The sequence below is a fragment of the Prionailurus viverrinus genome, chromosome C1, assembly GCF_022837055.1.
Source record: "Prionailurus viverrinus isolate Anna chromosome C1, UM_Priviv_1.0, whole genome shotgun sequence".
In the NCBI taxonomy this organism is placed as follows: Eukaryota; Metazoa; Chordata; class Mammalia; order Carnivora; family Felidae; genus Prionailurus; species Prionailurus viverrinus.
The window spans coordinates 13,190,885-13,406,129 of NC_062568.1; the positions used below are offsets into that span (position 1 = coordinate 13,190,885).

The following is a 215,245-nucleotide window of genomic DNA, read 5'->3' on the forward strand; positions in this document are numbered from 1 at the left end:
CAGCCCCTGACGACAATACCTCTCTGTTATCAATTTCTACTGGGCTTCTGAAGTTATTTGAATTTATGGACCTTTTTTTTTTTTTTTAGTTTAAAGTCATGTCTTGTACATTCTGGGTGCACACAGGTGGTCCTGTTTCCCAGAACCCCAAAGGCAAATGTCGCATGTACAGGCATGTGCATGGGGATGTACACTCAGAGCATACACGTGTGCGTCCATATCGGTTCCAGTCAGAGCACCCTGGACACCCACAGGCGCTTTCCCTGCCCACCCCCAAACACACCCACTCACAGATGGGGAAGCTGAGTGAGGAGAGGGGGTAACTTGAGCCCCTGTTCCCCAGGAGAATCCGAGGGGCTGGCACATTCCATAGCAAAAATAACCAATGGACAGCGGGCGTGAGTGACGGGACAGCTGGGCCGAGGACAGGCCTGTGGGATTCTGTGTTCCTGTTCTGGGTCTGCACTGCTCACCCCCACAGGGCTGGCCTGCGATAGGCTTGCAGGGTGGGCCACCCCCAGCTGGCCCTAGATTGCCCCATTTTCCCCTCCATGGCTGGACAGGTGTGCCCCTTTGTCATTTCCCCAAACCCAGACTTCCAATTCCCACACTGCTAGCATTTCCCCTTCCAAAGAAAGCCCAGCTCATCATGCCATGCCCGATCTCTCACACGGACCCTCCTCAGAGCCAGATGCACCCACTCCCCTCCTCCTTGCCTCTTCTCTTTCCTTCCTGGAAGGTCCAATTTCTTCCTTCCCTCCTTTTGCTTACCCTGCTCTGCATTTCTGACATACTATAATATTTTTGCTTATTTATTGTGTTGATTGCATATCGTCTGTCTCCCCTCACTAGGATGTAATCTCTAGGACAGAAACTTGGGGGTTTCCCCTCCTCTCATGTAGCCCAAGCACCTGAAACAGTGCCTGGCCCACAGTAGACACTCGATAAAATGAGAGGGGAGGGCAGAGCTGGGGATGGTGGGGATAGGGATGGTAAAGCTTCCTGGAACAGCTCATTCATCGAGCCCTCCTCCCTCCTCTGTCCAGACCCAGACCCTTTCCTAAGAAATAGCTGGAGCAATGGCCATTTCAAGTTCCACTCAGGATCTTCCCAGGAGAGCCTTCCCTGGCTTCAGGAAAGTTTTCCTGCATGGGCTTTGGCTACTTTGGGGCTTCTCTGCTCCTGTCTCTCTTTTATCCCAGGGCTCCTCACTGCTGCCACTCTGGCTCCTCCTCCCCTACCTGATGAGGCCTGGACATGAATGGATGGCGACACTCTCCCCACCCATTCCCAACTCCATACTAGTCTCCTCCTGGCTTTTCATCCAGACATTCCAAATTCCTGGTGAAAAAGAGTACTGCAGAATATTCCTCAACACAGGTTCTGGTGTATTCCCACCTTTTCCTTGCTGAACAAGCCCTCTCTCCCTGTCTCTACCTCTCCTCTCCATGCTCTCAAGTCCCAGCATGGTCCACTCCTATCTGTTGACCTTTGGCCCTTCTGATTGAAACCAGAGTCTTCCAGACTCCAGCTACACAACATGCAACTAACAGGGTAAGCACTGTCAGCTTGCCCCCTCTCTCGGCTGTGCCTTGTCCTCCTTACCCCTTGCCCTTTAAGCCTCCACCTCCAACCACACATGTCCCAAGCTTCGAGGGTGGTGCTTGTTCTGGTCACTTGATTTGCACATAGCTCCACAACCCAGTCATGAAAGAGAATGCCCACCTATCTTGGACCAGCTACGGGCCAGAAGATGGCTTTGGGGATATGGTTGGGAGAAGGATGGTTAGTGATGATAGATCCTTGCCTTTAGTCTTCCCACGCTTCTCTTCCTGAGGACAGGCAACGTGGACCTGAACCCAAAGACCTGGCTTTCAGATCTGGCTCTGACACCTCTCTTAGGCATGTGACCTTGAGTCAATTCCCTCTTGGAACGCCAGTTTTCTTGTATGTGTAACCATCACAACAGTAATCTAGGCTTAGAAGATTAAATAATGGAATGATAGAGGGTTCTGTACACATGCTAAGGATTCTACAGGTAGCCTGCATGTCTGCCATCTTCACTATTCCTGGTCTTTCCTCATTTCTACACCCCAAATCCCACTCTCTTGTGTCCCATCCTCCAAACTCTCCAGCCTGTGGCCCACTTGTCTTCTTAAGGCCTCAGTCTCCCCAAGCCATGCCAATATGCCTCCATGCTTGAGCTAACATCTCAGGAGGAGTGCCAGGAGCCTTAGCATCACCCTGTCTTCCGGAGCCAGACAGCAATCCCAGCCAGGAAACTGCCTCCTTCTTCTGCAGCCAGGTCCTGGCTTGGCTTCCTCGAGAACCCTGAAGTCCTCCTGCTGTCGATCCCCACCAAGAAAAGTTTTCCATGAGTAAGTCTGAGCAATGCTGAGCTGCTGGCCCAGCTGCCTCTGACCAAGACCTGTAACTGCAGGGACTGGCAGTGGGGGTGGGGGGCAGGGGGCAGGGGTGGGGTGGAGGGGACTGGGCAATAGGAGGAGGAGGAAGCCAGACTCATGCAGTCAGTCCCCCACCACCACCAAGCAAAGCCCTGCCCTCCCCCAAATCATGTGAAAGGGGCATAGTAGTTAGTTAAGCACCTAGTTCTTCGCAGCGAATCAGATCCCCCCCCAAAATCCAGCTGAGCCACCTTCTATCTGTATAAGACATGACATTTAATCCTCTCCACCAGCTCCCCCAGGATTGCTATGGGACTTCAATTATATATCAACAGATATGATAATGTGTCACCTGCCATGCAGTACTGTGGAGCTCTTCATAACATTACAGATTACCACCAAGAATAATTACCAACTGATAATAATTATAAGACTGGTCTTGGGGTAGGGGCGCCTGGGTGGCTCAGTAGGTTGAGGGTCTGACTCTTGATTTCGGCTCAGGTCATGATCTCAGCGTTGTGAGGTCGAGCCCTGCATGGAGCTCTGTGCTGAGCAGGGAGCCGGCTTAAGATTCTCTCTCTCTCCCTCTGCCTCTCTCTCATAAATAAATAAATAAATAAATAAATAAATAAATAAATAATAAGACTGGTCTTGGGGTAAAGATTTTGCCCGTAGGAAAAAGCTCTCAAATGTGACTTATGACTTGCTGCAGCCCACTCCTTTTTGTTTTAACATAACTGTCAAAAGGCCCCAAGTCCAGTCCCCGGGGCACCTAGGGTCCTTTCCTACCCCACGCCTCTCAAACGTGCTGTTCCACCAGCGCAGCCTGGAGACCATCCTCCTGGCCTCTATCTAGATACGCCCCGCCAGCATTCAGCCCTGCCAACCATGCTACCCAGTTTACAGAGGGACTGAGGAAACACATCTTGCAGGAGGGCTCTAGCACCCTGTCATTCTCCCCACTCTGGGGAACCAGAGCAGGCTAGAAGGCTCTCCTCTGAAAGAGAAGGTCTGGGCTACTCCCCATACAATGGACAGCTGCCCTCCCTTTCTCTTTCTCTCTCCTACCTCCAGAACTCCTTGGGTGGTAAAAAGCCCCCAAGGTGGAAACCAGGAGGAATGGGCTCTTAGCTCTGGGGTGGCTATAACTAGCAATATTTTTCTGGCAGATCTTTCTCCACTCTGGACTACAGTGTCCTCGCCTACAAAAGGAAGTATTTGGAGCTACTGTTCTCTGTGGTCATTTCAACTTGAAACAAATATGGCACTCCTCAGTGCTTCCTTTCCCCTCCCTAAAATCTCTCTCCCCCAGACTGTATTCTCACCAACCTATCTATCATGCACTTCGGTTTATGTTCTGTTTTCGGTCCCCTTTGCCCCAAGGGGACCAGATCCCCAAGGACTCCGATCCTCCCCCAGTTCAGAGCACTACCAGGATCGTCTTCTTCCCTGACTTCTGCGCCTGGCCAAGTACAAGGCTAATCAAGAGAAGCCAGCCTTGACCCTCTCTGTCCCAGGCTTGGCCACAGGAAGTCGGAGGAACCAGTTGTTGAAGACGGTGGGGGTGAGCAGGGTGGCACGCAGGAGAGAGGGGGGATGCTGACAGAGGGAGGTTGAGCCCCTGCTCCATCTTCCGACACGCTGTAACTCAGAGTCAGCTACCGAGGTCCCCCATCCTTGTGCCTCCTCCTTGTGTCTACCCAAGGGTGCACCCCTACACAACACCACCCAGCTGGAATGAGAATTCCCTGTTGAAGATGCCTGGGACACACTCAGTGATCAGTGATCCCCACGCTCTTTGCCATCTCCCCAACTCCAGCCTACTTCCCCAGGATTCTGGTTCTGTCTGCAGAGAAGAACTGGCTGGCTTAGGGGCTGAGAAAGTTAAGGAAACCCAGACACTGACCCCGGGAGAGTCCGCCCTGGCCTGCCCCCCACACCAGCCCCAGCAGGACCCTGAGGACCAGGCCCAATCTCGGTCCCCTCCCTTCTGCCTCAGATTGACATCTGTCCCTTCACACACGAGCCTGGCACTCTACCCCCACATGGGCAGGGGCCCAAGCACAGGCCTGAGCATCCTCTTTCCACACCCTCTGAACCTCAGGTAGACATACATGGCCGATTGGCTTTCCATCCCAATTCCACAAACCCCCATCCCTCAACTGCTTGTGCCACCAGACCCCTCCACGGCCCGCATAGGTACACACGCACATGCACGTGCACACCCTTGCATGTGGATTCTCAAGCACCCTCCTCCCTGCACACCTGGAGCCCCCAGACCTAGCTTCACTCTCTGATGCTCTGTACTCTGTTCATAATTGTCTACCCACTGGCTTCTTCTAACTAGCCTGGTGCCCGTTACACCAACCCTCCCCAGCAACGGACTGTGAGGAGCTCTGACCCATCCCTTCACATCGCAGTGGGACCTGGGGAGCCCGCCCCTCTTTCAGACATGTGCACACCTGTCAGGGGTCCCAGGTCTAAGTTATCTGAGCTGATGAAGACGATTTTTCCCCAGGAGGACTCTCTTTACTGGAAACTAGGAGGGCTTTCACTATGGAAGTCCCAGAGAGGCCTGAGTGGGGCTCAGGTTTTGCTTAGCAAATGCTGACCCTTGACCTCTGACCTTCCTGTGGGGGAAACCTCTCTACTCTGACACCCCTTTCCCCCCAGCACACACTTTCCTCTTGATGGGCACTTCTGGGTCAGCACAGCTAAGAAGCCCGAGCACCTGGGAAGAGACCTGGGTGCACCGGGACCTCCCCACGTTGCCTGGCAGTCCTTGTCCGGCTCCGAGCACCCCTCCCCACCGGGCACCCCCGCCTCCCCATTACCTCCGACCTCCAGCACCGTGAGGACAGCCTCACAGGAGGCCTGGCCCCGCTCGTTCTGGGCCCTGCAGCTGTACACGCCGGCGTCCTGCGCCCTGCAGCTCCGCAGCCACAGGCAGCTGGGCTCAGGGGCCTGTGGGGGCAGGGGCTGCCCGTCCCGGAACCAGCTGAGGCTGGGCTGGGGCGTCCCGCTCACCGCCACCCGCAGCCGCACGTCGCTGCCTGCCAACACCGCCGCGTCCTTCAGGGGCCGCAGGAAGACCGGCGCCCCGGCCGCCGCCCCTCCGCCGGCCCCCACCTTGGCTCGCTTCGGGGGCACCCCGGGGCTGGGGGGTGCCCTCATGCCCGCGTCCCCGCCTCGCGTGCCCCGGGCTTTCTGCATGGCCTCTGCGAGCTGGGCTGGGGAGAACGCTGGAACCGGACGGCCACGGGGGGCACCCGGGGGATGGTGCCCTGGGAGACGAGTCCTGGGGGGCCGGCGCCCTGCCTTCCTGCCGCCCGCCCGCCTTCGGCCTGTGTTACCCAGAAGGTCACCAGGGCGGCCGGCCGGTTGCGCCTCGGGGGCTATTTTTAGGCCCCCCGGCTCGGGTTGCGAGGGAGCAGTGGAGGGAGGGGGCAGCAGAGGAGGGGACTTGGACTCCAGACTGCCCCTTCCCTCTCTCCAGGAGCCCCTATCTCCAACACCAGCTTAAATGGGGGCCCTGATGACTGGTTCCAGGCCCCATCCCCCATGGTGCACCGCCCCCCGGCCCACTCAGGAGTCTGGAGTCCGATTACCTCTGGGCTCATCACATTGCCCTTCCTTCCACCCTCCCCTGGTGCTGCTGATTCCCAGCTGGGGGAGAGGGAGAGGAGGTCCTGGATGACATGTCTAAGAGGCAGATGGGGAAGCAGGCCGCAGCGGAGGTGAGTAGACAGCCAGGAAGAAGGACCAGTGGCCACCCCCAGCCTCCATGCCAGCCTGGTGAACAGTAAGCCCAGGAACAGGGAGTCAGTGGATTCAGGCTCCCAGCTGGTCCTGCCCTAACTTGCGGGCTGGTACTGAAGCTCTCTCAACCCCCAAGTCCTCATCTGTTAAAAATGGGTAGTTGAATAGGGGTTGCAACAGGCAGAGAAGGGTGGAAGGATGTTCCAGGCAGAGGGAACAGCATGACCTAAATCAGAGCAAGCTGAAAGTAGATGACATGTTCTAAGAGTCAGAGGAGTTTGGAGACATTGAACTGCAGTGGGGTGGGGTGAGTGGAGGTTTTGCTTGCAAGGTCTGTATCCTGATGGCAGTGGGGCGCTGCTACAGGGTGTTACACAGCAGGATAACATGGTCAGAGCTGTGTTTTAGAAGGATCCCTCTTGGCAGCCATGGTGCTCAGGGTGAGTCGGAGTTGATGGGAGAGCTGGAGGTCAGTTACAGCGTGGTTCTCAAAGTATGGCACCTGTTGAAAGTACAGACTCTCAGTCCCCACCCCCAGAGACCAAGGTGCATCGGGGGTGCTGGGAGGGTCCAGGAATCTGCACATTTAACAAGTGGCCCAGGTGACTCAGATGCATCTAAGGGTTGCACTTTGACAAACATCAAGATGGGACATTACGGTCTTAAAAGTTCAAGTGAGACTTTTGCAACGGAACAGTTCATATGCTGACTGGTGGTAGCCACATGAATCTACATATGTGATAAAATTGCATGCACACACACACACACTAATGAGTGCATGGAACACTGGTAAAATGTCAAGAAAGTGGGTGGCAATTTCCTGGTTGTGACATTGTACTGTAGTGATGCAACACGGAGCCATTGGGGATCGCCAAGTGAAGTATCTTTCTGTATTGTTTCTTAGAATCTCATGTGAATCTACAGTTATCTTGAAATAAAAAGTTAAACAAAAGTTCAGGTGACAGACCCAGGCCTGAACTTGAGCCTCGAGGAGTGAAGCCTGGGAGGGCAGAGAGGAGCCCGAGGAGGAGCCCTGAGTCATTCTGAGATGCAGAAAGTTACTCTCAATGTCACCTCACCCCCCACCCTCACTCGGGAAGACCAAAGTCAAAGTGTGCTTGTGCATGTGAATGCAGAGGGTACAGAAGAGACAATTTAAGCACTGAATTATGTCCACAGGGATTAAGAGCCTTGAGGAATGAAATTTCTTTGTTGTTTGCATGCATTAGAGCTTACTCTTTGTGCTGTTCAGTTCTTTGGGTTTTGACGAATGCACAGAATTGTGCATCCTCTACCTCAGGACCATACAGAACATCACCCTAAATATTTGCCTGAATATCCCTTTTGTGCTCAACCACATCCCCTCCGCCGATCCCTGGAAGCCATTGATAATGAAGTATTAAACATGAATGTAATTCTAAAAAGATAAAAGTGGGGGGGGCGGGGCGGGAGGCTTCACAAGCAGATGGAACATCAAGAACAAAGAACTAGAGGGACGCCTGGGTGGCTCAGTCGGTTAAGCGTCCCACTTCAGCTCAGGTCATGATCTCACGGTTCATAGTTCGAGCCCTGCGTCAGGCTCTGTGCTGCCAGCTCAGAGCCTGGAGCCTCCCTCTCTCTCTCTGCCGCTCCCCATCTTGAGTGCTCTCTCCCTCTCTCTCTCTCAAAAATAAACATTAAAAAAACAAAAGAGGGGCGCCTGGGTGGCGCAGTCGGTTAAGTGTCCGACTTCAGCCAGGTCACGATCTCACGGTCCATGAGTTCGAGCCCCGCGTCAGGCTCTGGGCTGATGGCTCAGAGCCTGGAGCCTGTTTCCGATTCTGTGTCTCCCTCTCTCTCTGCCCCTCCCCCGTTCATGCTCTGTCTCTCTCTGTCCCAAAAATAAATAAACGTTGAAAAAAAAAAAAACCCAGTAAATCCAAAGCCACCTAGCACTAGACCTCAACAACTCGCTCAGAATGCATGCAGTTAGGTGGTCTGTAAATGTTGACTGGGTGGTTGGTTGGTTGGTCAGTTGGTTGAATAAATGAACTGTGTGGTCTTGAGTAAGTCACTTAATGTCATAGAGGTTTAGTTTCTTCATCTATAAAATGGGGTAGCCCAACTCAGGATTTATTCGTTCATTCAACAAACATTCTTGAGTTCCTATTCTGTGCTTGGCACTGTCCTAGGCAGTAGGGATATAGCAGTGGACAAAAAAGACAAGGATTCCTGCCCTGCGGGGGAAATGGAGCAGGGCAAGGGAGATGGGAGCGTGGTGGGGCTTGAACTTTCGAATAGGGTGGTTGGAGGCTCACTGGGAATAATTGAGCCAATCTTAAAGGAGTGAGGAAACAAAAGGTGTGGATATCTGGATAGGACTGCTTCTGGCAGAGGGGGGAGCGTGCCTGGTAGGCTCCAAGCAGAGCCAGGGGCCAGTGGGGCTGGAGGGAGTGGTAGGGAGGGTAGAGGGACATGAGGTCAGTTGGGTAGCAGGGGCCAGACAGCAAGCACCTCGTAGGCCATGGCACTTTTATTCTTAGCGAAAACGGGAAGTCATCTCGGAGGATTTTGAGCTGAGGAATTACATGATCTGACTTAGGTTGTTGTGATGGCTTTAAATTATTATATTAAATATTAAAATGAATATTAACTATTTAACAGGGCCTGGCGCAGGGCCTGGAACATGGCTTGTGTATCTCCTGGCAGAAGGTCCATAAGGGGGGGCATTCATTGATGTGTGCTCAGGGGTGTGTGGGCCCCGTAGGGAGGGCACAGGCCCGTGTGAGTCACTGGTGCCCTCTCCTGGAGGAGCCCGTACTAGCCGTGCCGGTCAGAGGCCAGCAGGTTCTGGCCAGGCCCACCACCCGGAGCAGCTGGCTACAAGGCGCTCATCTGTCCCTCAGAATGGGCCCCATAGTGCTCTGCGGCCTGGCGCCGGGCTGGGTGTGTGCTGCCAGTCTGCCTTGCCTTGCGATCACAAGCCTATGGTGTCATGGAAAGAGATCTGGACTCCGGAGGCCAAGGAGCCTGGAGCCTGGTCCTCCTGTGCCGTGGAGATGCTGTGTGACCTTGCCAGTTCACCCCACCTCTCTGGGCCGTGGGGAGTTTCCTCTGGAACGTAAGGATGCACCATGTGCCTGGCACACAGCAAAAGGTCAATAAATGTTGGTTGGATCAGTGAATGAAGTGGGGGCCATCAGCCTTCCCAGTAAATATTTAATTTAGAGAAATGTAAATAAAAGTGCTCGGTGGGTATTCATTCAACAAGTACTTAAATATTTAATGAACACCTTCTATGGAGCAAGCAAGCACTCTCCCAGGCACCAGGGGAACAGTGGTGAGGAAAATGATGAACCGCCCCCCCACCTTGGTTAGCTGACATTCAGGTGCTGGACCGGAGGCCATTGATGTATTTGCATAAGTGTCCTGGGCCACCAGGTGAGAGGAGGGAGATGGAGGCGTAATTGGGTAGAAGGTGCTGTCTCAGGGGCAGGGGGAGGAGGAGGGTAGTCAGAATGGACAGAGAGGGCAGGACAGTGTCCGCTGAGCCCTCAGTTCCTGGCCCAGGAACATATTTGTCTTTATAGTCCTTCCTACCTCACCCCTCAGGTGGCGTCTGAGTTGGTCTAGAACAGGTCCCCTGGGTCTAATGTGAAGCTAGTCAGCCCTCCATGGGCTCTCTTATTTCATGATGTTCAGAGTCTTACAGGAGAAGATACCAGAGTGCCCCAAGGAAAAGGGAGATTTTTTGCCATAGAGGTGATGGGGTGCATATATATGACCACATGGAACCCAGATCTTTTTTTGGAGGGCTTGTTTTGTCCATTCTTTGGGAGCACCACATCCATGTCCCCTGCCCTAGAGTCCCTGTATCACTGTCCAACTCCCAAAGAGATAGGCAAAGCAGAGGACTTAGAACCAGAGGATTTCTATTTAGGTTTTTTGCTGTTTTTAAAGATTTTATTTTCAAGTAATCTCTGCACCCAACGTGAGACTCGAACTCACAACCCCAAGATCAAGAGTCAGACGATCTACCGACTGAGCCAGGCAGGCGCCCTGAACCAGAGGACTTCTAGGCCCAGGAAGGCTCTGCTCAGAGAATGCTTCCCCGCTGGGGACACAGGGTGGGTCTGGACTTCTCTCTTCTCTGAGGACAAGTGGGTAGTAGTTACCGGAGACAGAAGTGTGCCAAGGAGGAGGACTTTCTGACTTGCAGAGCTATCCCAGCTAGAAGGGGTCACCATGCAGGTAGTATGTTCTCTGACACCAGAGATATTCAAGCAGAGCTTGACGACCGCTCATCAAGGTGCTGGGGCGAGGCTGGGGAGGGGACTCCTGTATTGTGGGGGTCACTGCCTCAGGGACTTGGGGTCTGACTATAAGAGTCAAAGATGCCTAGACTCTCTCCACTTTAGTGACTAGTCTACACCTACCCTTTTTTTGGAGGGTAGGGATGCCTCTAAGACCTCCCCTGACCTATGTGTCCCTTTAGCCTTTGTGGGGTAGATGAGTGAACATACTCACTTAGGGGAAAGAAGAAATTGCTGAGAGGCTCCTGAAATCACTCACAGATACACACACTACCTCTTATCCACCTGAGCCTAGCCTCACCCAAGCATGTCTCTCACAGAGAAACTAATTCAGACTCCAGGGCCCCCACCAGGCTCAGGGATGAGAAGCCCCTCACCCATCCCTCCTCCTGTATCCCAGGATGGGGACACTGTAAACGCTACTCCTGACTTCATTTGGAATTTCACTACGGGTTGATTGGGGTAGTTCTGGGGTCCGCAGGGTTCATCCCACTAGATCACTGGGGGGAAAGAAATGACCATGAGTCACCAGTGACAGAGGGTGGGGACCTGGGTGTGCCCACGGTGCTCCCAGGGCAAAGACAGAGAATGGAGCCTTCTTATAGGGAGGGGCTACACAACCCAGAGGGAAGGGGCAACTCATGAGGGAGGGTGGCATCCAAGGAGAAGAAGAATGATAGAGACACCAGAAAGGCTCTGGAAGTTTCTGGAAAAAGCCAGTTAGGAGAGTCAGCCTAGAGACCTTAAGACTAAAACCCTATTAGGTTTTTTTTTTTTTTTTTCCCTTACAGACTGTGCCTGAGTTTACCACATTTGTGATCTCTATCCTCTTCTCCTCTCTTATAAAGAGTAATCTCTTAAATCTGTGAGGACTAACTTGAAGGTTGAGGCCTATACGGATCCATCAGGCTTCCTAAATCTTAGGTCCATCTGGAATTTTTTGGAAGGAATAAAAAGAGACAGGCTTCACTCCTGCCCCAATGGCTGCCCAATGACCCCTAAGCCTATATATTCTCCCACAGAAACCTTTAACACATCTGTGTTAATATTTTATTCTAGGACTTCCTAATGCTTTTTCATATGTCCTACACTCCCCTCTCCTATGCTTACCAAATTGTCCCCAAATTTCCCTTTGGTATTTTCACTGAGATTGCATTGCATTGAAATTATAAATTAATGTAGGGTGAATTGACATCTTTAGAATGTTGAGACTTCTTCTCCAAGTACAAGATAAAGCTTTCCATTTTTCTTAACATTGTTTTTGTTCCTGAATCAGCCCTTGTTCATCGAAGGTGCTCAGGCAGGTTTAATGGGAGGAGGCTGTGAACTTCTTTGGGGAAGGGAATAGGGGAGTTCTACTTCAGGGCTGGTCTGTGTCCTTCAGGAAGAGCAGCAGGTGGTGTCCCTGGGGCCCTGATCATCTGGAAGTGGGGTAGGGGGCCCAAAGGCAGCAGCTCAGGAATTGGGGCCTAACAGGAGGTATTCAAGGGTCCCTTTAAAAAGTCTCCTGCCCAACCCCCCTCCACCACTCACTACATGCACACAGCAAGGCTGGGAAGTTCTGGGAACAGTAGGGGTGACAGGCCCTGGGGGACAGTCTGACTGGGCAGGAGGGCAGCGCACAATCCATCTCAAGGGGCGTGCGACAGGGCCCTGGGGGCCCCCAGAGGCAACCAGGCAGTCAACACAGCCAGGACATGCTAGGCTTGTGCTTCCTTTTTATTGTTTCTGTCCAGAGCCCCTGCTGCAGGGGAGGGGCAGGTATGGAGGGGGGCACCCCTCCCCCTGCCTGAGACCGCTCTCTGCCTCTCTCCTCTCCTCTCCTCTCCAGCATCTCGCCCACCCTCTCTCTTTCTGAATCTCCTGCTCCCACATCTGGCACCTTCGGGGGTTCCCTCTTGCAGCCCCTGCTTTCTAAGCCCACTGTGGGAAAGGAAGGGGCCATGGGGTCAGTTTCAAGCCCCCATTCCCACAGGGGCTAGTCTCCCAGTCACCTGCCCGGCTTGTTGGGGAGGCTGCCCTTTCTCTCTGACCCAGGCTAGGGAGTAGGGAGTAGGCATGTCCATAGGTTCCATCCTGATCACATGGGGTCTCAACACCCTGCTCTGGAGCCCTCTCCAAAGCCAGAGGCTAGAGCCTGAGGTCACAGAGGTAGGAGGGGCAGGGGCACTGCTCTGCCTTGGCTCCATCCTGGCCCTGCCCAGCACACCCTGAGGGCAGCCAGGAGCCAGGCTCACTCATCTCCAACATCCAGGACTCACACAGCTGGGGCTGCCTGTGCCTGGGCAGGGGTGAGCCATGTCCCCTGTAGGGGCCATGAGCAGTGGTCGGTGAGCAGTGGTCAGAGGCTGTGAGGGGAGCACTGTGGCTGGGTGTGGTGACCTGGGATGGAAGGAGGCTGGCTTCAGGAGGCAGTGAGGACAGGGGCGAGGATGGTCTCTGATGGCAGAGGGGTCTCTGGCTTTAGAGCACCTCATGTTGCTGCTGTGTGGCCTCACTGACGACCTGGGGAAGAAGAGAAGCCCAGTGCAAACCAGTGCTGGCAGGAGAATGGAGCCCCAGTCCTGGGTTGCCCCCCAACTCCAGTGCAGCAGGACCCCCTCTCCTTCCAGGTAGAGGCTTGAACCAGCACAGTTGGTGGAAGGCACCTGGCTGACAACCTCCCAGACATACCCCATAGCCCCCCCTCCATGGGTAAGGGGACCAGGCAGATGGCTCACCTCCCCATCCCGGGTCTCGATGGTCTTGATCATCACTGTCTTCTTGGTATGGACCTCAGAACCCCTTTGCTCAGGGCTTGTTTCTGTAATAGATCCAACCACATAATCAGCCTGACCAAGTCCAGGCCTGGGCCACTCCAGGGACTAGAAGTTCATCCCTGGTTCCATGGGATGGAGCCCAGAAGTCTCCTCCCCCTTCAAGATGGGCCTGTTACTTCTTCAGCAAGACTTCATAACCTGTCCTTGAGCCCAGCATCCAGCAGCGGGCTCTGCAGACACTGGGGCCAATCCCATGGCCGGGAAGGGCTCAGAAGCCAACAGATGTGCTCCAGCCATGGGCTGACTTAGAAGGGTGGGGGGCCCCTGAGGCCCCAGACCACCCAACATTCCCATTCTTCACACACCTCTTTGCTCCCTCTCTACCACTGGGTTCCAACACAGCCCTGCATGAATTTGTACCCGGAAAGAACCCCAACCCCAGCGTCAAGACACTCTTTTGGAGGACCTCATTGCACCCAGCCCCCTTTCAGACTCCAGATGAGTAAACTGTGTCTTAATGAAAGAGACAGACAGAGAAGTCAGCTACTGATTCATCGTGCTGGTGGCCAGTCACTTGCCCCTCTACGCCCCAGTGTCTTCACTGTGAAACAGTAACAATGATACTTGCACTGTCATGGCCACAGAACCATTGGTTTGAAAAAGCATTAAGTAGTTTCAGTTGCAAGGCTTACGCTCGGGTGTCTGCATAAACTACCAACTGAAAAAAGAGGTTCTGAGTTTTACAGGGCAGGTCAAATTTAGGTCCTGAGTATTCTGAGTTTGGTGTTCATGAATCTCCTTAGCGAGCAACCAGCCTGTGATGAACGTTGTAACTCGGTGGGGCACGGCATGTATTTTTCCCGATGGAAATGAACATCGAAGATATAAAAGGTTTGATCTAGGAAAGGCGATCCTGCCAAGGACTCCGACTTGCTTTCCTAATGTATCATTGAAGCGCGTTTTTCTGCTCTCTGGGGCTGGAAAGCCACTCGATCTGCATATTACTAATGTCAGAATGGCAGAATGCCCTAGGAGCTCGTTCTTTTAATTGTTTGGCTTTGCTAAGGTTTGGCTCCATTTTTTGCAAACATGCATCCAACATCTTGCTCCAGCAAACTGGAGGTGTTCAACAAGGAGCCGGGGGTGGGAGTGGGAGTGGTAGGGGATGCTTGGCAATTTGCCAAACAGACACTGGCTGGGGGGTGCCTTGTAGCCCAGGGTGTATGGTTCTAGATGCTTCTGCTGCCAGACCCCCAAGGACACCCCTGGTACCTTCAGAGTTTGGGTATATTGGGAACATCTTGCTGTCAGACGGTGCCTCTCCGTAACTTCCCTCACCCACCTGCAGCAGCCCCCTTTCTCTTTCCCAGACCCCAGCCCTGTCCCCACGGCTCCATCTTCCCTTCCTGGCTGGCCTCGGGCAGTGCCCATGCCGGACGCCTGCCCCTGCCACCCAGCATCCACTGACCAACAGGCACTCACCTCGGAAGTTGAGAGCAGAGAAGGTCTGGATGGGGATGTTGATCCTGAAAGGGGAGAGACCAAGCCCCCAAAGGGTTAGGGCCCTCCATCTCTCCCTGTGACACCCCCCCCCCCACCAAAGCTTGCCCAGGCCCCCTCTAAAGACCATTGTCAGCTGTCCCTGTCTCATTGACCTTAACACTCCCACCTTCATGCTACTAAGGGCATGGGGTCAAAGGTCAACTGCAGCTATCCCAGGAACTGTTCCTTCTGGAAGGATCACTCATTCCATCCCTGACTTGCTGGCCTCACATCAGTACTCCCAACCCCACTGCCCTTTCCAGTTCACCAGGATTTCCTTCTTCAGGCACTGCAGGGTTATCGATAGCAGCGGTGGGCAACATCCATCATGTATGCCCACCCTCCAGCCAGGCTGGGAACCTCCAGCCCACCCACGGGAGGGCAAGTGCCAGCATAAATGCCATCCCCATTTATGCCTAGTGCTGGGAGAATGCAACATTTGAGAATGCAACTTGAGCCACCTTAAAAGGTCATTATAGGTACATGTAATTCTATGAAATCTGAAATCTCTCTATGTGCAGTCTATCTAATCATGTCTGCTGATTTTTTAAAACCTTAGATATCATATCATTCTCATGGGTATCAATAGGCATCATTTTTTTTTTTTTTTTTGAGCAATTGACCTGTTTTAAATTGAGGTTAGGTTTACATGCAGGGAAATGCACAGTTGCTTAGTATACAAGTCAGCAAGTTTTGATCAATGTCTACATCCATGTAACTACCAGTCTAAATCAACATATACAGCATTTCTAGGGCGCCTGGGTGGCTCAGTCGGTTAAGCACCCAACTCGTCACTTCAGCTCAGGTCACGATCTCATGGTTCATGAGATCGAGCTCTGTGAGCCAACTTGGGATTCTCTCTCTCCTGCCCTCTCTGCCCCTCTCCCACGTATGCCCTCTCTCTCCCCCCTTTCTCTCAAAAGTGAATAAATAAACAAACATTAAAAAAAGATGTATGGCATTTCCATCACCCCAGAAATTTCCCTCACATTGCCTTCTAGTCGCATGTCATTTTCGGTATCTAGAGGTTAAGTTGCTCTGAGCATGTCATGCTGTCTTATCCTCCGAGCATGTGTATGTATGTGTGTACGTGTGTGTGTGTGTGTGTGTGTGTGCACTTGTACACCCTCAGTGCACGAGTCTTGCACTCTCCTTCTTAGCCTGTGTCCAAGGCTCTCTGCTTGTCTCTATTGGCCCCTCCTTTACCTTCCTCATCATCCCCTACTCTGCTTTCAACTCCCCCTTGACTGGCAGTAATATTTTATTACTCGTTGCTGAACATGGTTTTATGCTGCTGGTTCTTAATTCTGAAGGTGGATGAGGGAATACTTATGTTTCTCTTTTTATAAAAGCTATTAATTAAATCACCTTTACCCAGGTGGCCTTAGTTAATTCTCCACAATTAGTGGTGTGGTGGCCTCGTGTACAAAATTATTTCCAGATCTTGCTAAGGTGATCCTGAGCCCCCCTCCCAGGGCAGGAATGGGCGCCTCAGCACTCCCCAGAACCCCACCACCAACCCCGGCCTCGCCCCTCACCGGCTTTCCTCGCCCTCCAGCAGCTTCCGGTAGGTGGCGATCTCCACATCTAGGGCCATCTTGACATTGAGCAGGTCCTGGTACTCGCGCAGGTGGCGGGCCATCTCATCCTTGAGGTGTCTGATCTCTTCTTCCAGACGTGCAATGTTGTCCTGGTAGCCACTGGCCTCACTAGCAAAGCGGTCTTCCAGCTCCCGCATCTGCCTCATTAGGGAATCGTTCTGCAGGAGAGGGACACCCAGGTCAAGAACAGGCATGGAGGGGTGGGCACTAGTGACCCGGGATGGGGAGAGACACAGCCTCAGAGCTAGGAGGCAACCTCAGATGGTCAGGTCCAGGAGTTGGAAAACCCTTCTGAGCTAGGGGACCCTGAACTCAAGTGAAGTCTTATGTAGAAACCCAGAGAACAGAAGTGATAAAAGGAAGCATCAATGTTCACCCTCTCCACCCCCACCTAGGAGCCCCATAATTCCTGAGAGTCCAGCTGAGAATCCACCCAGCTGTTTTCATCCCTGTGGTAGATATAAAGAGACAGAGGCCCAGAGAGGGTATGTGATGGGAACCAAGGTCACAGAGGGAGAGTGTGAGCTGTAGGCCTGAAGGATCGGGCTGGGCAAGGTGGGCAGGGACTCACAGTGCCCTTGAGGGCATCAATTTCACAGGTGTAGGACTGGATCTGGTGTCGGTACTCCATCATCTCCTGCTTGGCCTGGCGCAGCGCATCGTTATTCTTGTTGGCTGCCTGGGTCAGGTCGGACACCTAAGGGTAGGGCGGGGCATGAGAAAAGGAGAATGCAGGTAGGGATGGCAAGGGACAAGGGAGCGTGGAGACCTGGCTCACCCTCCTCCCCAGGGACAGAGCAGAGGAAGCATCTCTAAACAGGGATGGAGGGGGACAGAGGAGCCAGGGCGCCTGGGCCAGGTTACCCACCTTTGACTTGTACCATTCCTCAGCTTCTGAGATGTTCTTAGCTGCAATGGTCTCATACTGAGCCCGGATGTCCCTGAGGGCAGCAGTGAGGTCTGGCTTGGACATGTCCATCTCTACTTGTACTTGTTGTTCCTGAAGTTGGGCCTGTAGCTCTCGGATCTCCTGCAGGGTGCAGCTGGGTTTCAGTGCTTTACCAAGACCCACCCACACAGCACCCTCACAGCCCCGTTCCCAGAGGCTTGCACTGCCCCCCATCCCTTCCAGCTGCCCTCACTGGGGTCTAAAGACCCTGAAGATGAAGGCTGAGGGCATACCTCCTCATGCACTTTCTTAAGGAACGCAATTTCCTCGTTGAGAGATTCAATCCTGCGCTCCAGGTCAATTCGAGCTAGAGTAGCGGCATCCACGTCCTGGGAGTGATCAAGCAAGAGGGACAGGGTCACTGATAACCCAGGCAGGGCAGAGGGAGACCAGGGGTCACATGGGGTGAGAAGGGTAAGGCTCTACTGGGGGACCAAAGAGGGCTCACCGCTCGGAAGGCAGCCAAATTGTTCTCTGCTTCTTCTTTCAACTGAATCTCCTCTTGCAGCCTGGCCAGAACAGACAGACAGAAAGTGACAGTTGGTGGGCATAAAACTGGCCGTGGAGATGCCTGGGTGGGGGCTGCCCAGGGAGTGGGGCTCCCACAGTGTCAGGAGGCCTGGCTAGAGGGTAGAGACAAGAGGCCCCGCCCACCCAGGGAGGGGACAGGAAGTGGTCCAACTTCTTCCCCAGAGCCACACCCCGGAAGTCTATGTCCCCACCAGACTGTGACCTCCCTGGGATTAGAAACTGTGTCTATTTTATCCACTGCTATGTTCCTGGTTCCCAGCCCCAGCCTGGCCCATGTAGGCACTCAATTATTGTCTGTGTCCCAGTGGCAGGACAGTGATTCTGCTCACTTAAACTGTCAGAAGCAGGACCTACTAACACTTGCTCTGTTCTTGTTCCCTTTTCAGATGGGAAGCCTGATGAAGCCCACCACCAAGTCCTCCAGGTTTTCTGGGGGCTGCAGCTAGCTCCTCCCCTTTTCCTCTAGCTTATCCATTCCCTCTGTGAAATGGCACAGCCTCAGCTAGGGACAAGGACCAAGATCTGCTGTCTACCCACTTCCCCTGGGCCCCCTTACAGATGAGCCGAGAGCTACCACTTGGATTCCCCAGCCCCTGCCTGTCCCAGCCGGCCCCATCCTCCTTGTCTCCTATCAACCTCTCCTCTCCCTCTGACTGAACCCCGACCTCCTCCCTCCACTCCTCTGCCTGTCCCCCGTCAACACCACCCCAGCATCTTAAGATGCTCTTAAGGAGGCTGTCCACAGGGCCCAGGTCTCCCATTTGCACCCCCAGGAGGTCCCCAAGAAAACTCCTCCTTTGCAGAGTGGGAGCACGAGGGAGAGACCTGCGGTCCATCTCTCCTCGGAGGACGCCAGGACGCCGTAGATGGCTCTCTCCCCAGAGTGGGGAGGAGAGGAGTCCCTGGCGCCCTGGGGGCAGGCAGGTGCTGACGGCTGCGCCCCAGCCCCCAGGCCTCGCCTCCCGCGCCCAGCCCATGGAGAAGGGGTTCGGGGAGCGCCGGGACCTCACTTGGCCTTGAGCCGCTGCAGGTCGTCCAGCAAATTGTCGCGCTCGACGTCGACGCGGGCGCGCTGGTTGGTGAGCACCTCCACCTGGCGCCGCAGCTCCCGCAGCTCCTCCTCGTAGATCTCGGCCACCCGGGTCGGCTCGCGGCCCTTGAGCCGGTTCACCTCGGCGGCGAGCGCCGCGTTCTGCTGCTCCAGGAAGCGCACCTTCTCGATGTAGTTGGCGAAGCGGTCGTTGAGTTCCTGCAGCTCCACCTTCTCGTTGGTGCGCGTGGTCAGGAACTCCTGGTTCACGGCGTCGGCCAGCGAGAAGTCCAGCAGCTCGCCCGCGCCGTAGGAGGAGGAGGAGGGCACGCGGGCCGTCCCCAGCCGGCTGGCCCGCAGCGACCCCAGGCCCCCGGCCCCGCCCGACGTGCGCGACACCTGGTACACGCGGGACGTCACCGAGCTCGAGGAGCCCTTGGTGCCGAAGCTCCCGCGCGGGAACACCGGCGAGCTCAGCGGGGAGCCGAGCGGGAAGCCCGAGGCCCCACCGAACCTGCGGTGGTAGGAGGACGTGAGCTGGCTGGACGAGTAGGCCTGGCTCATGGTGACGGCGCGGGCGAGGCTGGGCGGCACGGAGGAGGCGGCGGGCGGCGGCCGGCCGGAGAGTGGATGCGTCGAGGGGAGATAGGGCCCCTTAGCCGTCCGCACTATTTGTATCCCTCCTGACATCAGCCCCCGCCGCCCCTCCCCTGACAGCTGCAGGATCCCGCTGTCCTGCCAGGAAGGGCGGCCGCTGGCGTGGGGGCGGGGAGGCCGGCTCCCCCGCAGGAGGCCTGCGCCCCTCGGCTGGTGGGAAGGGGCCCGTAAGAGGTGTGGGACAGGCTGGAGGACCTAGGAGGGCAGAAGATGGGCAGGCCTGCCAACCCTTTCACCGGGGGCAGCAAGCATGTCCAGAACCCCTTGACAGGCCTCTTTCAGCCCTTGGGTGCCTGGGGAGGGGGACGGGAGTCAGGGGAGAGAGTAGGAGAGAGGGTTCCACTTGGTTTGAGGGTGTCCCTTTTGCTCTAAGGAGAGACTTTGAGTCATTTCCTGAAGGGACAAGACCTATTCCCAAGAAAGGCTCAAAATCACATCCCCCCTCCCCCCCCTAAGATTTTCTAGAAGGGACGGAGTTTCGGCAGGGCTCAGGCAACACAGCCCACCAGCCGGGCATAGAGGAAGAGGGTCTCTAGGCAGGCAGGGTGGGAGAGGATCCTGGGGGGCAGAGAACAGTCCTGGCCAGATCCCGCCTGCTCCTGAATCTACCCTGGTACCAGGGTTCTAGCCCTGAGCCTCAGTTTCCCTCTGGGCTAGTCTAGACCCTTCCCCCACCCCTCCTCGGGGTAGGGCGGAGCCTCAAGTTTATAAACAACAGGGTGATTTCCAGAAAGAGTCTAGTGCCCTCTCAGTTTCCAGTTGCTGTGTATTCTCACCCACACACACCAACTTCACCTGGCTTCTGCCCCCTTGTGCCCACCCCCACCCATACTCTGATTCATCCCCCTACTCACATCGCCCACACCCACATACACCAGGGGTTTGTATTTTGTCAGGAGCCACATGTCAACCCAGCCATCTCTCTGGCAGCAACAGCTGCCAGCCCTGACATACCAGAGCTGGTATTTATAGAGGAGAATGCATCAATCCGGGAAGCAAGTGCACGGGAGAGGCGCTCTGGGGGATGGGGGCCCGTACCTGAGGAGGCATGGGTGTCAGATGGCGGAGGAAGGTTTGGGGAGAGAAGCCCCAGTCACTTCCCACCCCCATAAGGCTCCAAGCCCCCAGCAAGAATGGAGTCCCACAGAGGACCTGTCCAGTCCTTCATAGCTCCCCGTCCGCAGTGTACAAGGTACTGGCTGACCTCTGAGGACTTCTCCAGGAGCACTGGCTGTCTCCCTACATCTCCACCTGGCACTTTCCAGGCCTCTCTTAGATCTGACCCTCTCAGAATGCAAACTTTGGAATTAGGGTGCTGGTCCTGGCTTAGCTCTGCCGTCACCAGGGGGCCAAATTACTAGCAGGCAAGTCCTTCTTCTTTGTGTCTCCACTATAAAGTGGAAATAGTCACACAAGTCAAATAAAGTGGAAATGGTCAGCCTTGCCATATCTACCCCACAGGGGTTTGAAGAGGCTTGGGTAACAGCATGCAAATAATACCTTACACATACTAAGCACCCGCTGTGCTGAGCACTCCCCACCCATGACCCCCAATCCTCCAACAATCCTATAAAGTAGGAACTAGTATCATTCCCAGGGATACTGCAGGGAGCTGAGGCAGTCTAACTCCAGAGCTGTGCTTTGCCCCCAGAATGGATGTGAATGTGCCAGGTGAACTGTAAAGGGCTTTGTTACTGCTGTCTTTTCAAAGTCTTTCCACACCAAGTATCTAATTTTTATCCAGGAGACAGGCCTATGAGGTGGGTGGGGAGTTCCAGATATTCTTATCCAGGCCTGGAGTCAGTGCAAGCTGTTGAGTTCTGGTTATTTTTGTGTCTTGTCTCCCAAACTAGATTGTAGGCTCCTGGAGAATTTTAGAGACCATGTGGATCCTTAGCATATCCTAGGCAACAACCGTCCTTGTTGTAATTCAAGCTAGCCTGCAAGCTTTCTTTCTCATTCTCTTATTTTGGTAACAAATGCTACACACTTACACACACACACACACACACACACACACACACACACTGCACATGATGGGTGGACAGGTGACTCAGTTCCCAGCCGGTATTATAAACTGTATCTCTCTGACTGCAATGATTGGCTCAACGGGTGACCTGGACCTGAGAAGGGCCAATCAGAGACCTTCCCTGGAATTTATAGCTGGAACATTGATTACTAAACTGGAGGCTGTGGCAACCATGTTTTTTGCCCATTGGGGTCTTTCTGCACTAGGAGGAAAGGGAGGTCAACATTCAAGGAGAAGCAGAGACACCTCGAGAGGAGAGTGCCAGGCAAAAAGTCCTAAATTCCAACCCCTGGGGCCCTGGTTCTGCAGCTCTTCCCTCAATGTTGTGAGCTCCCCCAGTGTCCTTCCTGACTTTGGGGCCAATAAACTTTTCCTTTTTTTTTTTCACTTAAGGCACTTGGTGCTGGCTCCTCTCACTTGTAGCCAAACATTCCTGACTAATCTATTGTAGGAGACTGTGCACCCATTTCCTAGGGAGGACAGAACATTTTTGGGAGTCCTCTCTGTGAACAGTCTCCAGACCACATAAGGAAATTGCCCTTCAGACCAGCCCGAGATCTCAGTTCCTTGGTGAAATGAAGTAGAAAACAAACAAATAAATTATGTCACCTATTCTCTACTCAAAATCAACATCTACCAGACTTGGCTCTGAACCACTTGGGGCTGTTTCCAAACTTCAGTTCCAACCCCAAGAATTTGCTACCATGGAGGGCAGCAAAACAACACTCCAAGTCTTGGACAGCAGGTGAAAGAGGAGTGCTCCAAAACACGTTCTGAACTGGGCAGCACCTCAGGAGTAAGAGTTTAGCCTCCCCAGGGAACTATTTAGACTGGGACACACTAAAAAGAATACTAATTTATCTGGATGGGTAATCTACTTGGCACAAAATTCAAGAGGTCCCATTCTGTGGGTTGGTTGCCTTTTCACTCGGTTGATCATACCCTTTGATGCACAAAAGGTTTTCATATTGATGAAATCCAATTTATCTATTTTTTCTTTTATTCCCTGTGCTTTTGGTGTCATAGTTAAGAAATCACTGCCAGATTCGATGTCATGAATTCTACCGCCCATGTTTTCTTCTAAGAGTTTTACAGTTTTATGTCCTTGATGCATTTTGAGCTCATGTTTGTGTGTGGTGTGAGGTAAGGGTCCAACTTTGTTCTTCTACATTTGAAAATCCAGTTTCCCAGCACCATTTGTTGAAGACTGTCTTTTCTCCAATGAATGGTCTTGGCACCCTTGCTAAAAACCATTTCAACCTATGTGTGAGGATTTATTTCTGGGCTCTCTGTTCTACTCCATTGGCCGATCTCTCTGTCCTTTGACAATACCACACTGCTTTGATTACCGTAGCTTTGTGATAGTTTTGAAATCAGGAGGAGCACCTGGGTGGCTCAGTCGGTTAAACTTCCGACTTCGCCTCAGATCTTGATCTCACAGTTTGTGAGTTTGAGCCCTGCTTCAGGCTCTGTGCAGACAGCTCAGAGCCTGGAGCCTGCTTCCGATTCTGTGTCTCCCTCTCTCTCTGCTTCTCCCCTGCTCATGTCCTCTCTCTCTCTCTCTCTCTCTCTCTCTCTCAAAAATAAATAAGCATTAAAAATTTTTGTAATTAAAAAAAAGAAATCAGAAAATGTGAAGCCTTCAACTTTGTTCTTTTTCAATATGTTCTGGCTATTCGGGGCCCCTTGAGATTCCATACGAATTTTAGGATGGATTTTCCCATTTCTTCAAAACATATTTGTGGGATTTTGATAGGAATTGCATTGAATCTGTTGGTCACTTGGGGCAGTATTGACAGCTTAACAATATTAAGTCTTACAATCCATGAATATAGGATGCCTTTCCATTTATCTGTGTCTTCTTTATGTCAGTAATGTTTTATAGTTTTCAATGAACAAGTCTTATGCCTCCACCATTATGTTTATTCCTAACTATCTTATTCTTTTGATGCTATTATAAATGAAATTGATCATGTGGGGTTTGCCCTTCATTCTGTAAATGTGGCATATTAAACTGATTGATTTTCATATGTTGAATATCCTTGCAACCCAGAAATAAATCCCACTTGGTCATGGTATATAATCCTTTTAATATGCTGCTGAATTAGTTTGCTAGTGTTTTGTTAAAATGTTTTTATGTTTATTTTTGAGAGAGCTAGAAAGACAGAGTGCGAGCAGGGGAGGGGCAGAGAGAGAGGCAGACACAGAATCTGAAGCAGGCTCCAGGCTCTGAGCTGTCAGCACAGAGCCCAAGGGGGCCTCAAACTCACCAACTGTGAGATCATTACCTAAGCAGAAGTTGGTCACTTAACAACTGAGCCACCCAGGACCCCTAGAGTTTATATCAATATTCATAAGGGATATAGGTCTGTAGTTTCATTTTCTTGGTGTCTTTGTCTGGCTTTGGTATCAGGGAAATGCTGGCCTCATACAATGAGTTAGGAAGTGTGCCCTCCTCTTCCAATTTTTGGAAGAGTTTGAGAAGTACTGGTGTTAATTCTGAAATGTTTGGTAGAACTCATCAGTGAAGCCATCTATCTGTGCCTGCTCTTTTCTTTATTGGGACATTTTGAGTCATTCTTCTTAATATCCTCATTTGTATTTCACTGTTTGAGCTTGCCATAATTTATTTAGCCAATTTTTTATTTATGGGCATTTATATTGTCTCCATTCTTTTGCTATGGTAAACAATGCTGCTGTGAACATCCTGGGGACACAATTTTGAATTTATAAATTTTGATAAGATATTTAAAAAAATAGATTATTTTATGGTCACAGTCTTACTTTGAGCTAATTGGTATTGGAAATGTGAAGGTCCCCTAAGACAGACCATTTCATTCAGTGTTTTTCAGGAATAAAAGGGGACGATTTATAAACTTGTGTATGTGGTACAATGTCTTGTACGCTGGTTGTTATCAATACATTTTGTCAACCCAATTAAAGAAAACAGTCTTGCTTTTGCTTGAAATCTTCCCAGATTACCCTGACCTTGGAGAGTCTTGGGAGCTTGAGGTTGGAGGTGACTTCAAAAGTCACGAGGTCAGCCAGTCCAATGTCCTTACTTCTCAATTAAGGTTGAAATCTCTCTGGTGTCTCTAGCAGGCATGGGTCCTGCTTGAATCCCTTCACTGCCTGGGAACTTGGTGTCTTTAGGCAGCCCATTCCATTCCACTAAGAGTCATTGGGTACCACACATCTCCGTCATGGACAACGGACAGCTGTGCTGTTAGAAAACATTTCCTTAAGGGCACCTGGGCTGACTCAGTCAGTACAACATGAGGTTCTTGATCTCAGGGTTGTGAGTTCAAGCCCTACATTGGACATGGAGCTTACTTAAAATATATATATATATATATATATATATATATATATATATATATATAAAATACTGAAATTATATTGAAAATATATATACTGAAAAACACTGAATGAAATGGTCTGTCTTAGGGGACCTTCCCATTTCCAATACCAATACATATATATATGTATATGTAATATGCACGCACACTCACACACACACATATACACACACATATATATGAAAACATTCCCTTATATTTGAACCTGCATGATGTGTCTCTGCTATGCTCTTACTCTGACCGGGAAGCCCAGCAGAGTGAAAAGAGCTCCACTTTCACAGATCAAATACTTGGGGGCAGTACACCTTCCTCTTGGAGACTCTGCCTGTTTCATCATTTTCAGTTTCTCTCCCTTCCCTGAGCTAACAAACCAGCAAAACCCAAAGTCATCATGGCCTCCAAGGCTCCATAGGACCGGCCCTGCTCACCTCGCCAGCCTCAGCTCATTCACTTTTCCTTTGGGCACACCTTACTTCAACCACACCATCCTCTTTTCTGTTGGGTGACACTGGTTGGATGACACCAGTTGAACGACCCTGCCAGGCTCTTTCCAGCCGCCAGACCTCTGCATTTGCTGTCCCCTGCCTTCCCCTAAGCTCGGTGTCTGGAGGGCTTGTGAACGCCGACCTAGTGTCTGGAGGGCCTGTAGATACTGAGGCAGATCTCTGAACCTCACAAAGGGTTCCCTGGAACTGCCCATAGAACCTCCCAGATCCCATAGATGGCACAGATGAGGGGTCAGGTGGCTGGCCTTGGTGGGTGGCTGGAGTGGGGGTGCTGACCTGCCCAGCCTGGGGCATTTGGATTGAGGAAAAACTGAAAGAGGGCAGAAAAGGACCAGGAGCCACTCTTCCACCTTGCCCTGTCTGGGAGCACCTCATACCCCGAGCCTGGCCCAGGATCCCAGGTGGGAGACAGTGTTGATGTCTCCCCACATTGCACCCCTCCTCCACCCACTGACACGCCCCCCCCTTCAAGGCTTTCCCTTTGCCCCTTTCTCCAGGGCCCATCCTCCCCCTCTTTCTGTTTTCCAGCTGAACACATGGGGCTTCTACCCAGAGCTGGATTGGGCCAGGAGGCAGCCATTGCACGAGAGCCTTGGGAACAGTGTGGCAGGTGTGAACTCTGGAACCCTGGCTCTTGCCTCAGCTTTCCGCTTGGTAGGGAGGTAGTAAGCTCAAGCATGGGGGTGTGGGTGTGGGGTGGTCAGCCAGAGGCTAAGATACGGGTCTTCATCCTGGGGGTTCACCAACTAATCATTTGGGTGACCTGGACAAGTCTCATTTCCTCTCTGGCTCTGTCAGTCAGAGGTGTGAAAGGGGATCAGGCCAGGTCACCTCTGAGGTCCCCTCAGCCTCTGATATCCTGAATCCCTGGGCCGAGGGAGTGGGAACAGGGAGTGGTGAGTGGTCCCCAGCAGAGGGCTGAGCCCTTGCTCTCTGGTGCCTCCCTGCCTCAACGCTCCCAGAGCTCTCCCTGGGCAACAGCCCCCTTCCCTGCGGCACCTCCCCCCCCCCCCCCCCCCCCCCCCCCCCCGCCCATTCCTCTCAGCTCTAGTGGCTGCTTAACCTTCTACAGGCTGCTGAGGAGCCTGGAGTGACTGTAAAAGGGAAGGAATGTCCAGAGGCAATTGTTTCTTCCTGATATCACCAGGGGGAGGTTGAGTTGGGGGGCCCAGCCCAGCAGGACGGTGGCGTCAGGATTCTCCCTGCAACTCCTCTCTCTCATGCTGCCCTTCCCCAGGCTGGGCCAGCCCCCCAGCCCTCATCTGCCTCCCTCTGCCTCTCACTGGCTTAAGACCTTCAGGCCAGTCTCCATGTGACCCCAGGCTGTTTTCTGAGCCCCTGGCTTCACGATGGGGGGTGGGGGGCACTGCCACCTCCATTCTCATAAATCCCTCCTCCACCTCCTCCTCCTCACCCCCACACCGCTGACCCAGCTCCTTCCCCGGGGAGGCCCCACAGCCCAGCTCCAACCCCCTGCCTGCCCCACTGGCTCCTTTTACAGACATGGAACGCTGAGGGTTTTCTGCCAAAGTAGGAGAAGTCTGAGGCCAATCTCACCTCCTCCCAGCCCCCAACTTCTACCAAATAGGACACTTTGCAGGCTGGGGGGAGAAGGGAGAATGGGGGGTGAGGCTGAGCTTCAAGGGGAGGGGCCACTGAGATGGCAGAGGTGAAACTGCCTTGTGGACCCGGAGCATCCTGTCCCCTCAGGTGTCACTACTCGCATGGGTAGGAGATGGAGAAGCAGAGGAAGGGGACCAAAGTCAAATCCCGGGAAGGAGAAGGGGCTTCAGTAGCATTAGAAGAAGGTCCCCCCAGAAGGCCTTCTGATGTGCAGAGAGCAGCCTATGGCTGGGAGTTGGGAGGCCAGATCCAGATAAGCTGTGCGACCAGACTGTTATGTCCTTTCTCTGGGTGTCAGTTTCTCCTTGCTTAAAGTGAAATATCCTGGACATCCCTCCCTACTCTGCCCCAAGGACAGGAGTGAGAGAGGCCTTTTTCTTCTGAATCAAAGCTTGGGTGCCTCCCTGGGGCAGCCCTGTTGGGAGCCTCTCAGACTCACCATCAATCGGAACCCAGCTCCCTGGCACAGCCACAGAATGGCCCCAATCCCATGATGAGACGTGGCTACACCAGCCAGCAGAAATGGGATCAACATCCTCCTTAGACATACGTTCTCCCTGCCCTCCTGTTCCTTGAAACCTGTAGGTGCTCCTGTCTTCCCTCTCCCCGGGGGTGTCCCGCCCAACAAAACAACACAGCCCTGTGTCCTGCCGACTCTCCCAGCTGTCCCCACACATCTCTCTCCTCAGCACGATTACCAGCAGTTTGGAGGGGATGCCTCTAAACTTCTCCAAATGGCGCCGGGTCCTGAGCCGTTTCCGAAGAGACAGAGAACCGAGGCAGAGGAGCTGTCTGTCCCCACATAGCCACGCACCCCTCCCGCCCCCGCGGAAACCCCCAAGCAGAAGAGGAGAAATGCTCTTTGACCACACTAGGGTGTATCTGGGTGGAAGAGGGTAAGGGGTCTGAGAACTGGGGTGAAGGGTGTCAGAGGGAAGTCAAGAGCCCCTGAGACGGGGTCCGATGGCACTCCGCCCTGCTCCGACCTCCGTGCAAGATTTCACAGGCTCCTTCACCTGCCCAAGGATTCACACACTGGATAGCCTCTCAAGGCCTGACTCTAATCCCTCTGCTGAAATGCAAGCCCCTTCTTTCTTAGAATTTGACCAGATAGAAAAGGCAGCTTCCTCTCTTCCCTGGATTTCTGGCAGGTTCTTAGTGCCATCACTCCGCCTCTCCTTCCCTGATTCGTCCCCATTCCTTTCATCTTTCCTCACAGGCTTTTTTGGTTTCAGCCCCTCCAGTTTGGTCATATCTCTGCTGTCCTGGGCCCTTTCCAGGTTTCCTACATCACTCTGAGGCTGTGGAGTGCTTTAAACAGGGCCTGAGCAGGCTGGCAATGACCTCACATGGCCACTATGCACGGTTGCTATCTATAGCCTTATAGGATCATCCTCCTCTTCCTCTAGCCAGCTGAGTCACAGTCATCTTGGGGTCCACTCAGACCCTAGGGCCTTCTCTGCCAGTCCAGACCACAGCCCACCACAGCACTCTGAGCTGTTCTAGCGGCTGAGTGGGATGCTTTATTCTTCAAAGCATCCAAGTACACAGTGGAAGTGAGTCGTGGGTTCCAGAAGATAGCCCTTCTCGAACCCTCAGTGTTTTTGTAGCCCGTGTCCTTCATCTTTCTATCTCCTTACACCTGTCCAGAGAGCCAGCCAGTGGCTTAAATTCCATCTGACCCTACAGAGGTATGGGTAAGGGGTGGGGCGGGGGGGGGGGGTGGGATTTGGGAAGCAACTGTTGGACCACTGCTTGGGGTCAAATTGGATCTATCGCTCTTGAGTGAGTTACTTCATCCTTCTCAGCCTCAGTTTACTCATCTGTAAAACAAGGATAATAGTTACCTCCCAGTGTTGTGAGGATTAGAGATAGATTTTTATATGGCAGGTGTCCAGAATACCATGCCCAACATAACTACCAGTTATGGAGCACCTACCGTATACTAGGCATAGTATTCTGGACATCTGCCATATAAAATCACCATATCTCTAATCCTTACAACATGGGGAAGTAACCATTATCCTCATTTTGCAGTTATGGGCACTAGACTCAGAGAGGTTAGGGAAGTTCTCTAAGGTTGCATAGCAAGTAAAAACAAAGTCTGGGTTGAACCTTAAGTTGATAGCTCCTAGAAACCCAGCTCATTTCTCTGCGTCTCTAAGGCCTTGCCACAGACTGACTTGGTAGCCTCAGCTCTAGGTCCTTCCTTTTTTTTAACTCAGCCCCATCCAGGGATCTCCACTGAAAAGTCCCCTGTCTAGTAGTGGGCAAGTCCTTCTCAACCTTCCACCCTGCTCCTCTCCCCAACCCCACTGCCCTCCAGGAAGGGGACTGGGCTTGGAGGGGGCAGGTTTTAAGGAGTCAGACCCCATCAGCATATGGGGTCTGGCCTCCATCCCATGGGACCTGGGAGCACTGAGGATATTCCATCCAGGGATTAAAGAGGCTGGTGGGGGTCACTCTGCCCAGTGCCACCCTCAGGCCAGCCAGGCACTGGGGCTCCCCTGCCAGCTGGAGAGGATCCCCTGAATGCACCCTGGCCCCAGACTGCCCCCCGCTGGCCTGGGAGCTGGCCTCAGGCAGAAGCATGCCCCATTCTGTCCTCGAGAGGCTGCCTGGGGGACTGGGACTGGGGGCTGGGCTGGATCCTGGGGTCCAAGGTCAGCTGCTGAGGACTCCCACTGCCACAGCTCTCAGGCCCCAGAGCCACCTAGAGATGTCTCAGATACACCCCCCTTCCCAACTTTAAAGATCCCAAGAGACAATTTGTTGGAAACAGAGCACTGGAGTTTTTTCTCCGCACCCAGAGCAGTCAGAACCCTATCCCCTAACTGTCCCAAGAAGCCCCCCTTATGCCCCTTCCCCATCGAGCCTTGGAGACATGGGCCAGGCTCTCCTTCTGCCCTTCCCCAAGCTCCCCAGCCACCCTGGCACCAGAATAGACCGCTGACCACCTGCCCTGGGAGCTGGGAGGGGCCACAGCTGGTGCTGCCAATCAGGCATGGGGTGGGGGGAGGTTAGGAGGAGAGGAGGGGGGCGCTGGGACTGTGGGAGGGTACTCCTCAGTTTTGTGCCAGGAGCTCTCCACCAACACCCTACAAGCAACAATGCCTCCCTCTTCCCAGCCACAAGGCTTGGAGTGCCGTATACCCTCTCAGGATGGGGCTCAGACTGTCTCCAAGCCCAGCTTCTTCCCCTTCTCTGGTCTCTGCCCCCTCTCCTTCCTCTCCAGGCCATTCCTCCTACCCCTCCTCAATCCTCAACCATCAGGTCTGTCTCCGCCCCTGCCATGGTCTCTCCACCCCACCCCTCTGGTCTCTGGGTCTCTGCCCCCACCCTCCCCCAGCTCCATCTGAGTAAGGATGCCCTTGCTTGGTGACCCCACATTCCGGTTACTGGGGTCAGAAGGACTTCCTGCCTGGTGTGGGATCCCTGCCCCCACCCTTAGCTCCCAGCAGCCTCTTGGGGCCAGCCAGCTGCTGGCCCTTTGCAGTCCCCTTCTCAGACACCTCCCCCAGCCCCAGGCCCAATTTAGCTCCTTTAATCTTCCCTGTAATCCAATCCAACCGTTTCCTGAGCACAGAGTGCACTTCCCCAACGCCGGTCCCTGGAGAGGGGTGGGGGCAGGGTGGCCTCAGCTCTACCCCGCACTGGAGCACCCCCACTCCATCCAGGCACCCCTGCAGTGCCTCTCTTCTTCCCACCTCTAGGAGGCCCAGGGAAGCTCTGACTGCGCAGGCCTCTGCCATCTGGCCTCCACACAGGGCCGCCGGCCTCAGACTAGCCTGACTCTTCACCTCACTTTCCCACCTCTAGGCCTTTGCTAATGCTCTCCCCTTTGCCTGCAATACCCTCACCTCCCTAGTGCATTCCTTCCCAAGGGACTCTTAGCCCTCCCCTCTTCAGGCCAGCTCCAGCCTAATTTCCCAAATGCCAGACTATAGATTCTGTACAGATTCCAGACTGCCAGGGTCCCTAATCCCAGCTCTGCCTCTTACTGCCCTTGGGCAGATTGCTTCCCTCTCTGAGACTCCTATTTCCTCGTCTGTAAATGGGGATCATAACAGTGCATACCTCAGAGGGTGGCTCTGAGGATTAATTGAGTTACTTTATGTAAATAAAGTGCTTAAAGCAGTTCTGGGTAGGTTGTAAAGTGCTATTTAAGTATGAAATGAAAATTATCTTTTTCTGCCTTATATTACAATGACCATTTCCTTCAAGATACCCATGAACTGTGAAACACTCCATTTATTTAATAACATCATTTCAGGGGGAAAAAAAACATTACCATATGAAATGTACAAATTGTAAGCCATCTTCCAATTCTGTATATGTATAAATTGTTCAGTAACAATATTTGTGTTGAGAGGAACATATTCTTCTCTACGCTCCTACTCAGCCAGCCCCCTTTGCTGCTTCATGTGCATTCATTTCTGTTTAAAGTAACCTCTACACCCACAGTGGGGCTTGAGCTCCCAACCCAGGGATCAAGAGTCTGGGGACTCATGCACTACCCACAGAGCCAGCTGGGCACCCCTGTACATTTGTTGATTATCGTTGGTAATAAGGGTTTGGATTCAAGTTCTTACTCCCAAATGATATTTATTTTTTTAATTTTTTTTTAATCTTTATTTATTTTTGAGGGACAGACAGCGTGTGAGCAGGGGAGGAGCAGAGAGGGAGGGAGACACAGAATCCGAAGCAGGTTCCAGGCTCCGAGCTGTCAGTACAGAGCCTGACGCGGGGCTCGAACCCACGAACGGTGAGATCATGACCTGAGCCGAAGTCGGACGCTCAACCGACTGAGCCACCCAGGAGCCCCCCAAATGATATTTAGCTGATCCAACTTAAGTAAATTCTTTTGCTTCGTTAAGCCTCGGTTTTTCCTACACAGCCAAGATGACTCACAATTATAGTGAGTATTAAGTGAGATAATATATATATTTTAAGGTGTTGGCACTGTGTTGGATATTCAACACAAGAGAACAACCGTTATTGGGATGATTTTAAAAAAGCGGTGAAGAGCTGGTATTTCAGGATCGAAGTGCCCTCCAGTGGCCATAAGGGAAAACTGCAGGCTCCCTGATGAGCTTGGGGCGCTCTTCCTTTGCTGTCCCAGGAATGAACTCAGCCCCCACCCCCACCCCCCAGTCAGGCTTATCCAACCCTTCTGGAATTCTTCACATTATCTTTCCTTTTACAGAGGCTTTAAGGGGCTTTAAAGAAGTACTTAATAGGATAAGACACCAGGGACAGAGCTTTAGCCCAGGAAGGGCTAGAGCCTGGACATACACTGTCTCAAAACTTGTGGGCCCAGAGCCCTATGGCAGGGAGGTAGGATGGTGGAATGCTTTGTGCTGGGCATCAGTTCTCTAACTGGGACACTGGTATCTTGCCCTTGAGAAAACCTTCCTGCTACCCACATCCAGAAATCTAGCCTAGACCGAGTATAGCCCAAGTATCTGCTTCTGTGCTTTCACAGATTTGTCATTTATTCACTCATGCACCCTTCCTTCTTCCCTCCCTCCCTTCCTTCCTTTATATTTCAGTATTTACTGAACACTGGCTGTGTACCAAGCTTCATTCCTAGGTGCTGGGGTTAAAAAGATCAATCTAACACAGACACAAACACAGCCCCCAAGAGTTGTTCACAATGTCCCAGACACCACATGCAGAGTTAATCCTTGCATTTGAGTGTTTACAGCTTCTCTATGTGGCTGAGTGGGAGGGAAGAGGCAGGAATATCCGATCCAGGCTGCCTGATTTCCCCTGATGAAATAGGTCCATAATGGAAGCTTTGCCTGGCCAGGTTTGGGGCTGACTTCCCCCTCCTGGGCCACACTGCTCCTCTGAGAAATCCTCCCCATCTCAAACATGGACCAAACCCCCAGCTCCACCTGCCTCCGTGTCCCTGGTCTTCCCTCCCTTCCCCCATCACTGCCCTCTGCCCAGGGCCCAGATTCCCTGTGCTGGGAATCAGGGAGGGGTAATGGGGGCCGCTCTTGTAATGGACGGCGTGAATAGGGATTTTACTTACCTGATACTCAGCATCCAAACCCAGATCACTGGCCACGTGTGGCCAACTGTGGATTGCCCAGGACTGAGAGAAAAGAGCCTTATTCTAGAGTTAACGCATGGGAGGGTGACTGGAGGCACCCAAGGTTCGTCTTTTGGGAAGATGACAGGAGGGGGAGGAAGAGCTCGGGTGATGTGTGCATTGTTCCTAGGACTCTGTTGCCTCCCTGAGCTGTCATCCTCCCTCCTTCCTTTGTGATCAAGCTTCTCAAATGTCTTCCCATCCCTTCCCACCCTCTTGCTTGCTCCTAATTGTTCTGTTTCCTCAGAATTCTTCCCAGCTGTCTTAGCACAGGCTACCCGTCCACCGCTGGGTGCCCTCCACTCCTAGACCAGCCTAATAGAAATGTAATGAGAGCCACACAGGTATCATTTTAAACGTTCTAGCAGTCACATTTTTATTTTTTTTATATTTGTGTATGTATTTTGAGCAAGCGAGCGAGAGAGAGTACAAGTAGGGGAAGGGGCAGACAGAGAGAGAGAGAGAGAGAGAGAGTCTCAAGCAAGCTCCATGCGGTCAGTGTGGAGCCGGATGTGGGGCTTGATCTCACGACTGTGAGATCATAACCTGAGCCAATACCAAGAGTTAGAAGCTCAACCAACTGAGCACTAACACCCTGTAGCAGCCACGTTTTTTTTTTTTTTAATTTTTTTTTCAACGTTTATTTATTTTTGGGGGACAGAGAGAGACAGAGCATGAACGGGGGAGGGGCAGAGAGAGAGGGAGACACAGAATCGGAAACAGGCTCCAGGCTCCGAGCCATCAGCCCAGAGCCCGACGCGGGGCTCGAACTCACGGACCGCGAGATCGTGACCTGGCTGAAGTCGGACGCTTAACCGACTGCGCCACCCAGGCGCCCCGCAGCCACGTTTTTAAAATGTAAGAGGAGCGCCTGGATGGCTCAGTCAGTTGAGCACCCACTCGCTATTGGTTCGGGTCATGATCTCACAGTCGTGAGATCAAGCCCCATGTCCGGCTCCACACTGACAGCACGGAGCTTGCTTGGGACCCTCTCTCTCCCTCTCTCTCTGCCCCTTCCCCTGCTTGCACTCTCTCCGTCACTTACAATAAATAAACATTAAAAACATGTTTCTAATTTCTTTTCATTGTATTTATATTAGAGAGAGAGAGAGAGAATCCCAAGCAGGCTCCGCACTTAGCGCGGAGCCCCACGCGGGGCTTGATCCCACGACCCTGGGATCACGGCCTGAGCCGAAATCAAGAGTCAGATGCTCAACTGACTGAGCCACCCAGGCACCCCTTTTAAAAAAATGTTTTTAAATAAATAAAAAGTAAAAGAAACAGGTGAGATTAATTTTAATAATATAGTATTTTAACCCAGCTCTTCCAAAATGTTACCGTTTCAACATGTAATCAATATTTTAAAATTGAGATTATATATTTTTTCATAAGCTGATGAGTATATTGCTTTCTATGTGTAGCATCTCTCAATTCAGACTAGCCCCACTTCAAGAGGTCAGCAGCCACACGTGGCTGGTGGCTACTCTACAGGGTCGTGCATACACACTTTCATTACGTGTGGCTAATCACCCCTCCCCACATGTCCTGTCTCCCCAGGGAGATTAGAAGCCCCCTGGGTCAGAGCTTTCACTTCATTCATCCCTGTATCTCCTGTGGCACGTTAAAGCTGTGCGCCCCCCCTCCTCAGGAGGGGCCCTCCAAGCATGTTTGTTGATGGGAGTGAGCGTTGGGGATTGATTTTTGTGGTTTAGTTATGGCTGTAAATGGTGTTTTATAGATCGCTTCTATAGATGCACCCTGCTGCAATATTAGCAGAAACAAGCAGCCGTGGTTGTCAGCAGAGGCAGAGGCAGAGGCAGACGCCTCAGGGCAGTTAGGGCCCCCTGACTCAGGCTGGGGAAATCCTGCCAGACCATATACCATTTCTCTGGCTTAAGTGCCTGTCATTGCCACAGCGTGATCCTGCCTGCAACCCCATCTCCGCAGACCTTGGTTATAGCCCTTGTCAGGGCGTGTTGCACAAAGGATGCGTCTCCAGCATCCCACCACCAGGCTGGGAGCTCCTTGGGGCAGAAAAGGAGTTATTTGGGTTGACAAGAGCCAGATCCGCGACAGATGTACAAAGCGTGCCTGTCGAGTGAATAAATGGACGGATGGCTGGAGCCAGCGAAGCCTCTCATTCATGCATTCGTGCACCCCCAAAGTGTTTGTTGAGTATTTGCTATGTATCAGGCACTACGCTGAGCACCAGGGATTCAGCAGTGAAAAGCAGCTGTGGGCCATGCCCTCCTGGAGCTGACTTTCTGGTCGGGAAATGGGATAAACAAGTAAACACGTGAAAATGAAATAATTAAGCACACTGACCTGGGAAGGGAAACAAAGGGGCCCAGAGAGAGAATGAGAGCGGAATCCCTCAAGCAGAGAAGAAAGTCTGTTTGTAGCTTCTTGGGACGCAGGACCCTCCCATGCCCAGGTCAGGAGTCATTGTTTAGACATCGGGCGCTCTTGGCTAGCCTGAGGCTTGGCGCTGTGAGGGCATTACTGTTTCAACCTGCATTGATGATGTCACAATGGGCCCTATGCGGACAGGGACTGAGGACCCAGTGAATTGCTGCAGAGGGGCAGAGGCGAGGGGAGGAGCTGGCAGAAGAGGCAGTAGGGACTCCCGCTGCCCCCCGCCCCTCCCCAGGTCTCTATCCAGCCTCTGACGACCAGACCCGGCTCAGGAGGAGGTGAGCAGATGACCATGGCGATCAGCCTCTCTGCCTCGTCCATTGCCAACAACTGGCTCCCAAGCTACCCTGAGGTAACCAGGCCTGCCTTCTAGGTCTGTCTTGGGTGGGAGAGTCCCAGCCAGAGCAGATCGCCAACCTGTAAGCCGAGCATTGTCCTAGGCATTGTGGGGGGTGATAAGATGTGGGAGATATGGCCCCTGCCCTCGAGTTGCTGACAAATTAGACCTTGAGCAAGAGGCTTATCAGAATAATACTCCTCGTCCTCTCCTGGCTAGCTTTGGAGGCGGCGGGTGCTAATTGTTGATGGGATCATTACAAACATCCCTGTCTGGTCCCCCAGTTTCTCTCTGTGTGGGCCCACAAGGCACTGAGCTTAAGGGCAGCTCCCCCGTCGGCCGCAGTATTTTTGAGAATCTGAACTGTGTTTCTCAGGGTGATCTAAGGATAGAATTTGCAGCACGAGATAAAAACACACATTCCTGAGCCTCAGCCCAAACCTTCCAAAGCAGAGTTCTCGAGGATAGGGCTCATGAATCTGCATTTTCAAAAACACCCTAGGTAATTTTTACCCTAAGCACTGCCCTGGTGTTTAAATACCTACTATAGTTCCCCAGTCCAGCTGACCAGCCTGGGTCAGTTTCTCCGTCCAAGATGGGTGTTGGTTTTGATATTTTTATTACTGATGAGAAGCCATGATTCATAGGCTGCTAGTGGCTGGCTGTCAGCTTGGAAGGAATCAGAGGCCACTGAGAAAAGAATTCTCTATCTTTTCGATCCATCTATAAAATGCTTACCTGAGCAGACACTGTTTAAAAGCTATTAAAATACCAGACACAGAATAACCCAGTCCCTGGAACTTTATAGACATATTTACTCAAACCCAAGTGCTTGCAAAAAGTAAATAAAAGGGAAGCAAAATGAGCAAGCCACCCCTAGAAATACAAACAGAAAGTAAACAGCCCTGTTCACTAAAATAAACAGGACAAATCCAGCGAGGATTAAATGACCTCTAGTCAGACAGGCTCAGAGCCAGAAATGCCCCATCTTGGCTCCGGGAGGAAGGAGAGGTGAGAGCCTGTCCCTGTCACCTGGGGGTATATGCCAGGATCGCTGCCTTGGTGGCCAGAGCCGGGCCTGCAAAAGCAGACATCATCCTGGTTGGGTGCTCCCCAACCCTCCCTGCAAGCCTGCCGCGGGGCCTGAACATCTCCATGTTTCAAGATCAAGAAGTGTGCCCCAAAAAGCCTCTGATAAAATGCACGTTTTCTGGAGGTATAGAAACTTGAGTCGCTATTATATGCCATTTACTCCTTAATTTAGCAAACATTTATTTAGCACTTGCTGTGTTTCAGGCCCTGAGCCCGTGGCTAAAGATATCAAGATAAGGAAGGCATAACCGTGCCCTCAAGTTGCTCACAGCTTAATATGAAAGAAACAAGAACAAATAGTAACATATAGTGTTCACTGCCGATTTGACACACTTAATGATAAGCACCCTACAGGCACTGTTTAGCCCTCATAACATGATGGGTCTCATTTAAGGATCTCATTTACTCTTCCTGACATCAGGCAGTCATTACGGATGTCTTTCCACATTTTACAGATGCGTAAACTGAGGCTCAAAGTCTATGGTATGATGGTAAATGGTTAATAAGCTCTTTGAAACAAACAAAACAAAACAAAAAAAAGCCCTGATTCATAGTGTTTGTCAATCTTGGTAGTGTAAATACTCCCGGGTTGGTTTCAAGCTACCAGCCCGATGTCACTGAATGTGGAGTTGGAAAGACATAGGGGTGTGAGCTGGTTCCAGTACTTCAGGGAAACAAGGCTCACAGCTAATCAATGGAGGGGCCAGAACTTAAACCCAGGTATGTGTAATCCCAAGCCCCCGTGCACAACCACTTTGTTATACCGTCAATAACTACATGAGATCATTGACATTTGAAAGGGGATACATCTTAAGACCTTTGTGAAGTGCCAGTTTTACAATGCTCCATAAAACTTCTTGGCTGGTTAATAGCCTGTGCTTCCTCTAGCTCTGTTTTTATTACCCACAAGAGCCGTTGGTTTTCTTTCGAGGGCCATTTAAAAAACTTTTTAATTTTGAAATAATTATCATTCACAGGAGGTTGCTAAAATAGTACAGAGAGGGCCTGTGTACCTTTAACCCACTTCCCTCAATGGTCACATCTCACATAACGACAGGATAATATCACAATCAGGCAAGTGACATTGGCAAAAGGTGTGTGTATATTTCTATGCCCTATTACCTAGGAGTGCCAGATTTGACAAATAAAGATAAAGAATACTCGGTTAATTTTTTTTTTAGTGTAAGTATATCCCATGCAACATTTGGGACATACTTATACTAAGAAATTATTCTTTATCTGAAATGCAAATTTAATTGGGTGTCCTGTATGTTAGCTGGCAACCCTCATTTTATCACATGTGTAGAGGCATGCAACCACTGCCCTAATCAAGATACGGGACCATTGTGCCACCACAAAGATGTTCCTTGTGCTACCCCTTTAGAATCACGCCTGTCCCGTAGCAACCACTAATTCCCTCTCCATGCCTATAATTTGGTCATTTTTTTCCCCCGCTTAGCATAACATCCATGAGATCCAATCAAGTTGTTGCAGTTTTCAATACTTTGTTCCTTTTAAATGCTGGGGAGTATTCTCTGGGGGCCAATTTTAACAATGAATAATTTTTTTAAAATCTCATTCATTGGGTATTTATTGTATCTCTACAAGGTGCCAGATGCAGACATGGAGCAGGTGATCTCGGTGCAGTCAGGGCTGGGTGTTTGCCAGGCAAGTAAGCAAATGCAGTGGCAGGGCACAGGCATGATTAAGACAACTGAGTGAATTATGCTGGAACCCGATGTGGGGCTCAAACTCAACATGATCACATGTGAGATCATGACCTGAGCCGAGATCAGGAGTCAGATGCTTAGGACACTTAAACCAACCGAGCCACCCAGTTGCCCCTATTTTTTGTTTAAATATCATCAACATCAAAAGAAACATTCTATCCATACCTCCTTCCAAATGTAGACACAATTTCTATATCAGAAGTAATACAGGGGCGCCTGGGTGGCTCAGTCGGTTGGGTGTCCGACCTCAGCTCAGGTCATGTTCTCACGGTTCGTGGTTCCAGCCCCGCGTCGGGCTCTGTGCTGACCTCAGAGCCTGGAACCTGCTTCAGATTCCGTGTCTCCCTCTCTCTGGCCCTTCCCCATTCACGCTGTCTCACTCTCTCTCGAAAATAAACATTAAAAATTTTTTAAAAATAAAAAGAAGTAATACAGTTTTACATGGGTATTTAAAATTTTTTTTAATGTTTATTTATATTTGAGAGAGAGAGAGACAGAGTGTGAGTGGGGGAGGTGAGGAGAGAGAAGGAGACAGAATCTGAAGCAGGCTCCATGCTCTGAGCTGTCAGCACAGAGCCCGACACGGGGCTTGAACTCACAGACTGTGAGATCATGACCTGAGCCAAAGTCAGATGCTTAACCGACTGAGCCACAGAGGCAATTACATGGGCATTTTTAAACTGAAGATTTTAGGGTTAAGTGTTAACTAACAAATTGCTCACTAACTCAATCAGGGTACAGAAGAAAACAATATGGTCACAAAAAGTACTTAAAGATCATCTTTCCATCTGTTTTTTAAATTTACTTATTTTGTCTTAAAAGTGGGTAATATGTGTATGTAGAAAAAAATTCAAAACATACAAAAGGACTTATAGGAAAAAAGAAACATTCCTCCTACCACAGACCCTTAGCCAAAATTTCTCTTTCCCAGAGTCACTATTTTCTTGTGACTGCTTTTAAACATATAAAAAGGCGTGTATGTGTGTGTGTGTTTATACACAAACAGAACATACCATAACTGCTATTCTGCACCTTGTTTTTTCCCTTAGTATATCTTGGAAATTGTTCCCTATCAGTACCTATAGAGGTGCTGCATTCTTTTAACCATACAAAATACTTTTTAAAGCCTCCCTCGTACTTGGTTGAAAATTTCAATCTTACCGAAGCGACTCACCTCAAGGCATCCTGGGATTTGTGGTTCTTAATCCATTGAGTCTTGCATGGAAAAAAGAACTTGAGCAGAAGACTTGTGCTGGAAATGAAAATGTCCTTCCAACAACACTGTGAGAGGACATATTGTACTGTGTCCTATGTATGCTCCTATCATTATGCCCAGAAGCAAATTATTCATACATTTTAACAACCAAGATATCAATGAGACACCCAGGTCTGTCTTAGAATCAGGAAATCAAGATCATTTTAGCAGACAGGGACAGTACAGACACACACACACACACACACACACACACACACACACCCCACGCCTTTTCTCCCTTACATTGCTTTGGTCTTCTGTATCTCAAACAATTATGTGACAATTACTACTTAGAAAGCTCTCTCACAAACAGAGGGGTCAGAAAGGATACATATAACCAATGGACACACGTTGAAGTGTGTGTGACTAATTGCTATGATAACTTCCAGGTATTTGCTCGTTAAAAGTTGTTCAGCCAATGGGGCATCTGGGTGGCTTAGTCGGTTAAGCATCTGACTTGGGCTCAAGTCATGACCTCTTCGTTCGTGGGACTCAGGTCATGACCACTTCATTGGTGGGTTCAAGCCCCGGGTCAGGCTCTGAGCTGTCAGCTGTCTGTCAGCTGTCAGAGCCTGCTTCAGATTTTGTGTCTCCCATTCTCTCTGCTCCTCCGCTGCTCATGCTCTCTCTCTCTCTCTCTCTCTCTCTCTCTCAAAAATAAATAAACATTTTAAAAAATAATAAAGTAAGATAAAAGTTGTTCAGCCAAACAGAAATGAATGATGGTAGCATTGTAAACATCAGCTAAGGACTAGTCAGGAAGATTTTCTCAGCAGGCTGAGGGCAAGAATGATTCTCAGAAACTTTTTTTGGATCGCTAAGGTCCCCCCCTTGACCCTCCCATTTCCTAACTAATGCCATTCCATTCTCCCTCCAAACCTGTTTCCACGCACTTACATGTATATGCATATAAAATCTAGACATTTAGCTCATTATGTGAATTTTACCTAAATGCTCTTGCCGTGTAAGTGTTGTTCTGGAAATCGCCTTTTTTTCATTCAGTATATTCAGAAATTTTTTCTATGATAATACATGACAAGCATGACCTCATTGCTTTTTTAAATTTTTTATTTTTTTACATTTATTTATTTTTGAGAGACAGAGACAGACAGCATGAGCTGGGGAGGGGCAGAGAGAGAGGGAGACACAGAATAAGAAACAGGCTCCAGGCTGTCAGCACAGAGCTGTCAGCACAGAGCCCGATGCGGGGCTCGAACCCACGAATCATGAGATCATGACCTGAGCCGAAGTCGGGCACGTAACCGACTGAGCCACCCAGGCACCCCTGACCTCATTGCTTTTTACTACCACACAGTGGTTTAAAACAACGTGTCTCAAACTTGAATTCGCATACAGATTAGCTAGGGATCTTGTTATCATGCAGATTATGATTTGATAGGTTTGGGGTGAGCCCTGTCATTCTGCATTTCTAGAAAGTTCCCTAGAATTGTAGATGCTGCTGGTCAAAAATCACACTGTGAGGAACAAAGACATAGAGTCTGAGAGAAGTTGTGTGCTAGAGCTGACTTGGATCAGCTCATGAGAAATGATTATCAAATGTCCAGGAATTTTGTGATCCTGCCGTTAAACATAGAAATCATTAAAAAAAATTCAATTATGCACTCTTAATAAATTATATTGCAAACATATAATAAATACACAAAAATCATCACCTTCTTTGCTATTTTATTATCAATCTGTGCTCCTTTTTTGAAGTTTATTTATTTATGTAAGCAATCTCTACACCCAACATGGGGCTTGAACTCACGACCCCAAGATCAAGAGACACATGCTCCTCTGACGGACCTAGCCAGGCACCCCTCAATGTATGCTCTTGAGTTTATTTATGTCCATTATATCTGTATGGTACAAATCTATACAATGCCCTGCTTTTGTGCATCTCTTCCTAACTCCACATTCAGTTCATGCTGGCAGCTTGGAACGAGCTGCTGGGAGAGTTTACACCACAGAAATTGGGTATAAAGGCATGCGTTACCCCAAGTCTTCTCCAACACTTGACTTTACCAGTTCTTTTCACTTTTGCTAATATGCCAAATCAAAAATGGCACCTCATTTTTAGCTTGCATTTCCCAGATTACAGTGAGACTGAGTATCTCATACTCATTCTTAGGAATTTAATAGTATTTCTTGTTCTTGTAAATAGGACCGTCTTACTAGTATATTTTCTAGTTGATTATTGCACAGGAAAGCTGATGATTTTCAAAATCAGGTCACTCCTGCTACCCGTTCAAATAGCTTATCAGCTTATTTTCTTGGAGGTTCTAGGTAATCAAGTAATCTATAAATAACGAGAAAATTTACTTTTCCATATTTATAGTTGTTTATTTTGCTTTGTGGCACTGGCTCTCACTGCAGATCCACGTTGACTGCCAGCAGTAATAGCTCACCAGTGTCTTACTTCTGACTTGAACAGGAGCACTTCTGTATTTCCCCACTAATTTCTACTGTAGATTTCTGGTAGATAGTCTTTATCCTTCCTTTCTGGTTTCTTTCTTTCTTTTTTTTAAGCTTATTTATTTTTGAGAGAGAGAGACAGAGCACAAGCAGTGGAGGGGCAGAGAGAGAAGGAGACACACAATACCAGGATCCAAACCAGGCTCCAGGCTCTGAGCTGTCAGCCTAGAGCCGGAGGCGGGGCTCGAACCCACGGACCCGCCCTCGAGATCATGACCTGAGGGGAACTCAGACGCCCAACGCCCCGCAGGCGCCCGCCTCTTTCTGGTTTCTTAAGAGGATTTCATTTGTTTTGTTTTGTTTTGTTTTTTATCAAGAATAGATGTTCAATTTATCAAAATGTTTACTTTCACTTTCTAAGTTACCCATTTTGGTGTTATTTGAATTTCTCACATTAGCATGTACTTTTTTTTTTTTTGTACTCAGAAGAGCATTAAAAATTTTTTGTTAAATTTCCTTCCCTTATACATTGCACCCGTTTCATTTCTTGTCACTGTCCGCGAATGTGTCCCCCACTAACCAGCCTCTGGCTCTCAGAGGAAAAGAATGTTCTTTCCATGACACTCTCAGCACAAAAACTATACATTTCAGTAAACAGGGAATGCCATGAATTTACCCCACCCCCTGTATATTCTTGAACACTCCCCCGCAATACCTACTTCTGTGAATTGAAGGCTGCGGGGCCTTTCTGACCACTCCCCTGGCCCATTCCTACCCCAGTATATAAAGGGCAGCTTGCTCACCTGTAATCCCTAGAGTGTTAACACCGCTGAGTGCTGGGCCCTGTTTTGTACCTAGGGGCCACCAACAGTCCTGATCAGAATCTATGACTAGGTGGGCACCTTGGTTTTTTAAATTGTGGTTTACCACTCTTGACATGTGAAAACTGGGATTGCCTCCAAGAACATATGGAGTTTATTCTGTCCTCTTAAGAAGTGGAAAGAGTGCAGGTATGAGTCATTCCAGACGCATCCAAACAGTTGTGTGATCTTAGGCCAAGTCATTAACTTCCCTGGGCCTCAGGGGACTTGCCATGTAACGTTACACTCACCAAAGTGCATAGAAAAAGGCCGAGAAACGATCGGAGAGTAGCTTGCTCCAGGCCCCTGGAATCAAATTAATTGGGCTCAAACCCCACCTCCGCCATTTACTGCCCTGGACAGGGTACTTGCCTCCGTATTTCGTTTCGTTCATGTGTAAAATGGGGACAGTAGAAGTACAAAGTTGACGAAGCAGTTGTGAAGATTAAACGAGGTAACACGTTAAGCCTTACTGGAAAGCTAAAGCTTATCGTGAACGCTCCATGAACACTAGCCCTGTTGCTTTTATTACCACAAGGGTGCCTGCGGTGAGAGAGAGCACTTTGTACCGTACTCGTCGGACCAGGTGAGCCGGCAGGGGCGAGTTTTTTCGCAGATTCTCTGACCTGGGACAGGCGACGAGGCGCGTGACTCGGAGGCTGCTCTAGCACCTCCCGGGCAGCAGAGGGCCCCCGCCCCCACCGCGGACGGCGGGGCGGGGCTGGCGGCGCGGCCTATCTCGGGGCGGAGCAAACGGCGCGGCAGAGCAAACGGCGCGGCAGGGGCGGGCCCGGAGGCGGGGGCTAGCGAGGGGCGGGGCGGGCAGAGAGCCGGAGCCAGGCTAGCGGACGCCGGCCCACGCGTCGGGTTATGCAGGTAGGTGGCTCCGGCCCGCCCAGCTGCAGCTCAGATCCCCTCCGATCCCGTTCGGGACTGAGGTCAGCAGCGCTCTGAGGTGAGGGCCGTGCCCGACCCAAAGCGAAACCGAAAGCCCGGCTTCCGTGACCTGGTCTTCCTGGGGTTGGAAAAGGGTGGCCTGCTATAGACTGTGGGGGTGGAGGGGACGGGGGGGTGGTATTCCCCGGAGAATAGGGCTTTGGCTCCTTGGTGCAGGCCCGCCCGGAGTTTAGGGGCCCGTTTGGGAGCTGAGAGCTTGGAACCGACCGGGATTTCCCCGGTGGGCGGGCACGTGGGGGTAGGATTTAGGGGGCCGGGCTAAAGCTCGTATTGGGGGCGGGCCGTCTGGGAGGAGCTGGGCGGGGAGCACCCTTGGGGTTGTGATACTTTGGCTGGAGGGCTGGAGCTTTCTGCTGAGAGAGGTTTGGCCCGGCATCTGCGTCTGTCCGTAGCGAAAGGGGCGGAAGCAGAGGTCTGAACCTCGCAGCGGTCACTTAGGGAGAATGGGGCTGGGGAAGGAGGTGGTTCCCGGGGCCTGGATGATATAACTGTAGGGTCCCAAACCCCGTTAGGAGTCTGAGCACCTCCCCTCCCCTAGGTGGTCATGACCGGCAGAGCCCGCAAAGAGGCGGTGCAGGCCGCGGCCCGGGAACTCCTCAAGTTCGTGAACCGGAGCCCTTCTCCTTTCCACGGTAAGTGACCAGGACAGGGGAGGAGGGTGGGGCCGGTATGCCCCCTTACCCGCTTCCATCGCTCTGAAAGCCTTCTTTCGCTATAGCTGTGGCTGAGTGCCGCAGCCGCCTCCTCCAGGCTGGCTTCCATGAACTCAAAGAGACGGAGAGCTGGGATATCAAGCCAGAGAGCAAGGTACTTGGGGTGGGGTGGGGGCAGAGAAGCATGTTCCTAGGCTGGGGCTCAAAGTCCTTTGTGCCAGCTGGCTAGCTAATCCAACTCAATCTCCGCACCCCTTCACCCCCCCCCCCCCCAGTACTTCCTGACCAGGAACTCCTCCACCATCATCGCTTTTGCTGTGGGAGGCCAGTATGTTCCTGGCAACGGTTTCAGCCTCATTGGGGCCCACACGGACAGCCCCTGCCTGCGGGTGAGGAACTGGGGCTGCGGGGGCGGGGGTGGGGGGGGACAGGTCAAAAGGAAGTGGAGAGGTACAGATTGGGGAGTCTATTCCTGAAACTTGTCGCCCCCTTCCTCCACACTTTGGGCCCTTCTCTGCAGCAGTATTTGCTCTGTGTTAACTAGCTCTCGATCAGTCTGTCTCCTCTCCACATCATGTCGTCCAGCCTTCTCTCACTTCCCCACCTTCACACGCAGGTGAAACGGCGGTCCCGCCGCAGCCAGGTGGGATTCCAGCAGGTTGGTGTGGAGACCTATGGTGGCGGGATCTGGAGCACCTGGTTTGACCGGGACCTGACCTTGGCCGGACGAGTCATTGTCAAGGTGGGAACTGGGGTGGGACCTGGGAGGTTCTCACCTTCAGCTGCCTGAAGATTGACTGTGACCTTCCCTTAGGGTACCTGTGGAGAGCCCCCCAGGGAAGGGGTGGCGGGGCAGTCTGGTCTGAGGACCATGTTGGTCAGTCTGGGGTTTTAACCAACGGTGATTGGGAGGTGCCCTGGGCTGACCTGGCCTGGTGGGCCACAGTGTCCTACCTCGGGCCGCCTGGAGCAGCGCCTGGTGCACGTGGACCGGCCCATTCTCCGCATCCCACACCTGGCCATCCATCTGCAGCGAAATGTCAACGAGAACTTCGGGCCCAACATGGAGATGCACTTGTGAGTCTGGTGCGAGGGCTGTGGCACCAGGTGAGGGAAGGGGCCCGGTGGGATCTAGGACACCACGACCTACCTAATGGTGGCCACAGCCAGGTTCTACTGTTGGGACCCAGCTGATGCTATCTGAGGTCCCTCGTTGCTCTGCCACTTGGAAAGCAAGCTGAGAATCAGGGCAAGGGCAGTTCCCACTGGGAGATGCTGGAGCTCAGGGATGCCATGCCTCCAGCCCTCCCCACACTTCCCTCTTGTGACTCCACACAGAGTCCCCATTCTTGCCACAGCCGTTCAGGAGGAGCTGGAGAAGGGGACTCCTGAGCCTGGACCTCTCAGTGCTGCGGTAAGAGAGTCCCCTGCTCATGGGGAGGAGTAGGGCAGGGACTGATTCTCTGAGAAGGGGGAGGAGGGGAAGAGCAGACCTTCTCCTAACATCCTTTTGCCCTGCAGGATGACCGGCACCACTCGGTCCTCATGTCCCTTCTCTGTGCCCATCTGGGACTGTGCCCCGAGGATATCTTGGAGATGGAGCTCTGCCTTGCTGACACCCAGCCTGCGGTGAGGAACGGTTGCCGGAACTCATGGGTGGGGATCGCCGGGATCCTAGCCTGCCTCTGTGCGCCCTGAAGCACTCACCGCGTCGGCCGGTCCCCCAGTTACTCCCATCTCATCCCTGTTCTTTCCAGTAGTCATCATGCCCCTCTGCCTCCAGGCCAGTGGTTCTCAAAAGGGCACTTTCCTGCTCCAGAACTGCCTACCTGGACGTCTGCGGTGGGGCCTGGAAATCAGTCCTTCCACACGCTCCTTAGGGGTTTCTGCTGCAGGTGGTCACTTGTACTTTGACCCATACCGGCCCAACACCTCTGAGGGCAGAAGGCCTGGCTGTGCCCCCCCACCCCTTTCTCTGGAGCCTGCCCTCGTGCCCCTCTGAGTTGCCCACAGTAGGAGATTGTGAAGTCTTTGGATGTTTGGGCCTGTTTGAATGTGCACTGTTTCCGGGCTGGTCTCTTGTTTATTTCCTTAGCTTGCCTTGTGACCATTCAGCGTCTCCCTTTTCTAGTCCCACAGGAACTGGTAGGGACCATAGACATCACCCTCCCATCCCTCAGCTCCTGCCCGGCCCTGTTCCCCTTCGTCCACTCAGCCCTACGCGGCAGATCACAGTGCCCTAAGCCAGGGGGCAGGGAGGGGCCGCGCACAGAGCCAGGGAGGCTCGCTCACACTCAGGCATTGGGGAGCAGGGAGAAGCAGGTGAGTTGGGGTGAGGGGTCGAAGGGCAGGCTGACTGTCCTGTATTTCTAGGTCCTGGGCGGTGCCTACGAGGAGTTCATCTTTGCCCCTCGGCTGGACAATCTGCACAGCTGCTTCTGTGCCCTGCAGGTGAGTGGCGGCGGCACCCCAGGCAGCACATCACCAGGAGGAGCAGCAGTGGGGGTGGGGAGGACTGCCTCAGGTCCTAGCAGGTCAGAAGAGGGCCACCGGCCACCTCCCCGGTCTACTGGTGCTGGCTGGGCCATGGGCAGGGGCTGAGGCGAGGGAAGGCTGAGAGGCCGGCCAGGGCACCATGGTGTCTCCTCCTCGCCCTGCTCCGTCTGCTTCTCCCCTGCGTCAGCCTCTGCTCCAAGGGAGAGGCCTTAGCATCTCATAAGGCAATGTCGTCCGCCTCCCTCTGTTCCCCCTGCCCTCCAGGCTGAGGCCCACCCAGCCTTCTGTCTGTGCCTTGGGATCTCAGTGGGGCAGTCTGTCTTCTTCCCAGTCACCTTGATGTCCCCACCTTTCTACCCTAGTTAGTTCTATTTCCTTTTTTTTTTGAGAGAGAGAGGGAAAGAGGGTACAAGTGAGCAAGGGGCAGAGAGAGAGAAAGAGAATCCCACAAGAGGCAGAGAGAGACAGGGGGAGAGAGAGAGAAGCAGGGCTCACCCGAAGCAGGACTTGTGCTCACCCGATGTGGGACTCAAACTCACAAACTGTGAGATCATGACCTGAGCCAAAGTCAGATGGTTAACGACTGAGCCACCCAGGTGCCTGTCAGTTCTATTTCTTTCTTTCCTCTTGCCCTGTCCATTGTCATACCTCTCCCTCCCTCCCCATCCTGTTCTTGGAGACAGGCTTTGGGCTGTAACTTGAGACCAGAGCCAGACCTGGGACCTGTATTAGCTTCTGCAGCCAGCCAGCTGCATCACCTCGATGGAGTCCGGGTCACCTGGTCACCTCTTTGGACCTTGATCTTTTCACTGAGGCCAATTAGTTTACACGCTCTGTGTGGTTCTTTTGACTTTCCAGGATTCTCAGCTCTTCCCCTCCAGCTTATTCATCCTCCTGCCTTTTGCATAGGAAGGTAGGGGAGGAGAACACCCAAAGGGTGGTTCTCCCAGCCCAGTTGAAAAGGTCTCCCGCATGCTGGGCAGCGCCCCAAGAGATGAAAGCCTGTGAAAGCCCCAGCCCACTTCCCTCCGGCCGTGATGACAGAAGGCAGGCGGGGAGTGTGAACCTCCGAGGTGTTGGTGGGGAGGGTTATGGAAGAAGGGGGGATGAGGAGGATGCTCTTGATACCCCCCCCCGCCCCCCAAACAGGCTTTGATCGACTCCTGCGCATCTCCTGCCTCTCTGGCCGCGGAGCCCCACGTGCGCATGATTGCTCTCTACGACAACGAAGAGGTACATAGAGGGTTCTGTGGAGGGTCCCCTCTGTGAAGCTTTCTGCAGCCAGCTCGTGCCAGGTACCCACCGTAAGCCAGGGCTATTCCGGAAGCCACAAAGGTGGGAAGATACTGCCTGTGCTCTCTTAGCGCCTGGTCCCCCTGGCTCAGCATATATCTGCCTTCAGTAGTGAGACCATACCTCCTCTGTCTCTGTGTGTGCCACATGGTGAGCGTCTCGAGGACAGGGACCCTGCCCTTTCATCTGTTAGTCCCAGGGCTCAGCACATGGCGGGTCCTTTACTCTGCGTGCCTGTGTCAGGTGCAGTCTTAGACAACGCAACAGAGCCTGAACAGATGGGTTGTTCTCTCGCACATAATTGCACGGGTCAGAGTGAGCAGTTCAGGACAGGTCTCTGCCATTCTGAGCACTCGGCTTCCATCTCAGGATCCAGGGTGGCTGTCCTAGCTCCTGCCATCGTGTCTGTACTGAGTTAGGAGGAGAGGAAAGGGCAGGGGGAGAGTGTACGCTCATTTAAGGCACCACCCAAAGGTGCCGTTCCTCACTGTCTGTGTTCATGGGACTTGGCACGGCCACGTTTAGCTGCAGGGGAAGCTGGGAATGTCCTCTCTACCTGAGTAGTTGTATGCTTAGCTGCAGTTTGGGTGTTCTGTTGTACAAGCTAGCACGGGTAGTTAGCCGCCTCTGTCACGTGCATAAAAGAAGATTGGCCAGTGTGAGAGGGCATCTGTGAGGAGGCCCAGACCTGAGGGTCAGGGGAAGGAAGAAGGGGGTGGGGGCAATGTAGGAAGCCCGCAGAAAGTGCTGTCGCTGCCCCAGAGACGACTCAGGGTTAGTTTGGCCCCAGCCCACCGTCAGGTTTTCGGTGGCACGGTGTTGGGGACGTTGCTGACAACATCCCACAGTCCTCAGCCACTGAATCAGTTGGGTCCCGGGCCAGTCTGGGTGTTGGGCCCCTCTCCTTGGCTTCTGCCTCAGGCCCCCGATCCCAAAGCCAGTCTCTGCTCTCACCAGGTGGGGTCCGAGAGCGCCCAGGGGGCACAGTCACTGCTGACAGAGCTGGTGCTGCGCCGGATCTCGGCCTCATCCCAGCACCTGACGGCCTTCGAGGAAGCCATCCCCAAGTCCTACATGATCAGCGCAGACATGGCCCACGCCGTGCACCCCAACTACCTGTGAGTCCGCCGGGCCAGGCTCGTAGTCCTCACAGCTGGCGGCTCGCGGGTAACCTAACGCTGGGCCCCAGCCCCTCCCCCTTCCCCTCCTTCCTCCTTCTGGCGGAAAGGTCAGTGGCGGCTTCCTCTTGACTGCTCCAAGGCCCAAACTGGCCAAAGTCATGTGATGCCCCTCCCAGGTACGTTGAAGAGACTCTGTGAACTTCTTTCCCTCTGTTGCCAGAGGCCGCCTGGAACACTGACATGCCTCCTAGGTCCTGCCGGGCTGGGTGGGGAAGAATGCTGGGATGCATTAGTGATGTTTCCACGGGGTAGGTGGTGGTGATGCCAGGCCCACTTCCTGTTTGCCATCCCTGGCCCTTAATCTGCCTCTTGCAGGGACAAGCATGAGGAGAACCACCGGCCCTTATTCCACAAGGTGAGGTAGTCCTGTTTCTCCTTAGGGACTTGGGAGGCCTGGCTGGTTCTGGGCCCGTCACTCGTGTGTGGCTCGCCCTCATTTCCTGGTGTCCCTCTCTCCAGGGCCCGGTGATCAAGGTCAACAGCAAGCAGCGCTACGCCTCGAATGCAGTTTCAGAGGCCCTGATCCGAGAGGTGGCCAGTAATGTTGGGGTGCCCCTGCAGGTGAGGCCGGGCCCTGCCTGGGAAGATGTGATGGGAGGGAGTGGGGTTGGGGGACATAAGCAGATGGGCCCCCCCAGTGGAGGGGGGCCTGGTAGCCGACCTGTAGTGGATGGGCTTCCAGTCGAGTGAGAAGAGTGGGTTTTGGATGCAGGTGGAGCTGGGATGAGTGCTGGCTCTGCTGTGGGGCTGGTCCTGCCGCTGAGGGCCAGTCTCCTCATTTCTCTGAGCCTGTGTCTCTCTGACATACCCTGGGGGCTTCCATAAGGCAAGTTCAGGGCTGGGGAGACTGGAACTCTAACGGCCTCGGCAGTCTTGCCTCAGCAGTGGCCCATCTCGACAGAAATAGGTAGAAGCAGAGAGTTAAGGAACTGGGGCCCAGGTGATCCAGTGACAAGCAGCGAGCAGGTCCTGGTGACTCAGAACTAGGACCCTGGCATCCTGTCTCCCGGCTCAGGGCTCTCTCTGCCGCACAGCCCCACCCTGTCCCCTGTAGACCTGAGTAGTTCCACTCTTAGGGAAGCCTCTTTGAGGAGGTGACACTTTGAGCTGGGACTTAACTACCAGAAAGAGGCGTGGGTGAGTCTGCAGGAAGAGCATCCCAGCCAAAGGGAATGAGTGCAAAGGCCCTGGGGGGAGGCGGGGACAGGAGCGAGCTTGGTCTGTCAGGAAGAGACAGAGCCCCAGTGATAGAGCTGGGGTGAGAGCCAGAGTGGCAGGGAGAGAGGCCTCCCAGGCCAGCTTTATAGGGCCTTCTAGGCCATGGAAGGGGGTTTGCATTTTCTTCTAAGGCAGTGAGACGACATTGGAGGAATTTTCTTTAATAACTTACAGCAGAAGCAGGACATGTGTCCTTCAGAAAATTAGGAAATACAAAAAGAAACAAAATGTTAATCCACAGAGATTTGTGTATATTCTTCCAGATTTTTTTCTGTGCGTATACTTAATACATATTTTTTTACAAAATGGAATCGTATTGGGTATATTTCTTGTTTTCTCTTCACTCCGTATTCTTTACCTTTTCATTTCAGTAAATTTTTGTTTCAATAAATTTGTGTCTAATGCACAGATCATTTTTTTAAAAGTAAGCTTTACACCCAGTGTGCTTAAATTCACGACCCCAAGGGGCCCCTGGGTGGCTCAATCGGTTAAGCGTCTGACCTCAGCTCAGGTCATGATCTCACGGTTCGTGAGTTCGAGCCCCACTTCAAGATCTGTGCTAAGAGTTCAGAGCCTGGAGCCTGCTTCAGACTCTGTGTCTTCCTCTCTCTCTGCCCCTCCCTTGCTCATGTTCTGTCTCTCAAAAATAAATAAAAAAACACTAAAAAATTTTTAATTAAAAAAATAATAAATTCATGACCCCAAGATAAAGAGTCACATGCTCTACCAACTGAACCAGCCAGTCACCTCCAGATCATTTTCAGTTTTCCCTAGTTATCCCCAAAATATTCTTTGTTTTGAGAGAGAGAGAGGGAGCTCAAGTGGGGGAGGGGCAGAGAGAGACTCCCAAGCAGGCTCCCCACTGTCAGTGCAGAGCCCGATGTAGGGCTCAGACTCACAAACTCATGAGATCATGACCTGAGCTGAAGTCGGAGACTTAACCAATTGAGCCACCCTGGCACCTTTCCCCCAAATATTCTTTACAGACATCTGTCCCACCTTAGTATCCAGTTCAGGACCGCATTATGTCTGGTTGATATGTTGCTTAAATGTCTCATAACGTAGTGCAGCCCTCACCACCCCCCTTTTAAAATAGCATTGACTTAAAAAAATAAAATATTGACTTGTTGAAGAAACAAGGCTCATCATCCCACAGGATTTCCCACTTGCTGAATTTGTCTGATTGCTTCCTCTTGGTGGTGTTTAGCTGGTGCCTGTAGGTCCTGCATTTCCTGTTGATTGGAATTCATACCTAAAGGCTTAGCAGATGACACATTTTTAGCCAGAAGTCACGACTGGTGGGTTCCTCATGTTGCATCATACTTGTGTTATCTGGGCGCCCCGCCCTTAGTGATGCAATGCGTTGGGGTGCCCTCCTTCCCCTCTGTCATATGGGGGTTTTCCTCCTTTGGCTGGACAGTACCCTGTGCAAGTGATGAGTTCCCTAACAACTAGACACATGATGTCAATAATCCTTGCTGAAGTCACTAAATTCATTCCCCCAATTCATCCCTTTTCTACGCATAGTCCCTTCTGCATAGATTAGCTGCTGTTCTGGGAAGCAGAACTTTTCTCCCCGTCAGCCAGGGCTATTTGGTTGTCATGCAATAGGGTTTCTGGTGGAAAGACAGGATAAATGCTAATTCTTTCCCTTTACTAATCAGTTTTCAAGACAAGCTGTGTTAATAGCCACCTTACGTGGTGACAGATAAGGGGCTTTTTTCCTTTTCCATTTCTGTCATTAAATCAAGGGTTTCATTGGTTCGTTGTGACCCGAAGCACTGTAGCCATTTACTTTCTTTTTTTTTTTTTCAAAATTTTTTTAACGTTTATTTTTGAGACAGAGAGAGACAGAGCGTGAACAGGGGAGGGGCAGAGAGAGAGGGAGACACAGAATCTAAAACAGGCTCCAGGCTCTGAGCAGTCAGCACAGAGCCCAACGCGGGGCTCGAACTCACGGACCGTGAGATCATGACCTGAGCCGAAGTCAGACGCTTAACCGACCGAGCCACCCAGGCGCCCCTGTAGCCATTTACTTTCACCCTCAGATTATCATAACTTTGACCAGTGGGAACCCTGTTGACATGTGTCCTTTGACAGGACTCTCGAAAGTTGTCTTACTTTTTGCATAACAAGAAATTGCAGGCTCATCTTGTTCATTTCTCTCCCCAGACATGGATGATGGTTTTAGAGACCATTGTCTGGCACCATGAGTGTCCATTGTTCTTGAGGAAGTGGGGGGGGGGGGGGGGCGGGGCGGTGCTTTGGGGTCATTTCTGTAGACATAGTTAGAAAAATATACATATTTTTTGCAAACCATGAATACTATACTTATGTAAGAAGTAATAGTTACTGCTTAATTTATCTGATTTTATAATCCTGTTTTCCCTTATACTAAAAATCTTAATTTTGAACATACTATGATTTTCTTATTTACTTATTTATTTTTTTTAAATGTTTGTTTATTTTTGAGAGAGAAAGTGTGAGCAGGGAAGGGGCAGAGAGAAGAGGGGGGAACAGAGGATCAGAAACAGGCTCTGCTCACAGCAGACAGCCTGATGCGGGGCTCGAACTCACAAACCATGAGATCATGCATGACCTGAGCCAAAGTCGGATGTTTAACCGACCGAACCGACCACGTGCCCCTTCTTATTTAATTTAATTTTATCAGAATGTAAAGAAATTCAGAATGCCAATAGCAATATTTCTAAAAACACTAAAACTACAGAGTGATTGTTCTTTGTGTGTGTATGGGTACAGGAAGTGAGTGTGTGCTAAGCAAGAGGTTGATATAAAGGGTACATTTTGTTTTTTTAATTCCCCTGCCTGCTATGTGGAGGAAGGAATCTTAATGGGAGGGAAGGTGGCTGGAATTAGGGTGGCAGTAGTTCAGATGGAGAGAGTAGGACCAATTCAGAATATACTGCCCTTTGGGCTTGCCATTTAATGTAGGCTATCTTTATTCTGGTCACATCTACTCTCTGAGGGGGCAGAAGTGGGCCCTCTGCCAGGCCCCCTTCAGTCCTGCAGTTCTAAGATGACTTCCTGTTTGGGCTTAATGAGCAGACACTACCTGTTGTTCATGAACCTGTCCTCCTCTCCGCAGGATCTCATGGTGCGGAATGACTCTCCCTGCGGAACCACCATTGGACCTATCTTGGCTTCTCGGCTGGGGCTACGAGTACTGGATTTAGGCAGCCCCCAGCTGGCCATGCACTCCATCCGGGAGACCGCCTGCACCTCAGGAGTGCTCCAGACCCTCACCCTCTTCAAGGTGACTCCCACCTCATCCATCATCATGGTGGCTGGGCTCCTCCTCTGGTGCCTGGATTGGTTGCTGGGGCTCCATGCTACCCTGTAGGAAAGGAAGGGTGCCCATTCTTCTTGAGACACAGGGGCCCCGATCAGCCCCCAGAAGATAATGAGAGGATAGAGTGGGGACGAGAGGTGGGAAGACTGGGGCAGTTGTCATGTGTGGGTCAAGGACCTGTGTCTCTCTGGCTGGGCCTGTGTTGGTGGGAGCAGGGCCCCCCCATCTGGTCTGCACTGATTCCAAATCCCTTGTTGCTCTCCGTTTTAGGGCTTCTTTGAGCTGTTCCCTTCTCTGAGCCGTAACCTCTTAGTGGATTGAGGCCTCTTGGAAAGACTTCTCTTGCACTTGAGAAGTTGTCAGCTGAGCTGAAGCTGGATTATTAAAGTGGATTTTTCACTCAGATGCATTCTGTTGTGCTCATTTGGAGGCTGGAGGGGTGGGAGTTGAATCTGGCTTGAACCACTAGAACCAGAACAGAGGGGGAGGTAGGGGGCAGGTGGGGGTGGGGGCGCAGCTCCTGGGAGCTGGAGGCCTGATCTCGAATCTCTTTTCCTTAAGCCCGTGCCTGAAGTGGGTGACAGGTAGGTGGGTCCACAATTGGAAGGTTTTTCTCCCATCCCTACTCCTCCCTTCTGGGAAGCAGCCTCAATGGTCTTCCATTACCGGAAGAGTCCAGGAGCCCATCTCCGTGCTGTGGGGGCTCCACGCTCAGCATGGGACCCCAGAGCTGCCCTGGGCAGCCCAGGCTGTCCCCCTCCCCGCCCCTCTCAGCCTCTTATGAATTTTTATAATCAATCTCTTATTATTCAATGTTTTTCCTCTAGTTAGTAATTTCCCTCCATCATTTATCTCTCCTCTCTTTTCCTGTTTCCTTTTTTCCTCTTTTTCTTCCTCTTCTTCCTCTTCCTCCTCTTCCTCGTCCTGCTCCTTTCCTTGTATTTGTTCATTCCCCTTCTTTGTCTTAAGTTTGCCTATCTTGTGGCTTTTTTCCTAAGCGCCAGCAGTCGTATTTGTTAGCGCTAAGTGTGCTGGTGACAGACCCTGGCATGTGGCACGGTCACCATTACAAGCCTCTCACTGGCTGAGCCCAGTCCTTTGGAGGCCGGGTTGACGGTAGAACACTGCTTTGGAACTGAGTTCCCTGGTGTTGATGTGATCATAGGATCTCAGAATCGCTGAGACCAGGTGGCAGCCCTTTATCACCGAAGTCTAGTATTTTCTCAGTATGCTGTAACTGTGAAATACAAGTAGTTTGGTTGTGTTGTTTTTTTTTAAGTTTTTTTCAGAGAGACAGTGTGAGCAGGGGAGGGTCAGAGGGAATCCTAAGCAGGTTCTGTGCTGTCAGTGCAGAGCCCCACATGGAGCTCATACTCAAGAAACTGAGATCATGACCTGAATCAAGAGTCGGACGCTTAACCGACTGGGCCACCCAGGCGCCCCCAGATACGAGTATTTTTATTTCCTTCTTTTGGATGAACTGGGTGTTTTTTGGAGAACGTGTTCTGGACTTAGGCAGCTGCTGCTCTCCTATGGGGACTGCCAGTGCTGTTTGTCATAGTAAAACACGGAAGGCGTTGGTAGAAGACACCGTTAGCATCCCCCCCTCTGTCCCTCACTTTGATCACTTCAGTAGACTTGTCCCAACTTCCAACTGCTCACAGCTACACTTCTTTGCCTGGAGGCTGGCTTTTGCTGCTCGACTACAGTTTTCCATTCATGACCTTTGGAAGTGCCAGGGAATGAATTCTCCCCACCCCAGAACAGCTCCAACCAGAAGGCCAAGGCTAGAAGAAAACTCCAGCTCCCTCACATCCTGGGAGATCACTTGGACATGGGTAGCGTGGGACTCTGCAGCAGAACCAAGCGCCAGAATTAAGTTTGATAACACACGCCTTTATCATCCACCCTCCCTTCCTTGTCTCACACCTCCACGCCCCTGCCAGTGTTTACCTCCACCTTCCAAATAAACTCCTTGCACTTGGATCCTGGTCTCAGGTCTGCTGCTGGGAGAGCCTAAACAGTATTCCTTGGAGAGGGAGAATAAGACAAGGGTGCTTGGTTTTCCATTTTTAGTTAACACTGTACTGTTAGTCCTTAGTTTGGGTGATATGGTGAAGACAAAGGATAAAGGAAACACTGAAAGGGGAGGAGTAAAGTTCCTTTTGATATGATTTGTTACATAGAAAATTCAAAAGCTATATTATTTATTTGAATTAATAAGAGAGTTTATCAAGGTAGCTGGCTGAAAAATCAATATACAGAAATTATTTCTTTAGGCCAGCAACGAATAGTTTGAAAATGAAAATTTTAGAACAACTTCTACAAAGCGTAATAATCAAGTACCTATGAATAAATATAAAAAGTGAGCATGGGGGTCCCTGGGTGGCTCAGTCGGTTAAGCATCCGACTTCGGCTCAGGTCATGGTCTCACGGTTCGTGGGTTCAAGCCCCACATCAGGCTCCATGCTGACAGCTCAGAGCCTGGAGCCCACTTTAGATTCTGTGTCTCCCTCTCTCTCTCTGTCCCTCCCATACTTGTGCTCTGTCTCTCTCTCAAAAATAAACATATTTTTGGGGCGCCCGGGTGGCGCAGTCGGTTAAGCGTCCGACTTCAGCCAGGTCACGATCTCGCAGTCCGTGAGTTCGAGCCCCGCGTCAGGCTCTGGGCTGATGGCTCGGAGCCTGGAGCCTGTTTCCGATTCTGTGTCTCCCTCTCTCTCTGCCCCTCCCCCGTTCATGCTCTGTCTCTCTCTGTCCCCCAAAAAATAAACGTTGAAAAAAAAATTATAAAAAAATAAAATAAACATATTTTTTTAAAAAGTATGCATGATTTCTACAGAAAAGAATTATATGAAAGGAGGTCCAAATAATTTGCAAGATAGGTGTTATTTGTGGATGTGAAAATATTTTTAAAATACTGGTTATCCCCCAAATTGATAGATTCAGTGCAATCCTGATAACAATGTTAACGGGTTTGCTCCTCCCTGCTTTTCTTATTTTGTGGAAGTTGACAAATTGATTCTATAATATATATGGAAATTGCTAACACACTTGAAGAAGACAATCACCTTATCAGTTAAAGCTGATTGCAAAACTGTAGTGATTAAGAGAGTATATTATTGTTTCAAGGGTCGACTGACCAATGGAACCAATAAAGACAAGTGAATAGCTGTTACTTGATTTATGAGGAAAGGGGCAATTGAGGTGATCTTTTCAATAAATTGTGCTATGGAAATTGGATATCCATATGGAAAAATTAAGTTGGAGCCCTATCTCCCACAACACGCAAAATCAATTACAAATAGATTTTGAATCTAAATGTAGATGGCAAGATCATAAAGCTTTTAGAAAATATTAGAGGAGAATATGACCTTGGTTAGGAGAAGATTTAAGTAGGATACAAAGAACACTAAACATAGAGGAAAGTATTGACATATTTGGCCTCTTGGAAATTAAGACCTCTCTAAAAGGATTAGAAAGGTTGTTTGTAACACATGTAATTGACATAGAGCTCATATTCAGAGTATATAAGACCTACAGTCAATAAGAAAAGTCAGACGTCTAAAAGAATGGGCAAATTACTTAAATAGGCACTTCATAAATGAGGGAATCTAAATGGCCGTTAACTATATGAAAACATGCCCTACTTCGTCAGTCATCAGAGGAACTTGGCTGAATCATGACATTGTTTGTGTTTGACCATTTTGACTGACAAAATGGTCATTTCATATGGTTTAATCTAATATAAATTAAAACCGTGATAAGACCTTGCCACACACCCATTATGATAGATAAAATTTTTAAATCTGACAATACCAAGTGTTGGTGAGGATGTGGACCTATGGGAACTGTTGTACAATGTTAGTGGGAATGTAAGTTGACAACAGTTCAGGACGTCAGTTTGGCATTCCTCACTGGCCCAGCTATTTCACTCCAGCAGACACCCTCAGTAAGAATGAGACTGGAAGCCAAAGGGCTCCATAAAAATCTTCTTTTCCTGCTATTATGAGTTTGAGCCCCGCACTGGGCTCTCTGCTGTCAGCACAGATCCAGCTTCGGATCCTCTGTCCCCCTGTCTCTTTGCCCCTCCCCCTACTCTCTCTCTCTCTCTCTCTCAAAAATAAACATTTTTTTAAAAAATGATATGGAAAAAAAATGATATGGGTCAGTCTTGAAAATATAATGTTGGGGTACCTGGCTGGCTCAATCAGTAGAGCATGCGACTCTTGATCTCAAGATCATGAGTTCGAGCCCCACATTGGGTATCAAGATTACTTTAAAAAATAAAATATAATGTTGAACAAAAGCAGTCAGCACAAAATAATATATATTGTAACTTAGTGACTTGAATGGCATATCCCCAAAATTGGTGCCTCCCTGGAACCTTAGAATGTGTCCTAATTTGGAAAGCGGGTCTTGCAGATGTAATTAGTTAAAGGTCTCAAAATGAAATCATGCACACCCACTTTATGCCTTGAAATGCAAAACGCATATGTCCTCCTTGGAAGGGAACAAAGAGTTGATGATTTCTTTAGAATAGATAACAGCTAAGGAAAGGCCAGATGAAAATGACCGGAGGAAGCTATCATATGTGTATTCCAGACCACCAATGATAGACATCTCAACACTAAGAACACCTGGGCCCTTTGTTCTACCTGGTTCCTGGAAGCCTGAGAGGACACATACTCCAGACCTCAATCCTCAATAAAAACCCCAGATCCTAAGCAAAGGGGAGACTCTCTCTACTTTCCTTACTGAGATCTCCCAGACACTTTGTCTATACCTACACTCTCTCTCTACAGTGAATTCTGCTTTCGCCTCCTGCGGGCTTGCATTTGATTTGTATCCTGCACACAGCTAGGGACCCTCTTGGCTGGTCCCTGGACCTAGCCTGCTGGCATCAAAAACATCTGCATGTGCACCAGGAAATGTACAAGAATATTCACAGCAACTGTTCACAGGATTCCCAAATCAGAAACAACCCAAGGTCCATACACAATACAGTAGACTCTGGTAGAGGTCACAGGTTTGTGGGGGCTGAAACATACAATTTGGGGACCCTCTTTGAGTAGAAGCATACAAAATTACAAATAAGAATTTAGTACGAAAGCAGATATCTCACAAGAACGAAGACATTTAAGGAAGAAGTAACACCAATTGTTCACAAACTCTTCCAAAAAATGAAAGAGAGAACATCAGTCATTACCCTGATATCAACACCAAAGACATCACATGAAAAGGAAAGAAATTCACTCTTTATGAATATAGATACAAAAATTCTCAACAGAATACCAAACTGAATCCAGCAACAAGTAAAAAGGACTATACACCATGACACGGTGGGACTTATCCCAGGAAGGCAGGCTTGGTTCAATGCCACATTAATAGAATAAAGGGCAAGAACCACATGATCATCTCAGATGCAGAAAAAGCATTTGACAAAATCCAACATTCTTTCATGATGAAAAAAAAAAAAAAAAAAAAACATTTAACGCCCAGAAATAGAAGGGAACTTCCTTACTCTGATAAAGGGCATCCACGGAAAAACCAACAGATAAACATCATAATGATGAAGGACTGAAAGCTATCCCCCTAAGGATCAGAAACAAGACAAGGATGTCTACGCTCACCAGTTTTAGTCAGCATTATACTAGAGCTTCTACCCAGGGCAATCAGGCAAGTAAAATGTGTAACTAGAATATGAATATATAGTACAACAAATTAATTTTTACAAACCATACACAAACATTCGATCATGTGAACACATTGCTAAGGCTCCTCCCAGAACCTTGGAAGTGGTCTGGGAAGACAAGTATCCCTGGAGCTAGAGGTTTCTTGGCTTTATAGTATGCCCTACTCTGAACTGTAATGTAACGTTATCACACAATGGAAGACTACAACCGCAATGAAAATGAATGCAATACTGTTTCATTCAATGATATGGGTAAGTTGGGGCACCTGGGTGGCGCAGTTAAGCCTGCAACTTTGCTCAGGTCATGATCTCACGGCTTGTGAGTTTGCGGGGCTCAAATCTGTGTTGTCAGCACAGACCCAGCTTCGGATCCTCTGTCCCCCTTTCTCTTTGCCTCTCCCTCTGCTCTCTCTCTCTCTCTCTCTCTCTCTCTCTCAAAAATAAACATTTATTAAAAAATGATATGGGTCAGTCTTGAAAATATAATGTTGGGGTACCTGGCTGGCTCAATCAGTAGAGCATGCGACTCTTGAGCTCGGGATCGTGAGTTCAAGCCCCACATTGGGCATCGAGATTACTTTAAAAAATAAAATATAATGTTGAACAAAAGCAGCCAACACAAAATAATATATATTGTAATTTAGTGACTTGAATAGCATATCTCCAAAATTGCTGCCTCCCTGTACTAATTTGGAAAGAGGGTCTTGCAGATGTAATTAGTTAAAGATCTCAAGATGAAATTGTGGATTTCAGGTGGGCTCTAAATCCAATGACTAGTGTCTTTATAAGAGAAAAGAGAGGGAGATGTGGACACAGACACAGGGATGGAGGCAGAGACGCTGTCACAAGCCAAAGAACTCGAGTCCCCAGAAGCTAGTCCAGCAAACAAGGATCCTCCCTAGAGCCTTTGGAGGAAGCACTGCCCTGCCAATACCTTGATTTTGGACTTCTGACCTCCAGAAGTGTGACACAATATATTTTCAATAACATTTTTTAAGTTTATTTATTTCGAGAGAGGGAGAGAGAGAGAGAGAGAGAGAGAGAGAGAGAGAGAGAATCCCAAGCAGGCTCTGTACCATCAACACAGATCCCAACACAGGGCTCAAACCCAGGAACTGTGAGATCATGACCTGAGCTGAAGTCAAAAGTTGGACACTTAACCAACTGAGCCACCGAGGCACCTGGAGAGAATACCTTTTTGTTTTAAGCCACCAAGCTTGTGATTGGTTGCAGGAGCCCTAGGAAGCTAGTACACTGTATAATTACATTTCTAAAAACTACTCTTTAGAAATGTGTACTCACTTACATTGCACAACAAAGATAAGGAAGGGAGTTATGCCCACAAAGTCAGGAGAGTGATTAACTGTGGGGAGAAGAAGGGCTGAAATCTGGAAAGGACAAGGAGGTATTTCTGGGGTACTGGCAGTGTTCTGTTGCCTGGAGAGTATGACATGATTGTTCACACTCTAATTGTTGAGCTTCACCTTTATATCTTAACCACTTGTGTTTATCTGTATCACTTTTCACAATCATCACTTAAATATACTCATCAAAAAGTGGGGGAAAAAATCATAAAGTCCTCCAAACACAAAAGGTGGCATTAGATGCATTCTAAATTGAAAGAAGAGTTTCCTCTAAGATGATTGGGTTATTAGATGTAAAGAAATGCTCCCTTCTTGCCTAATACACCTGAGAAGCTCAGGACTGGCCCTGGGCAGAGAATAGAGGAGGTCAGTCCCGCTTTCCAGGAAAATCCCCCTCCCCTGGCAGGCTCCCCCTGCATCCCCCAGGGGGCGCTGCTCTCCACGGAACTCAGCTTCCAGGGACTGGAGACCGCCCTTCCTTTGCTCCTTTAGTGCACAGCCTCATTTTCCAGGAGATTCCCACAAAGGATGATTATGTCCTTGAGGGAAGACACTGTTGCCTGACCAAGGGTTGTGGTCCAGGTCTTGCAGACTTCAACACAATGATAATATCTCCTTCCCTGGATACCCAAGAGGAGGCACAGTAAATGGAAGCCCATGCCTCACTCATTGCCTCCCCCCACCCTCACCCCAAAGTAACCCCTAGACAAAAGCTACTGGGGAGCCTCCAAGGCTGAGTCCAGCCTTAGCCCAGCTTTGGTGAGGCTGCCTTGGGGCTCCCTCTCTCCCAATCAGGATGAGCAGCTTCTGTGCTCTGGGACTAGCTGGGCTCTCTCACCCCATCTCCCCGATGAGCTGTGAAGCAGGACTCCTGGGTTCTGCTCCTGATACTCTACCAGACCTCCCCTTCTGGGTTTCAAAGTCCTCCGCCCAGCCATTGGGCTTGGGCTGTGATCTGAGAATCCCAGGGAGGCTGAAGCTGAGGTGGAGCAGAATTCAATGCCCAATGTGTTTGTATAGCATGATGCTGTTCTCATCCATCGTCACCATTTCAATCTCACGGTCTCCTTCATAGGATGCTCATCTAACAGATAAGAACACTGAGGCAAAGAGGTTTCATACCTGTCTCTGGACCCAGAGTCTCTTTCATTTGTTCAACAAATATGTATTGAGCATCCACTCTGAGATAGGTCTGGAGCTAGACACTGGGGGTGTGACAGTAAATGAAACAGACAGGTCCCTCCTCCCCCTCTCCCCAGCAACTTACAGTCCAGTGAAGAGGCAGAAATAAACAAGCAGGGGCACCTGGATGGCTCGGTCGGTTAAGCATCCAACTTTTAGTTTTGCCTCAGGTCATGATCTCACAGTTTCATGAGTTCAGACCCCAGATCAGGCTCTGTGCTGACAGCGCAGAGCCTGATTGGGATTCTTTCTCTCCTTCTCTCTCTGCCCCTCCCCCACTCACGTGGTCTCTGTCTCTCTCAAAAATAAATAAAAAATAAATTTAAACAATAAACAAGTAAATGAAGGAACAAGTCATTATAAATAGTGGTAAGTGTTGTGAGGAAAGTGAAGCAGTGAAACGCATCTCTGAAAGGGTGGTGTTTATACCGAAACAAAGAGATGACCATAAGGGCGGCAGAGGAGGAAACAGTCTGTGAGAAGAGCTCAGGGGTTCACAAACGGAGGGGAAGCTGGTGTGGCTGGAACAACAAGAGGAAGAGGAGAGAAGAAAATAGATTGGATAGGAAGATGGGACTAGGTCATGCACACCTTATAGGCGGTTCAGCAGTTAATCTAAAGCATAGGAGAGCCATGGAAGAGGGGTAAGCAATGGAGAAACATCCTTCAATTTCTATTTTAGAAAGCTCCTCTGGGTGCTTATAAAAGAGATTATTGGGAGGCAAGAGTGGAACAACACATATTCAAACATATATTTATTGAGCACCTGCAAGTGACTGTGCCAGACCCTCTTCTAGGCTTCTGGAACACACCATAATTTATCAGTTATCCCAAGCAACCAGATGAGATGCAATCTCAGTAGCAGGTAGGAGATGATGGTGGTTTGGACAATAGTGGTGGCATGGAGCAATGACAGAAAGGCAGAATGGGAGAACAGTCGTGGCTAATGTTAATTGAGTACTTACTATGTGCCAGTCCATTCATACTTCTAAATGCTTCGCGGGATATTAAACTAATTAATCCTTCTAGGAAGACTGTGAGCTAGATACTATTATCACCTTCCTCTTAGAGACGAACTAGAGCCCAGAGAAGTTAAAGGGCTACTGCCCATACTTGGATTTGACCCTAGGCGATCTTACTCCAGCACACCACCTTATGAAGTACCCACGTAGGGGACCCTACTTCTCAAGAACTATGCCCAGGTGCTGGTTACAGATTTGCAATTACACAGAATTTCCAGCACCCCCTGTCCCCTCCCCACATCTTTAACACTTGGAGACAAGGAGATGGAGGTTGTGCTTCTGGGGAGGGGGGGGAGGATGGGAGGATGGGAGGATGGGAGAATGGGAGGATGGGAGTGTCCAGAAGAGATTCTAGAGGAAGGGTCAAGTATATTCAGCTATTCAACTGTGTTTGTTTGTTTGTTTGTTTGTTTGTTTGTTTGTTTTTAGTGCTTTTTTAATTACTTTTTTTAAGTTCTTTATTTTTGAGAGAAACGTAGTGGGAGAGGGGCAGAGAGAGAGGGAAAGAGAGAGAGTCCCAAGCAGGCTCCACACTGTCAGTGCAGAGCCTGATATGGGGCTCAAATCCACAAGCCATGGGACCCTGACCTGAGCTGAACTCAGTGCCCAACCTACTGAGCCACCCAGGCACCCCAAGGGAAATCAGCTCTTCATTTTAGGAAGGATCCTTTGTAGGTGATGAATTAGTTTTCTCTTCCTGCTTTCTTTTTTTTTTTAATACGAAATTTATTGTCAAATTGGTTTCCATACAACACCCAGTGCTCATCCCAGCAGGTGCCCTCCGCAATGCCCATCACCCACTTTCCCCTCCCTCCCACCTCCCATCAACCCTCAGTTTATTCTCAGTTTTTAAGAGTCTCTTATGATTTGGCTCCCTTCCTCTCTAACTTTTTTTTTCCCTTCCCCTCCCTCATGGTCTTCTGTTAAGTTTCTCAGGATCCACATAAGAGTGAAAACATATGGTATCTGTCTTTCTCTGTATGACTTATTTCACTTAGCACAACACTCTCCAGTTCCATCCACATTGCTACAAAAGGCCAGATTTAATTCTTTCTCCTTGCCAAGTAGTATTCCATTGTGTATATAAACCACAATTTCTTTATCCATTCATCAGTGGATGGACATTTAGGCTCTTTCCATAATTTGGCTATTGTTGAAAGTGCTGCTATGAACATTGGGGTACAAGTGCCCCTCTGCATCAGTACTCTTGTATCCCTTGGGTCAATGCCTAGCAGTGCTATTGCTGGATCATAGGGTAGATTTGTTTTTAATTTTTTGAGGAACCTCCATACTGTTTTCCAGAGTGGCTGCACCAGTGTGCATTCCCACCAACAGTACAAGAGGGTTCCCATTTCTCCACATCCTCGCCAGCATCTATAGTCTCCTGATTTGTTCATTTTGGCCACTCTGACTGGCGTGAGGTGGTATCTGAGTGTGGTTTTGATTTGTATTTCCCTGATGAGGAGTGATGTTGAGCATCTTTTCATGTGCCTATTGGCCATCTGGATGTCTTCCTTAGAGAAGTGTCTATTCAGGCCTATCTCAAGAAACAAGAAAAATCCCAAATACAAAATCCAACAGCACACCTAAAGGAAACAGATGCAGAACAGCAAAGACACCCCAAACCCAGCAGAGGAAGAGAAATAATAAAGATCAGAGCAGAAATAAACAATATAGAATCTAAAAAAACTGTAGAGCAGATCAATGAAAGCAAGAGTTGGTTTTTTGAAAAAATAAACAAAATTGATAAACCTCTAGCCGGGCTTCTCAAAAAGAAAAGGGAGATGACCCAACTAGATAAAATCATGAATGAAAATAGAATTATTAAAACTAATTCCTCAAAAATACAAGCAATTATCAGGGAATACTATGAAAAATTATATGCCAACAAACTGGACAACCTGGAAGAAATGGACAAATTCCTAAGCACCCACACACTTCCCAAACTCAAACAGGAAGAAATAGAAAACTTGAACAAACCCATAACCAGCGAAGAAATTGAATCAGTTATCAAAGATCTCCCAACAAATAAGAGTCCAGGACCAGATGGCTTCCCTGGGGAATTCTACCAGACATTTAAAGCAGAGATAATACCTATCCTTCTCAAGCTGTTCCAAAAAATAGAAAGGGAAGGAAAACTTCCAGACTCATTCTATGAAGCCAGCATTACTTTGATTCCCAAACCAGACAGAGACCCAGCAAAAAAAGAGAACCAGAGGCCAATATCCCTGATGAATATGGATGCAAAAATTCTCAATAAGATACTAGCAAATCAAATTCAACAGCATATAAAAAGAATTATTCACCATGATCAAGTGGGATTCATTCCTGCGCTGCAAGGCTGGTTCAACATTCGCAAATCAATCAATGTGATACATCACATTAATAAAAGAAAAGAAAAGAAAAGAACCATATGATCCTGTCAATTGATGCAGAAAAGGCATTTGACAAAATTCAGCATTCTTTCTGAATAAAAACCCTCGAGAAAGTCGGGACAGAAGGAACATACTTAAACATCATAAAAGCCATTTATGAAAAGCCCACAGCTGATATCATTCTCAATGGGGAAAAACTGAGAGCTTTTCCCCGGAGATCAGGAACACGACAGGGATGTTCACTCCCACCGCTATTGTTTAACATAGTGTTGGAAGTTCTAGCATCAGCAATCAGACAACAAAAGGAAATCAAAGGCATCAAAATTTGCAAAGCTGATGTCAAGCTTTCACTTTTTGCAGATGACATGATATTATACATGGAAAACCCAACAGACTCCACCAAAAGTCTGCTAGAACTGATACATGAATTCAGCAAAGTCACGGGATACAAAATCAGTGTACAGAAATCAGTGGCATTCTTATACACTAATAACGAAGCAACAGAAACACAAATAAAGAAACTGATCCCATTCACAAATGCACCCAGAATCATAAAATACCTAGGAATAAACCTAACCAAAGACATAAAAGATCTGTATGCTGAAAACTATAGAACGCTTATGAAGGAAATTGAAGAAGATATAAAGAAATGGAAAAACATTCCATGCTCACGGAAGAATAAATATTGTTAAAATGTCAATACTACCCAAAGCTATCTACACATTTAATGCAATCCCAATCAAAATTGCACCAGCATTCTTCTCAAAACTAGAACAAGCAATCCTAAAATTCGTATGGAACCACAAAAGGCCCCGAATAGCCAAAGTAATTTTGAAGAAGACCAAAGCAGGAGGCATCACAATCCCAGACTTTAGCCTCCACTACAAAGCTGTAATCATCAAGGCAGCATGGTTTTGGCACAAAAACAGATACGTAGACCAATGGGATAGAATAGAAACCCCAGAATTAGACCGACAAAAGTATTGCCAACTAATCTTTGACAAAGCAGGAAAGAATATCCAATGGAAAAAAGACAGTCTCTTTAACAAATGGTGCTGGGAGAACTGGACAGCAACATGCAGAAGAATGAAATTAGACCACTTTCTTACACCATTCACAAAAATAAACTCAAAATGGATAAAGGACCTGAATGTGAGACAGGAAACTATCAAAACCCTAGAGAAGAAAGCAGGAAAAAAACCTCTCTGACCTCAGCCGCAGCAATTTCTTACTTGACACATCTCCAAAGGCAAGGGAATTAAAAGCAAAATTGAATTATTGGGACCTCATCAAGATAAAAAGCTTCTGCACTACAAAGGAAACAATCAACAAAACTAAAAGGCAACCAACGGTTAAAGATATTTGCAAATGACATATCCGACAAGGGCTAGTATCCAAAATCGATAAAGAACTCACCAAACTCCACACCCGAAAAACAAATAATCCAGTGAAGAAATGGGCATAAAACATGAATATTCAACTGGTAATAGCAGAACTCTGTCGGCGAGACGGGGAAGAGCCGGGGTTGGGGGCCTCGTCACCAGCCGCTGCCATTGGCCGAGCTGCCGGAGAGGGGCGCTCGCAGTTGTCGCTGGCGTCTGGCCTTGGCCGCCGCGGTTGGAGCGGTGGAGCCGGCGCGCCAGAGCAACCATGCAGCAGCGGGCGCGGCGGGCGCGGGGGGCCCGGGGACCTGCGGGGATGCGTCTGATGCTTTGCTTCCTGCTGTTGAGCAGCTGCCCTGGGGGCTGGGACGCCATTAGTCCCCACGGTCAGGAGGAAAGCTGGGGGAAGGTCTGGGAAGTGGGGGCTGCGGGAGCGGTTGGTGCACGAAGCAGGGCGAACCGTGTCGGGTGGGTAAAGTCAGCAAGCACGGGGCGGGGACAGGGGCAGGCATCCAGTCTTGACCTCGGGATGAGGCCTGACTGGAGCCAGGTGCCTGGGCTTACCCTCCTCCCTGGGGAGGTAGGTTGGCGGGGGGGGGGGGGGGGGGGGGGGGGAGGGGGGGGTCTGCGGGAGGACGCCTAGGCTTCCCCACAGCCGTGTGCCTCCCTCTCCACTTGTCCTCCGCGTCCTTGAACTTGGAGACCAATGCAGAGGTCTTCCTGAGGGCCTGGGGCTCTGCAGAGTGCTGGAAGGGTGCGGAGGGGAGTCAGGCCCTGTGCAGATGCCTGAACCCTTTCACCTCCTGGACTTCCCCCCACTCCCACCCCATCTACCTGGACTGAGGAGGGGTCTGTATGGTAGAAAAGTTATTCCTCACATTGTGTAGCTGGGTACTGTGGCTTTCAGGACAAGAACCTGGGATCCCAGGGCTTAACAGTCTGAACCCAGCCCCCAGGCTTTATACTTCCAAGGATTCTGGAAGTCTTTCCAGCTCTCCACCCAGGAAGCAAACTTCTTCCCCCATCCCTACGCTGTCCGCCTGTCTGTCCATTCAAGTTTTGTAGCCCTCTGAGGCTCTGCTCACCTGTCCATTCACAGGCTGTCTCTTTGCCCGAAGACTCTGCTCTTACCTGGAAGTCTGTGCCAAGGGTGAGTGAGACCCAGAGGGTAAAGAGGAAAAGGTGTGATGGAGGGAGAGCTGATAACTGGGAAGCGGGGGGGGGGGGGGGGGGGGGGGGGGAATCTGAGCTTGATGGTGGAGAGGGTACTGCTTTTCTGCAACCAGGCCCTCTTGAAGGCTTTTGGCCAAGCTCCCTGCTAATGCCATTCTGTACCCTTAGAGGGACAGCCCCAGGTGGGCATGCAGCCACCCAGGTCCTGGCAAGGAGTCGTCAAGCTGGTCTTCCGATACTGGCAAGATGTGCTTCAGTGGCTCATGCCTCAAGGTGAGACCAGAAGAGCTGGAAGAGAGAGGCTGGGCTGTGGGATCCCCACCTTGACATTAAAAGCTCCTTCCACAGATTTCTCTGCCTGAACTTTTCTCTTCATCCTCACCTCTGGAGCCTCACCTGCTCAGACCCTGAGCAAAATGGGTGGTGGTCTCCCAGCCTTCGTGGGGACGCTGTTGTCACTTGTCTTCTCTTTATTTTTAAAAAATATTTGTTATTTTTGAGAGAGAGCGCGTGCAAGTGGGGAGGTGGGGGTGGGGAGAGACAGAGGATCCGAAGTGGGCTCTGTGCTGACAGATGTCGGTGCATCGGGTCCTGCCCCACCAATGTTGGGCTCGAACTCACAAACCAAACCGTAAGATCATGACCTGAGCCAAAGTCAGACACTCCACTGAGCCACCCAGGCACCCCTTACTTACCTTCTTTAGAGGAGCACAGTAGAGGCAATTAGAAGTCCCTGGAAGAGTTCAACATCCATCTCCTTGGGACTAGCCCTATGCCCCTCTGCCCTGTGCTATCCGAGTGCTCAGGGCCAGGAATCATGGGGTCCCCAGTCAGAACCTCTCCCTCCTGTATACATATTCCAGACTCTGAATTGGGGGAGTAGACAGCTCAGAGTGTATGGCAAATAGAAGCATGACAGATGGGGGTGCAGAATGGGAGGGGATTCCTTGGGGAAACGTTTCTGATCCTCCTTGAAAGCCGGGTTTCATGATTGCAGGGTTCAGAAGGGAGATCTGCTTGGAGTTCGAATTACTGCTATTAATGATCATAGTGTATGATGTGCGAGCAATGCCTTAGAGTTTTAGAAACACTGCGTATGTCCTCCACTTCCATTTGGTCCTCATAACAGCACGATTGTTAAATTCACATTTGGCTACTTATCGCTCACCAAGCACCATGCTAAGAAACTTACATGGATTACCTCCTGTAATTCTCTCAACAATGGTTCATCATTTCATGGATGAGACAACTAAAGCTCGGCCAATTTAATTAAGTTCCCAGTTAAGTTAAGGGTCACAGAACCAGTAAGAGCAGGGATTCCAGTGCTGAGGTGGGCAGAAGGCAAAGCCCTGTACCCCAGACTGTCTCTGGATCCCTCCAGTGCCCCGTGGCCCTTATGTACTTTACGGAAAGCAGAAATGCCAATCGCTCTCTGGTTTCTGGGGTAGGCCAATCCAACTGTCCCAAGGTCAACTTACACTCCTCCCTTTCTTTCTGCAGGACTGTTCTGGAAGGATGATGTCACTCAAGATGTAAAGACCCAGAAGATGGAGCACATGCCCAGGCTCCACGCCTCAGAGACCTACATGAGGGATGGGTAGACAGCCTTTCCCACCAAAACCACCACGCTGAGGTGTGTGAGGCCTGTGGTCTGTCCACACTGCACGTGTCTGGTAGACAGAGCAACTGGGAAGGGAAGGAGTGTCAGGGATGCCAGTAGGAGCTGTCAGAAGTCCAGTGAGTAGGATGAAGAGAGCGCCTGTCTGGTTTCAGCCAGAAGCAATCCCATGATACCTTAGTGATGTCCACAAAGGGAGAGAATTGGGATGCATGGCTACTATGTGTTATCCCTGGCTTGGTCTTTGCCTTCTAGGGACAGGTGCAAAGGGAAGCTCTAATTGCTGTTCCCTAAGGTGAGAGTCCCTCGGGGATTTTGAAATTCTTCATTTGGATATCATCTCTTTTCCTCTGGGCCTTTTCGCCATTTTCTCTTCACCCTTGACTCCTGTTTTCCTTCCCCTCAGAGCCCAGTGACCAAGGTGAACAAGGAACAATGCTTGAACTCTAGAATGGTTTCGGAGGTCCTGAACCAAGCAAGAGATGACCAACCACAGCAAGGCCCCACTGTAGGTGAAGGCCTGCCCTTGTCCAGGAACGCTGAGCCCACCAAGGGCCTGTTTACAGAGGGAGACAGGGTGAAGGAGGGGATAGACATTGGTTGATAAGGAATGATTTCACTGAGACTGATGGAGAACCTTCTGGAAGAGAGGGCCTGGAGGATGGAAAAGAACAGAGCCAGCCCAATCTTCACCCTGCCACTGCCCAGCCGTGACCTTGGACACATTACCTAGGCTCTTCAAGTCCCTTCTTCCACATCTGTAAAATGGGAATGGTAATAAAGACGACCCTTCCGGTGTTGCTGTGTGGATCAAAGACAATATATGAACAATGCCAGCGGTTGCTGGATTGAGGGGAAATTCTCCCTTTGCCCACTGGAGGGCGCCCCCACTTTCTCTCTCACAGACAGCTTTTCACGGATTTCAGCAACTGGGGATTGCAAGGGGCTGGGGGCCTGCAGTGGACTCTTGCTTTGTAAGATCAAGCACAGTCACAGAACTTGAAGGGCCTGCAGAAATCTACTTGAGAGGTTTCACAACTTAAAATATATATATGGGCTCCCTGGTTTTCTAAGAAAATCTTGCGTATGACATGACTCCAAATCCTCACCTTGCCCATCCATCCATAGCCGTGTATCTGTATACATTTCTCCCTCTCTCTCTCTCTTTCGGTATACACACACACACACACACACACACACACATTTATACATACACATATAAACATAGATATGAAGATCCTTAAATGGGAGAGGAGTACCCAGAGCGCCTCACATTCAGCCTCCCCCTTGCTCTTCTCAGTGGTGTGGAGGAAGTCACCTGGCAAGGTTCTCGAGCATCCCCTTGGACCCTTGAGCTCTCTGGAGCCCAGGTAGAAAACTGCCCACCTCTTAGTTATCCATCCATCTTTACAGCTGAGAAACTGAGTGGGCAGGCATAGAGCAGGGCCAGACCAGGTCCCCCCACCAACCTTCCCCCACCGCAGCCCCACCCTTCCTCTCTGGGGCCCCCATAGAGGTTGGGCTGCTTGACACATCAGACTTCTCCACACTGAGGATAGCCTGAGGAGGTGACATTAGAAGTTTGACCTAAAAGACATCCTGGAAGCAGCCGGCAGAAGATCTGGAGGAAGAATCCCCAAGGCAGAGAGAATTACAAATACAACTGCCCTCAGGTGAGATTGCAGGGCTCCTTAGGAGAACAAACAGAAAGACTTATGGCAGCAGAATAGGCCCAGGACTACTCAGGTCTATAGACGGGTTTGGGTTTTGTTCAAAGTGTAGTGGGAAATCATCAGCAAGAGAAAGGCGATATGATTACCATTCTATAAAGACATAGTGACGCTGCTGGAAAATGGATTATAAAATGGACAAGAGTAGAACCAAGTAGAACTGTCTGGGGCTACTGAGTTGTCCAGGTGGGATCTGGTGGTACCTTAGACGAAGATCGGGGCAGCGTTGCTGGGAACCTCTTAGCTGGACTCCATCCAGAGGCAGCCTGCACCTCAGAAGTGCTCTAGCCTTTTACCCCTTTCAAAAAAACTGGTCCCCATCTCTGTCACCATGGCAGCCAGGCCTCCTTAGCTTGGATTGGTTGCTGGACCACATCGTTGGTCCTGTGACTGACCCTGTGATGGGGACTGGTTGCCATGGTTCTATCAAGTGTGCAAACAAGGAACTGCCATTCTCCTTCAGGCTCAGGGGACCAACCAGCCCTGTGTCTAATGGAAAATCCCTTGAAGGAGATAGAATTAGAGATAGGGACCAGGGAAAGGCCTGTAGTCTTACAGTGCCTGAGTCCCTTGTCTCAAGGCTTATTCACATTAAGACTGCTATGGAGACTTGCTCTGAATTTGGTGGGGAGGGATGGGGACGGAAGTCAGTGTATTCATTAAAAATTCCTTGTTTCTGGGGCGCCTGGGTGGCGCAGTCGGTTAAGCGTCCGACTTCAGCCAGGTCACGATCTCACGGTCCGTGAGTTCGAGCCCCGCGTCGGGCTCTGGGCTGATGGCTCGGAGCCTGGAGCCTGTTTCCGATTCTGTGTCTCCCTCTCTCTCTGCCCCTCCCCCGTTCATGCTCTGTCTCTCTCTGTCCCCCCCCAAAAAAAAAAAGTTGAAAAAAAAATTCCTTGTTTCTTCCCATTTTAGAATGTCTTTGAGCTATTCCCTAGTCTGAGTCACAAGTCACAACCTCGCAGCTGATTAAGACCTGAGGGGGAAACCTTCCATCCCCCACACCTTCCTGGTGCTCTCAAGAAGGGCAATTTCAGGGGGCACCTGGGCGGCTCAGTCGGTTAAGCCCCTGACTCTTGGTTTCAGCTCAGGCCATGATCTCATGGTTCATGGGTTTGAGCCCCATGTTGGGCTCTGTGCTGACAGTGTGGAGCCTGCTTGGGATTCTCTCTCTCCCTTTCTCTCTGCCCCTGCCCTGCTCATGCTGTCTCTCTCTCTCAAAATAAATAAACTTAAAAAAAAAAAAAAGAAGAAGGGGCACCTGGATGGTTCAGTTGGTTAAGCATCTGACTTTGGCTTAGGTCATAATCTCACGGTTTGTGAGTTCAAGCCCTGCATTGGGCTCTCTGCTGACAGCTCAGAGCCTGGAGCCTGCTTTGGATTCTGTGTCTCCCTTTCTCTCTGCCCCTCCCCTGCTCATGCTCAGTCTCTCTCTCTCTCTCTAAAAAATAAATAAAAACATTTAAAAATAAAATAAACTAAAAAAGAAGAAGAAGGGCATTTTCAGGCTGACCCAAATTTGGATCTGGATCATTAAAGCTGATTTTCAAGCAAACTCTTTCTACAGACTTGTCTGGAGGCAGGATGGGGAGGGTTTGGACCTGACGGGAGTCTCTGAGGTGAGAGACCTAGGATCGGAACACAGGAAAAGTTGGGGTGTGGGGTTCAGAGAACACAACCCTGGTTGCACCCAATGCATGGGTTCTGATCCCTTCCTCCCCCTACGGATTACTTCTAAGGCAGATGGACTGACAGCTGGAGGATCAGCCATCCCCACCCGCAGCCTTCAAATGTATCTTCTTGGTCTCCCTTCCTTCCACTCGTGGAAGGAAAGTCTTCCTTCCAGACCTTGGGTCTGCAAGGCCTGGGACCTTGGTCTGCCTTTGAGGTTCATGGCACCATCTGAGCATTGGGGTCCCCTACAGAGCAGTTACGCCAGCCCCAAACCCAAGAACCCACACAGAATTCTGTGACTAAATGCTTTGCACATTTAACGCTCTGATACCCTGTGGTCACTTTGCCCCGGGGGGAGGGGGACCAGCCACCGTCGCTCAATCCAACCGAACTCCAGACATCTCATGCCTCAAGCTTTGTATTTCTCACAGCGCCTAGCTCATTTGATCCTCACAGATGGGAACACAGGGGAAGGTGCCAATCCTACTGTCTTAGTGTGTTCAGGCTGCTGTAACAAAATACTGTAAACTGTGTGGTTTATCAACAACAGAAATTCATTTCTCACAGTTTTAATTTTTTAAATGTTTAAATTTAATTTTTTAATGTTTATAAATAATGTAATAAATGAATTTTCTTTCTTTCTTGCTTTCTTGCTTTCTTGCTTTCTTTCCTTAAGCCCTTGAGGGTTAAGGTTTCAAAAATACCTCTGGAATGTTAGGTATTTCTTAGCCTCCATATTGTGTGCATCCTTTCCGTCCTTATTTGGGGTTATTGAAACACTTTCCAGCATTCTATTTTAATGTAACAATTGTGTTTTTTATTATCTTTCTGTACTTTTTAAGTGATTGCTCTGGGGATCTGAGTATATACATTTAACTTGTCTCTCTCTCTCTCTCATCATAGCAGAGAGCCCGATGAAAGGCTCAAACTCATGAAGCGTGAGATCATGACCTGAGCCAAAGTTGGATGCTCAACCGACTGAGCCATCCAGGTGCCCCTCTCACAGTTCTAGAGGCTGGGAAGCCAATGAGGTGCTGGCAGAATCGGTGTCTGGTGAAGACCTGCTTCCTGGTTCACAGACAATGTCTTTCACTGTGTACTCACATGGTGGAAGAGGGACAGATCTGTCTGGGATTTCTTTTATAAGGGTACTAATCCCATTCATGAGAGGTCCATCCTTAAGACCTAATCACTTCACAAAGGCCCCACTTCCAAATACTTTCCTATCACCTTGAGGGTTAGGATTTCAACATATTAATTTTGGGGGCACACAAACATTCAGACCATAGGATCTGCTTACTTATAGAACCCAGGGAAACTAAGACACCCTCCTCTGGCAAATCAGGCTTACTCATGCTTCCAATGCATGTCCTATCCCCTGCATCTGTGCATCTAAGGACATAACTAAACATAATACTCAACATATTTACCTATGCCTAGTTTTTTTTAACTTTATTTATTTATTTTGAGAGTGAAAGAGAGAGAACATGATCAGGGGAGGGGCCGAGAGAGAGAAAGAGAGAGAATGCCAAGCAGGCTGCATGCTGTTAGCACGAAGCCTGATGCAGGGCTCGAACCCACAAACTCTGAGATCATGACCTGAGCTGAAGTCAGATGCTTAACCAACTGAGATAGCCAGGCACCCCTATACCTAGTTTTTATTAGCTAGCTTGACCCCTACCACCTACCCTACTTTTCCTCATCATACATTCACTGTGTCTGGCCACCACAATTCATGGTTCCTGCCTCAAGGCAACTGAAGCTTAGGGAAGTAAGACATACATATAACATATTCATGCAATAGATATTCATTGAACACCTGTGTAGCACACCATGCAGATGCCCTGCTTCATATCCCCTGCCCCATCTCTGAGTTCATCTGTGAACTGCAGGTAGACAGTGTCTATACAAGCTGACAGCTTCCCACCTCAAGCTGAGACTCTACTTCTTGTCCTGTGGGTATTCTAGAATGCTAGAGAAACTTGCCTATCTGTGCTCAAGACAACTCTGAGATTTCTTGGAATTAACACTTCCAGAGGCAGTTAAGGATTGAGTTTAGTAGATATATACTCCTGCAGATCCATCCCTGGTGGGGTAAATCTGAGACAAGTTCTACACAGATCCTCAGGGGTCCCCAACAGGGTTCATTCCCAGTTGCCCATTGTGATGGTTAATTTTATGTGTCACTTTGACTGGGCAAAGGGGTTCCTAGATAGATGGTAAAACATTATATCTGAGTGCGTCTATGAGGATGTCTCTGAAAGAGAACAGCATTTGAATTAGTAGATTGAGCAAAGAAGATGCCCTCATTAACGCGGGGGGGGGGGGGGCATCATCCAATCTATGGAGGACCCAAACAGAACAAAAAGGTGGAGGGAGGGTGACTCTGCTCTCTGCTTGAGCTGGGACATATGTCTTCTCCTGCCCCTGGACATCAGGACTCAGATTGGAACTCATATCATCAGCTCACCTGGTTCTCAAGTCTTGGGACTCAAACTAAATTACACCACCAGCTTTCCTGGTTCTCTGCTTGCAGACAGCAAACTGTGGGATTTCTCAACCTCCATAATTGTGTGCATTCTTTCCTTCCTTATTTGGGGTTATTGAAACACTTTTCAATATTCTATTTTAATTTAGCAATTGTATTTTTCATTATCTTTCTATACTTTTCAAGTGGTTGCTCTAAGGATCTGAGTATACACATTTAACTTTTCACAGTCTGCTTATGATCTTACCATTTTGAGCCAAATGCAGAGATCTTACTAGCATATGTTCCTTCCCTCTCTGGCTTTTATGTTGCAGCTGTCGATTAGAATCAGTTACATCTACATACATTTGAAACTCTATCAGACACTGCTAATAACTTTTGCTTTGAACCATCAAACATATTGCAAGTAATTCAAAAGGAGAAGAATATATTTACCCAGATAGTTCCCATTTTGATTACTGTCTCCATTCTTGATGTTCTGGATTTCCTTCTGAAATCATTTCCTTTTTATCTGAAGAATTTCCTTTAGCAATTCTTTAGAGCAGGTCTGCTGGCTACAAATTAGTTTTTCTCCATCTTTGTTTCACCTTCGTTCCTGAAGTATATTTTGCTTGGTATAGAATACTGGGTTGACAGCTCTTTTCTTTCACTACTTTTAAAATGTTATTCCATTTCCTTCTGTCCCCCATAGATGATAATGAAAAATCCACAATCATTTGGATTATTGTTCTATAAGTGATGAGTTGTTTTTCTCTGGCTGTTTTCCAGATTTTGTCTTTGTTTTCAGCTTTTAGAAGTTTGATTATGATGTGTCAAGGCATGGATTTTTCAAGCTTATCTTGTTCATGTAAACAAACTCCAGTTCATCTGCCTGATGCAGGTAAAGGCCAATCACTGAGACATCAAGTTTGTAGCAAGGAAAGGGTTTATTCAAGAGGCAGCCAAATTAAGAGTTGAAAGGGCATACTCAAATTTGCCTCCTCAGAGGGGAAGGACCAGGGATTTAAAAAAAAATTTTTTTTATGTTTTTAAATTTTATTTTTGACAGAGAGAGAGAGACAGAGTGTGAGTATGGGAGGGGCAGAGAGAGAGGAAGACACAGAATCCGAAGCAGACTCCAGGATCTGAGCTGTCAGCACATAGCCTGATGTGGGGCTCGAACTCACAGACTGCAAGACCATGACCTGAGCTGAAGTCAGACGTTTGACCAACTGAGCCACTCAGGTGCCCCAAGGGTCAGGGATTTTTAAAGGCAAGTGGAAAGGGGTCTGGGTAAAGGAGAGAGAAGCTTCATGACTCAAAAATAAAGGAAGTTAGAGAATATTGTACAAAGTGAAATAAGTCAGTCAGAGAAAGATAAATACCATATGATTTAACTCATATATGGAATTTAAGAAACAAAACAGTTGAACATTGGGGGAAAAAAAGACAGAGGCAAACCAGAAAACAGACTTTTAACTATAGTGAACAAACTGTGGGTCACTGGAGGGGAGGTGGCAGGGGGGATGGTTTAAATAGATGATGGGGATTAAAGAGGACACTTGCAATGAGCCCTGGGTGTTGTATGTAAGTGATGAGTCACTAAATCCTACACCTGAAACTAATATTCATTGTATGTTAACTAGCTGGAATTTAAATAAAAACTTGAAAAAGAAAAATAATAAAGGAAGTTACTAAGTACAAGACAATTAATTTCATTTTGCTCTCTCATTTCGAAGAGGTGGCTGCTAATCCTGACTGGCTCTGGCCAGCTTCTTGGTTAAACCTTGAGTCTTTGCAAAACTAAATCAACACTTGGTTATCATGGTGTCAGAATATCCTTGTATCATCTTATAGAACCATGGTGGCGGACAGCATTCTGAGAACAAGGAGATTTGGGCTAAAAAGTTGCAGCTGTGCTTATCTGCCCCATTAACCCTTTCGTTACTGGTTTCATTTGAAGTTCACTGAACTTATTGGATCTGTAGGTTTGTGGCTTTTGACAAATTTGGGAAGTTTTCAGCCATTATTTCTTCAAATTTTTTTTTCTTCAAATATTTTTAATGTACTACCCTTCTCCTTCTGGGACTCCAATGACATGAATGTTAGACTTTTAGTATTGTCCCACAGGTCGCTGAGGCTCTGTTTACTTTTTTCTCCAATGTTTTTGTCTCTGTTGTTCTGATTGGATCACTTCTATTGGTCCATCTTCAAGTTAACAGATACTTTCTTCTGTATTCCTATTCTGTTACTGAGCCCATCCAGCAAGTTTTTATTTTGGTTATTGGATTTTTTTGGTTCTAAAATAGCACATTAGAGGAACAAACAGAACAGCTAGTGGTAAGAAATGCAGTTGGAGAAGTAGACCCAAAACTGACCATTTGGGGCTTTTCAGCTAGTAGTAAAGAGTCTAGATCTTATACAAAGGGCAAAAGAGGGTATCCTGGGTGGCTCAGTTGGTTAAGCATTGAACTCTTGATTTCAGCTGAGGTCATAATCTCACAGTTTATGGGATTGAGTCTCAAGCTGGGTTCTGCGCTGAAGGCAGACTCGGCCTTCAGGGATTCTCTTTCTCCCTGTCCCTCTGCCTCCTCCCCTTCCTGCCGCCACAAATAAATAAATAAACTTAAAAAAAAACCAAAGGACAGAAGAAAATCACTAGGGATTTTAAGGAAATGAATAGAATGATGTGATGTACAATTTTAAAAGACCACCCTACTACTGCTGGATAACGTATTGATAGAGGACAAGAGTGGAAAAGACAGGCCTGTTAAGAAGTATTGTTTTTGTCCAGGGGGACACTGGTAGCTTGGACTAGGCATTGCATAGAGCTGAGTATCTCTAGCTGGCCATGTACTCTACCCAGAGACAGCCTGAACTTCAGGCAGAATCCAGACCCTTATGGTCTCCAAGGAAACAGCTCCGGCCTCCTGTCACCATGGTAACCATGCTTCATCTGCCTGGATTGGTCGCTGTGGTGACATCAGCAGCCCTAAATGACTAATCCCCACAATGAGAACTGGTTGCCATGGTGCTAAAGTATGCATAAAAGAATCTGCCGCTCTTCTCCAAGTCAGGGTCTTTGACTAACTCTAAAGCTATGGGGAAATGAGGGGAGGGAAGAGAAGATCAGATACTGGACCCAAGGGGAGGCCAGCTGTCAGGCAGTTGCTAAGTCACTATGCCTTAGGACTTGCCCAAATCAGGACTACTATTAGAGCTTATTATTTATTGGGAGGGGGGAGATGTTTTATGCTGTAGATGAGGGAGTCCTCCAGCATATATCCACACAAATTGCAAATCCCATGTTTCCTTCCACTTTAGAGCTTTTTAAACTTCTTCCTCCTCTGAGCAAAACTTTGTAGCTGATTAAGGTATCCCCATCCCTACACCCTGCATTGGCATCTAGAAGGGCAGGTCTAGGACAACCCGTTTTGGGATTTTTAAAGTGCGTTTTTATCAAAACTCTTTCTGTGGGCTCCAACGAGAGCCTCTGAAGGAAAATATGGAGGGCCAGAATAGAGAAGATATTCGTGGTGGGGGTGGCAGCCTGGCTTTTGGTTCCTTTCTCCTTCTAGTCATCATTCATAACATGAATGCAAGGTAGAGTAGAACCACAGCTGAACTGCAGTCATTCCTCACCCACCCACCACCCTTTCTGGTGGTTATTTTCCCCTTGGGAAAGGAAGTTCCTCCCTTGAACTCCAGGCCCAATAGGCCTGAGAACCTGCTTTGTCTTCTGAGGTTACTACTCTCAACATTAAGGCCCCCTCCAATTTCCCTGGTAGTTTGACATCTTAGAAGGGAGAAAAGCTGAGTGACCTCTGTTCAACCCACCCAAAGACCAGAATGTTCTGTTTTCCTACAGCATTATATTTCTCAAAGCAGATTCATACTCATTTGCTCTTAGGCCTCAAATTATTCCTGTAAATAATTTTCAAATATCATGTATAACCCAAGTCCGTGATAACCACATAAACTTCCAGCTCCTGGTATGACAAAATAGTTTGTGTTAGTCTCGAACATTGAACATATGTACTCGAGACAAAATATAAAAATAAGTGTTTGAAAGCATGGAGACCAACCAAAAGCAAGAAAAACTAGAGGGAATATAATCCTTGAAAAAAACAGAGTCCACAGGTGAGTCCCACATTTAACAGGCTTTCCTCCTAAGGACACTTCATGTTTCCCTACAGCACATGGGGAAATAGAGCATGGGCAGGAAAGTGGCAGTCTGACGGGCCTCGGAAACACAGGCTGGAACACAGAAATGACAGAGCAGCTGGAAACGAGGAAGAAATCTGGGAACTGTGTGAGCTACAGAGAGGTGAACCCCAAAATCCACACACAAATTTCCTTCAAATACTTAACTACCTTTTAAATGGCACATGTTCAGGAAGAGATTTCAAGGAATCTAGTGGAAAAGTCAAATATCTGAACAGGGATTTTGGAAGCTGCCACAGTGTGTTAAGGAGACCAAACGTGGGGTTCAGGACCCATGAAATTAGAAGGTCTTGGTAAACGCCTTGGGGTTTTCAGTAAAATCCCAAAAGGACCAAATTCTAGGTGTAAGCACAATGTCACAGCACTAAGGGATACAGCCTAGGATTAAGAACAGAACTAAAATGCTCCCGCCTTAACTAGTCTTCTCATAGTTCATGAGTTCAAGCCACACTTCAGGCTCTGTGCTGACAGTGCAGAGCCTGCTTGGGTTTCTCTCTCCCTTTCTCTCTGCCCCTCCCCTGCTCACTCTCTTTCTCTCTCTCTCAAAATAAATAAATAAACTTTAAAAAACAATACAATATAAAGATGAATAGCTAAAAAGTCAATGAAGTTGAATACTAAAAATTACTTGATTATTCCAAAAGAAAGGAGAGGAGAAACAATGGAAAATGGGTAAGACAAATAAAAAACAAATAACAAGGTAGCAGAACTAATCCCAAACATATCAATAATTACATTAAATGTAAGGAACTATTAAACAATCCAATCAAAAGGTAGAGATTGCCAGTCTGGATTTACAAACACAACAAAACAAAACAGAATCAAACTATATCTTGTTTATAAGACATATACTTTAAATATAATGACAGGGGAGCCTGGGTGGCTCAGTCGGTTGGACGACAGACTTCGGCTCAGGTCATGATCTCATGGTTTGCGAGTTCAAGCCCGGCATCAGACTCTGTGCTGACAACACACAGCTGTCGCAGCTGTGACAGCTCTGTCTCCCTCTCTCTGCCCCTCCCCTGCTCACATTCTGTCTCTCTCTCTCTCTCTCTCTCTCTTCCTCAAAAATATGTGAACATTAAAAAAATTAATAAAAAATAAAGAAAATATAAATAAAGAAAAAAACCTAAAAAGTCCTTAATTGCAACATCCTTCCAAGTGATCCATGGGTCTAAGAAGTTGCAAGAAAAATTAGAAAATATTAACCACTTGATAATTAAAACACAAAAAAGTAATGCTTAGAGGGAAATGTGTAGCTGTACATGCATTTACTGTGAAGAAGAAAACATGTGGGGCACCTGGGTGGCTCAGTCGGTTGAGCGTGCGACTTCGGCTCAGGTCATGATCTCCTGGTTCATGAGTTCGAGCCCCACCGTTGGGCACTGTGCTGACAAACCTAGAGCCTGGAGCCCGCTTCAAATTCTGTGTCTCGCTCTCTCTCTCTGCCCCTCCCCTGCTCATGCTCTGTCTCTCTCTGTCTCAAAAGTAAATAAAACATTTTTAAAAATTAAAAAAAAGAAAACATATAAATCAATGATAAACTATCAACTCAGGACGTTCGAAAAATAAAGGAAATGAGACCCAAAGAAAATAAAGGGAAATAATATGTGATAACTTAAATGTCAGGGACAAATTTCTTGAAAAATTCAAGTTTCCAAAACAGACATGAAAAGAAATAGGGTATCTTGAATAGCTGAAGAAATTAAATTGTAATAAAACTTTCTCACAAAGAAACTCTGGGCCCAAATGCTTGAAGAAGTAATATCAATCATGTACAAAGCCTTTCACAGAATAGCAAAAGAGGAAATGCTTTCTGACTGACTCGATGAAGGAGTACAACCAAATGTTGTGAAGAAAACAGGAGAAAAATCTTGGTAGGTTTGGGTTGTGAAACATTTTTAAGAAACAGAAAGCATTTGCCATAAAAAGATAAAATTGATAAATTGTACTTCCTCAAAATGAAAATATTTTGTTCTTCAAAAGACACAGTAAGAAAATTAAAATGAAATGCTCAGAGTTGGAGAAAATATTCACAAACCATTTATCTGATAAATGAGTTGTATCTAGAAGTACCAGAGAACTGTGAGTATTAGGGAATTATAAACATGTTTAGTTGTTATGTTCTTATCCAATTGCTGCTATAACAAATCACTTCAAACTTAGTGGCTTAAAACTACACAAATTTGTTAAACTCACTGTCTGGAAGTCAGAAGTCTAAAATCAAGATGTCAGCAAGGCTGTGTTCCTTCGGGAGTCTTAAAGGAAGAATCCATTTTCCTGCCTTTTTCAGCTTCTAGAGGCTGTTTGCATTCCTTGGCTTGTGGCTTCTTCCTGACATCTATCCAAACCTCTTCCAATGTCACATCTCCCACTACTGACTCTCCTCTCTTACAAAGACTCTGGTAATTATACAGGGCACACCTGGAAAATCCAAAGATAATCTCATCTGAGGTTAATCACCTTCTAAGGTTAATCACACTGCAAAGTCCCTTTTACCATATAAAGTAACATTCACAGGCTCCAAGGGACTCTGACATGGACACATTTAGGGACCATTATTCAGCCTACTACAGATGTCTGGTATTGTGGTTATATAGGAAACTATTGTTAATTCTAAGAGATGCATATTAAATTATTTAGGAGTGAAATGTCATGATGTCTGCAAATTATTTTTATTTATTTCTTTTTTAACGCTTATTTATTTTGAGAGAGAGAGAGAGAGTAAGCACGTGCGAAAGCTGGGGAGGGACAGAAAGAGACAGGGAGAGAGAATCCCAAGCAGGCTTCTCACCATCAGCATCGTGCTGGTTGCTGGGCTGGATCCCCTGCACCTTGAGATCATGACCTGAGCTGAAATCAAGAGTCTGAAGCTTAGCCGACTGAATCACCCAGGTGCCCCTGTAAGTTACTTTTAAATACTCCATCAAGAAAAAGAAGCAATCCTGACAAAATCTTAATAATTGTTCAGTCTGGGTGGTACATATATGAGTTCATTAGATTCTTCAAAAAAAATTTTTTTAACACTTAGTTTTTAGAGATAGAGGGAGACAGCGCGAGTGGGGGAGGGGCAGAGGGAGGGGGGAGCACAGAATCCAAGGCAGGCTCCAGGCTCTGAGCTGTCAGCACCGACACAGGGCTCGAACCCGTGGACCATGAGATCATGACCTGAGCCAAAGTCGGACGCTTAACAAACTGAGCCACTCAGGCGCCCCTAGATTCTTCTTTTTTAATATTTGAGAATTTTCATAATAAATTTGTTGGGCCTAATGAAAAAATATTGAAATGCCAGTCTAGGGTTTAGAAAGCTCACACACTGGCCTCTAACTACAAGAATGGAAGCAAGAGGGGCGCCTGGGTGGCTCAGAAGCTGGGTAAGGCTTCCAACTTCTGCTCAGGTCATGATCACATGGTTCCTCGGTTTGAGCCTCTCCTCAGGCTCTGTGCCTGGAGCCTGCTTTGGATTCCGTGTTTTCCTCTCTCTCTGCCCCTCCCCCTCTCCAGCTCATACTCCCTCTCTTTCAAAAATAAATAAACATTTTTAAAAATTTGTTTAAAAAGAATGGAAGCCAAGAGTTCAGTTCGCTTGTTAGTTATCAAAGAATATGGAGGTTTGAACCAAGGCAATGACAGTGGATGTGGAGAGAAGTGGGTGGATGTGCAATATATTTTGCGGGTTGAATGCAAGTATGTTGAGGATTTTTAGGAGCTGAGGGTAGAGTAAGCATCAAGGATAATAAAAATAGACTAATTACGTCGAGTGTTTACTGTCCACTGGATGTTCATATTTAATCGTCATAACAAACTTATGGGGCAGGTACAGTTCCCACCCACATCTTAACGTGCAATCTGTTTCTACAACTTTGGGGCTAGGAGTAGAAGCATTAGTCCTTGGGACCTGATTAACGTAAAAAAGCGGGCGCCTGGGGATGTTAGGATGGTTCTGGGGGCGGTAAAAAAAAAAAAAAAAAAAAAAAAAAAAAAAAAACCAACCAAACACACACAACCAAAAAAAAAAAAAAAACAAGGGGAGGAGTTGGCTACGCGTCCGCAGGGGACAGGGCCCGCCCGCGATTGGCCAAGCTGCCAAGGGAGGGTTGTGCAGATCCAACCCTCGCTGCGAGTGGGAAGCTACAGTCCTGTTTAGCCCCTCCTGCTGCTGTCTCTACTTTCTCTGCAACTTAGGAAGGGAGTGAACGCGCTGATCCCGGGAGAATGCAGCACCTACTGTGGCCTAGGGGTTCTGGGGGGCTTCCGCTGCTCCTCTGCTTCGTGCTGCTGAACAGCCGCCCAGGGGGCTGCAGCGACATTAGTGGCCACGGTCAGGAGGAAACCTGGGGGAGGGGGTGGGGAAGGGCAGGCCAGAGAGCGATCCTGAGAGAAGTGGGTCGGGGGCCTCAAGGTTAGGAACTTAGGAGGAAAAGTATGTGTCTGAGAACGTGAAAAGAGACAAATGTGGGAGCATCTCGTAGAAAGAGACGCAGCCTTGGAGTGGGGATCCGCATGTGGGATCTGGACCTAAGAGAAGCGAACTCAGGGAAGATTGTGAAGGAGAACGGGAAAATGAGTGGGCAGAGGGAAGTAAGCCCCGCCTATGCCGGTACAGGAGAAGACGCACCGAGGGACCAAGGAAGAGAGATGCCAGGAGCTGAGGGATAGGCAGGATCTCTGGACAATAGGAGCAGGGACCCACGGGTAAGGGCATCCTGACTCCAGAGAGAAAGCTGAGCCGAGAAACGAGCCAGGGATTCATCATAAGCCCTCAGAGCCTGGCGTCTGCGATCTAATTTCTGATAAGAAGGAGAAGGCTAGGCTGGGGTAAAAGAGAATGGAGGGGAAAAGGCCCATCCTTCTTCCTCTCCCTCCACTCAGCGCCCTCGGGGGAGACCAGCGCTGACTCACGTCTGAGCAGCCAGAGACTGACTGCGCAGACTCGAGGATTCCAGTGCCAAGAGCGTGGGGAAGAGGGCGCAAACTCCTAGTCTGACGATTCTTGGATTTACAGGCCAATGCGGAGGACTCGTGAAGAACTGTGGGAGGAGGCCTGGTGGCGGTTGACTGGAGGAGTGTGTGTGTGTGGTGGTGGAGGGGCGGGGGGCGGCCGGGGTGGGGGGGGACGTTCTTGTAGGGATGCCTCGCCTTCTTTGCCGCTCAGACGGCTCTTCCAAGTCAGGTTTCGGCCACCCCTCAGCACCACGGACAGCGCCAGGTGCTTTGTGGGTTCTGGCAGAGGGTGTCCAGGTCACCAGTTTTCCTATCAGTCCTGGGATCAATGCCTCAGACAATGATCTCCCCTTCCAGAAGAAGTTCTTATCTTTCTCAGTAGGCTGCTGGAGGTTCTACTCCTTCCTAAAGGCAGGGAATTGGTATGGGGATCCATTTGATTCCAGAGGACAATTCCTTTTTAATGCCTGTCCATAATGACTCATGGTAATTCCATTATATATTAAAAAAAAAAAAATGGACTCTGCCAACTCTACCCCATCTACCCGGAATAATGAAAGTGTTATAGCATTAGGGATTGTTCTCCCCCACACCCTGTCCTTCTCCTATGCAGTTAGACAAACTGGTTTTCTGGACAAGGATCCAGACACACAAATCCTGTACTTACCAATACTTCCTTCCTCTAAGGATTCCAGGCCTCCGTTCTAATCCCCTCCAGGATTTCAGGCCTTCTTTGAGATGCAGCTCACCTGCTTCCCATGCCCCACTTATCACCTGATTATCCATCCCAGGTGTGTAGCTTTCTGAGTGTCTTCTTAGTTCATCCTCCACAGGCTGCTTTGCTTGCAAGCTCTTACCTGGAAAATGGCATCAAGGGAAAATGAGGTGCAGGTGCTGAAGAACAGGTCAGGTGGTGATGGGGGGGTGGGGAGGGAAAAATGAAAAGAAGGAGGATTTGTAAGGAAGAAGGGTCTGGTGAGAGGAACAGAAACCAGGGAACCCAGGGGTGATAGTGAAAAACAGCTGCTTTTCTTCAACTGGGATTTAAAAAGCTTCTGGCCAAGCTCTCTTGCTGATTCCACCATTCTGCCCTTAGGTGGTCAGGGCCAAGTGGGAGTGGGGAAGCTCTGGCCCCTCCAAGGATTTGTCTCTACAGTCTTCCAGCACTTGCAAGTTGTACTCCAGCAGATTGTGCCCCTAAGTGAGTACGGACTGGGAAGAGAGGCTGCAGCCTGATCAGAAAATTGGGGTGGGTGAGTGAGAGGCTGTTTGATCTGTGGATGGGCTTTCTTTCTCAGATTTCTCTACTTGAAACTTTCCTGTCATGCTCACCTCATGGAGAAGGGGGTATGACTGCAATGGGGGTGGAGTTGGATAGGTGGACTGTTTGCCCTTGATCACCCTGGAAGAACCCAGCAGAGGCTTCTAGAACAAGCCAGCATCCAACTCCTTCTGATGAGCTCCAACCCATAGTGCTATCTGAGTTTTTCCACAGCCAGGAATCCTTAAGTTCTCAGCCAGAACACACACACACCCTCAGCCTCTGAGTAGGAAGCACAGCAAATGGATGACTAGTAGAGAGGAGGAATGAAAGGGAATGGAAAGTCCCTTGGAGACAGATGGCTGATGCTTCCTTAGAGCAGAATTTAATGAATGGGGGAGGGTCAGATAGGAAATCTACCTTGAATTCATATGATTGGTACTACTGCTGATGTCTAATATGTGTGTAATGCCTTAGAGCAGCGGTTCTCAAAGTGCATCCCAGGACCAGGAGCATCAGCACCACCAAAGAACTTGTTAGAAATGCTAATTCTTGGGGCGCCTGGGTGGCGCAGTCGGTTAAGCGTCCGACTTCAGCCAGGTCACGATCTCGCGGTGCGTGAGTTCGAGCCCCGCATCAGGCTCTGGGCTGATGGCTCAGAGCCTGGACCCTGTTTCCGATGCTGTGTCTCCCTCTCTCTCTGCCCCTCCCCCGTTCATGCTCTGTTTCTCTCTGTCCCAAAAATAAAAATAAAAAACGTTGAAAAAAAATTAAAAAAAAAAAAAAAGAAATGCTGATTCTTGAGCTTCACCCCAGATCTACTGAATCAAGAACTCTGGGGGTGGGAAACAGTAATTTGTGTTTTAACAAGGAAGTTCCAATGCACACTAAAGTTTGGGAATCGCTTCCTAAGAGTTTTCTAAGCACTCTTTACATCCCTAATCTCTTTTAATCCTCACAATAGCATCAAATGAACCAGCAAACAGAATATAATCCTAGTTGAAAATTTATTGCACACCAGGCACTATGCTAAGCAACTTTTTTTTTTCTAAATTTAATGTTTATTTATTTTTGAGAGAGAGACATAGCACAAGCAGGGGAGGGGCAGAGACAGAGGGAGACACAGAATCCAAAGCAGGCTTCAGGCTCCGAGCTGTCAGTGTCCCAGGTGTCAATTCACCACATCCTTTCACCCTGCAGGTTTGTTCTGGAAGGATGACATCACCCAGGGTGTGATGACCCAGAGGATGGGGCACATCAGCAGATTCTACCCCCAAGATCCATGTCTGAGGCATGGATAGGCAACCTTTCCCACCAAAACCACTGGGATAAGGTATGAAAGGCCTATGGTTGATCCACACATCTAGCAGACAGACAGCAGAGAGAGAACAGATATTAAAACTGCAGGTAAGAACTGCTGGCAGGACTATGAGAATGATCTGGATGTTTTGTCTAGGCTCCACAAAAAACAGCTCCATTAGCCATTAGTGATATCTGCAAAGGGAGAGATGGATGTTAGCAGGCCTACCTCCCATCTGTCATCCCTGTCTCTTCTAGGGGCAAGCAAGAGGAGAAACTTTGACTCCTATTCCCCAAGGTAAGACTTATGTGTCTTCTCAAGCATTTTAAATCCCTGACTTTGGATCCTACCCTTTCCCTTCTGGAGCCCTGTCATCCTTTTCTGCCTTCTTCTTGATTTCTGGCTTCCCCCCTCCCAGAGCCCAATGGCCAAAGTGAACAGGGATCAATGTTTTACCTCCAAAGTGGATCTGAAGACCCTGAAACGAGAGGTGACCAACCCTGTCAAGGTAAGGGATTGACTTTTTCTCAGGAGTTTGGAATCACCAAGAACCTGTTGAAATGAGGGAGGCAGCTATGAAGGGAATGAATATTGCGGTGTGAACAGATAAGCTGAAGGTCTTTCCTTTCCCAATCGAAAGGTACCCCCACCATCCTTCTCTCTCACAGAAACACCTGGGGGTATCAGTATGAGAGGTTGGGAGGGCAGATGTGGAAGCTTCTAAAGAAGAAATTATCTATAGGTTGTACATAGGCATTGAGTCTAAAATAGGCATTGAGGGGCACCTGGGTGTCTCAGTCAGTTAAGGGCCTGAATTTGACTCAGGTCATGATCTCGTAGTTCATTAAGTTCAAGCCCCATGTAGGGCTCACTGCTGTCACAACAGAGCCTGCTTCAGATCAATCCTCTGTCTCTCTGTGTCTCTCTCTGCCCCTCCCTCACTGTGCTCTCACTCTTTCTCTCTCTTTCTCATCTCTCAAAAATAAATAAACATTAAAAAACAAAATAAAATAAGCATTGAAAATTGCAAAGTTTATTGCCAAGTTTATCTATCTATCTATCTATCTATTCATTTATAGTGAGTTCTATGCCCAAAGCAGAGCTCAAATTCATGAACCTGAGATCAAGAGTCGCATGCTCTATTGACTAAGCCAGCCAGGCACCCCTAAAATTTCCAAATTAAAAACAATTAAAAAGTCCTTTCTTTTTCTCCATATACTCCTTTGCATACAGCAAGGGATAGCAAAGCTCTTTTGGATAAATGGGAGAGGTAGTCCAGAGGCCTTCACATTCAGCACTCCTTCCCCTCCTTGCGCTACCCTGTGGCCTGGGCAAGTCACCTGGGCAAGGCTCTGGGTTATCTCTTTGAGATGCTTAAACTCTTCAGAATCCAGATTAAAAACACCCATCTAGCACTCCCATCTATCTTTATAGATAAGACATTGGGGCCCAGGCTGGTCAAGGGATTTACTCACAGCTACATAGTAGGTTCATGGCAAAGCCAAGACTGGACCCAGGGCTCCTGATTCCCAGACATTTCACAGGGGCACATCCCCTGCCCTTCCTCTCAGGGACTGCAGTGAGAATTGGGCTGTTCCCAACGTCCAACTCCTCCACAATAACAAAAGTCTTTTTTTTTTTTTTGGACTAAGACCTAAATTACAAGAAGGTGGCAGCCAGAGGAAGGTATAAAGGATGGTCATCCCAGGCAGAGAGCAGTGACAAATGTCCTGAAGCAAGTATACCATTCAGGTTAAAGGAACAGGTGGAAAAGTCAGTGGCAGAAGATTAGGTTGGAGAAGTAGGCCCAGGACTGGCCATATAGGGACTCATGGATTTTATTTTAAATGTAGTGGCAAGTTAACTGGGAAGTTTTAAGGAAGCCCTAAACAATCATAATGTGATACATGATTTCAAAAGGCCACTCTTGTGATGTTGGGGTATAGGCTGTGAGAAGAGCAAGCATAGAAACAGAGAGCCTGCAAGAAGCCTGCACCACAGGGAGCTTCCAGCCCTGCATGCTCTCCTAGGAAACCAGTCCCCACTCCATCAGATAGCAGCTGGTCTTCCTAAGTCTGGATTGGTTGCTGGGTCAAGGCATCCAGAGCTAGGTGACAGATCCACTTGCAAAGGATGGTTGCCATGGTGTTTCTGTAAATGAAAACAAGGTGCTGCCATTCTTCCCCAGCCCAGAGCCCCAGGGAAAAGCATGGGAGAGCTGGATAACTCTGTGGGAGCCAGAAGGACAGACAATGGGTGGGCTGAGTCATTGTAGCTTACTCAAATCAGGCTGTTATTGAAGCATTTTGTGAGGGAAAGTAGGTGAGGAAGAGGCCACCTTCCCACATACTGATTCCAATCCTTTGTTTCTTCTTGTTTTAGGACTTCTTTGAGCCACCCCCCACTGTGGGCCACAACCTTGTTGCTGATTGAGACCTCATATGAAGCCTCTCTGCCCCAGTGCCCTCTGCCCTCCAGAGGGGCAGTTCTAGGATGACCCAAATCTGGATCATTAAAGTGGACTTTTGTGCAAACTCTTGCTGTGATTTGTCTTGAGGTAGGGTGGGTGGGGTCTGGACACGGCCAGAGCCTCTGAAGTGGAAGAGTAGGGGTGGACCAGAACAAGGGTGCAGTGAAAAAGAGCACAGCTCCTTGGTGCTGGTGGAATGCTGTCTTGTCTTCCCTCCAATGACCATTCCTGAAGTGGAGAAAGTGGAGGTGGGACCACAGCTGGAATGCAGCCTTCCCCACCCACACCTGCCTGCACTGTGTGGTCTAGTTGCATACCCTTCCATGTCAGACAGGGCTGGACCCTGCTGTTTTATGAGGGTCTCCATCTCCAGCATTACCACCCCTGCCAGCCATCTCCCACTCACCCTGCTCCCAAGAATCAACAGAGAAGTGCTATAACCAAAGTGTGCACACGTTAAACATTTTGATGGCTCCTGCCAGTTTCCTCCTGACACCTGAAAATCTTAAAAGGGAGTGGGTAATCTGACCAACTAGGTTCAGCCCAACTGAACACCAGAATATCCTATTTGCAGAGCTTTATGCTTCTCAAATATTCTCACACTCACTGGATACTCACAGGTGTAAGCAAGTGGGCAGGTGTCAGGATTTGATTTCTCTAAGTATATGTGTGCATATACTAATAATCATATGGCAATAAACATAAGTTTATATACTTTATTGGATATGTTATACTTCAATAATAAAAAACAATAACTAGGAGCCTCTCAAAGTAAAAAATGTAAAAAGTGAATAGGAGAAAAGATGTTTCTGAAATGGATGATTTGCTCTCCCTGCTATCAATACTTAGTATGAAGAAGCTATAGTAATTAAGGAAGTGTGGTGTTGATGTGAGGATATACAGGTAGACCTATGAAACAAAGTGCCCAGAAATAGGTCCACAACAATGTGGATACTTTATTTATAATAAAGGTGGCCCTGCAGACAGGAGGTAATATTTTCAATAAATAGTTCAGAAACAATGGAGTACCCTTACAAGAAAAATTCACCTTTGTCACTTTAACTTAAAATGTACACACAAATAGAATCCAGGTGGATTATAGGTCAATGTGAACAATTAAATGATGAAACTTATTCTACAGCTTAAAGCCATTTGGTGGTTTTATTTCACTTCTCTGAACTTCTATTCTGCAAAACTTTGTAGATAAAGCATTTAGAGGATAGCACAAGAATAACTTCATGTCCTAATAGTTGGAAATGACTTCTTAAGGAGGAAACAAAAGTGTAATAAATAAAGGAAAAGATGGTACATTTGATATATTAAATTAAGAATATCTACAAACTCGGGGCACCTGGGCGGCTCGGTTAAGCATCCGACTTCGGCTCAGGTCATGATCTCATGGTCTGTGAGTTCGAGCCTGCATTGGGCTCTGTGCTGACAGCTCAGAGCCTGGAGCCAGCTTCGGATTCTGTGTCTCCCTCTCTCTCTGGCCCTCCCCCATTCACTCTCTCTCAAAAACAAAAAGAATATCTATAAACTCTTTGAGCTCAAGTAAGACCGTTTTAGGATATACTATTATCTCTGTCATGTGAATGCCAACTTCTTCCAGCTGTCTTCTCTGATAAGAATGGAAAAGGATGAATTTCCTAAGTCAGTGTTGTCTGGTAGAAATATAATTTATAATTATATACGTAATTTAAGTTTTTCAAAAAAATAAAACTAAAAATATAATTTTCTAGTAGTCACACGTTTTAAAAAGTAAAGAAGAAACAAGGCAAGTCTGTTCTCTTTAAAAGTGTGGCTTGGAGAGATATTTTTTACTTTGATAGCCCACAGAAAATCACACTGGTATATAATTTCTTGCTGTTGTTTTGCCTTTTAAATAGGCCTTTATTATAAATTTAAAATCTAGAGAAGCTCTTTTTTTCCCCTACCCAATGAGTTCACAAATACAGACATTGGAGCAAGTTCTTCATTTAAAGATATCATTTGTGAATTGGTAAAAGATGATATCCTTGGGCACTAGTGCAGCTTCTAATAGGCAGTGCAATCCACAGACAGTCACCATGCCAAGGCCAATAAGGTTACCTCACCATCTAGAATTTACAGTTTAATTCCTACCCTTAACAGGGAAGGATAAAATTTATGTGGTCCAAAAGGGGAAAACTATACCCAAAAGACAGTCGTGGATGAGTCTCCACATTTTCCATTCAAGGTGATATTGACTTTTCCTGTCCCACTGGCCCTTGGGATGTTTCCCCATATGTAGTACTATTATTCTTTATCTCATTCTGCACCAAAGTGAATTAAAATCTTCTTTGATTATAGCATGATATTGGGAGGTAACCAGTGATATTTAAATATGCTGACTTGTAAGTGATTGAACTTTCAGTGAGAATACTCCATGGGCACTCTTCAGTTTTGATTCCACAAGAAGAGACTAGGTAAAGAAACTCAAAAAAGTCCAACAGCCCTCCAGTTGTAGGACAACCAGTTCCCAGATATATTTCATAATGCTGAGGTTTCTGGTAATGCAAATAAGAATTTTGTTTAATTCTTACCTGAAGCCAGTGCTCATTACAGGTTACAAACACATCCTCAAAACCACAAATCAACACAAAAAGCATGAGGAGCCCTCTGGACAATCCAACATGTCAGAGGAAACAGGAAATCACACTGGTCCATTATTTTGATGATATTGTGGCAACTGAATATGATGAGCAGAAGGTAGCATGAGCCCTAGATGTCATAAGACACATGCATGGAAGAAGGACCTCAGGAAAGCTGAGTCCTGCCACATTAATGAAGTTTCTAGGGTCCAATTGTCTGTGGCATGTCGAGATGCCCTCTCTAAAGTGAGACACTTGCAATGAAAAAGAGACAATACTCTTTATGGAAGAATGGGCCTCTTTGGCATTTGAGGCAACAGAAAACACATTTCAACTCTAACCCATCAGGCTTTCGTATGGCCTGAAACAAGGGAACATTCTGCAGGAATTCCGAGTGGCAATGCAAGTAGTCCTTTCACTTGATAATTATGACCAGTGGCCTCAGGAGCAACGGAAGTGTCTGTAGTAGACGGAGACATCACATGAATCTTCTGGTAAGCCCCAGTAAGATTATTATAAGGTAGATCCCTAGGATTTTAAAGGAAAGCTGTGCCCTTTTAGGCCATCAGCTATTCTCCATTTGAAAAGCAGCTTAGTTTCTTACCAGGCCCTGGAATACTGAACACCTGGCCATGGGACAACCACTAATTATGCATTGGGTATTATCTGATCCAGTAAACCATAAAATTGGAGGTTCATCACAGCGTTCTACTGTTAAATAGAAATGGTGTATACACGACTGGGCCCAAGAAGATATGGATTAAACAAGTTACATGAAAAGATAGCCCAGATTCCTTGCTTCACTGCCTTTCCCACAACCTTATTACAGCTTTCTGGGGAATTCTCTATGACTGCCTAATAGAGTGGGGGGAAAGCACAGAGACAATTTATAGATGTTTGCACAAAATGCAGGCAACAGTTAGAAATGGAAGAGTGCTACATTACAGCACAATTCAGAAGTGTCTGTGAATTACATTGGTGAAGAGCAATCCTTTCTGTGGGAAGTTTTGTTGGTAGATCTGGTGGTCCACTCAGAATTGAAGAAGAAAAAAATTGAAGTATTCGTCTATACTGATAACAGTATTCATGAATAGCAGGTTGGTTGGCTGATCTGGGATTTGAATAGAACAAGATATGAAAATCTGTGACCAGAAAGTCTGAGAGGGTTCACTTGGGAGGAACAGTGTGAAGACAGTCGTGGTTTCCTGTGTAAATAATCATGAGAAGAAGTAGACTGTAGGAAAGCTTGTCAGTAATGAGGTTATGAAATGACCAATTCTGTGGATAACATTCATCCTCTTTCCCCAGGCCCCCTGGTGCTTTCTTAATGGGTCAATGGATGTGGAGCAGGAAATGCATGGGCTTACCAACATGAATTTCCCTCCTCCTGAATGGTGTGGTTACAGCCCACCTGAATACCAATTTGCTTACAGCAGAGGATAATGTTGAGCTCCCAAAATGACACACCTGGTGACAGAATTTTATTTTGAACCTCTTTCACCATGAAAAAAGGCAGTGAGGAACACCTGGGTGGCTTAGTCGGTTGAGCATTCAACTCTTGATTTCAGCTCAGGTCATGATCCCAGGATCATGAAGTATGCTTAAGATTCTCTCTCTCTCTCTCTCTCTCTCTCTCTCCCTCTGTCCCTCTCCCCCACTCATACTCTCTTTCTGTGAAGAAGAAAGAAAGAAAGAAAGAGAAGAAAAAACAGAAGAAGGAAGGAAGGAAGGAAGGAAAGAAGGAAGGAAGGAAGGAAAAAGAGGGGTGCCTGGGTGGCTCAGTTAGTTAAGTGTCCAACTCTTGATTTCAGCTCAGGTCATGATCTCGTGGTTGTTAGATTCAAGCCCCACATCAGGCTCTGAGCTGACAGAGAGGAGCCTCCTTAGGATGCTCTCTCTCCCTCTCTCTCTCTGCTCCTTCCCTTTCCCCTCCCCTGTTTGCTCTCTCTCTCTCTCTCTCTCTCTCTCTCTTTCTTAAAAATAAACAAATAAACAGTTTTTAAAAAGAAAAAGGAAAAATGGCAGTGAATTATATTCTGGATATGGATTTGCCCTTTCTGTCCTCAATACTTCTGATAACGTTCACTCACCATTAGTGAACTTATGGAATGATTGTTTTATCCATCCCCAAGAGTTTTGGGACTAAGGAGTAAAGGTCAGAGTGGCCCCCTCACTATTATACCTCAAAATATCTGAAGGAACCTGTGCTTCCCAACTCCTGAATGAGTTTTCAGCTCCTAGTGCCCAAGAGAGGAATGTTTTCCCATAGTCATAGTCATAGTCATAGTCATAGTTGAATTGGAAGCTGAGACTACCACCCAGTCACTTTGGGTTCCTCATGCCACTAAATCAATAGACAGATATGGGTATCACTATATTAGCCACAGTGATTGACTCCAATCACTGTCTGGCTGTGAGTTGACAAAGGTCTACATTTCTTTACCTGTCCATACCTTTATAGGTAGTTCTTTCATTAAACTCTTCAGATTTACTTTGACTGAGTGTACCACAGTTTCTGGACAAGTTCAAAGCATTAGACTGTACACACATGAAGACAAAATTAATAAACTGGACTGTAGTTCAAAAGAAAATATCCAGAATGAAGTATAGACAAAAGAATGGAAGATACAAAAGATATGGTAGAACCATAAAAGATACTACATGACAGTCTAACATACATTGACTTGGAGTTCCGAAGGAAGGGAACAAGGAAATGGGGTAGAATCAATATTTAAGATGACAATGTCGGGGTGCCTGGGTGGCTCAGTTAGTTGAGTGTCCGACTTCAGCTCAGGTCATGATCTCACAGTCCATGAGTTCGAGCCCCGCATCAGGCTCTGTGCTGACAGCTCGGAGCCTGGAGCCTGCTTCGGATTCTGTGTCTCCCCCTCTCTCTGCCCCTCCCCTGCTCATGCTCTGTCTGTCTCTGTCTCAAAAATAAATAAAAACATTAAAAAGATTTTTTAAGATGATAATGTCTGAGAATGCCTCAAAATTGATGAAAGACATCAAGCCATGTATTCAAGAAACTGAATCTCAGGGTGAATAAATGGAAAGAAATGTCTCTCAAATCACAACGTATTAAAACTGTTGACAATCAAAGATGGGTTACCTCTAAAAGAGTAACAATTATACTTCAGATGATTTCTCAAGAAGAGAGAGGGGGAGGGAGAGAGAGAAAAGGGGATCAAGTGAGCCGATGCCTAAAGTTTGCTGCTAGGATATACTCTCTACCTTCACCCTATTTTCTGTCTCAGGAGGCTAACCTGTATGTACTATTTCAATGAGCTCCCTTTTCCCCTGGATTCTGGTTAGGTTAGGACAATGGGAATACTAGGAGAGATCAGAGGGAGGGAATGAGGAGAGTGAGAATAAAAGTTCTTTTTCCCCAGCTTCCTCCCTGTGAGGTTGTTACAGGCTGTCCATTCCCCCTGGCACGTGCAACAGGAAACATGTACAATGGTATATACACAGTCACACTATTCATGACAACCCAAGACTGGGGATAATCCAAAATCTATGTATATTTACTTTTCTTTATACTTTCATGACCCAACCATGCATTCTTAGGTTAAAATTGTAAATAAAAGCAAAGAAACATGGTCAAAAAGAGGATGAATAATGGCTACCTTTGGAAGAGTAATGACTGGGAAACACAAGGTTTTTAGGGTGCTAGAAATGTTCTCTTTCTTGACTTGGGTTACATGGGTGTTCATTTTGTGATAATTTGTTAAGTTGCTCATTTTGGCTTTATGTATTTTTCTGTTTGTTTTATTTCACAATTTACAAAGTTTTTAAAAAGGAAATAAATGAGTGAAGTGATAAAGATGGCAGAAGGAATTGTGGAAGGTGAGGAGAATTCCCTGAGTACATTTTATTATATAGTTTTGATTGTTGAAAAATGTAAATATTTTACATATTCAAAAAATAAAATTATATATAAAGTAAAAAAAACCCTAAAATTGAAAACAAACTGAAACAAACCAAATTGTATATCAAATTGGTAAAAATGACTACACAAAGAACTATTTCAAGTGACTTTAGGAAGCAGTATTTTGATGGTATACCCTGAGGGATTATAATCCAAGGACAAAATAAACTACCACACATCTTAGATGTCCTTATAGTTTTATTAGTTGAGTAATGTTTATATTATTATTTGTAAATTATTGTATGTATATTGTAGGATTACACATATAAGTGATTATATTAATGCCATAAGAAACCAAAGTTTTCAGTGTGAGAATAAAGAGATACCAGTACAAAATCAAGAGTGCAATAAAAATCACAGTTAAATTTTAATTGGTTGGGGTGCCTGGGTGGCTCAGTCAGTTGTGCACCTGACTCTGGATTTTGGCCTAGGTCATGATCCCAGGGTCGTTAGATGAAGCCCTGCATCAGGCTCCTTGATTAGTGTGGAGCCTCCTTGAGATTCTCTCTCTCTTCTCTCTCTCTCTCTCTCTCTCAAATAAAAAACTTTTTAAATTGGAAATATCAGTATGTGTGAGTGTGGGTTTGTGTGTGCATGTATCTTAATATTCTAGCTCTGTGCACTGAAAGGGCCTAAAAGCAATATCACTTCAGTTTCCATTATCACCCTTTTTTTTCAATGTTTATTTATTTTTGAGAGAGAGACAGAGACAGAGTGCAAGCAGGGGAGGGGCAGAGAGAGAGATAGAGACACAAAATCCAAGCAGGCTCCAAGCTCTGAGCTATCAGCACAAACCATGAGATCATGACCTGAGCTGAAGTTGGACTCTTAACGGAGGTACTCTTTCCAGGTACTCCTCCATTATCACCCTGGAAACCCAGATCGTGGGGGAGCCTGGGTGGCTCCCAGGCTCCAGCCACCCTGTGTGGCTCAGTCGGTTATGTGTCTAACTCTTCATTTCGGCTCCAGGTCATGATCTCTCTGTCGTGATATTGAGCCCGGAATCCATGCCCAGCATGGAGCTGGGTTGAGATTCTCTCTCTCCTTCTCTCTCTTTGCCCCTTTCCTGCTCTCTAAATAAATAAATAAATATAAACATTAGGGGCGCCTGGGTGGCGCAGTCGGTTAAGCATCCGACTTCAGCCAGGTCACGATCTCGCGGTGCGTGAGTTCGAGCCCCGCGTCAGGCTCTGGGCTGATGGCTCAGAGCCTGGAGCCTGTTTCCGATTCTGTGTCTCCCTCTCTCTCTGCCCCTCCCCCGTTCATGCTCTGTCTCTCTCTGTCCCAAAAATAAATAAACGTTGAAAAAAAAATTAAATATAAACATTAAAAAATACCCAGCCAGATTGTGGTCTCTAAAATTGGTCCTTATTAAAAGCTTCCAAGTATCTTTGGAAGAATGGCTGCTTTCACGTCTAGGGCAGGGAATAAAAAACATGAACTTGGTACATCTTGGAATGATAGGAAGTAAGAGAACTTTCAGTTATTAGTGGGATGTTTCAAAAACACACCAAACCAGTTTAAAGGAGCTTTCATTTACTTATTCTGGGGCAATTTGAATATAAAAAAAGAATGATTACTGCAATTGATTGATGCTCATTGACTATATGAAAACCCATACTTCCCATAGTAATGCTCAAACAAGAAAAGTCATTAGGATGTTTCTTAAAAATTTATTTGTCACTGTCAAAGGCAGCTACTACATCCAAAATTCATTATGCTCCAAATTGGTAAACCAAAAAAATAAGAATGTATGCTACATTTCCAGCTGGAATTGTATTTCCAGTTGGAATTGTATTTCAGGGTAGGGGTGCCCAGGTGGCCCAGTTGGTTAAGTGATAGACTCTTGGTTTTGGCTCAGATATGATCTCATGGTTCCTGATCTCCAGCCCCTGCATTGGGCTCCATGCTGACAGCACAGAGCCTACTTGGGATTCTCTCTCTCCCTCTCTCTCTGCCCCTTTCCTGCTCCCACCCTCTCTCTCAAAATAAGTTAAAAATGCTTAAAAAATTAACCTGATCCAATCAAGACATTAGATATAACTTCTAGTTTACAGTAAATGCAGGGGATACACAGGATAGATACAGGGCAAATACAGGGAGATCTATCATGAGGAAACAATCAGACAAATACAGAAGGTGGGGAGTTGTAAATAAAAACTAACCGGGTCTATCCAACAAGACAAAGTCAAAAATGGGGGAGGGGCGTGTCTGTGTTAATTTAAAGAGAATTAAGAGACAAACCAAATGCAATGGTGGTCTTTGACTCCTATTTTGAACAAAACAGATGGAAAAAGGCATTTTTTGGAAACAATTTGAGTTTTTGAATATAAACTGAGCATTAAATGATATTAGAGAATTACTGTAAATTCTGTTAGATGTCATAAAGGCATTTGGTTTATGTGGGAAATACCCTTATTTCCTGGAGATACATAATGAGATATTTATAAGGGAAATATGATGTCTATCATTGACTCTTAAATACTAAAAAGAAACACATTTGGCAAAACAGCAGTCACTGTTAAGTCTAGATGATGTGTATATTGAGTATTTACTATGCACCACTATCTTTTCTTGTATTTTGGAAAATTTTCCCTGAAAAGTAAGAGAATAAAGTGTTCAAATCTGAACTTTAGAAAGCTCACTCCCTACCTTATTGGGCGAGAAGAGTGAAAACAAGAGACTAGTTAGATGATTACAATAATATTGGTGATGAAAAAGCACCGTGACTTAGATAAAGTAGTGAGTATGGAGGAAAGGAGTAGATGGGAGATATATTTTGCAGGTAGAGAAAGAAAGAAAGGAAGAAAGGAGAAAGAAAGGGGAGTCAAGGCTAATAACAAAAGAGAATATGCGTCATGTGTTTAGTATATGCCAGTGCAGTCCTTGTTCTAAGTGACCCACATGCGTTAACTCGTGTAATCCTCACAGCCACCTTGCGAGGTAGGAATTATTGGCACCTCTTTTTTTACACGTCAGGAAACTTGGGCGCAGAGAGGTTAAGCAACTTGCTCAAAGTTATACTCGCAGTAGGTGGCATTGCTAGAACTGGAATTCAGGCACACACATATAACCATCCCTGCTGTTAAGGATGATACCAGTACCATTAATTGAGACGCGTAACAGTACCTATTCTACTCACTTTTATGCTCATTTTAGGATTTATACTAACCGACTCACATGTATTTCCTGGTCCCCACCTAACTTAACCTTTTTCTCCAACCCTGGGACTGGGTGACAGAGGTGGTAGTCCTTGGGGAAAAGCAAAGGTCAAAAGGGGGTGGGGCCAAGTGAGAATTCTAGTGAAGCACCTACTATTTGGCGGAGGAGACGTGGGGCGGGTCGGCACCCCTCTAAGGCAGAGCTCTTACGCCACGCCTGACGCAAATAAGCGTAAGAGCCGGGGGTGGAGATGTCGTCACCAACCGCCCAGGGTTGGCGGAGTTGCCGCGAGAGGGGCGTCTAGACCCCGCCTCGTAGGTGGGTGGGGAGTGGCAGGCCCCGCCTCGGCCCCTCTGGCTGGCTCCGGCCAGCGTTGCTGCGGTTGTGGCAGGGGAGCGAGCGCGCCGAGCCCCGAAGGATGCGGCGCCCGCGGCGGCCTGGGGGTCCCGGGGGATCCGGGGGTCTCCGGGTGCTCGTCTGCCTCCTGCTGCTGAGCAGCCGCCCGGGAGGCTGCAGCGCCATTAGTGCCCACGGTCAGGAGGAAATGGGGGGGGGGGGAGCGGGGGAAGTATGGTGCCGGGAGCAAAACTCGGTGGGGGGGTGGGGAGAAGGTAGGAAGCTCAGGTAGAATGTATGATGTCTGGAGTAGGGTAGGGGGAAGCACTGTGAGATGGGGAAGATGAGAGGGCGACTGAGAGGAAAGGGGCGTAGGCCTGGAGGTGGGGCTGGGAATACGGGGGCGGGACCTAAGAGAAACAGACTCCGGGAAAGATTGCGGGTTTGGGAGGAGGAATGGGGGTGCATATGGACAGAAGGATTTAGAGACGGGCTACAAGACCACGAGAGAAGCAAGTCGCGCCGAGGCGCCAAAGAAGTGGTGACTGGCGCTCAGGGATTGGGGGTAGGGGATAGGGGTAGGAAGAGGCAGCGCTGATGTCCGGGCGGTAGGAATCAGGGTCAAGAGCATCGGGATCCCAGCTCCCAGAAGAGGATCAGACCCAAGGAGGGACCAGGGTTTCTCTTTAAGCCCAGAGAGGCAGATTGCTGCGATCGGATCTCCAGTAAGAGGAAGACAGCTAGGGGAGGCGGCAAAAGAGGGTAAAGGGAGAAGGGTCCTTTCCTGTCCCCCTCCCCACTGCCAGGCCGATGCTGACTCACATCTGAGCGGACAGAGACAGTCAGCGCTGACTCATGGGCCGGGGGAGGGTGGGGTGGTGGGGTGCGTGGGGGAAGGGGCGCAGCCTCACTGACGCCCTCCTTCCCCACCTGGTTTGGAGGCCAATACAGGGTACTTCCTGTGGCACTGTGGGTTGGTAGGGTGGCAAATGAAGTCTAGAACGGTGGAGGGGTCAGGTCTGTGGAGATTCCTGACCCTAGCTCCCCTCCCTCCCCCATAACTGCTTCCAGGCTAGCCCTCGGCAGCCTCAGGCTCAGAGCTTCAGCACCGTGGACAGCGCCAGCGGCTCTGGGGCCGCTGACCTCAGGAACAGTATGGGGAGCATTGCCCTAGAGACACCCCACCCTTACCCCTTTCCCACACGGAGGGAAGGTGTGCTAGGGTTTCCATCACTTCTGAGTCCCAACTTATCATAGTTAGGATGCTTTGGGAGATTTGGGGAGGAAAGTCCCTTCTCAGAATTTGGCCAAAAATGTCCCTGTAGTAATTCTATGAGAGTAGAAGTATATGATCCTCTACTACCCCCATGCACCTGGAAGGCTTCTACCCATCACCCAGTTAAGCAAACTGAGGTTTTTAGGGAAACTATCCAGGCTCTCAGATCCTTAAAATCCAAAGTCAGATCCTGTGCTTCCTTCTGTTAAGAATTCTAGGCCTCTTCCCTACTCTCCTCCCAGCTTCAATCCTTTCTTAGAATGAAAGAATGGACCCCATCTCCTTCCCCCTTTCCCAGCCTGTTTATCCTCTGACCATTTTATGTGTGTGGATGTCTGAGCAGCTCACCTTTCCCCCTACAGGCTGTCTGTTTGACCGCAGACTCTGCTCTCACCTTGAAGTCTGTATTCAGGGTGAGTGAGGCTCAGGCATAGGATTTACAAGATGGGGAACACAACAAGAAAGAAGTGTGGGGGAGGTCGGGGGGGGGGGAAGTGGTACTAGTCCTGGGGAGAAGTGGGAAGGGCCTGAAGGAGCAGGGTTCTTAAGCCAAGAGAGGAGATGGAGAGGATAGTGCCCATTTGCAACCTGGACTTTAGAAAGCCTCTTGTCCAAGCCCCCTACTGACACCACTTTTGTGCTCTTAGATGGCTTGTTTGGACAATGCCAGGTGGGAGTGGGGCAAGCCCGGCCCCTTTTGCAAGTCACCTCCCCAGTTCTTCAGCGCTTACAAAGTGTGCTCCGACAGCTCATGTCCCAAGGTGAGGTCTAGCTGCACTGAAAGAGAGGCCTTGGAAACTTGGTTGTATAGGGTGGGGAAGTGAGCGTGCACCTGACTCAAGGGTTTCTCTTTATGAAACATTCTTTTCACACCTACTTCTGGAGCCTCACCTTCACAGACCTTGCTAGAGAAGGGGGCAAGACAGGAGTGGGAGGTGGAGCCATAGAGATGGGCTGTCCACACTCAGACTCTTTGGAAGAGTCTAGAGGAGGCTTCTAGAAGGAGCCACTGGAAGAGACCAGCATCCGTCTCCCTAGGGCCAGCGCACTCCCTGGAACTGAGTGCTCCAGAACCATGAATCCTGGAGTGCTCTGCCAGATCACTCCACTCATAAAATTCACTCATTCAACAACTTATTTATTGAGGATTTACTCTATAAGCTTAGTTTTAGGTGCTTGGGATGTATCAGGGAATAAAACAGACAAAGATCTCTGTGTATTGGGGCTTACATTTTGGAATTTAGGAAGGGAATGCAATATATAAATTAGAAAACATATAGTATGTTTTAAGGTGATAAGTGACATGGAAAAAATTACAAATATTACAGCATGATAAAGAGGTCAGAAATGGTCGGGTAGGAAGCTTCAGTATCAACCTGGGTAGTCAAGGTAGACTTTTTTGAGACTATGAAATTTGAACAAAGACATCAAGGCAGTGGAGGTGTTTTCCAGAAGGTTATCTGGGGGCAGTGTTTCAAGCTGATCAAACAGCTAGAACAAAAGCCTTTACTAAAGCAGAAGCATGAGTTTGAGGAACATCATGGAGAACACCTCTATGGTGTGGCTATAGAGGAGTGATAGGGAAAGTGGAAGATGCAGTCAGATAGGTATGGGGGGAAGAGACGCAGATCATTGTAGGGCCTTATAAGAAAATTGTTGTCTTTACTCTGAGTAAAAGAGGAACCATCACAAGGTTTTGAGACTAGGGGCGCATAATCTCACGTCTACCTTAAAAGGGTCATGCTTGCTGTTGTTGCTGAAGGGAGTCTAGGGTAGAAGCAGGGAGATCATTAAAAGCTACCGCAGAGACTCATGTAAGAGATGAATGTGGCATGGACCAGGTGGTTGCAGGGAGGAATTTAAGATGTTCTTTCAAGGGGCACCTGGGTGGCTCAGTCAGTTGATCATCTGACTCTTAATTTCGGCTCAGGTCATGATCCCAGGGTTGCGGGCTCAAGCCCCATGTCAGGCTCTGTGCTGAGTGCGGAGCCTGCTAAGGATTCTCTCTCTCACTCTCCCTCTCTCTCTGTCTCTCTAAAATAAATAAAAAATGAAAAAAAAAAGACGTTCATTCAAGTACAGTGGGAAGCTGAGAGTATGAGGTTGGGTTTTGAAATATGGAGTTTTCCGGAGTGGAGATATAAATTGCAATTAAACCCATGCTGTAGATGAGATAAGCAAAGGCTTTAGTGTATATGAAGAAGAGGCCTAGAGAATTATAATATTAAGAGGACCAGGACAAGGAGAGGAACCAACAAAGGAGACGGAGAAAGGGGAACCAATGAGGTAGGAGGAAAAACAAGAATGTCTAGTGTTCTAGAAGCCAAGTGGAAGTGTATTGCAGAGGAAGGAGCGATCAATGGTATCAAATAATGATGATAGATGAAATGGGATGAGATCTGAGAACTGGCCACTGGCTTTAGATATGCAGAAGTCACTGGCGATTTTGATGAAAATAGTTTTGGTAGAGTAGGTGGGAATAAAATCTTGAATAGAGTGGATTCAAAGGGAATGAGAGGAAAAGAATTGGATACAGCCAGCACAGATAACATTTTCAAGGAGTCTTGCTGCAAAGAAAAGGAAAGAAATGGAGTGAGAGCTGGAGAGGAATGTGGGGTCATGCAGTAACTTTTTAAGTTGAAAGGAGCTCCATCATGTTTGTATGCTAAAGAGAATAATTCGGTAGAGAGCAGAGAAAAATGATCATATAGGAAATAGGGGGAAATTGCAGAGAAGACGTTCTTGAGCAGATAGTAGGGGATGAAATCTAGTGCTTAACTGGAGGGATTGGCCCTATATAGGATGAGCTATCTAATGTTCATAGGCAAGAAGGCAAGTATGGATGCTAGTAGGTCCTAGAATATGAGTTAAGAGCAGACTATTAATTCAGAAGCAAGGAAGAAGGAATGGGAGTAGAGAGTGGGAGATTATTCCTTTAGAATAGGTGACTGACCTTTCCTGAGAGCAGTTTCATGAAAGGCAAGAGTCAGACAGGAGATCTGCGTCAGCACAAGATAATTGATGGTGGTGGTGGAGGCGGGGGTGGTGGTGAAGGTTTAAAACGTGTGCAGTGCTTTGGAGTTTTCTAAGCACTTTCATTTCCCTGATTGCACTTGATCTTCACAACAGCCCCATGTCTTTTTCCCACCTTACCAATAAAGAAAAGCAAGGTACAGGGTCAACAAAAATAAGAATAGGAGTGATAATGATGACAATAATAAGAGCAGCTGTTTAAAGTTCACAACGTGACAGGTACAGTTCATACCATTTTACATTAGGTTATTTTAATTATCACAGTCTTAGGAGGTATAAACCCCCATTTTACAGAAGAGAGAACTGAGGCTCAGACAGGTTCAGCAATTTGCCCCAAGTCACACAATGAGTAAGTGGCAAACTTAGTTTCACTGGAGGCAGTCTGACTCCCAAATCTGTACCTGAGACTGGGAAGAGGGCAGCTCAGATCAGCCACCAAGTCTCTGGAGCATCTCCACTACCCCTCTGCTCTACCAAACTCAGTACACTGCCGGGTAGGGAGTGCGGTTTTGATTTTCACCGTTACTGGGCCCTCAGACTGTCCCGAGCCAACCTCACCCTATCCTGTCCCCTGGCAGGATTGTCCTGGCACGATGACCTCACCCAGTATGTGATCTCCCAGGAGATGGAGCGCATCCCCAGGCTTCGCCCCCCAGAGCCCCGTCCAAGGGACAGGTAGGCATCTTTTCTCAACAGCTCGAGCACAGAAAGGCTGGTGGGCCTGTGGTCTTCCTAATGGACAGAGGGAAGTGACCACCAAGGTCAGCAGCCTAAGGCAAAGGAAAAGAGGTTCAGGAGTGGTCATCTGGCGTGTTCACATGCTTAGTAGGAGCTGAGCTCATCCCCGGGGATCCAGTAAAACAGCAAAAAAATATTTTTGAAAACTTGGACATTTCATAATTTAAAAGAAGCATCAAAGGGTCAGCATGGGACAAATACGAGTTTTGTCGTACTGAAGTTGTTTAATGTTCCATTTCATTGCTATGTGGAATGATATGTGGAAAGACCATCATCTTTTTGTGGTTAGGGCCTATGAAAGCATTGTTCAGACCCTGCAAAGCAAAGGAAAGTAAATGAGGGTCGTGGGGCTCAAGTGATGATACCAGGAGAAAAAAGGCAGAGTGGGGTGGAAGGGTAGAGTCGAGGGGCACAGTACTGAGTGTTTGAAGGCCAGGTGTGGGCATATGAAAATAGGCGAAACGAGGCAAACTGTAGCCCCAGTTTATCTAGAGAGGTGCCTGGCTGCCTTCCCCTGTACCCGTTCTCTCCTTTTCCATCCCCTGCCTCACTCTTCCCTAACCTCTGCCGCTGTGTTTCAGGGACCCAGGCATGCTTACCCGGGAGGCAATGATCTATGCCCAGGCTTGGCCCTCTGGTCCTTCCCCATGCTACTGTCTCTTTCCCTGAGACTACCTCATTTTTTTTTAAGAGGTCAGGCTTACTGTAAACTGCTGAGCCTGTCTGGTCCCACAATCTCTGTGTCCTGTAGGCTCTGTACACCCTTGCCCCGTGCAACCAACACACACACATACACTTTGCTTTCTTCCCCAGATCTGGCTTGGTGCCCAGGAGACCTGGTTCTGCTGGGGAGCTGCTTTTACAGGGCATCCCTACTGGCTCCACCCCTGCTGCCCAGCACCGGCTTCCTCAACCTCCAGTGGGTGGGAGTGGTGGGGGGGTGGGCTCTCCACTGTCCTCTCTGCAGGCTGAACTGCTGCCCCCCCTCTTGGAGCATCTGCTGCTACCCCCGCAGGCCCCCCACCCTGCCCTGAGCTATGAACCTGCCCTGCTGCAGCCCTACCTGTTTCATCAGGTGAGCTTTAAACACCGGCCCCACCCCAACACCTATCCCCGAGCCCTGACATCTGCTCTCACCTGGATCTCTGATTTCCCCACAGTTTGGCTCCCGCGATGGCTCTCGGGGCTCAGAGAGCTCACCCGGGATGGTCAGTGTCGGCCCCATACCCAAGGCCGAACCTTCTGCCCTCTTCAGCAGAACTGCCTCCAAGGGCATGTTTGGGGCTCACTCTGACCACTCCTACGGGGATCCTCCAGGGCCTTCACCTGGTCAGCTTTTCCAGGAATCAGGGCTTTTCTACCTGGCCCAGGAGCTGCCAGTGCCCAGCAGGGCCAGGCCACCGAGGCTGCCAGAGCAAGGGGGCAGCAGCCGGCCAAAGGATTCTTCAGAGGGCTACGAGGAAGAAGGGCTAGAAGGTCACAGGGAGAAGCTTCCTTCTCCAGTAGAGCAGCCAGGTAATGGAGTTCTCAGCATCCATTCCCCTCCTGTGGGCGCTGCATTCGGGGTCTCCTTCCTAACTATCCATGCATTCATTAATCTGCCCTTAAAGTCATTCATACATTTAATTAATGTCCACTGACAACCTAATCTCTGCCAGGCACTAGGCGGGCAGTGGGGATACTGTAGGGGGTGGAGCTGACATAACTCCTTCAGCTGGAGAGTCACGATGTCCATGGTGGTCCTGAAGTCTGGTCTTGGCCCTAGGGAGGCCTTTCCCCCCAAAGTGTGGACAAGGGCTGGAAGGTGGAGGGCATCAGTTTCCTGGTGTTTGAAAAGAAGCTCTTAAATGTGCTAGTACCCTCCCCCACCCCCAGCACATCCCACAAGTTCATCTCACCACCACCCTCTCGCCATGAGCTCTGCGTCTTGCTCCCAGCAGATGTGACTCTGCAGAGACTGGCATCTGTGCTGGCGGGCTATGGGGTGGAGCTGCGTCAGCTGACCCCTGAGCAGCTCTCCAGCCTCTCAGCCCTGCTGCAGCTGCTGCCCAAGGGCTCAGGACGAAATCTGGGTGAGTGTCCAGGCAGAGAAACTAGCAACTACCAGCTCCGTGATGGCGTCTTGCCCCCATCTCTCAAGACCACATGGAGCCTAGAGGGGAAGGGTCAGGGTCAGGGAAGGGAGTTCTTTTGAGACACAAGCACAGGGTCATTGCCTGCCAAGAGCAGGAAACAAGGGAGTGGGGTGGTAAGCTGAGTTAGAGCAGGAAAGAACTGCAGGGTAGGAGTAATGGAAGAAGCCAACAGGGGGTATGAGCAGGGATCACTAGGCACCAAGGAAGGTGGGTGGATGATAACAGCCTCTAAGGAAGGGAGAGGCCAATGCAGAGGTGAAGCCAATAATTGACGGGTAGGGGGAGGACTGAATAAAGAATAGTTTTGAGAGGTGCAGCCAATAACACAGGGAGAAGCTGACAAAACAATTATAAGGTAGAAGCAAACAGGCTTGAGGCCATGCTTAGGATCAGACCAAAGACAGGGCTGGGTCACTGACTGAGGGAAAAGAGGCCACAGCAGGCTCGGGGCCCCTGGCCCTCTCTCCCGCCCATGTTGTGTGGACCTTGGCCTTGGCCTTGACCCTTTGCCCAAAGTCTTGTTTTTCCTGTCTCTACAGGAGGGGCTGTAAACGTCGGAGCTGACAACAAGAAAGTGAGTTTGTGGCACCTCCCTGGCCCTCAGAGCCCCTGCCAGCAAACCCCCTTGTCCAAATCTAAACCTCAGCATCGGGACCCAAATCTGTGTCCTCCACACCTCTTCATTTGGGGCGGCGGGGAGCAGGGGGGGACCCAGGCCCAGGGACTGCAAGTCATTGCCTAAGATCTCACTTCAGGTTGATGGCGGAGCTGGGTCTAGAAGCTGGAATTCTCGACTCGCTGCTTTTTTTCACTATAGTCATTTCAGGCCCTGCTCTGAGGATCCCTAGGCGAAGGGGGAGTTGCAAGCATGAATGCTCCTGGCCCCCCTGTAGCCTGAAGAGCTCTCTCTTTTTCACATGTTGGACTTCTGCTATTTTGTGGCTACACAGAAGTCTAAAACCTATCACCAGCCTGTTTACCTCTCTCCTAACGCCACCTTCCCTCACTCCAGAGGCTCTCCCCACTCCAGCCCCATCTTGCAGACCATTACTGACCATGCTGCACTCATTCAATCCTTTATTCATCCATTCATCCACCTGACTCACTTTTCTGGGTAACCTCTCTGTGCCCAGTGTTGCCCTGGGCCCTGGGGGGTAGAAAGAAACAAGTCCAGAGGTCCTCTTTAGGGACCTCAGAGTTGGGATGTGGACCCCCATTCCCCTATCCCCTCTACTATCCAGAGATCATACCTCTATCCTTTTTTTTTTAATGCTTATTTGTTTTTGAGAGAGAAAGAGAGGGGTGGGCAGAGAGAGAGAGGGGGGACAGAGGATCTTAAACGGGCTCTGTGCTGACAGCAGAGAGCCTGATGCAGGGCTTGAACTCACAAACTGTGAGATCATGACCTGAGCCAAAGTCAGATGCTTGACCGACTGAGCCACCCAGGTGCCCCTCTATCCTCTCTTCTAAACAGACAGTGGAAGAGCAGGTGCAGGGTGGACACACAGTGGAGCCTCCGCCCCCCACACCCTCCCTTCCTGGATACCCCACTGCCAGCCCCACTTCCAGTAAAGCCCAGCGGGTGCTGATCTCTGGATCCTCTGAGCCCCCCAAAGCTATTGGCCACCCTGCCACACCGGTCCTGCTGGAGAAGAAAAGTTCCCTGGGCCAGAGCCAGCCCACAGTGGTGAGGCCGCCCTCAGCTCAGCCATCAGCAGAGGAGTACGGCTACATTGTCACTGACCAGAAGTAAGGGCTTCAGCCTGGGGAAGATTTCTAGTCTACCCTCCCGGAGGGTGGGGGGTGGGTTGGCCTGCCTGGGCAAGAAACAGAGAGCAGAAATCCAGATGTGAATTGGATGGGGGTTGGAGTGGGGAGTGAGCTGCTCTGCATCCTTGGAGGTGGCTTGTTTCAAGGAAGTGGCTAAAAGGATCCCCGCTTTCCTTTCTCTGCTCGCTCCCTGCCTCCAGGCCCCTGAGTCTGGCTGCAGGAGTGAAGCTGCTGGAGATCCTAGCTGAGCATGTTCACGTGTCCCTCGGGCAGCTTCATCAACATCAGGTGGGGCTGGTATCTGGTATCTAGAAGGTAGCTTGAGGGGAGAGGTGGCTGGTGGGACTCAGGGAAGGAAGGGAAGACAAAGTCTTGGTGAGTGGCCAAGGCAGGCACCCCCGCCACACACACACACACACACACACACACACACACACTGGATGCTGGCCTCCTCCAGCATTTCTTGGGCCTCAAACATCCCTATAGGGCATCTCTGTTCAGCCTCAGCTTCCTTTTCTCATGGGGAGAGGGCCAGAGTTGGCCTCTCTGTTACAGTCTGGGGTCTGTGGTGGGTGAGGCAGTAATATAGCTCCTGTTTGGCAGTGTGGTGGGACCGGCCCTCACCTTCCGCATCCGACATAATGAACAGAACCTGTCTTTGGCTGATGTTACCCAGCAAGCTGGTAAATACTGCCTGGTCCCAGCCCCAGCCCTAGTAGGACATTCCTAGGCCTGTGGCTGATGCCCCCACCTTGAAATATTTCCAGCGCACACAGGCCCTGCCTGCCACCTAGCATAGCATGACAGGGGGTGGGGACCACATGTGGCTGGAGAGAGTCTGACCTACATCTTCCCTGCAGGGCTGGTGAAATCAGAACTGGAAGCACAGACAGGGCTCCAGATCTTGCAGACAGGAGTGGGACAGGTATGAGAACTGAAGAATCAGCTGAAACCCCAGAGGGCTGACGTTGCCCGCAAGAGATGGGGGCAAACTTGGCAGGAGAACCAGAGCTGAAACTCCTGGACCTGGCTGGCCCGCTGGCTTTGCCAAAGCAGCCCTTCCCCTTGCAGTTTCCTTTCTGGCCAGCAGATGGCCCCAGTGGCGACTCTTTCCCGAGACCCCTAACCCCTATTGCTGGACCAGCCTTCCATAGGAAGGCCTCCTGCTTGGAGTAACGACCTGAGATGTCCATAGCCTTCTGGAACAAAATCTCTAAATTTTAAGGGAAGATCCTATGCAGAAAGGACACTAAATTCAAATATAATTATAAAACATATAATTTATAGATTTTAATTATAGTTAATATTTTGAGAGAGAGTGTGAGCAGAGGAGGGGCAGAGAGAGAGGGAGAGAGAATCCCAAGCAGGCTCCACGCTGTCAGCACTGAGCCCAACACTGGGCTCGATCTCACAATCCATGAGATCACGACCTGTGTTGAAATCAAGAGTCAGACGCTTAACCAACTGAGCCACCCAGGCACCCCTAAACTCAAAATAGATTTCTATTCTGCATCCAACACTGATGCCTCCCATTCTACTACTCAATTCCTTGCTGTGTCTCAAACTTCTCTACATCCATTGTTTAAATGCACAAACTCCTGGGGTGGGGTCATCCAGTAAGTTTCAGGCAGTGCAGTGTGGTTGAGCTCGTCTGATGGGGACTGAGAAGGAGGACTTTGGGTCTATCTGAAACCTTCTGCCTGTGCCACCATGCCCTGCCCTCTCAGCTTTGCCCCAGGAGACACCCTAGCAGGGAGTATGGCGTATGGCAGGGGAGGACAGGGCTGAGGAACGGCTCCTGCCTCTCCCCTGCCGCCACCTCCCCTGATTCTAGCTTTGTTCCCACAGAGGGAGGAGGCGGCCGCAGTCCTTCCCCGGCCGGCCCACGGCACCTCTCCCATGCGCTCCGTGCTACTCACTCTGGTGGCCCTGGCGGGTGTGGCCGGGCTGCTGGTGGCTCTGGCAGTGGCTTTGTGTGTGCGGCAGCATGCACGGCAGCGGGACAAGGAGCGCCTGGCAGCCCTGGGGCCCGAGGGAGCCCACGGTGACACTACCTTTGAGTACCAGGTGTGCAGCCCCAAAAGCTGGTTGATGACAGGGAAATGGAAGGGGCTTGGGAGTCTGGGTCGCACATGCGGTGAGGGTGGGGTGTTGGATGGGGAGTGAGCACACATCCTTGGGAATATCCAGGCAGGGGCTACAGAAGCCCAAGCTGGGGTATTGGGGGGGCATTTCGAACAGATGGGAATTGGGAGATGGTTCCTAAAGTTCTTCCCAATGCAACAATTCTGGGGTTCTGGGATTCCCCTCTAATATCTGAAGTTCTCATAGGCACCCTCCAAACAGAACACCCTTGAAAAGGATGAGGTCCAGGGTAGAAAAGCCTACCCCACAGGAGAAGGATTTCCTATAAAATCAATCAAGGATAAGCCTAGAATTGAACCCAGGACTCTGCTGAAAAGGCTTCAAGGGGCCTGGGACCCTGCCTGATTTTTCTTCTGCAGGACCTGTGCCGCCAGCACATGGCCACAAAGTCCCTGTTCAACCGGGCGGAGGGCCCGCCGGAACCCTTCTCGCGGTGAGCAGCGTGTCCTCCCAGTTTAGTGATGCGGCCCAGGCCAGCCCCAGCTCCCACAGCAGCACGCCATCCTGGTGCGAGGAACCCGCCCAGGCCAACATGGACATCTCCACAGGGCACATGATTCTGGTCAGGACTGGGCCCGGGACCAGAGCCGGTGAAGGGACAGGATGGTGGGAGAGGCAGGGCTGAGGGTGTGGGCCCAGAGCCAGGCTGTGCTATCCCCATAGGCGTACATGGAGGACCATCTGCGGAACCGGGACCGCTTGGCCAAGGAGTGGCAGGCCCTGTGTGCCTACCAGGCAGAGCCCAACACCTGTGCCACCACCGCCCAGGGGGAGGGAAACATCAAAAAGAACCGCCACCCTGACTTTCTGCCCTGTGAGTCAGTCCTGCTGGCCAGCCTGGCCCAGCCCTCTCTCTGCTGGGAACTCTGGAGGGCTTGGGGGAGGGGCTGGCCGCCTGGCTCAGGCCAAGTGGCAGAGGGACCAGCACCCCAATGACCGAGGGGCACCTGAGGTGAGACGTGGGGTCTGTGCAGATGATCACGCTCGCATCAAGCTGAAGGTGGAGAGCAGCCCCTTCTCGGAAGTGATTACATCAACGCCAGCCCCATTGTAAGTGGCCCCAGCTCCAGCCCCCTCCTCTGCCCCATTTTTATCCTTCCTGCATGAACTCCATTACCTTCTGGTCACCATCCACCCCACCTGAGGCCCTGGAATTGTGAGGCCGGGTATCCTGGCATGGAAATGGGGGTTTCTCAAGCTCACCCACATCCTGGCCTGCTCCCTTTGACCAAGCCTCTCCCCAGGAGCATGTCCCATTCTGGCTCATGATGTATCTTCCCTGCCCCAGATTGAGCACGACCCTCGAATGCCAGCCTACATAGCCACACAGGGCCCGCTGTCCCATACCATCGCAGACTTCTGGCAGGTAAGTTCTTGGAAGGAGGGCTTCTCCAGGGACCAGTGGCCTTTGAGGGCAGCTGGAGCCAGCTGGGTCCCAGAGACATTAGAGCGGAGTCTCTGTCCCTAGATGGTGTGGGAGAGTGGCTGCACTGTCATCGTCATGCTGACCCCACTGGTGGAGGATGGTGTCAAGCAGTTGTGACCGCTACTGGCCAGATGAGGGGTCCTCCCTCTACCACGTATATGAGGTCAGCAAGGCCCCTATAGCCAGGGGACAGTGGGAATGGAGAGAGTAGGTGGAGAACCAGTCATACATGTATGAATGTATATGCATATAAACATCCATATGCACACACACACATTCACACATACATGTACATCTATACATACGTGTCCAGTCTAGGGCCAGAAAGCATTTATAGGGACCGAAAGTGAAAGGTACAGAAATGAACCCATAAAACCACCAAAACTGAGGTAAGCAACTAAGAGTCAAGAGTATATGAGACAGGGAAGATAAGTAAAACCAAAGACCAACATTAAGACCTACTTTAATTGAGCCTCACTTAGCTCTGAGTTTCCTGGAAGCCAAAGCCAAGAAAGAAATACCATCAGTCACATAGGTTTCCCATAGAAGGCAGACACAAACTTTTTCCTTAGGAGAGAGGCGAGGTAGGGGGGGAACTGGGTAGAGGCAAAGCCAGATGAGGAAAGAGGAACAGGTTCCTGACACATGGAAGGTGCCCCTCCTGTAAAACAAGAGTCACTAAGAGCACACTAGAAGCTTCTCATCACCAGGTGAGCCCTGAACCCGGAGAGTAGGTATTCCATCATCAGATGAGCACTCGGCAGTCTTTTTTAAACTTTTTAAAAATTGGTGTTGCTCATGGTTAAAGGAAAAAAATAAAACTATAGAAGTCCATCAAGCTTTGTGGTGTGTGTGGCACAGACACTTTGCTAGACTCTGTGAGGAAGAGGAAGGAGAAGCTCTGACCTCAAGAAGCCCGCAATAGTTGTGTCTAGGTGGAAAAACCACCAGTTGTCCTGAGCGACAGATAAGAGACGCAGACGACTAGGGGGCTTGGGGACAGCTGGGACAGTTGGAGCAGGCAGTCGGGTAAGCTTCTAGGAGGATTTAGAATTTGAACCGGCCTGGGAAGCCGGGAGGACTTGGAGGGGCCCTGCCGTGCTCAGGCCTGGGTTCCCTCGCGGGCAGGTGAACCTGGTGTCGGAGCACATCTGGTGCGAGGACTTCCTGGTGCGCAGTTTCTACCTGAAGAACGTGCAGACCCAGGAGACGCGCACGCTCACGCAGTTCCACTTCCTCAGCTGGCCGGCAGAGGGCACTCCGGCGTCCACCCGGCCGCTGCTGGACTTCCGCAGGTGAGCGTCCTGAGCCTGCGCGGAGGCGCGGCCCCAAAAGGCTCCAAGGAGCCGGCGAGAGAGCCGTCCGCACGGGAGCAAGGGGTTCGGGGGGCGGGGGAGGGGCGCTCTAGCCTGACCTGGAGCCTCCGCCTCTGACCTCCAGCCGCCGCCTTCCAGACCCCCCAACCCGGACTGATGCTCTGTCTGTCTGTGCACATCCCTCCACCCCTGTGGTCCTGCTCCGTTTCTGCTCACTCTCGTTCTGCTGGCTGTGTCCCCCTCGCCCCTTTCTCTCCCTACCTCCCCAGGTCTGGCTCCTTCTCCATTACCCCCCCCCGCCCCTCCCCCCAGATTCACCTTAGTTCAAGCTCCCTACCTCTCGCCCTCTCTCCCTCTACTTGGTGCCCGCCTCCTTGCCTCTCCTGTGCTGCTCTTTCAGAGCTCCAGCACATTCCGTGTGTCCGCTCTCCTCTCCTCTCTCACTCCCTCCTGCCCATCTCCCCTTCTTTATCACTTGCTGTTTCTTGGCTTCTATTTTTCTTTCTCCCCATCTCTCTTTCCTTCTTTTCCTTTCTCTGTCTCCTCACTCTGCCTCTCCCCTCATCTCTTGGTCTCTCTCACTGGCTGAGTCTGTCCCACTTTTTTATCTCCACGTCTCTCTCCCTGCACCTCTCCCCTGTTCTGTCCTCCGTTCCCTTTCTCCACCTCCTTGCCATCTCTGCCTCTCGCCATCTCTGTCTCACCCTCCTTCGGTCTGTCTCCCGACTCTGTCCTTCTTCCCCCCTCCTCCTCTGTCTCTCTCCCTCTCACGGCTGCCAGTGTCATTTTTGTGATCTGCAGCTAGTATTCGCTCTCCAGTTGCATAGTCACAAAAGTGATCATTGGCAGGTGTGGCCGCTGCATGGACAGGACAATCCGATCAGGACTTGTGGGCCCCTGCTGGGAGAGCTGGGGGCTGGCGGGGGGGGGGGGGGGGGGGGGGGGTTGACTCAGAGGAGACAAACACCATCAAAGGCCTTGCAGAGGATCTCCGGATTCCTGGGGACTCGGTGGAGCCCGTGGGGGCTGGGACAGGAAGCTAACTAGGGGACTTACCCAGTTCTGACAACAAAACCACCACTAGGCCAGTCCTCCAGCATCCAGTCAGTCTTCCACTCCCCAGACAGGTGGCTGAGGAGTCTGTTGCCCCTAGTGGGGCCTCGCCCACACTGCTGCCCCCCCCCCCCCCCCCCCCCCCCCTTGTGGTCTGCAGGTGCTGAGCAGGGGTGGGAAGCTGAGGATAGTTTCTGAGCCTCAGGATAATGGTTTCTACCTGGGCTCCCTGATGCCTGAGGCACAGGTGTCTCAAAAGCAGTGCCAGGGTAATAGAGCTATTTCCTGTTTTCCACATTTAAAAACTCCTTATGTGCACGGACCGTTTTTTTAAGACTGCACAGGTAAGTTACAAGGTTACATTTCTTTGCTTCAGGCCAGAATTATGTAAACTCAGTTGGCATTAGACAGCCAGAACAAATTGCTGCTTAATCAGTATTGTTCAGTGAAGGTCCACCAGAGGAAAGGCAAAATATATTTTTTTGAAGTGCTAAAAGTGACCCTGAGCAAGTTCCTTGATCTCCCTGTTTCCTTACCTGTGAAATGAGGATGATGACCCATACTTAGGGAGTTGTTACAAGAGTCAATGGGATAAAGTCTGTAAAAAATCTAGGTGCCTGGCATACAGCGAGGGCTCGATTAATTCTAGATGCAATTCATGGTCATTCTTATTAAATGATTGGGAACTACTTCGGCAACTTCTGTTCAACCCCAGCTCTCTAACACATGAGCCAATTTGCTAGAAAACCATATGGACTCCTGTAAAACCATTCGAAGTCCCCTGGCCCTTACAAGCCTGGGGGAATCAGACGGGAAGGCCATTAAGTTCCAAGTTTCCCCTGAAACAATGTAATAACCCCTAAGGAGGTCCCCCCTAACCCTGGCCCGTTGGGAGTATCAGGATTCCGCAGGTGACTCTCAAAGCAGAAAAGCCATAAGGGACAAGGGCAGGTTAGACTGGACCACTGAGGAAGGGACAAACCCCCTGTTCCCTCCTGAGGGGGCAGCAATCAGGGTAGCAGAAAAGAGTCTGGGGTCCAAGTGGACCCCAAGTCTAAATACGACCCAACCACAGAACACCTGTGCTGAGATGAGGCTGATTCAGGGAGACAGACAGCAACACAATGTTCAGAGCTGAGAAGTGGTCCTCCCCTGGCCAAAAGAGCTTTGTGCCTAGGTCTGCCTGACCTCACTGCTAGTAAGGACTCCAAGGAGCCTGAGTGGAGAGGGGAACAACCTGGACAGTGGTAAAGGAGGGGCAGAGCAGGAATGTGACAAGATTGCCACCCTTGAAGTCACCAGAAAGCCTGTTCTCCCTGGACTTCTGGCAGAGGTCACTATTGTACTGCATTTATCGAGCACCTACTGTATGTCAAACCTTACACTTAATTCTGTACACGAATTATCTCATGTAATCACGGTGAGAAATCTAAGAAGGTTACTATTATTATCGCCCTCGTTTCGCAGGTAAGAAACCTGAGGCTCAAAGAGGTTAAATTAGTTGTTGTTCCAGGTGCACAGCGTGGGCACCTAGCTCATGAAGTGACAGGGCAAGCCCAGTGCCACCCACACCATCTCTGGTTCTTTGCCTCCAGCCCTGACTCATTTCTCCAGCCCTCTTCCTCCTCTGCCCTGGGCATGTGGGGAGAAAAGGAAGAAAGAGAGGCCCACAGGTGGGTGCTGGTACCCCTCACCCTCACGCCCATTTCTTGTTGCAGGAAAGTGAACAAGTGCTACCGGGGCCGCTCCTGCCCCATCATTGTGCACTGCAGGTGCGTGAAGAGGGGCTGTGGGCAGAGGTGGGGATGAAAGGGGACAGGACAGCCAGGCCAGAGGGCTCTGAGGCGGGGCACTCATGATTCCTGCCCTCTCTCTGTCCCCGGGTACATCTCCTGTGCATGCTGCCTGCCTTGATGCTGGCAAACTAAAGCCCATGGGCCAAGTTCAGCATACCATCTGTTTGTTTTTTGGGTTTTTTTTAGTTTTATGTATGTGTGTATGTATGTATTTGAAGGGGGAGGGGCAGAGAGAGAGAGAGAGAGAAAGTGAGAATCCCAAGCAGGCTCTGTGCTGTCAGCACAGATCCCGATGCGGGGCTTGATCTCATGAACCATGAGATCATGACCTGAGCCAAAACCAAGAGTTGGACACTTAACTGACTGAGCCACCCAGATGTCCCACTATCTGTGTGTGTGTGTGTGTGTGTGTGTGTGTGTGTGTGTGTTTTAATGGCCCATGAGCTAACTATTGTGTTCACATTTTTAATTTTTTTTTAACGTTTATTTATTTTTGAGACAGAGAGAGACAGAGCATGAACGGGGGAGGGTCAGAGAGAGGGAGACACAGAATCTGAAACAGGCTCCAGGCTCTGAGCTGTCAGCACAGAGCCCGACGCGGGGCTCGAACTCACGGACCGCGAGATCATGACCTGAGCCGAAGTCGGCCGCTTAACCGACTGAGCCACCCAGGCGCCCCTGGTGTTCACATTTTTAAATGGTTGAAGGGGAAAAAAAAAAAAAGGAATGTATGACAGAGACTATACTTGGCCCACAAAGGAGAATGTGTACCCTCTGGCCATTGACACAAAAAGTTTGCTGAACAAAAGCCTGGCCAGAGGCTGGAAGGGGCGGTCCCATCCCCTCCTGCTGCCTTCACCTTAAGACCGAGCCGGGGATCTCCTCTTAGGTTGGCCCACTACCCAAGTGACACCCCATGGGTCACAGGCTCCCACTCAAGTCCCAGTTCCCAGGGCCAAGGGGCTATGACTGCTGCCTCCTTAGCTCACTTACACCCTCCTCGAGCCAACCCTAATGGCTCCACCAGTGTCTTCGCCACCTTAAGCCTCCCGTCTCCTCTGCCCCTTCCCCTTTTCTGCCGGGTCCTGAGCTGAGCCTGTCATCCTCTCCTGTTTCAGCGACGGTGCAGGGAGGACTGGCACTTACATCCTCATTGACATGGTACTGAACCGCATGGCAAAAGGTGAGGACCTTCCCCACAGTACCTGCAGTCCAGCCCCTGATCAGACTTTCCAGAACCCAGGCTCACAGGAGCTCTAGGAGGGACAGGTTGTTACACCCCCAGGCTTTGCCCAATCCTCCAAGCCTCCCGACCCAGGATGCTCCAGGCGTTCTGGGTCCTATCCTCCTCCGGACAACCTCCTCTCCGACCTCCAGGAGTAAAGGAAATTGACATCGCTGCCACCCTGGAGCATGTCCGTGACCAACGGCCCGGCCTCGTCCGCTCTAAGGTGACTGTTCCTCTTTGCCTTGACCGTAGCTGCCAGCCTTCCCCAGGAGGAATTCCCCTTCTCCCAAGTGACCTCCCCAGCACCCCCTCCCAAAAGCGCCCCTGGTGCACAAGCAGAGGTCGGTGCTCCCCGTCACCATCCTCCCACTGCCCTCCCCCAGGACCAGTTTGAATTTGCTCTGACTGCTGTGGCGGAGGAGGTGAACGCCATCCTCAAGGCGCTGCCCCAGTGAGACCCCTGGGGCCCCTCAGGGGGCAACCAGCCTCTGCTCCCTCTTTGCCTGTGTGAGCCTCCGTCTGTGTACCCACTCCTCACTCCCCAGCCGCACAACCTTGGTCCCTCTTGGGCATGGCCAGCCATCCAAGAGGAGTGTCAGGAAGGGGGAGTGGGAGGGGGCGGGGCGGGGCGGGGCCACCCAGCCTCTCACCCATCAGAGCCCAGATGTCCCATGGGGGGAGCTGGCAGACAGCCAGGAGCCGAGGAGAGTCATGGGCAGCAATTCCACCCAGAGTCTTCTCCTGCCTGAGTTCCCTGGCCCCGTCTCCTGTTCTGGAAGCTCCCACTATGTCTGTGTGGACAGAACCGGGCAAAGGGCCGCCACCCCCAGCCCTTCCTGCTTTCCCAGCCCCTGCTGCCTGCTCCCCTACCTCTGTGACGCCCCTGCTCTGGCCCCCCGCCCTCCCTGCTTCCCTCAGGCCTCCTCCCCCGCCCTCCTGCCACGTGCCACTCAACTCTCTGCCTCTGGCACAAGAGAGCATTTCTAGAAAAATCTACTTTTGTATCAACGTGAAATAAAGTTAGTGTGTCGTGTGTGCAGCTGCAACCTGGACTCCTACGCTTTTCCGGAGGCTCTGCTTCCAGACTCCGGCTCCGGCCTCAGTGGGGAGCTGGGCCCTGCTGCATTTCGCAGGAGATGCAGATAGTGATGGGTGAGCCAGGCTGCAGAGTCTGGTTCTCAAGTCCTGAATGGTGGCCAGGAAGGAAGCAGTTCCCTGTGCTGTGCTTCCCATGTGGCTGGCAGCCTCTCTCCAAGGCGCTCACATACGCCAGCTTGTTGAATCTTCAATCACTAGCCCTGAAGGAAACTCTCCCAAGGTAATGCAAATTGTATATAGTGGAGTTTGGAGTCGAACCCGGGCATGCTTAACCTCTTTACTGCCTCTCTTAATTCTAGAACAGCTGCTTTGTTCCCCTCAGCCTCAGGAAGATGTACGTCATGCAGGACTGAGGTTAGCACTGGGCGAGGTGGTATGGGCAAAGTGCCAGCACAACTTAAGCAAAAGTAGCTGAACTCTGGATAGCAGCTTGTAGACCAGGCTTATGAGACATCACTCCAGGCATTCACCTGGGGGCAGGGAGCACTTTCTCCCTTTCTCCACCCGCCCCCAACCCTTCTCTCTGTACGTTCCAGAGGACCCCTCACCTGCATGTCAGGAGGCATCCTTGGACAAAGGTGGTGGACATAGAAATGAGGCAAAAAGAGCCTGGGGCTGGAGCTACTTGGGAATTAAGGCCTCTTAACCTTGCCAAAGCTGTCTCCCCTCACAGGAAAAACAGGGGCATATATCTGCCCTGCACAGTGAGCAAAGGGACCAGCAGACTGCAGCACCCCCTACACCTCACCTGCGCTCTGCTGAGGCTCAACTCCAGTCTCAAAGACTAGATAGAAATGGGCAAAACAGCTATTGGTCAAACTTCCAGCAGATTCGCTCTTTCAAGATAGGGGTTTTAAATTCCTCCTTCAGGGCAGGTGGCTTCCTTGCTTTGAGGAAAATACAGCATAAGCCCTTTGGCAACTGAACATGAAGCAATGCACTTTTCCTAGGATGAGAGAGGGTCGCTGGGGAGCCACACTGCTCTGCTTGACAAGGGAAAGCTGCTTGTGCCATGGCTGGAAGGGCATCTCTGAAGTCGTCTGGAGAGGAGGGAGGGGGAGATCCCTGGCTTTGTCCTCCCTAGGCCCTGATGAGTTTGGGGGGCCTGGACTCTGGGTGAGGTGGACTTGGGCCACTCCATGCGGGAAAGGCAGGCCTTTGAGACTGGCCACTGGCCTTGAGGTAAGGGAACCCGGCAGGGCTCAGTCTATGGGCCTCAGGAGTGTTTTTGAAAGTTATCACAACGTGTTTCGCTACTTTCTGCCATCCGCATACTTGCAGCTATAGCTTAGTCTGGTCCTGGCTGTGCTGCAGCACATTGGGCGGCAGGTCCCTGCTAAGGGGAAGCAACAGCTGCCTGGGGAAAGCCACTTACAGGGCCACAAGTGCGAGGGCAGAAGAATGTGAGCATTTCTGGAGATTCGACAGTGTACGGGGGGAAGGGCAGCCTGGTCAAAGAGGGACTTCTGCTGTCAGCTAGGAAGGCTTGTGACCTCTAGGTGTTTGGGCAATGGGGCGGGTTGGTGGGGGGAGGGGGGGGCGGCATGTTACCCTCTGGTCCCTAGGGTCCCTTTGGGGCCACCCTGGAAAGAAAGAACACAGGAACACAGCACAGCACTGAGCTCTCAAAACAGCTTTATTGACTTCCAGTGTTTCTCCCTCTGTCTGAGCTCAGCCCAGCTGGCTTTGATAGGTCTCTGAGATACAATGTCACAGGGTTAGCACTCTGGCTCCACCGCTCCCCTCCCTGGCCCCTGGGCTCCCCAGGCAGGGAGGAGGAGAGGCAGCTCGTTTGTGTTGGGAGAAAAAGGATGGGCAGCAGGGTCAGAGGCCAAAGAAGCCATACAAGCAGCAACATGCCCAGAGCGCCCATTACACACCAATCCTGGCCATGCGTGTGCGTGCACACACACACACACACACACACACACACATACACACACCCACTCACTCACACTCCTTCCCTTCCAAGCTCTCTGCCTGCCCACACCCATCTATCAGCCTTCTGGGGTCATGGCCCGCTTGTCGATCCTACCCGGGCTTGGGGCTTATTCCTTGGAACCCAGGACTGCCCACAGGGAAAGAGCCTCTTCCAGATGCCGCAGCGCTTTGATTTGTACGCTGTCAGCCCGGTGCCAGCAAGAGGTGTCAGGGGAACCGAAGCTTGGTCCATTACCCCTTCATCCACATTCTTGCCACCCAGGCCAGAGTCAAATCAGATGACAAGATCTCCCCATCTCACAGCAAGTGACAAGCCGACCTGGGCTAGAACTACATGTCCCAAGATGCACAGCTCCACAACCACGCACCGCTTCCCCCAAGATGATGTATCAGAAATGAGGCAGGGTGCATTGCATTCTGGGACTTGTAGTCCCCCAAAGACAGCACCAAACACCCAGGGAAGAGTTCACAGGCTAAGACTATGGATGCCTCCCCACCCGGCCCCCCACCCACCACCCAGGCCCAGCTCTACACTCAGCATGGGCGAGAGAGAGGAATGGAGGGTCCCCTCCTAGTGCACAGGGGAGGGCGCTGTCCTGTTGGAACTGTGCAGCAGCTCTGGATCCGGGACATCCAGCTCAGAACACATCTGAAGAGAGAGCGGGGGCGGGGTGACAGGAGAGATGGTGAGCAGCAAGCCGTGGAGGATGGGGCCAAGCATGCAAACCTGGGCTAGCCCTGTGGCTCCTCCCTGAGCCCTGATGCATGGTGAAGCAGGACGGGGCACAGTCCCCTCCTAGGCCTCCCTCCTGGGGCACCCTGGCCTTATCCCACCTCTCCAGGGATACCGGCCTCACCTCTGCCTAGTCCCGAGGCCCTGGGGCAGGCTGAGGCAGCAAGAGGAAGGGAGGAGGAGTGGGCTCCAGTTCCGAATCTGGACGAGAGGCTCCCGCCCCACCCAGCTAGCCTCCCCAGAAGACCTTATGGCCCTACCGGCCACAGCATCTTCCTGGTCACACTGAGGCTTTCTCGGGGAAGGAAGAAGGGAGTCCTAGCCAGATGGCATGAAAGCAAGCGATGCGGCCCGCGGGGAAGTGCAGAGAGAAGAGAGCGAGGGAGGAGCAGCAGCACCAGAAGGGAAGCAACAGAGACGTCAGAGCTCAACGCTGCACAGAAACCAGGGTGGGGTGTCTGCAGCTGGACAGGGAGCACAGGAGACTCCCCGGTGTAGCTGCCGACTCCGGCTCAGAGAACCCCAGGCCAAGTCCTCCTTCCTTGAAGTCATCAGCAACACAGGTGGCAGAAGACCTGGGCACAAGAGGCCCGACCCACACCACTAATGCCCTTTAGAAACTCCCCATCTAGTAGGAATAAGTGCATCCTGGCTCCTGGGAGGCCCTCCCACTGCCCGGAGGCCCCCCCACCCTGGGCTGTGCCAGGGACCTATCAGCTGTAGGCTGAGCGGAGCAAATCCCGAGTCCACCCTGCAGTGCGGGTGGACATGGGAGGGAGACCTGCGGGGGGAGCACGCAGTTGGAGAAGGGCTCCGGCAACCCAGGCCGTGCCCCTCTGCTCCCAACAGTGAGCAGGACCCCTGGTGGCCCTGAATCAGGACGGTCTGGGCCTGGTGATCAGAGGATGAGGCAGCGAGAGGCCTTCTCCTCCGGGGACGGGCTGGGTTTGGTCGCATCCCCCCTGGCAGCCTCAGGAGCCCCCCCCATGCCGGGATCTTGGTCCTGAGCCTTGGGCCGCCCCTGCCGTCGACGCTGCGCCCCCCGCCCACCTGCCGGTTTCTTCCCAGCTGCCTCCATCTCTGACAGGCTGTAGGCCATGGCAAGCTGCAGATCTTCATCATCCTCAGAGAGGTCGCTGTCAGAGGGGCGGGAGACAGGGGTCTGCCGGACCTGTGTGCCCCCGGACCTGGAGGTGACAGACTGTTGCTGCTCACGCCGGCTCAGCTCCAAGCCCAGTGCCAGGTCGTCTGGGACACCTGCAGGAATCACAGCCGCTTGCGACCCAGGCCAGGGGAACCCTGCCAGGCTGCCTCGGGCAGCAGCAACTCTGACCACTTCCAGCCCCTCCTTTGGAACTGGCCCGCATGCGTTTTGGCACTTAGCATGGTGATTATGCGCACCGGCAGGTACTCAGCTCCAACAGGTCCGAACAGTCTCCTTGCCCGGGGCCAGTTACTCAACCTCCCTAAACCTCCCTTTCCTCAACTATAAAATGGAAATGATGACACTGTCTGCATTGTCAAATCGTTCAGATGACTAAATAAGACAGCCCTTGAAGCATACTTAGCACACGGGGCTCGCAGAGCTATGGAAGCGGAGCTGTGGTGACCAACCCATTCCTGTGGGAAGAGTTCCACCCCAGGAATCCTGCGTTCTGAGTGTCACGCCTGGCTTTACCCCTTACTAGGTAGGACAAAGCCTGGGGCTTGGGGCTATTTGGGAGGTAGGGTCATTGAACCATGCTGAGGTTCAGTCTCCTTCCATGAAAAATAGGGTGAAAACAAAACAAAATAAAGAAAAGCAGGGCGAGTACCAATAGCCCTGCTTTCCCCCTGGCTGTTTCAACAGAGGTCATGTTATGTGCACAAGTCCTTTCAAAATTGTCAAATGTTGGGGCGCCTGGGTGGCTCAGTCGGTTAAGTGTCCAACTTCGGCTCAGGTCATGATCAAATGGTTCATGGGTTCAGGCTCCACACTGGGCTCTGCACGGACAGTGTGGAGCCTGTTTGGGATTCTCTCTCTCCCTCTCTTTCTGTCCCTGCCCCACTTGCTCTCTCTAAATAAATAAGTAAATAAAAAAATACATAAATAACTTTAAAAACATGCTGGGATGCCTGGGTGGCTCGGTTGGTTAAGCGTCCAACTTCCACTCAGGTCGTGGTCTCACAGTTCGTGAGCTTGAGCCCCACATCAGGCTCTCTGCTGTCAGTGCAGAGCCCGCTTCAGATCCTCTATCTGCTTGCCTCTGTCTCTCTCTGTCTCTCTCTGTCTCTCTCTCAAAAATAAATAAACATTTTTTAAAAATAGTCAAATGTTCGGGGCGCCTGGGTGGCGCAGTCAGTTAAGCGTCCGACTTCAGCCAGGTCACGATCTCACTGTCCGTGAGTTCGAGCCCCACGTCAGGCTCTGGGCTGATGGCTCAGAGCCTGGAGCCTGTTTCCGATTCTGTGTCTCCCTCTCTCTCTGACCCTCCCCCGTTCATGCTCTGTCTCTCTCTGTCCCAAAAATAAACGTTGAAAAAAAAAATTAAAAAAAAAAATAGTCAAATGTTCCACAAACACCAGGCACCCACTAACGACGATGGTCATTAGCTGGTCCTCTGAGACTCCTCGGTTCCCTGCCCCAGCCCCTTTCCCAGGACCCCCCTCTCTGATTCTGCCAGTCTGGAATGTGGCCGCCATTCCTTCCCTGCCCCAAAGGAGTTTGGAGAGGAGCAGTTTGGGAAGGGGGATCTGGGGCCTGGGGCTAGGGCTTCCAGCCAGGGACTGGGTGGCGGAGCCGCTCCTCACCATTGATTGTGACTGACTTCAGCTGCCCATCTTCTTCCACTTCCACCCGTTCCTGCCCGTTCTCCATGATTCTGTGGGAGACGGCCCAGTTTGGTCAGCAAGCGTGCATGAATCCCGCAGGTGCCTTCCACACCCTGGGATGCCACAGTGGACAGGACAGACTCTGCCCACAAGAAGCTGACATTCTAGTTGTATGCCGCCCCCCCCTCCAACCCTCACCCCCTTACCCCTACGCCCAGTATGGTCCCAAAGGAGCCCTCACCTGCGTGTCGTGATGCGGTGTCCTTGGACAAAGGTGGTAGACGTAGAAACAGAGCGAAAAGCACCAGCCCCAGGACTGAAGGAGAAAGATGAGGAGGAGAAATCTGGTATGGAGACAAAGGAGGAGGCGGAGAGGTTGTCAGAGGGAGGACGGAGCTGGCATGCCGCAGTCACCATGCGCCAGGAGCCTTTGTGGGGTCTCCCCGCAGAACTGACAGAAGGCAGGGCTCCAGACACGCAGGAGAGAGGCTTGAGCCTCTCTCTCACGCATGAGCTGGGAGCTGGGATGAGGGGTTCCAGGGCCCAGAGCTTGCAAAACAGGGAAGGGAAAGCACTTACCAGAGTGCCCAGGGAAGGAGGAAGAGAAGGTGAAGAAGGGGCCCGAGTGTCGGGAACCCCGGCTCTGAAGCTCTGAGAAGGGGCCCAGGTCATCTGCAACGAGCAAGCAGATTACTAATCGGCAAAGAGACTTGTCCCCCAAATTGTGTGAACCCTGTCAGTCTAGAAATGTAACCTGATAAGGCTTTCTGATCGTTTTTCTTTTTTGATTGGACTTGTTCACAAATTAAATTTCTTTGTAATATCATATATGGAAAAGACCCCTGGCAAATTCTGTCCACAATAAAAAATAAAGGAAGGAAGGAGGGATGGGAAAGCGGAAGGGGGGACAGCCAGTTCCTTCCGTATAGGCAGGTAAGCATGGTGTGAAGTCGGGCAGACCTGGCTATGAGTCCTGGCTGTCCCCTTTGCTGTGTGACTCCAAGCAAGTTATCTGAAAGTACCTTTGTTTTCTTAGCTGTAAGTGGAGAGAAAATGATCCAACTCACAGGGTTCATGTTAATCATTCAAAAAATGGTATCTGTTGTTTGTGATGTCATTATTATTGTCACATGGTGCTTTGAGTCTTGCTTTCACGGTTGTTATTGTGCAAGCCTAACAATGTATTATTGTTACTATCATTTAATAAGGCGAGTCTCTGTGGGTTCAGGCCTGTGTAAGGTTCTGTCCCAGCTGTCACTGGATCCACCCCCACAAAATCTTCTGTCTGCGGAATTCTGCTTCCCCTTCAGCCTCCTGCCTCAGAGCCTCCCGGCTGATGGACGACAGGCCTAGAGCAGGAGCCGGGCTGGTAAGAGGCCTCCCGAGCCCACTCACCAAAGAGCTCCGCAAAAGGGTCTCCGCTCCCGAAGAACTCCCGGAAGACCTCCTCAGGGCTGCGGAAGGTGAAGGTGAAGCCGGGCCCACCACCACCAGGTTCCGCTCGAGATGGGCCAGTTCCTGGAGGAGAGGCAAGATGGGGAGGGGGCTCAGGGCAAGCATCTCACCCTGAGCCAAGGGACCCCACTGAAGGCATGACCAGGGGCCTCAAGAGACCATCCACTGCAATAACCTGCCCTCCCTCTCTCTTCCATGAGCCGCGTTCATCCCTCCCCACCCCCATTCCACCTACCTGCCCCAGTCAGCCCTTCCCGGCCATAACGGTCGTAGATCTCCCGCTTATGCTCTGGAAAAAGAGACCAGATCATTTCTCCCTCCCTCTGGAATGATGGCCTCCCCTTCCAGACTGGGACCCTGTGAGGTCTGCCCAGTGACTGATGCTAAGGAGGCAGCAGGGTGCACAGGGGACGCGGGCTATAGGTTTTAGCAGTGCCTGCTCTTCACACAGTGGCTCCTTCTCATCTGTAAAATGGACACAATAACAGCACCCACCTCACAGGGTCATTGCAAGGATTAAATAAGATAATCCACATAAACTGCTTAGCACAGTGCCTGATAACTCAGTAAGTGTTCAATAAATGCTAGCTAATAATTACTACTGTTGGTATTAATCAGGGCTTAGCCTAAATGTCACCTCCTCAGAGAGACCTTCTGTGACCACTGTAACAAAAAATGGTACCCATTAATCCCTATCAACATCACCCTGCTACTTTCCTTCAGAATACTCTTGTCTGTGTACTGCCTTGGTTAATGTCGGTCTTCTGGACCAAAATGGAATAAACCCATCAGGACGAGAACAGTGTCTGCTCGTCCTCCATGGTTCCCCAGTACCCAGCAAGGACCCAGCACCATAAACACTCAATGAATATTTTTTGAATGAAGAAATAAATAAAAGACAGACCTGGATTCATATTCCAGCTCTGTGTGACCTGGCGTAAATTACTTCACCTCTCTCAGCCTCAGTTTCCTTGCCTGTAGAGTGGGGGTGATAGATCCTGCCTCACAGGATGGCTGTGAGGACTCCTGGAGATCACACCCACCGGTGCTTGGCACAAAGGAGGTTCAGCACATGTAGGTTACCTGCCCTGCTCCCTTCCCTTTGTCAAGACCCATCCTGCAGCTATCAGACCCTGGGGAGCACAGGGGATCAGGGAAAGAATAAAAGGGTGCTTTGAACGTAGCAGGTGCTCACTTGAATTGAAGCAAAAAAGAAAAAAGTCCCCGAGTCCCCACAGGGAGGTGAGGGGGGGGGCACTTAGATGCCAGGTTGGAAAAGGCACAGAGGAGACAGGAGGTGGCAGCATGGCTTTGGGAAGCAGCACGATGGGGCGTGAAATGGGGGTGCCCTGCCCCTGGCCCTTACTGTCTGACAGCACTTCATATGCCTCGGCCACCTCCTTGAACTTCCTCTCAGCAAATTCTTTATTATCCGGGTTCTTGTCTGGGTGCCACTGTAGAGCCTTCTTCCGATACCTGCAGGAAGTGGTTTCAGAGGGGGTGGGTCAGAGGACAAAAGCAAGCACTTCCCACCATGGAACAGAACGGCCCATTTTGCCCATTAGTCCGCCACGGTCCTTTCCCCACTCAGATAGTGTCCACCCTGGCAGCCGGGGCCGCCTCTGCTGCCACGTTTTAATGGAGTCCCTCTCTCTCTCCCTCCCCTCTGCAGCCAGTGCTAGGGGCTGTAGTAGCAGCAGATGATCATGTAAGCCTGAGAAAGCCCCAGTCCTAACCCCTCCCTGGAGCGCACTAGGGCTGCAGAAGTTAGAAATATGTGTTGCCATGGAGGATACAGGGCCCCTCCTGGTCACAGGGCTTGGACCTGTGTATCCTGCAGGTATCCTGACAAAGCCGACCCCCAGGGGCCGGGATTGGGGTAGGAGGGAGGGGGGAGGCGGGATCCACTGGAGAGGGCCCCACAATGCAGCTCCCAGCAGAACTTCTTACTAAGGGCTTTCCCCTACTCTTCCAGGGGTCTTCTTCCTCACTATAGAGGGAACCCTCCCCCAATCCTTTCTAAGGCCCTAGCTCCCTGGCGGCAAGGCTCCTGAAGGACCCCATGGCGGTGTTGGGGTTTGGGGGGGCGGCGGTGAGAGACTTTCTGATGCGCAGCGGAGGCACTTACGCCTTCTTGATGTCATCAGCGGACGCACTTCGCGGCACGTCTAGGATATCGTAGTAGGATGCCATGGCAACTCGTCAGTAGTCAGATGGGCCTCTCCTCCTCGGGGCTGCAGGAGAGGAGGAGGAGTCAGGCAGAAAGAACCGAGGGCCCCTCCCTGGGGCTGGAGACCCCCGAGGGAGCGGGAAGAGCTCCCAGCCGGGAAGCGGAGCCCAGTGGGTTCTGCTCGGGGCCGGTGACGAGGCTCCCTCGGGCTGCCTTATCGGCCCCCCGCAGGCCGGTGCCACGGGCTATCTCGGCGCCCAGGCCCCGGGAGCCCTATCGCAGCCCCCTGACTCCAGCAGCCCGGACCGGGGCCTCCCAGCCTGACCCGGGGCCCCCCGCCCGCACCTCCTCCGCCGGGAGTCCCTGGCCTCCTGCAGCGCCCCGCCCCTGCCCCCCGCCGGAACCGTCTGGCACCGGCCGCCGGGCTCGCGGCTGCTGCGTAGGACGCGCCCGGCCCAGCTGTGCGCGCAAGCATGCGTCAGCGGCTCGGAAACTACTAGAGACCCAGAGGAGGCCGGCTCGGCCTGTCACCCAGGGGGCGGGGAGGCGGGGGGCTGCTGCAGGGGCTGCCGGGAGATGGGGGCGGAGCCGGCTATTTTGGGCTTGCACCCGGGCGACGTCATCCCTGGACCGGACCCGGGAGACGGGCGGCCGGCTGCATCCAGGCGTGACGCACTCGCCGGCAAACAAGCTCCCCGGCCCGTGGTCCCTGTGTCGCTTTCCTATAAACAGGCTCGATGATCGAAGGCTACTCACCACCTCAAGGACTCACAGACTCCCCCTCTGGGCCTGAATCCTCCCCCTCCTCCCGCCCCAGGTCCTGAAAACAGGCTGCCCCACCTACTTCTCTGAGTAGGTCAGACCTGCCTGTCAGCATCTCGTGACATCCTTCATCACACTCGTCAGAGATACAAGTCAGCACTTACTTGTTTGATTTTTTGATTGACATTTCACCTCCCCCACTAGCATGTAAATTCCACGGGACAGAAATTGTGTCTTTTTTTGCACTAGAGTATGGGAGCAGTAGTGGGGTTCAAAAATATTCTTTGGTTAAATAATGAACAGATTGGAATCTCTTGTTGACAGTTTTGACACATTTGGGGGAGTTGGGGTTAAAAGGTAAAAGGAAAACAAATTTTTAAAAAAAGGAAAAGGAAATTCTGCAGGCTCAAAATTTGTTTTTTTGTTTTTGGGTTTTGTTTTTTGTTTTTTTGGTTTTGGTTTTGGTTTTGTTTTGTTTTTTTCTCCTAGAGTGATCTCATGTAGACCTTGTCAATGATTCCTGGGTTGAGGACTCACTGGAGAGTTAGAGAACTTTCCAGAATTGACTGCTACTTGATATCCAGGCCAATGCACAAGTGTTAACTGAACATCTTCTACATAGTAGATGCGGCTAGACTGTAAAAAGAAGAATATGGCCCAATACCTGGCTTCACAGAGCTCCAACATGATGAGATAACCAGCCCAGCAATATAGCCCACCAGGAAACCTCAAGGTCTTAAAAACAGACAGACCTGGGTTTGTACCCTGGCACTTTTGTGTGGCTTGGCAAAACCTCTGAGGACTCAAATTTTCCTACCTGAGTACAGGTAACGCCTAGGGCTGTTTGTTAGTCAGATGAGGTGTGGTACATAGTATCCCTAGGTCTTAGTACATATCCTCTCTGGCATCATGATTGGCCCAAGCAGTAAGGCTTATGTGAGTTCAGAAGAGTGTTTTCGGCTGGATGACCTAGAAATGCTTCACTGAAGAGAAAGGCTTGAGCCAGACATGAGAGAAGAAGGTGGTGTGCATTTGTCTACTTTCCCTGGCTGCCCACAGTCTGACCCTTCTGCCTGCATTTGGGAAAGTCCCATTGTTGTAGGCCTGGATGGGAGGCAGGCCACCACCTGTCACAAAGCCCTGACACTTGCTCTCCCAGACTTCTCGGCTCCAAGGGTACAAGCAAAAGACATAAGCCCTGCCAATTGAAAGCTCCAACTGGGACTTTGAATGTGGAGCAAGTCACAGAGAAGCAGGGGCAGTTGAGAATTCATTTCCGTAGTGATTGTGACAGAGGAGCCAGCAGCGGCCTCTAGTGTCTGGAGGAGGAAATGTCAGTCTCAGTGCCTGGGTGAGAGGGAGCCTCGCTGCAGCCCCTGTTCTGTAGGGAACAGGGGTCTTGTAGGCAGGCTGTCCTGTGCCATGACCTTGACTATGGTGCTGGCTGCTCAGCTTCCCTTTGGTGCCTACGTGTTTGTGGAGTCTCATCTGGAAGCCCTAGTATTAATTTTGTGTGCTACCCAGCATCTCTCCATTTTATGTTTGTGGGAGGGAAGCAGGGAGGAGTCATTTTTCTTGTTTTTAATTTGCCAGAGCTAATTTCTGCTGTTTACAAGGAGAGCCCTGACTGACCTTAGTTAGTATAGGTGGAAGGAATCACTCCAAAATCTTCCAACCAAATCTTTCTTCTTACTTCTCTTATCTCAGCAGACATTTGTCTAGCACCTACTGTGTATGTGATATTATATTAAGAATTAGGAATACAAAGGGATTTGAGTTGCAGTCCTTGTACTCGAGATAAAAATCTAGTTGGGACATTGACAAATGGTAGCTGAGGGAAATTATGTTGAACACATCTAGCAAACAAAGGGTTAATTTCCTTTGTTCATAGAGAAAAGACAGTGCAGTTTTTTAAATGGGCAAAAGGCACAGATAAGACAGATCACAGAAGAGAAAATACTGGCTTTTAAACATATGAAAAGGTGCTCAATCTCATTCATAACAAGAGAGTTATAAAGGAAAGCTGCAATAAAATACTTTGTTTCACTTATCAGATGATTGACAAAGGTCAAAAAGTTGTACATTGTATGGGCAAGGCTGTGGGCATAGGCATGCTAGTACAATGGTAGTGGGAGAGCAATATGGCACATATCAAAGTTAAAGGTGAATAGCTTTTGACCCAGCAATTCTGATTCTAAGAATTTATGGTTGTACATATATGCAAAGAAGTATGTTCAAGAGTTCCAGCATTTGTTTCCAAATCAAAGGACTGGAAACAACCTAAATACTCATCCATAGCAGACTGGTTAAATAAGCAACAGTGGAGCACCTGGGTGGCTCAGCTGGTTAGGTGTCCGACTTCGGCCCAGGTTATGATCTCGTGGTTCACGGGTTCAAGCCCCGCGTCGGGCTCTGTGCTGACCGCTCAGAGCCTGGAGCCTGCTTCAGATTCTGTGTCTCCCTGGGGCGCCTGGGTGGCGCAGTCGGTTAAGCGTCCGACTTCAGCCAGGTCACGATCTCGCGGTCCGCGAGTTCGAGCCCCGCGTCGGGCTCTGGGCTGATGGCTCGGAGCCTGGAGCCTGTTTCCGATTCTGTTGTCTCCCTTTCTCTCTCTGCCCCTCCCCCGTTCATGCTCTGTCTCTCTCTGTCCCAAAAATAAATAAACGTTGAAAAAAAAATTAAAAAAAAAAAAAAAAAAAACAGATTCTGTGTCTCCCTCTCTCTCTGCCCCTCCCCCTGCTTGCACTCTGTCTCGCCCTCTGTCTCAAAAATAAATAAACATTAAAAATAATAATAATAATAAAAATAAGCAATGGTACACTCTACAGTGAATACTATGTTGTTACCAAAAAGAATGAGGCATATCTGTATGTACTGAAATGGGCCATCTTCCAGGTTTTTTGTTAAATGAAAAAACAAGGGTAAAACAAAGCGTGTCTAAGTGTGCGTACGTTAGTCCCCCTTATCCACGGTTTCACTTTCTGTGGTTTCAGTTACCCACGGTCAACTGCAGTCTGGAAGCAGATGCTCCTCCTGATACATCATCAGAAGTCAAAATTAGCCAACACTACATTATAATACCTACGCTATTCACCTCACTTTATCTCATCCTGTAGGCATTTTATCATCTCACATCATCACAAGGAGGCTAAGTACAAGATATTTTGAAAGAGACCATATTCACATAACTTTCATTAGAGTATATTGTTATACGTGTTTTATTTTATTATTATTTTTAACCTCTTCCTGTGCCTAATTTCTAAATTAAACTTTATCATAGGGATGCATGTAGAGCAAAAGACATAATATATATGGGGTCTGGTACTATCCATGGTTTCAGGCATCCGTTGGGGTCTTAAGCATGTCCCCCATGGATAAAGGGGGGCTACTATATACACATTAATAGGGGTGACTGGGTGGCTCAATCTGTTGAGTGTCCGACTTTGGCTAAGTCATGACCTTATGGTTCGTGGGTTCAAGCCTTGCATAGGGCTCTGTGCTGACAGCTCGGAGCCTGGAGCCTGCTTCAGATTCTGTGTCTCCCTCTCTCTCTGCCCTCCCCCACTCACTCTGACTCTCTCTCTCAGAAATAAATAAACATGAAAAACAATATATATATATATATATAATATAAACAATATATATATATAATATATATATAATATATATATAATATAAACTATATATATATATATAGAGAGAGAGAGAGATGTCTCTGGAAGGAAACACTAACAAAAAAGTTAATAGTGGAGGCTGTCAAGAGGGACAAAAGAAGAGGACTTATTTCCACTTAGAGACTTATTCTTGCTGTTTGTTTGGTTTCTTATTATTTTTTAATGTTTATTCTTGAGTGAAAGAGAGAGAGAGAGACAGAGAGAGCACGAGCAGGGGAGGGGCCGCCCAGGTGCCCCTATTGTTGCTGTTTGTAAATCTTTTTTGAACCTTTTCAATTTAGAAGCATGGTCACATAATAACCGTTCAAATATACACATATTTTTTTTTAATCTAGGAGAAGTAGGATATTGGCAAGAAGCTGGGTGCCACCATACAAGGCAGTCCATGCCAAGTGCCAGATGAGTGATAGAGACAGACAGTAGGTGCTGGGAGAATCTAGAGAAGGGGGAGCTTCCCAGGGCTGGCTGGTTCTGGGTGACCGTGACCTAAGCTGGAAGGAATGGCAACACAGAGACAAGCAGGGGGAGGTGGCGTTCCAAAAGGAGGGGATGGTGAGAAAGCAGCTTTGGAGGCAGGCATATTCCTGACACACCAGAGATGAAGGAATAAATGCGTTGGGTGGAATCCAAGTTGGGAATCTGTCTTTGTGTCTGCCTGCAGGAGGTAATTGCACCCTGCCTTTAGAAGCATCAGGGATGAAAGCATTCCCTGTACTGAGGGAGTCCCCAGGAGCCTGGGTGGCGCTCCCAGCTGCCCCATGGAGGTCTGGGTTGCCACCTCCCCGCACCCACGCCCAGTCCAACCTAGGCCTGCCGGTGCCTGCCAGCAGAGTTACTAGCTGGGAGGCCTTGCAGGGTTTGAGAGGAGACGGCCACACAGCTGCCCAGGGCGGGCGGGCTGCTACAGCAGACAAGAGGGGCGCCTGGCCCCTTCTCTGGATGCCCAGCAATCCTGGCTGGTGAACACCTCACATCCTTCTGGCCTCTCCCAAGCCCTCACCTCACACCCTACGAAATGTTGGAAGCAGGGGCCCTTTCCAGATGACACCGACAGCCCCCAAACCTGGCTCCGAAGTTGCTTCTGCCCTTGTTCAGTCCCAGAAGCTGTGTCTCTGCCGCCCCCCCCCCCATGCCCTCCACCACAGCGCCTGGGCAAGGGAGTGTCAAGCGTCACCCCCTCCTTGCCTTTGAGGTGCCTGAGTCACTGTCTGGGCATTAGAGGCCTGGCAAGCCCAGAAGAGGTGGCTTCTGGGGAGGTGCCTGGAACTCCTGTGGAGAGGAGCGGGGAGGGCACCCAAGGAAGGAGAGGACAGCAGCATAAGCTTCTGTCCAGGCTGACCTGGATTCGAATCCCAACTCCTCCATTTACAGCTGAGTACCCTCGGGCAGGTCCCATAACCTCTCTGAGCCTTAGTCTCCACATCTGTAAAACAGACATTCACTTAGCAAGTCAATTCAACACATATGTCACCTAATATGTTGACCCAGAAATATATTCTGAATATATTCTGGATGCTGAGAATAGAACAAGCCTTGTTCTCATGAAGCATCCAGTCCAGTGTATATAACTGTATTTACCTCAGTATTAAACAAGGTAATATGGGTACGGGGTCTGGTACATGGTAGGTGCTCGATAACTGACAAATGTTTCTTGAGATTTGAAGGGCTCCCGAAATAACCCCTCTTCTCTTCGCAGGTTTGAAACCAGCTGAGAGAAGGAAAGACACGGGAGTCAGGTAGAGATTTGAAGTCAGCCCTTTTAGGGAAAAATGTGGACTTAAAGAAAAAGAAAAAGAAAGTGGATTTGAGGGTATAGCTGAGCTACTCAGCCAAAATGGGCTTCTAAGTGCTCCCACTGAATTAAATTACTCCCACCACGACTAACACACACACACACACACACACACACACACACACCTTTAGGTCTCTTTCTTCCCAGGACAGAGCTGCCCCTATATGCTTAAATCCTCAGAGAGGAATTGAGAATACATGCTCTCCCTGGGCAAATTATCGTAAAATGGAAGGAAAACACTGCTGCCCTGGGCATGCCCCTTGGCTTCTCTAAACTCCTCCCCACCCTGTTGCTTTCACTCCATCCTCCACTCACTACAGAGCAGTCATCGGGACAAGAGTGACAAGGACAGGTGAGGGGTGCCAGGAGTCACTCCATTTTAATCCACCACAGGCCCTGAATGCTGGACCTGGGGTGGGTATGGGCATGGTTTGCCTGTTTTCTCTGAAATGCACTTCCCCCACCTTCCCGGCCCTCCTCTGTACCTCACAGGCTGTACCCCCTTGGACCCAGGCCCCCTTGCCAATTAGCTCCTGTCTAGTTTCAGACAGGGGGAGATTTCTAGCCAGAAATTGAGGGCAGGAGGAAGGAGAAGCCAGGGTATTTCTCCCCCTCTCTCTAAATCAGGGGGCACCCCAGGCAGTGGTTGTGTCTCCTCCATGGCTCTGGTCCAAATGTCCCTCCCTCCTTGGTCCCTCCTGCCACGTCTGGGCAGCCCTGCCGTGGCTCTAGCTCCCACCTGGCATCCCAGCTCCAAGGCTCTGACACCATCATCTCATCCCCTGGCTCCTCCAGCCCTAGGATTGCTAGCAGTTTCCTGGGGCTACTGATCTTTCAGTTGCCTTCCCAGCATCCAATCCTGGGAAAGGGAGGCTGCAGGAAGGACAGAGCTGAGGGCAATGCTAAGCAGTGAATCTCTTGGGGGTGGGGGTGGGGATGGGGGGTGGGGACTGCCCTAGTTTCAATCCCTCCAATGGTTCAATCATTTCTCTAGCCCAGCAGAGGCTACAGAAAATCCATATATAAAGATTTTACAGCCAGCCATCTGGTTGGAAGCGCGGGCTTGCCTAGCACGAGGCATGGGATTGAAATAAAGGTCACTTGTCGTTATCAAAAAGTGGTGAGTATTGACGGAGATTACAGGGAGGTCAGCCCCTCCGCCCCCCGCCAACACACACACACACACACACACACACACACACGCGCACACACACACAATTATTTCCCCACTGTTGCTGCCAACATGCCACTGTTCGGCCTTAATGCCACCTTCTGGATCTTCTGAACCCAAACCTCCTGCCTGAAAGAGCAAACCTTCAATATGCAGGGAGGCTTAGTGAGCCCCAGCTGTGTCAGACTCCTCTAAGTCACCACTTCGGACCCTCCTGGTCTCACCAGGCTCTGGTTGCAGCCCTATGTGCCTGGGACCAACTTCAATTACCTCCTGACCAGGGTTTCCCTGGTGATGCTACAGACCAAGTGTGTGCAACCTCACAAGTGCAGGGGAGTTCATGCTTGATGGGGTGAAGGCTTGACCAATGGAGGAAGGGAGCAGGTGCATGAATTTCCCCACCTACACCCCCTCTCCTGCCCCCCCCCCACCCACCCAAGGAATGATTCTGAGATGCCATTTATTCGGCTGCATCTTCTCTAGGATGAATTCTGCCCCCTTTTCTGCTTTATTCTCCTTGGCCCCCAATCTGCTTCCTGGAATTGCCTCTTTAATAAAATCTGGAACCAGGTCTGCTTTCTGGGGAACCCAGGCAGAGATCCCAGCCTTCTTACCTCTCTCTTTTTTCCCCGAGAGAAAAAAGACCCTGTGCGACAGTAAGCCCACGGTCCTTTAATTACGGCAGACACACAGGAATCCCCTAGTATTCATGCCCCTCTTCCCCTCCCTCCCCTTCAACACTATCATGCCCACCTCCACGTAATCCTTCTCCAGGGCAGCCATATCCTCCCGGGCCTCAGAGAACTCCCCCTCCTCCATGCCCTCGCCCACGTACCAGTGCACAAAGGCCCTCTTGGCATACATCAGGTCGAACTTGTGGTCCAGGCGGGCCCAGGCCTCGGCGATGGCAGTCGTGTTGCTCAGCATGCACACGGCGCGCTGCACCTTGGCCAGGTCACCCCCGGGCACCACGGTGGGTGGCTGGTAGTTGATACCAACCTTGAAGCCCGTGGGGCACCAGTCCACGAACTGAATGCTGCGCTTGGTCTTGATGGCGGCGATGGCGGCGTTGACGTCCTTGGGCACCACGTCTCCGCGGTACAGCAGGCAGCAGGCCATGTACTTGCCGTGACGGGGATCGCACTTCACCATCTGGTTGGCAGGCTCGAAGCAGGCATTGGTGATCTCTGCCACGGACAGCTGCTCGTGGTAGGCCTTCTCTGCAGAGATGACCGGCGCATAGGTGGCCAGGGGGAAGTGGATGCGAGGGTAGGGCACCAGGTTGGTCTGGAACTCCGTCAGGTCCACGTTGAGGGCCCCGTCGAAGCGCAGGGAAGCCGTGATGGACGAGACGATCTGGCTGATGAGCCGGTTGAGGTTGGTGTAGGTGGGGCGCTCGATGTCCAGGTTGCGGCGGCAGATGTCATAGATGGCCTCGTTGTCCACCATGAAGGCACAGTCCGAGTGCTCCAGGGTGGTGTGGGTGGTCAGGATGGAGTTGTAGGGCTCCACCACGGCCGTGGACACCTGGGGGGCGGGGTAGATGGAGAACTCCAGCTTGGATTTCTTGCCGTAGTCAACCGAGAGCCGCTCCATCAGGAGTGAGGTGAAGCCTGAGCCGGTGCCCCCTCCGAAGCTGTGGAACACCAGGAAGCCCTGAAGTCCTGTGCACTGGTCAGACTGAAAGGGGAAGGGGAAGAGAAATGTGGGCCAGGAAGCTGATGGAAAGGAAAGAGCCAAGTCATGCTGTTTCAAATTCCCCCCCAAAATGCATTAAATCCTTGGAAGACTTTTCCAAATGCACAAAATAGATCCTCATAGGGAGGGCCCCCTCTCTCTCTTGTTCTTCCTTTCTACAACCTCCCGAGGTGCCCGCACACAGCTCTCTTGAATCTCATGACATAGTCACTTTTGTGATCATAACTTGCCAACCCAGCCCAGCTTCATACCTGTTTACCCCTGATTTAATTTCACATGTTTCTGGAGGGCTTCCTTACTGAGATCAATAATCTAGGAACCTGATCCCCATCCTCAGTGGAGGCCAAAGTCATTCTCAGAGCCTTGGGCCAGGAATATTTGGATCCCTGTTTTTCACAGGGCCTTCTGCCCACATCCCTGCCATACAAGGTGATATTCTGGGAATGCCCGTGGACCTCCATAGCTTGGCCAGGCAGCCCGTGGACATGTTTGCCTTTGGTGGCCACTCTGCCCAGCCTGGACCAGTTGCCATAGGAGGTAAAGAGGACATCTGGCTTTAGTCTGGAGCCTACACCCTGTTTCCCCTGATCAGAGTGGAATGCCCCTCCTCACTGGTCCTGATCCTGCATCTTTAAAACTCATGGAGGAAGCTCTCTCAAGGGCTGAAGCTCCTCTTCCTGTCTGGTGTTCAGATCCCTTCACTACAGAAATCCAGCCCTAAGCCCTTCACTCACTGGCTTCCGAATTCGGTCCGGTACCAGGTCAATGAGCTCTTTTCCAGTGATGTTAGTGACCTCGGGCATAGCTATTGGCAGTGTTTTCCTTGCCGGTGATGAGCTGCTCTGGATGGAAGAGCTGGCGGTATGTGCCCATCTGAACCTCGTCTGTAATGGGCAGAGTTTTGGACACCCCTCCTTCCCTTGCAACCTGGCTCCCCAAAGTTCCCAGAAGGGGCCGGGTCACTAGGCCCCAAGGCCTACCCTAGAGGAGCCCCATTCAGGCTGCTGCTATTGCCCTTGACTTTTAGTATTCTTCATTAAAAAGGAAAAGGATGTGAGGGATGTGGAGTGACCTTGAGACTCTGGAGCTGAGTGGCAGCAGATCTGTAGTTTAATTGGCTGCTGCAGCTGGGAACTACAAATTCTAGTGCTCCAGTTTCGGAGGACTCGCTGTGGTACCCAGGACAAGGTGACATATGTGGCAGGGACTGATCATCACTCACCAATCACAGTGGGCTCCAGATCCATGAACACTTCCCTGGGGCACGTGCTTTCCAGCCCCAGTTTCACTAAAGAAGGCGTTGAAGGAGTCAGCCCCTCCACCGATGGTCTTGTCACTGGGCGTCTGCCCATCTGGTTGGATCCCATGCTCCAGGCAGTAGAGCTCCCAGCAGGCATTGCCAATCTGCACGCCAGCCTGCCCCCACATGGACTGAAATGCACTCACGCTGAACGGGCAAAGGGCAGAGAACACTCTTAGCAGAGAGAAACCTGCCATGCCTGGATACAGTTCCCACCTGCAATCCTTTCTTGAGTGGTTCTCTGGCTGAGAACAAAGGTTCCTGGACTCTGCTCTCCTTGCCCCACCTCCCGTGTCTAAGCCTTTACTGATGGCTTTGAGGATCAACAGGCAGTGGCTCAGGGGGCTGGGGGCCAAAACCCACAAAGGAAGCAGATGTGGGCAGTTCCAAGATTATATAGTCTTTCTTGCTCAGTGACTAAGCATCGTGAGGAGTGTTGAGAGGGGTCAGATGAGTCTGGCAGAGCATGATAGTCAATCCACCCATGTTCAGAAAGAAATTAAGGACCCTTGGTGAGAGAAACAAGATCAGAGGTTTCAGGGATCAGAGGCCAGGGGGAGGTGTTGAAAGCAGGAAGAACTCTAGAATCGTGTTACAGCTAGAAAGGCCAGCAAGGAAGGGAAAAGTGGTCCTGAAACGGAAGGGGGTGTGCTGTCCTTTCCTCTCTTGGGTGTGCGCCGTTCTGGAGTGGAGTGGGGCTGGGGAAAAGGTCTTTCCCACATGATTCTAGGCTGGTGGTCAAAGAACTCTTGGCCCCCAAAGCAGGACTGGGATAAGGTGCTTGGTCCCAGAAATCCAAAAGGTCACTGCCCTTCCTGGGGAGCCTCATGAGAATCAAGAAGGTTTGACCCTCTCACTCCATCAAACATTTGGGCCTCTAGTATGTTCCTGACGCTAGGCTGACACTGGAGACGCATGGCATCTAATACACTGGCCCTCAGTAGCACACTGTCCAGGGAAGGGAGAGTTTCATACACTAACAGATACATAACAGTGTGGCAGGTGGGATACCAGAGTATACCTTCATGCTCTGCTTGAGAAGTAATTACCACAGGCCTTAAAAACAAAATGAGGGGGTGCCTGGGTGGCTCAGTAGGTTGGGCGGCCGACTTCGGCTCAGGTCATGATCTTGCGGTCCGTGAGTTCGAGCCCCGCGTCAGGCTCTGTGCTGACGGCTCGGAGCCTGGAGCCTGTTTCAGATTCTGTGTCTCCCTCTCTCTGACCCTTCCCCGTTCATGCTCTGTCTCTCTCTGTAAAAAAAACAAAAACAAAAACAAAAACAAAACAAAAAAACAAAATGAGCACATCCATCAGATTCACCCAAGCTTTAAGGCCGAACCATGTGGAGGATGTGGAGAAATGGGAACCCTTAAACTGTTGGTAGAAGCCTAATGTGCCACATCTCTTTTGGAGAAAAATTTGGAGAAAGAATCTTATCAAAAAATTTCTTACCAGAAAAGAAAAGCAAAGTAAGGAAGAATCATACAAGCGGATACTATTGATAAAAACCTTTAATGCATAAAACAATACCGTGCATCATTTACAGATAAATGTACACTTTGCTGTATATTCTCGTAGTATGTGTGTATTACAAAAATAAAGAAAGCAAGAGGAAATATTAACACTAAATTTGGAATAATGGTTCTCTCTGGTAGAAGAGGGAGGTGAATGCAGTTTAGAGAGAGATTCTATTTCTTAGGCCGGGTTACAGGTATTTATTATTTTTTCTGCCGTCCTGAGTATCTGGAATATTTCATAATTTTTAATGAGGATGCTTTATCCATAAATTTAATACTTCTCTGACTTTTTTAAAAAATTCATTTTTGAGAGAGACAGCGTGAGCAGGGGAGGGGCAGAGAATGAGGGAGACATGGAATCTGAAGCAGACTCCAGGCGCTGAGCTGTCAGCACAGAGCCTGACGCGGGGCTTGAATTCACAAACTATGAGATCATGACCTGAGCCGAAGTCGGACATTTAACCGACTGAGCCACCCAGGTGCCCGTTCTCTGACTTTTTAAATATGATTTAACTTTTGATGATTTTTAAGATGACTGGGATTAATCCAAACATCATCACTACTTCTCTACTTGCCTTGAGCAAGAAGCTTCACCTCTCTGTGGGTGTCCCCCTATCTCATGAATTGGGACAGTAATAAGAGCCCCCTCCTAGAATTACTATGGGGATTAAATGAAAAATGCGCGTACAATTCGCTGGCTCATTGCATGACACATACGGGGGGGGGGGCGCCATACATGTTGGGTCCCCTACCAACTCCCATCCTCCAATCCCTGAGAAGGTAATGAATTAAGCTGGGATGTAGGGATTTAGGGACACAGGACTCACAGAAATCCGCACATCCAGGAGGGGGTGCTGACAGGGTTTACCAATCCCCTGGCAAGGCCAGCACCGGCTGCTGCAACTTTGAGCCTGCCCAGGCTCTGTCTACAAAGTCAGACACCGTCTTGGCTCCCTTGACTGCTGGCCCACGCAAGGCAACTCTGACCTTTACTTGAGATGCTGGGAACGACGCCCCTTACTGTGGGGCAACAGGTTTGGGACAAAGAACTCAATCCCTGGAATCCCATAGACTTTGCGTCAAACCCCCTTCCCTCTATGAGCTCAGACAAGTTACTTCTCTTCAGCTGCTCTAAGCCCTTTCCTTGAATGTAAAAACAGTACGACCTCTTACCCGGCAGCCTTTTCACTATGTCATTTAGTCCCCCTACGCTAAGCATTAATTATGTGCCAGGCACTGTGCTAAGCGCTCAACATACACTATCTCATTTAATTTGCACAACAACCGCTGTAGGTAGGTACTATCTTTATGCCATTTTGCGCATAAGGAAACTGACTCTCAGGGAGGTTAAGCGACTAGCTCTAGGTCATGAGCAAAACCCCTAACATTCAGAGTGGGGACAGTTTGGCTCCAACCATGCTCTTAACTCTTCTTCTACCCTTCCTGCTGGGGACCCTGGCAAAAGATATCAAATAAGCCCCATGTACAGCCAGCTCTCCGTAAGTGGGAGCACCCTCCCTTTCCCCCCTCCTCCTCACTCTCTCTACTGAAATGAGGGGTCAGGTCAGATGCATCAGATGAACAGGGCCATGAGGATGTGTCCCAAGAGCTGCGAGGTGGGATTAGAGGCCAACAGTGAATCTGCTGTGATGCTTCAGGTTTCTGGAAAAGTGCCTACACTTTCTGCTCCAGTCTTGCTTACCTCACACTCCCTACCCCTAAATTTGGAGCCCCGCAGCAGCCCAGCTCCTGAAGAGAGGCTTAGAGACATGTCCTCCACCCTTCATGTGCTCTCACATACCGACACACCTGGGGGACCACACTCACACCTGGAAGTCTCTTTCCCTCTCTCCACCTCACCTGCCCCCACACTGTGGCCAGGCAAACACTTAGACTCCCAAGGGAACCTCACATCACCCACCTGGGTCCACTAGGACCCTCACTTGCATGCCCAGCCCCCTACCCCTGCTCACCATGCTGCCTGGCTGGGGGCTGGCTAGGGTTGTCTGTCTGTCTGCTGCTTGATAGGAAGCAGACGTGGGTCTGTGAGAGATCCACTGCCAGACGCACCGGCTTCTTTATGGTCTCTGGTCGGCTCTCAGGGGGTATGTTACAAACGGCCCCAGGAGGGCAGGTCTGTTGACTTGGTTACCAAGCGCTGGGCATGGGCTCAAACAGGGCAGCAAGGTGAGGGGGTGAGCAGAGGAGGGGTTCAGGTGGTCACCCCACACAGGTACCCAGGCCCCTGGGTACACAGAGTCTGCTGCTCAGTCACACAATCCCATTTCCTGGTGGCTCAGCTGGCTGGCACAGGTGGGAGAGGATAAGGAAATCAACCCCCCTGAGCTCTAGCAGCACTGCCACCCCTGGGGTGGGTGAAGGCAGGAAGTGGAATGTGGGTGGGGCTAAAAAGAGTGCACTGAACCAGAAATAATGAGTCCTAGGGCCAGAGGTCAAGCCTCAGGGCCTTCTGGTGGAAACTTGGAATGTTTTAGGACATAGGGAAGGAGAGCTCAGTCTTAGGGCCATCTCTAGCATTTAACATCTTCTTCCGCCTCAGTTTTCCCATCTGTAGAATGGGGAGAGGTAGTGTTGTAAGGATGAAACAAGACAAACTTTCTTAAGTGCTTGGTTTAGAAATGCTGTTGTTCTCCCCAGGGAAAGCAAAAGGAGGAGCAGGGGCTCAGGGCTACTTGTCAGGCTCTCTTCCTATTCCAGACAAGTTGCTGCAGGCCTTGCCTGGCCTCATTCCTCCCCCCCCCCGCCCCCCCCCCCCCCAGTCTCCCTATGGCCTCAGGCAGAACTTACGAAATACACATGCTAATCTCTCACCTTTGTATGCTGCTTTGTGGCTCTTAAGGTAGCTTCACCCCTTATCTCCTTTGAGTCCCTCCACAGCTCTACGAGGTAAGGGGGGGGGGGGCATTCCCCTGATGAAGAAAAGGAAATCGTAGCCTCTTCCCTCTTGCCCAAGGTCACATGGGGGTTAATTAGTGGTGGAATTAAAATTCATCTGTGACTCAGGCTCAGTGCTTCTTCCCTTTCCACAAGGCAGAGTTTTCACTGTCCCTCATCCCCCTCCTGTGTCTTTATTGCCTTCCTTTCCATCTTAAATTCCACAGTCAGGCAGGAGCGCTCCCTTACCTCCCCCAGCTTCAGCATCCTCGTTGGACTAAACCACAACCCTGGTTCTTCACCAACTCTGTGCCTGTACTGACCCAGCTAAACAGCGGCTGCAGAAAAACCCAGAGCCAGACTTCAAATGTATGACCACTAACCTCAAATGGACTCTAATGCTGCCTGGAAACCACACTGTGTTTCTGCAGTCATTCTTTCAATTAGCAACCATGGCCAAGAATAGGAATGCCAGATTTCGCGAATTAAAGCATTTTATCTTGCAACTTTATCCACGAAGCAGTTGCCAGTGTGAAATTTCAGTCACTGTGGCAAACGGTGGGGGAGTTATTTTGAGGTGGGGGCTTTTTCAGAGTCCTTCTCACCACCGTATGCCAGGGAGTGACACAATATCAAGATAGCTAACTCTGGTTTTGGCTGTGGACTGCAGTCTTCTCTCTGCCACCTGGAATTAAGAGGCCAAGATCCCCAGAGAGAAGACGCAGCCGGCCAACACTGCAAATGTAAGCAAGCTCTGCCTACTCTGGGTTGATCCATGAAGGCATAGACCTCAGGAATTATTATCCAGAAGGAGGCACTTGGGGCCCAGAGGGCCCACTGGGCCCCAAATTCTCTTGTCGAGCACTTCAACTTCCCAACTGGCTTTCAAAGTTGGGCATCTCAAGAGTCAACATAAGTGTCACCAACTCTGGAAAGAAAACTGTCCTAAAGGTAGGCCGGGGAAAAGGGTCTTAGGTACAACAGACTGAAGAGACTGAGATTTGTAATTATACTAAGGTATCTGAGTTATAAAATGAGAAGCAATCCCTATCTTAATTTCTTCAACAAGTATTTAGGTTTTTAACTTAAGCATGTGGGTAGAAGACTTGAAAACCTAGGACAGAAGCAGGTTTGGCAGGGAGCAGGGTGAGGGTAGGACATCGAGAGTTCTACTTTGAATGTGTTCCGTTGGAGATGTCTAACAGGCTTTCAAGTGGTAATGTAAAAAAATAATAATAATAATAAAATAAAACAAATAAGCACCTGAGTCTGAAATTCAACGTAAGTTACATTGGAGATGTCTAACAGGCTTTCAAGTGGTAATGTAAAAAAATAATAATAATAATAATAAATAAATAAATAAATAAATAAATAAAATAAATAAGCACCTGAGTCTGAAATTCAGAGTCTGAAATGAATGTATAAATTTGAGAATTATCAGCTCATGGGTGGTATTTTTTCTATTCTATTCTTTCTCTATGGTTTGGGAATGTATATACTCTAGTTCTATTCCTTTTTCAATAGCCTTAAAATATTACAGTAACTTTTTATTAAGGACACCCGAATACACCTGAAAGTTGAGATAATATAATAAAAGCCCATATACTCATCATCTACCTTCAATAATTGCTCCTTCAGGAAGAAAAACAAATGAAGAAAAGAGACAGCCTGGGACTGAGCTGTGGGAAACACCCATTAGGGGTAAGCCATCAGAGGCCATCAAGAAGGACAGGCCAGGGAAAAACCAGGAGAGGGGCACGTCACTGAAGCCAAGAAGAAAGTGCTTCAAGGAGAAAGGAAGGATCGACGGTCTTGAACGCTGGTGAGAGGCTGAGAAAGATGTAGAAACATGACCTTTGGCTTTGGTCAGTTGGAAGTTACTAGGGATTTTGGCAAGAACATCTCAGTAAAGCACGTGAACCAGTGGACAGTGAAAAGGAGAGAAGACATGGAGATATCCCCTTTGGAAAGATTGTGCTGTGGGCAGCCAATAGGTGCTCCAGTGTGAAGAAAATGGAAGGATGTGCACTAAGGCTCAGTTCCATCTTTTCCAGATGGAATTGGCAGAGATATTTTAAACTTTGAGGACCTTGCTGCACTGCTCCAAGATGGAGGTGAGACTCTGGGAAGGGGTTAGAAAAGATGGGCCTAACAATGGGCAGGGGAAGAGGAAGAGAGATCCAAAGAGAGAGTGGCCTGCTGGACACCTTTGTAGGGTAGATGGACAAAGCGGTGATTCAACTGGAAAAATGAAGTGCCTGGTATCATCTGTTGGATTCTGTACATGTATGTGAATGTCTAAGTTTTCAATCTAGTAATACGGATTATTACCTGTACACCCACCCAGACATTATGGCCCTAATTCAGGAGATACGTACACACTCACAGTCATGTGCACGCGTGCATGAACGTGTACACACACACACACACACACACACACACACAGAGTCAGAAGCAGAATCTATATTCCACTAACATGCCTTGGACATTTCTCCCGGCAGCCTTGTCTTCTCCATTTTCCCTGCCAGAAGGCCTACTCAGGGGTTGTAAACTCCTTGCTACAAGAGTCAGGATAACATAAATATGTTACAGTTGAGCATATGATGGGAAACGGTGGACTGGGTGATTTGAAGCAGCTTGCTGTCCATCCTAAGAAGGTGGCCCCGCCCAGCTCCATTTGTTGCCCTACTTGTTTCCTACTGCTGTTGTAACAAATTGCTACAAACTTAGTAGCTTAACATAATACAAATGTATTATCTTACAGTTCTGGAGATCAGAAGTCCAAAATAGGTCTTATGGGGATTGCAATATTGTAATTTATAAAAATATATATCTGGTTATTCAGATGACCAAAATATATTCCTCATGTATGTTTGGTCTTTGTCTAGGATTCCTGACTCACAGCTCCTAAAACCCTTGGAATTTCTTAAGTGTTCAGAGGGATAAAGGTGTCTTTTGCTATGCTAATGAGACGACTTTGGGGGAAAGCACCTAAGGTTGGGGGCTGGTTGCCAGGGATCCAACCACTTGTTAAAGAGTTGGAACTTTCAGTCCCCTTTCCACCTCCCCAGAGGAGAGAGGGGCTGGAGATTGAGTGCAAACACCAATGGTCAATGATTCCATCAACCATGCTTATGTAATGAAGCCTCCATACAAATCCAAAGGGATGGGGTTTGGAGAGCTTCCAGGTTGGTGAACACATGGAAGTCCTGGGAGAGTGGCATGCCTGGAAAGGGCATGGAAACTCCTGGTCTTTTCCCCATACCTTGCCTTATGCATCTCCTTCATTTGGCCATTCCTGATTTATATCCTTTTATAACAGACGAATGATACAGTAAGTGAAATGTCTCTCTGAGCTCTGTTAGCCATTCTAGAAAATTAATTGAACCCAAGAGGAGCTCATGGAAACCTCTAATTTATAGCCAGTGGGTCAGAAGCCCAGCTAACAGCAAGGGTATTGGAGGTGCAGTCGTGTAGGACCAAACCCTCTACATGTAGAATCAGATGCTATCTCTGGGTAGATGGTGCCAGAATGAGTTGAATTCTTAAGGCACCCTGCTGGTGTCTGAGAATTGTTTGGTGCTGTATGGGGAAGCCCTCCCCATCCCCACCCCCACAGGAATTAATACCAGAACCTATTTAGGTATAAAAAGGTGTTGGCAGAGTTGCCCTCCTTCTAGAGATTCTAGAGGAGAATCTGTTCCTTGCTTTTTCCTTGTTCCAGAGGCTGCCCATATTCCTTGACTCATGGCTTCCTTCCATCTTGAAAGCCAATAATCACATCACTGTGACCTGTGATCCTGACCTCTCCTTCCCTGACTCTGACCCCCCTCTTCCACTTATAAAGAGCTTTGTGACAGGGCGTCTGGGTGGCTCAGTTGGTTAAGTGTCTGACTTCAGCTCAGGTCATGATGTCACAGTCTGTGAGTTCAAGCCCTGCACGGGGCTCTGTGCTGACAGCTCATTTCTGGAGCCTGCCTCTGATTCTATCTCTCCCTCTCTCTCTGCCCCTCCCCCACTCATTCTCTGCCTCTCTCTGTCTCTCAAAAATGAATAAACATTAAAAAAAATTTTTTTAAGATCTTTGTGATTATATTGGGCCCACCCAGAAAATCTAGAATAATCTCAAGATCTTTACCTTCATCACATTTGCAGTCCTTTGCTACATAAGGTAATATAGTCACAGGTTCCAGGTATTACAATGTGGACATCTTTGGGGGACTATTATTCTGCCTATCTCAGTTGCTATATAGGAATGCAGGCCTGATACAGCCAGATCTTCCAATTTTTTTCAAGATAAGCTAGACATCTGGATTTTTATATGACTGTGCAGAAAGAGTTAACACAGCAGGTTGAGACTGCTCCTTAGCAAGGTCTGCTTGTGGGGCATCTGAGTGGCTCAGTGGGTTAAGCCACCTACTCTCAACTTTGGCTCAGGTCATCAGGTCATGATTTCACGGTTCATGAGTTCGAGCCCTGCGTCAGCAAGGAGCCTGCTTGGGATTCTTGCTTTCCCTCTCTCTCTCTGCACACTCCCCGCCCCAGTAAGTAAGTAATAAACAAATAAGTAACTTGTAAACTTGGCTTTGGCTGGTGTCTGGCAACTTGGCTCTTTAGAGTGCTCCCAGTCGATGATGAACTGATCAGGATGGTTCGCTGAGCCTAGACAGTGTGTAAAGAACATGGCTGATACTGAACAACTGCTTTCCTTCTAGGAGTCTGGAATTTTGGTACGTGCAAAGCAGAGGCGTCTCTGTGACCAGCCCTCACCATAAACCTTGATTGCTGAGTCTCTAACAGGCTTCCTTGGGCAGAAACACTGCAGGAAAATGTTGCTCCGTTTTCATCTTGGAGAAAAAGCATGCTGCGTGAGCCCTCCTGGGAGGGAGAGGGTATAGGTTCCTTCAGATTCCACTTGTGTCTTTTCCCCTCCTAATCCAGCTGTGTAGCCTTCCTACATCACTGCCGTTGACCTTAGCTGGGAGTACAACTTGATGTCCTGAGTCCTGTGAGTCCTTCTAGTAAATCTCCTGACATGGGGGTGGTCTTGGGGATGCTCCAACACAAAGACAATTCCTGATTTTTCTCATATGCTAAATGCTGCGCGGATTAACACCGTGAGGACCAGACAAAACAATTCTGAGAGGGAACTTGGCCTCCAGACTGCCAGTTTGAAACTTCTGGCTTCTTAAGAATTCTACCCTAGTTTCACTCCCATCTCTGAAGTGAAGCAACTCCTCTGACACACATTTAACAAATGCTTACCCCCATGACATCCTAGGCACCAGGGACACAAAGATGAATAAAGAAGATACAATCCTTACCTGGAATGAGTTTACAACCTGGAAGACAGACATGTACACAAATAACTGCAGCATGATATGCTATGCACACTAAAGTAAATGAATAAGATGCTCTAAGAATCCAGACAGCTGTTTCCACTGCACTTTGCTGTGTATGTACACATCCCTAAATTCATCTGGTCGGTCCTCACGATCTGAGGTTGTTATCCCTGTTTCACAAAGGAAGAACCTGAACGTGAAGGTCAAAGAAGTTTAGGGTGTTGCCTAAGAGAGCTCAGGTCTTTTACAATACTCACTCTGCTGGGGTGGGGGTGCAAAAGAGTAAAGGAGGGTCAGGGAAGGTCTGAAGGAGACCATACGTTCTGTAATCACCAAGGGTCTCCGTAGAGACAATGAGCCGGTTTCTCAAAGCAGCCTCACTATATGCCCTTGCCACTTTTCACTTTTATGAATGAGTCTTGGTGGCAAGTCTATTGGGAAAAGAGACCTGGTCATACTTCACTGTGTTCCCTTCCATGCTTTTCCTAAGTAAGGTGCCAATTAGCTATTTTGTAGGTAGGAAGTTGCCATTGCTAGTTTTTCATCCTGCTGTGCTGTCCCGTCAGACAGCTCTGGCCCTAAGGAAACACTGTGGTAGGTGAGGCAGGTCAACCTCTTCCAAACGACTAGCCTGAGAGGCAGGTTCCTTCTGGACATTCCAATGGGCACAGGGGACATTTCCTGATGATTTCCCCAGTGAAGGGAGACAGCTAGAGAACGTATGGCATGTAAGGGAAAGCAGAAGTAGATCGCAAAGCCCATTCCCGCAAGAAATGGAGATGGAATGGGGGAAGAAGGAATAGCTTCCGTGGAGGCCTCTGCCTGAGCGTTAAAGGCGTTAAGACGCAAGTCACAGATCCTGGCCATGGCCTAGGAACAGGAGAAGATGGGAAAGTCGAAATCAGGCGCGATATCAAAATCTCCATTTTCTTTTTTCCTCTTCAGAGTCAACAAACATTTTGATTCCTCACAATAACGCCGTCAGTGCGGAATCAGCGTCTCCTTTTCGCCGATGAATACGCCAAGGACTCGGTGAGGTGAGGTCACCTGCCCAAGGTCACACAGGGCAGTCAGGACAGGAATCCACGTCCTGAAGGCTTCAGTCCAGAGCTCCGGCGGTTCTGGCCGCAGGGAAGCGGGCAGGTGGCGGTGGCGAGGGCTCACTAATAGTGACGGCGCTGATGACGGGGCCACAGACCGGCGGCCAGCCGGCGAGCCGCGGCAGATTCCTGGGGTCGGCCCTCGCAGGCAGGCTGCGGGGGTTGGCTCCGTGGGGTACTCTAAGGGATCCGCACCCTGGGGCTCAGGCTGTGCAGCTCTTGGTCCTCGGCCGCCCACGGGCGTTGGCGAAGGCCAGCCGTCCAGGCCGAGGACCAGCAGGCCGTGTGCAGCTGCAAAGGGTTCCCCCGGGACTGGCCGGAGCCTCCGGGGAGGCGGGGCGGGGAGGGCACGGGCGAAGTCTGGCTGCAGCCACCTCGCAAGGACAGCCTGTACAGCACCCGGCCTAAGTCAGGACACCTGGGCGATGGGCGCCCGCATGACTCAGGTGCTGGCGAGATGCGCCCTGGCACCATGCCCTGCGTCCCTGCAGCGGAGATCCGGAGCCCAGAGTGTCGGCTCAAGACCTGGAGCGAAGGGTTAAAGCCCGGGTCGCCACTCCTAACCCACGCGAGACAGGTGAGACCAAGACGGGGAAGGGGGAGGGGACCCTCCCTGGCCCCACCCCTCGAGGCCGCCTACCCTTCGGGGGCGTGGCCTCCGGGCCGCACAGCCCTAGTGGGTGAGCGCAGTGCGCGGGCCCCGCCCCCCGCCTATAAGAGCGGTGCGGCACTGCAGCTAGCGCAGTTCTCACCGAGACCCGTCACCCGGACTCTACGTGAGACCCACCGCCCGGACTCACCATGGTGAGTGCGGCCCCGCCGGGATCGCGCCAGTCCCCTTATTGCCCTTCTCCTCCTTGGGGGCCCTCCCTCCCGGAATGCTCCGGACCCTCCATCCGGCGTTCCGGGGCTCGAGGAGGTGCGAGGGTTCGTGCATTCCCCCACCCCCACTGTCTTGGTGACTTTGACCGAGTCGTGCTGTCCACTTTTGGAGGCTGGGGAAGAGGGGTGGAGTGGAGTGGGATTCTTCGCTAGCCGAGAGGCTGAGAGGAGCCCTTCTGGAAATCGCCTCCTGCTCCACCAAGCATTTGTGCCCTAACCCTCCTGGGGGGGAGTCGCAGTCCCGCTCCCCGTCCTTTCCGCGGATGAGAGAGGCCCCCTGGGCTGCCCTCCGCCCCTGGCCTCCCCCCACCGCGACCCCCGCTCCCCGGAACTGAGCGAACACGTGCTTAGCACAAGAAGGTGGTAGGGGGTCAGATTACTTGGTTCAGCATCCCCTTTTCCTCCGACTGTGTGTGCATCCCTCCTACCCACAGCCCTCCCCCCCCCCGTGACTCAGCACCCCGCTTCTGAGCCAGGAGGGGTGGCAGGAATGGGGTTCAGCCTCATGAGGCGAGTCGGCCCCTCTCCTGCCCGAGCCCAGTGAACGGACGGGCAGAGACAGCTGGCGCTGAGCGAGAGCGCGGGCCCAGGCCAGGTTGGGGGGAGGGGAAAGAGGTGTGTGTAGGGGGGTGGTATTTATAGCCCGGGAACGGGGGCCGAAATCCAATCTTCGCTTTCGGCTGGGATGTAACTGGAAAGAATCTAGAAGGGGGGGCGATTGCGGGACCGGGGGTGCAGGATGGCGCTCACCCTGCGCAGGGCAAGGCGGGTTACCTCTGGGGCCTCACCGCAGGTTCCGCTTCCTTTTCTGGGTGTTTGGAAACCGTCACCCCGCCATTTCGGTGTTGGGAAGGGAGGCTGCGCGGGCCCTGCGCCGCACCACTTTGGCTCTTTAGGGGTTAATTTCAGACTGGCAGGGATGAGCCTAAGGCAGCCGGTGCCCCAGTGCCCACAACCCTTTTTGCCCGCGCCTGCCATCTGCACCCTCTGCTATTTCCGTGAGGGCTGCGCGGTGGGTGAAGGTGGTGAAGACACCCAGAGTGTGGGGGTGGAGGTGGGGAGAGGAGCCAGCTGGGATTGATCTCCAGAGCCAGATGGGATTTAAAGGTGTTGGAGAGGACACCCTGATGGTCAGTGTGGTCAGTTGATGCCAGACTCGAGGGCTGAGACACCTCTGCAGCCCACAGGAAAGAAAGGGGGAGAGGGTTATATGAAATTCCAGCTGCTCATCCTCAAAGAATTAGTCAAGTTGGGGGGCTTCTAGCTATAAACTCATGGCCCTGGAAAACCTGTCCTTTCTCAGGCTCTTGAGAAAGGTAGCTTTGGGAGTATGAATCTGAAAATGGCTGAAAAGTCGCTTGTCCTTGTCTCAGAGTCATTGCAGTATCTGCCTGCTTTTCGTGTGCACTTACCCTCTCTGTCCTCCCTGAGGGTCTTCTGAGTGTGGCAGGGTCATGTGGAGCCACAGCTCTTACTTGACAAGGTCCTCACAGGGAAGTAGACTGAAGGGATTGGTTTGCCCTACTGGGTGCCTCCAGTTGTTAAGTCCTATGTGGGGCAGCCTGGGCAGGCTGCCAGCCTCTTCCCACCTCTGCCCAGCCCCAGGCGTCCACTTTGGCCAACCGAAGCATCCTGGCTGGTAGGTGATAGGGTGGGAGAGAAGCTCATGAGGTGAGGGCTGTAGATGTGGGGCTTATGCTGTGTTCCCTCTCTTTATACCTCAGCGTGAATGCATCTCAGTTCATGTGGGGCAAGCAGGTGTCCAGATGGGCAATGCCTGTTGGGAGCTCTACTGCCTGGAACATGGGATTCAGCCTGATGGGCAGATGCCCAGTGACAAGACCATCGGTGGAGGGGACGACTCCTTTACCACCTTCTTCTGTGAAACCGGTGCTGGAAAGCATGTGCCACGGGCAGTGTTTGTGGATCTGGAGCCCACTGTGATTGGTGAGAGGAAGATGGGGTGGAATTGAGGGGAGCAGAGAGGGACTCTAAGCTTCTCTCTGGCGAGATGGTGTCTAGGCCTGGCTTTCCTGGCCCTGCAAACTCTTTGTGCCATCTCTCAAGCTGAAGGTGGGCTGATTGCAGGCCAGGCTGGGTGGTGGGTGTGGGTTTCTCTCACAGGCTGGTATCACAGGCTTACAGAAGGATGAGCTTTTCCATACATCTGACCGCAGCTACCACGCTGGGGGAGGGAGGTCCCTGCTGAGCACAGCCTTGTGGTTTGTGCCCTAACGATGTGTTTGTGCCCTTCCAGATGAGATCCGAAATGGCCCATACCGGCAGCTCTTCCACCCAGAGCAGCTCATCACTGGGAAGGAGGATGCCGCCAACAACTATGCCCGTGGTCACTATACCATTGGCAAGGAGATCATTGACCCCGTACTGGACCGGATCCGCAAGCTGGTGAGAATTTGGGATGGAAGGGAGGGAGCTTTCAGACGATGCTAATGGTCAGGGACGTCTTTTTTCAGGATCCATTTCAGGGGGTCGTCTCTAATTGTGTGTGTTCCAGAGCATGTTCCAGACTCTGGGTCTCTGCCCTGACTCCTGAGAGATTTTAGGCTTTTGTGGAGCCAGAAGGTAGAGTTTCTCAGGCCCCTCGCCCACCTACATTGCTGTTTCTCTTTCCTGCCTTTCAGTCTGACCAGTGCACAGGACTTCAGGGCTTCCTGGTGTTCCACAGCTTCGGAGGGGGCACCGGCTCAGGCTTCACCTCACTCCTGATGGAGCGGCTCTCGGTTGACTACGGCAAGAAATCCAAGCTGGAGTTCTCCATCTACCCCGCCCCCCAGGTGTCCACGGCCGTGGTGGAGCCCTACAACTCCATCCTGACCACCCACACCACCCTGGAGCACTCGGACTGTGCCTTCATGGTGGACAACGAGGCCATCTATGACATCTGCCGCCGCAACCTGGACATCGAGCGCCCCACCTACACCAACCTCAACCGGCTCATCAGCCAGATCGTCTCGTCCATCACGGCTTCCCTGCGCTTCGACGGGGCCCTCAACGTGGACCTGACGGAGTTCCAGACCAACCTGGTGCCCTACCCTCGCATCCACTTCCCCCTGGCCACCTATGCGCCGGTCATCTCTGCAGAGAAGGCCTACCACGAGCAGCTGTCCGTGGCAGAGATCACCAATGCCTGCTTCGAGCCTGCCAACCAGATGGTGAAGTGCGATCCCCGTCACGGCAAGTACATGGCCTGCTGCCTGCTGTACCGCGGAGACGTGGTGCCCAAGGACGTCAACGCCGCCATCGCCGCCATCAAGACCAAGCGCAGCATTCAGTTCGTGGACTGGTGCCCCACGGGCTTCAAGGTTGGTATCAACTACCAGCCACCTACCGTGGTGCCCGGGGGTGACCTGGCCAAGGTGCAGCGCGCCGTGTGCATGCTGAGCAACACGACCGCCATCGCCGAGGCCTGGGCCCGCCTGGACCACAAGTTCGACCTGATGTATGCCAAGAGGGCCTTTGTGCACTGGTACGTGGGCGAGGGCATGGAGGAGGGGGAGTTCTCTGAGGCCCGGGAGGATATGGCTGCCCTGGAGAAGGATTACGAGGAGGTGGGCATCGACTCCTATGAGGACGAGGATGAGGGAGAAGAATAGAACAGCTGCCTGGAGCCCATTCACTATGTTTATTGCAAAATCCTTTCGAAATAAACAGTCTCCTTGCACGGTTTCTTGTCCCCTCTGTGAGTGCTTGAGCTTCTGCTGCCTTCCTCTCTGTGCTGCTGCTGCTGCCACTGCCACTGCTTCACTGCTTCTGCTGCCGCCCTCATTCTTTGCTGCCCATGACCCCTTTCCCTTCCATGGCTGAAGGTGAGATCTGCCAAGGGGTCCTTGCCAGGCCCAGGAAACGTGACCTCAGGGACCTTGATGTAAGATCCCAGGGGCGCCCAGGAGAGTAGAGAGGAAAGGACTGAATCCCGGACCTGTCTGTCCAGCCACAAGCTGTTGAAAAGATACGAGTTCTCACTTCCTTTCCAAGTAGAAGTTTAAGTCCAGCAGTTTCTGTATTTGAGTTAGACTGCTACCCTATTCTTCCTGCTGCTTCTGCATTCACTGACTCTGGAAGCTTGGCCCGGGCACCTCCATGCGTGATGAGGGCTTGGGAGTGGGGCTGGGCTGGCCCACAATTCCTGGGCACGGAGCCTAGTCATAAGCTTGGGGGATGGGAGGGGACAAGGGCGATCTCCTTGAGTTGTGTCACTGCACCTCCAAGCAGCTTTGCACAGCTGAGTGTCTCTCTTGCTGCATTGCTGGGGCCTAGGGCTGTGCCATTAAAAGTCAGGTCATCTCTTCTCTGTTTGTGCTCTCTTTCTGGCCTCAGCCTCTATGCTAGCTGGGGGGAGCCTCCTGCCAGGGCCCTGGAGAAAATTCCAGCATTGCTAATAGGCACCCCAGGACCCACATCGACGTCAGCACATGGGGGTGAGCATGGGGGGGAGGGAGAAAAGAAGCTTCAATCTCAGGAGCAGGAGATGCCAGCCCTGCCCTTGCCTTCCCCTCCCTGGTGATTCAGGGACGCAGTGCCCTTCCCTAGGGAACAGTTCAGCCTAGCAAAGGCAGGGCCCCTGTTTACTCAGCAGAGTAGACAGGAAGTGGCAGCTGGATACTGCCACACCAAGTGGCCTCATTAATCATTAACCATGTGTGAGCTAGAACCATCTGGGAGAAACTGTGGGCCACAAGGCTGCCACCTCCACTCCCCTTGCCCCCAGGCTGAGGCTGGGAGACCTGTTATGTTGTTGTCCCAAAGCTTCCTCAGATGTCTCCACCCAGGAGCCCTTGCCTGGCAAACCGGCTGGGCTGCTTTGACTCAGCTACCCACTCCTGGGAATGAAGGAAAGAATTGAGTGTGCTTCTAGGAAGCCCTGGTCCCAGTTCTTAGCACAGAGGCCAGCTCAATCCAGAACAGGTTTAAGTGTTTGACCAAGGCAAGCTAGGAGAACTGCCCGCTCCTGGCTAGCCAGATGTAAGGTAAGGATACCTGCCTCCTCACGTGGAATAACGAAGTCCCACCACCCTTCGCTACACCAGTGTCTCTTCCCAGTCTGTTCCCTTGGAAACGGCAGCCAGACCTTGGGCCCCTGGCACCTCTTCTCACTCCAGGAACAATGAGACTAAGATCCACACCAAGCTGCTTTCACTTTATTCTTCTTTTTATACATTCTTTTGCTCCCAGATGTGGAGGCAGACCATGATGTAAGCTCAGCAGTCCTGCTCAGAACCTGTCTCGATTCTATCAGTTTCCCTTTCCCCATTCCCCAACCCTGTCCACCGCAACTCAGTCTGTCCCCCTGTTCAGTTGTTGCTCTTTGAGATAAGCGAGCAGAAGCAGAGACAGAAGACTGAGTTGACTGTCCCCACCCACCTGCCCCCAACTGCAAGACAGCAGTCCTGGAGAGAACACGTGGAGATTCTAATAAGGGGATGGGATCCTCCTTCCAAGGCCCGGGGGCCACCTCAACATGGCCACTGGTTTGTTCAGATTTGGGTGGTGTGCTGGCCCAAAGCCGGGGGTTGCAGTGCCTCCAGCTGACTGAGAAGGAGATGAATGGGAGGACGCTGCTGGGGGTCTACAGTCATCATGGAGGCCAAGAGCTGCCGCAGTGCTGAAGAATGCCTGTGGAAGGAGGCGGACAGGGTGACCAGACAGTCCTCGTTCCCTGTGCGAAGGTTCCAACTCCACTAATGTCTGGGAGCAGTCTGAAATGTTTGGTGGCCCTTTTATTGCTTACCTGGGACTGTGCGGGATGCTTAGTTGGTTCTGCACGGCAAGGGCCACACTGTCACCCTTCTGGAACACCATGTCATATGGGCCCTCCCCAAACATCATGGCATATAGCACACAGCCTAGGGACTGAGCACAACTTGGTTATTCTTTGACAGGGGACCAATGGGGGGGATACCTCTCCTCTTAATTCTGTAGTGAAATGTGACTGCATAAGCTAAAAAGATTATGCTGACCTCAGCCACATGACACCAAACCAGGGTCCAGAGAAATCACCAGGTAGCTGGAGGCTTCTGTACCCCTCGTTTAGCCACTGCCTTCAGGCCTGACATTTAGCTGTACTCACTCTGTTCAAAGAGCGGGATTATACCACTTCCTGAGCAACTGAGTACGGTGTCAGTGACAGCTCCCAGGAAGGAAGTCGAGGGGGATGGGGACACATACAGTTCCTGGGGCCCCATGCACTCGAAAACAAAGACCTGCCTCTCTACTTGACAGCAGGTACAGAGTAGCATTCCTCTCCCCGCCATACTCCCGCCCACATGTTCCTCACCCAGACATCGGTCCGCTCATCGATGACACAGTGGCTCTGCACAGAGAAGAGCTCCGGGGCCCGGTAGGAGATGGTGCATCTCTGGGCTGCCCAATCCTGGAACAGTGGCCCCACAACTCAAAAGTGGGGCACAGGTCATAGTCATGTGACCAAATTGGGGCACACACCAGAAGAAGTTGCGGATGGGGAACAGGAGGGCAAAGGAGCCGGACGCTCTGTTACCTGCAGGGCCAGAGCCTGGCGGGAGCCCTCCACATGGATGCAAGCTTGATTCATGGAGCCCAAGTCCATTAAAACCGGTTGCCCCTCATCTCCAAGCAAGATATTGGTAGGCTTCAGGTCCCTGTAGGGAAGTAGAAATGGCCCATGAGCATCCCTGGACAGGGAGGCTGGAATCCCTGAGGGCAAAAGAATCATGGGGATTGTTCCTTGGGAGGAGAGCAGAGACCTCTTGATCCTCTTGGGGAGGCTCTTCCTTTCTGCCCCGTAAATACGCACGGCCCTCCCACTGACCTGTGGGCATAACCTCTGGCATGAATGGCCTCAAGGCCTCTGCAGATACCGAGCAGCAGCTGAAGGATTTGATCTTCAGTCAAGAAGTTGCCTTTGTCCTTCAGCCTTTCTATCTCATTCCACAGCGTACCCCTCTGCAACACAAGTTTTCCCACAGTTGGAGATGTTTTCTGAGCCTCTGATCCCGGACCCTGATCCCTTCCCTGTGTCACAGCCTATCAACTCTTTCACTGCACGCACTATACACCTCACATTCCCACCTGGGTTCCTCTAAACCCCAAATCTGAAGTGGTCAAACCCAGGACATGACGTCTGCTTCCTAACATGCTTGACTACTCACACAGCCCTTGGTAGATGGCTTTGTTGCAAGCCCCTCCATTGCCAGGAGACTTTCTGACCTTGAAGAAGGGTAGCAGCAGCCAGGCTTCATGTTTGGTGCCCCGCTCTTTCAGACAATAAGCCACAAGGCGAAGGACGTTGGGGTGATGGAAGAGGCGATGCATGTCTGCTTCTCGTTGGGCCTCCTCCCGATCCTGCTGCTCGTGACACAGGATCCGCTTCAGGGCGTAGAAGTGTCCATCGTGTAACCCCTCCACTAGGTCCACATAGCTGAACCCACTGTGGGCCAAAGGGGTCAGTGAAGGACCACGGTCATCTCCCATACTGCTAGGGATTCCCTGGAGGGAAGAAGTGGGGGGGGGGGTATCTTTCCCAGTTGGCAAAAACCCTCCCAAGATGTGGCTTCAAGAGGAGTGTGACGATTTTACACTTTGGGCTCAAGAGCAGGAACACAGTAATCTCTGAGGTGCTTTGATCATAAGGCAGTGCTCTGCACATGACAAACGCTCCATAAATATTAAATGAGTAACACTCAACATTTATCAAGTGCTGTGAACCAGTCACTGGGTGAGATGTTTTATATGCATTATCTCATTTAATTCTTACAACTCCATCAGTGACCAAAAAAAAAAAAAAAATTATCTCCATTAAGCAGATGAAGAAACCATAGGTTTTCAAGGTCACACAAGGCGGATCCAGGAGGCCTGGCTCCAGAATCCAGTTTTGACTATCGTGTCGCTAGGCTCTGACAGGTGACCTAAAGGATATGTTAAGAGGATACTTCTATGTCCCTATCTTGTGCAGACTGCTGTCCTTCAATCGCCATAACGCTGGGGACTACTAGCTAAGTGATTTCCAAACACTCACCCCTCCCCCAGTTTCTGGATGAAGAGGTAGCGCTTATTGTCAATGATGACAGTTCCCCGAGAGCAGACACACAGCGCGTGGCCCATAGTGTCTCAGTCATCCTCCTCAAGGGCGGTCTGAGGCTGCCGAAGGCTTCGTCCAGGTTGAGTGGGCTCCTCCAGGGGATGCGCTGGGGGCCCAGCGGATCATGCTGGAAGGAAAAAAACGGCAGAGTCGTGGGTCAGGGACAATCCAGACGACCCCTGAAGTACCAGGAGAGCTGGGGCCCAGGTCCCGGAACGTAGAGAAAACGGGTCCTGGCGACGCCAACTCCAAGAAGGTTGGAGTCAGGTGCCTTAAAGCCTCCGGCCACACAGCGACTACCAGGCCGCTTCTTCCAACCCCAGCCCACCTTGGAGAGGCCCCCGCTCCCACGGCCATCGGGCCGCCACGGCAGGGCAGAGGGTAGTTCCGGGGGGTGCGAGGGCCCAGCCCACCTCCAGAAGGGCCCACCCCCGGCCTCGGCGCGCAGAGCCCGGGGAGAGTCAGCCCCGGATCCCCACTGACCTGGCTCGGGCTGGAGAGAGACGCGGGAGACCGGAAGAAGTGAGTACGTCATCATTCCGCGCCGGCGTAACGGCCCGCGGTAGCCTAGCAACCGCTGGGCGTATGGATGATGTGGGGGCCAGAAGCAGAGAGGCCGGGGGCGGGCTAAGCCTGGGGTAGGACGGGTCCCAGGACCCGGGTGAAGGTGCCACACCTGGCCTTCAGTAGTGGTCAAGACGCAGGCACTTACGCCAAACGGGAGCAAAGCCGGGCTCGGCCCGAGGCCCCCAGGACTTCCATCTCCCAATGCCGGAGGTAGGAGGCTGACTACAGTCCAGCCGCGAGGGGCGGTTCTGGGGTGGGTGCTGGCGGCCTGGACCTCTACGTCTCTGATCAGTACAACCTTGGGGCTCTGGCCTGTATCCCACCACTCTAATTTCAGTGGTTAAGAGCTTGGGCTTTTGAACCAGACTAGGTTCTAAATCTTGTCTTAACAGCTTAGTTACTAGCTGTGTGACCTCGGACGACTTACTTAACCTCTCAGAGCCTCGGTTTCCCTAAATGGTAACAAGGTATAATAGTACCCAAAGTTAAGTGCACGTACTGTGGGGCCAGAATGCCTAGTTCAAATCCCATCTCTGCTAAACTAGTTATGTGACCTTAAACAGGCTATTTAAATTTTCTCTCAATTTCTTCATCTGTAAAATGGAAATGAGACTTATCTACTGCGCAGAGTTTTTTGAAGATTAAATGAGATGTAAAGTGCTGAGCACAATATCTGACACACAGCCCTTAGTGTCAGTAAACAGAAATTACTATTATTTTTATTATCATTTTATTTATTTTATCCTGGTCCTTACATCCCAGGCTTGGGACTGTGAAGGCAGGAGTCTTGGAAATTCACAAATCCCCAAGTCTTGGCCCCAAGTTGTCCTTGGCATCTCTTGCACAGGCAGGCAGGGATAAATTGGAGAGCAGTGCACATCCAAAGAAGACGGGATGACCGAGATGGTTTCTTACTGAAACGGGGCCACCAGGAAAAAAGATCCCTCTTATAACCTGTTCCCCACTTTCACACCACTGGGAAGATCTGGTTTCTCTTGGTTCTGAACCTGTTTTTGCCCCCTGGTTCTGACATTCTTTCATCTAGATTTAACCTGCTATGTGCCAGGCCTTGTACTAGAAGCTGAGGATTCAAGGTGGACAAGGTACTCTTCACCCTCAGGGAGCTCAGTTTAGTAGAACAGTGCTTCTCAATCTTGGATGTCTTTAGAATCGCCTGGGAATCTTGTTAAAGTACAAATTCTGATTCTGTAGGTCTGAGGTAGGACCTGAGACTCTGCATTTCTAACAAGCTCCCAGGTGACGCTGATGAAGCTGATTCAAGATGTAGAGGATTTTACAAACTAGTAGAGTAGTGGGTGGACAAGGCCAGGCTGATCGCCTGGCAACTAGAGGTGGTCTCCGCCCCCTTGCTCGCTGAGGTTCCCTCCCAGGAATCCGCCACGTGACAGTCGGACCGCCCTCTCTGACTAGAGGAGCCGTGTTAGCGCCATGGCTCCCAAGAAGCCGCCCTGCCTTCCTTCCCTGCTGTTGCCACTTCTGACGCTGCTGCTGCCCCAGGTAAAATGACAGAATTGAATCAGCAGGCTGGGTGCTGCTGCCCCAGGTAGAATGACAGGATTGAATCAGGCTGGGTGCGGTGAAACGGGATCAGATCTAGCCCAGGAGAGAAAGAAAGTGAAAAGTAACCCAACAATGGGCAGGGCTAGTTCCATCTCCAACGCAGACACCGATCCCCCTGCCAACTCCAGACCTCTGCTGAGCATAATCTCTCCCTTTGCAGGCAGACACTCGGTCGTTCATAGTGGATCGGGAAAATGACAGATTCCTCCTGGATGGGGCCCCATTCCGCTACGTGTCCGGCAGCCTGCACTACTTTCGGGTACCACGGGTGCTTTGGGCAGACCGGCTCTTGAAGATGCGAATGAGTGGCCTCAACGCTGTACAGTTGTAAGAAGTGCTCAGGAGAGCCATGGAGGGTGGGATTTTATTCTTCCTACCACCCACTTAAGAAGGGTGTTGGGACAGATAGACTGGCTGGGTATGAGAGCTCCAGGGCTTCCAGGCCTAGGGTGGGAAAGGGTGGGCCAGGACCGCCTACCAACCGCTTCCTGGAGAGTCCGTGCAAGGCCCAATCCCTTAAGCCTCTCCAGCACCGCCCTGCCTCGGGCCCTGTTAACCTCTTTCTTTCTCAGTTATGTGCCCTGGAACTACCATGAGCCAGAGCCTGGGGTCTATAACTTTAATGGCAGCCGGGACCTCACTGCATTTCTGAATGAGGCATCTATAGCAGACCTGTTGGTCATACTCAGACCAGGACCTTACATCTGTGCAGAGTGGGAGATGGTGAGTTAGGAGAAGGGCCACTCGTGCTCTTCCCGGACTCCTCCCATCTGCCCGCACTGCGGCGCTATACACAACATCCTCCCTTCTTACCTCCGCTACTTCACTCCCAAACAACAAAACCTGTTGTCTTTATGTTTGTCTCAGGGGGGTCTCCCAGCCTGGTTGCTTCGAAAGCCTGAAATCCAACTGAGAACCTCAGATCCAGGTGAGTTGAGACAAGATTTTTAGCACAGAAAACAGCAAACAACAGCAACAAAACGGGTCGTTGGGTGCCCAAAACAGAAGAGACCATCCCCAAACTGGAGATCATTCATGCAGATATTTGAGTGTTCCCTTCATGCCCAACAAGATGCTAGAAACTGGGGAACCAGACAGACCCAGTCCCTGTGCAATGGAGCTTATGGTGAAAGAAACAGATTGTTAAAAAACCAAAACCTGTAAGATTATTGCAAGCTGTATAAATACTACACAAGAAAACAGACAAGGAATTGCGATCGTGAATAACAGAGAAGGCCTGTTGGGGCACCTGGGGGGCTCAGTTGGTTAAACTTCGACTTCGGCTCAGGTCATGATCTCACAGTTTGTGAGTTCAAGCCCCATGTCAGGCTCTGTGCTGACAGTTCAGAGCCTGGAACCTGCTTCAGATTCTGTGTCTCCCTCTCTCTCTCTGCCCCTCCCCTGCTCATGCTCTTTCTCTCTCAAAAGTAAACATTAAAAAAAATTAAAAACCGAGAACACCTGTTTTTGGTAGGGAAGTCTGAAGTTCTGAAGGCTCTTCTGAAATGATGACATTTCACTTGACTCCAGGGAAGGGAAAGCTCTGGTCATATAAAGAGTGAGGTGAGAATGACCAGGTAGAAGAAACAGTATATTCAAATGCACAGAGATGGGAAAGAACATGGCATGGTTGAGGCCAGCTTGGCTGGGGCATAGGGAGAGAGGAATGTGCTGTGAAATTGGAGATAGATAGGGAATGTTAATAAAGGACCTTGTAGGCCATTGTAAGGGGTTTGCATTGTATCCTAAGCAGAGTAGAAAGCCACTGAAAGAGCTTAACGAGACATAAACCATTGAAAGAGCTTCTTAAAGAGACATATTGATTTGTTTTCAGATTACTTGAGCCTGAGTGTGGAGAATGGAGGGAGGGGAACAAGGATAGAGGTGGAAAAACTAATTGGGAGACTCTGGCTGTAGTTGAGGAGGCAGGCGTTGGCTCCTGGACTCAGGTGACGGTGGCGGAGATGGGAAGAGGGCAGAATTGAGATACAAGTTGGGGATCAAAATCACCAGGACTGATTGATAGATTTTGTTGGGAAGGGGAAGAGTAGGGGCAGGGGGTAGGGTCTGGAAAGAAAGGAATCCAGCTTTCTGGCTAGTCAAGATGGCGGTGCCATTACTGACATAGGAAAGATGGAAGAGACTAGGGGTGGCAAAGGACCACCTTTTTGGAGGAAGAGCAGTTCTTCTGATCATGTTAAATTTTTATCATATCACACTCAAGTGAGGATGTTAAGCCACGGGCTGCGTGAGTGTGGAGCTCATGAGGAGGTCTGAGCTAGAGGTAAATTTGGGATTCACCAGTCTAAAGATGGCACTTAGATCCACAGATACTGGGCCATTGCCTGGGGAAAGAGCATAGGGAGAGACAAGAACTCATGATCAACTCTGAAATGCCCACTATTTCAAGGAGTTTGGATTTTCAGGTGTAAATAGGAATTCCATCATCAGAGCAAGGGAGTGATTTTATCTGATTTATATCTTTTAAAAAGATCACTCTGGGAGCACGAGTGGTTCAGTTGGTTAAGCTTCTGACTTCAGCTCAGAGTTCATGAGTTTGAGCTCCGTGTCGGGCTCTGTGCTAACAGCTCAGAGCCTGGAGCCTTCTTCAGGTTCTGTGTCTCCCTCTCTCTGCCCCTTCCCTGCTCATGCTCTCCCTCTCTCCCCCTCTCTCAAAAATAAACATTAAAAAAAAAAAGGATCACTCTGGTAAAATTGCTTCGTATCTGCTGGGGACCTTCCAGGCACTTCACTTCATAGGGTGCTGAAGAGCTTTACGCCCCTTCTAGCAATTCCTCTGACTTCAGCTGACTATGAAATGCATTTGAAATGACAAAGTAGTGATGGGACACCAACATGCAATGTCCATTGTTCTCAAGAAAGCTAGCAACCTCTTCACTGCTGAATCCACGGTCCCTCTGTAGGCCTCCGTTCTTTGAAATGCATTCTTCTCTCAGCTTCCAAAATACCACCTTTATCTGGTCCCCCCCCCCTTCCCCCCACATCCCAGCCTTGCTGACCCTTCCTTCTTAGTCTCTTGCTGGTTCTTCTCCCTTTCTGTTTCCTCTAAATGCTGGGGTGTTTCAGGGCTCAGTCCTGGGATGCTTCTCTTTTCTGTGTGTTTCCTTAGACAATCTCATCCATTCTCATGGCTTTTGATCCCAACTAATAGTTAATGACTCTGAAATATGTATCTCCAGTTCCAGGACTCTCCCTTGGCCTCTGAAAACATATATCTGGTTGCATGTTTGGAGATCTAAGGCATAATGATACAATTAAGCTTCCGGTATGGCCTCTCCAACGAGCTGTTCCTACCATCTCGCCTCAGTTCATAACAACTCCATTTTGCAACTGATCAGGCTATAAACACTATGGTATTTGTTACACCTTTTTCTCATATTCAACCTATCAGAAAGTCCTGCAAATATATTGAATATACTGACTTCAACTACTTTTCATCACCCCCACTGGTCCAAGCTGCCTCTCCCACCTGGACTACTTGAATAGGTTCCTTATTGCTTCCCCTTCTTTGCCCTCACCCCTTATAGTCTGTTCTCAATGCAAATATAAGTTTAAACATATATCTCAGATCATGTCATTTCTCTACTTAAATCTAATAGGTTCTCATCTCATTCAGAATATGAACCATGGACTCCTTAAAATGGCCTATTAGGTCCTACCTAATTGGCCCAGTCACCTACCTGACACCTACTCTTTCCCTTATTGTTCACACTGGCTTCACTGGCTGTTTTTCAGACTCACCAGGCACATTCCTGCCTTGAGGCCTTTGCACTCGGTGCTCCCTCAGTCTTCGTGCAGAATCACCTTGTCCGTGATGCCTTCCCTGGGCTACGCTCTAAAATTTAAGCTCCCCTTCTTCCATATATATTTTTCTTCCTTCTTCCATGTATATCCTTCTTCCATATATATTATTTTGTTGTTGGCACTAACACACTATACATTTTGGCTATTTATTTATTGTCTGCCTTCCTCACTGGAAAGGAAATTCGACAAGGGCAGTGATTTTGGTCTATTTTGTTGTACTCTGTATCCCTAACACCTGAGCATTATTTGGCGTATAGTAAGCACCCATAAATACTTGTTGGATGAGATTTAATATACGCTTGGATTAAAGGAGGCAGTCAAACCTGGGCACCCTTTATACAGGAAACAAAATGTAAAGGGGTTCAGTGTCTTAATGCAAAAATATCCTCCAACACATCTTTTGTTGACTCCACCTTTGAGAGTCTGCTACCTGCTAGGCATTGTCCCCAGCGATAGGATGCAGCAAATGAACCTGACAGACTAGGTTCCTGCTCACTGTGGGGGAGAGAGACTGTCGGGAAACAATTATAGAAGTAAATGCCTAATTATAATTTGTTACATGCTTGAAAAAGAAGTATGAGGTGATCTGAGAGTGTGTAACAGACATCTGCCCTCATCTGGGATATCCGAGGTTTTCCTGAGGAAGTGAAATAAGTTAAGATCTTAAGCTTGCATTGGAGTTAGCTGGATAAAGGACGGTGGGGAGAAAGTGTCAGGCAGAGTGAAGTGAAGTGAAGACCCTGAGGGTGAATCAACAAAAATCACAAACAGGAGTTGAGGATGATACCTAAGGCGTGATACCTAATACAGCGATGTTTCAATTAATGACTCAAATCACTTGGATCGTCAGTTACATTAGGGTGCAGGTCAGAGAGTCTGCATTTCTGTGAATTCCCATGCTACTTCACAGCCCTCGCAAGTATACACTTGCATCCATATGATGCATTTAACATTTTTCTTACGTTTAAAAACTAAATTTACAAGAAACACTGCTTCAGGGGTTCCTATGCCCAGATGTCCTTGCCATACAAGTACATAAGAGGGTTTCAGACTCACTGCTTCTCAGATTTATTTGCAGACAAGTGGGATGCCAACTGCCCAGGGTTCGGGCATCACTGAAGTTGCTGGCATAGATACTAAGGGTGGGGGCTATGGAGGCGGTGGTGTCCTAATGAGCAGAGCACTGCTCCTTCCTTTAGACTTTCTTGCCGCAGTGGACTCCTGGTTCAAGGTCTTGCTGCCCAAGTTATATCCATGGCTCTACCACAATGGGGGCAACATCATTAGCATTCAGGTACAAGTGACTGGGTACAAACTGTCTGGGTAAGGGGAAGGAGGAGCCAGGGGTCCTAACCCTCACCGCATGGCCAAGTTCCACTTTTCCTTTTCCTTGGCAGGTGGAGAATGAATATGGTAGCTACAAAGCCTGTGACTTCACCTACATGAGACACTTGGCTGGGCTCTTCCGTGCGCTGCTAGGAGACAGGATCTTGCTCTTCACCACAGATGGGCCTGAAGGACTCAAATGTGGCTCCCTCCAGGGACTCTATACCACTGTAGATTTTGGGCCAGGTCTCCTGAGCAAGGGTTAGGAGTGGAGTCTGGGGAAGGGGCACCTCTTCTGTGTTTATCGTTCACCTTTTGCCTCCTCTCTGCAGCTGACAACATGACCGAAATCTTTGCCCTGCTTCGGAAATATGAACCCCATGGGCCATTGGTGAGGAGCTGGAGGGGATGACAGTCAAAACAAGAGTCAGGGTTTGGAATGGGTCAAGCTCAGTTTCCCATTTCATTTATGGTATCTTCCACTTCACCTTCTAGGTGAACTCTGAATACTACACAGGCTGGCTGGATTACTGGGGCCAGAATCACTCCACACGATCCATTTCAGCTGTAACCAAAGGTCTAGAGAACATGCTGAAGTTGGGAGCCAGCGTGAACATGTAACTGGAGACACGGGCCAACATGAAGCTATAACGGGTATTGGGGATGAAAATGAAGATTCAATGGGTCAGCTTTTGCCTTTCCCCCACCTTCCCCCCCTCTTCAGGTACATGTTCCATGGAGGTACCAACTTCGGATACTGGAATGGTGAGTCCAGATGGTCCCTGGGGTAGAAGCAGGGACGTGTCAAGGAATTAGATTATGAGGTCTAGAAGCTGGATATGGCCACCCCTGTCCCCTCTGATGGCAAACTTCTCGGCATGAATTTCGTTGCTTAGTGCCTATTATTTGAGAGATATTGAATTAATGAAATTAATTTGACCCCAGGTGCTGATGAGAAGGGACGCTTTCTTCCAATTACTACCAGCTATGACTATGATGCACCAATATCTGAAGCCGGGGACCCTACACCTAAGCTTTTTGCTCTTCGAAATGTCATCAGCAAGGTGCCCTACCACTTCATTAAGTGCCAAAGACTTTTATTAATTTGGGGAAAAGGAGTACTTAAATTGTTTGTAACGGGATCCCATAAATCACTGGTTGTTGTCTGGGCCACATAGCCTCACAGAAGCATTTCCCACCCACCCAAATGGGGACTATTTGGGAAGATACACACAAGTGTGTGCACAATTACAGGATCTTCATGACCCCATGAAGCCCTTCCCTGGACCCCAGGTTAAGATCCCTGTGCGGGGTTTTGGAATAGGGGTTGTGTGGTTTTCCTATGGCTCCTGAGAGAATTTGGGCTCAGTTCCAGGAAATTCCCTTGGGACCTTTACCTCCCCCCAGCCCTAAGATGATGCTCGGACCTTTGACCCTGCACCTGGTAAGCTCTTCCCCATCTTTTCTCTGATCCTACCTCTTTATTCTCTATAAATGGCCTAGCCTATCCTGCCCTCTATTCTGAAACTTCCCCTTTGTTCTAATACCTTTCCCTTTTTCTAATAGGATGGGTATCTGCTGTCTTTCCTGGACATCCTTTGTCCCCACGGGCCCATCCGTTCAATCTTGCCCATGACCTTTGAGGCTGTCAAACAGGTAAGGCATAATCCCACATCCAGTAGGAATGGCAACCTTCCTCAACAGCTGTAGCCAAAGGTTCTCTGAGCTGCACATCTTCCCCACAGTGTCCCCTCTTACCTCTCAGTTCATCTTAAGTACTTAAGTACTTAACTTTTCCACACCCAGGACCACGGCTTTATGTTGTACCGGACCTATCTGACCCATACTGTTTCTGAGCCAACACAGTTGTGGGTGCCTAACAATGGAGTCCATGACCGTGCCTATGTGATGGTAGATGGGGTAAGAAACTTGTGAGCCCATCTCCTCTCTCCTTCCCAGCACCTTTAGCCTTAAGGTCCCCTTATCTACCTTTTCCCATTGTCTGCCCACATTTGCAGGGGGCCCAGGGATAAGCTGGGATGAGGAAGAATTTGGCTGAGGCTAAGGTTCCAGAATGGATGGGTAACTGACAGGCCACATTCTCTTTGCTCCCCAGATACAGGTGCTAACGTAGCTTCCTGTGTCATGGCCACGAGCTAGATGTGGAGCCCTTCCGCTCACAGATCTTTTTATCCACAGGTGTTTCAGGGTGTCTTGGAACGAAACATGAAACACCAACTATTTTTGATGGGGAAAATGGGGGCCAAACTGGACATCCTGCTGGAGAACATGGGGAGGCTCAGTTTTGGGTCCAACAGCAGTGACTTCAAGGTGAGCTAGCTTTGCCCACCCCCTTCTCCTCCATACTCTTACTGACCAAAGTCCCTTGGAAAGATAGGGGCCTAATGAAAGATAGACAAGAGCCATGTGCTTAGGAGTTAGGCAGCAAAGTAGTCACTTGTGGGGCTCTAGACATGGCCAACAGTTATATCCCAGGGCTTGATTAGGGACAGTTTGGCCTTAAGAGCTTAACGAATGATGAATTTTCATTTGTCTTCTTCACAGGGCCTATTAGAGCCACCAGTTCTGGGACAAACAGCCCTTACCCAGTGGCTGATGTTCCCTCTGAAAGTTGATAAACTTGTAAAGTGGTGGTTTCCCCTCCCGTTGCTGAGAAGTTCACACCCTCAAGCTCCCTCTGGCCCCACCTTCTACTCCACAACATTTTCAATTTTAGGAGAAGGCGGGGACACTTTCCTCTTTCTACCTGGATGGACCAAGGTATTGCTGACAGTGGGGTTGGGGTCAAGGTGATGAGAGGAAAATCATGGAAGAAGGGGCAGCAGAAATTCCTCTGATTAGAAACCCCAAAGGGCATGATTCTACGCCCTTGATAGCTGACCCTTTATTTTCTTCTCTCTTTGCCAGGGCCAAGTCTGGATCAATGGGTTTAACTTGGGCCGGTACTGGACAAGGCAGGGGCCACAACAGACCCTCTACGTGCCAAGACCCCTGCTGTTTTCTAGGGGAGCCCTCAACAAAATCACATTGCTAGAGCTAGAAAACGTGCCTTCTGAGCCCCAAATCCAGTTTCTGGATAGGCCTATCCTCAATAGCACCTTGCATAAGACATACATCTATTCCCTCTCAGCTGATACACAAAGTCCCTCTGAACCAATGGAGTTAAGTGGGCACTGAAAGAAAGGTAACCCTTAGGCCTGGGACACGGAGTGGGTAGGATCCCTTGGTGCTGGCCCCGGTGACCACGTGGAACCAAAGGTCACAAGGCCTGAATGCGAGTACAAGTGCAGTTTCCTTGCCAGACTTTATTATGATTAAAGTTCCAGAGACAGTACCAGCTCCACACACCTCTGTGGCCCTGTCTTTGCCCTGGTTCCTGAGTGTCCTCCCTAATCTTCCAAACACTCTGGTTTCATGGGAAAGAAGAAGCCTAAGGCTAGCATGAATGCACCCTCTCAAGGCCCAGAGTCAGCCCCAGGCACAGCCCTAAGAGATCAGGAAGAGGGCTTTCCAGCCTGGCAGCGATGATCCCGGAGGCAGCGTGTGGAGCAGAAAGAGAAGTCGAGATAGTGAAAGGGAATGAGGCCTTGGAGGGATGTCCCACAACTCCAGCAGCGTCTGGACAAGAAGAACACAAAGGGCTGACCAGGTACCCCAGAAACTTTCCGATCCAAGCTCTCCCCTTTCCCTCCTGCCATTTCTGGTTTGGCTCCAGAGGGTTCCCAGAACATCTCAAGTCCCCTCAACAGCCTGAGTTCTCTGCAAGCACGCATTCTGCGTGCCCCAACACAGCCCACCCATTACGCCTGCCCCTGCAGGCTGAGCACTTACTGAGCACTGACGGCTGCAGAGCCTGGGGCCTGAGGGGTGGGGGCTCCCAGCTGGGCAGCCAGCCTGCGCTCTGCAGCCAGGGCTCTCTGCGGGGAAGAGAAGTCTTGTTAAGGACAAGGCCCCAGTGGTGGATGGGATGCTCCAGAAGTGACAGCGGCACACTGGGAAGGGGTCGGACCTCTCAGGAGGTCTCAGCTGTGGAAGAGAGAACCACCAGCCTCACCTTCTCCCGATCGCTGAGGGCGGCAAAGCGCCGCCGCTCTTCTTGTTCCCGCGCCTCCTGCTCCCGCTGCTGCAGCTGCTGTTTTTCCCGTTGCCGCCGGGCAGCCTTCTCCCTTTTCCGCAGAGCCTGCTGTGCCTCCATTTCTGGCGTCAGGGGCCCTGGCACCTGGAGAATTTCCAGGGAGGGGTAAGGTAAGACCCATACACGCTATCTTTGGGGAAACTAGAAGAACGTGGAAAAGATCTAGCCAGGGTCTGTGATGGCTTCCTACTCTGCTGCTGCTTCTTTTCCAGCTCACCTGAGCCTTGCTGTAATCATAAGCATCTGGATTCTTCTCCATGAACCTTCGGAACTCATTACGTGTTGACTTGTCAGCTGCGACTGTATATGGCGGCCGGGCCCTGGAGTCCCTAGGTGCAAACCGCCCCCACAAAAAAAATGGGTTCAGCTCGCTTCTTACATCTCCCAACCTCACCCAGACAGATGAAGGGGATACTGTGAAGTAGCCAGTACCACCATTAGCCTCCAGATGATCCTCTCTATACCCTAAAGGGCTCGGCTTGGGGACCCTTACTTACTGCACAGTAGGGTCAGCACCCGCCTCCAGCAGCAGGTGAACCACTGAGCCTCTCCCAGCTGCAGCTGCCGCATGCAGGAGCGTGAAGCCGCTGGAGCCCAAGGGGGCACTGAGCAGAGACAGAACTCCAGGGTCTATGGGGCCGGCAGCTAGCTGGAGTTTCAACATCCCAACATCTCCGGCTCGGCAAGCAGCTAGAAGCATGTCCCAGAGCTCTGCCTGATCGGGGGTCTTGGCCTCATCCAGAGAAGGCCCCACAGGGGCTGCCCGTCCCTGGGTGGACTGTGAGAAGGCCTCATCTCCTTGAGTTTGCTGGGGAAGAGCCTCCAGGTCTCGGCTTCTCTCCTTCTTTTTATTCCTTTTCCTCCTCCTCCGCTTTGGCAATACCTCAAACTCCCGAAGATCCAGGGTCCCCACTGCCAACTCTACTAGCTCCAACTCCACCTGGAAGCTGTCCTCTCCCTCCGACCCTGAACCTGGGGAAAAATATGACATGTGAGGTCCGTCCAAAGAGATGATACAGAGGGTGGAAGTATGTGGGCTGGCCCAGATGCTATAAGTGTACATAAAAAGGTAATTCAGATGATCTTGAAATTAAATTAAGTATTTGTAGTTTGTCAGCCAAGACCAAGTAGCACATCAAAGGCTGAATCCGTTAGTATCACATGCAGAAATGGAACTCTCAGCTCAGACAAGGACAGACCCAGCAGGAGCTATGGAGGAACAAGCGTCCTTAGACTCTCCCCTTGAGCAGCCTTAGGATGGTACATAACAGAGTAGAGCATGGGAGCAGTGACAGCCACACAGACTAAGAGTCTGCAGCCGGGAAAGCAGGCCTTAGCTCCAAACCACACCATCCGGTAAGACAGGTCAATTATGTAAGGTTTATGCAACACAAGCGTCTATTTCATGTACTATTTCGTGTTTTCTAAGTACTGAGGATACATCCATGAACAAAAGAGAACAGGAAATTTGGAAAGGTCACAAAACACGTCTCTGTAACTGCTACCACATACCCCTTATCATAACAGACTTGTGTGTGTGTATAACGGTGTGTGTGTTGTGTAAGGGCTCATCTATAAAGAAGGAAGTGGGGCGCCTGGGTGGTTCAGTCGGTTAAGCATCCGACTCTTGATATCAGCTCAGGTCTTAATCTCAGGGTGGTGAGTTCAAGCCCTGCATCGGGCTCTGTACTGGGCGTGGAGCCTACTTAAAAAAAAAAAGAAGGAAGTGACAGTAGGAGATCTGACTGCATTTCCAGGATAGACACCCAGATAGAGATTGGACAGTTGCCAGATGGCGCTCAAACCCTGTTTGGGAGACTCCTCGTTCTGCCCAAGTGCCTCATTTTCATCACTGGAGACCTTTCTTTCTGCCTCGATAGCCTTCTTCTCTCTCATGGTCTTCCAGTGTGTCCGAGGTGAGTCCAACCTGACTGTCTCCCGGGGGTCTTCTTCTGCCATAAAACAAAAGATGTTACTCAAGTTTAGCTGAAGAGAAGCCATTCCAGGTTTCTCTCAATGAAGATGCTGTCTGGATGTACAAATGAGAACCAAGGCTTGGGCTGGAAAGTACAGGAAGATCTAGGGAGTCTGGGGATCTAGAAAGAAGGCTCACCGTGGACATGCAAGGTGGTCAGCTTATGGAGCACACGCTGTAGCTCCCGGAAGGTGGGTCTGCGGGTAGCGAGGGGGATATCCCAAAGCCGGGGATCCCCCCGTTGCAGGGGTGCGCCAGGGCCTCCGAAGAACAAGGACCGGCCAGAGCGGGGGGCACGTAGCAGTATTGTCCCAGCCTCCCCCAGTGCTTTAGCCCAGCCCGGCCCTGCCAGCAGGTCACGAACATCCTAGAAAAAAGAGTAAGTCAGGCCAGTGTATCTTCACTTGCTGTTTTCAAATCTCCAACCAAAAAATGGCCCACAGATGACGTGTAAGGGATGGGAAGTAGAAGGTAACACAGGGGAAGGAAGAATGAGAAGGCTAAGGTTCTTGGGGATCCATCCCTAGTCTACCCTCGCCTATGCAGAAATAACGAAGACTGGGAGGATACGGGAGTCCCTCCCTTGGAGTATCTGCCAAGTTGAGAGGGGTAAACAGTAGATCAGCGGACCACCAGATCTGGGACGCCTAACTCACCTTATATAACGTGGCTTCATTATAGCGCCTCAGGTTGGCTCCGGCAGAACGAGAAGCCGCACCCCGGGCATCCCGAACTCCCTGGGCCGTGCCCCGCTTGGCCCGCACCGTGTAGCGGTGAAAGGTCTTGTGTGTCACCACGTCTCTTCTGTAGACAACACGGACTCAGTACTGGAAACTAGCCCGTACTCCCAGGCTAACCGGGTCCATTCCATCCTTACACCCACGCAGCACCCTCTCACCCCTGAAAAATGGCACCAGCAAAGTGCCCAGCCGCAGCCATGAGCACCACACAGTATCCGGGACCTCCGTTTTGCAGGTTCTGTAGCAGCAGTTCTGGTTCTTCTGGGGACACCTGGATGACAGAGGGACAGCACAAACCTATCTGTTGCATTCACTGAGAGTAAGAAACTAAGTGCCAGGGCTAAGTGTTTCACCTGCACTATCTCATTTCATATAACCATCCTGAGGCTTGTCTCCATTTTACAAGTCAGGAAATTTGAAGCTTGTAGAGGTAGTCAAGATCAAGTGGCAGAATGACAATTCAAACCTAGATTGGTCTGTTTCCAAACTTAACTCCATTACACCCGACCCCAGATTCAGGCCAATTCAATCCAAGACTGTGCTGTCAATTGTGACCCCACATGCAACCGGAAGAAAGAGAAAAAAGTAAGAAATGGACTGGGTTCAGGGGAAATCTAGGCTGAGTGTCCAAAAGGCTGCAGTTGACCACACAACCTGCGCTGCCACTTGCCTGGCGAGGGCCCAGGACACAGCGGTAGGCATCAAGGAACTGGCCCCGGGCATTCTGGAAAAGAACCCGATGGGGGTGGAAGCCTTGGGCTCTGGTGGGCTTCTCATACTCTGCCCTCTCCTCATCCAGAATCTGCAAGCCCTCTTCACTGGCTGAGTCTGAATCTTCTGATCCTGAGATGCTGGAAAGATCTCCTGAAAACATGAGGTGCACAAGTTTGGCGTTCCATCTTTGACCTTTCCACAGGCTCCTAAACTAGAGCCCTCCTCCACCCCCACGTCCTACTCAACACAGGTCTACCAGCCATCACCTGTGGAACTCTGCTTTTCAAAGTCCAGGGCAGACAGGAGAGGCTTGTCCTTGAGACGTTGCTTTAGGTTAAACCGATGCCAGTCAAGCTTATAATGTTCCCTCTGGTAGGAAGCAAAGGGGGAGGCTGAATGTGGAAATATGCCCCCCTCTGGCCCTTTATGGTACCCATCACCAGTAACAGAACTCCAGGAAGTGTGTTGGATAACACCAACAGCCTTACTCAAAACGTAAACCTTGATTAAAGATAAATCATACGTCTACCTCTCCTCACCCACCATTATACTTTTGCTTCCACCATTTACCTCTGCACCTGGCCTTACCTGTTCCTGGTGGTTGTGGAAGGTCTGGTCACAAGTTGAACAAAATAACTTTTCTGAAATATCCAGCAGACCCTGGAGTTTTCTTTCTGGGCTTGCGCTCTCCCCTGAACCTAAATAAGGGGAGGGCAATTAGAGGTGGAAAGGGAGCCCAAATCTGCACCTGGAATCACATTCACTGTCTAATATACAAAGGGGGATACAAAAGAAAAGCATCTTTTCCTCCAAAGAATTTATAATCTAGTAATAATGAAATAAATGGCACAGTAATCACCTGATACAATACGTTTCTGAAAAGAAGTATGTAAGGTGAATATATATCAAACACTAAATTAACTAAAGGGATTACCTAGAGGAATCCTGCAGAAAATAATTTTTGGCAACATTAAAATCATGTTTGCAAAAACCACTTCTCAAATGCCCTTTAAATAGCTTTACGTTTCCAATTACAGTCCGGTTTTTAAAAAACATGCTCAAGAAAAAACAGCCAAAGACAAACTAATGTTGTAAAAAAAAAAAAAAAAAAAAAAGTTTTACATTGGGGCGCCTGGGTGGCTCAGTCAGTTAAAATCCGACTCCTGATTTTGGCTCAGGTCATGATCTCATGGTTGGTGAGTTCCAGCCCTGCCTTGGGCTCTGCGCTTCCAGCCCCACTTCTGCTTGGGGGTCTCTGTCTCCCAATCTCTCTGCCCTTCCCCCATTCACTCTCTCTCTCAGAAATAAACATTTAAAAATTTTTTGCTCTATATTCAACAAGAACGAGTAATTTAATTGGGATCCAGTTAAATTTGAACTCTATCTAGGAATTCTGAAGTGATTTTGCAGGCAGTGCTTGTAAACGTGACCTGATACAAACAATGGCAAGAGGTTGGTTTGGAGACAATCCAGGCGTCTGTGTTGGAAACAACCCAGAGATTGAGTGAATCTAAGATAAATTTTATCCATAGAAAGACGTAAACAAGGGCTCTTAAACTGGGGAATATCAATAAGAACGTGTTCCCTGGAGGAGCAATAAGCTCTAAAGAGCGTGTCACGTTCCTCATGGGTCCTCCCCAAACCTTCCCAGATACCTGGACAGGAAGTCTGCAGAGCTTGGGCCAGAGCCTCCCCAGAAGGGTGGCTCACCAAGTTCAGGCCCTGAAGGACCGGAGCATCCGCGTTGAGGTCAAACAGGGAGACCAACGTAGGAACCTGGGCTGCAGCTGAAACTGGCGACATAGCTGAGCAGAAATGATTTAGGAGCGGCTCTTGGAGCAGAAAGCGGGGAACAGAAACAGAGCTCCCCAGAGAGAGAGAGAGAGATCCTACCGCCCCGTCTCCTGCCTACCTGACTTGGTCTCCCCAACGCCGCAAGGCACTTCGGGCCTCACTCTGGTACCAGCAGTCCGCTCTGCAGGTTAATACGTGACCCCAACCCGTTTTCTCAACCCCCCAGTCCCGAACCACACAGAGTGAAAGGGGAGCATGCAGCTCCCAAATCGAGTCCAATAGAGCTACAATCCCTAATCGACCGCTCCTCGTTACCCGTGCAATGAACTCCAGCAATGACTAAACCGCGTGTACTCGCCCCCGCCCTCAGCAGCTGCACCAAAGGTCCTGGGAACCGAGCCGCATGTTCGTCTTCAATTCCAAGCCCGGATTTCTGCAACATCACAACAATCTCGTCACTACGGAGCAGCGAAGGGGACAAATGGCGTCGCCCGCAACTCAGCCCCGCCCCACATAGGGCGCACTATTGGTCTTTGTACTGTCCAAGACCCACCTCGATCCTTTAGTCCCGCCTGCGAAGCCGAGAATTGGCCGTCATGCCTCTGCCCCCCACGCTCATTGGTCATATTGGCTGCGGGTGACAGTGAGTGACAGGCGCCGGGCCTAGAGCTCCGGGTCCGGAGGAGCCCAGCGGAGCCGACCGAGCCCCTGGAATCACTCGGGTCACGGTTCCTGAAGTGAAACGCGAGATCGGTTACTGGAATCTCGGGGCCCGGGTTGGGCCTGACCGAGGGTGCCTGCGGAGCCCTAAGTGAGCTCATAGCGGGTAACGGGGGGAAGGGGCTCCGCGGGCGGGGCGGAGGCGCGCAGCCGGAATGTTTTGATGGCGGGGGCGCGCGGACGGGGGCGCGCGCGGGCGGCGGGGCCGCGCGCGAGGTTGTCCGCTGTTGGGAGCCGAGCCCTTGGCCTGGCGCCGGGCGACCCTGGGGCGCACTGGGCTCGGGTCTTGGCGGCTGGGTGTGGGGAGGCAACTCAGCCCACTGGGGCGATCTGCTGTCGGACTGGCTCGATTCTTCCAACATCCGCAGGGACCTCTGAGCCCAGGCCCGGCCAGCCGGGGCTCCATGACCCTGGGTCCACACTGACCTGGTCAGTGGTGAGTTCCCTGAGGGCTTGGTCAGCTCCTTCTGACCCAGGGCTCTCACTAACCCAGGGAATCCCACTGGGGCCAGGCTGGGCCGTGTTCCAGGGCCCCAGGGTCTGCACCGACTGGGTGAGTGCTATCTAAACATGCCTGGCTCCAGGGACCTAGGGAACCCACACTTTGCCCAGGATCTGTGTCTACAGTGACCCAGTCAGGATTTCCTCTCCAGGAACTATGCCTGTCTGCTGGGTGCTGCTAGGGAACCAGGGGAAGGGGGTGATCAGAAAGGTCCTGTTCAGAAAGACACTGTTCTTGGGTTTTGGATTTGGGGCTTTGAGGACCCTGAGAGGCCTGTAGAATATTCTGAGGCCGAGGTGGGGCGATGGAAAAACAGTCTGGAGGGGCTGCCTGACCTCAGGTCTGTACTGATCCAGTCTTTACAGGTTCAACAAGCCACTTCTTGGGATGAGTTGGATGAGTGGCCCTGCATAGTACAACCAGAGGAAGGGCACATAGCCGTAGTGCCTCTTCCCCACTGCAGCCTCCCTGCCCCATGCTTGGCCTCCTCTTAGTTGAAGGTGGGTGGGCAGGGGGGTTGGGTTTCTTTCTGTCCCCAATCCCCACTCTCTGGGGCCTGACACCTTCTCCTCCAGCAGCTGCAGAGCCAGGGCATCAAGGGCTGGATTGGAGCAGACGCTGTCCATGGAGCTGGTAGGGCCATGTGCTTATCTCAACCTTTGTTTACAAAATGCTTCCGAACTTCTAGTCTCTTGGGAGACCCGGGTTTCTCCTGGAGGGCAGAGGGAAGTCCCCTTATCTCCACTGAATAGAAGATGAAACAGCCCCTGCCCTCCAGCAAAGGGGCAGAGCCTGGCTTCAGACCGGCAAGACCTCAGTAGACACTCAGTAGAGGCTCTGGGAATGACTGACCTCCCAGGCCCTGAGCTTGCTGCTCTCCTTTGGTAACTACTCCTCTGCCTTTAAGCCAAGAAGACTGGTAGTGGAGACCAAGCCCAAGGATTCTTTCTCACTCTTTCTGGTCTACTAGGCAGGACAGGAGACAAGCAGCACCAAAGTCTGAACCTGGATCTCTTTTCATTACCGGCAGGTGGACAAAGTGGACAGGGGGCGGTGGTGATGGCGCAGTTTGACACTGAATACCAGCGCCTTGAGGCCTCCTACAGTGATTCGCCCCCTGGGGAGGAGGACCTATTGGTGCACGTCCCTGAGGGGAGTAAATGTGAGTGCTTGGAAACAACAAGGGCGCCAGGGCATGGGGAGAGAGTTGGTGGAGGAACACGGAGGGAACAAGGGGCTCATGTTCCTTCGGGGCTCTGACATCTCTGCTCCTATGCCCACAGCACCTTGGCACCACATCGAAAACCTTGACCTCTTCTTCTCTCGAATATCCTTTGTGTCTCTGTGTTGGAGCTCTGGGAACTTTATCCCCTCCCTAAGCCAGGCCCCTCATGGGAAGTTGGGGTGGGTCTGATTCTAGTCTCTGGAAGAGAGGTGGAAGTTTTCTTAACACTGAAAGAGGCTGAGGAAATAACGATTGTTATAGATAATGATACCCCAGGTTTACCAAGAACTACGTGCCTTTCACTTTGTGGTGTCAGTTTATAAGGAACCTCTTTAAAGGTGATCTTTCTTTTTGATGGGACGCTAATAACTATAATAATATCTTTTGACTTACTCTGTGTCAGCTCTGTGTTAAATACTTTACGCATACTGTTTCATATCTAATAGTTCTATGAGACAGGTGCTATAAGACAGGTGCTATTATCTATGAGACAGGTACCACCGTAGACAAAAGTTTAGAGAGGGTAAGTAATTTTGGCCAAAGTCACACAGCTTGAAAGTCATGGAGCCAGGAGTTAAGTTCAGGTATGTGACACCAAAGTCTGTGCTCTTAACTGCTGTCTCTATCAACCACATTTTTCTTGACAATTCTACGTTTATAATCTACACCAGAAGAATGGCTTCACTTGCATGCTCATCGGGGAGATCTTTGAGCTCATGTAAGTCTAAGAAGGGATGGTGATGTGGTGAAGGACTACATGTCAGTCTTTCCTTGAGCTCAGCCCTGGCCATTCCTGCCAAGGCGGCTCAGTCCTAGGCTCAAAACTCTGCAGACTCTCAGAATTCAGGGACTGGGTGTGGCACCAAAATTTCCAATCTCATTTTTTTTTAAAATCTCCCCTATAAGGAATGCTTTCCAAGTCCTATCTCTTCCATGAAGAGAACTCAGACTTGATCATTTCATTAGAGCTCCAATGGAATGGGCATAGTTCAGTCTGGAGGTCTTAGAGATGCCTGCCACTTAAGAAAAGTCTGTTGTTATGCTTTGGTTAACAGCTTTAGAAGGCAAAGAGCTTTCTAAAAGGGAGGGGCCATATGGTTTTGCCAAAGGGAATGGGATTGGGAAACCTTCCTTCCATAAGAAAAGACTGTAAACCCCCTAAGGGCTTCTAAATACTATCTCAAAAGGAAATCAGGGATTGGGAAGAAGAAACCACAATCAGAAGATCTTTGAGAGTCTAGTAAGTGGTGGCAGAGATTACTACTGGTGAGAAAAACCGGCTGATTGTGTGATGCCCTGAGGCTAAAAGGAAAAAGTAGTAGCTGGTTTGGGTCTTAGAAGGTCCCTGGGGCTGAGCAGTAAGGAGAGCCCCCTGGGAGTTCTCCAGTGCCTGCGTGTCCCTAGAGGCTGTTGTCTGTAATCTCCTTCTGCTGCTTCCAGACTCTTCTCTTTCCCCACACTGTTTCACTGGTGCTTCTCTGACTCCTGGACTGTGGCCCCTCTTCCCAACTCCCCAGGCAGTTCCTCTTTGTGGTTGCCTTCACCACCTTCCTGGTTAGCTGTGTGGATTATGACATCCTATTTGCCAACAAGATGGTGAACCATAGTCTTCACCCTACCGAGCCTGTCAAGGTCACTCTGCCAGATGCCTTTTTGCCTGCCCAGGTCTGTAGTGCAAGGTAAGGGCTGCAGAGTTCTGCTAACAGGTGGGGAATGGAATGGAATGTGAGGTAGTCACACATCCCCTAGAACACAGACTCGGCCTCGCCACATCCTTCAGGATAGCATCGTGTCTCCCAAGACTCCGCAAGGGCCACCCCTCCTTCCTTCCTTTTTCCTCCCCACTAGGATTCAGGAAAATGGCTCCCTTATCACCATCCTGGTCATCGCTGCTGTATTCTGGATCCATCGGCTTATCAAGTTCATCTATAACATTTGCTGCTACTGGGAGATCCACTCCTTCTATCTGCATGCTCTGCGTATCCCCATGGTGAGACTGGGAAGTTGAGCGGTTAGCACCACAGCCCAAGATGGCTTCTGTGGCTAGGGAAGGGTGGGGTGTATTCCTGGGCCTCGGGCATCCTCATCGTCACTGGTAGGTCAGGGAGTGTCTGCTTAAAAGCTCCGCGCGGCTAAGCATAGGACCTCACGGCTAATGTGGGGAAGGAGTCGGGGCAACAGCCCACCTTCCCTGCCTTGTCTCTCTCCCACCCTACAGTCTGCCCTTCCATACTGCACGTGGCAGGAAGTGCAGGCCCGAATCGTGCAGACCCAGAAAGAGCACCAGATCTGCATCCACAAGCGCGAGCTGACAGAGCTGGACATCTACCATCGCATCCTCCGTTTCCAGAACTACATGGTCGCGCTGGTTAACAAATCCCTCCTGCCTCTGCGCTTCCGCCTGCCCGGCCTTGGGGAGGCCGTCTTCTTCACCCGTGGCCTCAAGTACAACTTCGAGCTGATCCTCTTCTGGGGACCCGGCTCTCTGTTTCTCAATGAATGGAGCCTCAAGGCTGAGTACAAACGTGGGGGGCAACGGCTAGAGCTGGCCCAGCGCCTCAGCAACCGCATCCTGTGGATCGGCATCGCCAACTTCCTGCTGTGCCCCCTTATCCTCATCTGGCAGATTCTGTACGCCTTCTTCAGCTACGCCGAGGTGCTGAAGCGGGAGCCCGGGGCCCTGGGAGCACGTTGCTGGTCACTCTACGGCCGCTGCTACCTCCGCCACTTCAACGAGTTGGAGCACGAGCTGCAGTCCCGCCTCAACCGAGGCTACAAGCCCGCCTCCAAGTACATGAATTGCTTCTTGTCACCTCTGCTGACGCTGCTGGCCAAGAACGGCGCCTTCTTCGCTGGCTCCATCCTGGCCGTGCTTATTGCCCTCACCATCTACGACGAAGATGTGCTGGCTGTGGAACACGTCCTCACCACCGTCACACTCCTGGGGGTCACCGTGACCGTGTGCAGGTGGGCCAGGGGCAGCAGGCGGGAGCAAGCAGGCTAGCGTTCCTGGGAAAGGCTTGCCTCTCACGGGGACCCTGATCCCCCTAGGTCCTTTATCCCGGACCAGCACATGGTGTTCTGCCCTGAGCAGCTGCTCCGCGTGATCCTCGCTCACATCCACTACATGCCTGACCACTGGCAGGGTAATGCCCACCGCTCGCAGACCCGGGACGAGTTTGCCCAGCTCTTCCAGTACAAGGCAGTGAGTGGAGTTGGAGTTAGGGCCTGCTAGAGACTGGCTAATAGCTCGGTGGTAAGGGCTGGGATCCCTCCTCCTCTCTTATGATCTGGGTCCCCTCCCTTTTAGGTGTTCATCTTGGAGGAATTACTGAGCCCCATTGTCACACCCCTGATCCTCATCTTCTGCCTGCGTCCACGGGCCCTGGAGATTATAGACTTCTTCCGCAATTTCACCGTAGAGGTCGTTGGTGTTGGAGATACCTGCTCCTTTGCTCAGATGGATGTTCGCCAGCATGGGCATCCCCAGGTACCGGGAGAGGATGGGCAGGTGGCCAGAGGCGATGCCGGCATTGTCTTTGGGCAAACTGAGCCAACGAATCACCACAAAAAGGCAGCCCTGCCTCTGGGCAGCCACGTGCCAGGGCGCACACTGCTTGGTAAACCAGAGCTAGGGCTGGATTTTAGCCTTCAACTTGCACCTTTGGCCACGTTCCCTTGAGAAAGGCACAGACCGAGCAACTAGTCCAGCACGCGACTACTCCTGGGGTGGGGCACCGGGGCCCCTGGACAAGATACAGCAGCGCGTTGTGGTCCGTCCTCCAGGGGCACAGCCTCCCCTCTAGCAGGAAAGGTACAAAAAGGGTTCCCGCCAGAGGACAGTCCTGCTCACTGTAGCCTCCCTTGTGCAGTGGCTGTCCGGTGGGCAGACAGAGGCCTCAGTGTACCAGCAAGCTGAGGATGGGAAGACAGAGTTGTCCCTCATGCACTTTGCCATCACCAACCCCGGCTGGCAGCCACCACGTGAGAGCACGGCCTTCCTCGGCTTCCTCAAAGAGCAGGTTCAGCGGGACGGAGCAGCGGCTGGCCTTGCCCAAGGGGGTCTGCTCCCTGAAAATGCTCTCTTTACGTCCATCCAGTCCTTACAATCTGAGTCTGAGGTGTGTTCCTGGGGCCTGGGCGGTGACGGGCAGCGTGTGCTCCAGGTGCTGGGAGTTGAGGACTGGACGTGGGGTGGAAGGGCGTACCTACCCTATCGGTTTCCTTCTGTCTGTTAAGTCTATTCCACTGAGTTCTGACACCCAGGATACTGGGGGACCCCGCAGCCTCCCTCCTGCCCTGGGAAGTCTACCCACCCGTTTTCTTTCACAGCCACTGAGCCTTATTGCAAATGTGGTAGCCGGCTCCTCCTGCCGGGGCCCCCCGCTGCCCAGAGACCTTCAAGGCTCCAGGCACAGGGCTGAGGTCGCCTCTGCCCTGCGCTCCTTCTCCCCTCTGCACCCGGGTCAGGTCCCCACGGGCCGAGCCCCCAGCACCATGACAGGCTCTGGGTGAGTAGAGGTGGGCCACGATGGGAGGACTTGGGAATAGACGCCAGCAACTTCTGTGGGTCAGAAATGTTGACGGCTGCTGTCTGTCTGTGCTGGGAGGGACAGGGTGGATGCCAGGACAGCCAGCTCCGGGAGCAGCGTGTGGGAAGGACAGCTGCAGAGCCTGGTGCTGTCGGAATATGCGTCCACCGAGATGAGCCTGCATGCCCTCTATATGCACCAGGTGAGTGGGCAGGAAGGGGCCGAGCCATGGGATCCAGGTGGCCGCTGAAAAAGAGAGGGTTTGGGGTGTGGAAAAGCAAGACCTGGGCTCAGAACCCTTCTCTGCCTTTTACCCACTCTGTAATCTCCATTCCCACATATACCCTTTTACTCTCCTTTTTAGCCAAGCTTACTTTCATCCAGCGCCTTTACCCGTTTGTTTCCCTTGCCAAGAATCCACTTCCCTGAGATGTGCGTATGGCTCCCCCATTCTCTTTATTCACGTATCTGTTCTTACCTCCTCTGTGAGACCATCTCTGGCCACCCTGACTAAAAGCCTCCCTTGGCCACCCTCCTAAATCTTCCTGCTCTGTTTTTCTCCATAGCTTCTATCTGACATATTGTATTTTTCCCCCTCTTTATTTTGTTGTCTATAACCCCACCCCATTCCCCAGTATATAAGCCATACAGGGCTGGGATTTTTGTCTATTTTGTTCACCGCTGTAGTCCCAGCACCTAAAAAAGTGCCTGGCACTTAGATGCACAACCCATCTGTTCTTGACTTACATGACTACACAAAGTGAGGGTCATTACAGCTCTTACATTACATACAGATTTGTTCCAGGGACCTGCGGAGAATTTAACCTGTAAGATGTCATATGTGTGTTAACACACTGTTAACATGAGGTTACTCTGGGTTAGTGATTCTGGGTGAGGTGGTAAAAATGGGAACTGGGGGATACCATGGTGGGGGGCAGCTGTTTCAGACATCCTGTCCCCAACTAATGAGCCCCCCCACTTTTCAGCTCCACAAGCAGCAGGCCCAGGCCGAACCCGAGCGGCACGTGTGGCACCGCCGGGAGAGCGATGAGAGTGGGGAGAGTGCCCCTGAAGAGGGGGGAGAGGGCTCCCGGGCCCCCCAGCCTATCCCCCGCTCTGCCAGCTATCCCTGTGCTACACCCCGGCCTGGAGCACCTGAGACCACCGCCCTGCAGGGGGGCTTCCAGAGGCGTTACGGGGGCATCACAGGTATCCAATGGCGGTTCAGGAGGACACAGAGCCTTGGGGGAAGGGTGGCTCTTTCCGAAGCCTCTTGGGGAGGAAAGAGGTCAGAGCAATCAGGCCCAAAGAGACTAACCCTCACCTCCACCCCACATAGAACCTTTCTCCACATTTCTGTTTGGGTTAATTCTAAGGGTGTGTTTACTTTTGTCTCTAGATCCTGGCACAGTACCCCGGGCTCCCTCTCACTTCTCTCGGCTGCCCCTTGGAGGGTGGGCTGAAGATGGACAGTCAGCATCAAGGCACCCAGAGCCTGTGCCCGAGGAGGGCTCGGAGGACGAGCTTCCCCCACAGGTGCACAAGGTAAGGGCTCCAGGACCCGAGAACAACTACCAGAAGTAGTAACTTCCAGGCTGAGGTCCAAGTCCCATGTGAGAGAAGGCAGCCCTCTCGTACAGAGATGCTGCTTCTCCCCTCCAACATACACTCCCGTTTTCTTCCCTCACCTACTCTGAAATCAATTTCTGAAGGAATCAAGCTTTCCTTTTCCTTTATCTCTAGGCTTTATTTGGGTCAGCAGCTAGCTAAAGACTATATCCACTACTAACCCTTTTCTCTCCACAGGTGTAGGCAAGGCTGAGGAAGGTCCCTATGTCCCAGGATGGAGGCCACTGTTGCCCTGCCATCCCATCCTCCCGCCACGGAGGGCTTCTCTGAGTGTCGCCCGGCTCCACGTGTGTGGTGTTTGTGTGTCCGTGCCCGGCCAAGGGAGGTGCCGACGCTGGGCTTGCCACAGCCCCAGGAGAGAAATTGGGGGCCTAGGAACCAAGGCACACAGGACTCTAGCCTCATTCCCAGGACCCCCCCCCCCCCCCTTGGCTCAGAGTGTGGTGCTAGAAACTGGTCCCCAGCCCAGCCCCAGTACTGCCACCTTCGCACCTGCCCCTGCAAGTCTCCAGAGGACTGCCCATCACAGAAGCTGCCAAGCAGGGAGCACCTGTGCCAACTGTGGAGTGGGGAGGTTGGGTCTGGACCCTCAACGTCTGCAGCCTCCCTCCCTCCACCCTGAACAGATGAGCAGCTCAGGCTGTGGCCCTTACCTCACCCCCACTTCTCTCCCAGTGCTGCAGCCTGCTCACTTCTCTCCTGCTTCCCGCACATTACTGGCGTGTATGCCGCTTGCTCCCGTTCTGTTCGCTTGCTCCCGTTCTGTTCAGCTTTTGCTTTGCACTGGTGTGGAGGCCCTAGCTCCATCTCCCCTCATGCTATCTTTTGACACTAAGAAGGAAGGTTTCTAAATTGCAGGAGCAGGATAGAAATTATTTGCTGCCCTCTCCCACTTTTAGGATGGGCCCCTGGGAGACTGAGGCCATCCTGGCCCCCATTGCTGCTTATTGTACCCCTTTACCGCCTGCACTTGGGACGGACTGGGCTGGAGTGTGCCCTTGGCTGTCTACCTCCCAGCAAGAGAGCTCTGGCCTGTCTCCCGCTGACCCCTAGAGGGGGATGGAGGCGCGACAGGAGGCCTTCGCCCTAGGCTTTGAGCTGCCGCGTTGCATGCTGGGATTCAGCTCCTACTCTCCGCCCCGCGCCTCGCCCAGGTCTGGTCCGCTGCGGGTGTGGTGAACCGCGCTGCCTGAGCTCGCAGCGGAAGGAGTAGGAACTGTGTACAGCTTGATAACCCTTAATAAAAAAAAAAAAGGGACTTTGACCAGGTCTTGGCTTGTTTTCTCGCGCGGCTAGGATTCTGAGAACGAGTGGGTTGCGTCTCATCCCCCAGGTGGCTGGGGCCCTATAGGAAAGCGGGCCTATGTCGTCACTCAGCTAAACCGAGCCAGCGTGCTAGCAAAAGTGCCATTTCCTAGCCATGGTTCCGCGGAGGTCAAGGTCTCCCGCTGGACGTGTGGTCAGATTTCGCGCCCTGCGCACGTGACCAGCCCGACTCCGCCCCCTGTATTTTGCCTTTCCCGCGTGCACCTTAACTCCCGGCCCCTTCAGGGAGCTTGGCCAATGGGGACCCTAGGTAGGGGCTGAGGCCGCCCCCCGGTGGGCAGGGCTGCTGCGCCAGAGCGGCTCCAGTCAGATGCTCAACATTCCTTTGGGCCAGGACTTGGCAGGAGGGTCCTGCCTGGGCTGCGAGCGAGCGAGGGGCGGACGGACTGCCGAAGACGGCGTACGTGCCCTGCGTGAGTGCGTGTCGGCGGCGCGTGCGCGAAGAGAGTGGGTAGTGTGGCCGGACCCACGTGTGTCCGTGCCCGAGAGGCCCGCGGCTTGGCGCCCCTTGTCTCCATGACCCGAGACACCCTGGCATTCGCGTCCCGCCCTGAGCAACCGGTCCCGTTCTCCCTTCCCGCAGTCCCCGCAGCCTCGGCCGGCGGCCACGCATTACCATGGTGACTGTGGGCAATTACTGCGAGGCCGAAGGGCCCGTGGGTCCGATCTGGGAGAAGGGTGGCCTTAGTCCCTGCTTCTTCTTCACGGTTGTGCCCTCGATACTGATGGCCCTGGGGGCTCTGGCCTTGGTGCTAGCCCTTACCTGCAAGCGTCGGGAGTGGCCAGCTGGCTCCCGTGAGCTGTCTTGGAGCGCCGGCCCCCTTGTCCTTCCTTATGGGCTGCAGCTACTTCTGGCTACACTCCAGGTGACGCTGCCCCTAGCTACCCTGGTTGGCCGGGTGGGCACTACTGGGGGAGCCCCGCTGCCAGGCTACCTACTGCTGGCTTCCATATTTGGGACTCTGGCCAGCGCCTGTGGCCTGGGGCTGCTGGTGGTGGAACGCAATCAGGCCTGGCAAAGGCTAGCAATGGGCATCTGGATCGAGTTCAGGCACAGCTTGGGTCTCCTGCTCCTCTGGACTGTGGCGTTTGCAGCTGAGAACTTGGCCCTTGTGTCTTGGAACAGCCCACAGTGGTGGTGGGCAAGGGCAGACTTGAGCCAGAAGGTAAGGGACTTTGTGGGGAATGGAGAATCATGAGTGGCAAGGGCTGGGGAGAAAGACAGAATGTCTAGTCACACTGGCTCCGCACTTTGGGATGCCTCTAAGGGAAAAAGGAGGAGGCCTGCTTGGCAGGTTGCTGATAGCCAGCTGGTGGGGTGTGTCTGTGCTGAGTCACTCTACATTTTTTTAAAGGCTGTTTGATGCTGGGCCCCTGAGCTGGGTGTGTGCCCTGCCCCATTCCCTAGCCCTGTTCTAAGTGGTAACAATGGCATTTTGGCCTTCCTTGATGCTCTCCCTACGCGTTTCATTCTAGGTCCAATTTAGCCTATGGGTGCTGCGGTATGTGGTCTCTGGAGGGCTTTTTATCCTGGGACTCTGGGCCCCTGGACTTCGTCCCCAGTCCTACGCCTTGAAGGTTAATGAAGAAGATCAAGATGTAGAGAGGTCCCAGGTACACCTGAATTTCTGAACCTTAGGGCCTGTCTTAATTTCATTGCCTGTCATCCTTTTTTGCCACCATAATACTTCTTTCTCAAATCTCAGTTTATGCCACACGAGGCTTTCTGACCTCATCAGGAGTCATTTGGGGTCTAAGATAACTGGAAGCTGAAGTCCCATACATTTTCCCTAGAGGGGTTTGGCTAGGGCACTTCCTTTTTTTTTTTTTTTTTAATTAATGTTGACTTATTTATTTTGAGAGAGTGTGTGTGCGAATGGGGAAGGAGCAGATAGATAGAGAGAGAGAGAGAGAGAGAGAGAGAGAGAATCCTAAGCAGGCTCCAGGCTCTGTGCTGTGAGTACAGAGCCCAATGTGGGGTTTGATCTTATGAACTGTGAGATCATGACCTAAGCCGAAATCAAGAATCTAGTCACTTAACCGACTGAGCCACTCAGGTGCCTCTAGGGCACTTCTCTCTGATTTCTGAGCTCTCCTCCCCTATGTGTTTTACATTCCTAGGTTCAGTCAACAGAGGAAGCACCAGGCTCTACCTGGCGAGACCTTGGCAGGAAGCTCCGCCTACTGAGTGGCTACCTGTGGCCTCGAGGGAGTCCAGCTCTGCAGCTTGTTGTGCTCATCTGCCTGGGACTCATGGGATTGGAACGGGGGCTGAACGTATTGGTCCCCATCTTCTACAGGAACATAGGTGAGGGGGGAAGGAGTGCCAGCTCAGCTCTTTCTGGTCCTTTATTCGGCCTGGTGAGGGGTGGGGGCCCAAACCTGGGAAGGTGGGACAGTGTTAGGAGCTGGATAATCAGAAAGAGGCTGTGGCTGGTGCCCGGATCGGTTTCTTCTGAAGAGTGTCCTGGGGGCCATAAGTGGTCTCTGACTTATTTTCTCCACCATAGTGAACTTGTTGACTGAGAAGGCACCTTGGAGTTCCCTGGCCTGGACTGTTATCACCTATGTCTTCCTCAAGTTCCTCCAGGGCGGTGGCACTGGCAGCACAGGTATGAGGGATTCTGCTATCCCCCTGGCTGGCATTGGTCCCTCCCTGCCTTCCTCCCCCAAGCATCCCTCCCCTGGCCCCTTGGGGTTCTCAGACTTTTCATGTCTGGGTACTGGGCCAGTGTCATTTGGCCCCTAAGCTCTACTGAGGCCTCCCCTGGCTCCCCCCAGGCTTTGTGAGCAACTTGCGCACGTTCCTGTGGATCCGGGTGCAGCAGTTCACATCGCGGCAGGTGCAGCTGCGCCTCTTCTCCCACCTGCATGAGCTCTCACTGCGCTGGCACCTAGGGCGCCGAACGGGGGAAGTGCTACGGATTGTAGACCGGGGCACGTCCAGCGTCACAGGGCTGCTCAGGTGCCAGGCCAGTGGAAATGGAGTGTGGGAGGGTGGGGCTGGAGACACAGGAATGAAGGGGCTGTCCAGAGAAAGCTCCCAGCTTCAGCTGCCTCTCCATCCTTTTTTTTTTTTTAACTTCAAGATTAGCATGCACCTGCTCTCATAATAAGACAAATAAAATGGAGCAAATATCTTATGTAATATCTTATAAATTTTACTTCTCCAAAGGTTCCCACTCCATCTAGTATGTTGAGTTCTGCTTTTTACGTGTTCGCACGTATATGTGGAGACTCACAGCACTAATATGATATTGGGGAGGGTTCTCATAAAACAAGCAGCATCATGACATAGGTATCATTCTTAGAGTTGCTTTATTAATAAGACATTAGGGAGATATATTCTTACTATGCATGAAGCTCCCTGTCATTCATTCTAATTGACACGGCATTCTGTGCTTGGGGCAGGTACAGTTTACTTAGCCACCCACCTCTTGAGGGTTAGTTAGCTTGATTCTGGTCTGTTGCTATTGAAAAACAAAACACTAGGGTGCCTGGGTGGCTCGGTTGGTTGAGCATCTGACTTTGGTCGGGTCATGATAACTCGGTTCGTGAGTTTGAGCTCCACGTCAGACTTTGCACTGATAGTGCGAAGCCTGCTTTGAATTCTGTGTCTCCCTCTCCCTCTGCCCCGTCCCGACTCATGCACGAATGTGCGCGCGTGCACTCTCTCTCTCTCTCTCTCTCTCTCTGTCTTGAAGATAAATAAACGTTTAAAAGAAAAAAGAAAAAGAAAACACCACGCTGAAATTCCTGGAGGCAGAGTTGCTGGCTCTAAGCCCCTAAACCTTTCTTTGTCACTTGACTTGCCCTCCTAGCTACCTGGTGTTCAACGTCCTCCCCACCCTGGCTGACATCACCATTGGCATCATCTACTTCAGCATGTTCTTCAACGCCTGGTTTGGCCTCATTGTGTTCCTGTGCATGAGTCTTTACCTCAGTGAGTGCTGCTTGGTGAAGGCGTCTCCCGGAACTATGCCAGGGACTCCCTTGGGCATGAGTCCCGCCCCCACTCAGGTGGCCCACCACGGGGAGGTTGTAGATCAGTGGACTTGAATAAGCTCCTGCTGCTCCCCAACATGATGGGTTGGCCTCCTCCTCTGCCAGGGGAACCTTAGCTCAGCCTGGATGGAGGGCCAGGGAAGGGCATCCTGGTCACATTAGGGGCCTGCTGTGGGTACAGGGCAAGGAGAAACCTCATTTGTGTAACCAGATGCAGCTTGGCTTCACTTGGCCACCAATGAAGCATTTTCACACGCAAGGCTTTGCACAGGCTCCAAAGGTGTCTCTGTCACAGCCCCTTCCCTCAGGGAGCTTAGTACTCTTTCCCTTTGGGAATCTGGGTCCCTGGCCTGTAGTACAGGGTTCACGTGTATGTGGCAGATAGCAGACATCCTCTTGTGGTCTCTGGTTTGGGGTGATGTCTTGATCGCTTCTCCCTCCTCCTCCTGTCCCTCGCAGTCCTGACCATTGTGGTCACTGAGTGGAGAACAAAGTTTCGACGTGCTATGAACCTACAGGAAAATGCCACCCGGGCACGAGCCGTGGACTCTTTACTAAACTTTGAGACGGTAATGAAGGCCTCGGTGGCAGTAGCGTGAGGCACAGTGGCTGGTGGAGCAGCGTGTCTGGGACCGGCGGGGCTGCTAGGGAGCTGGGGGGGGGGGGGTGCTGTTTAAAATGAGGAAGGGGGGATTGGGGACCTGGAGGAAATAACCCAGGTGTAAATGCTGCAGCCACGTCTTACAACCGTGGTTTGAATTCATCAGGTGAAGTATTATAACGCGGAAGGTTACGAAGTGGACCGCTATCGAGAGGCCATTATCAACTATCAGGTGAGGATGCTAGTTTGAGGCCTGCCGAGAGCAATGGCCTAGCCTTGTGGAATTGCCAGGGCCAAGAGGAGTACGGTTCTGGCTGAAAATTTGAGGTTGAAGATGCCTGGGCCCAGGTTTGGATTTGGTGAGAGTGTATATGTGACATCCTCCCCCACCCCGCTAACCCCTGCCCCGTATTATTGCCCCAGGATTTGGAGTGGAAGTCAAATGCTTCACTGGTTTTACTAAATCAGACCCAGAATCTGGTGATTGGACTTGGGCTCCTTGCTGGCTCCCTGCTTTGCGCGTACTTTGTCAGTGAGCAGAAGCTACAGGTCAGAGAATTGTGCTGGGGACAGGGCAGAGGGCCTATGTCTGGGCCCCCAGGTTCCTGGGTGGGAAGCGGGAAGGTGACAGCCTGAAGGCCTTCTGTGACTCTGCACTTCTCTGTGGATCTTCACAAGGTTGGGGACTTTGTGCTGTTTGGCACCTACATCATCCAGCTGTACATGCCCCTCAACTGGTTTGGCACCTACTACAGGTAACTGATCTCCCACCCTCACCTGTTGAGGATGCACAGTTCTTTCCCCAACTCCTCAGAGGAGCCCCAGCCAGCACTGTTTTTGCAGGATGATCCAGACAAACTTCATCGACATGGAGAACATGTTCGACCTGCTGAAAGAGAAGGCAGAAGTGAGTGAAGCGAGGGGGTTGGGGGGTGTGTGTGGGGAAGTGGGAGCCCACATGGTGTTCCTGGTGTCTGGAGAGTACCAGACCTGTAATGGCAACATGCCTGGGTCCCACTCTCCCAGGTGAAGGACCTTCCTGGAGCAGGGCCCCTGCGTTTCCAGAAGGGCCAGATAGAATTTGAGAATGTGCACTTCAGCTATACCAGTGGGTGAGCCCCCCTTTTGCCATCTCACAGCCCCCTTTCCCACCGTCCATATGCAATCTTGCCCCCATTCCCCACCCTCCCCATCCCCACCCCCACGCCATCCCTGCTTCTCAGCCCACCACTGCCTAGAAAGAGAGCCTGAGCAGGGGAGGGGCAGGGCCCGGTAGCAGCTCTGCTGATGGAAGGGGGCACTGGGAGTGCAGCAGGCCTGCTGACCATGCCCACCCTTCCTTGCAGGCGAGAAACCCTACAGGATGTGTCCTTCACTGTCATGCCTGGACAGACACTGGCCCTGGTGAGAGGAGACCCAACCCCTTGGCCCAGACTCCTTGAGTTTCCCTATTGCGGTGCTCATGGAAATTTGTGACCCAGGCTGTGGAGTCAGAATCCTGTCACAGTGGGCCACAAGATTGAATGTAGCAGCCTCCACGGATATTGGTGGCTTCTTGGAGAGCAAGCCTTAAAAGCCAGTGGGCCTGAAAATATTTTCCTTCTGTTTCCAATGCAACAGGTGGGCCCATCTGGAGCAGGGAAGAGCACAGTATTGCGCCTGCTGTTCCGCTTCTATGACCTCAGCTCTGGCTGCATCCGAATAGATGGGCAGGACATTTCCCAGGTAAGGTTGCTCGGGAGGAGTTTGTGATTTAGGGGCCTGTGTGTGAAAGAATAGTGTTCTGTGAAGTGCTGGCCACTCTCCAGGGAGAGAAGGAGATGTCACCCCTGCAGAAAGCTGCAGCAAGAGACCTCAGCCTTCTTGGCATTCCGTGGCCTATCCAAGTGAAGTAGTCATGAGCATAAAAAGCGTATTTTCTCTTTGTAGACAGGGAAACAGACTCGGGAAGGTCGAGTGATTTGCCCCCACAGCTAGAATTATTTGGGGGGCTGGTGACAGGGTTCCTGTACCTCATCCCATGTGCTTCCCTCCAGTCCGTCCTATCTCCCGGGCCTGGGGCAGTCTCACAGGCTGAGGCATATGGTCTCTTGGCCCCAGGTGACCCAGATCTCCCTCCGGTCTCACATTGGAGTCGTGCCCCAGGACACCGTCCTCTTCAATGACACCGTCGCCAACAATATCCGTTATGGCTGCATCACAGCTGGGGACGAGGAGGTGGTGGCTGCTGCTCAGGCCGCGGGCATCCATGACACCATTCTGGCTTTCCCTGAAGGTGAGCTTCCCTGCAGAGTCCGTGCCCTGCCTGATTGAGTCCTGCTGTCCCCACCATCTCCGACCTCTGTTCCATCCCTTCCTGCCCGTCTGGTCACAGAAACCAAGTTTATTATGTGTGACTTGAGGGAGGTGGGCGATATTCACAGGATACGAGACACAGGTGGGCGAGCGGGGACTGAAGCTGAGTGGTGGGGAGAAGCAGCGTGTGGCCATTGCTCGCACCATTCTCAAGGCTCCAGACATCATTCTGCTGGACGAGGTGAGAACCCTGGCCTCCCAGTCTCCTCCTTCCTCCTTTGCCTGTGGCCAGGCCATTCCTGGTGGGCAGTTTTCCCTCACGGATAGATATCATGAATCCCAGCTTCATAAAAACACCTTATGGTTCTCAAGTGCAGACAGATTCTTTTTGATTCCCGAGACCTCCCTCAGCTAGCAGCTGGCATCCTCCTTCCATGGGGATTTGGGGTGGCAGGGGCAGGTTTACACAGATCCTCTCTGTAGGCAACATCGGCGCTGGATACGTCTAATGAGAGGGCCATCCAGGCTTCCCTGGCCAAAGTCTGTGCCAACCGCACCACCATCGTAGTAGCACACAGGTACAGGACCGGGGCAGCAGGCGGCGGGGGGCCCACTCGTGTTCTGTGGTACATAACCCAGTTCTGATTTCTCAGGCTCTCAACTGTGGTTGATGCCGACCAGATCCTCGTCTTCAAGGATGGCTGCATTGTGGAGAGAGGACGGTAAGGAACACAGCAGGATGAATAAGGCGGGGCCTCTGAATTGGGGGCCCCAGGAAAAGGTGAAATCCCAGGAGTTTCTGAAAGGGATCTCCCTTGCCAATCGCACTCATCTCTGTGGGCTGCTGGTAAGGACTCTTGGGGTTGAACTGATAGCTGGGACCTACACTTTCCACTTTGCCCCAGGCACGAGGCTCTGTTGTCCCGAGGTGGGGTGTATGCGGAGATGTGGCAGCTGCAGCAGCGGGGACAGGAAGAAGTCTCTGAAGACACCAAATCCCAGACTGAGACACAGTGACAAGAGTTGTGGCCACTTCCCTCCAAGAGGAGAACTCAGAAGGGAATAAGATGTATCCCTTTTCCCAGTATATTTCATGCTGGGGTTGGGGTATGGTGCTAGCTATAGTGAGAGCAAAGAACCTTTCAGAAAAGCACTTTTTGGGGAAATAAAAGTGTGGACTATGCCAGGATCCTTGTGACTTTGATGTGGGGTACTGCCGTGGGCCTCTACACTTAAGTCAGGAGAGCATTCTTGACAGGACCCCCCTGGTTTCGGTTGTAGAGGAGAAAGAAACACAGCACTTGGAGGTCCTATTGACTGCCAAGATCCTTTATTCTTTGCAGGCCCCTCCTTGTCCCCTCGGCATGAGGCAGCCCCAGTGTAAGGGGGATTACATGATGCAGGGAGCTGAACGGGGCCTGGCCGGCATTCCCCGAGGCCCAGCCGCCGGATGGTTCTAGCCGCTCTCTCCTATGCAGCTGGAGAGGTCAGCGGGGCCTTCTGTGGGCTGGGCTCCACAGCTGTTCCTCCTGACGCTCCCTGGAGGGGGCCTCCGTTTCTTCTCCTTCTCCTCAGTCTTCCAGGCTGCTCCCAGCCTCCTCTCCCTCTGTACCCTAGAGGTGTGAGGGCCACAGTCCTCCTCAGCCGAGCCTCCCTCCCCAAGCCCAAGGCCCTAGCACAGGCTGCAGTTGGACGGCTTCAAGGTGCGACTTTGCGCCTGGAGCAAGGAAGGGGGAAGGAAGGGAAGGAAGACAGGGTGCGACGTCAAGGAAATGAGGGACAGTCCTCACTTCAGAGCCCAGCGTGGGCTAGAGTCACACCAAAAACAAAAGGATAACCACCATTCCACACTCTCTACCACTTGAAGAAAGCCCCCCAAACTCCCAACGCAGGACCTCAACTCCCCCCACCCAGTCCTCATACCTGCTGCCGTTGGTATTCTGCCTCACTTGCTGATAGTGCTTGTGCTAAAGCTAAGTCTTCTTCCTCCTGAGAACTGAGAGGGAGGAACAGCTTAAACTAGACGACAATAATATCTGAAACATGAGTGTCTTATCTGTTAGGCATCACCGTGCTAAGCACTTCTGAGTATTATCTCAATCTCCACACAACCCTATAAGTAGGTAGGTATTAGTACTGTTCCATTTTAGAGGAAACTAAGAACCTTATAACCTTATAGGTTAAAAGAACTTGTCAGAGATCATATAGTTAATAAGCCTCATTTTGAGCCCAAGTGCCTAACCATCATCCTACATGGGGTTGGAGTGGTCCCACGTACCTCCCTCCAATCTGAGCTTTTGCCTGCATCCCATCATCTTTCACCAGAGTAGGTACCTTGGGACCTGGGGTTTGGTCTCTGCCAGGGACAGTTCTAGGGCTCGTTGCAGAGCCTCATCCTCACTCTGTAAAAAGGAGAGAGACCAGTTGCCTTGGACTTTATTCTCCGTGTGGGTTTCCTTCTGTCCATCCAACCTCCACCCAACTCACCAAGCCATTCTGCAGAGCAATCACCGGAGGGGCTGTCCGGGATGGAGACTGGGTTGTGGCTCTACGGCAGACATTCAAGAGGCTGAGGTCAGAGATGCAAAGGGGAAAAAGGGAGAGGAGAAACAGGCAGGCCTACCTGCTGGGAGAGGTAGATGAAGGCAATGTCCGACTCGGGCTGGGGATGGTGCTTGTAGAAGAAGCTTGTGCTCTGGAGATGGCAGCAAGTCTGTAGAGAAGAGACACTCTTGGCATGCTTCCAAGGATAGCTTGCAGGCTCCTCCCAGGCCTTACCCAGGAAGTCAGGAGGGGAGTTCCTCCAAACAGTCTAGAAAAATAGGCACTTGAAAACAAAGCTAAAAGACTCCCCTAGCCAAAGGCAACAGGTTTGAAGCTCCCCAACTTGTAATGAAAGAGGCTGAGTAAGTTCCAAAAGGATGGGGAGATCCTAAAGGCACAAGTACTGGACTTGGTTGCAATTACCCTGCCCGGCTGGTTGGGTGACCCTCCCCAGAGCAATCATGGTCCAGTGGGTGACGGTGCTTGATGCAGAAGTTTCGGCCACAGCGTTCACAGGTCAGTTTCATCATTTCTCGCTGCCGGCAGCCAGAGCGTTCACACTTATTGGTGAAGATCTGAGGTGGAGTGGGAAGGTTTGCCTCTGCTGAGACTCTGACCCCCACTTCTCAAACCCCATCATAACAGCTGTTCCAGTTTGCAAGCATCCATGGTCCCAGCTAGGTCATGGCTAACCCCTCCAAATGCTTACCTTACGTTTTTGCTGTGCTGGATCTGAGCGACAGTCTCGGTCAATATGCTCCCCCACAGCACGGTCAGGGGGCTCCCCTCTGGCCACAGGTACAGGCACATTACAGAGTGGGCATACAGGTACCTGGATATCCTAGAGTTAAGGAGCAGGGTTCAGTCTGTGGCCCGCTCCCAGTCCAACCAAATATCTGGTCCTGAAACAGCCTCCCTGAAAGAACCTGGATATGCCCCCTATAACGCACAAGGAAACAATGTTTGCACCGCTGAGCCTCAAAGCAATAAAGCAGAGGAAAGGAGAGGCAGAGGGATTCCGGAGATGCTGCATGCTTTCTCCACCCGCCCCCTCTCACCCTCAGACCGCCCCCTCACCTTTTGGTAAGCAGACCCACAGTGATGCTGGGCGTAGGCCACATGGTCTGCGCAGAAGATGCCCGAGCAGGCGTCGCACTTCAGCGGCAGAAAATCTGCAAGAAGTGGGTCGGATTGCAGGCCCAGCGGGACCTCGACGTCGTTCCCACTCACTCAAGCCTTCCACTCGGTAAGGAAAAACGGCCACCGGGTTTGCAGCAAACTATACCCGTTCCTAGGCACCATCTCCTTAGCCACGCCCCCTTAGCCACCGCCCCCAACTTCGATCCCCGCCCTCCTCTGACACTTCCAGCCCCCGAGCCCACCCTTCGCCCCACCTTCAGCTCCAAGCCCCGCGGGCCCGGCCCCGCCCCCCGCGCGCTCCGCCCCTCACCCAAGCGCTGACAGCTCGGCTCGGAACAGTGAGCCCCGAGGTCCGGAAACTCCATCGCTGGACCGGGCGGGGCCGGCTGGCCGAAGAAGCGGCGCTGATCGTGTCTAGGGCTCCCGCGCCGGGTCCAGGCCACGACCCCGCACTCTGGGGGGCTCCCAGCCCCGCCCTTTCCTCTCCCCCGCCCAGCCCGAGTTACCGGAGCCTGAGCCCTTCCCGACCAGCGGGGTCCCACTCCTCCCCCGGCGCGCGCGGGCGCACTGACGTCATCGCGCAGGGCGGGCACGTCCCGCGCAGTCTCGGGGCGGCGGGAGGAGCGCCCTTGCAGAGGAGAGCTCCGCCCTTCCCTGCTGGGTGAGGCGAGGGCGTGGCCGCGCGCGGCTCGGGGTTCTTGCGCGCCGGTTTTGCTCCCAGAAGAGCGAAAGGACCGGCGAGGACGAGGGTAGATATCTTGGGGAAGGCGGGCTGGGGTAGCTTGGGGTCTTTTGCAGTTGGGTCCCTTGCCCGCTTCTCGCTCTCACACTTTCCCCCTCGCCCTTTCGTCCGCTGCCACGGCTGCACTTCCTGTCCACGAGCTGAAGATTCCCATATTTCCTCGAAGTGCAGAATTTTCTCCGGATCTGCGGATCCTTCCTCCAGGTTTAGCTCTGATGCCCTTTCCGTAAGACTTCCCTGACCCTCCCCAGTACCTGCTCTGTGATCTCCCTGGTTCTGTGCTAGCACCCACATCACCTTATTGTAATCAGCTGGTCACACAGGCGCACATAAATGTACTGGAAAATCAGGGACCACGTCTCCCTAGTTCTGGGTCCCTAGCACCCAGCGCAGTGCCTAGAATTGTGTGGTTTTGTTTATGTGGGTTTGATAGTATTTCAAAAATTGTTTTTAGAAGTAAAGTTGTTTTGGGGCGCCTGGGTGGCTCAGTCGGTTGAGCGGCCAACTTCGGCTCAGGTCACGATCTCGCGGTCCGTGAGTTCGAGCCCCGCGTCGGGCTCTGTGCTGACAGCTCAGAGCCTGGAGCCTGTTTCAGATTCTGTGTCTCCCTCTCTCTGACCCTCCCCCGTTCATGCTCTCTCTCTGTCTCAAAAATAAATAAACATTAAAAAAAAATTAAAAAAAAAAAAGAAGTAAAGTTGTTTTGCTGTAAGAATGAAGTAAGTTGTGTCAGGCTGTCATGGTCTCCTCTGTTCTCACAGGTAGGTACCAGCCCCTCAGCTGCTGAGGCGCCCCTGGGAGCTTATTAATAAAAAACATATGGGCGCCTGGGGGGCTCAGTCAGTTAAGCATCCAATTTCGGATGCTTGATTTGATCTTGATTTCGGCTCAGGTCATGATCTCACGGGTTGGTGAGATCAAGCCTGGAGTCAAGCTCTGTGCTGACAGTGCAGAGTCTGCTTGGGATTCTCTTTCTCTCTTTCTCTCTCTCTCTCCCCTCCCCCTCTGCTCGTACCCAGCTCACTCTCTCTGAAAATAAAAATAAAATAAACTTAAAAAAAAAAAAGCTTAATAGGGGCACCTGGGTGGCTCAGGCAGTTAAGCGTCTGACTTAGCTCAGGTCATGATCTCTCAGTTTGTGAGTTAGAGCCCCACATTGGGCTCTGTGCTGACGGCTCTGAGCCTGGAGCCTGCTTCGGATTCTGTGTCTCCCTCTCTCTCCCCGCCCCTCCCCTGCTCGCATTCTGTCTCTCTTTCAGAAATAAATAAACATTAAAAAATATTTTTTAAAATGAAATAAAAAATTTAAAAAGCTTAATCAAAACATATGAAGAAGCAACTGGATGATATATGCAAAGACATGTCATACAGGGCAAATATATACATTTCAGGAACCCCCAGTCTGGGGTGGACAAGTATCTTTTTAAGTCAAAACCTGAAGGATGAGTGCATGATAGCTAAGTGAAGGCTAAGGGAGAGAGGAGTAGAGTGGAAGGAGATGGTATCCCAGGCAGAGGAATCAGCAGGGACAAAGACCCGGAGATAAGAGAGGGAACGAGGTCTTTACATCAACTTTAAAAAAGCTTGGGGCATCTGGATCTTAGGGTATAAAAAGCAGTCTGGAGGGGAAGCTGGAGAGCTAGCAGGGGTCACATTAGCTCAGATAGTGGAGGCCACAGTAGTATTGAGAACTTCAACATAAATATAACAAGAGACTACAGATAGCTTTAAGTAGGGGAGGAACATGATCAGGTTTGTATTTGGGGAAGATCACCCTGGCTTCAGAGTGGAGAACAGATCAGAGGAACTAGGAGATCGGAAGAAGGGAGACCAGATAGGATACCAGCTGCTATAATCCAAGCAAGAGATGATGATGGCTTGAACTGGAGTGGGGGCAGTGTTTAGAATTAGAGTTCAGTAAGGAGTTTAGGTATGAGATAGATATTTTAAAATAAGTAAACTTTCTGGGGTGCATGGTTGGCTTAGTTAAGTGTCCAACTTCGGCTCAGGTCATGAGCTTAAGGTTCATAGGTTTGAGCCCCGCGTTGGGCTCAGTGCTTATAGTGTGGAGCCTGCGTGGAATACTCTCCCTTTCCTTCTCTTTGCTCCTCCCCTACTCGCACATGTGCACAGTCTTTCTCTTTCTCTCAAAAAAATAAAAGTAACTTTCCAATATATCACTGAAAGGATAAAATGAAAGGGGGAATTCTCTTTTCCCAGAGCAATTATGAAGTACTTAGAAAAAAACATTTTAAGAAAAATCCCAACCTTATCTGCAGGAAACACCTTGACTTACCTCTATGCAAAAGCTCAGCCAAATGGGGTTAGTGTATGGGGTACACTTTGGCCATTCCTTCAGGGAAATTCTGGCTGTTGCTTCCCTCAACCCACCCTCACACCCTGGGGTGGCTCAGGACAACCATGTTTCTGCCCTCCCAACGATGATTGGTCTGGGGGTAATCATCTGACACATACTAGGTATCTAGGCTTGTGTTGCCCCAAAAGCATAGCCTGAGATAAGGATCTGGGTGCAGGTGGTTCATGTGGGAGGTAATCCCAGCCAAAGTAGGAGACGGAGACAAGGAAGGAAAGAAAACCAATAGAGAATGTTATTGAGGGGCACCTGGGTGACTCAGTCGGTTGAGCATCCAACTTTGGCTCAGGTCATGATCTGGGGGTCTGTGAGTTCGAGCCCCGTGTTGGGCTCTGGTGACAGCTCAGAGCCTGGAGGTTGCTTCAGATTCTGTCCTGTCTCCCTCTCTCTCTCTGCCCCTTCCCCACTCTCTGTCTCTCTCTGTCTCTCAAAAATGAATAAATGTTAAAAAAAAAAAAAAAGGAATGTTACTGAGGGGTGCCTGGGTGGCTCAGTGACTCATGATCTCACGGTTCATGGGTTCAAGACCCACGTCAGACTCTGCACTGGCAGTACGGAGCCTGCTTTGGATTCTCTCTCTCTCCTCTCTCTCTGCCCCTCCCCTACTCACACACAGTCTCTCTCTCAAAAATAAATAAACATTAAAAAGAAAAAGAATGTTATTGAGCTGATTACCACTGTGGTAATAGGAGCTCAGTTCCACTGGGATATAGAATGCCCCTCAGAATTGTCTTTCTAAAGGACAGAAGGCTGGGCGGACTCCTGTCTGCCATAAGTTGGGGATTGTTGCTGGGGGTGATAACTCTCCCACACCCACTTGGCACAGCCAATCTGCACCTGTGTGTGAGCTGACTGAGCTATGGAGGATTTGCCCCGGGGGCAGAAATGGTGAGGCTGGGTTTTGAGGTGGGAAGCCAGTCAGGCTTATAGGAACTGTCCCCAGCAGTAGCTGAAGTCATAGATGGACCAAGCAAATGTGGCCCGGGGCACCAGGAGCATCTGCTGTATTTGGCTATACGGCCAATCAGATTCTTTCCCAAGAATTTGGAATTGAGGCCAAGAGAATCAGTATTCATAATATATAAGCTATAGGATGGCCATCTGTCATACTGACTGGGGGACGGGAGAGGAGATTGCTATCTGCAATCCTCTGTTATCTGCAGTGGGACACAGTGAGCTCCATAAAAAGAGGTTAATCTTGTGGCTCACACATTTGGGCTTAAGTCGTATCATGACCTAAGTCTTTTGCCTCCTCCCAAAATCTACACCCCGATAAAACTATGGCTAACTGCTATTATTTCATTGATTTCATTTTGTCTGTTTTAAGATAGTTATGAGTCATCCCAGTAGATTGAGGGTATTTCTCAAGGCTTTGTCAGAATCTCTGATCACAACCTGATGTCAGGCTGATGACATTGTGGAGGCTCTTGATGCAGGTGTGCATGTGAGGGCCCTCTGCCATGGGGGTCCAGCTTTTGACGTAGGTCCCTAAGAAAGAACAGTTGTTGAAGAACCTGCCATTTGTGAACTCCAGAATGCCGTATCTGTGAAATCCACCATCAGTTCTGTTAGATTGAAACTTACAAAATTGCTAATATTTGACTATTTTTTTTTAACTTAAAATGTTTCCATATGATTTACTCTAAGCAGCATCTACCATGGGCAAGAATTGTGTTTCTCTGACCTTCTATCTAATCCTCAGCCTGCTGGGATTTTGACCCCAGACATGAAAGCAAACAGTTACTGTCTGAGAGTATGGTTTAAAGTCCACACACCTTAAACACAGATGTGTCCAATGTCTATGTACCTCTGCCCTTCAAGCTTCTGCCATTTGCTACTAATAATACATAAGAAGAAAGTATTAGATAGGATTCAGGCAAAGCTGCCATGACAGAGACTCAAAAACAGTGGCACCAATGAGAAAGAAGCTTAATTTCTCGTTTGTGTAATAATCCAGGGCTTGGACACCCACCATCCTAAACTGTTGCCTTTGTCCATATGGTCCCAAATGAGTCCTTGCTCCAGGCAGCAGAGTGAGGGGGAAGAAAAGGAGAGCGCTCCCTACAACTTAAGGGCATGACCCTGAGTTTGCATACATCACTTCTGTGCACTTCGGATAGTCACATGATCTCCGTCATGCTCATTCCCTAGCTGGGAAATGTAGTCCTTAGCTGGACAGCCATGTGCCCGGATAAAATTTCAGTTATTTTATCAGTGAAAGAAAACAGATATTTGGGAGAAAGCCAGTGTCACAAGGGGAGATGAAGGATAAATTTTGTGGTATGTGGACCATCTTGAGTTTGAAGTAGGAAAGAAGGTGCTGGGTCACTTAATGTAGCATAGCAGCCAAGATTGTAGAAGGCTTCTTAGCTCATGGGGTTTGAAGATGAGAACAATGGGATTGAGCAGTACTTGGCCACTCTGCTGCTGTAGCCCACTCTGTTGATTGTCTACCCAACAGCCTTTCCCCAGCTCCCTCCTTGAGGACAAAACCATGATTTTAATCACCCTTTTCCAAGCAGTCGTGTTTTACATGGATCCCTTTGCAGCCACCAGGATGAGTCTTAAAAGGCCTAGGTCAGTGTTTTTCAAACTTTCTAACCGCTACTCATATGTTATACCCATTAAAAAAATTTTTTTAAGTTCATTTATTTTGAGAAAGAGAGCAATCAGGGGAGGGACAGAGAGAGAGAGAGACAGAGACAGGCAGAGAATCCCAAGCAGGTTCTGCACTGCCAGCGCAGAGCCTGAAGCGGAGCTCAAACTCAGGAACTACAAGATCATGACCTGAGCCGAAATCAAGAGTGAGATGCTTAACCGATTGAGCCACCCAGGTACGCTCATTTTATACCCATTTTATAACTACATTGATACTCAACACACACACACACACACACACACACACACACAACAGAGGCCAAAACTGATAGTTGACGTCATTATGTTTATGTTTGATGCACTCTGATATTCTATTTCATTTTTTTTAAATGCTGGTTGCCATACTGTATTATTTCCATCCCACCATCCCATTAATGGATTGCAAACTTTAGTTCAAATAAAAAAAATCCCCGCCAAAAAAAAAAAAAAAAGGAAAGAAAAGAAAGCCCTACTGCTCTAAGCCGATTAAACTGCCCTCATTCACCTTGGTTAAGGCATACGATACAATTTGTACCTGAAAGAAAAGTTGGTCCTAAACCTTAAAAAAGACAAAATGATGATTGTTGTTTTAAAAATAAAATGATAGAGTTTTTCTAATAAGCCTGCTTGACCTTCATCTGGCACTCTTGGAAATATAGCTGTTGTTATAGTATATTTGGCTAACAATCCACTGCTGATAAAAGTACAGTTTACAGTTTTGTACCATTAACCTGTGGAAATTGATACGGTGTTGTTCTTACATAGCCTTGAAGAAACACTAACCACAAAGGCGTTATTTTTTTGCCTGTGGAACATCCATTGGTTTGTACCTAACCTAATAATTTTGTTCATTTATTGATATACATATTTCTTCCTTGAAAGCAGGGAACCAACTTTTTGTATTTAAAACATTTTTTTAAATGTTTACTCATTTTTGCGAGAGAGAGAGAGAGAGAGAGAGAGCTTGCAGTTGTGAGAGTGGGGGAGGGACAGAGATGGGGGGACAGAGGATCTGAAGTGGGCTCTGTGCTGACAGCAGATTTGGGGCTTGAACCCACGAACCACGATCATGCCTGAGCTGAAGTTGAACACTTAACCAGCTGAGCCACCCAGGCGCCCCAACTTTTTGTATTCTTTTAAAAAAAATTTTTTTTAATGTTTATTTATTTTTGAGAGACAGAGACAGAGCACGAACGGGGGAGGGGCAGAGAGAGAGGGACACACAGAATTCAAAGCAGTCTCCAGGCTCTGAGCTGTCAGCACAGACCGCGAAGCGGGGCTCAAACCCATGAACTGTGAGACCATGACCAGAGCTGAAGTCAGACGCCCAACCGACTGAGCCACCCAGGCACCTCCACTTTTTGTATTCTTTACCAGTTCCTTCATTTATGATTTAAATAAAACCTTTATATGCACTTACTGTCTACTTAGATGAGAATTTATTTCTGCTCTAAACATTACCTGTGACAGGTAGCTTTCAGGCAGCCATTTTGTGACCATGAATGGAGCCAAGCAGAGAGGACAAGTCAACATGTTGAAGGTGGCAGAGAAGAGAGATGGGAAAGATCCAGGGTTGTTGATAAATTAACCTACCCTGAGCACCACATCTGGCCTTTTGTTATATGACGGAATAAGTGTCTTTGTTAGTGAAGTTTTCTGTGTTTTGCAACCCAAACTTCCTTTATGATATACCTGTTATGGCAACTCACATTAATAAAAATGAACATGTGATTCATTCAGTTGGAACTTTTTGCTGGTGGATTGTCTACATATGGTGTTGGGTGTGGTCGTACCAGTAGAATGATTTCTGAGCTCCCGACCAACCTTACAGACCCTCCCTTCACAGCTCTGGCAAGATTCCTGATATACTAATATTATAATCTGTGCATTAATATTATGTTTAGGGGCACCTGGGTGGCTCAATCGGTTAAGCATCTGACCAGCTCAGGTCATGATCTCATGGCTTGTGAGTTCAAGCCCCACATCGGGCTCTGTACTGACAGCTCAGAGCCTGGCGCCCACTTATTCTCTGTCTCCCTCTTTCTCTGCCCCTCCCCTGCTCACACGTTGTCTCTCTCTCCTTCAAAATAAACATTAAAATTTTTTTTTAATATTCTGTTTACTAGTTTTTTATTTCATTTCATTTCATTTCATTTCATTTCATTTCATTTAACATACATTTATCCTTGAGAGACAGAGAGAGATAAAGTATGAGCAGGAGAGGGGCAGAGAGAGACACACACACATACAGAATCGGAAGGTGTCAGCACAGAGCCCTATGTGGGGCTCAAACTCATGGACTGTGAGATCATGACCTGAGCCAAAGTCGGACGCTTAACTGACCAAGCCACCCAGACACCCCTCTGATTACTTATTGTTAATCTTAAATAATTTCCAAGGCTTAGGGGTGCCTGGGTGGCTCAGTCAGTTAAGCACCTGACTCTTGACGTTGGCTCAGGTCATGATCTCATTGTAGGATCAAGCCCCGGATCAGGCTCCATGCTGAGTGTGGAGGCTGCTTGGGATTCTCTCCCTCCCTCTCTCTGTCCCTCCCCTGCTCGTGCTTGCTCTCTCTCAAAATAAATAAATAAACTTAAAAAAATAATAAATATTTCCCAGGGCTTTATAAATGCTTTTATTTTGTTTTAATATACAACTATCAGATTTTTTTTTTTTTAATTTTTTTTTTCAATGTTTATTTATTTTTGGGACAGAGAGAGACAGAGCATGAACGGGGGAGGGGCAGAGAGAGAGGGAGACACAGAATCGGAAGCAGGCTCCAGGCTCTGAGCCATCAGCCCAGAGCCCGACGCGGGGCTCGAACTCACAGACCGCGAGATCGTGACCTGGCTGAAGTCGGACGCTTAACCGACTGCGCCACCCAGGCGCCCCTACAACTATCAGATTTTGAATCATCCTCTTCATATTAAACTATAGTCATTTGGTCTCAAGATTTTTTTTTTTCCTGTCTACATTCATCAGTGGCTTTAGAATTGTAGGCTTTCAGTTTTTGGAACCTTGTTTGGAGCAGACTAAACAAAGATAAACACTGTCTTTCTCTCTGCTCCCACTCCATGGATGCTCAGATAACCGAAGGCTTAGAGGACCCTAAAAATAAAATCTTTGGAGCTCTCTCTTGAGCATGAGCCAGAATGTTTTAACCACCACAAGACTTACTTCAGACACCGCAGAGACCACAAGAGAGAGCGAAGCTCTGACAGTCTCTCTTTTCTCAGACAAAACTCTTCCTAACCTGATGGGTTATAGCTATTTGTGCAGATCAATAGCTCAGGAGCTTTCCACGAGTTAAAAAGGGTGGTGAACCAACCCAAGTCACCACCCCCTAATGCATAGATTGAATGTAGGTTCCTCGCTCCCTGAATAAAGGAATAAAGGAGAGAAATCCAGTAATATTTCTACCTTGAACAAGGTGTGTCAGAAGTTATCAGTTAACAGTTGAACACCGCGCAAGTCTCTTTGTAGACCCACAAAGCATACGCAGACCTGAGAAGCAGCTTTGTGCTTCAGCTGTGGGTAACTGAGCCTCAGCCTCCTCCCTGAAACAGCAGAAATCGGCTCTACAACTTAGCGCGTGGGGTGATGGCCAGGCACCTCTTGTTTCGGGGCCAGCAGGTTTAAAGCAGACAAGGTCAAAGTGAGGATGCCAGTCAAGGTATCTCGGGCCCAGTTTGACTCAAATGTTAGCCTGATGGTATCTGTTTAGTGGTTTTCCTCTGCTTCAAACAACTCTTAGAGAACACATACAGAAAAGGAAAGGAAAGCTGTTTTGTTCACTGTCCAGTCCTGGTCTTATTCATGTGTTACCTTTCAAAGTGGATATTATGTATTCCCATTTTGCAGATGAGAAAAGTGAATTTGAGGGGCGCCTGGGTGGCTCAGTGGGTTGAGCATCCGATTTTGGCTCCGGTCATGGGTCATGATCTCGTGGTTCATGAGTTCAAGCCCCGAGCTGGGCTTTGTGCTGAGTGCAGAGTCGGCTTGGGATTCTCCAGCTCCCTCTCTCTCTGCCCCTCCCCCGCTCACACTCTCCTTCCCTCTCAAAAATAAATAAACATTAAAAATTTTTTTAAAAAAAGAAAGAAAACTGAATTTGAGAGATAAGTTACTTTCTCAAGGAGATAGCATCTGGAGCCAGATTTTTGTATGGCCGTAAGTCGCTTGTATGATGAAATCATTATACAACATTGCCTCCCCCAAATCTACTTTATAACCTTTTTAACAACTGAAAAGAGGAATCTTAAGTGGCGGGTTTCTCAGAGTGTTTGTAGGGAATCCCAGATCTATTCAAGGGTTATCAATAATCAAACACCCTAGCAGAGCAAGATGTTTAAATATCTAAGTGAGATAACCAGGATGGGGAAGCTCTTGGAGCTGGCTTCAGATCCCAGGAATTAGTAGAGCAGCATAGGTCCACCTTCACTGAGGTCTGCCTTGCTGCCTCAAGTATGTGATACACAACCTTTGTGACAATATTGTCACTTGTCCTCCAGTGCCCTAGCTGTCCTGTGAGCTAATTAGACTCCTAGTTTAGGTATATAGTTCAAGTTCATATGACTTTATGGGTTACACAGTGATCTCATATGTATTTGATTCAACCCACTAAATATTGACCAAGCCTTGTTGGATTTCATAATACCCCGGGCATAGAGAAAGTGAATAACTCATGGTCTCTACCCCCTAGTTGCTCAATGTCTAGTAGTAAAGACATATAAACAACCAATTCAAAGTGAAAAATGCCCTAATACAGTGGCTTTCAAACTTATTCAACCTTGACCCACACCAAGAAATATATTTTATGTCTCATCCCAATATATTTAAATGTAACATAAATACTATCTAAGGGTCCCTAAGTTGATTTCATGACCCACTAATCCATGACTCCTAGTTGGAAAACTGTGCTCTGATGAATGTACATAAGCTATAGAACACAGAAAAGGGGGCCAGTAATGCCCAGGAGTGGGATTGGGGAGGGACAGTGGGAATTCCCCAGGCAGACAAGATGCCAGAGGTATTCCAGCCCCAGGAAGGGCATGGGAAGAACACTGCAAATGTTATAGATTACCCTAACAAGTAGGGCATGGAGGAGATTGAGTGCACAAGAGGCTAGGAGAGTGGAAAAGGAACTTTCTGTTAAACAAAGTAGATTGAACACACACATTTTATGTTTGTTCCCTTCTCAAACTCCCCTAAAATAAGAGAATAAAGAGAGCAGAAGAAAGAACACATGATTTAAAAATGACTAGATATTATTTAGACATGATTTTTTAAAAAATCTTGGAAAATGGAAAGCTAATAGAGGAGGGATCATTGGGGGCATAAGTCAATTTGGGCTGCAGGGCCCTGGAAAGGCTTGGGATGGGAAGAAACAGTTATATCTGAAGGTGAAATGGGAGACTGGGGCTGAAAACAGAAGGAGCAGTTAGATTCCCGGATTCCCTCCTCTGATCTGAGCGGCCAAATGATTGCCTCTCTTACCTCAACAGAAGGCAGGAGGTATATCCTCCTGAGAACAGACCAGAGGGACTCTGGGCTTAGGGCCATCAGATGCAGCTGACGGGGGAGAAGAGAAACCACACCCTTATTTCAGCTGGCTTCTAGAGCACTGGCAGTCAAGTTTATACTCCTCATGCTGGAAAGTGCAGCCTTCTTCTCTAGGGGAACTGACCGGCCTAAGCAAAAAGATCCACAGATACTGGCATTGGGGGGTTCCCAACAAAATGGTTTTCTCTGCCAAATCACCCTGCAGGAAAGATGCCAAGCACTGGGTCCTACTTGTGCCTGGAGAGTATTCATTTGGCTTTTAGGAGCCTCTACTCAAATAGGAAGGAGCAAACCAGGATTTGGGAAATCTCTATCATGAAAGACAGAGGCCAAAATAAAGAAAAAAATGTGGGGGGTGGGGGGCACCAGTGACAATGCAGGGAACATAAAAATATAATTAATAGAACTATTATTAGGTAGTATATATAATAATATTTTATTATGTGTGATTATATATTATATATAGTTATATGACATATTAATAATGATTAATGCAATTACCTTCAAAGAACAGATTTTTCATCTAACGCACAAGAGCAAGAAACTCTAAAAAGGGATATTCAGAAAACAAAGAAAGTTCTTCGAAATAAAAAATACAATCACAGGATAAACAATTCAGAAGAATGGTTGCAATGTAAAATTGGGAAGATATTTTAGAAAGAAGAACAAAAAAGAAAACAAAATGGAAAAATAGGAAAGCAAAGGTAAGAAAATCTCAGTCTTTTTTTCTAAAAAATTTTTAAAGGTTTATTCATTTTTGAGAGACAGAGAGCGAGCAGGGGAGGGGCAGAGAGAGAGGGAGACACAGAATCAGAAGCAGGCTGCAGGCTCTGAGCTGTCAGCACGGAGCCCGATGCGGGGCTCAAGCCCATGAACCTAGAGATCATGACCTGAGCCGAAATCGGACCCCCAACCGACTGAGCCACCCAGGCGCCCCAGACCTGAAGCTGAAAAGCCAGGTAACTTTTGTATTATTTTGAAAGGTGTGCTTCTAAACATGTATAGCTGGGAAAACTAGCATTCAAATTCACACCTTGATTCCAAGTTTAGTATTCTTTCCATATAGCCAGAGCAGTATAATTTAGATCAATAGTTCTCCACAGGGGACAATTTTGCCCTGAGGGAACATTTGTGAGGGTGGAGGGGATTCGGGGAGGGTGCTACTGGCATCCAATGGACAGAGACCAAGGATGCTGCTCTTCATTCTACAATGAACAGGATGATCCGTATCACCGCCAAGAAAGAATTATCTGGCTCAGAAGGTCAATAGTACATTTAGTCAACAGCTGAGAAGCCCTGATTTTTTTTTTTTTTTTTTACTGTTTATTTATTTGTTCTGAGAGAGAGAGATAGAGAGCCAGCAGGGGATGGGCAGAGAGAGAGGGAGACAGAGAATCCCAAGGAGGCTGTCAGCACAGAGCCCAACACAGGGCTCGAACTCACGAACCATGAGATCATTACCTGAGCTGAAATCTGATGCTTACCCAACTGAGCCACCCAGGCACCCGGAAAACCCCTGATTTAGCTGAAATGTAAAATTGGAGCTATTCTGAGCAGTTCAAATCACAGTGTCAATAATTACTAGCCGTTAGAGGTTGACAGATCAGACCAAAATGACTTCACTGATGTTTCGAGTATTTATTTTAAATAAAGGAATCATTTATTTTTACAGCAAAATGTTCAACATTTAAAAAAGTAGTTTCTGGGGGTGTCTGGGTGGCTCAGTCAGTTGAGCGGCAGACCCTTGATTTCCACTCAGGTCATGATCCTAGGGTCTTAGAATCCAGCCCTGCATCGGGCTCCTCTCTGAGGGTGGAGCCTGCTTAAGAGTCTCGCTGTCTCCTTCTTCCTTCCCCCTGATAGAAGGAGGAGGGAGGGGGATGGCCTAGATGGGTATTAAAGGAGGGCTCTTGTGATGACCACTGGGTGTTGTGGGTAAGTGATGACTCACTAAATTCTACTCCTGAAACCAATACGGTAACTAACTAGAATTTAAATACAAAAATTTTTAAAAAGCATGAATGTTAAATATATATTGTTTTACTATAGATTACCAGGATATAAAATTAATCAAATATTATTTTAAAGCATAAACTAAACATCAGTAAAAGTTAAAATATAATCATAAATAATTGAAAATAAAATTATTTGCTTTTTTTAAAAGTAATAATTTCTTAAAATACGTAAAGATTTCACCATTAAGTTTTAAGTGTATTTTTTGTGCAAATTTTCCTAGCTGCTGGAAAGGCTTTCTGGTGTTTTACTGAGTCAAGAGAATGTGAGGAGATGAAGTTGTAAATCTAACTTCAAATATAGTTCTCTGATTCCTCCTTATTAAAATAATCTCATCTCTTGTTTGAGAACTTATTTTTTTAATTAATTAATTAATTAATTTTTGAAAGAGAGAGTGTGAGTGGGGGAGGGGCAGAGAAAGAGGGAGATACAGAATCAGAAGCAGGCTCCAGGCTCTGAGCCGTCAGCACAGAGCCTGAAGTGGGGCTCGAACTCATGAATGGTGAGATCATGACCTGAGCAGGACGCTTAACCGACTAAGCCACCCAGGCACCCCGTGTGTGTCAATTATACTTTTAAAAAAAGTTCTCAGGGCACCTGGGTGGCCCAATGGGTTAAGTAAGCATCGGACTTCGGCTCAGGTCATGATCTCACAGTTTGTGAGTTCGAGCCCCGAGTCGGGCTATGTGCTACAGCTCAGAGCCTGGAGCCCACTTTGTATTCTGTGTCTCCCTCTCTCTCTGTTCCTCCCCCATGTGCACTGTGTCTCTCTTTCTCAAAAATAAATAAACATTAAAATAAATAACTAAATAAATAAGTAAATAAAAGTATAGTTGGGGCGCCTGGGTGGCTCAGTCGGTTAAGCGTCCGACTTCGGCTCAGGTCATGATCTCACGGTCTGTGAGTTCGAGCCCCGCGTCGGGCTCTGTGCTGACAGCTCAGAGCCTGGAGCCTGTTTCAGTCTGTGTCTCCCTCTCTCTCTGACCCTCCCCCGTTCATGCTCTGTCTCTCCCTGTCTCAAAAATAAATAAAATGTTAAAAAAAAAAAGTATAGTTGACACACAACATTACATTAGTTTGAGGTGTACAACATAGCGATTTGACAAGTCTATATGTTATGTATGCTCACCCTAAGTGTAACAAGGAGATCTTTTTGAACCAATGTTTTTGTTTCTCGAGGTAGATATGATCCTTTTGATCTCTGGCAAACTCACGTTTTTGTTTCAAATGGAAAGTTTCTGATTTGTATCCATCTTCTTTAATTTCATTGACTAGAGATTGAGATTCTGATGCAGAGAATCTATATTAATTTTCATGTTGTCCTGTTATTAATTCTAGTTGTTTAAAGTGTCCTTGAACTAGTAAAAGTATTTTTGTAACAGAAGTTCATTTTGTCTGTTGACATATTTTTCTCCTCCTGAAGTCTGTGGAGTGCAATAGTGCTTTTTAAACAAGTAACACTTTGTGTGTTCAAATTTTTAATTCAGCTATACCTCATTTATAAATGACCCAGAATTCAGATTTCTTTTTCTAATGTTGAAAGAATCATTTTACCTCACCTACAATTCTATGTTGGTGCTTTAAAATATGAGGATGTATGAGAAAACCAGAATACTGAAAAGCAGTGCTATAACCACAACTAGCTGTGTAACTTTGGGCAAGCCATTTACCTCATTCGGCCTCAATTTCATCATCTGTAAAGTAGGAGGTGAGGGAGTCCTACGTCAAAATGTAGGGGTGAGGAGTACATAAAAGGATACATGTAAAGCACTTAGATCTATGTGTATCATAGTATCATGTGTACTAAATAACTCAGCAAACGTATATAATTAGCTATTACTGTATTGTCCACTTCCCACGTGTTAATATGTGGTCTTCATTTATTTATTTTTAATATGTAGATAAGCCAAATCTTTTAATGAAATTTCCAGGTAAGCTTGGTGTGGTTGTTTTAAAATATGTCCCCGAATTCTTTGCTTCTTCTCCCTTCAAAAGTGTGAGCTGGACTCAGTGACCGGTTTCTAACAAATTGAATATGGTGGAGGTGATAGAGTGTGACTTTTGACACTAGGTCATAAAAAGCATTGTGGCTTCCTTCTTACTCTCTCTTGGATCACTTGCTCTGGGGAAGGTAGCTGTCATGTGAAGACACTTGAATGGCCATAGGAAGAGGTTAGTATGATAAGGAACTGAGGCCTCTTGCCAGTGAGTAACGGAGGCTTCTAGCCAACAGCTGTGTTCAGTGTGCCATTGTGGAAGCAGATCTGTCGGCCCCAGTCCAGCCGTCAGATGACTGCAGCCAGCCCTAGCTGACATCTTCATTGCAGCCCTGTGGGAGACTTTGAACCAGAACCACCCAACTAAGCTGCTCCCAGATCCCGATCCTCAGAAATAGTGTGAGATAATGTTGTTTTAGGTTGCTAAGTTTTGGAGTAACTTGTTATGCAGAAATAGATAATCAATACACTTGGTATTGACACTTCTTGTTGATGTATAACTAATACATACAGAAATGTATATAGGTGATTGGATTTTCACAAGTTCAACACTTCCGTATAACCAGCACCCAGATCAAGAAATGAGATATCACCACCCTTAAGAAGATTCCTCCAAATGCTGCTCCCCCACCCCAAGGGTAGCCACTATCTTGACTTCTAACAATATAAATGTACTTTGTATAAATGGAATCATATGTATTTTTTGTGTCTAGTTTCTTTTATTCAATATTTTGTTTGAGATTCATGCATATTTTTGTTCTTACACTTTGTTCATTCTATTTAGTTGTCTAAATATACAACATTTATCTACTGAATAACAAACTTCCATATGTCGTATTTATCATACGTATTTCTTCCCAACATTGTGCCACGTTTGCTTTATCATTATGTCCATCTGTCCCTCTCTCTCCCTTCCTCCCTCTCTCTACACACACACACACCATACATTCACATACTCATTTATTTATTTACTTTTCCAAATCATTTGATATACTTTGCAGAGAACATGACCCTTCATCTCTGAAATCTTCAGGATGTATATCCTAAAATAAGGATATCCTCTTATAGAAACAAAGTGAAATTCAGGAAGTTTGATCTTGATACAATCTTTTATGTAATATACAATCCATATTCAAATTTTACCGGTTGTCCCAATAATGACCTTTATAGGAACTTTTTTTCTCCCACCCAGATCCAAGATCATCCCTTGAATTTACTGTCATTTCTCTTTGGTCTCCTTTTCTTTTTTAATATTTTTTTCTTAAGTTTATTTATGTTTGAGAGAGACAGAGACAGCATGAGCAGTGGAGGAGTAGAGAGAGAGGGAGAGAGAATCCTAAGTAGGTTCTGCACTAGCCAGCACGGAGCCCGATGCAGGGCTTGAACTCACTGAACTCTGAGATTATGACCTGAGCCGAAACCAAGAGTCAGACACTTAAACGACTGAGCCACCCAGGCACCCCACTTTGGTCTCCTTTTCAATCTTGAATAGTTCCTCAGATTTTCTTTATCTTTTATGAAACAGACATTTTGAAGGGGAGTCCACTCACTTTTCATACTTAAAAAGACAATGAGATTTCTTTTAACCTTATTCCATTTCTGCAGAGTCACATTTTTTTTCAAACATGCACTAATACATATAACTGGATTTTTGATGAAAATATTTAGCTGAGGGGCGCCTGGGTGGCTCAGTCAGTTGAGCGTCTGACTTCAGCTCAGGTCATTATCTCATGGCTCATGGGTTCAAGCCCCACATTGGGCTCTGGGCTGACAGCTCAGCGCCTGGAGTCTGCTTCAGATTCTGTGTCTCCCTCTCTCTCTGCCCCTACCCTGCCCTGTGTCTCTCTCCCTCAAATATAAACATTTAAAAAATTTTTAAAAAGATTTTAAAAGGAAAATATTTAGCTGAGTCTAAATAGTTTGGTCAAAACTGTTTTGGAAACATGATACTTTGATACAATCACGAAGATCAAGCTGGTTGGGCACTCTTACTTTAAACTCAGAAAAGCTTTTAGCTCCAAAACCAACAAATACGAAATTCCAAATCTAGATCATTTTCACTGCCTTTAGCCTAGTAGAGGAACAAAGAGCTCACAAGTCTATGTGCGGGTTATGTTAGCTTAGCTACCATCCACTCTAAAACAATAACAAACAAAGGCAAGATATTTACTGTCAATAGGTATGTACCACACAAAAATCTATTTACATTGGCTGCTTCAAAAGTTCAAACACTGGTTTAGTATAGTTTGACATATGTTTACTGAACATCTACTATGTGCCAGGCACTGTGTTAGGCTCTGGGAATATTCAGATGATTAAAACATAGTCCCTGCCTTCCAGAATAAGCAGTATAGTGGAGGTTATACATACACACATATACCTGTATCTCCCCCCCCCATATCATACTTGTATAGAGAGAATGAAGATTCCACGTGATACATGGAAAAACAGAAGGACACTGAGGGAACACCAGGAGAGCAGATCTGACGTGGGGGGCAAGGGATGTGAGACATCAAGGGAGTCTTTGTAGATGGAGAGTGCCCTAAAGTACATGTTCAAAGACAAGTGAAGTGTTTGCCAAACAGAAGGATGGGGTGTGTGTTTGTGTGCAAAGCAAGGGTGGGGGAGGACAAGCTTTGTGGGGTTTGGTGCTGTAATGTAAAAAGCAAGACAGGGCACTCCCAGTGTTGGCTCACTGAAATAAATTCCCCTCTAGTTTCACCACCAAAAAAAAAAAAAAAAAAAAAAAAAAAAAAAAAAAAAGGCAAGACAGGGCAGGGACAGATCTCAGAGGCTTTTAAGCCCTATCAGGGAGCTTGAATGAAAGTTTGTAGGAGAGCCTTTGATCAATATTAAATGGCAGAAAGGCTTACCAAATTTGCATTTTAAAATAATCTAGCTCGGGGCGCCTGGGTGGCGCAGTCGGTTGGGCGTCCAACTTCAGCCAGGTCACGATCTCGTGGTCTGTGAGTTCGAGCCCCGCGTTGGGCTCTGGGCTGATGGCTCAGAGCCTGGAGCCTGTTTCCGATTCTGTGTCTCCCTCTCTCTCTGCCCTTCCCCCGTTCATGCTCTGTCTCTCTCTGTCCCAAAAATAAATAAAAACGTTGAAAAAAAATTTTAAATAATCTAGCCATATTTCGGGGCACGGATTTCAGTGGGGGACAGGAGTGTGGGCAGGGAAACTGTCACAGTGTGCCAGATGAGTGATGAGAGAGATGTGGATCAGGGCGGTGATAAAAGTGACAGAATCAAGAAGTAATTAGGACATCAAAATAGCAACTGGTGACTGGGTGTGGGATGAGGCGGATAGTAGGGCTTCATGGTTGGTGATGGCAGCAAGCAGGATGGAAAATATAGAAAAAGCCCATCTATTTAGGGGAGGTGGGGGTGGAGGGCAGAGCGGAAAGAGGGTGTGTTGAGTTGTCAGTATGCTGAGCAGTAAGTACCTAAGAGAGGTTCAGGTGGAGATGCCTCGTTGGAAGTTCTGGGCAAGGAGTCGCGTTAAGATGCAGAAGTCATCAGCACGTGAGTAGAAACTAAATGGGTAAACGTGAAATTGCCCTGGCAGTGGGAAGAAAGATGAACCAGTGACAGACTTGACGATCACCAACATTTAAGGGAGCAGGAAGGAGTCCAAGGAAACTTCAGTCAGACGTTAAAAGAAAAGCAACATGGTGGTATATTATTGTCCTTCCACGATGGAATGGACAGTTCTTGATCTGTTAATCCTTGATCTCTGTACTTTTAAAGATCATTTAAATCTACTCCATTTTGCAATATCCTTTGACCAGAAAAACAAATTCTGCCAAGCACTATTATTGATCAAATTCTTGTCAAAGATTTAATTTCTGCCCTCTGAAGTCCTACAGATAACCCTTCAAAGTTTGAAGGCAGCTAATGTGACTCAGCTCAGCTCTCTCTTTTCTTGGGACAACATTCTCTGTTCCCTCACCGGTTCCCCAGATGACGATTTTCAGCCTTCATCTCTGGTGATCCTCTACTGGGCACACTGCACTGTGTCAGCTTGTCTATGAGCGTAGGAAGCCATCCCCTGTCAGTATTCTAACTTGTGCACAGCACACTACAGGTATTATCTTCCTTGCTTGGGAAACTCTA

At 49.9% G+C, this 215,245-nt stretch overlaps 12 protein-coding genes and 3 pseudogenes across 39 annotated transcripts; 7 read left to right on the forward strand and 8 right to left on the reverse strand.

The window, feature by feature from the left end:
• Positions 1–11,135: 11,135 nt before the first annotated feature.
• Positions 11,136–19,543, reverse strand: DES (desmin). Its single transcript, XM_047870397.1, has 9 exons — positions 18,849–19,543; positions 17,756–17,816; positions 17,541–17,636; positions 17,227–17,388; positions 16,930–17,055; positions 16,296–16,516; positions 14,698–14,741; positions 13,177–13,259; positions 11,136–12,961 (listed from the first exon to the last, which is right to left on the reverse strand). The coding sequence occupies exons 1-9, from the start codon at positions 19,430–19,432 to the stop codon at positions 12,920–12,922; spliced, it is 1,419 nt and encodes a 472-aa protein (XP_047726353.1). The 5' UTR covers positions 19,433–19,543; the 3' UTR covers positions 11,136–12,919.
• Positions 19,544–35,719: 16,176 nt separating this feature from the next.
• On the forward strand, positions 35,720–54,757 carry DNPEP (aspartyl aminopeptidase). 4 transcript variants are annotated; one of them, XM_047873157.1, is made up of 16 exons: positions 35,720–35,909; positions 43,785–43,832; positions 44,742–44,835; positions 44,922–45,010; positions 45,132–45,245; positions 45,473–45,598; positions 45,803–45,933; positions 46,195–46,270; positions 46,378–46,485; positions 47,230–47,307; positions 48,502–48,585; positions 49,603–49,763; positions 50,142–50,181; positions 50,286–50,387; positions 54,151–54,318; positions 54,625–54,757. In XM_047873157.1, the coding sequence occupies exons 1-16, from the start codon at positions 35,844–35,846 to the stop codon at positions 54,673–54,675; spliced, it is 1,536 nt and encodes a 511-aa protein (XP_047729113.1). In that variant the 5' UTR covers positions 35,720–35,843; the 3' UTR covers positions 54,676–54,757. The 4 variants fall into 4 exon arrangements, with proteins under 4 accessions (XP_047729113.1, XP_047729115.1, XP_047729114.1 ...); XM_047873159.1 differs by having other exon boundaries at positions 35,723–35,835; XM_047873158.1 differs by lacking the exons at positions 35,720–35,909; positions 43,785–43,832 and adding an exon at positions 44,041–44,122.
• Positions 54,758–67,642: 12,885 nt separating this feature from the next.
• Positions 67,643–90,198, forward strand: RESP18 (regulated endocrine specific protein 18). Its single transcript, XM_047873323.1, is given in 9 exon segments — positions 67,643–67,760; positions 68,474–68,524; positions 68,716–68,820; positions 70,048–70,144; positions 84,385–84,581; positions 86,301–86,405; positions 87,666–87,798; positions 88,186–88,273; positions 90,148–90,198. Coding segments are annotated over 9 exon segments (945 nt in total).
• A 2,160-nt stretch (positions 90,199–92,358) lies between these two features.
• Positions 92,359–95,295, reverse strand: LOC125173778 (oocyte-secreted protein 4A-like; annotated as a pseudogene).
• Positions 95,296–100,346: 5,051 nt separating this feature from the next.
• PTPRN (protein tyrosine phosphatase receptor type N) lies at positions 100,347–118,735 on the forward strand. The gene is given in 27 exon segments (XM_047871562.1): positions 100,347–100,470; positions 101,912–101,962; positions 102,197–102,310; positions 105,161–105,257; positions 106,134–106,395; positions 106,481–106,835; positions 107,261–107,392; positions 107,995–108,029; positions 108,930–109,204; positions 109,426–109,489; positions 109,491–109,513; positions 109,829–109,908; positions 110,086–110,150; positions 111,074–111,292; positions 111,730–111,795; positions 111,798–111,932; positions 112,034–112,184; positions 112,345–112,391; positions 112,394–112,420; positions 112,659–112,736; positions 112,839–112,907; positions 112,909–112,959; positions 113,925–114,091; positions 116,884–116,937; positions 118,080–118,144; positions 118,339–118,412; positions 118,573–118,735. Coding segments are annotated over 27 exon segments (2,943 nt in total). The 5' UTR covers positions 100,347–100,355; the 3' UTR covers positions 118,645–118,735.
• Positions 118,736–120,905: 2,170 nt separating this feature from the next.
• Positions 120,906–128,908, reverse strand: DNAJB2 (DnaJ heat shock protein family (Hsp40) member B2). Of its 2 annotated transcripts, XM_047873378.1 has the most exons (10): positions 128,743–128,903; positions 128,356–128,461; positions 127,594–127,703; positions 126,463–126,516; positions 126,168–126,290; positions 125,352–125,444; positions 125,014–125,116; positions 124,752–124,822; positions 123,012–123,218; positions 120,906–121,877 (listed from the first exon to the last, which is right to left on the reverse strand). In XM_047873378.1, the coding sequence occupies exons 2-10, from the start codon at positions 128,418–128,420 to the stop codon at positions 121,867–121,869; spliced, it is 837 nt and encodes a 278-aa protein (XP_047729334.1). In that variant the 5' UTR covers positions 128,421–128,461; positions 128,743–128,903; the 3' UTR covers positions 120,906–121,866. The 2 variants fall into 2 exon arrangements, with proteins under 2 accessions (XP_047729334.1, XP_047729333.1); XM_047873377.1 differs by having other exon boundaries at positions 120,906–123,218; positions 128,743–128,908.
• Positions 128,909–136,496: 7,588 nt separating this feature from the next.
• LOC125173356 (tubulin alpha-1B chain-like) lies at positions 136,497–137,474 on the reverse strand (annotated as a pseudogene).
• Positions 137,475–138,195: 721 nt separating this feature from the next.
• Positions 138,196–142,477, reverse strand: LOC125173782 (tubulin alpha-1D chain-like; annotated as a pseudogene).
• Positions 142,478–149,844: 7,367 nt separating this feature from the next.
• Positions 149,845–154,217, forward strand: LOC125172799 (tubulin alpha-4A chain). 2 transcript variants are annotated; one of them, XM_047871339.1, is made up of 4 exons: positions 149,845–150,225; positions 152,255–152,477; positions 152,788–152,936; positions 153,173–154,217. In XM_047871339.1, exons 1-4 carry the CDS (start codon positions 150,106–150,108, stop codon positions 154,142–154,144), a joined length of 1,464 nt encoding a protein of 487 aa, XP_047727295.1. In that variant the 5' UTR covers positions 149,845–150,105; the 3' UTR covers positions 154,145–154,217. The 2 variants fall into 2 exon arrangements, with proteins under 2 accessions (XP_047727295.1, XP_047727296.1); XM_047871340.1 differs by lacking the exon at positions 149,845–150,225 and adding an exon at positions 150,333–150,452.
• Positions 154,218–155,667: 1,450 nt separating this feature from the next.
• STK16 (serine/threonine kinase 16) lies at positions 155,668–159,191 on the reverse strand. Of its 5 annotated transcripts, none has more exons than XM_047871342.1 (8): positions 159,091–159,191; positions 158,545–158,734; positions 157,737–157,956; positions 157,339–157,472; positions 157,048–157,168; positions 156,826–156,921; positions 156,280–156,401; positions 155,668–156,164 (listed from the first exon to the last, which is right to left on the reverse strand). In XM_047871342.1, exons 2-8 carry the CDS (start codon positions 158,628–158,630, stop codon positions 156,026–156,028), a joined length of 918 nt encoding a protein of 305 aa, XP_047727298.1. In that variant the 5' UTR covers positions 158,631–158,734; positions 159,091–159,191; the 3' UTR covers positions 155,668–156,025. The 5 variants fall into 5 exon arrangements, with proteins under 5 accessions (XP_047727298.1, XP_047727299.1, XP_047727300.1 ...); XM_047871343.1 differs by lacking the exon at positions 159,091–159,191 and adding an exon at positions 159,021–159,086; XM_047871344.1 differs by lacking the exon at positions 159,091–159,191 and adding an exon at positions 158,936–159,058.
• A 21-nt stretch (positions 159,192–159,212) lies between these two features.
• On the forward strand, positions 159,213–169,261 carry GLB1L (galactosidase beta 1 like). 5 transcript variants are annotated; one of them, XM_047871335.1, is made up of 17 exons: positions 159,216–159,384; positions 160,554–160,692; positions 160,916–161,082; positions 161,328–161,478; positions 161,623–161,683; positions 165,780–165,874; positions 165,978–166,152; positions 166,239–166,297; positions 166,402–166,523; positions 166,631–166,671; positions 166,852–166,970; positions 167,276–167,350; positions 167,473–167,562; positions 167,713–167,826; positions 168,106–168,237; positions 168,472–168,687; positions 168,835–169,261. In XM_047871335.1, the coding sequence occupies exons 2-17, from the start codon at positions 160,624–160,626 to the stop codon at positions 169,102–169,104; spliced, it is 1,956 nt and encodes a 651-aa protein (XP_047727291.1). In that variant the 5' UTR covers positions 159,216–159,384; positions 160,554–160,623; the 3' UTR covers positions 169,105–169,261. The 5 variants fall into 5 exon arrangements, with proteins under 5 accessions (XP_047727294.1, XP_047727293.1, XP_047727292.1 ...); XM_047871334.1 differs by having other exon boundaries at positions 160,566–160,692; XM_047871338.1 differs by lacking the exon at positions 168,472–168,687 and having other exon boundaries at positions 159,213–159,384; positions 160,566–160,692.
• ANKZF1 (ankyrin repeat and zinc finger peptidyl tRNA hydrolase 1) lies at positions 166,418–175,750 on the reverse strand. 6 transcript variants are annotated; one of them, XM_047871327.1, is made up of 14 exons: positions 175,601–175,749; positions 175,147–175,296; positions 174,080–174,189; positions 173,758–173,860; positions 173,448–173,641; positions 172,936–173,048; positions 172,694–172,841; positions 172,176–172,404; positions 171,868–172,014; positions 170,560–171,034; positions 170,280–170,391; positions 169,982–170,146; positions 169,759–169,844; positions 169,215–169,545 (listed from the first exon to the last, which is right to left on the reverse strand). In XM_047871327.1, the coding sequence occupies exons 1-14, from the start codon at positions 175,725–175,727 to the stop codon at positions 169,422–169,424; spliced, it is 2,283 nt and encodes a 760-aa protein (XP_047727283.1). In that variant the 5' UTR covers positions 175,728–175,749; the 3' UTR covers positions 169,215–169,421. The 6 variants fall into 6 exon arrangements, with proteins under 6 accessions (XP_047727286.1, XP_047727283.1, XP_047727285.1 ...); XM_047871329.1 differs by having other exon boundaries at positions 175,404–175,737; XM_047871330.1 differs by lacking the exons at positions 169,215–169,545; positions 169,759–169,844 and adding an exon at positions 166,418–166,551 and having other exon boundaries at positions 175,601–175,750.
• A 181-nt stretch (positions 175,751–175,931) lies between these two features.
• On the forward strand, positions 175,932–185,157 carry ATG9A (autophagy related 9A). 9 transcript variants are annotated; one of them, XM_047871322.1, is made up of 17 exons: positions 175,932–176,096; positions 176,864–177,007; positions 177,083–177,140; positions 177,538–177,669; positions 177,791–177,834; positions 178,386–178,450; positions 179,250–179,411; positions 179,581–179,722; positions 179,951–180,699; positions 180,784–180,937; positions 181,043–181,222; positions 181,605–181,853; positions 182,065–182,243; positions 182,349–182,466; positions 183,251–183,473; positions 183,664–183,809; positions 184,071–185,157. In XM_047871322.1, exons 4-17 carry the CDS (start codon positions 177,567–177,569, stop codon positions 184,074–184,076), a joined length of 2,520 nt encoding a protein of 839 aa, XP_047727278.1. In that variant the 5' UTR covers positions 175,932–176,096; positions 176,864–177,007; positions 177,083–177,140; positions 177,538–177,566; the 3' UTR covers positions 184,077–185,157. The 9 variants fall into 9 exon arrangements, with proteins under 9 accessions (XP_047727278.1, XP_047727279.1, XP_047727274.1 ...); XM_047871323.1 differs by lacking the exon at positions 176,864–177,007 and having other exon boundaries at positions 175,932–176,111; XM_047871318.1 differs by lacking the exon at positions 176,864–177,007.
• Positions 185,158–185,454: 297 nt separating this feature from the next.
• On the forward strand, positions 185,455–193,309 carry ABCB6 (ATP binding cassette subfamily B member 6 (Langereis blood group)). The gene is made up of 19 exons (XM_047871325.1): positions 185,455–186,385; positions 186,696–186,833; positions 187,341–187,527; positions 187,730–187,831; positions 188,001–188,184; positions 189,041–189,162; positions 189,684–189,793; positions 189,992–190,057; positions 190,249–190,374; positions 190,504–190,580; positions 190,669–190,732; positions 190,852–190,937; positions 191,172–191,229; positions 191,446–191,550; positions 191,926–192,100; positions 192,249–192,361; positions 192,604–192,698; positions 192,774–192,842; positions 193,026–193,309. The coding sequence occupies exons 1-19, from the start codon at positions 185,837–185,839 to the stop codon at positions 193,135–193,137; spliced, it is 2,538 nt and encodes an 845-aa protein (XP_047727281.1). The 5' UTR covers positions 185,455–185,836; the 3' UTR covers positions 193,138–193,309.
• A 124-nt stretch (positions 193,310–193,433) lies between these two features.
• Positions 193,434–196,360, reverse strand: ZFAND2B (zinc finger AN1-type containing 2B). Of its 2 annotated transcripts, none has more exons than XM_047871348.1 (9): positions 196,115–196,360; positions 195,742–195,836; positions 195,374–195,505; positions 195,088–195,239; positions 194,744–194,833; positions 194,608–194,668; positions 194,455–194,522; positions 194,044–194,116; positions 193,434–193,733 (listed from the first exon to the last, which is right to left on the reverse strand). In XM_047871348.1, the coding sequence occupies exons 1-9, from the start codon at positions 196,167–196,169 to the stop codon at positions 193,692–193,694; spliced, it is 768 nt and encodes a 255-aa protein (XP_047727304.1). In that variant the 5' UTR covers positions 196,170–196,360; the 3' UTR covers positions 193,434–193,691. The 2 variants fall into 2 exon arrangements, with proteins under 2 accessions (XP_047727304.1, XP_047727303.1); XM_047871347.1 differs by having other exon boundaries at positions 193,434–193,837.
• Between the last annotated feature and the right edge of the window lie 18,885 nt (positions 196,361–215,245).

Excerpts from the sequence above, each read along its gene's own strand:
- DES (XM_047870397.1), bottom strand. The coding sequence starts at position 19,432 with ATGAGCCAGGCCTACTCGTCCAGCCAGCTCACGTCCTCCTACCACCGC. Across the intron at positions 17,637-17,755 it reads ATTTGGCTGCCTTCCGAGCG|GACGTGGATGCCGCTACTCT; the intron begins GTGAGCCCTCTT and ends GATCACTCCCAG. Across the intron at positions 17,389-17,540 it reads TTAAGAAAGTGCATGAGGAG|GAGATCCGAGAGCTACAGGC; the intron begins GTATGCCCTCAG and ends TGCACCCTGCAG.
- DNPEP (XM_047873157.1), top strand. The coding sequence starts at position 35,844 with ATGACCATGGCGATCAGCCTCTCTGCCTCGTCCATTGCCAACAACTGG. Across the intron at positions 45,246-45,472 it reads CGGACAGCCCCTGCCTGCGG|GTGAAACGGCGGTCCCGCCG; the intron begins GTGAGGAACTGG and ends CTTCACACGCAG. Across the intron at positions 47,308-48,501 it reads GCTGCTTCTGTGCCCTGCAG|GCTTTGATCGACTCCTGCGC; the intron begins GTGAGTGGCGGC and ends CCCCCCAAACAG.
- DNAJB2 (XM_047873377.1), bottom strand. The coding sequence starts at position 128,420 with ATGGCATCCTACTACGATATCCTAGACGTGCCGCGAAGTGCGTCCGCT. Across the intron at positions 127,704-128,355 it reads GCTGATGACATCAAGAAGGC|GTATCGGAAGAAGGCTCTAC; the intron begins GTAAGTGCCTCC and ends CACTTCCTGCAG. Across the intron at positions 126,291-126,462 it reads GGAAGGGCTGACTGGGGCAG|GAACTGGCCCATCTCGAGCG; the intron begins GTAGGTGGAATG and ends CCTCTCCTCCAG.
- LOC125172799 (XM_047871339.1), top strand. The coding sequence starts at position 150,106 with ATGCGCCCTGGCACCATGCCCTGCGTCCCTGCAGCGGAGATCCGGAGC. Across the intron at positions 150,226-152,254 it reads TCCTAACCCACGCGAGACAG|CGTGAATGCATCTCAGTTCA; the intron begins GTGAGACCAAGA and ends TTTATACCTCAG. Across the intron at positions 152,478-152,787 it reads TCTGGAGCCCACTGTGATTG|ATGAGATCCGAAATGGCCCA; the intron begins GTGAGAGGAAGA and ends GTGCCCTTCCAG.
- STK16 (XM_047871342.1), bottom strand. The coding sequence starts at position 158,630 with ATGGGCCACGCGCTGTGTGTCTGCTCTCGGGGAACTGTCATCATTGAC. Across the intron at positions 157,473-157,736 it reads TGCTGCTACCCTTCTTCAAG|AGGGGTACGCTGTGGAATGA; the intron begins GTCAGAAAGTCT and ends CTTGTGTTGCAG. Across the intron at positions 157,169-157,338 it reads GCCAGAGGTTATGCCCACAG|GGACCTGAAGCCTACCAATA; the intron begins GTCAGTGGGAGG and ends ACTTCCCTACAG.
- GLB1L (XM_047871335.1), top strand. The coding sequence starts at position 160,624 with ATGGCTCCCAAGAAGCCGCCCTGCCTTCCTTCCCTGCTGTTGCCACTT. Across the intron at positions 160,693-160,915 it reads TGACGCTGCTGCTGCCCCAG|GCAGACACTCGGTCGTTCAT; the intron begins GTAAAATGACAG and ends CTCCCTTTGCAG. Across the intron at positions 161,083-161,327 it reads GGCCTCAACGCTGTACAGTT|TTATGTGCCCTGGAACTACC; the intron begins GTAAGAAGTGCT and ends TTTCTTTCTCAG.
- ANKZF1 (XM_047871327.1), bottom strand. The coding sequence starts at position 175,727 with ATGTTGCAGAAATCCGGGCTTGGAATTGAAGACGAACATGCGGCTCGG. Across the intron at positions 173,861-174,079 it reads TCCACAACCACCAGGAACAG|AGGGAACATTATAAGCTTGA; the intron begins GTAAGGCCAGGT and ends GCTTCCTACCAG. Across the intron at positions 170,392-170,559 it reads GGTGCTGACCCTACTGTGCA|GGACTCCAGGGCCCGGCCGC; the intron begins GTAAGTAAGGGT and ends GTTTGCACCTAG.
- ATG9A (XM_047871323.1), top strand. The coding sequence starts at position 177,567 with ATGGCGCAGTTTGACACTGAATACCAGCGCCTTGAGGCCTCCTACAGT. Across the intron at positions 178,451-179,249 it reads GGGGAGATCTTTGAGCTCAT|GCAGTTCCTCTTTGTGGTTG; the intron begins GTAAGTCTAAGA and ends CCAACTCCCCAG. Across the intron at positions 182,244-182,348 it reads AGCACCATGACAGGCTCTGG|GGTGGATGCCAGGACAGCCA; the intron begins GTGAGTAGAGGT and ends TGGGAGGGACAG.
- ABCB6 (XM_047871325.1), top strand. The coding sequence starts at position 185,837 with ATGGTGACTGTGGGCAATTACTGCGAGGCCGAAGGGCCCGTGGGTCCG. Across the intron at positions 192,101-192,248 it reads CATTCTGGCTTTCCCTGAAG|GATACGAGACACAGGTGGGC; the intron begins GTGAGCTTCCCT and ends CGATATTCACAG. Across the intron at positions 192,699-192,773 it reads ACCATCGTAGTAGCACACAG|GCTCTCAACTGTGGTTGATG; the intron begins GTACAGGACCGG and ends CTGATTTCTCAG.
- ZFAND2B (XM_047871347.1), bottom strand. The coding sequence starts at position 196,169 with ATGGAGTTTCCGGACCTCGGGGCTCACTGTTCCGAGCCGAGCTGTCAG. Across the intron at positions 194,117-194,454 it reads ACCAAACCCCAGGTCCCAAG|TTCTCAGGAGGAAGAAGACT; the intron begins GTACCTACTCTG and ends CCTCCCTCTCAG. Across the intron at positions 193,838-194,043 it reads CAGAATACCAACGGCAGCAG|GCGCAAAGTCGCACCTTGAA; the intron begins GTATGAGGACTG and ends TCCTTGCTCCAG.